Consider the following 288,358-nt stretch of genomic DNA (forward strand, 5'->3'; position numbering starts at 1 on the left):
TCAAGCGACCAGAACCTGTTATTAGTCCCATGCCAGACTCAAACGCAGAGGGGATCGATCATTTTCTGTGATTGGGCCACGGTTGTGGAACAATTTGACATTAGAAATTAGGATAGCCCCTTCCGTGATCACTTTTAAGTCTCTTCTAAAAACACACTTGTTTTCCATGGCCTATAATTAAGGTTGGTTGGTTTTACTATTTTCCATTGAGTCTGATACTGTTTTGCCACTCCTGGTTCTTTCCATTATATATTTGAGTCTGATATTGCCTTGCCACCTCTGATGTACTTTTTTTTTTTTAGTTTGATACTGTTTTACCACTTCTATTTTTCCATTTTCGGAGTCTGATACTGCCATCTCTGTTTAACTATTTTATATTTGAGTCTGATACTGTTTTGCTACTCCTGTTTTAAGGTTGCTCTTAGCTTTGTTGCGCTTATTTGTGTTGTGTTGTTATGTAGGTATTATTTTATCTTAATTTGGCTGTTCTGTAAGTCATTTTGGTCAGCCAGTGGCTGTTGTAAAATGTGCTATATAAATCAAATTAACTTGAAAATACTTGCATGTAATTACAGCTGTAATTAATTTATGTAATTACATTTATAATTAGGCTACACTGTTAACCCGTCCCTTACACCTCAACCCACCCTTAAACCGACCCATACCACCAAACCTGTCCCTTACCCATATCCCACCTCAGTGTTTTGCAATACAATATGAACACAATAGGTACATTGTACTTTTTTTTTATGATAGTAAGTACATAGTAGTTAAAGACACCTAATATAAAGTGAGACCATAAACTGCAACACAAGAGGTAAACTTATTTTAAGTAATGAATCACAAGGAAATCATACTGATGTGTTTTGGTGATTAAACCACATGCTCTCATTACCTGTTACAACAATCTTGTATTTTGAAACAATGAATTTAACAATGAACTGTAATAAGAGAATGAGATCAGATTCTGTTAGAATGTTGAACTGTGTTATAAGTGTAATCAAATGTAGTTTTGTACATAACAGTACCTAACCTCCTGGGACCCAGGAATAGACTTTTGTCCACTATAGTGGAAATTATATTTTAGTGAATTTCTTTGACACATACATGTCACATGTCACATCATGGGTGTCCTGTGAAGAGCACATTCAGGGCTTTTCAGAGATACCAAATGTTTAGAGGTTTCACCATGAAAACAACTTCTCCTTGGTCTTAAAAAATGTCTGACATTAATTTAGTGATCAAATGTAGCACTCTTAAGGAAATATGATAATATATTGTAATTATAATTTAAATCGGACTACTTTTCAAATTGTATTTCATAAACCAACATCTCAGGAAAACATTATGGGGTTTCAAATCAAAAAATGACTTTCTGTTCCAGAACAGGGAATTGATTTCATACATGTCCACTGTACAGGACATCAGGACTTACAACATGTTTATCAGGCATTTTGGGAGACACAACAAGTGAATATGGAAATAAGTTATACATCAATATTCCTATGAAATATTAGATATTATTATTAATATGTTGCTAATTATTACTCCAATTATTACACTTCTTTTTCATTAAATGTTGCTCCAAGAACGCATTAATGTGCAAATTAGATACAGTGTATAGACACATTGCATTGAATGGGAATATTAATTTCTGGCCATTTTACCCACATATTGCATAAAGTAAAATGGTGCATCAATTAATTCCATTATATCTTTCATAACATAGATGAGAATCATCTTTATACAAATTTGAGTTAAAATAAATCCTGAAACCTCAATATTTATTGGTGATTGAAAAAAAATCCCATTGTTTTTGCCTATACATAACATTTCATGTCAGTGAAAATTGCTTGTTAAGCAACAGCCAATCACAGGGCTATTCCCTCCCCTACTAGTTTGCAGCCACATAGATTTGCATCAACATCAGCATCTGCCATTTGGTTTGTTACAGGATGTCGTTGAATCGAGATTACGTTTCTGATATGAGTGAAAGATTTAATAGTATAATAGAAAGAATTCGGAACACCCAGCAGCTTCCTGAACAGAGGTCAGAGAATCTTGTAGAAAGGTATTTATTTCGAATATTCTGGAAAATGTCTGCAAAGGACCCAATGCAAACCGTGGTTCATATGTGTAACGTTAGTTGCTAAAGTTTTTAACGTGTTCGTTTCTGATTATTTAAACACCACTTGTTTCGAAACAGACCATGAGTGCAGGCTTCCATTTTTCGGATTGGGATGCAACAACATCAGATGCCATTTACTATAACGATACTTAACTACTGTTGGCATGTTTCTCTTCCACTGACATTGAGTAGGCCTAATTGAAGTGATTAATGCTTAAGTAATGCTAATAAGAAAAAATCCATGATATTGTCTCAGTATTTGCACGTAACATTAACTGCGTAAAGTGTGTTTGGAGATGACTTCTGGAATGCCCTATAGGTTTAAACAAGGCATTGCTTCAGCAATCGCAGCAAAAAAGTTTTAATTCCAGCCTTGGAATCGCTTGCATAGTGATCCCATCCCCCATTCCAGCACCATCTGACAAAGTACATCTAGAACAGGGCTGGGCAAACGACGGCACCGGTTTTAAATGTATGTATTTAAATATTGTATTTGAGTTGTTTTGGGCCAAAATGACTATTTTGATGCAATACAAGCAAAATCCTATAGTTTGCGGGAACTTACTTTTATCCTTTATTTTCATTGTTTTCATTGGTGATTAGATGTAGCCTAGTAATTATCTAGCAATGCGCTTGAAGTGATTTTAATTGTTAATGACTCACTATAGAAATGAGGATCGTTTCTTACTATTCCAAATGTTTGTTTACAGAACAGTATTTATATATTATCAGTTTTCATATTTGTATTTATATCCAGTGATATGCACAGTGGTAGAGAGAAAAAAACTGTGGAGGTGTTTTTTTTTTTAAACCTACGCTAGTAATTGTCAATTTTAAAGAAATAAAACTAATCCTTTTGATGCACACAGTATGCATCCTTTCACTTGGATTCTAAAATGTGAGGTGTCCTTCCTGCCTCTAGAACAGGTGTTCTCTCATTTTACTTTCATCCCACCTAGACGGGTGTAATCTCTTATGGCCCACCAAAATATGTTTCAATTGGAAGATGGGGAATGTCACATTCATTTTTTTTTAGTAGAGTGTGATATTTATTTTCCTTATATGAATGAAATGTATTTAAATGCAATGCCAACACCATACTTAAGATCTCAAAGACATTGCTAGTCATAAATTGGACTAAAATGTTGTGTGTGTGTGTGTGTGTGTGTGTGTGTGTGTGTGTGTGTGTGTGTGTGTGTGTGTGTGTGTGTGTGTGTGTGTGTGTGTGTGGCTTTGCATGACCCACCTTATCCCAGTCTGTGTCCCACCAGTGTGTCTTGACCCAAAGTTTGAAAACCCCTGATCTAGAATTACTTAAGCTGCAGAGGATGTCTTGAAGTGGCCACCTTACTTGTAATGTTGAAATGTTAATAAACCTGAACTAAACTATCATTATTGACTACTTGCCATTGGGTATCTACTCCATTTAGATAAAAGTATTTATATTTGGGAACATTGTCTAAGTAATTATACTTCTGGCTTTGTAATTTCAATCTGCACTTTTTCTGTCATTTCTTTCAGGCTGCGGATGTTTAGACAGAATTCTGACCCTGTTAGTAGAGGGCCAAGGAGAAGGAGGGTGCAAACACGGCATGTCACATTTAGAGTCGGTCTCCTCCTCCTTCCTGATTTAGAAACATTCCATCCCCAAAAAGGTATGATACTTTAAAATTTGTATAAATCGTCATTGTAGAAAACTGCAAAAATAATGAAATGATAGTGATTTTATTTATGCACATTTTTTGTAGCGGAAGCTTTAAAAAAAATTCAGGTTCCAGTGTCTCTATCGGCCGAGGAGTTCCTTGATGTTCTGAAAACTGCTTTTCCATGACTGGGCAGCACTGATTTTGACTTGGCCAGGGTTGATTGTCAAAAAAAAAAATTAGAAGACTTAATGTTTCTCCACTTTCTCCGTCTGTGCTTAAAGCCAGTAGAGTGCTAAATCGGTCAGCTCTATAATCTACTCCCAAAGGTACTGTAAATTTACCATACCTTGAGCTAAATGTTGTTTAATCAAAGTAATTGTTATGCAGCACTGATTTTGACTTCTCCTAATATTACTGTTAATTTTTCTATTCTTGACCTTTTTTTATATACATAATGTTGGCTATAACTGTTGATTTTGGTTATGAGTGATCTTGAGATGTCTTGATAAACTTGATTTTTATAAAATGTAGTTTTATCTTCTCAGTTGTTTAAAAGACTTTCAAAATGCTGTTCATAGTTCCAATAATTATTTTATTTTTTTACATTTAATTACCCCTTAGCAGATTCTGACTCATGAAATGGTTGAACTTGTGTTTATTCTCTACTACTTAAAGGAGCGTTTGGAAGACCAGGCTGAAGAACCGCAAGAAGAGTGTCATGTAAGGATTTTTTTTTTAACCAGCTAACAGAATTGCGATGAACTACATTCAGATGATGAAATCTTAAATTTTGTTTTGGTTTGGTAGGATGAAGGCAGCGACATGGACCAAGATGATGTAGGCAAAACCTGTTTCTAGATTTATTGTGTGCTTGCATCATACAATATTCTGTCATTTACCAGCAAATTGTGTATTGTGCTGGTATTTTGAAGGATGTACAGGTGGCTGATACATCAGACTCCCTGGAGGTGGCCGATACATCAGACTCCCTGGAGGTGGCCGATACATCAGACTCCCTGGAGGTGGCCGATACATCAGACTCCCTGGGGCCTTGTACAATTGAGAGGGATGTACGTTTATCAGCATGGGATATAGAGTTACTATACAATTCATTTAATAAAAACATATTATATATGGAAATTACTTAGTATCAAAAACACTTTTACTTTGAAAAGTATGGCCAATAGAGTTTACAGAACCTATTTGTACTACTGTAGAAGTTTGGTTCCATTCTGGGCATTATTAGTGGGGTAATTTACGAGATACAGATTTGGAGCCAATAACACCTGCACTAAGCCATCCGGCTGATATTTCTAAATAAGCTCTAACTTTAAAAATGTTCAAACAAGGGAAAAAAGGCTTCTGGGGGGTGTTTGGCTCGAGGTCATGGTGCAAAGGACCCTAGATTGATTTTACTCTGAACCATCCCTTTAAAATTCACTGTAAGATTTCATAATGATGATGTCTCTGCAGACAAGCAACATGCCACTAAATCCAGCAATCACAGATGGACCTAAAACAACAAATGGTTTAGAGGTAATGTAAAAGTCATTTCAGTTTCTCATAGGGCTGACTAAAGTTTTTTTTTTTCTTTCTTACTTTTGGTTGTTCATTTAAGCAATTAGCCGACTAATTGCATTTTTATATTCATTTAATTACTTTTAATAAATATAGGCAAACTTTTGAATTTACTGCCTGACATACTGTGATTACCACAAGGACCCAATGTTAACCATCTGTTCCTATACGGAGTGTGTGACTTTGCTACAAGGTCTATTTTTTTTCTGCGTCTAACCGACTAACAAAATGTTGTTCGACTAAGCCGTTTCTAGTTGACTAACAAATAGTCAACTATTAGGGGGCAGCCCTAGTTGCTCAGATGAATCTGAAAATAATAACATGACCACCAACCATTTATTGCTATGGAAATTTTACTGTCCATTTACAAAAGCAATCCTCTTAACCACAGTTTTAAAGTATTGTAACAATGCACAAATTCAAATACAAGGCGATTTAAGTTAATTGACATTACTACGGAAAATATTATGACTGAACTATACTGAATAAATATATCTTCACAGGAGTGGCGAGCTATAAGAAGACAACAAGACCTAGAGTATGAGCAATCATTGAGAGCTGATCAGGAAAAGGTAGGCTATGTCTTTTAATATTTGTAACTATTTGCATGTGTAAAATATTTTTTATGGATCCTGATAGTTTTCCCTATTGGCAGGATCAGAGGAGACAAGAAATGTCACAATATGAAGAAAGGCGCTTAAAGGTGCTTTCAGCTTACCTATACTCAGGAAGGCGTTCCTTTTAAAAATCGCATGCACATTCCAACAGTTTTTTCCAAATAACTTTTATGTCTCTCAGATAATAGAGGAAAGACTTATGAGGAGAACTGAAGAACCAGCTGAAGGCATACCACTGAAATTTACTTTCCCGGATGGCACAATAAAAATTAGACGGTTCCAAGTATCCGATGAAATGCAGGTAAAGCTGTTAAATAATCAAGATAATGTTATGTTGAGTCTATCAAATCTTTCTACAGTGTTGTTGGCAGGTCAGCTACAGCAAATTTTGACGCTCTCGTCAGCGGTGGTGTGAACGGACAGTTAGCCTACTCTCATGGATCCAATATAGTGCTACACGTGTTTTATTTTATTTTATTTTATTTTTTATCCTTTTTCGTTCAGACATTTTTGCCAAGACGGGCATTTTGACATACTTTTGTTTTTTCAGGTCCTGTTTGACTTTGTGGGAACACATTCCTCAGCCACTGAGTATTTTTATATTAAGGAAGCTACTTCAGCAGTATCAATAATCAACACAATTTCTGGAACTCTTCTGGATCATTACCTGATTTCCCCATTGAACATCCATGTTCGATGGATGGACATGGAGGATGTAAATTCCTATTGGCAATAACCCTAACCATAGGTCTTAAAGGGTTAGTTCACCCAAAAATTAAAATTCTGTCAGTAATTACTCACCCTCATGTTGTTCCAACCGCGTAAGACCTTCGTTCATCTTCGGAACACAAATTAAGATATTTTTGATGAAATCTGAGCCATGTTTCACTCCTCCATAGGCTTCCAGTGTGACCGAAACTTGCTGGCCCAGAAAACTTATTAAAGAGATCGTTAATATAGTCCAAGTGACTCCAGTGGCTCAATCTTAAGTATATCAAGCGACGAGAATACTTTTTGTGCGCAAAAACAAACAAAAATAACGACTTTATTCCACTATTCATTTTCTTCTCTCTGGACCTCTAGTTGGTTCGCGTAGTGTTTTTGCGCAGCGCGTCTGTGTTACACGTCACCACGTAGGCTCACTATTGGCCGACGCCGGTCATGTGTGTGTTGCGTGATGACGTGCAACACAGACGCGCAGCGCAAAAACACTACGAGGCCCAGAGAGAAGGAAATGAAAAGTGGAATAAAGTCGTTATTTTTGTTTGTTTTTGTGCACAAAAAGTATTCTCGTCGCATGATAAACTTAATGTAGTGCCACTGTAGTTACTTGGACTATTTTAACGATGTTTTAATAACTATTCTGGGCCGGTGAGTTTCGGTCACACTGGAAGCCTATGGAGGAGTCAAATTTCTTTCAGATTTCATCAAAAATATCTTAATTTGTGTTCCGAAGATGAATGAAAGACTTACATGGTTGGAACAACATGAGGGTGAGTAATTACTGACAGAATTTTCATTTTTGGGTGAACTAACCCTTTAAAGTGACCACAGTCTTTAAACCTGCTTCTGTCTATTGTTCGTTATCTGTGTCATTAATGATAATCTAACAACAAACGGGAACTTTTTATTATGGATTAATTTATATTTAATTTAAACAGTTAAGACTGCACAAATATTTTTAATTTGATTATTCAATTTCTGTGGTATTTCTTATCTGAATACTACTTTTAGACCTACCTGAAAAATATACTGCATTGTTTAATCTTTATTCTATTGAATTAAACAGTGCAGTATATTTTGTATTTATTTAAGCTTCTGCTTGTAATTTGCTTATTCATTCTTTGTTTTATTACTGATTATTGCAACAAAATGACCTCATAAAAAGCAGGACGTTTCTCAGTGATTCGCTGTGAGATGTTGTGACTGTGCGTGTCTGGTTTTCATTCTTTTTTGTCTTCAGCTGATCACATGACTGATAACAATTTTTAGGAATTTTACTTTAGTTAGGGATATCGTTGCAAAGTAACAAAACATTTAAAATGTAGATTTACGTTGTTCAGACTTATAAACTGCCTTTTTTCCAGGTAAAAAGTGAAGCCTAAAAAGTTTTCAGTGTGTGCTACACATACTGTGTTTTCAAGGGAATTCACAGAAAGTCGTCATCCTTCATAAATACTAATGGAATATTTTATTTTATTTCAGGCCATTTGTGTGCAGCAAAATCCAGTTTTAACAACTTCAGACGAACTTGAGGCTAGTGAGGTCATCCAAGTTGACCATGAAGTAATGGATTCTGGTTCTCAAGAATTAATAATCTCCAACCACAGTGAGGTCTTCCAAAGGGACTTGGAAATAATGGATCCTGGACCAGAAATATACACCAACTACATTGACATAATGCCAGACAATTGGTTTCACACTGAAGACTGTCAGCAGCACACAACGCTGCAGACAAGGAGGTGAAGGAGGTTCCGGTGTCATGGCGGCAGCATAGTACACCTTGGCGTCCACCTTCCACAAATGTAAGACAATTTATTGTGTGTGCGGTCAGTTCTCCACTATTTATGAATGAACGTTAATTACAAAGCATAACCAGGAGTAAATGCGAAAAACAAGACAAACCATTGCTGCCCAGAGAAGCGTGATGGATGAACTTCAGGGAGAGCTCGGTGTTCAAAATGCGGCTCTGGTAAAAGTAATGGAGGCGACCATGGCGAAATACTTCAACGAGGCCGACGAGAAATCAGAAGCTCGTTTCAATAGACTCGAGAAACGACTTGATAATATGCACGCAACCCTTTCGCGGCATACGGAAGAGATAAGGTCCATTCGTACTGAATCAGTGAACCTTCGGGAGCGTACTGCCAATGTGGAAAAATCGTCTACCTTATGTGTGAAGAATCTACAAACCTTCGAAGCTAAATTAACTGAGATGGAGGACAGAGCACGCCGGGATAACCTGCTTGTATTCAACCTCAAAGAAGGAGCTGAGGGGGCGAATGCCCGCGTTTACCTGATGGAGAAGATTGTGGAATGGTTTCCTGTCCTCGAATCCTCTTTGCCTGAGTTGATGAGGTGCCATCGCCTTGGGAAACCTCCTACGCATGGATCTGTTAAGGCACGTCCTCGTCCGCTTATGATTAAGTGCCTCCGCTTCACAGATCGAGATCGCCTGCTTGGCGAGGCGAGGAAAAGCCCTCCTGAAGTGGATGGCGACCTATTGACGTTTACTGCAGATTACAGCGAGGCTACAACAAGACGTCGGAAGCCGTGCTATAAGATCATGTATGAGGCCCGTACTCATGGATTCAAGACTTTTCTTCTCTACCCAGCTACAATCAAGCTCTCGCGGGGGAAAGATACTTATACTTTCCAGGAGGCGAGTGAGGCTGAAAAGTTCGTTGTTTCCTTGAAGGACTAAAACTATTGGTCTGGTGAAAAGCTTTGAAGGGTAAGATTGATGTTAGAAGCTTATTTCGACAAAAGTTCCTAGGAACCGCTCAGGCTGAGCTACATGGTGTTTATTTCTGTGTATTTTCTTTTTTGTATTATATTTTGATATGAGCTGTTCATATGTTGTTATTTTTTATAGTTAGTAGTTAATTTACTAGCACTCTTATGGCATGTTAAGTGAACAGCAAGCTACTCTGTTAAGTGCTGAGGAAGAAATGGCTTGAGGATAACTATTTGCTTGATTTACTAAGTGTGGCGCTCTGATCCGCAGCTCAAAGGCAAACTTTATATTTTGTTGGAGGATGGGTGGGGGGCTATGACTGTTCTACCAAGATGACTGGTATATTTTTTGGGAGGGTGGGTAGTTTTCCTCCTTTTTTGAGAGGACTTTGGATGGTCAAGGCTGAGCATTTTTTGCTTGTTTATGTGGTTATGTTTTTTTTTCTACTTTTTTCCCTGTCTTATTATTATTATTATTATTATTATTTTTGTGATTCCTTTTGTGTGTGTGTGTGTGTGTGTGTGTGTGTGTGTGTGGTGGATGGATGTGCCGATTTGGGCATTGACCTTACCAAAACTTTGTTCCTTAGTAAATATTGTCCTTGTTTTGCTTCTTTATATTTACAAAACTACAATGTGATTAAATATGAGTAGAATAAATGTTATGTCATGGAATGCACGAGGCCTTAATTCTCCCCAGAAGCGCATAAGCACTCTGAAGTTTCTTTTTAGAAAGAATATCCACTTTGCTTTTATTCAAGAATCTCATTTACTTGAAGCTGATGTACATAGATTTAAGAATAAGTACTATCATGTGGTCGCTTCCTCTTGCTACACCAAGAAGAGCAAAGGTGTTTGTATAGTTGCAAAATGTAATCTAAATTATACTATTCTGGGCACAGGGGGATCCGATGACGGTCGAATTACTTTCTGTAAAATAGCTTTCAATGGTACTAAAATTGCATTGATGAGCGTTTACGCTCCGAATTGTTTTGATCAGCACTTTTATAATACATTGGCTTCTATATTAACAGATCTTCCAGAGTACCAACTGTTAATAGGGGGTGACTTTAATGCTGTATGGCTTCACGATATTGATAGAACAGGGGTAACAGAAAGCAGAGATCAGCGACTGGCATCTATTGCATTAAAAAAACTGTCTACTGACTATGGTATGACTGATACATGGCGAATGATGAATCCTTATTCCAGAGAATTTTCCTTTTTTTCATCTCGTCATAAATCTTTTTCAAGAATAGATTACATCCTCTCGTCTAAAACTCTTTTCAATGATATTTGTAGCACTGAAATGACCCCAATAGCTTTATCTGATCACAGGGCTGTTCTATGTAGTTTTTCATTAAGAGTTGGTCAATCTAGGGCAGTTCGCTGGCGTTTTAATACGTCTTTGCTCCAGAATGATGTATTTATAAGCGAGCTGGGGGCTGAGTTGGAGGAATTTATTAAAATAAATGGTCCATCAGTCGATGATCCACGAGTGCTATGGGATGCGGTTAAAGGGTGCATTAGGAATAAAACCATATCTTTTGCACCCTATCTCAATAAATCCAAAAAGTTTCGTATAAATTGCTTGGAGTCTGAAATTGCAGCTCTCGAACATGAAATGCTAAGTAATCCTTCTCCAGAAAACATCTGTAAGAGACAGAAATTAGTCGATGAACTTAGCAGTTTGTTAATAAGAGAAGCAGAATTTACTATCCATCGCACTAGGCAAAATCACTATCATAGTAGTGCTCGTCCCAGCCGTTTGCTTGCTTACAAATTAAGGAAAAATGATGATTTAGCAAAGATATCAGCTATAAGGACTAAAGAGGGGGAAATAACATCTGACCCGGTATGCATTAATAGTACTTTTCAACTATTTTATCAAAGTCTTTACACGTCAGAGGTACCTCATGATGACAAAGCCTGCTTTGAATTCCTTGAATCATTACAATTACCTAAATTGCCTTCTGAAGCTGTATGTTCCTTAGAGGCACCCATTCAGTTGGAAGAATTGAGATTAGCGATTAAAGCAATGAGTAGAGGTAGGTCTCCGGGCCTGGATGGGTTGCCACCAGAACTGTTCGAGGCCTATTGGCCCCAGCTTGGTCCTCTATTGCTGAATATGCTTAACTTCTCTATTAATAGAGGCTCCTTTTCTGCCAGTTCAAATATTGCAATAATATCGTTATTACTTAAGAAGGATAAACCATCTCACGACTGTTCCTCTTATCGGCCCTTAAGTCTTTTGAATTGTGAGGTCAAGCTTTATGCTAAGGTCTTAGCTACACGTTTAGAGTGCTACATGCCTCATTTAGTTCATTATGACCAAACTGGATTTATCAAGTCTAGACTAGCATCGGATAATGTCCGTCGCTTGCTTCATATTATAGATTTTGCCTCCAATTCAGAAGATCAAAATGCCATTCTCTCATTAGACGCTGAGAAGGCTTTTGATCGACTGGAATGGTGTTATTTGTGGTCTGTCCTTCAAGTCATGGGCTTCAGTGATAGCTTTATCTCTATGATAAAGTTATTGTATACCAACCCCTCTGCAGTCGTTATAACGGGCAGCAACTGTTCAGTTAGGTTCCCAGTCACAAGATCGTCCCGTCAGGGTTGCCCTTTATCTCCACTTTTATTTTCTTTATCTTTGGAACCTGTTGCTCAGGCAATACGGCAGTCGGAGGCTTTAGAACCAATCATTATTCAAGACACTCCACATTGTATTTCTTTGTATGCAGATGACATTTTAATTTTTACAAAAAATCCTTCTAAATCCCTTCCACATCTTCTTAAAATTTTCGAGAATTTTAGCAGTATTTCAGGCTACAAAATAAACTGGACAAAATCGGCTTTAATGCTGCTGGGGGGATTGGACGATCAGATACCACTTTTCAATATTCCTGTTGTCAGTAGTTTTATATATCTAGGAGTGTCAATTAGTCCCTCACTCAACATGTTAACTGCTGAGAACTACAATAAAGTTTTAAAAAATGTGGAGGATGACCTGAATAGATGGGGGATGCTCCCTACTTCCTTTCAGTCTAGACTCTCAGTTGTTAAGATGAATATATTGCCTCGTGTTAATTTTGTGAGCAGTATGATCCCCCTAGCTCCACCAGGCGGTTACTGGAATAAGCTACATTCAATCGTTAGCTCCTATTTATGGAATAGAAAAAAACCTAGAATCAAAGCATCTACTTTACAAAGACATAGATTATCAGGAGGTGTTAATTTGCCTAATTTTGAATGGTATTCCTGGAGCTTTGTTTTACGTTCTCTTGCTACATGGTTGAATCCAGATATTCTGGTGTCATGGCGTCCTATTGAAGAACGTCTAATACATCCACATTGTCTGTCTAGCCTGGTATATTCCAATATACCCCATAGTATAGTTAAACGCAATTTTGGACCAATAATTTCTTATCTTTTGATGGTATGGCGTAAAGTCCACCGATTTGCTAAAATCCCAAACACTTTCTTCGCTCAGTCCCCTATCTTCAACAATTATTCACTCTTAATAGAGAAGAAACCAATCATTTTCCCCCAGTGGAGCAATAGAGGGGTCTGTGTCCTTAAGGATATCTTAGGGGAACAGGGTCTTCGTGCATTCCATGATTTAGAGAGAGCTTATAATTTATCAGGCTCTTTTTATTTTTATTTACAACTACGTGCAGCAATGCACGCTCAGGGTGTTCCTTGGGGTATTGAGTTGGGGAATCATCCCCTTCATGTAATCTTTGAAACTAAAGGTAAAATTAGTGGCATTGTTTCAGAGATATACAAGTTTATAACTAAAGCTTCATATAAGCCCTTATTATTTTTCAGACTCTGGAAGACAGATATTAACATCTCCCAGGATCCAGATTGGTGTGTGATTTGGACAAATGTATCTCTATCATCTAGAAACCTTGATCATCAAATGATACATTACAGATTGATCCATAGGTTTTACTTAACTCCGCGAAGATTACAGCAAATGAAACTCAGAGATAACCCATATTGTGATTTTTGTCCAGATAAAATAAATGCTACTTATTATCATATGGTGTGGCAGTGTCCAGAGGTCAATAGTTTTTGGCATAGTGTTTCATCCATCATGTCCAGTATTATCAAAGAACCCATCCCTCCTTCACCATGCTTGCTTCTCCTTAACGACACATCGTCTCTAAAGCTTACCATCAATAATAGGCGTCTCCTTCTGGCTGGGTTGACAGCCGCCAAAAGGATGATAGTTTGTCGTTGGAAACCACCACATACATTGTCCGTGAGGAAATGGCTTGCTTCTTATCGGGATATTGTTCAGCTAGAGCTCTCTACAGCACGTTTGCATTATGCCAAAACCTCTAATATTGACTGTTGGTCAGAGCTATTAGAGAAAATAAATGAAATGATGTAGATAAGGTCGGATTCTTTCTTTTCTTAATTGTTTATTTCTGATTTGTTTTATATATGCTGCCCAACTGTGTTGTTTTTTTTGTTTTTTTTATACAATGTGTAATGTTTAAATGTTCAGCTCCATGTTGTACATGCACTTCATTTAGTTCTGTTATTATTATCTAGAATATCGTATTGATTTCTGTGAATTTTATAATATGAAGGAAGAATTCAGGACGCGCTTGATACTTTCAATTATGATATATTTGTTTGATATACGCAATGTCCAATATCCTGCGCTGTGTTCTATGATGTTATGTGGATATCATAATAATGGAGAAAGGATGGATGGGTGGTAATGGAAAAGGGTTGAGAGGTGTGTGTGTGTGGGTGTGCGTGTGTTCCCTTCTTACTTTTTTTTTTTTTTTTTTTTTTTTTTTTTTCGTTGTTGTTAATTGTTCAATACCTTGAGCGAATCTTGTTAAGGGTTGGAGGGTGGGTTTGGGATGGGTAGGATATGGAGAGGGAAAGATTAACAGAGACACAGACAACAGAATAAGCAATACTTTAATTGTGCTCTGTTTTATTTTCAGTGATGATGCAATCAGCCTAAGGTTTCGTGAAGGTGTTTCCTCTCCATTGTGTAAATAATGATTGTAAGAAAATAAATAAATAATTGATCACAAAAAAAAAATAATGCCAGACAATGACATAGATGAGCCAGATGACCAAGACCTTCAAGCTGGTTCTGAAATCATGTAAGTGGCTTCCATTGTGAAGTTGTTGCTTTGTTTAATTTTACTTATACATCGAGTCCGCGGGGTCTTAAAAAGTATTAACAGGTGATAAATCAATTTAGAGTATTTAGGCCCTTAAAAAGTTTTAAAATGTCGAAACATTACGAAAATAAAGTAGTAATAACATGATTATTTCGAGAGGGGGATATCACAGTATTATGAGAAACAGCGTGATTCACTGAATAGAGACAATTATCTTTTGCTACAGAATTATGCTTCAAATTAAGATCTTGCCCTGACTACTGTTGTAAACTCAGAATCGAAGACCAGGAGATGTTGGGATATCGTTCAAGCAGAAGTTATTCTTTATTGAGGACTTCGCTGAGCTTTGCTGCAGTTCTCCCAAACAGTCTGACTAAGGGAACATTCTCTTACAATTTATATACATTTAGGGGCAGGAACCAAAACTTGTGATGAGACAGGTTTAGGAACATGTTCTAGACTGTACTAGACAAGTACTGCGGAGCTAAACCATTTAGTGCTTTGTAAGTAATCAGCAATATTTTAAAATGTATACAATGTTTAATAGGCAGCCAATGCAGTGTTGACAGAACTGGGCTAATATGGTCATACTTCCTGGTTCTGGTAAGAACTCAAGCTGCTGCGTTTTGGACCAGCTATAGTTTGTTTATTAAGCGTGCAGGGCAACCACCCAGTAGAGCATTACAATAATGAACGCATACGACCCCAGTGGATGAATGTGTGTGTGTTAAATACATTTTTTGTTTTGTTTTTGTTTTTTACTATAAATCATCGCTTCCAGTCTACTGTCATATGAGTGACCATGAGAGGGAAATTGTGACACATAATGTAATTGGGTTGTGAAGCTTGTGTCAGAAGTAATGCAGAAGCACTGATGACTGCCGCATCTCGCAAGAGCTGCACAACGCACTTGCATCATACATCACAACTTCCCAATGCCCTTGTATGACTGGACTGGAAGCAATTGTTTTAAAGTTACAAAAATATTTGTTTAGCTTCAGAAGGCATTGATTCATCGACTGGGTTTGTATGGATTATCGAAAAAATGTACTAGATGGTGCATTTAGAGCGTTCACACGAAAATCCTATGATCCTTTTAAAATAATTTCTGTACGATTCTCTGATGAATGTGGAAATTTTGAGGAGGCTGTGGATTTGGGAGGTCCTAGGAGAGAGTTCCTCACCTTGCTTATGGAAGCAATTGAAAAATCTGCACTGCTTGCTGGCCCAGATGGAAGAAAAAAACCTTGCTCTTGACTCAGTTGGTGCACTATTTAATTTAACGTTTTTCAATCACACATTTGTTTTTACAACCTTGTAATAATTGTCACTTTTCCACTCCAGCTTTCAGAGAAGACAGATACTACCTTGCTGGTAAAGCATGCTGGTGTGATGCAAAAATTATTGCATCACAATAAGTGTATTGTGATTGTCAAAACATTTTAGTAACTAAACTGAATTTTATTAGGCTTAGTGACAACATGTTACTATGTTTAGGCTACATGGTACAATTTCTGGTTTTCAATTCAATTCAATTATTGTGATTTGATTTAATATTGACTCATTTAAATAAATATTAGGTAGGCTACACAAGATAGGCATTAATTTTTCTTAAGAAAAAAACAACTCACCTAATGCTGTAAACACACAGAGAGATATATAATGCGTTTTTTAATTATAATAATAACAACTTTATTTAATGATATAAGTAAAAACATAATAAATATGTAATATAGAACACATATTTAGCAAAATACTCTATAGCTCTTTTTTTTCTAGCCAACTAACGTGCTATAGCCTATATTATGGTCATCAAATGGCTTTCCTGAGGTAACGTTAAATGTTATGTGACATAATTGTTCTCCAGCTGTTTTATTGACCCATTTGTTTCATTGATTGGTCGATATTATGTATGAAGGAATATACATTTCGGTAATTTTACTGTATCTTTCAACATTGTTCATTCGTGTTTATTTACTAGCTAGAGATGATAGGTTCCCTTGCCGCTAGGAATCTGCCGTGTCCACTGATCTATATAATGTCATTCTACATAGATAAGTGGTCGCGTCACATTTACAAGCGCCAAAACGGTATTTACTGTTTGAATTTCGTTCAGTTTTTTTTACATCATAAGTAACCTGCTCTGTCTAGTCTGTCGGTCTCCGTGTCCTCTTTGCTTCGCGATTTTTCTGTGCGTGAGAAAATATATGTGTGTCGTGAGAGCGTGTGAAAAGTGTCAATTGCGTGTGTCTCACGGTGAATGCGTGAGAGTTGGCAGCTCTGAAGCTAACTGCGAACTGGTTCACTTCCTGCACAAGACCCGCCCTCCTCTCTAGCAATTGGCTAAGACAACCTAATATCATGCTCCCATTGGCTGTGACAGCTGTGCGCGCTGACTCTTGAATCAAGGTGGTAGGTTGAAGAGGACCGGTGTGTTATTCAAGTCAGATTAGGGCCTGTTCACATATCGCGTCTTTTGCGCGCTCAAGTTCGTTATTTCAAATGTAGCCGCGCGGTATCCACGCTCATAATGGAAGCGACGCGCTAATTTTTTTCAAGCGCGTCCGCGCCGATAGTGCCTCCGACTGTAATTTGCAGCCTGATAAATCAATTTTGCATGCGCCGGAGGCCGGACCTGCCCTCAAGCCGGAAATCCGGCACCCGGCCGGAATACTTTAAGCCCTGAGTACAGTTTATGAAGCTGAAAAGAGAAAACAAAATGCTTGAACAATATGGAAAAAGATAAATCACTGTATTTTCAATATTGGTTCTGCATATATCAAAGAGATCCTGAGGAGGAGAGGGACTCCACATGAAGACTTTCAGAAACTGAGACAGAGTAAAGGGTGCACTTCGCTGGACACATCCTACGCATGCCCAAACAACAACACCCAAAGACAGTGATGAAGTGGACACCACCAGGAGGATGCAGGAGACAGGGAAGACCAAGGAAGACACGGAGACATGTTTCACGAAGATCTGAAGAATGTCAGTGTCCCATGGGAAGATGTGGAGAACTGATCGAATACGTTGGAGGACACTTGTTGCCCAATGTGCCCAGCACAGCACTTGATGATGACGTTGTGAGTTTATCCATAACTGTGGGATATTTTTCTGTAAAGAGTGTTGCATAATTAAATGTTAAAAGCATTTTTATGTTATAAGTTCACTGATATGTGGGCATTTCTATGAATAAAAGTATGTCTTTAATAGCAAGCAATAATCATATGAAAATGATTTACATGCAAACGGGACAGTTATCAGCAGTGTAACTGATCTGATTATGACAAAATAATCGAGTATCTGATGCCATGTGACAAGTCAGATAAGCTTTTCCACTCTTGCAAACAGAGGTAGGTTATGAGGTGTGGAGAGACATCATGTATCACTGGAACATAAACAGACGGGGACCAATTTGCAATTAATATAAACTTTCTGACAGTGTGTGTGACATCCGACAACTTTCCAAGAAGGGGCGCAACTGATTTACAAATATCGCGATAAATATGTACAGGAATTGAGGCAGTAGCCAATGACAGCACTAGGAGTAAAAGCTGCAGGATTGTGTACGAGTATACAAATATGTACGAGTATCGTACGAATTTGACAACTTGTTAAATCTTGTGAATTATTAAGACTTTCAGTCTATGTTTGTACTGATTGGGCTATGGGTTTTGTGAGAAAAGTTTTAAGAAACAACAAATGCTTGATAAAATGTTTGATTTAGGGTTAAAACCAACACATACATTCCATTGTGAATATTTGCCTTTGCAGCTTTCCGTCTCCTCCGTTTACTTCTCCTCCAACAATAATGGGCTGACTGAGTCCGAAAGGCCCTTTTGGTCTTTTCAGCTGAAAAAAGAGAAAAGAAAATATCATTATGTATAATATATAGGATTATTTAAAGGAAAAAGTACTGATTTACCTTACAAATATTGGATGTTACATTATAAAGCATTACAAGCATGGCAAGTGTTGTGGTTAATATGCATTTACAACAAATATCACTTTAAAACTATCAATACTGAGGTAAAAGCATGGTAAGTGTTGTGATTACTGTCCTTTACTAAACCAATCACAGTAAAACTAAGGTTACTGAGGTTTAAAGCATGGTAAGTTTTGTGTTTACTGTCCTTTTACCACACTTATCACAGTAAAACTATGGTTACTGTGGTAAAAGCATGGTAAGTGTTGTGGTTACTGTGCATTTACAATAAGTATCACATTAAAACTACCAATAGTGTGGTAAAAGCATGGTAAGTTTTGTGATTACTGTCTTTTTACTACACTTATCACAGTAAAACTAATGTTACTGTGGTAAAAGCATGGTAAGTGTTGTTTTTACTGTGCTTCTACTACAAATACAACTTTGGAACTAATTGTACTATTTTTAATCTGATATTAATATCTAGGCCTATAGCACGTCACGTGACAGGCAGTGTTAATCACCCTGTTTTGAATTAGAAAGCAATGAAACGCAAAGTCTCCGTGGAGATGGCAGATATAATGGCAGATTAATATCGACAAACAGAAAAGACATTATATCACACATTATTAGGACAGCGTATTTAGGTATTTACTTACCAACATCTGACACACGTGAACTGATGCCAAATATCGCGATGTGTTCGGAACGAGACTTCTTCAGCACGATTTACTACTGTTAAAATATAATTTTAAAAATATCAATAAACAGCAAAGCAATCCAGCTTCCCTGGCAATAAGACCGAAATAATAACATTAAAAAAAATACATAAAAATACATACGATCTCGTGAATAAATGTTGATTAAACAGCTTCTCTGCTGCAGCCGACAGGCAGAAAGAATCGTGCTGTGATCACGAAAGACGCTTCCCATTGAAAATACATTATTTTAAAAAACGTGCTGGTATTACGAAAATAACGAAATAAACGTGTCTGTGACACGAATCAATAGATTAAATTACGTGACCATATCACGAACTGCCGTGAGACTGGGTTGCTTAATCGTAGTAACATCTCAAACACTATCAGGATTTTCAACCGCATAGCTGCTGATCATCACTCACGCTTTTAGAAACAATTCCACTCACCTCATCTTGTTCCTTCATTTCCTCCATTACTCAGTCTGCTCAGTGTCTTGTCTATTCCTTTCATTTGTGAGAAAAACTCCATTCGTTTCTTTAACTCTAGATGTAATCAGTGGAGGCTGAGAATCATTGCACACTTCTTTATGCGGGCACGCAAAATGCTTGTCCAATATCGCCGCATTCAAAACATTTCAGACTCTCTGTGCTCGCGTATACCATATACGAATAGGCCTATTTCACAAAATGGCGACCGAGACCGGAAGTAGGGTAGCGATACTTCCGGTCGCGCAGCCGCCCGCTCCGATCGCCATTCATTCTCAAAATGGACTGTGAACAGCTTGTTTTCTCTATCATTAATATATCGTACAAAAGTAAGAATAGCAGATGTTGTCCGTTTTGTTGGTAGTTTTCAGGGAGCTGTGACAAGATCGAAATTGGACAAAGGTTACAAATTATTCTTGACGTTTGCTTACATAAAACAAAAAAGTTCCATTCATTTTGGCATGGCACTTGATGACTAAGCTCACACTTACTATAGCTAAACAAAATAAATAAATAAATTGAAATTATGTCTGATTGTAGGCTATGTTTGAAATCTAGTGGCTTTTGTTAAAATTTCATGTTATTAAGTGTTAGTTTGTCCCGGAGATTGCAGCAATATTCCACTAGTGACTAGATTATGGCTCATTTTTCATGTTACCACCATGAATGAAACTAAGAATTGTACATCTTTACAGTGAATTTGACCTAACGTTGCTAGTAGGGTCTAATAATGAAATTAAGGCAAATGATTAAAAAGTGGTTAGACTAAAACCATGAATGAAGTGAGTGATATTACATGTTTTAAAAAATCATGATTTTGATTTTTTGAAAATCACATTTTACTGTCAGGTCCCCTTATGAAAAGAAAATATATTTCCCTATATATGAATGATCAATACATTGAATGGTTTAACAGTATATTTGAAAATATACAGAATAATATATTGTGTTAATATTACAATATATTGAATAATACATAAAGCATTTTCATATATTTAAAAATGTGAGACATATATTTACTAATATATCATAATGTATGTAATTTTATATTCAGTAATACGCTTCATAATATATACAGGAAGTTCTCAGTCGCTACAAGAGTATACGACGGATTTCCGTCAATATCAGGGTTCCCCCTGTCCTTCTATCTTAAATTCACTGTTCATAATTTTAATGCTGTAAATATGCTTGCATTTCTCAAATAGTGTAATAAATGTCTTAATTTTAGTTTGAATGGGAAAGACGAGGTGTAGGCTATTCACGCTACTTAGGGGGATGTGGTCAAAGCCTGGAGTGGAGCAAAACCATGTTCCTCTCTCCACTCTAAGCGTTCTGTTATCCGCTCCTGATCCACTCCGGGTTTTCCAGTCCCGCTCACGGAAAAACTGCTCCGTGTTCACTCATTTTTAAGAAAGTTACAGAAAACAACTTCTACAAACAATTTTAATTTGCCAACAGTTAATAATAATAAATAAAAGTGCATGACGTGCAAATCAGATAACAATCAAGTGCAATATAAACATGTTTTGTCAGGGCATCACTCCCGAACCGGCATCAACACTCCATTTTCAACATCTGCTTGCTCCTTCACACCACAGACACGTCTTTTTGCCGTCTGTGTCTGGCGTGATTTAACTTCTCCCCAGTTGTTCCATGAAAACCTGCAAAGCACGGCCTGCGGTGTAAGATATCTACGACCGGACTCTCGTAGACTCGTAAGTTACACAGACTTCATCCTCCGTGAAGTGCTTAACACACAAAAAAGTGCCCCTCTTCTCTCGGTATAGCCCAAATCCAGCGCTTTTTCAACATTTCGTCACAAGGAAAGCTGTGCAATTATAAATAGGGTTGTTTCTTCTGTGAGTGCAAACATAAAAAGGTACGCAACAGGACTGGCCGCTTTTAGTCTCCGCATTTGTCCTCCGACTGCTACTGCTAGCGCTTTCACCGGAAAAGAGTTTACCCTACTTCCGGTCTCGGCGGCCATTTTTGTGAAATAGGCCTATTATCTTTGTGATTAACTTGAAAAGATGCTTCTAAAGATCGTTCTTGGGAACTTAGGAATATGTAGACTTGGCGACAAAACACCCTAATGGAATCATTCTCATGGGGTTCGCAAATTTCCCAAATCTTACAAGTTCTTTTATGATAGTGTCTTTGGAAACAAATGGCGGAACATTAGAAATAGTAATTATTGTAGCTGGGGCAGATAACAGGGAAACCGGAACAAAAGCCTCTTTCACCCACAATCCATCCAGTCAATTGATTCAATAATGCTTCGGATTTCAAAAATAATATTACTTCGCGAAGCTGAAATTACATTTTCGAACCCAACCGTTTGTCCTACCACGACAAGCAACTCTTCGACTGTTACACCGGCCTCTGGCACACACCTGCACCCATTACGGAGGGATAAGGAAGCTGTTGCACTTTGCACAGGAACGGCTGCCATACTGGCACCCAGAACCCGCATATTAAGCTGTGAACTTTTTTTTTTCACTAACAAATAAATGCAAATAACGTTGGGGGAAAATCAAATTAGAAAAGAAACAAAAAGAGAAAAAAAGGGGGGGAGACCCCAAAAAGGAAAGAGCGCTCTCCAACGCACTTCACACCCTCAGAGAGAGAGAGAGAGAGAGAGAGAGAGAGAGAGAGAGAGCTCTTTTCAAAGTTGAAATCATACCAGAAAAGAAAGATTTCTACATTGAACTAAATAGATTTCAGTTAATGTTATTAGCCCAGCTACATTTTAGCATTTTAACTAACGTCATTGTCGAACCTTGCCTATGCGTTAGCGGGATATCCACAAGGTTTTGGCAACTTGGCGGGCAAATCCATAAAAAATCATTTGACCGACCATACTTCTTACTAAGACTTTAGCTTAGATTAGATTAGAAAAACTTTATTAATCCCTGTAAGGGGAAACTCGTTCGCCACCATTGCACATTACAGACACCACAGATAGACAAATAAACATTAAAAAACAACAACAATCAATACATCCAAAAAAAAATATATAATTACTCAACTTCATTGAAAAACCTAACTGCATTCGGAGTAAAAGACCTTCTAAATCGCTCTGTAGAACACAGAGGCATTACTAATCTTCCACTAAATAAACTTTTAAGTCCACTAAAAATACAATGTAGTGGATGACCTTTGTAACACATAATTATTTTAAATTTTGCCCTTGTTCTCTTCTCCACAGTAACCTCAAGTGAATCAGGATTAAGGCCAATGACCGAACCAGCCTTTCTAATCAATTTATTAATCCTATTTTTATCATCTACAGTGATGCTACATCCAACAAAGCACTGCATAAAACAAAACGTACTCGGTTACTAACGTAACCTCTGTTCTCTCTAGAGAGGGAACGAGTATTGCGTAAGTAGCTTACGCTGCGGGAAAGTCTCCTTTCTCAAGATACTGAAGCCAAAAAATTATCCTTAATTTTTAAAAATCTTGTCAACGCAGTGCGGCAGCCTGCAGACCTAGGGCAGGCGACTCGCGTGCCCATTGGCTGCTCTGCGGCAACTGCAGCAGCCTATCGCTGAGCCCTAGGCGTGACGTCACGTCCAATGAGCGCGCTTGGCGCGCTTAATGCGTCACAGCCCGTCATAAGGGGTGTGGCTTAGCGTATATAAGCAGGGCTCAGAGGCTGCTTCACTGGTTCTGTCGCATGAAGCGAAATGAGCTCGTGGCGTGAGCACGGCGGGTTACGCAATACTCGTTCCCTCTCTAGAGAGAACAGAGGTTACGTTAGTAACCGAGTACGTTCTCTTACGAGAGGTTCTCTCGTATTGCGTAAGTAGCTTACGCTGCGGGAACTCCCTTGTCAACGCCGTGCGCGCGCCCAGCATCCTCTGAATGAGTCCCAGGGAAAGCCCGGGGAACGCGATAGCGGAGCTGGGCGGCCAAGATAGCACAGTAAACAAGCACATACTATGGGGCATGGAGCGGCACAGCCGGTCCAAACTGACACTTCCCACGTAGTGCAGCTCAACCAGTAGAGCTAAATCATACAACGTAGCCCGCGCACAGACAGTGGGCTGGCTACGCGAGACTTAGACTGATAACACTTTAGCCTGCAAGGCGGGAACTTCCAGGTTGTAAAACCTCACAAATGTGGAGGGGGAGGCCCAGCCTGCCGCTGCACAAATGTCATGAATGGGAATCCCGCTGGACCACGCCCACGATGAGGCCATGCCTCTGGTGGAGTGCGCTCGAATGCCCAGTGGGCACTGCAGGTTTTTAGACGCATAAGCAACCGCGATAGCGTCCACTATCCATCTGGACAGGGTGTGTTTCGAGGCGGCGAGACCCTTGGTGCGCCCACCAAACGAAACAAAGAGCTGCTCTGAGCGCCTGAAGGCGGCGGAGCGAGAAATATAGTTTCTCAACGCCCTAACTGGGCAGAGGAGATTACTATCTGCCTCGCTGCCAGAAGTTGGCAGGGCTGAGAGAGAAATGACCTGCGCTCTGAAGGGAGTGCCCAATATTTTGGGAACGTACCCATGCCTCGGTCTGAGAATAACTTTAGAGTCATTGGGTCCGAACTCGAGGCACGCGGCGTTAATGGATAACGCGTGAAGGTCTCCCACACGTTTGACTGAAGACAGTGCTATCAGAAAAACGGTTTTGAGTGTGAGGTATTTCATATCCACAGTTTCCACGGGTTCAAAGGGATGTGCTTTCAGGGCTTCTAAGACCAATGAAAGATCCCACATAGGAACCGAAGGGGGTCGCGGGGGGTTCATCCTCCTCGCTCCTCTAAGGAAGCGGATGACGAACTCGTTCCTTCCTAATGCGCGGCCCGGCTCTGAGACAGAGAGCGCTGAAATGGCCGTGACATAAACTTTGAGCGTGGAGGGGGACCTGCCCACGTCCAGCAGCTCTTGAAGGAAGCACAATACTTGCGAAACCCCACATGTCTGTGGATCGAGCCCTTGGGCAGTGCACCATTTGTTAAACACCGACCATTTAGACGTGTAGAGCCGCCTCGTGGAGGGAGCTCTAGATTGTATGATCGTGTTCATCACCCCTTCTGGTAGATCAGCATGTAATTGTTGAGGCTCCACGCATGCAGAGACCAGCGCTCTGGGTGGGGATGCCAGATCGAGCCGCGGGCTTGAGAGAGAAGGTCTCTCCGCACCGGAATCGGCCAAGGGGCTGAATCTGCCAATTGTATGAGTTCCGGGAACCAAGCTTCTGGTTCTCCCAGAACGGGGCTATGAGGAGCACTGTGTGGCGCGCTTCCCTGACTCTCTTGATGACCTGAGGCAGCAGAGAGACCGGGGGAAAAGCATATAGCGGGCCGCTGGGCCACGTCTGGGCCAGCGCGTCCTCGCTCTTTGAGAAGAATTCTGGGCAGTGCGCGTTGTCTTTTGACGCAAAGAGGTCGACTTTCGCTCTGCCGAAGCGGCGCCACAGCGACTGGACTGTTTGGGGGTGTAGAGACCACTCCCCAGGGGGAACGTTGTCCCTGGACAGTCTGTCGGGGCCCTCGTTCAGATGGCCAGGCACATGCGATGCTCTCAGAGAGCGCAGAGAGTGCTGAGCCCATACGAGGAGGCGTTCCGCCAGGGCGCAGAGCGTCTTTGATCTGACACCGCCCTGGCGATTCACATAGGCCACTACTGATGTATTGTCCGTGCGGACTAGAACATGGTGACCATGGAGGAATGGGAGGAAGTGTTTGAGCGCTTTCTCGACCGCGAGCATCTCTAGACAGTTTATGTGTAGGAGATTCTCCTGGTCTGACCAGCGGCCACAGACTGGTCTGCCTTCGAAAAGAGCGCTCCCCAACCTAGGTTGGACGCGTCTGTCGAGACAACTTTCCGGTGTGAGATCACCCCCATAATCACTCCAGTGTGATACCATTCGGCTGCTAGCCAGGGTTGCTCGATGGGGTACGCGCGTTCTCAGCCAGCGTTGAAGCGGGCGCATGCGCAGTAAGCCCAGCTGAAGCACTGCCGCAGCTGAGGCCATATGCCCCAGGATGCGCTGGAATGCTTTCAGCGGAACCCGGCTGCCTTCTTTGAAGGATGCGGCGAGCGCGCTGCTCCGACAATCTGGCCGTCATAGCCACCGAGTCCAGTTCTATTCCAAGGAAGGAAATTGACTGACGGGGCGAGAGCGAGCTCTTGGTCCAATTGACCGATAGACCCAGACCTTCCAGATGGCTGAGAAGCGCTGTTCTGTGAGACACAAGTTCTGTCTCTGACTGCGCTAGAACAAGCCAGTCGTCCAGATAGTTCAGAATTCGCATTCCCTGACTTCTCAATTCGCCGCACTGCGCGGGATGGGGAACCTGTATCAGAGAGGATGGGGCGGCGGACACGCCGCCGGTGCTCGGACACGGGGGCTGATAAACAGAGTTGGCCAGCTGTACAGCGTTTAGTAGCTCGATCCCGGAAGATGGAGCGCGATCTGCTGTCAAACACCCCTGGCGCGATAGCGGCGTGGGGATTATGGTGTCTGAAAGTGGGTGCTCACGTTTTCGGCGGCCCCGTCCACTTGGGAGAGAGCCGAGGAAACTGGCGAGCGGAGTCTGGCGCGTTCCAGGATTTAGAGAGCTCAGCGTGGAGCTCAGGCAGGAAGGGTGCTGACCTAGAGGCAGGCGCAGGGCGGCGGCTCTACGACGACGCGCCCAAGAAGCTCTGCTGCATTGCCGTCTTTCTCAGCTTATCAACACTCCCGCTCATCAACGTGATCTGCCGCAGCTGAACCCAATCAAGCCTGCACAGAAGGAGAGGGAGGAAGAGAGAGAGACAACGAACTGCACAACAACAAATCACATCACAAAATCAAATAAAAGAAATAACATTACGTCCTGGGACGTAACACCCCCACCCTTAATTACAAAACCTGATTTGTAACAAATTTAAGCATCAGCAATTGTAGTGGCAATTTTTCATTAAACAATCATCAACTGCGTAAGAGACACTCTGAATTTCAAATGATCATTAAAAAAGTATTTTATTCTTGCAAGAAGGCCCAGTTGCCACACAGAAGTCATTAGTACAGTCTGTGGAACAAGTGCGACGAAGGGAGGGAGGGCAGAGGAGCCTTTATAGTACCTTCAAGGTCTTCTGCTCACAGGCCCTTATCTAAACAAGGGAAGGTTTCTCTGCTAGTGACCTAATCCTGCTGAGTTTATTCCTACAAACTCAGAAGTCCCAAATGGGACCACCTCTGATCCCAAGGGGTCAGAGGTTCCCTTTTCAGCTGTCTCCCCCTTTGTCTCACAGTGTTCACATTAATCATTATATTGAAAAATCAGGAGCACACCTAGAGTGTGAAAATTAAAATTCCCATTACAATCCCCCCTTTTTATCATTCATTGATAACTGATCAATCAAAACACATCATACTAATACTACAACTCTGATCACTCTTCTTAAACTTGCAGGAACAGAAAAAGATTAAAATGAAATAAGCTTAGGCTGTTTTGTAAGGATAGGCCCTTAATTTTATAGCAAGCAAGTAAAGGTTTATATAAGGCCGGGCTAGGTGGATAAGCACTGTTATCGCACCCCCAACACAAGGTCGGACCCTCAGTCACCTCAATATAAACAAGAAATAGTATAGATTATATTTAGAAAGAAAAACATCATTAGGAAAAAATAAAAGTAAAATAAAAATCCCTCATTTCAAACTCTGTCCTTGTACGTCACCTCGTGACACGGATGACTGCTGCTTTTAACCCTCTTTACATATCATCGTCCTCAGAAAGAAAGAATTTAGAAAGTAAGAAAATAAGAAATTGAAAAACACCCCCCAATTTACCACATTACTGTAGCTTCCGCTACTTCCACCGTCTGCCTAATTTTGTTCATCCTTCGGATAGGCTGTCATTTTCGCCAATTGAACAGACATTCCAGTACTCGTATTTACCCATGAATAACAAAATTATCAGAATAACATATACAATCATAACTCTTATACATTCAGCCTGTTCCATTAATCCACACCCATCTACATATTTCCTAACCATATTTTGTTAACTTTTAATTCAATCGGGCAATGGTTTTACTTAGTAAGCTCTATTTAATACCCTATTTAATCAAATCTAACCAGAAGAGTTTTCTGATTTTATCCATTCTATCCAATTTGGTTGTTAAAAATTATCTCTTACTTTTCCATTACAGACGACTGTCTTTTTTGCTTATGACCGTACTTCACATCATTGAATAGATTTTCTACTTTTCCTGGAAACATTTGCACCAATCAAATCATTAGATCTATATCAATACTTTATCAAATAAAATCATCAAAAACCGTCACAAAACAAATTATTCTGCTAAACTTAAACCATTAGTTGGTCCACACCCTCCTCCAGGTGTGTTGATCATCTCGTTTGCCCCATGGACATTCCGTCTTCACCAGGGTGACTCTTTGCGAACCGTTGCAATGGGCTTTCCCTCGCTAGCAAGGGAGGCACGTTACTAGCACGTCCTTGATCCCTCACTGCCCTCCGCGTCGGCGCGTGGGGTTGCTGAGGTTGGTTGGTGTAGTCTAAGGTGAGAGGCGTGGACCCAGGTGTCACCCTCTCCGAACATTTTTCCGATCCTTACGGGATTTTCCCTCAGATCACGACTGCACCTCCACTGGAATCAACCATTTGCTGTCTGCTGTCACCTGTGAATGCAGACCCTAGCTATTTTGTTAGTGACCGCTTGTCTAGCCGGTCGTCCCTTTTGATTTGACCTGTGGAATCAACTTTGCTCATGTCAACAAAACAATATTTATACATTTGGAACAGAACCAGTTCTGTTTGACACAATCCATCCTGACATTCTGCAAAGGGAAAATTTTAAGTTATGCGCTGCGCAAGGTGTGGCCTTTCATTCTGCCCTGTATCAAAAGTCTGCATGCTCTGTAAAGAAAAACAAATGTCGAGGTTATTGTCAGATAGTAAAGTACGTAGTTTCTTTTGTCTGCTGTGCTGCCGCGGCCTTCGCTGCCGCATCTGCCCTGGCGTTTCCTGTTGAAACGGTCCTTGTTATAAGCACTTACAGACAGCAAATTTTGTTAGGGAGAAGAACAACTTCTTGCAGGGCTTTTACCCAGTTAAACCCAGTGTCCTCCCAACATTTATCGTCCCACCTGTGCGATTGCATTCAGCAAATTTGAACCCCTTGGTATGGCAGTTGTTACCATCCCCCTTTTGATGCATGATACAACTCGTGCATCAATTTAACATAATGGTGTTTGGGTAAACAAAGTTTTCAACACTAACCCAAACGTTGTCCTTCAACCAAATTTCCCCCCAGACATCTTTCTCTGCCTCTGAAACCAAACATTATGTAAGCCACAATCTCATCTTCTTATCTAATAATTTGAAGGGCACTGGCCCTGAGTCTCACTGCTTTTCAGGCCTGTTATTTGGTCTCTTAAGTCAGTCATCTACAAACATTTTCCAATGTCAAAGTCATCAATTGTTTCTATCAGGTCAGGTCGTGGTGTACAGACTTGGTCAGTATCAGTCAAACAACATTCTCCTCCCTTTGTTCACAATAATCTACAGAGCTTGATGACCAAATTTCTTTCAAATTTGTCATTTGCCTTAACCCATCTGTAATGATAAAACTCTCGTTCCAGAGGTTAATGACACATACATAGACACTATTCAGACTTACCAAGACCTAGTCCATTCACCCTCAAACACACACACACATACCTGACTATAAATCACTCATATTTTCATATTCACATCTTTTTCTAAAAAGATTAACGTTTATAATAAGATTTTAAACTTCTCATTTTCCTGTAGCTTTTATCTAATTTTACATGGTCTCTTTACCAGTTTCAAAGCACGTCTGTTCATTATTCATTTTCTCTTAGCAAAGTCAGCTTGGTTGTTTTTGTTCATTATCATTATTTTGCTTCAGCTTGCTTTAGCAGGATAACAGAAAGACAGACAGAGTACCCTTCCTCCACTCAAGCAGTCTCTCTCACTATTCACAAATAATCTTTTCAACAGCCTCCTAAGACTGTAATTTAGACAAAACATAATAATAAATTCATTACAATAACCTTTGACCATTATGCTATATCCAGACTTTTCTTGAATCCACAAAAGCCGTCTTCATCTTCAGCCACCTACATGTCTAATGACCTTCAGGAGTTAAAACCATCTTACAGGCATATTATTTCAATATCAACACTTCTATAATTTCCCCTTGCCCATAAGGCAACCAGCATCATTGTCCTGACATAAATTAAGTTTTGTTACTGTCTCCACAACAAATAATGACAATCACCTCATGGTCTCAGCTGGCTCTTGAAAGCCCATTGCCATCAGCTTTTTATCTATAATCTTCATCAGGGTGTTGTCCCCTGGCATAGTTTCAAACACTTGTCATAAAAACAAGCCATACAATTAATGCGGTTTTCTGGTGAGTGGTATTAGAGGGACTCACATTTTTGGGTAAGACTGCCGTAACTTCTCACAGCTCATCTCCCCTTAATGATATCATGATGCTGCTGGCCTCACTGTCACCGCTCGACTCTCATACCCATCTCACATAACACACCTCCCATCAGGAGATGCCCAGTGGCGGCGGTGACCCCCTGCCTTAGGTTGCCCTCGTTTGGCCAAAGAGGATCTTACCCGTCACTGAGTAATCACCTCGTACACACTGGTAACCGCTCTTTCCCATCACGAAATCAGTTTTCTTCAACAGACTCAGTTGTTTTCTGGAGCTTAGGAAAGGCACATTCAAGAGTCACCAGAGCACTCTGGACTGCCTAATAGTGTTAACTACAAGGAGACAGATTAATAACAACAGTATTTAATCACTTAAATTCATTAAACATCTTAAAATAAGCAACCTAGCACTGCTGAGATTATACTCAGTGAATTTAGACCAACTGTCCATTCAGTGTACATCTACGTCTGTAGCCGGAGCCATCGGCCCTGTGTCATGGTGGAAGCTAAGATCAGACAAAGAAGTTACTGGGCCTAAAATAAACTAGTCAAAACGTAACCTTCTATCATTTAAGGTCATTATTATTTTTAAAAACTTCTTTAAAGTAATTCAGTTTTACTTATAAAACATATGCCCTCTAAATATAAAATCCTGTAACATTATTTCTTTTAACATCTCCATGTCTATGATTTTTCAACTGAAACACTGTGCCTTACTATATTATGACACAGGCTCAGATAACAGCCTTTAGCTGACATTGAATGAGAGAGACTCTGAGGCATTCAGGACTGGTACACACTGCACTCTCATAAACTTCTAAAATCAAACTTTATCTACCATCTTTTAACTCTACTCCAGCGTAAGGCATCTTTGCCAGAAATTACATGCGTTTTCAAATAAACAATTTTTATATTTGTCTTTTGCCCACATCAGGGAATTTAGACATTACAAATTTCCTCTCAGATCGTGTCTCTGTCGCACTGGACGTCTCAGCCACAGCACACACCAGATTCCGATAAGCAAACTGTTTCAGCCAATCACAAGCTTATCTTTTGAAAGCAAAACATCAGCTCCTAGTTCTTTCATGGTCAACACTATTCCTCCACGTTCAAAACATTAACAAACTGTTTGTTTAATCAGATGCCTTTCTCCATATTTTACATTTATCAACTATTAATCCAGTAATACTGCTTCTACTTATTTGATCACATTTCATCTCAATTTTAGTTGTCAAGTTCTCAATTACTTCAATGTATTTTTCTAGGAGTTTATCACTCTGCAATAGCGTACCGCACGATATACGTCACCTTTTCTCATTAATATTCATTAAGCTAGCGACGGTTGCTAGGGGGGTCAAACTCGCGCGTGTCACTCATGCTAGACGCATGTAAACAGTTTACGGACGAGATGTATACTGAGCTAAACCTGCTAACTCTGTCCGAGAATGATGTCCCCGGTGCCAAATTCACTGGTATAGAAGTAGAAGAACATACAAATATTCAATTGAAGAGATGGCTTGAGTGTAGAGGGCTGAAAAAGACGGGAAAAAGAGCCGACCTGATCCAGAGGTAGATTGTTATCGACAGAATTTCTCCCCCAAAAAACATCGCCTTACGCCACTGACAGTGACATTTTGCAGTTTCAACAAGCTATCTTTTACCACCCTATGTCCTGTCTGTCTAGGGTTGCCAACTTCAGAAAAGGAAAATACGGGACAATCGTGGTTATTTATAGGAAAATGAGGGACACTCAAAACTGTACGTCATTTCAGTGTCTGCAGTTAAATATGTGTTTAAAAGGTTATCAGACATAAACACATTAGTATTGCTTTACCTATTTATGTATTTAATTATAAAAATAATTTTAATGTCATACATAAAAAAATGTCACATTACAAACAAACCATCATTCAAAATAGCAGCATTTATCTAAAATAGAAAGCTTTTTAACATTATATAGGCTTACAGTTCAAAAGTTTGGGAGATTATTCTTTTGGGAAGAAAATTAAAGAAAGTAATTGCCTACTTTTATTCAGCAAGGATGCATTACATTAATCAAAAGTGACAGTAAAGACATTTATAATGTTACAAAAGCTTTCTATTTACTTTCTAAGGCTTTTTTTAACATTAATAATAATCAGAAATGTTTTTTGAGCATATTATTCCTTCAGGTAGATTACATTTTTTCTTGCGTGGCTGGATGTTCGACTCATGAACAATAATCACGTTGTTTGCATTCGCCAAAATTGTTTTGCCGAAATCAAAACGTGGACAGTTAGCGCGAGACGAGTCCGGCTTGAAGAGGAAGCAACCAGACGGCAGAGGATTATGTTCGCAAATCAAACAATGATTTGTCTCAAAACAGTGATTAAAAAAAGCTGTGATTGGATGATGACAGGTGTCGGTGATCATTCTCAAGTGTCGGGACACGGGAGGTCACGCACGGGACAAATAAATTAAGCCCAAAATACGGGACGTCCCGCCTAATTTGGGACAGTTGGCAACCCTATGTCTGTCATATATACTATGTCCTCTGGTTGTCTTACGTCTGATAGTTGTTGGGGGTAATTTATATTATTATTATTATTAATGTATTTATTTTTTGTTTAGCGATCGCTAATGCTACTTGGTCACAACCAACAACACTTAATTTTTAATTAATATCAAATCTAAATTCTCTCAATTATTTTACCCTCCCCCCTAAGGCTGTTTCCTTACTACAGAAAAAGTAGTTCACATTTATCCCTCTGGGTTTTTGGCTTCGGGAAACGAATAAAGAATACATCCTTCATATGTGGACGGTCATAGTGTCTGGAGTCGTTTCTGCAAGTTCCATAGCAGCAGTGTTTACTCGGCATGTTCTTATTTGAGGGATAACCGGCAGAAAACAAGCAGTACTAGCATGAATCATAAGCGAGCGCGCTTCTATGTTGACCCCCTTCCGGTTTACGTTGCTGACGTCACGCGGCCTTGCGGTCTAAAAATAGCACTCGTGCGGCACGCTATTAGGATTCACACTAACTTTTGAGGCTGCCCTCTCTGCTTGTGATACATTCTATTACAAGTTGTGATACAACTTGTTAGATTTGTCTCTCTATATCATATAAAACCTTATCAAAGCGTTTCATTCAAAACACTATCATCCTTTTAGTTACCGGTACTTTTAAAATATTTTGCAACTTAAATCTTTCAACCTTCTTTTAACCTTCAATCTTCTTACGACTTCCATCTATCAACTTTCCTTTAACTTTCTTTTCTCCCTTATTTACTTGCACGTTCTTTTCACTTACTTTAGCACTGCGTTCACATTCTTAGTTCTTTCTCAGACGAAAACTTTAATATCGTCATTTAAATACTGTTCTACTTTCAAACCCACATTAATACACTTTCACGTTATCACTTTCTTTTCTGAGTGTCCATTTACAATTACGAACTAAATGGCCCTGCTGACCACAATTAAAACACTCTCTTTGCCTATAGTTTGATCATTGAGCTTTCAAACGGCTCCAACTTACTGCACACCCTTGAAGCAGTGTGTCCCAATCAGGAATGTAAACAGAGCCACTGATAAGCAGTTCTCTGTATTCTTTTATAGTCCACCAGTGGTGGATTCAATCGCAATAGCCAAATCATAATCTTCATCATTATCATTGGCAGCACATTAATTTTCATAAGCTGCACAGAAAATCACTCAAGGGGTTTTCACAATGTTTCTGTTTAACTTGAATCACATTTGTCCAAGGAAATGATCCCCAACCCATAATTACATTTACTTGCTTTTTGTAATCATAGGAAGCAATAAAAGGCAAAAAATAAAAAAGAATTCCGTTTCTTTCTTTGTTTAGCCAGTCAAGTTGTTGTTTAAATTTCCAAACAGAATCAAAACCCTGACTACCCATTTTCTTATTAATTTCACATATCTTTGAAGTCAGGGCTTCAGAGCACAGCTGCTTACAGCGTTTGTGCTCATCTGTCTCACTATTTGTTTCAGGACTCTTAAAAACATCATTATTTTCTCAGTCCCACTTATCTCTGCTGTTTCACAAAAATATTATTACTCATATCTCAATTCCTAAATCGCACAGACAGCCATTATAGCTGCTTGCTCCTTCAACTCTTGTTATGAAAATTCTCTAGACATCATTATTTTACCACTAAAATATAATTGTTCCCCAATCTGCTTAATAAAACTTTTGTTCATTCCTCATCTTTATGTCACTTAATTTGACTTAACAGGCGTTCATAAATAGTTCCATAAATTCTATCAGAAATTTTATTTTCATAACATACATTTGACTATATTTCTTCTCATCTTTCCCTACATGCTAGTTCCTTCTGCATCCTTTTCCCTTCTTTTCGCTCTGCCTCATCTAACCAGTACACGACTGTTTGCTTACAATTCTTACACACGTCTGGCACACGCGCAACAACCCTGTGGTTTGTCACCGTGTCCTTCAATTGACTCTTTTACCACCTTTAATCTTGTGGTACTCAGTGTTCCTTCTTTCGGAAAATCATGATACTTTATCAACTTCCCTATGTCTTTTATGCCCTTTTTCCCATGTTGTTTCTTTATTGCACAGTATACTGGTGTGCAATATTTACTGTTAGATGCTCCCATGATGGCTGTTTTCTTTCTTTCACTAGGGCCTGTGGCTTTTCAATTTTCAGCGCGCTTTAACCGACTTTTCACCCAAAGTCAGAAAGGTTGAAATTAATTCCCGCGCAACAACCCTGTGGTTTGTCACCGTGTCCTTCAATTGACTCTTTTACCACCTTTAATCTTGTGGTACTCAGTGTTCCTTCTTTCGGAAAATCATGATACTTTATCAACTTCCCTATGTCTTTTATGCCCTTTTTCCCATGTTGTTTCTTTATTGCACAGTATACTGGTGTGCAATATTTACTGTTAGATGCTCCCATGATGGCTGTTTTCTTTCTTTCACTAGGGCCTGTGGCTTTTCAATTTTCAGCGCGCTTTAACCGACTTTCAGTGTTGTATAAAGTACTAGAAAGCAATACTTGACTAAAAGTACAAGTATCGTACTAGAAAAAGATTTTTGTAGAAGTGAAAGTTATCTTTTAGAATATTACTTAAGTAAAAGTCTTAAAGTATCTGATATATACTGTACTTAAGTATCAAAAGTAATTTTTTTTTTTTTTTGGATTATGCGTTGAATTCAGCGATCACGGAAACGCGAAAAACTGGAGGGACTGTGTAGCCTGTACTGTAGGCTACTTGTGTTATCGTTTATTTCCCACTGCATGTACCTTTAGCTGTAAAAAAAAATTGCATCACAATAAGTGTATTGTTATTGTCACTAACATTTTTGTAATTAAACTGAATTTTATTAGGTTTAGTGACATGTTACAATGTTTAGATGGAACAATTTCTGGTAAGCTACACTTTTTTATTATTTCAATTCAATTGTGATTTGATTTAATATTGACTCATTTGTATAAATATTAGGTAGGCTACTCAAGATAGGCCTTAATTTTTCTCAAAAAAAACCCAAACAATAAACTCACCTAATGCTGTAAACATACAGAGAGCCCTATCAGCTGGTAGTAGGCTATTATTTAAGGTTAAAAATACTTAGTTAAATATAATGCATTTTTTATTATTATAATAAAAACTTTAATGATATAAGTAAAAATATAGTAAATATGTAATATAGAACACATATTTAGCAAAATACTCTCTATAGCTTTTTTTTTTTCTTGCCAACTGTGCTATAGCTAGCCTATGTTTATTAAATGGCTTTCCTGAGGTAAATGTGACATAATTGTCCTTCAGCTATGTTATTGACTTCTTCACGCTGATGAAAAACACTTATTGATCGATATTATGTATGAGGAATATACATTTCGGTAAGTTGTCATAAAGTAACTTGCTTTGTCTAGTCTGTCGGTCTCCGTGTCCTCTTTGCGTCGCGATTTTTCTGTGCGTGAGAAAATGCATGTGTGGCATGAGAGCGTGTGAAAAATGTCAATTGCGTGTGTCTCACGGAGAATGCGTGAGAGTTGGCAGCTCTGGTTAAACGTGCTCCAGGTGCTCGTGCTTCCATGACGGTTTCAGTTGTGCTTCCTCCTCCTTTGGCATGGCAACAAACAAGCATTACGCTGTAATAGAGCGCGCGCCGTGCGGAGCGTGCGTACTGCAATCTAGCAGCAGTGATTCGCCAAACCTCCCTTATTGTAGTCGCACACATTTCTTCTGATTTTATTTTGTAGTAACGAGTAACGAAGATGCTTAGTGGAAATATAGCGGAGTAAAAGTATACATTTTATCTAGGAAATGTAGTGGAGTAAAAGTAAAAGTTGACATAAATTTAAATAACGAAGTAAAGTACAGATACGTGAAATTTCTACTTAAGTACAGTAACGAAGTATTTGTACTCCGTTACATTACAACACTGCCGACTTTTCACCCAAAGTCAGAAAGGTTGAAATTAATTCCCGCTTACTCTCAATATCTTTCTCCGGATGGCCCAGTTTCGGCCTGGAAATTCCTTGACCTGTGAGGTCTTTATTTCCTGCCCTTCTTAAAAACTTCCTTCCATTGATCAATTACTTCAGCTCCTTGAATCAATTTCTAGTCACGAGTACTCGGCTTCGGTCTGGACAATATCTTGACCTTTTTGTGGTCTCAATCTCCGTTCCCTATTTAAAAGCCTCCCCTTCCTCGTACCACAGCTTTAGTTTCAGTATTCAAATACAGCCATTATGGTTCACCATAACATTTTCTTTTCAAAAGAAATTCTTTTCAAATCCCCAAAAGTAAATGAATTTACTGTCTCTTACCAGAGATTTTTCTGTCGCCACTTGGGTTCTTTTTTGAGTTCCCTCTGGAAGTCCTCCCGGGCCTGAAGCGGCTGGTTCTCCTTCTCTCAATATTTTTCGAGGTGAGACTGAAGCCTGTTGCTTTCAGGGCGTTTTCCCTCCACCGTCCGCTGATCAGACCCGGAAAGCCCTCAAGGAAAACTCATCCCATACTCTGACACCAAAATTGTTGTGGCAAAAATTCATTAAACAATCATCAACTGCGTAAGAGACACTCTGAAATTCAAATGATCATTAAAAAAGTATTTTATTCTTGCAAGAAGGCCCAGTTGCCACACAGAAGTCATTAGAACAGTCTGTGGAACAAGTGCGACGAAGGGAGGGAGGGCAGAGGAGCCTTTATAGTACCTTCAAGGTCTTCTGCTCACAGGCCCTTATCTAAACAAGGGAAGGTTTCTCTGCTAGTGACCTAATCCTGCTGAGTTTATTCCTACAAACTCAGAAGTCCCAAATGGGACCACCTCTGATCCCAAGGGGTCAGAGGTTCCCTTTTCAGCTGTCTCCCCCTTTGTCTCACAGTGTTCACATTAATCATTATATTGAAAAATCAGGAGCACACCTAGAGTGTGAAAATTAAAATTCCCATTACAGCAATATAAGCCCTTGATAATGCGTCAGCTACGACATTATCTATACCTTTTTTATAACGTATGTCCAAGTTGAACTCTTGTAAGATGAGTGCCCATCTCATTAGACGCTGATTAGAGTTAGACATACGAGCCAGGAACACTAGAGGGTTGTGATCAGTGTACGCCACAATGCAGTCACCAGAACTTAAATACACCTCAAAGTGTTGGACGGCCAAAAGCAACGCCAGGGCTTCCTTCTCTATTGTGCTATAATTTTTCTGACACCGGGTGAATTTTTTTGAGAAATAGCTCACTGGATGTTCTATACCAGCATTATCTGCTTGCATCAGCATCGCACCGGCGCCATGAGCACTCGCGTCCACCTGCAGGCTAAAAGGTTCAGTGAAGTTCGGGGCAGAAAGCACAGGAGCATTACACAATAAATCTTTGGCAGAGCAGAAGGCAGATTCACATACTTCGGTCCACACAAATTTTCGCTCAGTACTTAAAAGGTCAGAAAGGGGTGCAACCACTGTGGAAAAATTCCTACAGAATCCCCTATAGTATCCGGCCATTCCTAAGAAACGCCTCAACTCGCGTTTATTGGTGGGTGAAGGAAAGGTAACAACAGCTTCAACTTTAGCCTTAACGGGCTTAACTTGACCCTGCCCAACTATTTTACCAAGGTAAGTCACCACTGCTTTGGCAAACTCACACTTGCTGGACTAAACTCAGGGTGCATAAGTGATCTTCCCATGTCATGGAATAGATCACTACATCATCTAGATACACTTCACAGTTCTGTACCTCTGATGAAACAATCTGCATCAATCGCTGGAATGTGGCAGGTGCATTGCGCATCCCGAAAGCCATCACTGTATATTGCATAAATGCATCAGGCGTGACAAAGGCGGAGATTTCAGAGGCGCGCGGTGTCAATGGCACCTGCCAGTATCCCTTCAAAAGATCGAGTTTGGTTACATAGCGTGACGTACCTACACGATCAACACAATCCTTCATTCTGGGGAGAGGAAAAGAGTCAGCTTTAGTAACATTGTTAACTCTTCGGAAATCAGTACAGAATCGAAAAGAGTGGTCAGACTTGGGCACAAGGATACAAGGCGAACTCCATGGACTCTGACTGGCCACTGCGAAGCCATTTTGCACCAAATAACCAATTTCGTCTTTCATAGCTTGACGTTTGTGCGGGTTAACACGATATGGGTGCTGTTTAATCGGTATACTTTGACCCACCTCAATATCATGCTTTAACACATTTGTCTGCGAAGGAACATCGTTAAACAATGTAGGATAGTTGGAAATTAATTCAACAATATCACCACACTGACTCACAGACAAATAAGAGAGATGAGACGGCAAGTTAGCCAGAATGGCAGAGTTTGAGAGTCGTCCACAAGAGGCTTGAGCATCCTTTCCAATTAGACCATCTGTCTCTAGCACATAAATAGAAGGCAGAGCAACAGCATTAACAGGCGACACAGTTTCAACTACAGGCTTAACTACAGGCACATCTCTAGAAACATACGCTTTAAGCATATTTATGTGGCAAACCCTACTTTTGCGTCGTCGATCAGGAGTTAGAACTGTGTAGTTGGTATCACTCAGTTTTTTCTCAATGCTATATGGACCAGCAAACCGAGCATGCATGGGAGAATTAGGTACAGGCAGAAACACAAGAACAGAATCCCCCGGTTTAAAATTGCGAACAACGCTGGTTTTGTCATATCTGCTCTTCATCCTAGATTGCGACTCAACAAGATGCTTTTTAGCAACCTCCCAAGCATTGTGGAGTTGTTCACGAAACAGACTCACATACTCCAAAATCGGCACGGAGGGTGGATCTTTAGAGTGAAACTGTTCACTGATCAATTTCAAGGGTCCTCGAACTGTGTGTCCAAACACCAGCTCGGCTGGGCTGAATCCTAAGGACTCCTGCACTGTGCTCCTTATGGCCAACATTAATAAGGGTAGTCCATCCACCAACTCCTTATCAGTTTCAACACAATAAGTGCGCAGCATTGACTTTAACGTCTGGTGGAATCACTCAAGCGCACCTTGCGACTCAGGGTGATATGCGCTTGACATCTGATGTTCCACCCCCAGTTCGTTTACCAGCTGTTCAAACAAGCGTGAGGTAAAGTTTGTTCCCTGATCTGTCTGAATTATTTTAGGTAACCCAAACATAGAGAAAAACTTAACTAGCTCTTTGACCACAACTTTTGTTTTAATAGAGCGCAATGGCACGGCTTCCGGGTAGCGAGTGGCTGCACACATTATAGTAAGGAGATATTGGTGACCTGACTTAGCCTTAGGCAATGGACCCACACAATCAAGGATAAGTCTTTCAAAAGGCTCCCCCACTACAGGAATGGGTTTAAGTGGCGCCTGAGGAATCTTTTGGTTAGGCTTGCCAGCACGTTGGCAAGCATGACAGGAACGAACAAAGGCAGACACTGACGACTTCAAACTTGGCCAAAAGAAATGCCTGGAAATTCGGTCATATGTTTTTGTAACACCAAGGTGTCCTGAACATAGATGTTCGTGAGCGAGCTGCATGATTTGATACCGATACCCGGTAGGAAGGACAATCTGATAGACACAATCACTTTCAGATTTTGACGGCTTCCACCAGCGCATCAACACTCCCTCATCCCAAAAATAACCTACCGACCCATTTAAAACTCGCGTTTTGTCCACAGCCGCACTGATACATTTACTCAAGGTTAAATCAGATTTTTGCGCAGCAATTAACTGTTCCCTACCCACTTTTAAGGGAATTTCGTTTGCACTCAAATACTCATCACTCATGTTCGGTTGAGGATTAACAAGCAATTTACACTCCACTTTACACTCCACCCTCTCTGGCGATGCAACTAGAAAGGAACTTGAAAGATCCACCACATCCTCAAATCTCTTTTTCTGCGCCCGCGTTACACCAGAGCAGCTACTTGAGTGCTAACATTAGGCTCTGCAGATACGATCGGGTACGGAAACACTTTGGCTCCCGCCAAATCATTACCCAAAATCATACTCACGCCATCCACAGGTAATTGTGAATGTACACCAATAGAAACCGTACCAGAGATAAGGTCCGATTTCACCTGAACAGTATGCAATGGCACAGGAGTACAACCCATTTCAATACCGCGAATGAGCACATCATTACCTGTGTACGACTTCAACGAAAATGGCAGAGCACTTTCTAATATTAAGGATTGTGCGGCTCCTGTATCTCGTAGCATCACTATTGACTTTACCTCAGCGTCATCTGGGAGCGAGACTAAACACGTTTGTAGAAACGACCCAAATGCATTTGATTTTTCCTGCGATGACAGCTCAGAAACGGAGGTAAACGCTACCCCTTTAGGTCTACCTCCAGCTTTCTGCTGCCAGGCTTTACAGCTCGTGATCAGATGGCCAGGATCAAGACAATAACAACAGACTCTTTTTTTATCAGGTCGTTTTTGCGCATGTGCTTCACCCTCAGCCCTGAAATAGTTATCTTTTGACATTCTTTTATCCTTCCCTCCTTCCATAACAAAGGAGGGTTTAGGAGCGCGCATTACAGAGAACACAGTTTTATGAGTAAGCGCAAACTCGTCTGCAAATATTGCCGCATCAAAAAGTTTAGATACTTTCTGCTCGTTTAAGTGTACTACAATATTTTCTGGCAAACTATTTTTAAAATCCTAGAGCAAAATTAATTCTTGCAATTCATCAAGAGTTATAACTTTGGTAGAGACACACCACTTCTCAAAAAGCGATCTCTTTTCTCGCGCAAACTCCACAAACGTTTGCTTGGCTGTCTTTGAACACGCCCTGAACTTCTGCCGGTATGCCTCCGGTACTAATTCATAAGCACGCAGCACCGCCAATTTCATAGTATCGTAATTCAGTGAATCATCAATTGGCAAAGCCGCACTAACCTCTTGGGCTTTGCCAACGAGATTACACTGCAGCAATAACGCCCACATATCTTTGGGCCATTTTAATTTAGCCGCGACACGTTCAAAAGCCACAAAGTACGAGTCAACTTCAGATTCACGGAATGGAGGTACAAGTTTAATGTACTTACCCACATCAAAGTCAGGTTGCCCCCCCTCAGAACTACCAGAAGCATGTCTGGAGCGCAGTGACAAAACTGGTCTGCTACGCTGCATCTGGGCTTCCAACTCCAGCCTACGCAACTTAACATCCCGATCGGTCTTTAACTCAAACTCTCTCAATCGGAGTAGTTGCGTTTCATGCTCCTGTTTCTTTAACTCCAGATCTAACTCTCGTAAGCGAACAGTTAACATAGGATCTAAACCAGCAACCTTTTTACCGCTTACCGACTCTGCTTTATCAGATGAAAATTCTTCCTCAATCTCTAACTCAGGAGCTAGTCCAGGCAAAATACCAATCTCAACTAACCTACCATACAGCTCATCTTTAATGACTCGTTTATTTGCCTCTTTATGGACCGTTAAATTATAAAATTCTGCTATTTGAATTAGATCTTTTTTTCTACACCAGTCGAATTCTTTCAACGTAGGTGAAAGTGTAAACTTAATTAAATCAAAATCCATATTACAAACTTCCTTCCCTACGAAAAATTCGAAGCAGCCAAGCAAAACTAATGAAACAACGACTAAAATGAACGAGCGGACGAGCCCCCAATTGTCACGAATTCCCCGCCTATAGGGTTAGGAATACCGATGACAAACAAAAGCATCAATTATAGTGATACATCTATCCCTTCTCCTGTCCCAGCTCACAAACAAATACAAAACAAAATGTGTCAAAATGAAGCTTTTTATTAACACAGGAATGAATAACAGGAAGCGTGAATCTTCAGGAGGGGTTCAAGCCAAAATAACAAACAAAAATGGTTTTAACTAAAGGGAATTAAATGTAATTTACCTAACAAAAGAAAAACCCCAAAGAAAATACAAAAGACTTCCCTTACTCCCTAACTGACCATAAACAGGAGAAAAATGACTCAAGAAAACAAGAATGGCAACCTCCTCCCTACGGCTTCCAAAAGAAACTAATTAAACATCAATTTAATAACATGAATCAGTAACAGCTTAAGTAAACAAGAAAATATAAATAAAATATAACACAAAAGAAAAACTTACGATACCAAAGTAACAAAACAAATGTCCTCATAATTCAACGGTGACAGCCCCACAAAGGGAAACCTCACTGAACGAAACACACTCCAACATTTAGAACTCCAACAAGAAACTAAATGTCTGGGGCAGGAGATGAGGGACAGAACGACAACAGAGCTCTTCAACGCACGCCCAAGAAGCTCTGCTGCATTGCCGTCTTTCTCAGCTTATCAACACTCCCGCTCATCAACGTGATCTGCCGCAGCTGAACCCAATCAAGCCTGCACAGAAGGAGAGGGAGGAAGAGAGAGAGACAACGAACTGCACAACAACAAATCACATCACAAAATCAAATAAAAGAAATAACATTACGTCCTGGGACGTAACAGCCCACATAATAGTTTTATGTAGGTTACAGCGCAGCAATTTATCAGCTAAAACATGTGGTTGAATTTAATTTAAAAGCACTAGAAAAATCAAAAAACATAATCCTGACAGAGCTGGAAATTGTTTCCAAATGATTATAAATATTATGCAACATAAAGAGTATGGCAGCATCATCTACTCCCACACCTTTTCGATATGCAAACTGTAACGGATCTTGAAAATATGACAACTGACTACCCAGATAACAAAGGATAATCCTCTCAAAACATTTCATTATTTGTGATGTCAAAGCAATGGGTCTCAAATTATTTAAACTACAACCCACATTACCATGTTTTGGAATTGTAACAAGACACAATGTTTTCCACATATCAGGTATTTTCGACAAGGACAAAGAAAAAATTGAGTGAAAAACTGAGCACAACTGATCAGCACAGACTTTCAAAGTACGTGGGTGAATACCATCAGGGCCTTATATATGGCAGTATATACTATGCCGAAATATACTGCCGACGAACATCATTTTCATTAATAACAATTGCTGGACTACATTATCACTCTGTACAAGAGATTCTAAAATCATATCATGAGAGGCAGAGAAATCAGAGTCATCAAACCTTGCAAAAAAACGTATTTACCTCATTTACATTCAGTCCTGACCAGCAAGCACTGTTATTTTTGGTTCCATAACCAGCAAGAGATTTCATACCATTCCAAAGGCCCCATGTGTTACAATTAGACATTTGTTCTTCAACTCAACTCAACTGAAACTTTAGCTTGAAATGGAAATTGTCTGTGCTTTTAACAGACCATTTCCATTTCAAGCTTTCACCTGAAGTTTACATACCTCATTATGATTCCACAGGTTAGACGACGAGTTTTTGGAGGCTGTGATATGGTTGGTTTTAGGCAAACAAAACATTTAAAACTAAACAAATTTGAAGTTAAAGTTAGTAGTTCAAACCATAATCTGTAAAAGGTTCGAACTGAAACATATTTTCTAAGTATAGCGCGCTGCACTGAGGAACCGTCGTCTTCCATTTTATCATCAGCTGATCAGAAAATCATCCACTGACTTTTAAAGCTGCTACATAACGACTTTCGAGGAATTTGATATAAATGTAATGGAGTGAAAGGTATGTCTCTTAAATATGTCTCTTATACATTACTTTTTTGGGGGGGGGGGGGGGGGGGGGGGGACAATAACATCAACACTGAATAACATTTAAATAACAACAGAAATCTTTGTGTACTTTTTTGCCTTTCCTATCTCATTGTTATTTATAATTTATTTATTATTAGCGTGTAAATATGTATGTCTGTAATTTAATGTTAGCAATGCTTTGGCAATTTGTAAAGTTTTTTTTTACCAGGCCAGTAAAGCCACACTGTAAATGCAAACATGGTATTTAATTAAAAATAGTAAATTGACCTTAATCATTTTTTTTTTTCAACCTGCTATTAACACTCACTTTTAGTAAGTTACTTGTACTTTGAGGTTGAAAATCTTACCAGCTCAGTCTACTTGAGCTGGATTAATTTAGAAAAAGTAAGTTTATGACCTGTGGGCATGCGCAGATCAGTCCTCTTTACGCTAGACGGCGATATATGGCCACGCCAAGACTCGCCCTTCAATAGCTACTATTGGCTGAAGGTGAAAACCGTCATTTTAAGCCACCATTGTGGTGATTAGTGTTTGTTTTAGTTGGGCTCTTGACCCTTATTACATTAATTTATCATTTTGTTTGGTTGCTGTACCTGAGTTTTGACAGCCAGATGACCAACTTTTAATTTCATGTTTGTTAAAAGATTTGAAGCGATTGTTATATTGCTGGATCTCATGCTACAGGGTTTGTGATGTGAATATATTAGTGGAACAACATAATTGTTAGATTAAAATACCTCAGTGAATCAGTCTGTTTCATGATGATTATAAAATCATCAACAGGAAACCATCATCATCTGATCTCATTTCACTTTAGCTTTCTTTGCTGCTGCCTCAAATGTGTTTGACAAACACACTGTCACAGCAGCCAAAAAAACACAATAAATATATTAAGAGTTAAGAGCCCAACTATGGAAACACTAATCACTGATATGGTAACTTCAAATGAAACACATTAGAGTTAAACCTCTGTTAATTCTCAATAAACCTTTTGTAGACGTCTGACAGAAATAAAGTCAGTCTGGTTAGTAATAAGTGAAGCTGGTAATGCTGTTTGTGGAGTTGTTTAATCCTCCTCTGCTAGAGGATTAAACCGCTCCTCTTAAATTAAACTTTTCCCCCTCCTCCTCCTCCTTTAATCCCCTTAACCCTCATTTTTTGTCTACGTTAAGGTCCAGGGGCCTCATTTATAAAGCTTGCGTACGCACAAAACGGGGCTGAAAACATGCGTACGCCAGTTCCTGCGCAAAAGGTGGGATTTATAAAGAAAAACTTGACGGGAAAATTTGCGCACCTGCACGCAAACTCTGACCCATGCGTACGAACGTTTTGGAGATGGAGCACTTGAGCGACACCGATGGTGAGCTGGAGTTAAATGTATTTTTGGTCACTTTTATACAGAAAATCTAAAGAAAATTAAACCAGAAAGATTATACAAATACAATTTCAATCACCAAGCCTGTCACTTGAAGCAAATATCCATTCCTTCTTAAATGTCCGCGGCAGCGAGCGTGTTGAGCCGTTTAGTGAAACTGACGCAAATAACAGTTTAAATAAATAAAATACTTCTGATATAAACATTTATATTAAATATGCCATTCAAATTAATGGAGTTAAACACTTAAACATGAAATCATTACTGAAGTTACAACATTTTTTTAAATTCAATCATTAGAAATATTTGTTGTGGATGCGATTGTTTTTGAACACTTTTCCTGTGGCGTGCTTTAATGTTTTAACCACAGAGATAATTGCTTATCATGATAATACCAGATTGTCTGAGAAAATAGTTTCGTGCAAATAATGCCCAAGGCCTATCTGTTTCCATTAAAAATATAAATCAATTAAAAATACAATTCGGCAAGTGGAAAAGATTGAGAAAAACTTTCTCTGAAATGTATTTTACACTATTTGATTTATGTAGGCTATTCAAAAACAAGGCAAGGATAGACAACTACTTGATTTGTATTAATGTAATGTTTCTTGTACCGTTTATATAATTTGCATATGATTATTCATCCACGTGATAACGTTTAAGTTATCACGTGGATGAATAATCATATGCAAATGATATGTAGATGAGGATCTGCATAGTAAAACTAGGCGTTGTAAGCTCCATATGGTTATTTCGGGTGGAGACGCATGTACGCACAATCTTCAGCTGACTGGGATTTATAAAGTGAATTCTGCGCAGGTTCTGGCGTACGAACGGTTTTATAAGTCTGAATATTTTTTTGCGTACGCCATTTTTTGGCTTTCGGGCGCACGTACACTTTTAGTAAGGTTCCTACGCACAGTTTTATAAATGAGGTCCCAGGTCTGGTTTATTTCTTTGCTCTTGGCTGACATGTGGCATTGCTATGCAGAGGTGTAAAGTCCAGGTTCAGAAATTAAAAGTCCTCCTCAGTATTTTGTTCCAATCACCTGGATTTGCTAATCCACTAATTAGTGAAATCAGCTGACTGAGTTTATGGGTGGAATAAACATATGGCAGGACTTCTACTCATTGGCCCCTGGATTTTCCACCTCTGCATATAGAGCCCAATTTCTGAGTAAAGTTTACTTTATTAATTATAGCAGCACTGTCCTGTTACAGCATAATATTTCTAACCATTTCAATGAAATCCAATTCATCAAATAAATAATGAAAAAAACTTCAATTTTATTTTATTTTTTTTATGCAGGCACACATAGACATCAAGAATTAGCGTATAAATCTCAACAATGGTGACAAACAGATCACCCCTGATCACAAGCTCATTATTTATTCATGCAGCAATGCATGATGGGAGCCATGAATGAGTTTTGATTGGTTGCACCCAGAATGCACTACAACATTCTTTATAATTGTCACCATTGTTGAGATTCACAGGCTGATTCTTGATGTCAATGTGTCTAAACACTAGTAGTATGAAGCTGCAGACTCAGAGCCTGCATCTACAGTCCTGCGTTCTCAGATCCCTTGTTTTTTGAGACAGCGCCTCCTATCAAATTGGATCGGATAAACATTTGAAGAACTTAAGCCGAAACGTGAGTATCGTCAATTTTATTTAGCGAATCATACTCATTCGATTTCTACTACTTTATAGCTTATCGATACACCAACATATGAATAGTCCATTTAATATTTGTAAAGACAGTTTGTAACTAAATTTGAGCCGTTAATGTATGTTTTTCGCCTTTTTCCCCGAAAATATTTTGATAGCTAACGTTAGCCTTTAACCTTGGACTTTTTTTGATTAAAATTAGCTGACATTAAAGTAGACCAATTAAATACATTTAGTGTGTCAATATCAAAGAATGTCATTCATTATTTAATCAGATTTACCTTTTGACCTTTTTTTAATTACCGGACCTTTTCTCCTAAAACTATAAATTGAATTAATCAATGCCGGAGTAATTATTTTACTTTATATAATTTATGTAGACTACTTAAATTAGTTCTTATAAAATGTAATTATTAAAATTAATCAATATTAATTTAACTGTGATATGAAGTTGTTGCCAGCCATTTACAACTCATGCAATTGCCTAATAATCAAATTTACTATGCCTTCACTATGTATTAATCAGTCTATGGTATTAACATGTGTGCTAGAATGTGTCATTTGGCCTTTTGTTTGGGTTCCTTCTTTTAATTTGTATTGACTGAAATGTTTTATATATTAATTAATTTATTTATTTATTTATATGGACAGGCCATCATTCATGGCCTATGTGAGATGCAGGCATTATCCTGGCAGGAGGCTGAGGAGGTGTTCCTCCGTGGCCCTACTTATCACCCTAGGTATGCTTGTAATTTGCATTCGCAAAAAAAAATAATAATAATTATTATTACACAATATTTTTGACAATGGCATTCATCTTTTATTTTAGTGAAGCGGTTAATTTGGCAGAGCGATTGCAAAAATAATGAAAAAAGAAGGAACATTCGCCTACCAGAAAGTAGTTATTTTACCTTATGCATTTACATTACATTTTACATTTATTCATTTAACAGACGCTTTTATCCAAAGCGACTTATAAATGTGGTGTTTTTTTTTTAATGCAATTGAAGGCGAAAAGTAAAGTCACTAACACAATTCTTTCTTCCTTTTTTCTTTGCATTGTCCTGTTTACAGCAAGATGATGTTTAGGTGATCATTAAATAAAGTACAGAATTGTTTATTATTGCTGTTTTTTCTATTCTTATTTGAGTTTTGCTTTGCATTCAAAATATCAAAAAACAGGTTTTGTAATGTTAGCATGGTATAATGTTAATTGGACAATAATAATAGGTTGAACAAAGAAAAATTGGAATTTGAATAAATAAATAAAAACATTGTAGCAATATAATATCACATCATATTTTTCAGAAGATTGTTCAATCTGCAATTGTATCCCTTCCATCAGTAATTTTCTTTCAATTACACCCACGCTCAAAAAATAACTACTGGGTAATTTGTTAGTCAGAGAACACAATGAGTTTTTTTGGCACATGCATTAAGCAGGGAACGCAAATATTTATTTGGATAACTTTAAATAAAATGAGACTGTAATATTGCATCCTATTGTTTTCAATGGCATTTGGATAAGGGTGTTATACGATCTTCCGAACAGCAGGAGGCGCTGTCTCGAAAAACGAGGGGTCTGAGAATGCGGGACTCTGGGTGCGGGACTGTAGATGCAGGCTCCAAGTCTGCAGCTTCATAATATTGCTAAAAACTGAATTAAACTAAATTAAACTTTTTTTTTTCTTTTTTTTTTGTATAATGGAAACTTTTAAGAAATTCTAAATATTATGCTGTACAAGGACAGTGCTATAATTAATAAAGTAAACCTTACTCAGAAATTGGTTTCTTTAATTTAAGTAAACTTGAAAAATGAGTGAGCAGATTAACTAAAAGTGTTAAGTTGTAGGTATTTAGTAATTCTAAGTGGGGTTAAATTTATATCAAGCAATCCACACAAAAATGAAAAAACTAAGTTAACACTAATCATGGCTATTAAGTTACATGAACATAAAAAAAAACGTGCTAGTGGTACTACTTGATTTAGTACTGCACACTTAAAATAAACAAGCTTTTCTAACTCACTAATCTAAAGCTTACTTTGCTTAATTTTTTTGAGGCAACGAGTTTGCATACTTTTTTTAAGTAAGGTCAACTAATTACATTTTACAGTGTACTTGAATCTTGAATCTATTAACATTATAATAATGTAAAAGAATAGACGTATACAGCAAAACAAATGTACGTGTAGCAATGGATTCACAAAGTTCAACTGAATTAAAACAAGCAACACGCATCCAAACCTACATGCTGATATGTTAAACCATAAGGTTTGAAAAGCAAATTCATTAGACTGTGAAGTTTCACATGTCTCTCTCTCTCCAGAATGAGGATGTACAATAAACAAAACTACAAATCATACTTGCCCAATCACATGCTCATCTACAACAATCCTGAGTTTCTCCTCCCATCAGACGTCAGAGAATATAAACCTCAGTCTGTCGGAGCTTGTTCAGTGTGCCAGGATGAAAACAAGAGAGAGGAACTGTGAGGAAGATCTTTATGGATTTAGCCCAGATATGAAAAAGAAAACAGGTCATTTATTGTAGAAGATTCATTTGTTAATTTGTTTTAAAAATATTATTTTTATCATAAAATTTAACAGTGTTGTTAAAATTCTCTCTCTTTAATTTTTTTCTGTAGGTGAGAATGAGGATGTTGCTGGAAGCTCTGCAATCTTGTCCTGCTGTTACAGAGATGATAAACTAAAGTCAAGATATGACAGTATATTAAAGACTCGGTGACAGCAGGAATATATGAGACATCATTCAGAGAAATGTTTCAGTTGAGGATCAGGATCCAGGATTTCTCAGAGGAGTTTAAGAAAGAAGCTTCACTCAGATACTCATGTAAGTCTGAGAACATTTACTCATTTACTGCTGTTCATTTCACTAATACTGGATCAGACATCACATCAGACAGAAGGACGAGTATAGCATCCTGCTGAAAAACAAACAGCTTATTTTTATTATTATACGTCAAACTTGAGGATTTTTCAGTGAAACTAGCATAATATTGTGTTTAACATTTGTCTAGCTTTTTGTAATGTTATTTATTGATGAATTAAAGTGCAGACAGACAGATGTATAGAGATGTACTTGGCCCTCTTTTATTTTTGTTATATGTAAATGATATCCAAGAGGTGTGTGAGTGTAATATGTTTTTATACGCAGATGATGATGCTTTAGTTGCAGATAAGGAGACAAATAGAATACAGGAGAATTTATAGATGAGGAGCTTGTTTTAAGGTGAAGGACCCATTGAAAGATGGTTAGCATTCATGAAACTAAAAATGATACAACAAAATTAATAATAATTGGGCCCCAGTGTATTTTTAACTCCTATTTCTCTCGGGTTAATGTAAGACATGGACACTTTACTAAATAAAGTAGTATGGATCTGAATCTATGTAAGTGTAAGACTTTGTATAGTAATAGGACGTTTGAATATACAGGTGCACAGGAGTGGAATAAGTGGACATTGGACATTAAGGTTTTAATGGATAATGTTGGTTTTAGTAGAAGAGTGAAGAAATTGTTTTTAGATCGGATGGCTTTATAGATTTGGATATATGTGTATTTTGTGTTTTTGTTGTTTTGTGATAGTTATTTTTGTGTGTGCATGGTTTGTCATGAAAATGTCTCGTAAAAATAAATAATGATAATAATAATAAATCAAGGACCACAATGGAAATAAGTTAATGCAACTTTATTGTGCTATCCTTGACAAACAAGTTGTAATAATGTTGTATTGCTACTTTTATGAAACTCAAACTCAACGAATATCTGCGCATGTCTGATCAGTTCACGTGATTTCCGTCTGATGTCATGACGTAGAACGAATGGAGTATACGGAGCTACAATACTTTCTGGTGAAAAAGTAGTATTTCACCCTAATTTCAAAAGTATTTTCATGCATTATACTCAAATTAAATACATATTGATAATATTGGTCCACCATGATAATCAGGTATGTTTGTTGAATGCAGAATGAAACGCTGTTTGCACACACATGTTCTTCTCAGCAGTGAAGGCCTGATGTAACGTTAGCTTGTTGCTCGTGTTCGTGTTCGTCCTGCTGTGTTTTGGTTGTCAAATGCTTTATTTGAACTCAAATTAAAAAGGTTAAGTGTTGTTAAAACATTGAATTGGTTAATTAATGAATATAAAGATATGCATGGTGTGCATTAAGTGGTGTGATGGATTTTTTTATTACTAAAATAATAAACTGCATATCAAACTAATCATAACTCTAACATCTAACATTTGAGCAAAATGTACTCAAACCAATCCCTTGGTTCACTTTGAGTGTGTGTGTATAAATAACAAATAGAGGAAATGAAACTTTAGAGATGACTAGGTTTGAAACAACATAATTTGCTCTTAACTAGTAACAGAAGGGTTTGTCTATGAGGTAACACTTTACTTGAAGGGGTGTGCATAAGACTGACATGACACCGTCATAATCATGACATGGCACATGTCATAAATATGAAGGAGGTCTTATGCATGTTTATGACAACTGTCATTAAGTGTCATTCGCTCAATTATGACATTTTTAATGCAAATATGACATTGTGTGAGATGTCTTTGTTATGGCAACTTGACATTACTAAGACAACACAACCTGTCATAAATATGTCATAAACATGACATAGCAGATTAATTATCAAACTTAACAAACCACTTAGGCTTTAGGGGTTAACATTTCATTAAACTGTCATGTGGTTGGTTTTGACATTGGCTGTCATGAAGCCATTATAACATTTTAATGACAAATTAAATTTGTACCACTGTACTTGAGGTCAAGAAAAACATTCATGACACAGTTATAATGGCTTCATGACAGCCAATGTCAAAACTAACCACCTGATAGTTTAATGAAATACTAACCCATAAAGCTAAGTGGTTTCTGAAGTTTGATAATTCATCTGCTATGTCATGTTTATGACAATTTATGTTGTCTTGGTAATGTCAAGTGGTCATGACAAAGACACTGACTGGTTATGATGTATTGGTTTATGTCAAGTTGTCATAACAAAGACATCTCAAACAATGTCATATTTGCATTAAAAAATGTCATAATTCAGCGAATGACACTTAATGACAGTTGTCATAAACATGCATAAAACCTCCTTCATATTTATGACATCTGCCATGTCATGATTATGAAGGTGTCATGTCAGTCTTATGCACACCCCTTCAAGTAAAGTGTTACCTATTATTCTATGTGGGTGGAATTCTCAATGGAATTTGTCTGAGATCCTCCGGCCTTGCTTCTTCTTGGGAGAGATTCTTTGAGAAATGCTCGTGATAAATAGAGAAAAATCTACCACAGTGGTTAGCAGTTAGCATTAGCTGTTTGGTGTGCTGGGAGTTTTAGTTGATAGTAGTTTGATTTGTAGTGAATTCAAGGGTTTACCAATAGGGTCAGAAGGGTAAAGCTGTCCCCTTAAAAACATTTACTGCCAGTTTGTAACATATTTAGAGATGACATCAGTGATCAGTAATAAAACTCAGAATGGGAGGGACACCCTATCTTACATCTTACCTTTATTATGTGTGTTATGTGGGAATCAAACTCATGACTTTAGTGTTTGTACCGTACTATTCAAGTTGAACCAAAGGAAGTTAAACTTTTTTTTTCTGTTTCTGCAGTTGCGGCTTCATCTGTGTGTTTGCGGTGCTGATAAACAAAGGTGAGCATCTGAACAAACTACATTTGAAAGATAAATTACTGCCACTGACTGTTAAAGTTAGTTAAAATTGACAATCTGCACAGAATGTTATAAGAACTTCTGCAATATTATAATATAGCTGGAAAACTTCCTGTGAAATGTCTTTTGCTGGTGTGTCGGTATCTTCAATGTCCTGATGTAGCTTTAACAGCATCAATAGTGTAATACTTAGTTTATAATCAGATTATAGTCACTTAATTAGTCAGGCCCAGCATTAATGTAGTTATTAAAAAGACAACATAAAAGACGTGTTCCTCCTCAGCAGAATTCAGTTCAACCATCAGTTTTCACACTTTCATGTGAAAATAATCATCTACACACTGTAAATTAAAGATTTATTGTGAACTTTAGATTCACTGAACAAAATGGGAGTTTTCACAAGTGCACTGAAATCAGTGAGCTTGAGTTAAACTGACTGACAGCTTCTGTTATCATAAAGGGAGAGTGCAGTGCTCACTTTGTGTCATTTATTCACAAGAAAACGTATTGTTTTTATGAGACTTTGTGAGTACTTCATACTTCACCTTACAGTTTATTTTTAAACTTAGTGATTTTATCATGTTTAATATTAATTAAAAAAAAAAAATTACAGGAAATGGTTAATATGACCCAATAAACGCTCCTCTGCCACAATCTCCTGTTATAGTGGCTATTAATGTTTTCTATCAAATGTTGGATTTCCTACATCTTACAACATTTGGTTTTACAAATGGGGACAATCTCAGAAGGATGAAGAAATAATGTTTTTGGTTATCACATTGAAAATAACATTTGAAGTACTGGAAAAATGTTGTGTGTGTGTGTGTGTGTGTCCAAACACACACACTGTATTTCTTATTCCAACGTTCCCATTAGCTTCAAGTCTTTATTGCAATCAACAAAACTGGTGTTTGCAAAAGTGTGATAACTGTACTAAAAATATAAATACAACATTAAAAAGTCAACCATTGATGGTTTTGTGTTGAAGAACAGAATGACAACTAACAGTTCACTGGAATACCCAAGCTGGCTTATTGTAAAAGGAAGTAACCGTGAATATAGTCAATAACAGTTTGTGTTGTTTCAGTGTCTCTGCAGGAAACAGTAGAGGCTGTTATTGGTGGTTCTGTTCTCCTGCCGTGTTCTTCCACTGAACATGATCATAAACTTCAAGACATTAATGTACACTGGAGACACAATGGTGAGATTGTGTGTGATATAGTCAAGGGTGAAGAGACAGTATCAGAGCAAGACCATCAGTACAAGAACAGAGCCAAAACTTTCCCATTGGAGTATGAGAGAGGAAACTTCTCCATCAAACTCATCAATCTTCAATACGCTGATGCAGGAAAATACATCTGTTACATCACACACTCATCTGAACTTCCTACTGTACAGCTGATCATCAACGGTGTGTGAAAATAGTGGATTAGTGAAATAAGTTTTTAATTTAAAAAAAGTAGTTTGCTTTAAAATCTAAATACTGCAAGAAGTTGATCTCTTATTTAATGTTCACTAGTGATGTTTCAGTCTGAATGTTTCTGCATATAAATTATAGTTGGATCTGTTATCTTTATCACTGTGAGGTAAAGTTTCCTGTTATACTTTTTTTGTTGCAGAATCAACAGCAGAAAAAGTGACCATATCGACTGAACAAGAAAACCAAGGAGAAACAGAACCAGACAGTGTGTGGACATCATCGCCTTGGCTCTGGGTTGGCATTGCATCTGGAATTATAGTTATAGTTATAGTTATAGTCATTGTAGCTTGGTGGAAAAGAAAGAACTCAAGCAGTCGTACACAGAGAGACACAACAAGGGTTTAGACGCTCATGAGGTTGCACACATGAATCAGTAATAGCTGATATTAATGATAAAGCATTTGGTACATGACAAGTCAAAACAACAGCAGAATATAAGGTACCTGCTCATTAGACATTTTCTTAAATATCTGTCTTTCATTATTTACTTATTAATTTATTTTTAAGAGTGTGAGAGTTTAATGTCACCTGTAACCATAGGATCAGAATGTAGGAACATTTCCTGCTCATAAGAAAAAAACAATCATGTTTTGGTAGATCATAAATATAAGATAAAAAAGTTGAAATTCGGACATAAAATGTTAATTATGACTATGAAATTATGACTTTAAAAATTCAGATGATCACATGTATTAAAAGTAAAAATTGACAAATTTGATAAAGTGCTGCACCTCAAACCATCAGATTAATCTGTGCAGAATAGCAAACGACTCGCAACTCTTTTATTTCCCAGAACTTAATGTTCTTCCACAAGTATTTTATTCTGCAACTGATAAATGACCAAATGTTACATATTCTCGCATTAATGACTATATTTATATTTTGTACCCTTTATGATTATCAGTTTTAAGTAAAGTGTTTTTCCAGTGTATAAAGTGTGCTATAAATAACTTTGCCTTATCTTTCCACTTTGTAAGTTACATTTAGTTTTTACAGTTTTCTGATGTAAAATACTGTTTTGTACTGTTTTATTCTTACCTTATGCACTGCATTCTTACTGTATTACAGAATGAGATCTTGAAAATGTACATTTTTGACTGAAGTTAAAGTCCAACTGAAATCAAAATGGACCCTATTTACTTTGTTAGCGCATATTACTAGTCTTGTGGTGAACAATTAATCAGTGCAAGTTAAAACACGAAAAAAAAAAATGTTTTGGCTTCATAATCTTTAATCAAAATCTGAAAATGCCCCTCCTCTCTGCCTTGGAGGACCTTCCCTGATGACGTATGCTTGACGGCTTGGGTTGAGAAAGGCTTAACCACTCCCCTCAAACCGTTAGTCTGTAATGAGCGAGAGATGGAGAGGAGGAGCAATAGAGTAAAACCCTGCCCTCTGTTCAATATACCTTTTCACTGGGAAATACGTCACAGCACTGGAGAAAAGTCGTTTGCAACTTCTGGTTCACGCAGACTTTAAGACAAGAGAGTCTGTCAATATGTTGCTGTCTTAACAATTATGTAAACATTCATCTTGAAAATATTGCTTTATTTGCAGCAACTGTGAAGTGTTTAACATATTCTCAGCTATAAACAGAGGAAACATGGAGCATAGATTCATTGTATTTGCATGATCTCATGATGTTCAAGACCCAATAAATTGTTTTGATGAAATAATGCATCTGTCAGTTGTTTGGATATTTCTAATCTTATACTTTTTATGAAAAAAACATGTTTTTCATTTACATGTAATCATTTTTTTTATGCTAAGTGTGAAAGCAGAAATGTGGTTTCTGGTTAAAACAACAACAAAAAACAGCACATCAGTGATTTGAGTTTAATTTAGATCAAATTCAGGGTGCTTCTCAATACTCTAATTCTCAATACTAATAATAGAGAGTATTGAGAATTTGTACAATCTCTTATTGTACAGTCTTACTTTTGAGCTCATTTGAAAGGCAAATTCATGAAAAGGTCAGGCTGTATTTCCCTGTTCTTTTCAATTATCTCTCTTGTTCTCTGTGGGTTATGATCAGGATGTCACTGGAAGTTCTGCAATCTTGTCCTGCTGTTACAGTGATGATAAACTAAAGTCAAGACATAATAATGTATTAATAATAATAATACATTTTATTTGTAATGCACTTTATATTTAAGCAAAAACCCAAAGTGCTACAATTTAGAAACAACCAAAATAAAAAATCATCCAAAAAAAGGTGAGTTTAATAAAGACACTGTGTGTGAGGAGAGAGACCTTGTACTCAATCCTGAGTGAGACAGGGAGCCAGTGGAGTGATTTGAGGATGAGGTGATATGGTCGTATTTGCGCTCTCTCATCAGGATATTAACAGCGCTGTTCTTTATTAAGACTCAATGACACCAGGAATATAAGACATCATTCAGAGAAATGTTGAAGTGAAACAGGTGAAGTAAAGACTGCTACTGTTTATGACGTCCAGAATGTCCTTCACTATTCAAAACATGTCCTCTAGTAAAACACCAGCTAGTGCTCCAGATCTCACTATAGTTAAAATAGCTTATAAACAGTCCAGATCATGTTTCTATTTAAATCTATATCACTATCACTTACAAAACACAAGATCATTTAACCTGAAGGACATCTTATCCATCTGTGTGGGAATCAAACTTTGACTGTCATTATTACTAGTGTCATGATCTACTGCTCGAGTTACAGGAACTTACACTGTTTCTGCAGTAGCTGTTTCATCTGTGTGTTTGCAGTGCTGATAAACAAAGGTGAACATCTGAATAGCTCATTTACTAGTCAAATTCAGGCCACATGAAGTAATGTCAGTCTTGTGTTTGGACAGTTTGTGTTGTTTCAGTGTCTCTGCAGGAAACAGTAGAGGCTGTTATTGGTGGTTCTGTTCTCCTGCCGTGTTCTTACACTGAACATGATCTGAAACTTCAAGACACTGATGTACACTGGAGACACAATAATGACATGATTGTGTATAGTATAATTGAGGATAATTATTTAGTGTCAGGACCCGGAGTACAAGAACAGAACTGAAACTTCCCCTGATGAGTTTCTGAGAGAAATATCTTCAACAAACTGATGCAGGAAAACACCTGCTTCCTCACAGACCCTTATTATAAACAGGAGAGTGTAAAGCTGATCAAACAGGTTGATGATGTTTTTAATGATTTTATTTTTAAAAAGTTTTATCAAATCTAAATACAATAAGTGTTTGACCAACTAGTGATCCTCCAGTCTGAATGCTGCTGTATGTAAATGATAGGAACATTATAGGAAACAGGAAACAAATCCACTAAAAACTAAGCAGAAGATACAGGAGAAGCAGACAGTGTAAATATATTTGTGTTGCATCAGCTGTATTATCCGCAGTGCTTATGGTTTGTTTAATAATATTTCTCTTGAAAAACAGAACAGCTCAAGCTGACTCGTTCTGTTCAGCCTCTGTCTCAAATGACAAACATGTATAAGCTTTTTCTGATTATTTTTTTTATTTTATCTTTATTTTGATCTTTCATTGGTTCTTCTCTGGTGCAAAATACATTGTTATGTTCCATTATATTCTTGCCAAATGCTTCGCATTGTTTTTATTGTGTAACACAATAAGATCTTCAAACACTGAATAAGGAACATGGTTTTGCTGTATCTAAAGAAAATTAGGTGTTCTTTGTCATGCTGCGTTTGCCAGTTGTGATGGATTTTTTTATCAATAAAATAGTAAACTGTATAAGTTTTTGTAACTCTAACATCTAACATTCTTACATTTGAACAAAATGTACTGTTTCGAAACCAAGGGATTACTCATGACTTTGAGTGTGTGTGTATAAATAACAAAGGGGGAAATGATACTATACAGATGACTAGGTTTGAAACCATGTGATTATGAAGAAATCATTACTAGCAACAGAAGGGCTTGTCTAAGGTCCTCTTTGAGAGCCAAATGAGGCTCTTGGTGTATTTCAGTTTAGAAATCTGTGGAGAAATAGGACTGGACTCTTCTTACTTGTGGCAATGTTTATAACTCCAGTATCCTGGAGCCACAGCAACACTATTCTGATAAATCATCAAACAATGGCATCAGGTGATACACTTCTGCAAACTAAAAGAGACAAAGACAAACTGAACGTATCTATGTAGAACCAGACTGACCAGAACAGACTTCAATTAGCATTGTGTTCATATAACACAAAAACACAATACAACAATGTGGTAATACATACAAATACTCTGCTTTTGCACACAAGTCAAGTCAAGTCAAGTATATTTGTATAGCGCTTTTCACAATACAGATTGTATCAAAGCAGCTTCACAGTATTAAATTAAAATAATACAACAAGGTTTGTTTCTAGTGGAATTTATTGATTGATAAAATCAAATTAGATATCCCCAGAATATCCCTGAACACACACACAAACACACACACACACACACACACACACACACACACACACACACACACACACACACATGCGCACACGCACACACACACACACACACACACACACACACACACACACACACACACACACACACACACACACACACACACACACACACATTCACAAACACAAATTTAAATGACTTTATAAGGAGTTTTGAACTAGACATTGATGTGAGCTGGAGACACAGAGTCAGTGAATATTGTGTGTGATATAATTCCCAGCAGAAAGTCAGAAACATTCAGACTATGAGAACAGAACTGAAAGTTTTCCTGGTGATTTTCTGAGTGGAAACTCCATCAAACTCAGCAATCTTCAATACAGTGATGTAGGAAAATACACCTAAAATCACAAACTCATCTAAACTTCAGACTGTATTGTATGTGAAGTTTTTAATAAAAAAAATTTAATAAAAAAAAGTTGTGTTGTAAAGTTACAGAGATTATGTTTAAATCTTCAATATTCTCAGGTATATTCAGAGCTTTGTGTCTCATTGTGCGCAGACAATCTCTTTTTCATCTGTTGACGTTTTTTGGATATTTATTTGATTGTTTATATTGGATATTTTAATAAAACTAAACGTTTTTATATATATATAAAAAAATATTAGGTATACACTTCCCTTACATGGTTTCTACTAGTAAAAACAAGGATTCTCTATTAAATGTAGAATTCCAAATAAAAGTCTTCTCATCATAACCTACACTTTGTAGACACTGAATATACAGTCTATTTGAAGGTTTATTATGAAAAGTATCAGAGTTGTTCAACTGGTTTAGATTGTGGAGAACTATCACTATCAGCCTATTGGAGGTAGAAGAGTAAACTGCATTATATTCTCTACAGAATATGATGTCTTGCTTTAGTTTGGCCATGAAGACATCGACCTTAACCTTTATTTGTAGTATTTTTTAATTATATATGGAAAATATAAGTTTCAATGGTCAAGACAAACCAAACATGCAAGAATTAAAAATTTCAGTAAAACTTTGTAAAGACATTAAATCTGTTGGTGTGTTTTGAGGCAGTGCACTGGGGCTCTTTGAGGGGCCATGAGGGCTTTAATGTTCTCTAAGAGCCCGAGCCAGATCTCAGCATCAGAACATCATAAACACATTGAACTCTCTGTGTGTGTATATGGTGCTGAGAGTTTCCATCAACACCACTCCTTACTAGTTAATGAAACGCATCAAATAATGGCATCAGGTCAAGCCAGAAACAGTATGATGACGATAGGAACCAAAAGCATTTGTCCATAATAGTAACACAATACAATCATACAATACAAAATAATATACAGTATGTCAAAATCAGGAGAAATATTATTATTATAACAATATATTAAAATATATAAAGATGTATAAGCCAAACACATATCAATCAAAGTAAAACAAGCAAACACACACACACACACACACACACACACACACACACACACACACACACACACACACACACACACACACACAACCAAACCTACATGCTTATATGACTATAAACAAGGCTGATCCTGTCATCCCCATGGCGGCCCTCTTCACCATTCCTCCATTCCTCCATTCCTCCATTCCTCCATGGCTCCTCCCTCCATCATCGCCGGCTGTGAACATGTCCAGAACATATGACCCAAAGTGGCCTCTTCTATTTGACATCTACAACATGTCATATTTCTGGAAATATTCTTGCCAGTTTACTCCTAGAAAAGTGTAGCCTATGGATTATCTTAAATTGCAGTAATCTGTAAACTGCTCGTCCCCAAATAAGGGGAGTGGCAACGCTAGTAGCGTCCACAGTGTTTTCCTCATGATGTGTCGGGGAAGAGAAACACCTGTGTTTCATTATCAATCAGGGATCAAAGCCATAAAGGTATGATGAATTTGTTGTTTGGGAGGGTTTTTGTGCGTGCTGCTGAGTTCTTTGCCGAGGCTGCCGTGCCGGGACGTGGGTTGGAGATAGACGCGTGTGACTGGGAGGGATATTTTGTTGGGGCTTTTCCCCGTAAAGTTTGGCGGCCGCCATCGATTTCCTTGAATGCGTGAACCCACGTCCGGTAGCGGGTAAGGAAGCCAGCAGTACACTCTCATTTTTAATGTTATTGATGTGTGTCTTCTTGGTAGTGCTATGTTCGCTGGGGAGGCCTTATTTATGTGTGTGACTACCGGTCCCCCAGCACCATTTGTGTGTAAAGTGAGCGCGTGTGAGTAAGGGGGTAGGAGAGCAGGTTACCTCCCATATGACTCTTATACTGTACAGCTATTGACGACGTCTATGTATTTAGCGTGAGTGGTATTGATGGTATGTCCTGATATTTGGTGTGTATTTATTGGTGTGGTATTTAAGTGATTTATACGACTTTATATGAGGTTTGCAGTGCAATGAAATTATGCGTGTTATAGGTGATCACATGAATTGATTTAATGCATGTATTTAACAACCTTGGTAACCTCATGCTAAATATATTGTCCTGTTTGATTGATGCTTTATTTCTCTTTACGCTTATTGATTAAATGTTATCATTAATTACAAATACATGATTATAATCGTACCTGTCATTGCATCAACCTGCTGTCCCCCCCTGGGTTTTACTATTATGCTTGTCCAAAAATAAAATTGTTATATTTATATCTAAGAAATTGTGTACTTGATTGTTTTCCTTGGTTGTTGAGCCACAGAAAATCATTGGTCCAGTAGAGAACCTGTAGATCACTCTATTGTATTGGGGTGGTTACTAATCCATGCCTGACACAAACAGATGTTGAGTGAATTTGCCTAAATGCTGACTGCCAGACTGACTCTGAGAATACACTTCAATATAAAAGTCCAGGAACACACACAGGGAATATGTAACAAACAGCTTGTTCGATCTCCACTGTTGATATGGATTGTTGAAGAATGACTTTATCCTGTTCACTGATAAAGTGGCAAAAAAGTGTGCTGTGTTCTCACTGTCACATGACTCTGGTGTGTATAGCTCCTCATAAAACAAAAACTAAACTGCTTGTTAATGCTTAACTGGTCTGTGGTTATTCCATGTGACATCTAAATTTCTGCTATATAACTATAGATTAATTTTTCTGTCTCAATTTGTGTGAAAGCAGCTTTCTAGCCTTTTTCGCCATAATTGAATTCTTGCTGTTTAGATCTCAGATATAACCTCTCCTCTGCCTCCATGGTTAAGGTATCTCTGACTGTAATACTCCTCTCTCCTTATATAGGGCAGCGGTGGAGATCTAGAACGCTCTTGATCTATATCGTTTATCCTTGAGATAATCTGATTTTCCTTCATTCTTCACTCTTTTTTCCGTCATGCCCGCACTGTATGAAATGATTTTGCCTTCAACGTCTCCCAGAAGTTACAGTCAGTCATACCCGGTGCGGTTTGTTTCAAGAAAGTAATATATCTGATTATATAGAATTCAACAAACTTCTATTTTGCCAGTAATCTAGAGTTGAATCTCTACACACCCCGTGATGGTATGTTGTTTTGAAAGCAGAGAGTGATCACTACATGGTCAGGAATGACTCTACCTGTGTATTCACATAATCAGAGTAATGGTAACATTCTCTTGTCTGTAAAGATGAAGTCAATCCTTGAATAGATCTGATGAGTTGCAGAAAAATGCCTTGAAGTTTGGTTTCATATATTTCCATGCATCAAACATACCACAAGTTTGCAGAAGCTCATTGAAATATTGATCTGATTTAGTGCTGTTATATTCTTACCATTTGCACAGCATTTTATTATTGTCATCGTTTGTTGTTGCATTAAGCGCACAACGAAAGGGGTAGAGAACGTCTCGGTTACGGATGTAACCCTCGTTCCCTGAGTGGGAACGGAGACGTTACGTCGGATGACGACGATTGGGGTTTCGCTTAGAAGCCTATCACCTTCGAGTATATAAAACGAGCCAATGGCAATGAAATGCCATGGGTCTGCGGAATTTGCATAGCGTAACTCCGCCCGCCGCAGGGGGTATATAAGGAAGTACGCTGCACAATGCAGACATGCCTTCGCTGAGGAGCCGAGACTGGCCCCAGGCGTTTTTCAGCGGTACAGCGGAAGTGGCAGGAAGACGTAACGTCTCCGTTCCCACTCAGGGAACGAGGGTTACATCCGTAACCGAGACGTTCCCTTTCGTGGTCACTCCGCGTTACGTCGGATGACGACGATTGGGGTTCCAGTCTAATCACGCCACCTCGGCTGTCTTCCAGTGCCCTGCGTAAGTCTGAGCTCCCTGTTGTGAGACTAGCACGAACGAAGGAGTCCTACTTAACACAGGGATACCAAGGTACACTGGGAAGCATATCTCCAGAGAGAAATATGCAATCATGCCCAGCCATTGATGGGGGGGACTTAGAATACACATATGACCCAGAGGGATGCATATGGAGAATCACTGGGGTGTCCAGCCGCAGGTGGAATTTTAAACCCCAGGGGTGGCAAGGTGGCTTGCCAAGGGAAAGACACACGCTCACAAGGAGACTTACAGTGGAATACACATGTGGGGGTCGCCCAGAGGGGGAACCATGCACATGGAGGCACCTAGTCAAGCGCAAAAGCTGCGTTATGGCAGATTGGCATAACTCAGGCGTTGACGTCACCAGTGCTGGAGGAACTCAGAGCTTATCAGACTCACCTGAGAGAATATCGCACGTATCCCGTCCGTGGAGAGGAATGGCGAGCAAGCGAAGACACCTGAGCAGAATCTAGCACCGGCTGGTTGAAGCGAGTACATGAGAAGAAACTGGCTCTACGCGGAGATTATAGAATCTCGCGAATGTGTTGGGTGTCGCCCAGCCTGCAGCTCTACAAATGTCTGTTAGCGAGGCGCCATGCGCTAGAGCCCAAGAGGAAGCCACACTACGTGTGGAGTGGGCTTTCACACCAAGGGGGCACGGACGACCTTGCTGCTGGTATGCCAAAGCAATGGTATCCACTATCCAGTGAGATAACCTTTGCTTTGAGAGAGCCTTTCCCTTCAGCTTCCCACCATGACAGACAAAGAGCTGGTCTGAGGTCCTGAAACACCGCGTTCTGTCTACGTAAGCACGGAGGGCGCGTACTGGACAGAGCAGTGCCAAGGCTGGGTCTGCCTCCTCCAAGGGCAGCGCTTGCAGGTTCACTACCTGGTCTCGAAAGGGTGTGGTAGGAACCTTGGGCACATATCCAAGCCGGGGTCTCAGGATCACGTGAGAGTCAGCCGGCCCGAATTCCAGGCACGTTTCGTCAACCGAAAATGCCTGCAGGTCCCCTACCCTCTTGATGGAGGCCAATGCAACCAGGAGCGCTGTCTTCATTGACAGGAACTTAAGCTCCACTGATTGCAAAGGCTCAAATGGAGCACTCTGCAGGGCAGTTAGAACCACTGAGAGGTCCCAAGAGGGAACGAGGGGAGGACGAGGAGGATTTAGTCTCCTCGCTCCCCTCAGGAACCTGACGATCAGGTCGTGCTTTCCCAGAGACTTACCATCAACTGCTTCGTGATGTGCGGCAATGGCGGCAACATACACTTTCAGGGTGGAGGGAGACAGCCTTCGCTCCAACCCTTCTTGCAGGAAGGAAAGCACGACACTGATCGGGCATTTCGTGGGTTCTTGATGTTTAGAAGAACACCAGTTGACGAAGAGGTTCCACTTCAACGCATAGGCATGTCTCGTGGACGATGCTCTAGCGGAAGTGATGGTAGCCACCACCGCAGGTGGTAGGGTACTCAAACCTGCCTCGTCCCGTCCAGGAGCCACACGTGGAGGTTCCAAAGATCGGGACGAGGGTGCCATAAGGTGCCCCGTCCCTGAGAAAGGAGGTCCTTCCTCAGAGGAATTGGCCAGGGAGGTGCTGTCGCGAGGAGTACTAGTTCGGAGAACCAGGTCCGGTTGGGCCAATACGGGGCAACCAAAATGACCTGCTCCTCGTCCTCCCTGATCTTGCGCAAGGTCTGCGCAAGAAGGCTCACTGGGGGAAACGCATACTTGCGTAGGCCCCGCGGCCAGCTGTGCGCCAGTGCATCCGTGCCGAGCGTGCCCTCGGTCAGGGAATAAAACAGGTCGCAATGGGACGAGTCGTGGGAGGCAAACAGGTCTACCTGTGCGTCGCCGAACTGATCCAAAATCAGCTGAACCGTCCGGGGATGGAGTCGCCATTCTCCAGCGAGAGGCCGAACTCGAGACAGCTCGTCGGCCGCCTGGTTCAGGTGTCCCGGGATATAAATGGCTCGAAGCGACCTCAGATGCTTCTGACTCCATATGAGGAGGTGGCGAGCGAGTTGCGACATACGGCGGGAGCGTAGACCACCTTGATGGTTGATGTACGCTACTGTTGCGGTATTGTCTGATCGGACTAGTACGTGCTGACCCCTGAGCAGCGCATGGAAGCGGTGCAGTGCGAGACGTACAGCCAGCAACTCGAGGCAATTGACATGCCAAAGGCGCTGGGGTCCTGTCCAGGAGCCCGCGGCAGCATGACCATTGCACATGGCGCCCCAGCCCGTGTTGGAGGCATCTGTTGATACAACAACATGCCGGGAAACTCGTTCTAAGGGCACTCCGGCCCGTAGAAAACTGAGGTTCGCCCACGGGGTGAAGGTCTGACGGCAGGCTGGAGTCACTGGGACTTGGAGCGTGCCGTGTTGCCATGCCCACCTCGGGACTCGATCGCGAAGCCAAAGCTGAAGCGGTCTCATATGAAGCAATCCCAGCGGCGTTACTGCGGCTGCGGATGCCATATGCCCCAGGAGCCTCTGAAAAAGTTTCAGTGGAACCGCACTCTTGCCCTCGAACTGACGAAGACAAGTCAGCAGTGACTGCGCGCGCTCGCTCGTAAGCTGCGCGCACATGGCGACCGAGTCGATCTCCATACCGAGAAAAGAGATCCTCTGCACGGGGCAGAGTTTGCTCTTCTCCCAGTTGACCCGAAGGCCCAGACGAGCTAGGTGCCGGAGCACTAGGTCCCTGTGTTCGCAAACCTGGTCTCGAGAGTGAGCTAGGATCAGCCAGTCGTCGAGATAGTTCAGGATGCGAACCCCGTGTTCCCGGAGGGGAACAAGGGCTGCCTCGACGACCTTCGTAAAGACGCGAGGAGACAGGGCTAGCCCGAAAGGGAGAACCGCGTACTGGTATGCCTGCCCCTCGAAAGCAAACCGTAGAAACGGTCTGTGTCGAGGTAAAATGGAGACATGGAAGTAGGCGTCCTTCAGGTCGATCGCTGCAAACCAATCCTGCGGCCGCACACACTGGAGGATGTGTTTGGCCGTTAGCATCTTGAACGGCAGCCTGTGAAGGGAGCGGTTCAAGACGCGCAGGTCGAGGATTGGCCGTAACCCACCGGACTTCTTGGGTACAATGAAGTAAGGGCTGTAGAAACAGGGCTTCATTTCGGCTGGAGGGACAATCTCGATCGCACCCTTCGCCAGTAGGGTGGCGACCTCCGCTCTCATGACAGGGGCATTGCCACCGATCATAGTGAAGCGGACTCCCCTGAAGCGGGGAGGAGATCTCGCGAACTGAATCGCGTAGCCGAGCCTGATGGTTCTCGCGACCCAGCGGGACAGTCTGGGAAGCTCTAGCCAGGCCTCCAGAAAGTGCACCAGCGGGGTCATACGAACCACAGACGTACCGTCGGTGGGGCAGCGAGGCGGAATGACCGGCACCGGCGAGGGTGGCATAGCGGCCCTGTGCGGGGGCACGGTCATTAACCGCGTCCTGCCAGAGGAGGCCAGGGGAGGGCGCGCGTCCCACGGGGGCGTGCTCTGGCAGGGGTCTGGCGACAGAGGGGGATGAGAGGAGCGTGGCCCGTGGGCGGCGCGTGCTGTCATCCCCCTCTGGGACAGAGGAGGGCGGCAGTGGCGGGACCCGAGGGTGGCGCGCAGTGCGGCCCTCGGACTCTGTCGGCTCAGGATTGGGGAATTCAATTCTGTCTTCAACCACATCAAAGTACTGCTCGTCGTTGGACGAGCAGCGGGGAGTGGAGAACAAAAGATTCTCCCCCGGCCCTCCACTGGGGGAAGGAGTGGCCCTGCTACCAGCTCCTGGGACAGAATTGAAGCCAACCCTGAGCAGCCCGTCTCAGGAGCGCCGCTCGGCCTGGCGTTTAGCGGGCGGCGGGGCTGGAGAGGGCTGTGGCACCTGCCTGCGGCTCCCTCCACAACGCGGCCCGGGTGAAGGTTGCTGCTGGGGCCGTGCGGGAGGGGCGGCCGCGGGAGGGCGCCCTCGGCGGCGAGCAGGCTGAGGATTCTGTGCCGACGGCTGAGCAGCGGAGCGTCGGGGCAGAATGTGCTTGATAGCCTCAGTCTGCTTCTGGGCGGTCGAGAACTGTTGGGCAAAATCCTCGACCGCACCGCCGAAAAGGCCGGCCTGGGATATGGGAGCATCAAGCAGACGAGTCCGCTCGGGCTCACACATATCAGCCAGGTTCAGCCAGAGATGTCTCTCCTGGACCACAGCTGTGGACATCACCAAACCCAGGGAGCGCGCGGTCACCTTCGTCGCTCGGAGAGCGAGGTCGGTGGCGGCGCGCAGCTCATCAACGAGCCCTGGGTCTGTCCTGCCCTCGTGCATGTCACGAAGCATCTGGGCCTGGTAGACCTGCAGAATGGCCATGGCATGCAAAGAGGCAGCTGCCTGTCCCGCCGCACTGTAAGACTTCGCCACGAGAGTGGACGAGAATCCACAGGCTTTGGACGGGTGCTTAGGATCACCACGTGATGAAGCGCCTGCCGGACACAGCTGCATCGCGACAGAACGTTCAACCGTGGGAATCCCAGTGTACCCACAAGCATCAGCTCTATCGAGGGGAGGAAAGGCGGAGAAAGCCGACGAACGATCGCGGGAAGACATGGGAGCCTTCCAGGACCGCGTGACTTCCTCATGCACTTCCGGGAAGAATGGTATTGGGGTTGGGCGGCGACGAATGTCAGCGGCCGCTCCCAAAAACCAATCATCCAGCCGCGAGCGCACTGGATCGGGCGGCTGCCCGGGAAAGCATGGCAGTCAGCTCGGGATCAGACTCGGGCAATGCTGGCACGCCCGAGGGCGGCAACACAGCCGAATCCTCACTTCCCGAGGACTCATGCCCACCTTGTGATGCAGTGATCGACATTGCATCCTCCTGTGGAACGCCAAACGAAACGCGCGGGGCCTCCGTAGAGGGACCGGCGGTTTCGGTTTGCACGCTCGCGGGTACCAATGCTGAAGAGGGGTGTGTGGACCGTGGACGTATCGGCGGTTTGTCCCACACAGATACCCTCAGGTCACCCTGGCCACCAGCCGAAGTACAGCCTCTCGGGGAGACCGTAGATCGGGGTGTGGATGAGGGGACTCTCGCTCTGATGAGCTCATTGAGTCTCGACCGCAGCATGGAGATGGTCATGTTCCCGCAATGAGAACATGAATCATCCACAAACGCTGCTTCAGCGTGATCAACGCCCAAACACGCTAAGCAGAGATTGTGCCCATCAGGAGAAAATACATCGCGACCACAACCAGAAGTGCACGGGCGAGACATCTTTAAAAAGACGTGCCACATGCAATGCTCTTTCTGTGAGAGGAAAACTCCGCGGATGTTGAAGCGAACAGGGAGAAATCACACTAACTGTCAGATCACTGACAAGATCAGCAGGGAAGTGTGCACTCGCTGAAATCGCCGTCACACCAACACCGGAGAGCTCGCTCGTCTCGAAGGTAAGAGAAGACTAACTCAGAATCTTTGGCTTGCAGGAGTGGAGAAGTTCTCGGCTCCGAAGCGAAAGCATGTCTGCATTGTGCAGCGTACTTCCTTATATACCCCCTGCGGCGGGCGGAGTTACGCTATGCAAATTCCGCAGACCCATGGCATTTCATTGCCATTGGCTCGTTTTATATACTCGAAGGTGATAGGCTTCTAAGCGAAACCCCAATCGTCGTCATCCGACGTAACTCGGAGTGACCACGAAAGGGAACAAAAACAGCCTTTATTAAATCCACACAAAAAACTCATGAGATCGCAGGAGGAAACCATAAACACAACCACAAAATGTATAACAGAATGAGACACTAAAAAAGGGACATTGTTTGCTAAAGGACAAATGAGTCGGTCAGTGTGTTGCTGTCTTGACAATTCTGTACCACAAGTGTTCTTTCTTCATGTTGTGTTTACTAGTATTAAATCTATTTTGTTTTCTTCATGTGTTATTTCATAATTATGTTCAAATTAGAACTGTGTTTCATTTACCAAGTTTGACTTATTACACATCAGTAAAAAAAAAAATATATATATATATATACTGTATATATATATATATATTTGTATATAAAGATGAAACATGGTGCTCAAAGTTTAGATTTGCTATACAAGTTGTTATAGATACACACTCCACACAATGAGTAAATGGTGTCTTCATCTGCATGACAGTCAGACCTTTTTATTATTCAAAATTGTAAAATCCCACAGAAAGTTCCAGTAGGAACAAAATTGTACAATGCATTCTGCACACCTGGAATGTCTGTACATTGTTTTATTTTTTTGTTTGTTTAGTTCCCCTCCCCGACAGCAACAGTGTCGGCCCAGATCCGGCCCCCATCTGGTACACGAGGATTCCACACAGCTCAGATCTTTGTTGGTCCTGAAACAACATTCCAGTCAAACCAGAACCCCACACCGTACCCAAACCATAAACTAGCCCTCAAATCAGTGGACAATTATTGGTTGATAAAGATGGTGTTCAAGCCCCTAACATTAACCCAAGCCTAAACCTAACAGTAGCACTAAACCTAACCCTAAAATGTGATTGGCTGATAAGGATTTTTTTCCAGGACCAACAAGGATTTTGATTCAGGAAACTTCCTCCTTGTTGAAATCACGTTCACCTCTATGTACATATTCTTCTGGGAAAGATGCAAATTTGCTCCTTGCCACATTGAATATCAAACATACCGTATTTTTGTCATGTTTTCAAGAAGATAAAAGATAAAGATAATTTCATGGTGACTTCAAAGAATACAAACTGTTTAAGCTGTTATGACTTTTCTGAGAATACATTACTTCAATGAAGTCATTATATTTTAAGCATACATATAACAGAATACAGTGCAGGTTATGCTCAGAACTAGAAAATAATATAGAAATACAGTGAACAGGAAGGAGTAGTTTAGTGTTTTTCGCACTGTTGTGTGGCGCCCTCTACTGGATAAACACCTGAACTAAATCTTTGAAATACTGTATACAGTGATGCTGTATTTGGATACTTAAGCCACACTTTAAAATGTCATCATAAAACAAAGTATTAAACCAGATGACATTTATTTTAACAACATATAGCACAAGTACACTGTGTTACTGTAGATTTACTTAAGTGCACTTGTCAAGTGCACAGCATCATTCAGTCTAACTTATACAAATGCATAAAGCACACTGCAAATACAAAGATTCAAAAACAGCCCAAATTAGACAGAACTTTCCTGCTAAGTTTATGCTGTAGTCACTTTCCATTTCTCTACTTTAATGTACAAGCTAGCATTAGTGCTAGTGGTGGAATCAGATTTCATTGTTGGGATAGTCGACCTCTTCTTTCTTCCCTCGTTCTCGATTGCTCTGACTCTGCCGGATCTTTCGTGTGGACTCGATCCCTGAGCTCTCAAACAGCCGTGCCAAGAAGGCCAGGCCCTCACGTTTAATGTAGGATTTTCCAGCAAAAGTGTAAAGTACAGGATTTATAGAGCTACTGATGAAGATGAAAGTGGAGGCGAAGCCCCGGAAAGATGTCCAGATTTGATTGACTCTGTGAGGATTAATTAGTTATTAAATTAGAAAAGCACAGAATGACATTTCTGTGAAAGTTTTTAGGCCCTGTTTACACCTGGTATTAAGATGTGTTTTGGTCGATCGGATCACAAGTGGACGACACTAAATACAGGTGTAAACAGGGTCTAAAACGTTTTGAGCTTGTCCACTTTCAACCACTTCCAGAGGTAGTCGAAAATGCATCCAACCGGATTGCTTTCATAGTGTAAACACTCATTTATAACACACACTCACAGCTGTCGGCTGGTCTTGATCTCCATTTTTGTTTCGAAGATGAACTTACTGGTTTGGAATGACATTAGTCTGAGTAAATTATGATAGAATTAGTATTTTGGGTGAACTAACCCTTTAAACTTTGAAATATATGTTATATATGAAATATAATGTTTAAATATGTAACCTGTACGGTGGTAGCATTTTTTACTTGAGTCTTATCATTCAAAATGGCCAAAATTCAGTTCAAAGTCAGAGTTCAGTCTGACTTCCTAGTGTGGGTTTGTTGTGTGAAGGACAGCAACACGAGGGTTTTGCAGCTTCTTTTCCAAATATATATATTTTTTCACTAAGCATTTCAAATTTTTTGTAAAATTTTTATTCACAGTGTATGTTGTGCATAATTATGTTGAACATTTCAGAGTTGTTTTGCTTGTAGCTGAAGTTGGTACAGTTGCATCAGTTGTATTGCAGTTGTATTGCATCTCCTAAAAGATAATAGACATTAAATCTGTGCATTACATCTTTTGCTCTTCTTAGCAGAAGTGTAAGCAGTGTGGTTTAGCTCAAATAAAGTGTAAAGCTAAGCTCAGTACTTAAACCATCAGTTCCTCTGAGTTGGTCACTTGACAATAAATGACTCATATGGTGTCATGTTGTTCTAGACTGGTGGTTTACCCTTGAGCAGAGTTCACATTTGCTTTAGACATATCGGCACTTTTTAACCTCAAACGGAAAAAGAATGGCAGTGCAGTCAGTGAGTGGGGTTTAACAGTTTGATAGAATGATTGTTGTTGTTTCTTCATGTAGATTATATATCTATCTATATATATATAATATATAAAATCTGCGAGTGGACAAGCAGAAGCCCACAGATTGTGATCAACACAAGCACTAATAAGGCATGAATGGATCTTCATCAGTCAGGATTTGTCCCAGAAGCTGATATCCAGCATACCAGAGTGAATTACAGAGGTTATGAAGAAGAAGGGTCAACAATATACCCTGTTATGTATACCCAGCTATGTAAATAGCTTTCAAAACGTATAAAATCCTTATCATTGTGTTTCAATATTCTCTGTCAGTAAATGTGTAGATATACAGTAGACAAAGCAGAGATACTGCAATTCTGCTGTTTCTATTAGAGTTTAAGACGACTGTGAGAACTGAGACACATAAATGTATGAAGGTACTGGCACTTGGTTTAAGGTTAAACCTCCACTCTAGACAAAGGTGAGAGACTCTGTTTGTCATTGGTTTTCAAGTGACCAGTGGAACATATTTCTGGTTTTGCTTTAACACTTCAGCTGAGTTTAACCTCACTGTGTAGCCTGTGTACACTGCAAAAAAATCCAACTTACGTTTTGTATGACAAATTCAGTTTTTAAAGTTTATTCAACTATTTAACATGAACAAAGTTGAGAAAAGTTGAGATAACTCAAACACGTAAGTTGAGAAAACTCAAAAATTTCCTGCAGCTGGTTTTCGCAACTTTTTTTTTTTTTTTTACAGTGTAGTTACACTGTGTGGACTTGTGCTGAATATAAATTATTTTACATATGTATATATATATATATATATATATATATATATGTATATATATATCTAGAATATTGATATAAATATGTATAATGGAGGTGTGACTCATGCCATTTAAAAAAAAAAAAACAGTAGACTTGTTTTTAGTCAATTTATTGGTATGTGCAAACACGTGCAAATCCTGACTGAAAAAGATAAAGAATTTCACATCAATATGACTATATTAACTGAAGCTTGATAAAAGATGGACTGTTTACAAATTACATTTTCAATAGTTTTTTTGTAGCCAAGACAGTATGTGCCCATATATTACACCATAAAATATTATATTCTTGACTTAAGCACATGATATTTTAAGAACATGTTATATAGTCAAAGACAGATGCTGTTTGCTTGCTGAATATTTTCCACTTTGCTTTTGGCATTCACCTGCAGTTGATATGAATAAAAACAAAAAGCTACAATTTTTTGTTGGCATAACAGGTCAGTAGAATTGTATTATAATTAATTAATTAAAATTAAAATGAATAGTTAAAACTTAGGGTAATGAAATGTAGCAATACATAGATATGAATTAACTTACATTACAGCTGGTTTGGGTCTTGAAGCTGATATATAACGTGTGTCTGCAGATCAGTGTGAATGTGTTTGTCCAATTTTTCTGTTTTTCCAGCAGCAGAAACTAAGAATGAAACAGTAAATTCAGATACAATATCGCTTATATTATTTTTTCGTAAATTGTAAATATATATATATATATATATATATATATATATATATATATATATAGGCTATATAAGCAAAAATAGTTAAATGTAAGTAGGCTAAACAAAGTAATAAAAAACTTCAGCAGCCTAATAACATCATTATATTGCTTTTTTTTGCACTATTGTGTATTATATATTTAATAGATAATATTATATATTATAATAAAACAGTACATATTATTGTATATTTAATTTGATTATTTTTAAAACAGTAAGAATATCTCACCGATCAGCACAATGAGCAGAAGCCCGTTCATCAGACCAGATATGATGATAATAATCTGACATTGTGTCTGATTCTGATCAATAAACTCCAGCGCTGTATGATTGTGACACTCAGTTAGTTGAGTTGATTCTGTAATGAAAGTGTTCAGAGTTTGTTAATGTCAGTCTCCAGCTGGAGCACAATGACTGTAATTTTATAAACCTTTAGCCTAATATCTGTAACATATTCATCTCTGTGTAGAGCAACCAATGAGAGTGATAATTATGATTTTCATTAAAAAAAAACTGAAGTAGTAAATAACAAGTAATAAATAATCAACACTCAATTTCACACTGTACATCAATATGTTTTGATCAATAGAGGAGTAAATGAACTCACCGGTGAAGTGCAGTCTGGTGCTGTTGCTGAGTTTTAGAGGTGTGCGTGTGTTCATACAGTAATAAACTCCTAATTCATCAGCGGTCACATTATTAATAACTAGATTATGATTAAATTGCAGTGAATATTTCTTTCTGAATGTGTTATTTGAGTAAAAAGGCGCTGTTGGATTTGAGGTTGATCGTAGAATCACTGTTGGAGGATCTGCTGTTTTCAGTAAAATCCAATAAACCTCATTTTCATCAAGATCACAGTTTATGGTCACATTTGATCCCAAATCAGTGAGTTGATCTGAGACTGCAGCTCGGCAACAGATTAGTATATCTATAAGATAAAAATAAATAAACATGCATTAAAATTCATTTTTAATTAGCCACATAAAACCACTGTGAACCTTTAACATGAAACAATTTATGGTTAAGCTCATGTAAATATTTTCATATGTTATAAACTCACAGAGCTGAAGCTGAATGATCCTCATGTTACTGGTTGAATAAAACCATTGAATCTAATGAAACCTGGTTCCCTCCACACATGTATGATGAAGTTAGTTCTACTGCAGCTCTGAACCAGACAGCAGAGGAAGTCAAGTTTGCTCTGACCACATTGTACACACTTTTTTTTTTCAACACCTAACGTCTCACCATTATCATTACTTTATTAAGTTAAACATGACAGTAAGTTGCCAGATAATTGCAGTAACATCAGCAAACCTATTTATCACAAAGCCAACACACTCTCATGACAACTCATGATAATTTGTACAAGATGCCAAAATATTTATATGATATTATAAAGTACAACTAAGATTGTATTAAAACTTTTATACTCTATATAATTGTATAATATAATAAAATTACTTTAATAGACAGATGACTAATATGGGTATAATTTAATGGTTGATGCATCATTCATGACATTCAGTGTCAGAGGTCAGAGATTAAAAACTCACTAAATGTTTACAAAATGTACAAAAAAGTCTAAGAAAATTACAAAAACATCTGTTTAATAAAATTATTTGAATAGTCAAAGATTAGTGTCACATCAGGTCCAGCAAATCAGGCAAAGAGAGGAAAAGGTGGATCCTGAAGCACCCAAACAAAGTTTATTAAACAATCCCAACTAAAACAAAGAAGGCAAACCAAAAAAAAATTAAAAAATTCTCGCCTTCACACTAGAGGTTACGGTACGTCAAATACAGATACACTGAGTATCCATTGAGCTGAAATAGTACAGATCGGAGAGTGAAACTCAGTCATTGTGTAGAGCGAGTGAAAAATATATCTATGCTAAACTTATACTTAGCCTCTAACACACACACTGGTGAGTAAAATAATTTATTAGCCAATGGCTTATGATAGTCAATGTCAATGTCAATTTTATTTCTATAGCACTACTAAACACAACACCAGTTGACCAGTGTGCTTTACATCAATACAAGAGGCAATAAAAACACACAAACAAAACACAATGCAATACATTTCATCCTTGACCATATGCTAATTCAAAAAAATAAAAAATTATTTTTTGGGGTGCGTTCCTGAAGTTCTTTCAAAATGACATCCATTCTAGTGTTTGTTGTTTCCATGAAGGTGTGCATATAAAATTGCTTTCTTATTGTTTTAATGTAAAAAGTTATTTCTGTTGCACCATCAATTCACTCACCTGCTCATCTCATGTGAGATATATTTTCCTTTTCTTTTTCCGTAGGACCAGCCAACTTGTGTGATTTGGGGAGCCTATGTATAGGCCACAACTTCACCAAGGGAACAAACAGTCTGTCTCCATCCAATTTCAGTCACAATTTCACTTTTATGTTCTGTAGAAAAACTTTTTAAAACTGCCTATAAAACTTAAATGAGGACTGGAAAGATTTCTGGTAAATTCCTACAAACCAAATTAGCAGGGGCAAGCAACACACAACCAGGTAGACATGTAGACTTCTCAACACGGTGACACTAATGGCATCTCGTGGTCAAAAGGTAGAAAAAGCTGCATTTGCGTTCCAGAGGACCCAGCCATTTTTGGACTGTTTCATGTAATAAATAAGTTTGTGCTATGAAAACCCCCAAAAATATACGTCTAATATAGTCTTCCACATATCATTGTACTTACATTTATGAATACATGAGTCTGTGAATAAATTGGAAAATGTGGATGAATAGCCAAGGCTCATGTAGGCATATTCACATTTGGCAGACGCTTTTATCCAAAGCGACTTACATTGCATTTCAAGGTACACTTACATTCTTATCAGTTCTTGCTTTCCCTGGGAATTGATCCCATGACGTTGGCATTGCAAGTGCCACTGTTCGAGCTACAGTAAAGTTTATATGATTAAAATAAAAGAAGATTATCATAGAATGGTCCGTTGAAGTATTATGAATCAGGAATTAATACAAACCGAACCTGCACAAAACTGCACATGTAAATATTTATTGATATTAATGATTTCTTTTGATCAAAGAAGCGAATGACACTTGACATCTGCGGAAGGGGTTCCCATTATTTGAATCAGAATACGAAGCAGTCACGTGGTTGTGTGCATAAACGAAGCTTCGGACGTCACAGATCACGTGGTTATGGCAAAATGAATCAAGCTCCTTTCGATGTTTCATTTTTTTGATACAAGCTTTGAAGCCTCAGTGCCGAACGTCACATCACTAGCTGTAGTTAATAGTCCTATAACACCCAATGTACTTGTTACATCATAAGAAGAATGGTATAGTATCTACGCTAATATTAGTCTGTCTCAGCCTTATCCAGAGGTTACCGTAGTCAGCCGGATCCGGTCCATATCCAGATAAGATGGTGGACACGACCAAAACTCAGCCCTGAATGTCAGCAGAGACTAGGGTGGCCATTTCCATAACACCAAAAAGGAGGACACTTTGCTGCATTTAGTGAGGCAAGAATAATTGCATAGGACTCTATTCATTGCCAGACAATTTGATCTACGATATACCTTGATGTAGACCTATGTGTAACAGAAGAGGCAAGAAAGTGTAGTATTTGTATTTATTCAAGACATTGTGATGTATGTTTCAAAAACTGACCACTGAAATGAACCTGTCTTGAAAAGTGCACGAGTGTCCGGCTTGAGGCTGCGCCAGACGCCGGACAGGGGGCTTAGAATCCAGACTGTCCGGCCAAAATCCAGACGTATGGCCACCCTAGCAGAGACTGTGTTTAGTCAATCCCCTGTGAAGGCCTTGTGACAAGACAGCCATCAGCACAGATCTTTAGCAGAGACCACAAGAACCAGACAAGTCCTCCACACAGATCCGATGGTCAGCTTTGGCTCCATACCAGCGCAATGAATCCGATCTTCAAGCAAAAGGAACTGGATGAATATTTGAATGCTACTGAATCACAGAGGTGTCAAAAGTATTAGTGTCAGAGGTGTCAAAAGTAGGTGTCACTACCCCACCTCCTCCTCCTCCTCCTCAAAAAAAAAAAATTCTAAAGGCCACAATGACTATAATGTTATATTAAAATGTTAATGTTGAAAAATGTGGGATGCACTAGGCTTCTGTTTCAGCCGCATACATGCCCATTGAAAATGAACACATTTTAGTACAATGCAAATACATTAAAGAACCATATATGTGTACTACTGAGCATTAACATGTTTCATGGAGTGGAAGATATGAAGACTAATATTGTAATGGTGCACAGCGTTGCCAGATTGGGACGGTGATTTCCAGCCCAAAAGCTCACCAAAACCCACCCACTCCAAGAAAAAAAAACCCAAACTTTTACTGCCAAAATAATGTGATATAATTTTATTACCATGTCATTCAAGGTTGATAAGCACCATTTTTATCTCCTTAAAACAAAATAACGATGATAAAATAAAATAAAAAATAAATCAATATTCCAGGGCAATAATTAAGGAGAATTAGCAAATATGACTAAAATGTCCAGGTGGACACTGTAAAAACGGCAATCAAGAAATGAACTGATGACTTTAACCCTCAGAAGTACACATTGCAGAACATAATGCAGAATTTAGCAGTCAAAACTGATTCATCGTTGATTCAAACCTTTTCAGCAGCTGTCAGGGACAAGTAGAGTGCAGTCTGGACGGTGTAAAAGTTGCAGATGTCTGGTTAGGCTAGTGTCTCGTTATCTCACTCTTTACTGTATAGATACAACTTTGGCATTAGTGATCACTTGAATATACAGCTACAACTTATCGCACCTGCCTGCTGATCGCTGATTGGCTAAAAGCGTCGATTCACCATCGACTTACAATGGCTGCCGCATGCGCGTGTCCGCTAAGTCCGTGAGACCGTAGGGTGTCCCGTTTGTCATTTTAGGCCTCAGAAGGGTTATTTGCACTTTATTAAAAAATATATTTTAGGTATAAGTTCCTTTTGTTATGATTTTCATTGGTTTATAATGCAGCTTGAGGCATGAGCATGCGCATTCCTTTATGTACGAGTTTATGAATGATCTACTACGCTGTTTGGCCATACTACAGAAATATTAAGTGATAACAGGGTTCCTGCAGGTTTCAGTTAGTCAAATTTAAGACCTTTTTAAGACATTTTAAGACCATAAAGATTGAAATTTAAGACCTACACGAATTGCCAAAAAAATATTCAAATCAAAGAATTTATTTTATTTCAATGAATTCAGTAATTGAAAAAGCATTAATTTAACTTATTTTAAATAATTTATTAATTTTATTTAATTATAACTTAATTTACAGATAAAGCAATCACATTAGTAACCTTCCAGACCCAACAACGTGTGTCAGAGAAAAGAACAGAATCAGATATAATTTTTTTATAGAAAATTGTACTTTGCATATTATAGGCCTACTGTAAAAAACACATAATTAGTTGATTTTAGTTGATCATAGTTGATCATAACTAGAGATGAAATGGCATAAACATTTCATTTAATTATTATAGTGCCAAAAATTACCACTGTTATCACAGAATCCTGTTCAAAAAGTACTAATACTACACAATGAAATCAATTCACCAAGTTTTATGTCAAAAAACAGCAAATAACAAATAAAATTAGCATCAATACACACTAGCATAAACATTAAAATAATACGATTAAAAATGATAGCCAGATTTTATAAGTGTCTTGCAACATGTTATATACTAACATGTACAAGTTCAAATAAAGTTGACAAAAAAGGTTTTTTATAAAAAGATAAACCTCACATATTTCAGACTTTAATTTATCTTTTTTGACTCATTCTTTTTATAAAAAATGATTTACTGACATTTACAATACAGTTTAGCTTATCTTTTATTATTAATAGTAAAATTCGGTCTGATTTTCCCGTGGCGTCTGTCGTTGCTATGCAACCATGCACTGTGCTCTCCACAATGACAAAAAAGTTTTAGTGGCTAATGGATTTCCACCGCCGAAAAACACTTGCTGTAGCTCTGTTACAAGATTTATTTACGGAGAAGAGAAAAACACCCGTAGTGTTTGGGTGCACCCGCATCCTTCATGTCTTTTTTCATGTTGCTGCGCCTGGAAAAAAACGAGCGTGTCGCTTCTATTATAAGCGCGCTTATACCTGCCTCTTGGCGAGCGACTTCGATACTTTTTTGCTACTTTGTAATAACTTTCCAGCGTTTCTGGAAATGAACGAGGGTAAAATCTTTTTTAAGACCTGACTAAATGAAATTTAAGATCGCGGATGAAAATCTGGCTGTTTTTAAGACGTTTTAAGGCCTTAAATTTAAAGTTCAGAATTTAAGACTTTTTAAGACCCCGCGAGAACCCTGTGATAACCATGGCGATTTCAATAATCAACTTGATAATGTTTTGATTAACTTAATATAAGTTAAACAGTTAATACGACTTAATAAGATAGATGAAGTTACTGTACAACAAACAATCCCTTCAGGCAGACCGCTGTGTAATATAGCCTACGTGCTGCTAAATCTGGGGAACAAATTCTTCATTCCTGGCCACGCTATATAACCTATATATACCTAGGTCTATATCAAGTGAAGTCAAGTCAAAATTATTCGTATAGTGCTCAATTTACATTGTTTTAAAGCAGCCTTACAAAAAGTCATCTAGGCCTATATTGTCACGGTTCGTAAATTCATTGTTTCCTTCTCGTCTCGTGTTACTGTTGTTATGTGTGTGTGTGGGTGTGTGTGAGTGGGCGTCACCGCTCATCCTGACTGATCAGCGGTCCAGCTGATCTCGTTCATCACTCCAGCTACAGCTCATTCACGCACCTTTAAATCCTCACCGCACTCTCCTCTCATTGTCAGATCGTTGTTTGATGTCTCCCGTGTGTGATCCTGTTCCTGTCGGCGTTCCTGTTCGTGTTTCCGTTCCCGTTCCTGTTTCCTGTTCACCTGGATTACGTCTTCACTTGGATCGTCACGTCTGCATCACTTCACTTCACGGACACCTTCGCTGACCATCTAGTCCCTGTGTCACCAGTCTGCCACTTCATCACCGGACTTTTTCATCTTCATTCAATAAACAGAGTTTTACTTGCACACTTGCTTCCGTCTGTTTGTAACCATGACAGAACGATCTGACCATACCATGGAAGCAGCAAGCGAATCATCATCACTCGAGTCATTTGTCAACACCAGCATACAGCGAATGGATCAACAGGAGAAGAATCTCAACGACACAGCGAGAGCAGTTCAAGCACTGGTGACACAGGTGTCCGAGCTCACCCAGCAACTCCAACTTATGCGAAGTCCCGCTGCGCCACCCACACCGGCCGTTCCCCCCACACCATCGGACAATGCCTCCCAGTCAGAGCCCCGCCTTCCTGTACCTGAGTCCTACGCAGGTGAGCCCAGTTTTTGCAGAGCATTTTTAACCCGCTGTTCGATGCATTTCTCCCTGCAACCTAGGACTTTCTCCAGCGAATCGGCCAAAGTGGCGTTCGTGCTCATGCTCTTGACTGGGAAGGCAGCACTTTGGGGAACGGCAGTGTGGGAGAATCAAGACCCATGCTGCACCTCGTTCCAGACACTCTCTGCCGAGATGAAACGAGTCTTTGACCGCGCCAGCACCGGGAGAGAGGCGGCCCGCGTACTAGCTGAGCTCAAGCAAGGAGAGAGGTCAGTCTCTGACTATTCTATTGAATTTAAGACTCTGGCGGTAGAGTGTCAATGGAACGAGGAGGCGCAGTGGGACATGTTCCTGCATGGGCTGGCTGACCGCATCCAGAGGGAGATCTACACCCTGGACCTGCCCACGTCCCTCAATGGCTTAATTGAACTGGCTCTTCGAGTAGATGCACGTTTATCTCGGGTCGAGCGGCGGAGGCTACCCAGCCGACTGACGGGAGAAGCCGAACATCAACGGTCCAGCGGCGGGGATGCGGTCAGCCCCGTCTACGATCACGAGCCCATGCAGGTCGGGCGAGCTCGGCTTACTCTGGAGGAGAAGGAGAGGCGGAGATCCCAAGGGCTCTGCCTGTACTGCGGGGCATCAGGACATTTCGCTTTCAACTGCCCAGTAAAAGGCCAAGCCCGACAGTAAAAATGAGGCTACTGTCGGGTGGGATCTCCGCCGAGAAGACCTCATCTACATCTACGCTCCTCCCAGTAAGACTAAGATGGTCAGCCCACAAGCACAACTGTCAAGCACTGGTGGATTCAGGGGCCGAAGGTAACTTCATGGACTGTTCTTTTGCGCACAAGTTTCAAGTTCCCCTCCTACCACTTACACACAAGATTGAAGTCCACGCACTCAACGGTCAAGACCTACCCAACATCACATTCACCACCAGACCCATCACGCTCGTGATGTCAGGCAATCACACTGAAACCCTTTCATTTTACATACTGGACTCACACCTCGCACCCATTGTTCTAGGACATCCCTGGCTCCTCAACCACAACCCCAAGATAGACTGGCAGCAGCGAGCAGTACTGGAATGGAGCACTAAATGTCATAAGTCCTGTCTTGTGTCTGCTTGTTCGTCTGTTTCTGTCTCTGTGTTTCAGGAGGAGGCAGTGGATTTATCTAACGTGCCCGTGGAGTACCAGGACCTGAAGGAAGTGTTCAGTAAGTCTCGGGCTGCGTCTCTTCCTCCGCACCGTCCCTATGACCGTCCCTGTGCAATAGATTTACTGCCAGGAACTACTCCGCCTAAAGGCAAGTTATATTCGCTTTCTGTTCCAGAGAGGGAGGCCATGGAGAAATATATTTCTGATTCTCTAGCAACGGGGTTCGTCCGTCCTTCCTCTTCTCCAGCGGGGGCGGGGTTCTTTTTCGTGGGGAAGAAGGACGGATCTCTGCGACCTTGTATTGATTACCGAGGGTTGAACAGCATCACGGTAAAGAATACTTATCCTTTGCCGTTGATGTCTTCAGCCTTCGAGAGGTTGCAGGGAGCATCTATCTTCACTAAATTGGACTTACGTAATGCTTATCATTTGGTCCGCATCAGGAAGGGGGATGAGTGGAAGACTGCTTTTAACACCCCCAGGGGGCACTTTGAATACTTGGTCATGCCTTTCGGTTTGTCCAACTCCCCAGCAGTCTTCCAAGCACTCGTCAACGACGTGCTGCGAGATATGGTCGACCTGTTCATATATGTCTACCTGGATGACATTGATTTTTTCATCATCTCTTCAGGAACACGTGCAGCATGTCAGGCGAGTGCTTCAGAGGTTGCTAAAGAATGAGCTTTTTGTCAAGGCGGAGAAATGCGATTTTCATGCACAGTCTGTTCCTTTCCTAGGTTACATTGTGTCGTCTGAGGGAATACGCATGGATCCTGAGAAAGTTAAGGCTGTAGTAGAGTGGCCAAGTCCAGATTCCCGTAAGGCCCTTACAGCGGTTTCTGGGGTTCGCCAATTTCTACAGACGGTTTATTCGTAATTTCAGCCAACTAGCCTCACCTCTGACCGCCTTGACCTCCCCCAAGACTACGTTCAGGTGGTCAGACGCAGCTGAGGCTGCGTTTGCCAAACTCAAGAGCCGATTTGTTTCGGCTCCCATCCTGATTACCCCTGATCCATCACGTCAGTTCGTGGTGGAGGTCGATGCGTCAGAGGTGGGGGTAGGTGCAGTGATATCCCAGCATTCTCCCACAGACGACAGAATGCACCCATGCGCGTTTTTGTTCCATCGTTTGTCCCCTGCCGAACGCAATTATGACATTGGTAACAGAGAGTTGTTGGCAGTCAAGTTAGCGTTGGAAGAATGGCGTCACTGGTTGGGGTCGGGGGTACCTTTTATCGTCTGGACCGACCACAAGAATCTGGAATACATTAGAACCGCCAAAAGATTGAACTCCAGGCAGGCTCGATGGGCACTTTTTTTCGGACGTTTTGATTTTACACTCTCGTACCGCCCGGGTTCCAAGAACATCAAACCCGATTCTTTATCGCGCATTTTTGACCGTTCCGAACGCACGTCTACTCCCGAGTGCATTTTACCCGAGAATATATTTGTCTCCACACTCGTATGGGAGGTCGAATCGAAGGTCAAGAGAGCCTTAGAAGGGGTAACGCCCCCGGCCGGTTGCCCACCGAATCGCTTATTTGTACCGGAGGGATTACGGTCCAACGTTATTCAGTGGGGGCATTGTTCCAACGTGGCTTGTCATCCAGGAGTTAGTCGTACCAAGTTTTTGGTCAAGCAACGATTCTGGTGGCCACTCATGGCTCGTGACGTTCACAGTTTTGTTTTGGCTTGCTCTGTTTGCGCCATTGGTAAGACTTCCAATCGACCCCCTGATGGGCTACTTCAACCGCTGCCTGTCCCTTCGAGACCCTGGTCCCACATTTCACTAGATTTTGTCACCGCCCTCCCACCCTCCCAGGGTAACACGGTAGTTTTGACCGTGGTGGACCGGTTCTCGAAGGCGGCACATTTCATTCCTTTGCCGGAGAGAGCCAACCAAGATTTGGAGAGAACGTTGCGATGTCTGGTCTCCAAGAATCCTTCCTCATGTAGTCAGCAATTGTCTATGGTGGAGTACGCACACAATACGTTGCCAGTGTCATCTACGGGCCTATCTCCGTTTGAGTGTAGTGTAGGTTACCAGCCACCAATTTTTCCTAGTCTGGAATCCGAAGTCGCGGTCTCCTCTGCTCATGCCTTCGTCCAGAGGTGTCGTCGCACTTGGACTAGAGCCCGTGAGACTCTACTCCAGGTGGGAGCGCGCACCAAGGCCAAAGCCGATCGCCACCGGTCTAGGCCTCCCGTATACGTCGTCTGTTCCAAAGTGTGGCTTTCTACCAAAAACATTCCTCTCCGCTCCGTTTCTAATAAACTTGCTCCTAAATTTATTGGCCCTTTCACTGTCACCAAGATCATTAGTCCGGTGGCAGTCCGCCTCAAACTCTATCCAGTGTACAGGAGGATTCATCCCGTGTTCCATGTATCTAAAGTCAAACCCGTGTTTTATTCTCGTATTAATCCGCCAGTCCCGGTTCCCCCACCGCGTGACTCGTAGAAGGGGAAACCACATATTCGGTCAATCGTATTCTGGACTCAAGGCGGAGGGGACGCGGAATCCAGTACTTGGTGGACTGGGAAGGTTACGGCCCGGAGGAGAGAAGTTGGGTACCTGCCAGAGACATCCTGGATCACTCCCTTATTGATGATTACAATCGACAGGTAGGGGAGTCTGGGGACGCCAGGAGGCGTTCCTAGGAGGGGGGGTACTGTCACGGTTCGTAAATTCATTGTTTCCTTCTCGTCTCGTGTTACTGTTGTTATGTGTGAGTAGTACTTATGGGGGACATTGTGTCAAAATGATTAATGACTTTGACCTTTGACCTTTTGACAGGTTGAACTTCCGGTGACCTTATGATTGATGGGTTGAACTTCTGGAATGAGGTCATGGGATTAACTTTTGCCCTTCCTCCCTATCGATCATGGGTTTTGACAGTTAGTTTTGCCCTATTGACCTAGCTAGCCCTAAATCATAGTTTTGATGGTTAGTTTTGCCCTTTTTGAACCTTTTTAGCCCTCGATCATGTGGTATGACAGTTAGTTTTGCCCTATGACCTAGCTATCCCTAAATCATAGTTTTGACGGTTAGTTTTGACCTATTTGAATAGAACAGATGTTTTGAAAGTTGGTGATTCTTGAAACTTCGACTTCACACTCCCTCCCACCCTTTACATTCCAGAGCAGCGAATATAAATGGGGTGTTCGGTCACTGTGATGAAACAACTTCACATCCTTTAAATAATTTATATAATATAAATTGTATAATCTAAAACAATTAAACTAAAGTTGAAAACACACTTTTGTTGGTCTCTCTCTGAATCGACGATCAGAATGAGACATGGTCAATGTTTTGTTAGGGTTAAAATGATTTTCAAATTATAATCCTAAAATTTTAAAAGTTGTAAAAACAAAAATACTCCTTTCCTGAATGAGCTTACCCCTGTCTCAAAACATAGTGAGCCGAGCGCGTGTGTGTCAGCAGCAAGAGGAGGGGGCCGCGCGTGTCTGTGGGTGTCTATGCGCGCGCTCTCTGTCTGACATCCCCCTCCTTTGCACCCCTCAGTATAGTGAAACTGTTAAGTGTATATCAGACTAACAAGTTGAAAAAACATTCTGTTCTTTTAAAAGTTTATAAATGAAATGGTTATAAAAAATATCTACTGATACCAATTGTTTCAGATAAACAAAATCCATTCTACATTTTTTAGAGCTGAAGGCGGTGTTTTCACATCACCTTTTCTGACCTGCGGCGCTCCAAAAATCAGTCCTTATGTTTGTGTGCGTGCGACTGGGTCTTGTAAATTAACATGCCACCGTTCACTCTCGTCTGAATTTACTTCAAATAATAATCTCTTTCAAAGATGTTGTTAATTAAAACCATCGTATCTTATAAAGGAGTAGCATGTTTTTGACAGTTTTCTGACGGTTCTATCTATGAATTACATTGGCCCACGTCTAGCATCTCCTGTTTCCACGAATTTTACAGGCCCGTTCATAGAACAAGGATGGCACCTAGTGGTCACTCAACACCGATTTCTTTCATATAGTCACCTTTATAAATGCAATTTGATGTGTTAAGCATCACTTGTACCAAAAACTTTCTTGGACGAGTCTCCAAGACAATCACTTGCCCAAAAACTTTCCGGACGACTCTCCAAGACAATGGATAAAAGTGAGTATTTTCTCATTTCATGCTATGCTGTTTTATTTAAAAAAGTTTGTTTATACAAAAGGAAAAAAAAAAGACAGTATAATTCATTAGTGTTTTAAAACATGGATTATTATTTTCATCTGCTGATTCATATAAATTATGCTATGGTGTTTGATCTGTTTTAACTGATGATGGAAATATTCATTTAACAAAGTATGCTATGTTGTCTTTAAACCGTATTGATTCACCAGTGTTTTAAAAACATGCATTATGCTATTGGAATTTTATCTGCTGATAGAGATTTTTTAACTACTATATTAATTTATCATAAAATTATGATTATGCTATGACGTCTTTAAACCATATTACAAGTATAGAGTTATCATAAAATTATGATTATGCTATGACGTCTTTAAACCATATTACAATTCATTACTGCAATAAAACATGCATTGGTATTTTATCTACTGTTAGTGACTATATTCATAAACTATGATATGCTGTTTTATTTTATCTGCTGTTTTATTTTATCTGCTGATAGAGATATTTTAACTACTCTATTAATTTATCACAAATTATGATTATGCCGCGATGTTTTATTTGTCTTAATATCGGCGCATCTATTGCGCAATCAGCGCGAGAAAAAATACTTTTATTTTGAAAAGACGACAACATCCTGTTGACATCTGCTTAGCTTTAGCTTACCATGCTACAATTCAGTTTGCTATGTATAGGATTTCAGAAAAACAATTCTGGGTCCATTAAATCGACGTTTTGCCACCGCGTTATCCGTTTGTCATTTATGAACACGACATCGCGGGGTGTAAGCGCTCCCGGTTAGGAATGCATGGGTTCTAGCTTAGCACCAATTGCCAGTTGCTAACTGCTCTTAGTGAAATGGCTTCCTCTGGTGGATTTTTTTTTGATGATATGACAGCGAAATGGCTCCCTCTGGTGAGTCTGGGCTGAAATGACACCCTGTTATAGTGAAAATTGCGCCATCTGATGGCGGTTTAATGTTATGACACCCTGTTATAGTGAAAATTGCGCCATCTGCTGGCGGTTTAATGTTATGACACCCTGTTATAGTGAAAATTGCGCCATCTGATGGCGGTTTAATGTTATGACACCCTGTTATAGTGAAAATTGCGCCATCTGCTGGCGGTTTAATGTTATGACATCCTGTTATAGTGAAAATTGCGCCATCTGCTGGATTTTGATGATATAACATCATGATTTCTTTGTCACAGTCTGCCTCTGTGTGTGTGTGTGTGTGTGTGTGTGTGTGCTCCATTAAACAAGCATATAAAAACCCTCACCATGTGTTTTAAATCATAACAGGGTTTTTTATTTTTTATCTCAGGTTCAAATATTGAGAAGCAAGCCTTTGACGCTATTAATACATGTAAGTACGTATTAACTATTCTTTTTATAAATTAAAATTAACGTATTTTAATTTTGTCTTTTTATAAATTTAAATCATTTTAATTCTGTATTTTTTTTATTCGCAGTGGCCGCGATTGATCCAGACAGCGCAGCCAATGGAAAAACAAGATCCATCTCCAACATTTTTTATGAGAAATCAAAATTTTAGATTTCTTTTATATTTATGAGAAATCAAATTTTATTTTTAGATTTCATACAATTTATCACCCAACCCGGCTTCGAGACAGTTATCGATCTCATGCAAGATGGCAATGAAGATCCCACCGTCAACGTAACAGACAAACCCCACATCCTACCTGATTCCACTCCGGCGCACGTCGAGAATCCAATAGGATCCAGCGGCGAACCAGCAAGAAAGAAGACTAGAAAAACGAATCGTCCCACCTCGCCGGTCAGTCCTGGACCAGGCGGCGAACCACCAAGAAAGACTTATCGTTTTACAGCGGTGGTCCGACCTGAACCGAACGGCGAACTACCAAGAAAGACTTATCGCTTTACCCCGGCGATCAGTCCTGAGAGCTCTCCAGAGAGGAAAACTCTTTGTCTGACACCACCGAGCAGCCCGCCGACCAGTCCTGAGACCGCGCTGTTTTATGGTAAGACTATCTACATTATTTGCATTTAAACTCCGCCGGAGTCACGCCATTAAGATTTTTTATTTATTTATTTTTTACACACAGCAGACTCGAGTAGAAGCCATGAGGATGACGTGACTACCTGGGATACGCCTCAACTCAACGCTTGGGAACAGAGATCTTGGACGAGCGAGCGTGGCGAGGTGACAACCACCAACGCGGGTCAAACACCATATCCTTTTCACTCACCGTCGTCGGAAGAAGAAGTAGAAGTGGAAGAAGTACGGGTGCCTCAGCCGGTTGATGAACCATGTGATGATGCGCCTCTGACGCATAGGCTCATTAATTCAATAGAGGCATTAGGCCAAGAGTTTCGCGATGCACAGGTTGACATAAACAACAAATACATCGAACTCCGTGATGTACAAGATGATATTAACAACAAATTGATTGCGTTGCACAGTGAGTCTCGTGACAGACAAATCGAAACCCGTAGCATATTAGACGCATTGCGCAGTGAGCTCCGTGCCTATCACCTCGAGACACGCAGCCGATTTGATGTGCAGGATCGCTTTATTCAGGATCTGGCCAATGAAATATTCCGTCGTGTCAATGCTGTGAGATCAAGCTTTGAACAGCAGTTTGATAGAAATGATCGCATGGTGAGCGAATACCATCGGGAAATGGTGCTCATTATTCATCACCTTATTCTCACCATCATAGATGAGATGAATATAGATGAGTAAATTCAATATACATCTATTCCAAGTAATTCTTATACTCTATGATTTTGTAATATGTCATTTATGCTTTTTATACTCTGATATTGTAATATTTCATGTATACCCACTGATTTTTATACTCTGATATTTCATGTATGCTTTTTATACTCTGATTTTGTAATAGTTCATGTATGCTGTTTACATATATACTCTGATATTACATATATATATATATGCTTTTTATTCTCTATGATTTTGTAATAGTTCATGTTTTGGTCTGAAATCTTAAAATGGATGGGTCAGACGATACAGACTTCTGCCAATCCTCCACAGAACTGTCGCCGGACGAGATTGAAATGCTAAGTATACTGCCGGATTCTTTAGAACAGTATTTGTTTAATCTAGAATCCCCTGCTATTTTGGATCTTTTTGAATTAGCCGTAAATCCAAATATGAATTTGTTTGATCCTCTGCTAAGCGTAGACAACGATCCCGTTGTACAATTCGGCGGTGTTTTAAACACCCCACCATGTACCGAGGCTGATCCTGACAACGCAGAGCACCCTGCCGGTAATGATACTTCGCAACCGTCCGCATCAGGTAATGTCGACCCTACTACACAGACTCGATTAAGCCGTACAGACATTGACAGGTTGATTCGCGAGGGTGGGGACGTTAACGGATATCATGTTTTACCGCGACCTTGTTTCAATAGTGTGACATTGAGAAGGACTACGAATCTGAGAGAGATTAACTCTACAGATTTGGCCTCTTCCCACACCCGCTTACACGACATGCTTAGGCAAGGCAAGGCAGGCAAGGCAAGTTTATTTATATAGCACATTTCATACACAATGGCAATTCAAAGTGCTTTACATAGAAGAAATTAAAATAATAAAAAGAAATAAGAATAAAAAATAAAAAATAAAATACAGTACAAACAGTCGGACGAACATTGGCACAGTGCTCATTCAGTAAATGCATAGTTAAACAGATGTGTTTTGAGTCTGGATTTGAATGTGACTACAGTAGGAGCCCGTCTGATCTCCTCTGGAAGCTGGTTCCAGCTGCGGCTGGCATAATAGCTAAAAGCGGACTCACCATGCTTAGAGTGAACCCTTGGTATTTCAAGCTGATATGATCCTAATGATCTGAGTGATCTGTTGGGTTTATATTCAGTGAGCATATCTGCAATGTATTTAGGTCCTAGGCCATTGAATGATTTATATACCAGTAATAATACTTTAAAATCAATCCTAAATTTAACTGGGAGCCAGTGTAAAGACCTGAGGACTGGTGTGATATGTTCATATTTTCTGGTTCTGCTCAGAATCCTGGCGGCAGCGTTTTGTATGAGCTGCAACTGTCTTATGGTCTTTTTGGGAAGGCCAGTGAGGAGTCCATTACAATAATCCACCCTGCTGGTGATGAAAGCATGCACAAGTTTCTCTAAGTCTTGTCTGGAAACAAAGCATCTAATTCTTGCAATATTTTTCAGATGATAGTATGCTGATTTAGTTATTGCTTTGACATGACTACTGAAACTAAGGTCTGACTCTAGTGTCACACCAAGATTCCTGACTTGATTTTTGGTTGTTTGACCCCTAGAGTGAAGGTATGCGTTCACCTTGAGAACTTCATCTTTGTTTCCAAACGCAATGACTTCAGTTTTGTCTTTGTTTAACTGAAGAAAGTTTTGACACATCCAACTGTTGACTTCATCAATGCATTGGCACAGGGAGTCAATGGGGCTATAATCGTTGGGCGATAGGGCTTTCAGCTGATCACCTTTCTGATATTATTGATTTTCTCAGAGAAGAAAGAAGCAAACTCACGGCACTTGCTGTCTGAGAGCATTTCACTGGGAATCTGGCTTGGGGGATTTGTCAGTCTCTCTACAGTAGCAAAAAGAGTGCGTGTGTTGTTTAAATTGCTGTTTATAATATTTGAGAAGAAAGTCTGTCTAGCTTTGCCCAGTTCCATATTGAAAGCATGAAGGCTGTCTTTGTAGATGTTATAATGGACTACAAGTTTAGTCTTCCGCCACATGCGCTCTGCTTTTCTGCATTGTCTTTTCATATTTTGCACTGCTGTTGAGTTTCTCCAAGGTGCCTTTTGTCTGCCACTCTTCTTCCTGACTTTCACAGGAGCAATATCATCAATTACACCTTTAACTTTTGAGTTAAAAGAATCAAGGAGAAAATCAACAGAGTCTGCAGATATGCTTGGTGTTAAGGATATAGCCTTCATAAATAGGACACTAGTGTTCTCATTTAAGCATCTCTTCTTGACAGACACAGATCTCGCTTCAGTGGCAGGAGAGATCAATATATCAAAGAAAATACAGAAATGATCAGACAGTGCTACATCCTTAATAACAATCGATGAAATGTTTAGACCCTTACTGATAAGTAAATCTAAAGTGTGTCCACGATTGTGTGTGGGTCCATGTACATGCTGAGTCAGATCAAAAGTTTTTAAAACAGTTCTGATTTCTTTTGCCATATTGTTTTCTGCATTATCTATATGGATGTTAAAATCTCCAGCAATGGCAAAACAGTCAAACTCTGAGGTAATTGTTGATAACAGTTCTGTAAAGTCCTCAGCAAAGGCCGGAGAGTATTTTGGAGGCCTGTAAATAATGATAAGTAAAATGCGTGGAGCACCTTTTAACACAATACCCAGATATTCGAAAGACAAGTAATTCCCAAATGATATTTGCTTACATTGATATATATCTTTAAAAAGAGCAGCTAGACCCCCACCTCTCTTAACAGCTCTGCAGACACTCATAAAAGTAAAGTTAGGAGGGGCTGCTTCATTGAGGATTGTTGCACTGCAGCTGTCTTCTAGCCAGGTTTCATTTAGAAGCATAAAATCCAGGTTGTTTGTGGTTATTAAGTCGTTGACTAGAAGTGATTTATTTTTAAGTGAGCGAATGTTTAAAAGAGCTAACTTAACAGACTTACTTTTCCCCACAGCAATATTAGTTTGACGTGTAATAGGCACCAGATTAGTTGGGTTTGCTGTACGGCTATTGAAGGCCTTAGACTTTCTATCATGTAATAGAACAGCAATAGAGAAAGATACAGGCACACTGGGTTCCCGCTTGTTTTGTAAACATTTGAGAAAGTTACTGTTATCAGAGCGGGCACCCGACACATATCACTGAGAGCTGGTATCAGTTGTTTTTGGTTCACCTCGAGCAGAAGGAGGAGGGTGTGGGCCCTGGCGTTGTGGCAGAGGCCGAAGAGCTCTCACAGGAGGAGGGGGAGGGCAAGCTGGGCCCGCAGGCTTTGGTGGTAGTGGTGCCTGTCTTTTTTTAGTTGGTATCTGGGGGCTTGCAGCAAAAGAGTGGGATAGTCTGGTTCCAGCATGCACCAGCTTACTGGAATTGTGAATTTCGCTAGGGAATTTGACCAAAATTCTCCGGTGATCAATATCACATTGACGGCTCCCAGTTTACAGACGCCCGTTAGTGGGATTTTAACCCCCGGTAATAATTACGACGTGGATGGGTTTATGGATCAAATCGAAAAAGTTTTACAAAGCAACGACCGGTTACTATCTGACCACGCGGTCGAATTTGAAGCCTCCCTAGCCATGAACAGACAAGGCGGGGGTCATCGTCGGAAACTCACGGACTTGGCTGTTGATGAGGTGATCAAAAGGAAAAAGACGAGTTTATTTTGCCCCAGCAATATTTCAAATCATTTGTGCTTCTCCATCTGTATCGCCCGTTTCCTTAATCCCCAACACCCCGAGAGCGAGTTAGAAAAACTGGCTACCGCCATCCAAAACGGCGCCGGCTTCTCAATCCAAGACCGAATCGGTCTCGGCGACATAGCCTCGTTTGAACGAGCTCTAGACATTAAAATAGTCGTATTTCACAGATCTAATGCCTTGGTCTTAGAAACCTACAAAAATTCTGACGAACCCCACCCAAAAAGTCTTCCTGTACCTCCACGACGACCATTACTACATGATAATGAATTTGACGGCATTCATCGGTTCGGATTACGTGTGTCCATTTAGCTACAAATCTTACACCGACCGCAGACACCATCGTTGTAAGCATGCCTGCAACATCTGTTTCGATGCGGAATGTTACAGGTCCCCTGTAAGAATCATACATTGCCCCGATTGCTTGCGGTACTGTAAATCGGCTTATTGTTTCGAAATGCAAAAAAAAACACCTCCCGGTTAGGAATACCCCGCCTGTGATATTATTAAATACTGCAAACTGTGTAACAGACGTTGCGACGTTAAACCGGGCAACAAGAAAACCAAACACATGTGTGCCCCGGACAAATGCGTGCATTGTCGCGAGCGTCCGACGAACGTTGGTGAGCATCAATGCTTCATACAACCTCTAGAGCCTAAGGAACCGTGTGAGAAATACATCTTCTACAATTTTGAAACGCGTTACGAAAATGGTCGACACGTGGCTAATTTTGTCTGCGCCATCACATTCAAAGGGAAGAAATTTACTGCTCACGGTACGGACTGCATCGCTAAGCTAATCAAGTGCTTCAGACAACCCCGATACAAAGGCTACTGCTTCATCGCTCATTACGCCTCCAGATTTGACGCCTTTCTAATTCTGGAGTATTTTTGCAAAGCCGGGATCGCAATTGAGGTCATAATGCAAGGGTGCAAACTACTCCTCCTGTACGACGACGCATTTGCCCAGCGATACATCGATAGCTACTCATTTTTCCCATTCGCTCTCGCCAAAATGCCCGCGGCGTTAGACTTAACGACGACTGAAAAAGGCTACTTTCCCCATCTTTTCAACAGGGTGGGAAATGAGAACTATGTCGGACCATACCCCGACAAAAAGTTCTACAACTACGAGAACATGTCGGATAAAGACCGAGAAAAGTTTGATGCGTGGTACAGCACGACGAAGGGCAAGTTCTTTGACTTCAAGAAAGAACTGTACACCTACGGCGTTAACGACGTCGTGTTATTGCGTGAAGGATGTATGACATACAGAGAGTCTTTCGTACACTGCACCCAACTCGACCCTTTTGGGTTCACGACGCTCGCCAGCTGCACGATGGGGGTCTTCAAAACACATTATCTCGACTGAAACACGCTCGCCCTCACTCATAACAAAGCATACGTCCATCAGAATAAGTCCTACTCAAGCGGTTCGATCGAATGGCTCGAGTATATAAAAAAGACTTGAAACGTGGACGTTCATCACGCCGTAAACCACGGCGAAGTATCGATCGGCAAGTACTTTTTAGACGGCTACTATGAGCAGGACGGTGTCAGGCACGGGTTAGAATACGCGGGGTGTATCTTCCACGGGCACTGCTGTCGCTTTGAACCCCATCAGACACACCCGTTGTCCGGAGTACCCTACGGGGTTCTCAGGAACCAGTTTGACGATAAGGTTGAAATTCTCCGGAACGCGTACGGTTTGCAAATCGAGGTTCTTTGGGAATGCGAATGGAACTGCATGAAAAAGACCGATCCCTCCGTGATAGAATTTATGGCCAATTATTCCGCCCCAGAGAGATTGAATCCTCCAGATGCGTTGTACGGAGGCCGAACGAACGCCTATAAACTATACCACAAGGTGAGCGACGATCAGAAAATAAGGTATCTGGATTTCACCAGTATGTATCCTTTCTGCCAGGCCAGGAAAAGCTACCCGATTGAACACCCCGAAATCATTTTCGCAGATTTTGAACCGATTGAAACTATTACGGACTTATCAAAGCGACCGTGTACCCTCCCCGTAAATTACTGCACCCTGTTCTCCCTTACAGATGCCAAGGAAAACTCATGTTTCCGCTATGTAGAACCTGCACTCAAGACCAAAACCAGACCTCGAGCTGTACCCACACGGACCAGGAAAGATCGCTCTCGGGCTGTTGGGTCAGTATCGAGCTTTTAAAAGCCATCGAGAAGGGCTGTGTGGTAGCCAAGATAGACGAGTTTTGGCATTTTCCACAGCGGTCAGACACGTTGTTTGCCGAATACGTAAAAACCTTCTTGCGTTTGAAACAACAAGCGTCGGGCTACCCTTCGAACTTTGTCACGGATGCTGAGAAAGAGGCTTACATCCGTGACTATTTTGAAAAAGAGGGTATACAACTCGATCCGGAAAAGATCAAGTACAATGCAGCCCAAAGGGCAATCACGAAATTAATTCTAAATAGTTTGTGGGGGCGCTTCTCTTTAAGACAGAACTTACCTCAAACGACTCTGGTGACTGACCCCGAAGATTTCACCAGAATCGTTTTTGGCAATACCGACACGTTGGCCTATTTCTCATTCGTCTTAGATGACGTAGCTCTAGTCCAGCATAAACCCAACAAAGACGATGTTTGAAAGGCTCGCAACGTGAATGTTTTTTTAGGCGCTTTCACCACCGCGCACGCCCGACTGGAATTCGCCCGACGCAGACAGCGTCGTATTTGTGTCGAATCACACAAATACGGAATTCGATGGAATTCGAATCACGCCCGACGCAGACAGCGTCGTATTTGTGTCTAGGGACGGCGACTGGGAGCCGCCTCTGGGGGATCATTTAGGGGAGCTGACGAGCGAATTAGACCAAGATGATTATATAGCGACCTTCTGCTCCAGCGGTCCCAAATCGTATGTATTTGAGACGGCCAAAGGTAAAGTTTCTATGAAAGCTAAAGGTATAACTCTGAATGCTAAAAATTCCCGAGCTATCTGTCTCGAATCCCTGATTGGTCTGGTTGACAGCTATGTGACGTCACATGATAGATCCAAATACATCCTGGCTCAGACGGAAAACATTGTTAGAGATAAAAAGGCTCTCACATTGCACAACAAATCAGTCGTTAAAAAGTTTAAGGTCATCTACAATAAACGTAGGCTTCTGGCCGATCACACGACGCTTCCTTATATTATGGCTACTGATCAGATGATGCACAGAGGGTCTCAGGATGTTTCCAATTTTGATTTCAGACTTCAACACCCATTCAGTTGCGTTGTATCTGGGCCGTCCAATAGTGGAAAGTCTTATTTTGTAAAACTTTTATTGGAAAAAGGTTTGAATATCATTTCCAAGAAAATTGAAAACATTGTTTGGTTGTTTGATTGTTGGCAGACTTTGTACGATGATTTGCTTGAATTGTATGACATTAAATTTATACAAGGAATACCCCAGAGTCTGAATGATGATGATTTACTGCCTGTTACCACCGCTAATCTTCTCGTGGTGGATGACCTCATGGAACAAGCTAGCGCTAACGGGGAACTGCAGCGCGTGTTCACTCAATACTGCCACCACCGTAACCTCAGTGCTATTTACATAGTTCAAAATTTATTTGCTCAGGGAAAGTCCAGCCGAACCATCAGCTTAAACGCCAATTATATGATCCTGTTTAAAAATCCTCAGGACGTCCATCAAGTGGCGATGCTAGGTCGCCAAATGTACCCCGGAAACACAAAATTCTTTATGGAGTGTTATCACGACGCGGTCGGCCGACCTTTCGGCTATCTAATGATAGACTATAAAGCAAAAACTCCGGAGCAGTACCGTCTCAGAACAGGATTGCTTTCCAACCGTCAAGTGGTTTATATCCCGAAAAAAAAGAAGAGCGTGATAACCATGTCCGCCAGACTTTGTAAGCATCTGCCGGTGTTAAAACTGCTACATAAAGCCAGTCCTAAACAACGACGCCTTATTTTACAATCGGCGTCAGACGAATTCATTTTAGCGCTCTGCGAAGTGGCTCTAAACATTCTCTATGGCGTCATTCCGGTCAACAGACAGCAGTACCAAAAACTGAAAAAGAGAAAAGCGGATATTAAATTTGTAGCCAATAAAAAAATTGGCATAGCGGCCAAGAAACGAGTCTTCAACCAGAAGGGAGGGTTCCTGTTACCGCTCCTAAGCATCGCTGTACCCTTTCTCACAAGCTTGATAGCAAATCGTTAGGATGGAGTATGCCGAGAAGATGTATTTAGTCCCTCACCATCAACTGGATAAGCTCAAGAGTGAAAATGTTCGCGAGAACATTCAACAGACCGTGGAGAACGATTTGGACACCACCATAATAAATATTTTACGATTTGAATCCTTACGAAAAAGTCAAACTTTACACCCATACACTGAGCAGGTTTTTGACCATCGTTAAACAGGGGGATCGTGAGAGCGGTGTTTTAACGCTTTCGTTACCCGATCTTGATCCCGGTCATAAAGACGAATCATCGACTGGTGCTAACGTTGAAGACGGTAAAGCTGACGGGACTGTCGTCGACGAAGTTCTGAAGAATGTGCCATCGAGAAGTGTGAAAAACAGCAGATACATATTAGACAAGATGTCTAAAGCTAAAGGACTAAGTTCGTGGAACGAATCGGGGGAGTTTGTGTTCAGGGGTAAAGCCGTACAAAAAAATGTTACGGCTACGCACAAGGTTAGGGATGACCGGAGACCTGTAGGATGGTCAGAGTTTCTACATGCCTTTGCCGAATTAAACATCCCTTTTTCTATGGTGCCCAATCAACAGGTCAGACGCACGATTAACTCTCTAAAGAGTAAACCTGTAGAACCCCCATCACCACCTGCTAGACCTTATAAAAAAAAGGTACAGAGATATTCACCTCGCCTGGCTCCAGAGTTCGGAAACTCGGCTCTAAAGAGTAAACCTGTAGAACCCCCATCAACACCTGTTAGACCTTATAAAAAAAAGACGAGGAGATATTCGCCTCGCTTGGCTCCAGATTTCGGAGACTCGCCGGCTATCGGCCGAGGGCAATGGTTGGAAATGTAACGATTTCGTGTGAGCATTAATATGTATCTTATGATTAAATAAATAAAAGACGATAAGAAATATAATGGTTTAAGCTTTTTTATTTATAGGTCAAACACGTCTGCACGCACTGAATACAGGATAACATTTTATCATTACAAACATTCGGTCTTAATCTCTTCACAAAGAGGGACACCATTTTATCATTTTTAATATAATCATCGGTCTATAGTTTCATCACGTGGTTATAGTCGCGACCTCTGGCTAAATGATATAGAAAAAACACACAGTGCTGCCCGCAGGTATCCGATGAATAATCCTGGACGCGTCTGTCGGAATATAATACGTTGACGTCGTTGACGGCTAGAAAGTTATTGATGCTGATTGGAAAGCGGGGGCTGTTGGGCGGATTGCCGAAGCTGTCGAAAAAATAAGCGGTCCCCTCTCGGGCTAAATAAACGGCGACCCAATGCTCACCCGGCAATCGAGCCAGATGGGTATTAATGACGCAGAATGACGGCAAGATCCTCAACGGTTTTTTGGGTAGTTGATCGCTCGGTAGAACGCCGAGAAAATGAGTCCTGCATGCTATTTTATCCATGATAGCTGTGAGTTGTAGCGTGTTCATCTCTCAGTAGTGATCAATCAGTACCTGTCTGCGGTTAGACACTTCAATGAGGCTGTCGAATACGGCGTAAATGATTAAATTAATGGTATTCGGCAGCGCTTGTCTGAAACGAGTTTCGACTCTGATGTTCCCGGACTTGATGAGGGAAATGTGCTGGCCGCAGTCCTCGTCCGGCGTCAGGTTAAATGCGTAGAGTGTGTATCCGTTCAGGAAATCATTCCTGCCAATAGGGAGCGGTCGATCTTTAAGGTGTCTCCCGGTTGTCATCGCCAGCTGATAATATTCGCGTACTGCCAAACCGGCATCGAAATTAGGTTGTAGAGGCTTGGCGGGAAATTGTTGACCGTCTACGTAGACTGCTAGGAATTCCAGATTGTAATGTTTGAACGCGAATGGATTTTTTTCGTAGGAGCCGGTGAATGCGTCGTTGTCGACCATACCAATAACGATAGACTTTGGCAGCGTTCCTAAAAACAGATTTTCTTGATTCGAAACACGAGAGCCGGCGGGTATGGAGAACGATTTTAGACAGACCCTATCGATGGGGTACTTGGCCGTTGTTGAGAGCAGCGTCTGGGCGTGAGCCAGTCTCACCGGCGGTGATACAGAAACTTTTTTGACAAATAGGGACGCCGCCACTATATGTAATTTGTAAGCCACGTCGTCGGACCTCATCAGACAGAATTTGTCTTTCGCTCTTATAAATAGTAACTTAACGTCCAAGCCATTAATTAAAAGTTTCTCCTGGAAGAATATATCGCTGTGTATGGGGGCAAGAAGTTCCACCTCCCTGCTTCGACCGGTGTAGGTCGATCTCTTAGTCAACCCCTCGTTACGGCCTGCGGGGTCACGCACATCCATGTGACCGGCTGTGTCTTTGTGAAACAGCCCGGCGGAGAAAATAGATTCCAGCGTATCTTTACCGTAGTTGAGCAGACTTTCGATAATGCAGCGATAGGGATAAGTTCCGAAGCTTTGAGATATCAGGCGGTCGCCGAGGGTTATGTCGACTTGTGAAAACATAGTAGCAGCCAGGTAGTTTATTGGACCCACCGTTGCCGGGTGGGGGATATCGTCTCCGTCAGGCTCTTTGATTTTCACCCGTAGATAGATCATTGTGTTATTGAGATTCAAATAATCATCGCCGTTGCCGGCGATAAAAAACTCCAATGGTGCAGAGTCCGATATGGCCGATAATGGGGCTACTTCTAAATAGCCGTTTTTCTCAATAACGGTCTGCGTCAGGGGGACCGTAAATAGGTCCAACTCGGACTTGATGCATTCTCCCGACATGCGGTGCAAAAACGCCATGTTAGAAAATGGTTGGAGACTCGTCCGAGAACGTTTTTGGTACAAGTGATGCTTTGAACACATCAAATTGCATTTATAAAGGTGACTATATGAAAGAAATCGGTGTTGAGTGACCACTAGGTGCCATCCTTGTTCTATGAACGGGCCTGTAAAATTCGTGGAAACAGAGCAGGGTCACCCGTGTCACCATAAATTCGTGGGCACAGGAGATGTTAGACGTGGGCCAACGTAATTCATAGATAGAACCGTCAGAAAACTGTCAAAAACATGCTACTCCTTTATAAGATACGAGGGTTTTAATTAACAACATCTTTGAAAGAGATTATTATTTGAAGTAAATTCAGATGAGAGTGAACGGTGGCACGTTAATTTACAAGACCCAGTCGCACGCACACACACATAAGGGCTGATTTTTGGAGCGCCGCAGGTCAGAAAAGGTGATGTGAAAACACCGCCTTCAGCTCTAAAAAATGTAGAATGGATTTTGTTTATCTGAAACAATTGGTATCAGTAGATATTTTTTATAACCATTTCATTTATAAACTTTTAAAAGAACAGAATGTTTTTTCAACTTGTTAGTCTGATATACACTTAAAGAGCAACTTGCAGGTTAAATTTATAACTGAATTAATACTTGATTTTGTCTGAAGAGGTTTTTTAAAAACACATATGTAGAAATTACTAATGAAATCTAATTGGTTGTAGAGATTTTGATGAAAATGTGCTAGGCTCTGGAAAACGCCTTTCCCCCTATAGCAACGCGTCATATGACGTATGCCGAGGTAAATATGAGCTCGCGTTCAGCCAGCGCTCTCATTGTGGGTGTAGTAGTTAGAGCAGTAGTGAGCGACAGAGAAAGTTTTAGATCGAGTTTTAGAGAAGCCATAATGGTAAATTATTGTGTTTGTGCTGATTGCACAAAATCCAGCCTGTCAGGACATCGTGTCCATCATTTTCCTTCTAGGAAAAACAAGGCTTTTCGTTCTTGGGTGCGTTTTGTTCAGGTGAAGAGAGCAGACTTCACTGCCGCGTCTGTCACCGCACACTCGGTCGTTTGTGGCGCACATTTCACTCCGGAGAATTATCGACCTGGAGATTTGTTGGAATCTCGGATGGGATTTCGGAGTAAGGACCATGTGAGGCTGATCACTGATGCTGTTCCCTCGGTGCACTCGATGGAATCAAGTCCACCATCAACGAAACTGAGCTACTCGTTATTGTGTTTGTGTGGACCGTTTATCAGTTTGGACTAGTGCAGCGCGAGCCTGATCAAGCAACACTGTAACTGCGAGATCCAGTAAATCAAGCATTTGAATTCGCCACTGAAGTAATAACATCGCTGCGAGATCTAGTGAGAAATATTCACATTTCTCCGTTATTAACGGATCAAACAGCGCTGACGTGGAAACCAGGAATAAACATTGTGCAATGAATGAACGAACTATCCAGTGTCCACAGATCAGCAACATTCACCATGGCTTTACTGTAGTAACACTAACTGCAACCATGCAAGTTTGGCATTTTCCACTAAGGCCCAGTATGCATCCACCTCCCTGCAACACTGACTTTCCTCAGCTGTAAACATTGCCTCGCATTTCCCACACAAGCACCTATGGAACAAAAAATGTTAGCAGGAATAAATATCTCTCTGTCTCTCGATGAGAAACCGCTAAGTTATATCACGTAACGTTAGTCTGGGCGGATATTAATGAGCATGACAAACGCCTGATCAAAGCTTAGTTTCTGTTATTGTAAGTTCCAATATGTTCTGTCTAACATTGATCCTGGCCTGTCCCTGCTCTCTTGGCAGCCTAGCAGGCTCATAATTGTATGGCTGTGGTCCGTCAACAATTTCCTCAGCGTCCGAAATGTCATTGCAATCCATATTTCCCTGTTGTTTGAATCGACCGCTCTCCCTCGTGCTACCTCACGACTCTCGCCCGTCACGCCCATTTTCAGATGCGGAAGTAAAATTTTCTCACAAAAACGACTCCAGAAGCCACTGTAGCGTATTTATAATTTTTTTTTTAAGAAAATCTAGTTCCTACATTATTTTTCTATACATTGACTTGTTGGGTCTTCTAACCTGCAAGTTGCTCTTTAACAGTTTCACTATACTGAGGGGTGCAAAGGAGGGGGATGTCAGACAGAGAGAGAGCGCGCGCATAGACACCCACAGACACGCACGGCCCCCTCCTCTTGCTGCTGACACACACGCGCTCGGCTCACTATGTTTTGAGACAGGGGTAAGCTCATTCAGGAAAGGAGTATTTTTGTTTTTACAACTTTTAAAATTTTAGGATTATAATTTGAAAATCATTTTAACCCTAACAAAACATTGACCATGTCTCATTCTGATCGTCGATTCAGAGAGAGACCAACAGATGGAGCTGCGAGCCCGTTTCATAAGCTGTAGGTTCTCTCTAAAATAAGGTAAGATGATTTTTTTATTCTTTTTACAACCATTTCATTATATACTTTTTAGTACAATTATTGTATAACCATTTCATTTATACACTTTTAAAGAACAGTATGTTTTCAACTTTAGCATGATAATTATTTTAATTTATACGCTTTTAAAGAACAGTGTGTTTTCAACTTTAGTTTAATTGTTTTAGATTATACAATTTATATTATATAAATTATTTAAAGGATGTGAAGTTGTTTCATCACAGTGACCGAACACCCCATTTATATTCGCTGCTCTGGAATGTAAAGGGTGGGAGGGAGTGTGAAGTCGAAGTTTCAAGAATCACCAACTTTCAAAACATCTGTTCTATTCAAATAGGTCAAAACTAACCGTCAAAACTATGATTTAGGGCTAGCTAGGTCATAGGGCAAAACTAACTGTCATACCACATGATCGAGAGCTAAAAAGGTTCAAAAAGGGCAAAACTAACCATCAAAACTATGATTTAGGGCTAGCTAGGTCAATAGGGCAAAACTAACTGTCAAAACCCATGATCGATAGGGAGGAAGGGCAAAGGTTAATCCCATGACCTCATTCCGGAAGTTCAACCCATCAATCATAAGGTCACCGGAAGTTCAACCTGTCAAAAGGTCAAAGGTCAAAGTCATTAATCATTTTGACACAATGTCCCCCATAAGTACTACTTGTGTGTGTGGGTGTGTGTGAGTGGGCGTCACCGCTCATCCTGACTGATCAGCGGTCCAGCTGATCTCGTTCATCACTCCAGCTGCAGCTCATTCACGCACCTTTAAATCCTCACTGCACTCTCCTCTCATTGTCAGATCGTTGTTTGATGTCTCCCGTGTGTGATCCTGTTCCTGTCGGCGTTCCTGTTCGTGTTCGTGTTTCCGTTCCCGTTCCCGTTCCCGTTCCCGTTCCTGTTTCCTGTTTCCTGTTCACCTGGATTACATCTTCACTTGGATCGTCACGTCTGCATCACTTCACTTCACGGACACCTTCGCTGACCATCTAGTCCCTGTGTCACCAGTCTGCCACTTCATCACCGGACTTTTTCATCTTCATTCAATAAACAGAGTTTTACTTCCACACTCAACATGACATCATGACTTTGCGTAAACATACACGCCACTTTCAAGTCAAGTGGCGTGTTATCTATACGCATTTTGAGCTATCCGCGTGTATGTCCACGCCGTCATCTTCCGCGTGTATGTCTACGCCGTTAAATGTCCGAGTGATTCCGCTTGTATGTCTACGCCGTTAAATGTCCGAGCGAAACGAAGCAAAATGTAAATCTACATCTGGGGAGCGATATTTTTTTCCTAGGATGGTAGGGGAAGACTCATAAATGGTATTAACCCCAGTGACGGGTAGGTTTAGGGACGGGGTTGGGGTAAGTCATATATATTTATATAGAGAGTAATGTAATGTTAAGTCAACGGTGTTGATAAACACGCTGAAAAGCGATTATGCGTGTTGATAGCACGGCAAAAATGGAAATACGAATTGGCGTGTCATACATACGCCATTTCATGAGATCAGTCTGCCACACTTGCTTCCGTCTGTTTGTAACCATGACATATATAAGCTTTAATATTGAGCAGTTCAGGGCTGGAAGATATAAATAAATATGTTGCTGATATAAATGATACAATGTTTGAGATTTGGCTATATTATATTTATTAATTTACCCAGCAGATAAGTCAGTGCCACTTTAAGTGAGCAAAGAGCATGACTGCATTACATTAGCATTGCAAGGAGAGATAGCCTAGGCTGGTAGTAGACAATATTTGTAGGGCTCCGTAATTTTACATCATTAATTTATGCTTCTTCATTTTTCCATTATGATCGGTAAATAAAAACAAACTCTGGATTTTACACAAATGATGATAATTCACTGTATTTCAGTAAGACACAGTTCCGAAAGTGTGTTTTATTTTATTTTAAACCATGCATGGCAAATAAGACAATAATAGGCTACCAAATAATACAAGCCCTGGCCATTGTTTTTTTTTTTTTTTTTTTTGCGTACAATGGGAATTAAAAACCCTACAGTGCTGAAAAGTAAAAAAAAAAAAAAAAAAAAAAAAAAAAACTAAAACAGATTATTATGTTGATAGCAAATATTATTATTTTCTACTTTCTTGAGTATAATTAAATTGTGGTACTTCTACTTTTACTTACTTTTACGCTACAAATATTTTTCACCAAAAGTACAGAGTACTTTGACAAAGGTGCCGACTAGACAGGGCGAGCTCACAAACACTTTTCAAACAGCGTGCGGTGGAGGTTGATCCCTCAGCCCTGCACTTCAGCCAATAACAGACAGTTCTGAAGCGCTCAGGTGCAAAACCAATCAAAACTTCCAGTTCAGCTGGGGGGCGGGGCGTTAAAACCGCGCTTTGACATTCAATCACTGGCGCTCGTGTTTAGAATCCGTATCGCTAACTTTTCAATATTTTTGTGAATGTAAGTGAGCTATGCTTATATTTTGATTTTAAAATGTAATTATGGCAACTCATGAAATGCGTCATCCCATTGATATTATCAGAGCATTGAGCAGTTGAAGTAAATAAACTCATAACATGGACACCGTTATTGCATGGACGGAGCAAGAACAATGTAAGTGTCTTGAAAACATTAACACAGTTCATTTGAAAGGTAAAACTCGCCCTCTTTTACAATACAGTTAAACTGTACGAAGCAAACTTTGTACAAAGCTGAAAAACCCTCAACAGCAGTGAAATAAGATTGCATGATTTATCTGTCAATCAGATGCATGTAAAAGTGTAGTTCGTTATGAAATGATTCAAATGAAAACATTCAAATTATCTTACCTGGACTAACTTTTAAAGATTAGTAATAAAACATTTGCTCTTGACAACAGGGAAAGCTAGTATATATATATATATATATATATATATATATATATATATATATATATATATATATCAAAATTACTTGAAATTACTTCTGTGGTTTCATGTGTGAGAATATATTATTTTATTAAATTCTATAATACAGGCTGTTGATTAGCATTGCATTAATGGGTTAGTTCACCCAAAAATTTTTATATTTGAAAAAGCCCATGATTTACTCACCCTCAAGCCATCCTAGGTGTATATGACATTCTTCTTTCAGACGAATAGTTATATTAATTCATATAAATGTCCTGGCTCCTCCAAGCTTTATAATGGGAGTGAATGGCTGGAAAAAAAAATTAAACCCCACAAAGTGCATCCATTCATGATTAAAAAAAAAAAAAACTCCACACGGCTCCCGTGGGCTAATAAAGGCCTTCGGAAGCGAAGCCATGGGTTTTTGAAAAATACCCATATTTATAACTTTATAATCTAAAATAACTAGCTTCCGCCAGACGACCGCACGCATACTATGCAAATTGACTTGTGCCACAAGAGTAACCTGTGACACATGTATGACGTAAGGATGTACTGTAGGAGTAAGCTTAGACGCCTCTCACGGTTCAAACAAATAGGGCTGTGCAACAAACTGAAGCTCCTCTTCTACAATACTGTATATATATATATATAGATATATATATACAGAGCCACTTTTGAATATTAATTCAAATTCTCTGCTTCTCGATGACTGAGGGGGGAAGATTTGTTCAGAACACCTCATGATCGTCATCAATCTTGCCATCGGGTCCGCCATCACCGGTCTGACTAATTAAAGGAGCCCCCAGCACTAACTAAATAATGAATGGACAATGCTAGATTTGTGCCGAAACACTTACTGGTCAAGAGATGACGTGAGACCCAAGGTCCCACGAGAGACAAACAGATTTCAGCAGGAAATACCCGTGACCCCAGGGCTGTCTTAAGCCCATAAACGTTACACACAAAGAGACGTTAACCTATCAAAATCCTTGAAACTCAACCCAGAGCCATGAATCATTCACAGTCTCCAGCTAGTCTACGCTAACCAACGAAAACCCCCAACTAAGAACTTTTATGAGCCCAGCTAAAGGAAGAACTTGTCAATGTGAGATAGCTTGGAAAAGAATGATTGGTTCTGAGATGACAACTCGAGCCCACAACATTCCAGACCCCCTCCTCCTTAAGGACCTCTGAACGAACAAACCAATTCTCTTCTTTTCAAACCAGAGAACTGAGATTTTACCTAACTATACATAAAATCATTCAAGAACAATTTTCGATAGACTTATACTCAAACATCATGCAACTACATAATCCTGTGTTGTTTCTACCACTTATATGCATGTTTAATAAGATTATATCCCATGTAAGTCCTTTAATGGGTATAACTGTTAGATGTTTGAATGAAAGTGTGTTGTGTTTCATATCAGTATGATCGTATGCCCGAGATTCAAAAGATGGCTTGAATGATATCTGTGTAATATGTTTTGATCTTCTTTTAATTAGAAATCATGTCTAAACTGTGGCCTCTGTTCTCTCTGCTTAAGAGCTAGAGAACAGACACCCCCCCAGATAATGCATGATTTACGATGAGACAAACAAAGCCAGTGTCTAATTGGTCCGATCTCTTCAGGAGGGGGGACAAACTTTTAGTTTAAAAACCTTAGACTCAAAACTCTTCTCTCTCTCTCTCGGTGCTCTCTCTCGGTTCTCGCTCATGAAGAAGAACTCTCTCAACAAAGGCAGAACAAAGATGGGCAGAAAAAGATGAAGATCTAAACCAGACTAGCAAACATGTAACAGACGGAGCAGAAATAACCCAAATCAAGATCTGAAGAACATGGGTTAAACAGCTTCATTTAAGCCATCATCTACTCCTCTCAATTTCCTTTCTTTTCTGATTCATCATTTCTTTTCCGATTGAAAGTCTCGGTTTTAAGTAAAGTTTTGCGGCAAAGTTTCGGTCAACGATTCACGGTTGCAACGCACGCTTTCAACTTTCAGCTTTCAAAGACTTTTCATTCAGCAGCTCCAGCACACCACGTGACTGGCCGCCGCAGACATCAGGCACGAGGAGACCAGCCAACAACGGACTGGGAAACCCCCTGTTACGCAACAAAAGGAATTCCCAAAAGGAAAAGCAAAGACGCAAGTACCTCCAGGCAAAAATCTTAACTGGTGCATTGATACATTTAATAACCTGTCTTAAAACGATAGAAGGGTTAAATTAATGTTTGATGGTTCATTCAGGTTGTGTCTTATTAGTGCATAGAAACTTGGGATTTAATCATCTCATCTCTTAAAACTCTCTCTCTCTCTCTCTCTCTCTCTCTCTCTCTCTCTCTCTCTCTCTCTCTCTCTCTCTCTCTCTCTCTCTCTCTCTCTCTCTCTCTCTCTCTCTCTCTCTCTCTTTCTTTCTGCAACTCGTATGAATGTGTATGCGTGTGTTTGTTTGTGTTAGATATTAGCTTTATGTGTTAGTAGCCTATATAATCAATAAAGTATTGTTTGTATTTAAAAGAGATTACTCGCGTGTGCTTATCAGATTTATTGTCTTGAACTTCGATTTAAGTTACCTATGCTGTTACCCTTAATTTACTTCGTAATTTATTGTTAGCTGGGGATTAATTCTTTCTTGGCCAGGAAGATATTATATTTCCTAGAGTTAATACTTGTTTATGCTTTCTGTTCATTGGATGAACTGATAAAATGATCATACTATTGATTCTGCTACAGTAAATTATGAAAATAATTAAAAATAATTAAAATATTAATTATTGGTCATATTCCATTATGAATAATAATTAATAATATTTATACGTGGGCGTATAAACGCTACAATATATATATATATATATATTAACTTACATTACAGCTGGTTTGGGTCTTGAAGCTGATATATAACGTGTGTCTGCAGATCAGTGTGAATGTGTTTGCCCAATTTGTCTGTTTTTCCAGCAGCAAAAACTAAGAATGAAACAGTAAATTTAGATTCAATATTTACTAACGTTTATATTATTATTTCTTCAATTGTAAAAAAAAAAAAGATATGGACACGCACACACACAAACACACACACACACACACACACACACACACACACACACACACACACACACACACACACACACACACACACACACAATATCCAAAATAGTCAAAAGTATTGCTAAACAAAGTAATTAAAAACTTCTGCCTATATGGAGAACAGCATTATATATATAATTGTTCTTTTCTTTTTTTATTATTATTATTATTATTATTAATTTTGCACTATTGTGTATTTAGTTTTAGTAAGAATCTCTCACCGATCAGCACAATGACCGAAGCCCGTTCATCAGACCAGATATGATGATAATAATCTGCCATTGTGTCTGATTCTGATCAATAAACTCCACCACTGTATGATTGTGACACTCAGTTAGTTGAGTTGATTCTGTAATGAAAGTGTTCAGAGTTTGTTAATGTCAGTCTCCAGCTGGAGCACAATGACTGTAATTTTATAAACCTTTAATATCTGTAACATATTAATCTCTGTGTAGAGCAACCAATGAGAGTGATAATTATGATTTTCATACACGTTTAAAAAAACTGATGTAGTAAATAAGTAATGAATAACAAAACATTCACACTGTACATCAGTATGTTTTGATCAATAGAGGAGTAAATGAACTCACCGGTGAAGTGCAGTCTGGTGCTGTTGCTGAGTTTTGGAGGTGTGTGTGTGTTCATACAGTAATAAACTCCTAATTCATCAGCGGTCACATTATTAATAACCAGACGATGTTTAAATTGCAGTGAATATTTCTTTCTGAATGTTTTATTTGAGTAAAAAGGCGCTGTTGGATTTGAGGTTGATCGTAGAATCACTGTTGGAGGATCTGGTGTTTTCAGTAAAATCCAATAAACCTCATTTTCATCAAGATCACAGTTTATGGTCACATTTGATCCCAAATCAGTGAGTTGATCTGACACTGCAGCTCGACAAACAACAGATAAACACTATAATATAAAAAAAATGCATCATTACTATTAGCCTACCTGATTAAAATCACAGTGAACCTTTAACATAAAGCCATTAATGGTAAAGTACTAAAGAGTTAATTTAAATATATTCATAAAATGTAATAAACTCACAGAAATGAAGCTGAAGGATCTTCATGTTTCTACTTGAAACTGTTGAATCTGATGAAACCTGGTTGATGAAGTTAGTTCTGCTGCAGCTCTGAACCAGAAAGCAGAGGAAGTCAAGTTTGCTCTGACCACATTCTACACACTTTTTTTTTTTTTTTTCATATAACATCTCACAATCATCATTACTTTATTAAGTTATACATGGTAGTAAATTGCTATTTGTCACATAAAGCCAACACACTTTCATGACAACTCATAATCATTTGTATAAGATGCTAAAATCATATGATATACAGTCCAACTTAGATTGTACTAAAACTTGAATAGATTTTCTTTTCTTCCTATTACATCCATGGTCAGGTTTAGATTTGAATTTGTATGATTTCATCTTGTGATCCCATGCAAATAATTATGAATTCTCATGAGACTGGGTTTCTGTCTAGTCTCACTGTGGAACAGAGAAGAGTTAACAGTTTCTGCCAAGTGACAAAGGTTTGGTGGGTAAACATGGTTCTCTTGGTTCTCTCTGTAGATGACGTTGGCTCCTTCGTTGGCCAGCTCCAAGTCTTTTTCATTGGCCAGCTCCAGGTATCCTTTATTTCCAATTGTCACGCCCAGCCTCCCAATCCCTTCTCCTCTGTTGACTCAACTCCATCGTGCACATTAAGTTATATAAAACAAAATTTTAAACATTATAATATATATATAAAGGTAGATTACTGTGTGCGCCTCTGAAACCATGCAGATTAAGAAATTCTTTTTCAGACTACATGTTGTTTCTCTGCATCCATGTTCGTTGTTTTGACCCAAAATGACGCAGACCTGCTCCAAACTCAACCGGGTCATGTGACACATTACATTTTCTACTTAAATCTTACTTTAAGAACCCCTAACTTTAAACACCGCAAAGGGCATACATTATAAACATCGGCTTCTGAAAATCACATTTGTTTTTAAATTGAATGAGGTCAAATTGACATTAATTTATAACAAAAACATAAATACACATCTCAACAAAAAACATGTCCTTTGACGAGTTACAAACACACGCATGTCCCTGTGTGTTTCAAGTTTCAAGTTTGGTTTACACATAGCACCATTAAAACAGCAGCAGCTGACCAATGTGCTTTACTAACAGAAGTCAAATACAAAAATAATCATCAAGGAACATTAAAAGCAATGGAAAAATGAGTTTTAAGCAAATATTTAAAAATCTGTAATGTAGGAGCAAATCTAATGTGAACTGGTAACCGGTTCCAGAGTTTAGGGCCCACAACAACAAAGGCACGTTCTCCTCTTTGTTTTAATCTGGCTCTGGGAACAGTGAGCAATCTATGACTACCGGAGCGAAGAGCTCAAGAAGGGTTATGAGATAGAAGTTCAGATTGATATGAGGGGGCTAAGTTGCTTAGGAACTTAAAAACAAAAACTAGGGTTTTAAACTCCACTCTAAACTGCACAATGCAAAGATGCTAACACAGGAGTAATGTGAGTGAATTTACGGAGGCCCAATAAAAGTCTTGCTGACGCATTTTGGACCAACTGGAGACGGGCCAAGGAAGTAGCTTTCATTCCACAATACAGTGAGTAACAGTAGTCTAAATGTGATAAAAAAACAAACATGAATTACTCTTTCAAAGTCTTGAAAAGAGAGAAAAGGCTTAATTTTGGAAAGATGACGGAGATGAAAGAAACAAGATCTAACCACTGAGTTCACTTGCTTGTCAAGTTTCAAGTCAAGTTTTTGACAAGAATTTTGGCTTGAGATGTGACATGATGATCATTAACCAACTTTGTGGGAATGCCACTAGGGGGACCAGAAAATTGAATTTCTGTTTTCTTTTCGTTTAGATTGAGAAAATTTGATGACATCCAGATTTTTACATCCTCCAAACACTCCGGGCCCAGGATGATGTTGCCTGAGCGTTTAAGGGGAAAATAAATCTGGGTGTCATCAGCGTAGCAATGAAAAGGCACCATGCTTTTGGAAAATAGAGCCCAGAGGGAGCATATAAAGAGGAAAAGGGGTAGGACCCAGTATAGATCCCAGCGGGACAGTTTCTCTCTCTCTCTCTCTCTCTCTCTCTCTCTCTCTCTCTCTCTCTCTCTCTCTCTCTCTCTCTCTCTCCAGAATGAGGATGTACAATAAACAAAACCACAAAACATACTTTCCCAATCACATGCTCATCTAGTCTGACAACAATCCTGAGTTTATCCTCCCATCAGACGTCAGAGAATATCAGCCTCAGTCTCTCAGAGCTTGTTCAGTCTGTCAGGATGAAAACAAGAGAGAGAAACTGTGAGGAAGATCTTTCTGGATTTAGCCCAGATATGAAAAAGAAAACAGGTAATTTATTGTTGTAGAAGATTCATTTTTGTTTTTTAATAATTTTATCACAAAATTTAGCACTGTTGTTTTCAATTCTCTCTCTTTCATTTTCTTCTGTAGGTCAGAATGAGGATGTTGCTGGATATTCTGCGTTCTTGTTCTGCTCTTACAGTGATAATAAACCCATTGATTACCCATTGAAAGACAGTTAGCATTCCTGAAAGTAAACATGGTACAAAAAGTAAGACTTTGTATGGACGTTTGAATATACAGGTGCGCAGGAGTGGAATAAGTTGCCATTGGACAGTAGCCTAAGGTTTTAACGGATAATGTTGGTTTTAGTATAAGAGTGAAGAGATTGTTTTTAGATAGAATGGCTTAATATGGAGATGTGTGTGTGTGTGTGTGTGTGTGTGTGTGTGTGTGTGTGTGTGTGTGTGTGTGTGTGTGTGTGTGTGTGTGTGTGTTTTGTTTTGTGATAGCTGTGTGTGTGTGTGTGTGTGTGTGTGTGTGTGTGTGTGTGTGTGTGTGTGTGTGTGTGTGTGTGTGTTTTTTGTGATAGCTGTGTGTGTGTGTGTGTGTCAAGGTTTTTTTTCTTCACTGTCTCCTCTGGCTTGCTTAGTTGGGGACACTGAATATTAATATTCAACAGTATTATTGATCTGACTGAACTGATCCTGTTGTTTGAGAACTGAACTGAGCTGGAAGATGACTTTTTTTTTTTTTTGCAGAACTGCTTTATAGATGAAATTAACTAATTTAATAATTGATTATCTTTACAATGGAACTACTTGTACTCTAGTTTCTCCTCCCATCAGTCTCCTCCTCCCATCAGTCTCTTCCTCCTCCCATCAGATCGTCAGGGAATATCAGCCTCAGTCTCTCAGCTCTTGTTCAGTCTGTCAGGATGAAAACAAGAGAGAGGAACTGTGAGGAAGATCTTTCTGGACTGAGATCAGATATGAAAAAGAAACAGGTAATGTCTGTTGTAGAAGATTCATTTGTTAATTCATTTTTGAAAACCATTTTTAAAAGCCAGGCTGTATTTCCTTGTTAAATTCAATTCTCTCTCTTTCATTTTTTTCTCTGTAGGTCAGAATGAGGATGTCACTGGAAGCTCTGCAATCTTGTCCTGCTCTTACAGTGTTAATAAACTAAAGTCAAGACATGACAGTATATTAAAGACTCAGTGACAGCAGGAATATATGAGACATCATTCAGAGAAATGTTTCAGTTGAGGATCAGGATCCAGAACACAGTGTTTTCTCAGAGGAGTTTAAGAGAGAAGCTTCACTCAGATACTCATGTAAGTCTGAGAACATTTACTCATTTACTGCTGTTCATTTCACTAATACTGGATCAGACGTCACATCAGACAGAAGGACGAGTATAGCATCCTGCTGAAAAAACAGCTTATTTTTATTATTATACGTCAAACTTGATTATATTTCAGTGAAACTAGCACAATATTTTGTACACAATATTTGGTTAACTACAGTTAAAACATGTTAATTGGTTTACTATACATGGTAAAAAAAAAAAAAAAAAAAACTGCAAATGTTTTTAAATAATCAAATAAATATTTACTGTAAATAAATTTGTTTTTATGCAATTAAAAACTATGAATTATCAGATAATTTAGGCAGTAATAACAGTACAAGGACATTACACATCACATAATTATGATTATTATTATTTTGTTATAAATAATTCTTACCAGTATAAAGTACATCAGTGTGTTTTGTGTGATATTTTATGTAATTTAATACATGTTTATTGCATTATTTTAGTGTGTTACCCTGATGGTTTTTTGAATTTCTGTTTGAACCGTGCACCGTCTATATGAGTATTACCATGTTTTATTAATAGGCCATTTCTATTGTGCCTCCTGTATTATTATGGTGGTTATTGCAGTTTTTAAGGTAAAGGCCGATTTTAAAAGTTAAAGTAGGCATATTAAGTTAAAGTAAGTAGCCTGTTCATGATAAGGTTGGCATCCTGAAAAACTGGAACATTTTCACTGCATTTTTTACTGTAAATTTAACGAGATATATATATATTTTTTAACAGTCTAGTCTAACCAATGAAAATGATAAATAAAACACTTTTAAAATAAAATAAAATAAAATATAAAGATAAAATAAAAAGCTTTTGTCGTATATTTTATTGATGAATTAATGTGTATATGTGACAGACAGATGATTAGAGATTCAATGACTAAGATCAGAAATATTATGATATTAATAATGGTGAAAATTCAGCAGAAGATCAGGAGTCTGGATTATAGGCTACCGAAGTAAATTTAAGATGAACGAATATCTGCGTATGTCTGATCATTCACGTGATTCTGTTGACGTCAACTTACATCTGATGTCATCTTACGTCTGATGTCATACGCAGAACGCTTTGAATACGGAAGCTGAAGAGCTACGATACTTTCTGTTGAAAAAGTAGTATTTCACCCTAATTAAAAAAGTATTTTATGCAATATAGTCAAATAAAACATATACTGATAATATTGGTCCACCATGATAATCAGGTATGTTTGTTGAGTGCAGAATGAAATTCTATTTGGACACATGTCGTACTTCTCAGCATGAAGGCCTGGTGTAACGTTAGCTTGTTGCTCGTGTTTGTCCTGCTGTGTTTTGGTTCTCTAATGCTTTATCTAAACTAGAATTAAAAAGGAAATATTTTAAGTGTTGTTAAAACATTAAACATGAATTGGTTAATTAATGATATAAAGTTTGTATGCATAGTTTATCTGATGTAACTATTATTTTGATTAAGAGCAGTTAGCATTAGCATTTTATTTATTTATTTGGTACATATGCAGGGAGTTTTATTTGATAGTAGTTTTATTTGTAGTGAATTCAAGGTTTTACCAATATAGGATAAGAAGGGTAAAGTTGTCCCCTTAAAAACATTTACTGCCACACTGAAAAAAATGATTCATTGACTAGTAGAATTTACTAAAAAAAATTATGTTAATTGGTTCCACATAATTCATTTTAGCTACATTTAAACAAATGCATTACGTTGAACTAAGTTCAGCTTAATGCATTTGTTTAAATGTAGCTAAAATCAATTGCGTGGAACCACTTACGATAATTTTTTTTAGTAAATTCAATGATTTCAGTAAATTCATTGAATTTTCTAAATGTTTTTATCGTAAGTGGTTCCACGCAATTGATTTTAGCTACATTTAAACAAATGCATCAAGTTGAACTTAGTTCAACGTAATGCATTTGTTTAAATGTAGCTAAAATGAATTATGTGGAACCAATTAACATAATTTTTTTTAGTAAATTCTACTAAGTCAATAAATCATTTTTTTCAGTGCAGTTTGTATTTAGAGATTAATTTAGTGACATCAGTGATCAGTAATAAAACTCAGAATGGGAGGGACACCCTATCCCATCTTACATCTTACCTTTATTATGTGTTTTATGTGGGAATCAAACTCATGACTTTAGTGTTTGTACCGTACTATTCAAGTTGAACCAAAGGAAGTTAAATAAACCGTTTTTTTTTCTGTTTCTGCAGTAAATTTAAGATGAACGAATATCTGCGCATGTCTGATCATTCACGTGATTTCTGTTGACGTCACTTACGTCTGATGTCATGACGTAGAACGCTTGGCCAACGGAAGCTGAAGAGCTACGATACTTTCTGTTGTAAACAGTAGTATTTCACCCTGATTAAAAAAGTATTTTTAAGCAATATAGTCAAATTAAATATATATTGATAATATTGGTCCACCATGATAATCAGGTATGTTTGCTGAAAGCAGAATGAAACGCTATTTGCACACACGTGTACTGTAGATGAAGGCCAATGAAGGCCTGGTTTAGCTTGTTGCTCGTGTTCGTGTTTATCCTGCTATGTTTCAGCAGTGAAGGCCTGATAAGGCTGAAGGCTAAATAAATGCTTTAGTTTAACTAAAAGTAAAAAGGAAATATTTAAAGTGTTGTTAAAACATTGAATTGGTTCATTAATGAATATAAAGCTTATATGCATGGTTTATCTGCTTGTAACTATTATCTGGATTAAGTGGTTAGCAGTTAGCATTAGCTGTTTGAACTGGTGCGCAGGGAGTTTTAGTTGATAGTGGTTTGATTTGAAGTAAATTCAAGGGTTTACCAATAGGATAAGAAGGGTAAAGTTGTCCCCTTAAAAACATTTACTGCCAGTTTGTATTTAGAGATTAATTTAGTGACGTCAGTGATCAGTAATAAAACAAAGTATGGGAGGGACACCCTATCCTATCTTACTATCTGACCTTTATTATGTGTGTTATGTGGGAATCAAACTCATGACTTTAGTGTTTGTACCGTATTATTCAAGTTGAACCAAATGAAGTTAAATAAACTTGTTTTTTCTGTTTCTGCAGTTGTGGCTTCATCTGTGTGTTTGCGCTGATAAACAAAGGTGAGCATCTGAACAAACTACATTTGAAAGATGAATTACTGCCACTGACTGTTAAAGTTACAGTTATAATTGACCATCTGCACAGAATGTTATAAGAACTTCTGCAATATTATAATCCAGCTGGAAAACTTCCTGTGAAATGTCTTTTGCTGGTGTGTCGGTATCTTTAATGTCCTGATGTAGCTTTAACAGCATCAATAGTGTAATACTTAGTTTATAATCAGATTATAGTCACTTAATTAGTCAGGCCCAGCATTAATGTAGTTATTAAAAAGACAACATTAAAAGACGTGTTCCTCCTCAGCAGAATTCAATTCAACCATCAGTTTTCACACTTTCATTTAAAAATAATCATCTACACACTGTAAATTAAAGATTTATTGTGAACTTTAGATTCATTGAACAAAATGGGAGTTTTCACAAGTGCACTGAAATCAGTGAGCTTGAGTTAAACTGACTGACAGCTTCTGTTATCATAAAGGGAGAGTGCAGTGCTCACTTTGTGTCATTTATTCACAAGAAAACGTATTGGTTTTATGAGACTTTGTGAGTACTTCATACTTCACCTTACAGTTTATTTTTAAACTTAGTGATTTTATCATGTTTAATATTAATTCAAAAGTGAAACTTGAAAAAATATTACAGAAAATGGTTAATTTGACCCAATAAACGCTCCTCTGCCCTTATCTCAGGTTATAGTGGGAATTAATGTCTTTTTTATTATTAAATAAGTGTTTTCTATCAAATGTTGGATTTCCTACATCTTACAACATTCGGTTTTACAAATGGGGACAATCTCAGGATGAAGAAATAATGTTTTTGGTTATCACATTGAAAATAACATTTGAACTACTGGAAAAATGTTGCGTGTGTGTGTGTGTCCAATTACACACACTGTGTTTCTTATTCCAACGTTCCCATTAGATTCAAGTCTTTATTGCAACCAACAAAACTGGTGTTTGCAAAAGTGTGATAATTGCATTAAAAATATAAATACAACATTAAAAAGTCAACCATTGATGGTTTTGTGTTGAAGAACAGAATGACAACTAACAGTTCACTGGGAATACCCAAGCTGGCTTATTGAAAACCAGGAAGTAACCGTGAATATAGTCAATAACAGTTTGTGTTGTTTCAGTGTCTCTGCAGGAAACAGTAGAGGCTGTTATTGGTGGTTCTGTTCTCCTGCCGTGTTCTTCCACTAAAGTTTTTAAACTTCAAGATATTAATGTGTTTTGGAGACACAATGGCGTGATTGTGTGTGATATAATTCCCAGCAGTCGTTCACTAGAGAAACAGGATCCAGAGTATAAGAACAGAACTGAAACTTTTCCAGAGGAGTATGAGAGAGGAAACTTCTCCATCAAACTCAACAAACTTATTTCTGCTGATGCTGGAGAATACACTTGCCTCATCTCACACTCATCTGAACAACCTACTGTACAGCTGATCATCAACGGTTTGTGAAACTGAATAGTGCATAACGTTTTTAATTTAAAGTTGGTTGCTTTAAAATTTAAATACTGCAAGGAAATGATCCATATTTAATGTTCACTAGTGATGTTTCAGTCTGAATGCTGCTGCATAGACTTTATCTTTATCACTGTGAGGTAATGTTTTCTCTGAAACTTTTTTTTAGATTCAACACCAGAAAGAGTAACCATATCGACTGAAGAAGAAAACCGAGGAGAGACAGATCTAAACAGTGTGGAGACATCATCGCCTTCGCTCTCGGTTGTCATTACATCTGTAATTATAGTTATAGGTATAGTTATAGGTTTACTTGGCGGATAAGAAAGAACTCAAGCAGTCGTAGACACAACATGAGTTCAGACACTCATGAGGTTGCACACATGAATCCGTAATAGCTGATAATAATGATAAAGCATTTGGTAAGTGACACAACTGTATAACTGTAACAGCAGCAACTGTAACAGCAGAGTCAGTGGAGGAGGCTGATGCTTTCATTTTGCTGCCACAACTGTTAGATAGAAATAGTAAGAAATAATCATAAAAGTGTGTAAAGGATTTGGTTGAATAACAGAGAACAGAATATAATCATGTAGATTGAGTGAGTGTGTGTTGCTGTATTTCCTGCTGATCACATTAAGCCTATAACAGTTTTATTGTACAGCTGTTAGGATGGATTTTGGAAAACAGCATTCTTCCTTTCATTCGTCCGTTCATACGCATTTCTCATATCTGGCACTGAGCTAGAAATATGCTAATATGCTAAAAATTTAAATAATCACATAAAAAAAATCTAAATTGACTAAGTCCTAATTTTGATAAAGAAGTCAAAAGTGCTGCACCTCAAACCATCAGATTAATCTGTGCAGAAAAGTGAAGTGACTCACAACTCTAGTATTTACCAGAACTTAATGTTCTTCCACAAGTATTTTATTCTGCAACTGATAAAGGACCAAACGTTGCATATTCTTGCCTTGACTATTTTTTTTAAATATTTTGTACCCTTTATGATTATCACTTTGAAGTAAAGTGCTTTTACTAGTGTGTATAAAGTGTGCTACTGTGCCTTGTATTTCCACTTATATTTACATTCTGATGTAAAATACTGTTTTGTTTTATTCTTGCCTTATGCACTCTTGCATTCTTATTAACAGAATGAGATCCTGAAAAGTTGCATTTTTGGCTAAATTTAAAAGACAAGTGAGTCTCAATATGTTGCTGTCTTAACAATTATGTAAACATTCATCTTGAAAATATTGTTTTATTTGCTGGAACTGAATTGTTACATTTTTAATGTACTTCAGTATTCTCAGGTATAAACAGAGGAAACAAGGAGCATAGATTCATTGTATTTGCATGATCTCATGATGTTCAAGACCCAATAAATTGTTTTGATGAAATAATGCGTCTGTCAGAATTGTTTGGATATTTACAATCTTATACTTTCTACTAACACCAAATGTTTTGCATTTACATTTATAAATTTGCATGACGCTTTTATCCAAAGTGTGAAAGCAGAAATGTGGTTTCTGTTTAATACAAAAAAAAAAAAAAAAAAAACGCATCAGTGGTACATTAGTTTAGTTTGGTTCACACATTTAGATAAAACTCAGTGTCTGAACGCCAGTGTCTCCTCATCAACACTAACCCCTTCCTGACGCTTGGTGTGTTTTGGGCAGTTCACTGGGACTCTTTGAGGGACCTGTGAGGGTCTGAATGTTCTCTAAGGCCCCAGCTGTATCTCAGCACCAGAACATCACAATACACACATGGGATTGGGCTTTTCTCATGTGTGTGTATGACAAACATCCTGATGCTCAGAGTTTCCACATCAACACCACTCCTTATGAGTAAATGTAACACATCATATACTGGCATCAGGTCACAGCTCTGCAAACTATTGAAGAACTATCAAACTGAATGCCTATGTGTGTTTCAGAAACGGTATGATGATTAGACATCAAAGTATTTTGACCATATACTGTACTGCAAAACACACTACAAAATGCAATAATACATTCAATACAAAAGTCAAAAAGAAGAGAAATACAAACCTGTCAGTCGGGTTTGTGCGTTCCTGTCATGATAAAAGTAAACAGTGAAATAGGACAATAATATCAACTCTGAATAACATTTATACAATAAAGCAAATCATTGTGCACCTTTTTTGCCTGTTCTGTCTCAGTATTTTATCAAACTTTTTTATATTTTTTATATTTGCATAAATGTCTCTGTCAGTTTCTCTGTAGATCAGAATGAGGATGTAACTGGTAATAATAAACAAAACCAAGACATGACGGTGTATATGGGACACACTGTACCTGCGCACTCACTCACACATCTAGTCTGACAATCCTGAATCTCTGAATCTCTCCTCCCATCAGAGAATACAGTCTCTTATTGTACAGTCTTACTTTTGAGCTCATTTGAAAGGCAAATATGGAAAGGTCAGGCTGTATTTCCCTGTTCTTTTCAGTTCTCTTGTTTATTGTACTCTGTGGGTTATGATCAGGATGTCACTGGAAGTTCTGCAATCTTGTCCTGCTGTTACAGTGATGATAAACTAAAGTCAAGACATAATAATGTATTAATATTAATAATAGGATGTCACTGGCGTTAAGACCGCATTTAAAAGCATCCACAGTCCTCAGAGATGGTCAGGAGAGCATTCCACAGTCTGGGAATGGCTGAACAGAAAGCCCAATCTCCCATACGGCGTTACCATAAAGACACTGTGTGTGAGGAGAGAGACCTTTACTCAATCCTGAGTGAAACAGGGAGCAGCGCTGTTCTTTATTAAGACTCAATGGCAGAGGGAATATAAGACATCATTCAGAGAAATGTTGAAGTGAAACAGGTGAAGTAAAGACTGCTACTGTTTATGACGTCCAGAATGTCCTTCACTATTCAAAACATGTCCTCACTAGTTAAACCTGTTAAACACCAGTTAGTGAGCCGGATCTCACTATAGTTAAAGTAAATTATAAACAGTTCAGATCATGTTTCTATTTAAATCTGATCACTATCACTTACAAAACATGAGATCATTTAACCTGAAGGACATCTTATCCCGATTATGCGTTTCTGAGAGAAATATGAGAGCTCAACAACCTTATGCAGGAAAATACACTTGTTTCACAAACCCTTATTCTAAACAGGAGATTTTTAAGCTGATCAATAGTGTGCAAAACTGGTTGATTAATATATGATTTTAATTTTAAATGTTTTATTAAATCTAAAAACAATAAGTGTTTGACCAACTACTGATCCTCCAGTCTAAATGCTGCTGTATGTAAATGATAGGAAACTGGAAACAAATCCACTAAAAACTAAGCAGAAGATACAGGAGAAGCAGACAGTGTAAATATAATGACCTTTAATATTTGTGTTGCATCAGCTGTATTATCCGCAGTGCTTATGGTTTGTTTAATAATATTTCTCTTGAATAATAAAATAACTCAAGCTGACTCATTCTGTTCTGTCTCAGTGCCATAAATGACAAACAGCTATAAGCTTTTACTGATTATTTTTTATCTTTTTTATCTTCTTTATCTTCATTGATAGATCTTTCATTGGTTCTTCTCTGGTGCAAAAGACATTGTTATGTTCCATTATATTCTTGCCAAATGCATCGCATTGTTTTTATTGAGTAGCCTAACACAATAAGATCTCCAAATAAGGAACATGATTTTGCTGAATCTGAAGGAAATAAGTTTCCATCTTTACCACAAGTGTTCTTTCTCACGCTGCGTTTGACAGTATTAAATGTATTTTGTATCATTTCATGTTAGTACTGCACATCATTTACCAAACATGTTCGTTAATTCCTGATATCACGTCAATTAAAACAATGTATTTGTACACAGTGTGCAAAAGATAAAACAGATAAAAACTGATACACAGTTCTAACACTAATACTGGAAGATCATTTTATATTTCTTAAGATTAAAACTGCACATCGTTTAGAAAAAAAAATATAATTCCTGACTGCACATCAAATTAATTATTTTTTTGTCTTAAATCCTATTATAACTTTATTCATGTCTTACTGTACATCACTCACTCCAGGATACTTCTGTCTTGTGTGCTGAATATTGCAAAATTTCGACACGTAATTTCTTAAGCACAACGATAACTTCTTAATCAGAAGAGGAACAGAGTGAACCGAGCAAATGATCATAATGTCCAGAGACATGGTGTTGGGCTCTTTACAGTAACTGGGGCTCTTTGGGGGCCAAATGAGGCTCTTGGTGTATTTCAGTACAGAAATCTGTGGAGAAATAGGACTGGACTCTTCTTACTTGTGGCAATGTTTATAACTGCAGTATCCTGGAGCCACAGCAACACTATTCTGATAAACCATCAAACAATGGCATCAGGTGATACACTTCTGCAAACTAAAAGAGACAAAGACAAACTGAACATATCTATGTAAGAACCAGACCGACCAGAACAGACTTCAATAAGCATTGTGTTCATATAACACAAAAACACAATACAACAATGCGGTAATACATACAAATACTCCGCTTTTGCACACACACACACACACACACACACACACACACACACACACACACACACACACACACACACACACACACACACACACACACACACACACACACACACACACACACAAAAAGACAAACGTTACTACCAACATGTTACTGGATTATTATAATTTATGTCAAAATGAATGTTTGGAAATGTAAACTATATTTCCTTCTGTGGCGAACTGAAGTAAAATATATAAACAACTGTCTTAAAACTATATTATTTGGTACTAACATGCCTACAACTTTTTCACAGTACTGTACATTTACATGAAGTGAGCATGATGGAAGCAAGATAGATTTATTTAGATTAAATTATTAAAATTTTGAATAATATCTTAAATGTGGGACATTTGAAATGTCTGGATAAAGTGTAAAGTGCTTTAAGTGTATCTTAAAAATGTTTCTATTTGTTTACTGTAAGACTTTTTTTATTATCACATCTGTGTTTACTCTTTTAAATAAAAAGCTTTTATAGCAAGGCTTTTTTAGTAATTACAAAAAAATACACAAATTCAGATTACTTTATAAGGGGATTTTAACTAGACATTGATGTGAGCTGGAGACACAGAGTCAGTGAATATTGTGTGTGATATAATTCCCAGCAGAAAGTCAGAAACAGTGTTCAGACTATGAGAACAGAACTGAAAGTTTCCCTGGTGATTTTCTGAGTGGAAACTCCATCAAACTCAGCAATCTTCAATACACTGATGTAGGAAAATACACACAAACTCATCTGAACTTCAGACTGTACAGCTGATCATCAATGATGTGTGAAATTGGGTAATTTGTGTGTTAAGTTTTTCATCCAAAAAAAGTTTGGATGTGTTGTAAAGTTACAGACATTGTTTAAATCTTCAGTATCCTCAGGTATATTCAGAGCCGTTTGTTTCATTGTACGCAGACAATCTCTTTTCCATCTGTTGAAGTTTTTGGATATTTATTTGGGTGTTTATATCGGATATTTTAATAAAACTAAATGTTTTCTCATAACCATAATAATAATTTAAAAAAGCCCATTAGGTATACACTTCCCTTACATTGTTTCTACTTGAAAAAAAGAAGAAAAAAGAAAAGAAAGAAAAACACACACCACAAGGATGAAGGATTCTCTGAAAATAATGTTTGAATTCCAAATAATGTCTCCTCATCATAACCTACACTTTGTAGACACTGAATATACAGTCTATTTAAAGGTTTATTATGAAAAGTATCAGAGTTGTTCAACTGGTTTAGATTGTGGAGAACTATCACTATCAGCCTATTGGAGACAGAAGAGGAAACTGCAGTATATTCTCTACAGAATATGAAGTCTTGCTTTAGTTTGGCCATGAAGACATCGACCTTAACCTTTATTTTGTAGTATTTCTTTATTATATATGGAAAATGAACAAGTTTTAATGCGCAAGACAAACCAAACATGCAAGAATTAAAAATGCCAGTAAAACTTTGTAAAGACATTAAAGCCAAACCTGTTGGTGTATTTTGAGGCAGTGCACTGGGGCTCTTTGAGGGTCCATGAGGGCTTTAATGTTCTCTAAGAGCCCGAGCCGGATCTCAGCATCAGAACATCAGAAACACATTGAACTCTCTGTGTGTGTATATGGTGCTGAGAGTTTCCATCAACACCACTCCTTACTAGTCAATGACACGCATCAAATAATGGCATCAGGTCAAGCCAGAAACAGTATGATGACAATAGGAATCAAAAGCATTTTGTCCATAATATAGAAACACAATACAAAATGCAATTATACAGTACAAAAGAATGTACAGTATGTCAAAATCAGGATAAATATTAATGTTATAATGCATTAAAATATGCATTATATGACTATAAACAAGGCTGATCCTGTCATCCCCATGGCGGCCCTCTTCACCATTCCTCTATTCCTTCATTCCTCCATTCCTCCATTCCTCCATTCCTCCATGGCTCCTCCCTCCATCATCGCCGGCTGTGGACATGTCCAGAACATTTGACCCAAAGTGTCCTCTTCTCTGTGACGTCATATTTCTGGAAATATTCTTGCCAGTTTACTCTTTAAAAGTGTAGCCTTAAATTGCAGTAATCCATGCCTGACACAAACAGATGTTGAGTGAATTTTCCTAAATGCTGACTGCCAGACCGACTCTGAGAATACACTTCAATATAAAAGTCCAGGAACACACACAGGGAATATGTAACAAACAGCTTGTTCGATCTCCACTGTTGATATGGATTGTTGAAGACTGACTTTATCCTGTTCACTGATAAAGTGGCAAAACAGTGTGTTGTGTTCTCACTGTCACATGGCTCTGGTGTGTATAGCTCCTCATAACAAAATAAATAAACTGCTTGTTAATGCTTAACTGGTCTGTGGTTATTCCATGTGACTTCTAAATTTCTTCTTTATAACTAGTTTAATTTTTCTGTCTCAATTGGTGTGAAAGCAACTTTATAGCCTTTTTCGCCATGATTTCTTGCTGTTTAGATCTCAGATATAACCTCTCCTCTGCCTCTATGGTTAAGGTATCTCTGACTGTAATACTCCTCTCTCCTTATATAGGGCAGCGGTGGGGATCTAGAATGCTCTTGATCTATATCATTTATCCTTGAGATAATCTGATAATCTAGTAAACATGCATCAAACATCTGATTCAGTTCTGTTATATTCTTGCCATTTGCACTGCATTTTATTATTGTCATGGTTTGTTGTTGCATTAAGCGCACAACGAAAGGGGTAGAGAACAAAAACACCCTTTATTAAATCCACACAGAAAACTCATGAGATCGCAGGAGGAAACCATAAACACAACCACGTTTAACACTGAAGATACCAGACCAAGGAGCTAGAGAAACAAAAGCCTTAAATACATGAGGAGCGTAATCAGTGTAAATCGGAACAAGTGTGGGAACTTAATAACCAGGGTAACTAACTAGGGAACAGTCAGGCAAACAAGGAAACCAAAACACCATGATAATAAAACAGAACACACATTTCAAGTGTACAACAGAACGAGACACTAAAAAAGGAACATTGTTTGCTAAAGGACAGATGAGTTGGTCAGTGTGTTGCTGTCTTGACAATTCTGTACCACAAGTGTTCTTTCTTTATGTTGTGTTTACTTGTGTTAAATCTATTTTGCTTTATTTATGTTATTTCATAATTATGTTAAAATTAGAACTGCATTTCATTTATCAAGTCTGACTTATTATACATCAGTAAAAAAAAAAGTTATTTGTATATGAAGATGAAACATGGTGCTCAAAGTTGAGATCTGCTATACAAGTTGTTATAGATACACACTCCACAAAATGAGTAAATGGTGTCTTCAAATGCACAATAGTCAGAACTTTTTTTGTAAAATCCCACAGGAAGTTCCAGTAGGAACAAATGTATGATGCATTCTGCACACCTGGCCTGTACATTGTTTTATTTTTTGTTTGTTTAGTTCCTCCCCGATAGCAACAGTGTCGGCGCAGATCCGGCCCACATCTGGTACACGATTCCACACGGCTCAGATCTTTGTTGGTCCTGAAACAACATTCCAGTCAAACCAGAACCCCACACCGTACACAAACCATAAACTAGCCCTCAAATCAGTGGACAATTATTGGTTGATAAAGAAGCCCCTAACGTTAATCCAAGTCTAAACCTATCAGTAGCACTAAACCTAACCCTAAAATGTGATTGGTTGATAAGGATGTTTTTCCAGGACCAACAACAATGTTAGTTAACTTCCTCCTTGGTGAAGTCACGTTCACCTCTATGTACATATTCTTCTGGGAAAGATGCAAATGTGCTCCTTGCCACTTTGAATATCAAACATACCGTATTTTAGTCATGTTTCCAAGAAGATAAAAGATAAAGGTAAATTCAAGGTGACTTCAATAAAGAATCCAAACTGTTTAAGCTGTTATGACTTTTCTGAGAATACATTTCTTCAATTAAGTCATTCTTTGTTTTAAGCATAAATATAACAGAATACAGTGCAGGTTATGCTCAGAACTAAAGATATAGAAATACAGTGAAGAAGAAGGAGTTGTTTAGTGTTTTTCTCGCTGTTGTGTGGCGCCCTCTACTGGATAAACACCTGAACTAAATCTTTGAAATACTGTATACAGTGATGCTGTATTTGGATACTTAAGCCACACTTTAAAATGTCATTGTATAACAAAATTATATTAAACCAGATGACATTTATTTTAACAACATATAGCACAAGTACACTGTGTTACTGTAGTGCACTTGTCAAGTGCACAGTCTAACTTATACAAATGCCTTTAAATCTGTAATTTAACTTTTACTTTAGTATGTTTTTGTATTGTACTTCGCTACATTTTAAATCATATCTGTTACTGAGTAGGCTATAATAATAATAATAATAATAATAATATAATAATAATAATGATTATAAAATATATATATATATATATATATATATATATATATATATATATATATATAGTGGGTAAAAGATCGCGCTCCGGAAACTGCAGCATTGATTGATTGATTGAGGGGCGGGAGAACAGACGCGCTAAAATCACAAAACAATATGGAGACGGACAAGACAGATTCTTCAAACACACACACACGTGAAGCGAACCCCTGGCCAGAAAAACTAACGCGTGGTTGTCCTCGAGTCCAGCGTGTATCCAATTTGCAAAAATTGTGGACACAAATTTGGCTGCAAAAGGAGGAAACAGATAGAACATGTTCGGGAACACCATCCCTCCATGCAGAGAAAGGTAAGTTCCGTTAATAACTTAAAGGCCAATCATTTCTGCGATGCAGAGGAAATCCCGGAATCCAGTCATGAAAATGGAATTTACAGTAACGTAGATGCCACGTAAAACACACGAAAGTAAAGCTGTACAATAAATCAAATCGCGACATGGTCTGTGAACATTAAAGCGCAAAAGACTGCTATATAAATGTATAATATGTGCGAATGAGAGCGCCGTTTCGTCTACTACATACTCAAGGTCGCGTGACGCTCATGGTGTTTTCAGCATCTCACAAACAATACGAGGACATGAATACATGAACACTTCCAGAGCTGCTCTGAGAACGCCTAATGAGCATTTTAATCATTTTATTTGAGGAAAAGCATTGTGAAATACACTCTGAAACAGGACTTCACTACAACCTGTCAAAATAAAAGTTTGGTTTAACTTACTTTAGAATACAATTATGACAGAAATATATTACTATTGTAGACCTCATAATAATAGTACCAATACACAATAGTACAATAATAAAATACAATTTATTTAACCATTATTTAAAGATTTTTTTTTTGTGTGTCCATGGTTAAATTGAGTTAATCTGTTTTGTAGCACTTTGCCAAAAAAATGGGATAAAAAGGTTGTTAAACTTTTGATTACCACTGTTTTTGATAATATATTTGTATTAAATCATAAAAAGAAAAATGAAAAACTCAATTATTCTTGAACATTTTAATAAATTATTAATGATAAAAATAAGTTGTTAAAGGTGTAGTTCACATTAAAATGAAAATTACCAAATGATTTACTCACCCTCAAGCCATCCGAGGTGTATATGACTTTCTTCTTTCAGACGAATACAATCTGAGTTATATTAATAAACACCCTGACGCTTCCGAGCTTATAATGGCAGTGGATTGCAACCATCAGATTTAAGCTCATAAAAGTGCATCTATCCATCATAAAAGTGCTCCACACGGCTCTGGGGGGTTCATAAAGGCCTTCTGAAGCAATTCGATGAGTTTGTGTAAGACAAATATTCATATTTAATTTAATTCTAGTTTCCAGCCAAACGAACATACGCAGTCGGAACTTATGACGCCAGAAGTAGTGTAGTGCGTCATGGCATAGCGTAAATATCTGCAGTTCGTCGCATTACTCGTATTCGTTGCGCTTTACACTTAAGTCGAATCCAATGTTCGTTTGGCTGGAAGCTAGTTATTGTACTTTATAAAGTTTTAAATATGAATATTTTTCTTACACAAACTCATCGTTTTGCTTTAGAAGACCTTTATTAACCCCCCAGAGCCGTGTTTGTTTATGATGGATAGATGCACTTTTATGATGGACAGATGCACTTTTATGAGCTTCAAACTGATGGTTGCAATCCACTGCCATTATCAAGCTCATTAACATCAGAGGCTCCCTTCACTTCTGTACAGATAAAACATTATCAAAATGCATTTTGCTTGGATCCATGGAAGCGACAAAAAAAATATCTGTATTATGCAGGCTGCATAAATTAGTAATTTGCTGAGGTCAATTTATAAAGAAAGACTACACGCCTGCGCACATATACTGTATATATTCAAATGTACATACCTATAGACTAAACGTGTAATACGCATGTCCACGCTGTCAGCGTTTTCACAGAATCACGTTTTTGAAGTTTACATGGAGATGATAACGTTTTTCAAAATCTTTCAAAGCTTGCACCTTGGAACCTATTTCAAGGTTTGCGTTCTCGAGTCATCAGGCACTGTTGTCGTGCAAATGAACAGGCCGGGACGCATTAAAGGTTTTCTGTTTTACAATGTGTCGTGTAAGCGGCCCCTAAGTTAATAACTAATGATCTTTGCAATGGAAGTGAATCAATCAAAACTAACTTTATTCTAGAGCTGCTGTAAAGCCAAAACAGTCTCTGTTATTTTAATTTCCTATTAACACTGTAAAGCTTCTTTGAAACAATCTATATTGTTTAAAGTGATATATAAATGAAGGTGACTTGACTTGACTTGACTTGACTTAATATAACTCAGAATACAAATATAACTTGTCATATACACCGAGGATGGCTTGAGGGTGAGTAAACCATGGGGTAATTTCCAAACCCTAACCCTTTAATCTAATTCATAATCAATTATTGAAATTAGTTGATTTGACACATTTTATTGAAATTTTAATAAACAAAACAAACAATTTCTGAGACTATCATACTGTTAAAATCTCATACCGTTTCAACCCTACAATGGGGAGCCCCTCACCCCTACCCCACTGTTAAAAAAAGTACAAATTTTACTTTTACTTGAGTAGATTTTTCGACCAGTACTTTTACTTGTACTTAAGTAAAATTTTATGGAAGTAATAGTACTTTAACATCCCAGCAAATGTGTAAAGTACAGGATTTATAGAGCTACTGATGAAGGTGAAAGTGGAGATGAAGCCCCGGAAAGATGTCCAGATTTTATTGACTCTGTGAGGATGAGGATAAATGAGTTATTAAATGAGATAAACACAGTTAAAGGATCCATAATGCCATTTCCCTCTGTGAATGTTTTTACGCCCTGTTTACACCTATTATTAAAATGCATTTTGATCGCTTGGATCACAAGTGGACGACACTAAATACAGGTGTTAATGGGGTCTAAAACGTTTTGAGCTTGTCCACTTTCTACCACTTCCAGAGGTAGTTTAAAATGTATTCGTCCAGATTGCTTTTGTAGTGTAAACGCTCATGTGGTCGAATGCGTTCAAACAGCCGCAAAAGACCATCTACTCTTCGCCTACTGACCTAATGAGTAAACATTATGGGAAGCACGCTAGCTAGACGGGATTGAAACTTTGTCGGCTGAAGACCCAAGTTTGGTTGGAAGATGAAAAACATACCAAGCACAATGTTCTCTCACCATTCCTGATTTCTCACACACACTCACAGTGTTCGACGTGGTCTTGCGGCTGTCAGAGCAGAAACAAAAGCGGATGCTCTCCATGTTTTTCCGTCGTCTCCGGTCGCAATCATTTGTAAATTGTGCAAGCTTATTTTGTCCATTAGATCGCAAGGTCTGAAAAAGCCCATATATTTACCCACCTATTAACCTTCCCCTCAAAGAAATCAGGACAGAAGTGGTTAAAACTGGACAAAAGAGAAGGATTAAAACCAGAGATGCCAATTAGTAAGAAAAGGCAGAAGATCAGAGCCTTTCCTCTGAGAGTTAGAATGGCCGAAATGTAGTCAGAGTTCAGTCTGACTTCCTGTAAGCGGTGTGGCTTTGTTGTGTGATGGACAGCAACACGAGGGTTTTGCAACTTCTTTTCTGAGTTTTTACATGTCATTAACCATTTCAGCTTGTACAGCTTGTAGCTAAAGTGCAGTTGTTCAAGTTGAAGTTTATTGCATCTCCTAAAAGATAATAGACATTAAATATGTGCATTAAAATCTTTTGCTCGTCTTAGCAGAAGTGTAAGCAGTGTGGTTTAGCTCAAATAAAGTGTAAAGCTAAGCTCAGTACTTAAACCATCAGTTCCTCTGAGTTGGTCACTTGACAATAAATGACTCATATGGTGTCATGTTGTTCTTGACTGGTGGTTTACCCTTGAGCAGAGTTCACATTTGCTTTAGACATATCGGCATTTTTTTAACCTCAAACGGAAAAAGAATGGCAGTGCAGTCAGTGAGTGGGGTTTAACAGTTTGATAGAATGATTGTTGTTGTTTCTTCATGTAGACTAGATTTTATTTATATATATATATATATATATATATATATATATATATATATATATATAGACCCTTTCCAAAAAAATAGAATATCATGGAAAAGTTTATTTATTTCCATAATTCCATTCAAAACGTTAAACTTCCATAGATTATAGATTCAGGACCCACAACTTAAACGATTTCAAGTATTTAGTTGTTTATTTGTACATAATTTGGGCTTCCAGCTCATAAAACCCACAAAAACAGGATTTCAAATTTTTTTAATATTACATGAAATCACACAGTAATTACACAGTGATACCATGGTCATTGAACCAGGTTTTGGTTCTTTTGGCAGTGTGGGCAGGTGCAAATCCTGCTGGAAAATGAAGTCAGCATCTCCATAAAGCTTGTCTGCTGAAGGAAGCATGAAGTGCTCTGAAAATGTCCTGGTAGACGGCTGCATTGAGTGGACAGCACAGTGGACCAACACCAGCCGATGACATGGCTCCCCAAACCAACACAGACTGTGGAAACTTCACACTGGACTTCAAGCATCTTGGATTGTGTGCCTCTCCATTCTTCCTCCAGACTCTGGGACCTTGGTTTCCAAATGAGATGCAAAATTTGCTCTCATCAGAAAAGAGGACTTTGGTCCACTGTGCTTTATTAAATCCAGAGTCAACGCAGCCGTCTACCAGGACATTTTCAGAGCACTTCATGCTTCCTTCATTTTCCAGCAGGATTTGCACCTGCCCACACTGCCAAAATAACCAAAATCTGGTTCAATGACCATGGTATCACTGTGTAATTACTGTGTGATTTCATGTAATATTCTAATTTTTTGAAATCCTGTTTTCGTGGGTTTTATGAGCCGGAAGCCCAAATTATGTACAAATAAACAACTAAATACTTGAAATTGTTTAAGTTGTGGGCCCTGAATCTATAATCTATGGAAGTTTAACGTTTTGAATGGAATTATGGAAATAAATAAACTTTTCCATGATATTCTAATTTTTTGGAAAGGGTCTGTATATCAGTGGCGGCTGCTGGTCTTTCAAAGAGGGGAAGTTCATTTTCGGCCTACATCATAAAAAGTTCCATTTATTTATACGCAAATTCTGCCCTACGTTCCTTTTTAAGAAAATGCTCTGTGACCCCGTCGTACCAACTAGGTGTCTTTTCCAGTGACTTGACCAGTGTCCTCTCAATGGCCAGCAGAGTTAGGTATAATTGTATAAATGTAATAATATAATTAAGGTATAAATAATAATATAATAAAGTATAATAATACTACTAATATTTTTTTATTATTATTTTAATAATTATTTTTTTAATTATTACTACTAATAATATAAAACATATAATAAGTAATAACATAATAAAGGTATAAATGTATAATTGTGTGAAATGTATTATGAAAATTGGCTAGCAATTTCAACAAGCAAATACCAAGAAATAGGTTGCAGCAGTTTGTCTTTCGACTACACTTCCAAAATCCGCGATGGGACTGAGCTCGAATAGCTTCAGCATCAGCGACTTTTTATTGTATGAAATCGCTGTCAATCAAAAAAGGAGATGCAGTCTTTCGACAGACCCTCCAATCATCACGCAGAAGCCCGGAGTCCAGGCCAGCCCACTCCTCATTCACCGGGAAGCAGACCTTGCAGTCTTAAAGAAATCCCCACTGATATATATACTGTGTATATATACTGTATATATATATATATATATATATATATATATATAATATATCTCTATCTCATTCATATTGTTAAAGGTTAAACCACCTGGCTTTGCGATTCACTGCTGCAAGAGCTCTGCTGACTGCGTGACTGTTTATTTAGCAATAATGAACGGCTGACCATGTTCATTTTGCTTGTTACACGGCCACTTATCACATAAATAAATAAATGGACATACATTGATTTGAGAATAAATTAGTTATGTGATAGGTGATAAAAGCAAGCAAATAGGCCTATAAAATAATAAAGAGCACAAATTGCCTTTGCATTTCTTTGAGTTCTCTTTCAGAAAGCGTTTATCTCCAATCAAAATAATCAAATTTATGGTGATTAAAATTACAAATCAAAAGCTTTTCAGGATAAAAACATCCATAAAAATATTCCATGGGAACAATCCAAATTATTGCTTTTGAAATCAGATGTTTTCCACCTTTTTTCTGTGGAAAAGTTAAGAGAGGCGTATCATGAATGACCTGCAGAGGGCAGCAGAGCGAGCAATGTTACACAAACACAAGACTTCTCCAGACTGTCCCTGCATCTGAATATGGCATATTTCTAATAGGGGATCCGGCAAGATGGCAGCGTGAACTGTCAAAAGTTGAGCTCTCTGTGCCAAAATTTAATAGTAAAGTAATTAACTCTGTCAGCAAAATTCATATACGCACTGAATCGTATATGGTTTTGTAACCAATCTAAGATATATTTGACCCGAGACATGCCTAAGTTTGCACAAAGAAGAGCCATTTGTATCTGGAAAAGCAGATTCAAGAACCACATTTTCCCACTACACCACACATGGCAATTGCTGCAAAGAATATTGCACCTGAAAGAACCATTTACCAGATCATCAAGAACTTCACAGAGAGCTTCAACTGCAGTTCAGAGCTGCTCAATATCGGCAGCGGTGTGTGTGTGTGAGAGCATCTGCACACACAGTGAGGCCAAGACTTTAGGACAACAGCCTGGTGTCAAGAAGGGCAGCAAAGACACACTTCTCTCCAAGAAAAACATCAAGGACAGACTGAAATTCTGCAGGAAGTTCAAGGATTGGACAGCAGAAGAAGTTATTTTCTCTGATGAAGTCCCCTTCCCACTGTTTGGCACATCTGAAAGGTTGATTGTCTGGAGAAGAAAAAGTGAATGCTTCCATGAGTTTTGTGTCATGCTAACAGTGAAGCGTCCTGAGTGAAGACCATCCATGCTTTTTTTTCTTCTTCTTTTTATCCGATAAATTTGTAGATATACAGTAGACAAAGCAGACATACTGCAATTCTGCTGTTTCCATTAGAGTTTAAGACGACTGTGAGAACTGAGACACATAAATGTATGAAGGTACTGGCACTCGGTTTAAGGTTAAACCTCAACTCTAGACAAAGGTGAGAGACTCTGTTTGTCATTGGTTTTCAAGTGACCAGTGGAACATATTTCTGGTTTTGCTTTAACACTTCACTTGAGTTTAACCACACTGTGTAGCCTGTGTAGTTACACTGTGTGGACTTGTGCTGAATACAAATTATTTTACAAATATATACAGTACGTATGTTGATATAAATATGTATAATGGAGGTGTGACTCATGTCAGGCCATTTAAAAAAAAAATACTAGACTTGTTTTCAGTCAATTTATTGGTAGGTGCACAAACATGCAAATCCTGACTGAAAAAGATAATCGAAGAATTACACATCGATATGACTATATTAACTGAAGCTTGATAACAGATGGACTGTTTACGAATTACATTTTTAACAGTTTTTGTAGCCAAGATTTATGTGCTTATTTATTACACCATAAAATATTATTTCTTGACTTAAGCACATGATATTTTAAGAACATGTTATATAGTCAAAGACAGATGCTGTTTGCTTGCCGAATATTTTCCACTTCGGTGAACTGGAAGCGCAACAAGAAAATTTTTTTTTTGCATTTAGCTGCAGTTGATATAAATGAATAAAAACAAAGAGGAACAATATTTTGTTGGGATAACAAAAAAATATTTTATTATAATTAATTTAAAATTAAAATCAATATTAAAAACTTAAGAGTAAAGACATTTAGCAATAAATATATATTAATTACCTTACGTTACAGCTGGTTTGGGTCTTGAAGCTGATATATAACTTGTGTCTGCAGATCAGTATGAATGTGTTTGTCCAACTTTTCTGTTTTTTCAGCAGCAAAAACTAAGAATGAAACAGTAAATTCAGATACAATATTTACTAACGTTTATATTATTATTTCTTAAATTGTAAGAAATATATGGACACACACACACACACACACACAAAAGTAGACTAAACAAAGTAATTAAAAATTTCTGCTGCCTATATGGAGACGTTACGTCGGATGACGACGATTGGGGTTTCGCTTATATACCTTCGAGTATATAAAACGAGCCAATGGCAATGAAATGCCATGGGTCTGCGGAATTTGCATAGCGTATCTCCGCCCACCGCAGGGGGTATATAAGGAAGTACGCTGGCAACATGCAGATATGTCTTCGCTGAGGAGTCGAGACTGGACCCAGGCGTTTTTCAGCGATACAGCGGAAGTGGCAGGAAGACGTAACGTCTCCGTTCCCTACTCAGGGAACGAGGGTTACATACGTAACCGAGACGTTCCCTTTCGTGGTCACTCCGAGTTACGTCGGATGACGACGATTGGGGTTGCAGTCTAATCACGCCACCTCGGCTGTCATCCAGTGCCCTGCGTAAGTCTGAGCTCCCTGTTGTGAGACTAGCACGAACGAAGGAGTCCTACTTAACACAGGAATACCAAGGTACACTGGGAAGCATATCTCAGGAGAAATATGCAATTATGCCCAACCATTAAGGGGGGGCTTGAGAGACACATATGACCCAGAGGGATGCATATGGAGTATCACTGAGGTGTCCAGCCGCAGGTGGAATATTTAAACCCCAGGGGTGGCAAGGTGGCTTGCCAAGGGAAAGACACGCTCAAAAGAGACTTACAGTGGAAATACACATGTGGGGGTCGCCCAGAGGGGGGACCATGCACATGGAGGCACCTAGTCAAGCGCAAAAGCTGCGTTATGGCAGATTGGCATAACTCAGGCGCTGACGTCACCGGTGCTGGAGGAAACTCAGAGCTTATCAGACTCACCTGAGAAGAAAATCGCACGTATCCCGTCCTTGGAGAGGAATGGCGAGCAAGCGAAGACACCTGAGCAGAATCTAGTACCGGCTGGTTGAAGCGAGTACATGAGTAGAAACTGGCTCTACTCGGAGATTATAGAATCTCGCAAATGTGTTGGGTGTCGCCCAGCCTGCAGCTCTACAAATGTCTGTTAGCGAGGCGCCATGCGCTAGAGCCCAAGAGGAAGCCACACTACGAGTGGAGTGGGCTTTCACACCAAGGGGGCATTGACGACCTTGCTGCTGGTATGCCAAAGCAATGGTATCCACTATCCAGTGAGATAACCTTTGCTTTGAGAGAGCCTTTCCCTTCAGCTTCCCACCATAACAGACAAAGAGCTGGTCTGAGGTCCTGAAACACCGCGTTCTGTCTACGTAAGCACGAAGGGCGCGTACTGGACAGAGCAGTGCCAAGGCTGGGTCTGCCTCCTCCAAGGGCAGCGCTTGCAGGTTCACTACCTGGTCTCGAAAGGGTGTGGTAGGAACCTTGGGCACATATCCAGGCTGGGGTCTCAGGATCACGTGAGAGTTAGCCGGCCCGAATTCCAGGCACGCTTCGTCAACCGAAAATGCCTGCAGGTCCCCTACCCTCTTGATGGAGGCCAATGCAACCAGGAGCGCTGTCTTCATAGACAGGAACTTAAGCTCTACTGATTGCAAAGGCTCAAATGGAACACTCTGCAGGGCAGTTAGAACCACTGAGAGGTCCCAAGAGGGTACGAGGGGAGGACGAGGAGGATTCAGTCTCCTCGCTCCCCTCAGGAACCTGATGATCAGGTCGTGCTTTCCCAGAGACTTACCATCAACTGCGTCGTGATGTGCGGCAATGGCGGCAACATACACTTTCAGGGTGGAGGGAGACAGCCTTCGCTCCAACCCTTCTTGCAGGAAGGAAAGCACGACACTGATCGGGCATTTCGTGGGTTCTTGATGTTTAGAAGAACACCAGTTGACGAAGAGGTTCCACTTCAACGCATAGGCATGCCTCGTGGACGATGCTCTAGCGGAATTGATGGTAGCCACCACCGCAGGTGGTAGGGTACTCAAACCTGCCTCGTCCCGTCCAGGAGCCACACGTGGAGGTTCCAAAGATCGGGACGAGGGTGCCAAAGGGTGCCCCGTCCCTGAGAAAGGAGGTCCTTCCTCAGAGGAATTGGCCAGGGAGGTGCTGTCGCGAGGAGTACTAGTTCGGAGAACCAGGTCCGGTTGTGCCAATATGGGGCAACCAAAATGACCTGCTCCTCCCCTCCCTGAAGTATGCATTTCCCCCAGTGAGCCTTCTTGCGCAGACCTTGCGCAAGAAGGCTCACTGGGGGAAACGCATACTTGCGTAGGCCCCGCGGCCAGCTGTGCGCCAGTGCATCCGTGCCAAGCGTGCCCTCGGTCAGGGAATAATACAGGTCGCAGTGGGACGAGTCGTGGGAGGCAAACAGGTCTACCTGTGCGTCCCCGAACTGATCCCAAATCAGCTGGACCGACTGGGGATGGAGTCTCCATTCTCCAGCGAGAGGCCGAAGCCGAGACAGTTCGTCGGCTGCCTGGTTCAGGTCTCCCGGGATATAAATGGCTCGAAGCGACCTCAGATGCTTCTGACTCCATATGAGGAGGTGGCGAGCGAGTTGCGACATACGGCGGGAGCGTAGACCACCCTGATGGTTGATGTACGCTACTGTCGCGGTATTGTCTGATCGGACTAGTACGTGCTGACCCTTGAGCAGCGCATGGAAGCGGTGCAGGGCGAGACGTACAGCCAGCAACTCGAGGCAATTGACATGCCAAAGGCGCTGAGGTCCTGTCCAGGAGCCCGCGGCAGCATGTCCATTGCACATGGCGCCCCAGCCCGTGGTGGAGACATCTGTTGACACAACAACATGCCGGGAAACTCGTTCTAGGGGCACTCCGGCCGGTAGAAACTTGAGGTTCGTCCACGGGGTGAAGGTCTGACGCCAGGCTGGAGTCACTGGGACTCTGAGCGTGCCGTGTTGCCATGCCCACCTCGGGACTCGATCGCGAAGCCAAAGCTGAAGCGGTCTCATATGAAGCAATCCCAGCGGCGTTACTGCGGCTGCGGATGCCATATGCCCCAGGAGCCTCTGAAAAAGTTTCAGTGGAACCGCACTCTTGCCCTCGAACTGACGAAGACAAGTCAGCAGTGACTGTGCGCGCTCGCTCGTAAGCTGCGCGCACATGGCGACCGAGTCGATCTCCATACCGAGAAAAGAGATCCTCTGCACGGGGCAAAGTTTGCTCTTCTCCCAGTTGACCCGAAGGCCCAGACGAGCTAGGTGCCGGAGCACTAGGTCCCTGTGTTCGCAAACCTGGTCTCGAGAGTGAGCTAGGATCAGCCAGTCGTCGAGATAATTCAGGATGCGAACCCCGTGTTCCCGAAGGGGAACAAGGGCTGCCTCGACGACCTTCGTAAAGACGCGAGGAGACAGGGCTAGCCCGAAAGGGAGAACCGCGTACTGGTATGCCTGCCCCTCGAAAGCAAACCGTAGAAACGGTCTGTGTCGAGGTAAGATGGAGACATGGAAGTAGGCGTCCTTCAGGTCGATCGCTGCAAACCAATCCTGCGGCCGCACACACTGGAGGATATGTTTGGCCATTAGCATCTTGAACGGCAGCCTGTGAAGGGAGCGGTTCAAGACGCGCAGGTCGAGGATTGGCCGTAACCCACCGGACTTCTTGGGTACAATGAAGTAAGGGCTGTAGAAGCCGGACTTCATCTCGGCTGGAGGGACAATCTCGATCGCACCCTTCGCCAGTAGGGTGGCGACCTCCGCTCTCATGACAGGGGCATTGCCACCGACCATAGTGAAGCGGACTCCCCTGAAGCGGGAAGGAGATATCGCGAACTGAATCGCGTAGCCGAGTCTGATGGTTCTCGCGACCCAGCGGGACAGTCTGGGAAGCTCTAGCCAGGCCTCCAGAAAGTGCACCAGCGGGGTCATACGAACCACAGACGTACCGTCGGTGGGGCAGCGAGGCGGAATGACCGGCACCGGCGAGGGTGGCAAAGCGGCCCTGTGCGGGGGCACGGTCATTAACCGCGTCCTGCCAGAGGAGGCCAGGGGAGGGCGCGCGTCCCACGGGGGCGTGCTCTGGCAGGGGTCTGGCGACAGAGGGGAATGAGAGGAGCGTGGCCCGTGGGCGGCGCGTGCTGTCATCCCACACCTCTGGAACAGAGGAGGGCAGAAGTGGCGGGACCCGAGGGTGGCGCGCACCGCGGCCCTCGAGCTCTGTTGGCTCAGGATTGGGGAATTCAATTCTGTCTTTAACCACATTAGGGTGCTGCTCGCCGTTGGACAAGCAGCGGGGAGTGGAGAACAAAAGATTCTCCCCCGGCCCTCCACCGGGGGAAGGAGTGGCCCTGCTACCACCTCCTGAACAGAAAAGAAAGCCAATCCTGAGCGGCCCGTCTCAGGAGCGCCGCTTAGCCTGGCGTTTAGCGGGCTGCGGGGCTGGAGAGGGCTGTGGCGCCTTCCTGCGGTTTCCTCCACGACGCGGCCCAGATGGAGGCTGCTGCTGGGGCCGTGCGGGAGGGGCGGGAGCCGTGGGAGGGCACTCTCGGCGGCGAGCAGGCTGAGGATTCTGTGCCGACGGAGCAGCAGCGGAGCGTCGGGGCAGAATGTGTTTGATCGCCTCAGTCTGCTTCTGGGCGGTCGAGAACTGCTGGGCAAAGTCCTCGACGGCACCGCCGAAAAGGCCGGCCTGGGATATGGGAGCATCGAGCAGACGAGTCCGCTCGGGCTCACGCATATCGGCCAGGTTCAGCCAGAGATGTCGCTCCTGGACCACAGCTGTGGACATCACCAGACCCAGGGAGTGCGCGGTCACCTTCGTCGCTCGGAGAGCGAGGTCGGTGGCGGCGCGCAGCTCATCGAAGAGCCCTGGGTCTGTCCTACCCTCGTGCATGTCACGGAGCACCTTGGCCTGGTAGACCTGCAAGATGGCCATGGCATGCAAAGAGGCAGCTGCCTGTCCCGCCGCTCTGTAAGACTTCGCCACCATGGTAGACGAAAATCTACAGGCTTTGGATGGGTGCTTTGGATCACCACGCGATGAAGCGCTTGCCGGACACAGCTGCATCGCGACAGAACGTTCAACCGGGGGAATCCCAGTGTACCCACAAGCATCAGCCTTATCGAGGGGAGGAAAGGCGGAGAAAGCCGACGAACGATCACGGGAAGACATGGGAGCCTTCCAGGACCGCGTGACTTCCTCATGCACTTCCGGGAAGAATGGTATTGGGGTTGGGCGGCGACGAGTGTCAGCGGCCGCTCCCAAAAACCAATCATCCAACCGCGAGCGCACTGGATCGGGTGGCGGAGACCACTCGAGCCCAATGGCCGCGGCTGCCCGGGAAAGCATGGCAGTCAGCTCGGGATCAGACTCGGGCAATGCTGGCGCGCCCGAGGGCGGCAACACAGCCGAATCCTCACTTCCCGAGGACTTACGCCCACCTTGTGATGCAGCGATCGACATTGCATCCTCCTCTGGAGCTCCAAACGAAACACGCGGGACCTCAGTAGAGGGACCAGCGGTCTCAGTTTGAACACTAGCGGGTACCACTGCTGGAGAGGGGTGTGTGGACCGTGGACGTGTCGGCGGTGTGTCCCACACAGTCACCCTCAGGTCACCCCGGCCACCAGCCGAAGTACTGGCTCTCGAGGAGTCAGTAGATCGGGGTGTGGGTAGGGGGACTCTCGCTCTAACGAGCTCATTGAGTCTCGACCGCAGCATGGAGATGGTCATGTTCCCGCAGTGGGAACATGAGTCATCCACGAACGCTGCTTTAGCGTGATCAACGCCCAAACACGCTAAGCAGAGATCGTGCCCATCAGAGAAAAACACATCGCGACCGCAACCAGAAGTGCACGGGCGAGGCATCTTTAAAAAGACGTGCCGCGTGCAATGCTCTTTTTGTGAGAGGAAAAACTCCGCGGATGCTGAAGCGAACAGGGAGAAATCACACTATCTGTCAGATCACTGAACAGATCAGCAGGGTAGTGAGCACTCGCTGAAATCGCCGTCACACCAACACCGGAGAGTTCGCTCGTCTCGAAGGGATGAGAAGAATAACTCAGAATTTTGGCTTGCAAGGAGTGGAGAAGTTCTCGGCTCCGAAGCAAAAACATATCTGCATGTTGCCAGCGTACTTCCTTATATACCCCCTGCGGTGGGCGGAGATACGCTATGCAAATTCCGCAGACCCATGGCATTTCATTGCCATTGGCTCGTTTTATATACTCGAAGGTGATAGGCTTCTAAGCGAAACCCCAATCGTCGTCATCCGACGTAACTCGGAGTGACCACGAAAGGGAACAACATTATATTGCTTTTTTTGTTGCACAATTGTGTATTTAATTTGATAATATTTAAACCAATAAGCGTAATATCTCACCGATCAGCACAATGAGCAGAAGCCCGTTCATCAGTCCAGATATGATGATAATAATCTGCCATTGTGTCTGATTCTGATCAATAAACTCCAGCACTGTATGATTGTGACACTCAGTTAGTTGAGTTGATTCTGTAATGAAAGTGATCAGAGTTTAATGTCAGTCTCCAGCTGGAGCACAATGACTGTAATTTTATAAACCTTTAATATCTGTAACATATTCATCTCTGTGTAGAGCAACCAATGATAGTGATAATTATGATTTTCATACAAGTTTAAAAAAACTGGTGTAGTAAATAAAAAGTAATGAATAATAAACATTACACTGTACATCAATATGTTTTGATCAATAGAGGAGTAAATGAACTCACCGGTGAAGTGCAGTCTGGTGATGTTGCTGAGTTTTAGAGGTGTGCGTGTGTTCATGCAGTAATAAACTCCTAATTCATCAGCGGTTACATTATTTATAACTAGACAATGTTTAAATTGCAGTGAATATTTCTTTCTGAATGTTTTATTTGAGTAAAAAGGTGCTGTTGGAGTTGAGGTTGATCGTAGAATCACTGTTGGAGGATCTGGTGTTTTCAGTAAAATCCAATAAACCTCATTTTCATCAAGATCACAGTTTATGGTCACATTTGATCCCAAATCAGTGAGTTGGTCTGAGACTGCAGCTCGACAACAGATGAATACATCTATAAGATAAAAACATGCATCATTACTACCTGATTAAAATCACTGTGAACCTTTAACATAAAGCCATTTATGGTTAAGCTCATGTAAATATATTCATAACACTCACAGATATGAAGCTGAAGGATCTTCATGTTTCTGCTTAAAACTGTTGAATCTGATGAAACCTGGTTGATGAAGTTAGTTCTGCTGCAGCTCTGAACCAGACAGCAGAGGAAGTCAAGTTTGCTCTGACCACATTGTACACACTTTTTTTTCAACACTAAACACCTCACCATCATCATTACTTTATTAACCAAGTTAAACATGACAGTAAATTGCCAGATAATTGCAGTAACATCAGCAAACTCACATAAAGCCAACACACTCTAATAACAACTTATAATAATTTGTACAAGATTATAAAACGGCATGACTAAGATAGTACTAAAACTTCTATGGGTTTCCCCCCCCCCCCCCCCCCTATTACAACCATGGTCAGGTTGTTTAGGTTTGAATTTGTATGATCTGATGATTGTGTACAAATTATTACAAATTCTCATGACACTGGGTTCTACATCTAGTAACACTGTGAAACAAGAAAAGAGTTAATAATTTCTGCCAAGTGACAAAGGTTTGGTGGTTTAAGCATGGTTCACTCTGTTGGTAGAAACAGTAGAGCCACCATTTTGCAACTGCAAGAGGAGAGGTGAAACTCACAAACATAACCTAATGAACAAGGAACACAATGGTTATGAATATAACCAAGCACAATACATCTCTTAAAAAAAAATTAAGAATATGAGATTTAACGATAGTCTAAATGATTATCATTATTTGAAAGAATAACAACTGAAACACCAATAAAGCATTTTTATGACAGTACATTAGTAATTGGAACTAAAACATTGCACCAGATGAATGAACATTTTCATAATAAACTGAAGACTTAAAGGGTATAATTTAATGGTTGATGCATCGTTTAGGTCATTCAGTATTTTGTGAAAAAGACTAACATAAATATTTACAAAATTAACAAAAAAAAAAAAAAAATTCATGTGTTTAACAATGTTCTTACAATAGTCAAAGATTAGTGTCACGTCGGCTCCGGCGAAGAAGGCAAGGAGAGGAGAGGTGGATCTTGAAGCAGCCCAATGTGGTTTATTAAACAATCCAAACTAAAACAAAGAACAGAATCCAACTGAAGGCTTAAATATACAAGAAAACAAGGGACTAAACAAGACACAGGTGAACATGATCAATGAGCACCCATAAAAACAAACTAGAAAATATAGCTGTAAGCAGCAATTCAGGGCCAAGCCCATATGGCTGTTTTTGGCTTGTCTGAAAATATTTATTTTTTTATTAGGAACCTTTTGAACATTGCATAATTCACATGGTTTAACACTTGCTACATATTGGATTTGATTAAAAATTCTTCAAAGTTATAGTCTTTTGCTTGACACAGCATTCTACTCATACACTCAAACACTTTTATTTCACAGAGCCTTGAGTTGATGAAGACAGGACTGCAGACTAAATGACAACATTACACACAACAGGGTCGTTTCTAGGTGAAACCCTAAGTATTAGATGACCCAACCACCCCCCACACTCAAACAAGATAATTTAAGATTGTATATATGTATATATATATATATATATGAAGAGTTCAGATGCAAAAGCCTCTAAGTATAATATTTACTATATATTATAATATATATATTATAATATATCTTAAATATTTAAGTTCAGTAATTTCACTTAAATGACAATTGCCATTTAAGTGAAATTACTGAACTTAAATATACGAGCTTGATAAAAATGGTCATTCTATAAGAAAATTTCAGATGGCACTTAGAGGCTTTTGCATCTGAACTCTTCATATATATATATATACACTGCTCAAAAAAATTAAGGGAACACTTAAACAACACAATGTAACTCCAAGTCAATCACACTTCTGTGAAATCAAACTGTCCACTTAGGAAGCAACACTGATTGACAATCAATTTCACATGCTGTTGTGCGAATGGAATAGACGACCGGTGGAAATTATAGGCAATTAGCAAGACACCCCCAATAAAGGAGTGGACTGCAGGTGGTGACCACAGACCACTTCTCAGTTCCTATGCTTTCTGGCTGATGTTTTGGTCACTTTTGAATGCTGGCGGTGCTTTCACTCTAGTGGTAGCATGAGATGGAGTCTACAACCCACACAAGTGGCTCAGGTAGTGCAGCTCATCCAGAATGGCACATCAATGCGAGCTGTGGCAAGAAGGTTTGCTGTGTCTGTCAGGATAGTGTCCAGAGCATGGAGGCGCTACCAGGAGACAGGCCAGTACATCAGGAGACGTGGAGGAAGCCGTAGGAGGGCAACAACCCAGCAGCAGGACCGCTACCTCCGCCTTTGTGCAAGGAGGAGCAGGAGGAACACTGCCAGAGCCCTGCAAAATGACCTCCAGTAGGCCACAAATGTGCATGTGTCTGCTCAAACGGTCAGAAACAGACTCCATGAGGGTGGTATGAGGGCCCGACGTCCACAGGTGGGGGTTGTGCTTACAGCCCAACACCGTGCAGGACGTTTGGCATTTGCCATAGAACACCAAGATTGGCAAATTCGCCACTGGCGCCCTGTGCTCTTCACAGATGAAAGCAGGTTCACACTGAGCACATGTGACAGACGTGAGAGAGTCTGGAGACGCCGTGGACAACGTTCTGCTGCCTGCTTTCATCTGTGAAGAGCACAGGGCACCAGTGGCGAATTTGCCAATCTTGGTGTTCTCTGGCAAATGCCAAACGTCCTGCACGGTATTGGGCTGTAAGCACAACCCCCACCTGTGGACGTTGGGCCCTCATACCACCCTCATGGAGTCTGTTTCTGACCGTTTGAGCAGACACATGCACATTTGTGGCCTACTGGAGGTCATTTTGCAGGGCTCTGGCAGTGTTCCTCCTGCTCCTCCTTGCACAAAGGCGGAAGTAGCGGTCCTGCTGCTGGGTTGTTGCCCTCCTACGGCTTCCTCCACGTCTCCTGATGTACTGGCCTGTCTCCTGGTAGCGCCTCCATGCTCTGGACACTATGCTGACAGACACAGCAAACCTTCTTGCCACAGCTTGCATTGATGTGCCATTCTGGATGAGCTGCACTACCTGAGCCACTTGTGTGGGTTGTAGACTCCATCTCATGCTACCACTAGAGTGAAAGCACCGCCAGCATTCAAAAGTGACCAAAACATCAGCCAGAAAGCATAGGAACTGAGAAGTGGTCTGTGGTCACCACCTGCAGAACCACTCCTTTATTGGGGGTGTCTTGCTAATTGCCTATAATTTCCACCGGTCGTCTATTCCATTCGCACAACAGCATGTGAAATTGATTGTCAATCAGTGTTGCTTCCTAAGTGGACAGTTTGATTTCACAGAAGTGTGATTGACTTGGACTTACATTGTGTTGTTTAAGTGTTCCCTTATTTTTTTTGAGCAGTGTATATATATATATATATATATATAATTTTGGTTTAAAGTGTAAGTTGCAGGTTAACCACCACAGCCAATTAATGTGTAAATTAAAGTGCTCTATATGTATATATTTAATTATTTCTGTCTTAAAATGCGTTAAAATAACATTTATCGGGGTTTCTTCAAAGGTAGCGTGTTTTTTCAGTTACTGGGTGATGACGTCACAAGAGGAACTCGCAACCCATACTCTGCTAGATTCTTACTGTATTATGGCTATTTGGAGAACGACTGAGGATGTGGGAAACCATCAAATTCTTTATGGACCACAGCCCTACAATTTTTAACCAGTCAGCCGTGAGAGAGGGGAGCCATGGCACTCAAAGAGTTATTAATGCTTGGTGTGAGGAGAATGAGTGGAGGGTTGGCCAGGTGTCCTGGTGAGTAGCTACGTTAGAGCTAGTCTAGCCTGGTGCAAACTTAACCCGGATAATATAACGGAACAAGCAAGTCTTTTGAAAATATTGCCGTCATGTAGAATAGCAAGGAGGGACAACGACTGAAGACATTATTTACTTACATGGTGTCAGTCCAAATCAGAGCTGTAACGTTAGAGATGCACACACTGCACAGGCACCAATCGCTAGTCTCATCGACGCCTCAAACGTCATGTAATACCCTTCCTCAATCCACGCGTTATCAATTTCTCACGATTTAATTAGCGATGTTTATTGTCAGAAAAGAAAAAGAGAGATCGATGTCCCCATCACTGTGTTTGTGTGGGCTATGCCACCCAGTTGAATCAGCAGTGGAGAGTATGTGCTGCCGTAAGGTGAACGCGTTTTGGAGTTTAGTGGAACAGCTCGACCTGCGACCGGCTGATCTAACGTGCCTGAACCCGTTTGTTTTGCGAATAGCTTATTCTCATTTCAGGCAGGATCACGGTCCCTTTGTGTCACGGTCACGCTAAAACTGATGAGAGGCACAGGATCCAAATGCAGTAAACAGGGTTTTATTATAGGGCAATCCAAAAAGGGTAATCAACAAACAGGCAAGGGTCAAAATCCAGAATATCAGTCCTAAAACATAAAACAACCAACTTGACTGGAGACAGGAAACTCGGGAACAAAGCGGTGTGACATCTAACATTGATCCACAAAGAACACAAGACAAACAGGGCTTTAAATACATGAATGACAAGGGGATAACGATAGACAGCTGGTGATTACAAACTACAGACACCTGGGTGTAATTTACAGACAGAATTGTGGGAGATGAAGTTCTTAGTGCAAGACACCGTGGGGGTAAGGAGGACATCTAGTGGAGACCTGGGGAAACACAACCAGACACTGTGACATAACCCCCCTTCTACGGAGTGGCTCCCAGACACTCCAAGACAGGACATGGAACAAAACAAAAGTTCAGGAGGGAGGTGGCACGGTGGAGGATCAGGGGGAGGGACGGGGGGCCAGGTCCATGAAGGGAAACGGAAACAGTGGGTAACAGATTCAAAGGGGGCCAGGATGACACAAATAGCCCATTGGGCGGCCGGGGCGGAGCGAGCAGTTCATCCGGCGACCATGGCGCAGACTCTTCCTCAGGCGGCCAGGACGGTGAAGACCCCTCGGGCGGCCACGGCGGTGAAGAACCCTCGGGCGGCCACGGCGGTGAAGAACCCTCGGGCGGCCACGGCGGTGAAGAACCCTCGGGCGGCCACGGCGGAGACTTTCCCTCGGGCGGCCAGGGCGGAGACTTTCCCTCGGGCGGCCAGGGCGGAGACTTTCCCTCGGGCGGCCAGGGCGGAGACTTTCCCTCGGGCGGCCAGGGCGGAGACCTTCCCTCGGGCGGCCAGGGCGGAGACCTTCCCTCGGGCGGCCAGGGCGGAGACCTTCCCTCGGGCGGCCAGGGCGGAGACCTTCCCTCGGGCGGCCAGGGCGGAGACCTTCCCTCGGGCGGCCAGGGAACAGGCACCGGCTCAGGAACAGACATCACCGGCTCGGGCACTGGAACTGGCACCACCGGCTCGGGCACTGGAACTGGCACCACCGGCTCGGGCACTGGAACTGGCACCACCGGCTCGGGCACTGGAACTGGCTCAGGCACTGGAACTGGCACCACCGGCTCAGGCACTGGAACTGGCACCACCGGCTCAGGCACTGGAACTGGCACCACCGGCTCAGGCACTGGAACTGGCACCACCGGCTCAGGCACTGGAACTGGCACCACCGGCTCAGGCACTGGAACTGGCACCACCGGCTCAGGCACTGGAACTGGCACCACCGGAACTGGAACTGGTACCACCGGGACTGGCACTGGAACTGGCACCACCGGCTCAGGCACTGGAACTGGCACCACCGGCTCAGGCACTGGAACTGGCACCACCGGCTCAGGCACTGGAACTGGCACCACCGGCTCAGGAGCGGACACCACCGGCTCAGACACCACCGGTTCAGGAACAGATACCACCGGCTCAGGAACTGGAACTACCGGCTCGGGCACTGGAACTGGCCCCACCGGCTCAGGAACAGACACCACCGGCCCAGGAACAGACACCACCGGCCCAGGAACAGACGCCACCGGTCCAAGTGTGTGCGTGGCCCACACACACCACATGGCTGTGGCCATAATGGCCAGTGTCGAGGTCACTGAGGGCTCAGGAACAGACACTGGCTCCGGCTCAGGAACAGACACTGGCTCCGGCTCAGGAACAGACACTGGCTCCGGCTCAGGAACAGACACTGGCTCCGGCTCAGGAACAGACACTGGCTCCGGCTCAGGAACAGACACTGGCTCCGGCTCAGGAACAGACACTGGCTCCGGCTCTGGAACAGACACTGGCTCCGGCTCTGGAACAGACACTGGCTCCGGCTCTGGAACAGACGCTGTGGGTCCAAAAGGCATCTCCAGGATTCTGGCCAGACGCTCGAAGTAATCTGACAATGTCCCAGACGCCACCGGCTCCTCCGCAGCGGAAGCCTCCGGGACATTGGGGGAATCGGGGGTCTTTCTCCTCCTCCGTCGCTTACGACAGTGAGGAGCAGGCTCTGAACTGGGTTCTGGGGCTTGAGCGGTGTCTGGTCTGGGCAGCGGCGATGCACACTCTGGGCTGGGCAGCGGGGATGCAAACTCTGGGCTGGGCAGCGGGGATGCAGGCGGGTCCGATGCATCCCACCGAGCACGATGGTGGAGATATTTCGTGAAGCCCGGAAAATCTAAAATGTCCAGCCCCTTCATCTCCCACCGAGGCAAGGGATCATCCAGACTAACATTAAATAAGTCCTTTAAAGCCATCTCTCCCAATGTCAGTCCCTCCGCAGCAGCGCTGAATTTGAGCGCAAAGCTCGATACGTCGGTCCCCCTCTGACGGAGAGACCTTAAGGCTGCGTACCTTGCAATTCTCTCCCGAGAAAAACCGGGCGCAAAACCCCGTCCTGCTGGATCCATCTCTTGGTGGATCAATCTGTCACGGTCACGCTAAAACTGATGAGAGGCACAGGATCCAAATGCAGTAAACAGGGTTTTATTATAGGGCAATCCAAAAAGGGTAATCAACAAACAGGCAAGGGTCAAAATCCAGAATATCAGTCCTAAAACATAAAACAACCAACTTGACTGGAGACAGGAAACTCGGGAACAAAGCGGTGTGACATCTAACATTGATCCACAAAGAACACAAGACAAACAGGGCTTTAAATACATGAATGACAAGGGGATAACGATAGACAGCTGGTGATTACAAACTACAGACACCTGGGTGTAATTTACAGACAGAATTGTGGGAGATGAAGTTCTTAGTGCAAGACACCGTGGGGGTAAGGAGGACATCTAGTGGAGACCTGGGGAAACACAACCAGACACTGTGACACTTTGAAGTCAGCACACACGAGTATGTTTACAATTGAGTTATTTTATCCATAATTTTTTTTATCAAATAAAACATACAACCAACTTTTCTGAAGTTATGTAAGGCATCTATAGCTGCTAGCGTACGGTAACTCTACTAGTGAGTTCCTCTTATGACGTCACGCCCCATCTAGTGGAAGGGAGCGGGAGCGGTTAAAACCACTGTTAAAAGTGCCAACTTTTCATATTATATCAGCATTTTGGTATAAAAAACAATGGTGGGCGGTTCTTATCTTTATGTTTAATAAACACATTGCATTATCTTCGTGAAAAATGTAACCTGCAATTTACACTTTAACACTTGCCAAAACACTTTTAACACTTTTGAGTTCATTCTATAGTCAATGTATAGAAACACGCTTGTTTCTAATCTAAAGGGAAGAAAGATTAGTTCAACACTTACCAGGATAATTAAGGAATCCAATTACACAACATTACATTTAATTGTATAAAGTTGCACCACACGGGAATCGAAAACACAATCTCCAAGTCAAGTATCTGTTGCTCATCTCGTTACGCCACTGAGAAGACAGGTGTTCACACAGATGCCGAAGTTTAGTAGTTCAACTGAGAATCAACTCAAAATAATTAATATGTACATAAATGCACTGCGTGTCGTATTTAAAAGTTTCAGATGAGAACATTCTTAGAAAGACACAATGCCTGGAACAGAAGCAACTCCTGCATAATTTTTTTTGCCACAGTACCTCTTGCGGTCTGGGTATGGTCCACATGGGACTCAAACCCTCAAACTCAACAGTTTTATACTGGTTGCTTATACTTATACTGGCACCACAGACACACAATTGACACGTTACCATAGAGATTTCAAGCGAAGAATGAGCACACAAATACATCAGTTAGCATGTTAACTGGTTAGCATGCTAAGCTAATTTAGCCAGTAACCTAGCTTATGGCCAGATTAGAAAGAATGGACAAAATTTCAATGGACAAACTGTTCAGTCATTTTTGTGCGGCTTGGTACAAAGATCATCTGAACAGATTTTGGACAAAATTGGACAAAATTTGTATGAGGAATAGCGAAAAACCTTTTCATTTGCTTCAGTTTTTTTTTCAATTTGCTTGGCACCCTAGGTGAAATCCCGATTGGAGGACCCACCCACCTCCCACTCCCAATCAAGATCATTTAAGATTGATCCAAGTGTAGCTGAGACACAGCCTCGGAACCGATTTCAGGTCGGCATTGCTAAGTTTGCGACATCATAATTTTTTTAACAAAGATGAATAAAAAAAAAATCTATACAGTCGTCTTTGTGGGACTCGATCCAAAGATCACCTTAGCCAATTTTCGTAAGAATTTTGCAAAATTTGAAGGAGAAGTAGCAAAACCACTGAATACTGAACTTTTCAAAATGGCCACTACTGTAATGCGCGGAGTCTTAATGTAAGATGTTGAATGTGATCAGCATGAAAAGGAATCAGGTGTAATAAGTTTCATTTTTCTAGATCAAATGGTTTAAAAGTTATAACCATTTGAAAAGTGCATTTTTTAACTGGTGGTGGTGCTATAGAGTTGGTCCTAGAGATTGGTCAAATTACTATTCATAAGGAGGAAATGGTGAAGGGAGAAACCAAGGAGGAGCCAATGAAGGAAGGAACCATTGAGGGACTGGCGAAGGAGGCAACGGCGAAACTGGCAGAATCCCCCTCTCTTGACAACGCTGGAGGCTTAAAGATCCACTGCGGAGCCCTCACTGTTGTTGACCAAGAAGGATTCAGGTAGATTGAAGACCAGGCCGAAGGTGGAGGGATGCAGTACAAGGGCAACATCGCAGGCTTAGAGAACCAAGGCAGAAACGGAGGGTTGGGGGACCGACATAGAGCTGGGGTCTTGGAAGACTGAGGCGGAGCCAGTGGGATAGAGGAAGGAGCCGGAGGGAAGGAGAAGCCTGGTGGAGATGAAGGGATGGATGGCTGAGGTTTAGCCAAAGGCCCAGAAGTCCATAGCGAAAGCAGAGTGACTCCTGACCAGGTGGAGCTGGATGGATGAGGGACCCCTGTGGTGTCAGAGTGCTGACTGATCACGGTGGAGTCAAGGGAGCTACAAGTCACAGTGGAGCTGACAATTCAACAAGCCAAGGTGATGGAATCAGATGGTTATGAGGCCCTAAGTCCCTTGACTATGGTTGGATGACATGGCCTAACGACCGTGGACCATTGGAGCCAGAGGGCCGAGGAGAGCCGGTGACTAAAATGGGTGGAGCCAACAGAGGAGGCAGAGTCAGGGAAGAGGGGACAGAGTCAGAGAACCAGATTGAGTAAGTGGAGGGGGCGGGGAAAATAAGCCAGGTGGAGTGAGAGGAGGGGGTGGTGCCTGCAGAGACAAAAGAGGCAGGGAATAGGTTGACCAGCGGAGATGAAGGAGCCAGGAGTTTGAATGGAACCAATGGATGAGGAAGGGCTTGAGTACTGGAGGGGACCAGCAAGCCCAAAATATTAACTGGGATCAGTGGTAACTAGGTCAGTGGTGGAATGGACTATTTTTGTGACTGGCGCAGACTCAGGGGGCTGCTCGAAGATTACCACTGCTGGGGCAAATACTAAACAGCTCCCCCAGCGCTTGTAACTCCACTAAACAATCAAGATTTAAACACATCCAGTAAATCAACTTAAGACTGGCATGATCCAAATTAGTTAGATTAGCAAACATACACATGTGTAACAGTATAATTCCATAAAGAAATATGATAAATGTAGCTAGATTCATAAACTTTTCTTGGTCCTGTATTGTTAAGTCAGTTCCAGCAAAGGAGACAAGGAGAGGAGAGGTGCATCTTGAAACAGCCAAGCGTAGTTTATTAAACAATCCAAACTAAAAGAAAGAAAGTGAGCTAAATGTGACTGAGTGAATAAGGATTGTATACGGGGTGGGGCATGTATTTATTTTGCTCTATAAATATCTCAAAGGTTAGTAGACGGCGTAACTTCCTGACGTTTTGACTTTTTCCGTCTCCTTCCAGTGTTGTGACCCCAAACCCATAGCGAGGTGTGAGTGTGGCATTTGCTGTAATAGTTTGTACAAAGATTTTTAGTTTATTTACATTGTTTATTCTGTGTTAAACGCAGGTGGAAAATCCTTGATGCAAGAGTGTGAGCGCGAGGGCGGTTAATGTGGTTATTGTCGAGTTGTGGATGCCGTGTTTAGCCTATAGCAACGAGCTGTATCACACAGTCTATTCCACTCTTGGATTACGGCAGAGGTATGTGTGTGTGTGTGTGTGTGTGTATGTGTGTGGGTGTGGGTGTGTGTGTGTGTGTGTGTGTGTTAGATTGTTAGGTTTGTCAAATTGATAACATTTTATGTATAATTATGGGTTATCCAAACAATTGTGTATTTTGAATGTTTATGACACTGTGTGGGATTTGCAACATGATTTGCGTCAAGTGGTTTATTTGGGTTTGTATTTCAGATATTAATTTTGTTTGTTTTGTGTTTATGTCTTGTTTTGTTTTTACTTGACAGATCTTTCTTTGTGGAGTTCTATGCATATGGACCTCTGATGTCTAGGCCCTGCTGTTTTACTTATGATTTATTTTTGTTGTACAACCAACCGCTGAGGTCTATGTTATGTGATGTGTAAATGAGAGTTTTAATCCATATTTTCTGTATTTTAGAAGCCAGCCTGTGTGTGAGTACTTTCCTCCGGGGTCATTTGGGCCTTTCCTCTCTTCACTGCATGTGGTGTGAGATTTCCTGCACTGCATGGGTATTGAATTGGGAGTGTAGAGTGATTTGTATTATTCACTACACTTTTCTGGTTAAGTGGTTACCAAGTGGTTGGTTAATGATCTAGAAAACCGTGCATGTGTAGTGTGTGCTCTTAAGGCTGCGGGTCTGTATTATTAATCATATACTTACACTTTCTAAATGATCTTATGAACCACTAACAACTCCTAAATAACTGATTTGTAAATACTGTAATACATAATTTAGAAATGATAAATTGATAATTAATAAAGTATGAAAATACAATTATTAAATACAATATAGATATGCTTATAAATCAAGAATAAAGCATTTATAGCTGTATTTATAAACTTCTTATTAATGTCTATTAATGCTTTATGAATTATGAATTACAGTAACTATTTACTAATGCTTCATAAATGATTCATAACATGCATTTATTATAAAGTGTTATCAAAACTTTCATTAGACAAAAACTCCAAAAAGCAGTTTTGAAAGTTGTGAGTTGTGAATATACAATATAGATATGCTTATAAATCAAGAATAAAGCATTTATAGCTGTATTTATAAACTTCTTATTAATGTCTATTAATGCTTTATAAATTATGAATTACAGTAACTATTTACTAATGCTTCATGAATGATTCATAACATGCATTTATTATAATGCATAAGTGTTATCAAAACTTTCATTAGACAAAAACTCCAAAAAGCAGTTTTGAAAGTTGTGAGTTGTGAGAAATTACGTGATTTGGGAATTTTGAACCATGCATGCCATTGTAAAGACTGTAAATGTATCCCTCACAGCCTTGTTTTTATCTGCATAAAATTAAATATGGCAGTTAGGGCATCAGAACCTGGAAAACTAATTTGCCACTGGTTCCTTCAAGATTTTCCTATGAGGTTTATGAATGGGGTTTTTAAAATATGAGTAAAAGAAGGTCTGTGGTAAACATAACTTGACAATACTTTGACGTTTTGTTCTACAACGTAAACTGCACACACTCACTCCCCAAATGTTCTTACCTAGTTACTTATTAGAAACATACGTTTTCAAAAATAAACTGCTTCAAAATTTGCGTTTTCTGTATGGGTGTGTGTAATTTACTTTGTAGAACCAAAAGTCAAAGAATCGTCAAGTTATGTTTACCAAAGATCTTACTTTACTCATAAATTGAAAACCCCATTATAAAACCCCATAGGAAAATCTAGAAGGATCCAGCGGCGAATCTTCTGGGTTCTGACGTCATACCTGCACCAAACTACTGAATGCCCAGTTTTTACAAGCTTTTACAAAATCTTATAATACATAATAATCTTATAATAAATATTTGATAGGTTGAAATATTTCAAATAAGTATATGTTTTTAATATTTATATTATTTATGTTTCTTTATATTTATAAATTAAAATACTTTCAATTATCGCATGAGATATATTTGGAACTAAATTAAAGATACACTATGTAACGTTTGCCGCTCTAGTAGTTAATAAACAAAACTGTATGCACAGAGCTACTTCTCTCTGTTTATGTCTATGACGAGTCATGCAGGTACTCTGCAGCGGTTGGCGTCCCGCTCTGTCTAAAATAGTCAGAATATAAACACTTCACGAGCAAGGATCACGCCACAACCATGAATGTTGGAGAATGATTTATTAAAGAAAGTTTAGGATGAAGGGGGAAAGGGATGGTTGTCAGGTTTATCTGGGCTTTTGGTGTTGGTGGCCCGGAGAGTGTGGGTATCATCTCAGTTAAATGTAGGCCGAGTGATTAGTGCCCCTAGATACAACCTGAAAGGCATGAGAAGAGGGGGTGGTAAGGATGGTTGAATGGATGAGGGAGGGAGGGGAAGGGAGGGTTCAAGAGAATGAGACAAACAGTACTGTAAGGGACGGACCGATATAAGAAGGTTTTGAGAAGTCAGATGGTTGGTTGAGACGTGGCCCCTCTCCCGAACCTCAGTTAACTAGTTAACTCCCTTTTACGAGCAAAGACCGCTCCACAACCATGAATGTTGGAGAATTATTTGTTGAAGAAAGTTAGGGAAAAAATGGGTAAAGAGGAAGGGGTAGTCAGCTTGATCTGGGTGTTTAGTGGCCCAGAGACTCGTGGCATCATCACAGTTAACTGTTGGCAGAGTGATTAGGACCCCCTAATATTGGGAAGAGCTGAGGTAGGCTTTGGCTTGACGAAGGTCTTGAGATTGCATGAGATTGCAGAATTGCATGATAACTGCAGAATGTGATCTGCCACTGTTTATGATTTCTGCCACTGCTGTTTTGTCTGAGTGGATGAGTATTAATTTCCTAGGTCATTCAGACCCTCCTCTGGAGGGTGCTGCATTGGTGTATAATTTAATGTCATCAGGATGAGTCATTGTAGAATAATGAAATGCCACTCCAGGATGAGAGATATTATTGCCAGAGGCTCATTTCCATTTTGCATGCGTCATCTAACGTGACTGTTGTGGAGAGAGGGGGAGGCTGCTGTTTTTCGACAGAAGGTTGGACAAAAAGGATTTATCTTGAGGGATTATCTGGTTGTCGTAATTGAGGTGGCCTAGAAGTGCTAGTAACTGTCTGTAGAAGTATGGGATTTTTTTCCCTTCATGTTGGTTACCCTTATATGGGAATGTGTAGATGGTATAATTAGGGCCTGTGTATTTAAATGCGTAGACAGGAGGCACTAGAACGTAGGCTTTTTCATGACCGCCCCTCTTCCGGTCTCCAGTGTCACTATGGTTGAGGTAGGTTATGCGCGGTTTCGTGTGTTTTAAAGTGTTTATAGGATGTGTGTTCTTTCTATTTTGAAGTGGTTGCTGTAGTCGTTCCGGTGACGTATCCTGGGAGTTGTGTCGAGCGCTCACTGAAAGCTTTTAGCGGAACATTTGTGATTGCATTCTAACACCTTGATATGCGTGATTTTGTTTTGTTTTGCAGTCTCCCGCGTATCACGTGGTGGTTAACTGTAGGTCGCGCTACTGTTTTTCTCAACTTGGGTTATTTTTCCTGTTTTGAAATTATAATATGATTGTTTTCATTTGGTTATTTCTGTACTGAAGTTTTGGTTTTATCAGTGTAACTTGGGCCGTAAGGGCCAAGTGGTGCGTCCATCTACCAGTTTCTAGTGCGTCCATCTAACAGTCACTCCCGTTGAGTAATCTGGGTTTTTTGCCAGCGAGGTAGGACGTGTTATTCATGTACCAACTGACTCTGTCAATCATTATATTTTGTTTCTTATGTGAATGATTTGATTATTTTGTATTTGTACCGGACCCACAAAATTATTATTTTTTCTCACAAGTTTGAGCCAAGGCTGAGTGCGCTGAGGGGGAGGCTAGTCACCTGGGTGAAGCGCATTGAGTTTTTGAGTCAAGGGTGATGCCTAAAAAACTCAATGAAGGTGCAGGGCACAGAGGATTTATCCTCTGATAGCAGCATGCCAAGTTCAGTGAAAACATTGATGAGAGTGGAAAGCCCTGACCATGGTGGTGCAGATGGAGGTGTGACAATTAGAAAGTCGTCGAGAAGGTGGAGGGCGTAAGAGAGTCTCTGATTGTTGATGAAAATCTAGCATAGTGCTTCTAAAAGGGAGCTGAAGATCTTAGGGTTGCTTCTGCAACCGAAGGTGAGACGTATGGCAAAGTAGTAGCCGCCTTTCTAGAGGCCTCCAAAGAAGTGCCAGAAATCTGGGTGGATAGACAAGACTTTGACGGTGCTGGTTTCTGCTTTGGCAAGCCAAGCTCCGTGGCCTGCAAGGCGAATGAGTTTGACGGCTTGGTTGATGGTAGCATATTGCATGGAGTAGTCTGGAACTGGGATGACCAGTGTGATCACAGAAAAGAAAAGAATTGTAGCGCCCCCAGTAGTACACATTTGGGGGAAGGCTGACCTGAGTTCTTTTTAGTTCTAATATTCAATCACATGTCTATTATTTTATTAAGGGCAAGAGACTAATCAGGTTGCTGGTGTTCTCAAATAAACCCACAGTAAATGGGAATGAAATAACAATAGCAACAACAATTGAAACAAATGGCCAATCCTTTTACTGAATATAAAATAAAATAAAAACACAATAATATGAATGGGCAAACAATTAAAAAATGATTGACAGTGTAATTCCTAATAGCCGACATGAAATCAATTAATCAAATACTAAAAATACCACAGTTCTCGTTGCAGGCCTGGATCAACGCTCAGGGTTGTTGTAAACCTTGTGGCTACTTTACTCCATGGAGCAAAATAAAATAAAAATGAATGAGTTCAACACACGTGTGTTACGCAACAGCACCGTCCCCACCAATCGCGCCTGCTGTCTCAGTCCCGATGCAGCTCTCTTGATGCAGATGAATGTCCCAGACAAACAGGCAGTCCCTCATCCCGCGTGGTGCATGCACTAGCAGTTAACGGCTAGTGTCAAACTCCAAACTGTCCGTAAACAAACTGAATTGAGCTTTTCGTCAAAGCACAATTCAACGTTGAGATATTATCTAATAGGATGTTAGGATTGGTTACCCTAATCTACAAGATACCAGATAAATATGTTATTCACATATCAGTCTCAATTCCTTGTACGCTCTGTACACTGCACAACACAACTAGTGAGCCTACGTAATTTCCACTTTATAAAATAAACAGGTCAAGGTCAAGTAACAATAACAATGTGCATTTATTTTTACAGAACTGGAAAAAAATAAATGAATTTAACAACCCACTGACTCAGGTCTGATTTATTATATTACCCATTTTTCCTCTGGTTACAGAATGATGATATTATTTGAGAAAGATCAGATGGCTGGATGAGCTGGGCTAGATCTATATAATTACCGGCTAAAATTTGCGAGCGTAGAACTGCTGAGACAGGAGACTGCAGAAGCTGGCCTAGCAGGTGGCGCAGCTGTAGCTAAAGATTATTTGAAATTATTTGAGAAAGATCGGATGGAGCGAGTGCTGGTGGAAGTTGCTGCAGTCTTAGGCTATTGTGGAGGAGAATGCCTTGTGACTTCACAGGTGATGGAGAGTGACATGCTTGCAGTTGCTGGAAGGGCTCAAGACTCAGAGTTTAAGACAGAAGTTTTTGTGGATGCTGCATACAGTTGGAATAATCTTGCTTTGTTATCTAAATGACTGAAGTGGATGCCTTTGCTTTTAAGAGTGCGTTGAAGGTGAGCCACAGTCCTGTTCCTGATGTTCCTCGGATTTGGGAGACACGTGGCAGCCGCGGGAGCGCCGAGGAGTGCAATTGGGACTTGGGTGCTGGGGAGGCGACTGGCACCAAGCACGACGCAAGTGTTTTTTTGCTAGTTTCAGTCCGACGGAGTTATCATTTTCACTTCCTGCGCTATGTTGTTTAAATAGCAAATGCATTTGTGCCCATTTGTGCGCCCATGGGCGTGCTGGACTGAAAACGAGGTGTGTTCAGGTGCACTGTTGGCGCGTTGCTATTTTGGGGCAACAGAAATAGACTGCGCCATTGACCAACTGAAACCTGGTCTAAACTCTTCTTATTAAACACACAGGGACACACAGCAGCACACAAACATGCCAAATATTTAAAATAAAAGAATTACAGTGTAAAAGATTCTTTTTGTGTACATAAAGATATGGTGGAATCCGGATTGTCCTGTAAATGGTCTGCTTGCGCACTTTTACCTCGCGCACGAGCAGTTCCGTTTGCGTTCTGGAGGCGGCTTCGGTCTTTCCACTATCAAATTCCGTCATGTAAATAGCGAATCAGCCATGGGGCGAGCATAGCTGGTCTTTAAAGGGAATGGGAGATGAGACTCTGATTGGTTTAATGCACGTAAATCCCAAAACACACCCCTTACTCATTATGAGAATAGGGACAACCCTTTTAGACCATGCGCCGGGCGCGGCGACCATTTTTCCCGTCGTTAAACTAGCAAAAGTGGATTCGGAAAAACCCTGAGTGAACTTGCGCTATAGACCATGCGCTTAGATCGTTCAAATAGGGCCCATAGAGTTTTCTTGAGATGGGTTTGGACAAGAATGCTCGAGGGGCTGAGGAATGTGCACAACAGAAATCAATATTTGTGATCAGCATGATGAGAGATGACCCTCGATGGGGTGAAATTTAAATTGAACAGACCATCATCTGAATCAGGTGCATTAATATCTCTGAATCCATGTTGAGTGAACTTCGAGAGAAGGAGACAAACAGTACTGTAAGGGGCGGCCCGATATATTAAGGTTTTGCAGAGGTGTCAAGTAACAAAGTACAAATACTTCGTTACCTTACTTAAGTAGAAATTTGGGGTATCTATACTTTACTGGAGTAATTATTTTTCAGACGACTTTTTACTTCTACTCCTTACATTTTAATGCAATTATCTGTACTTTCTACTCCTTACATTTTAAAAATAGCCTCGTTACTCCTATTCAATTTCGGCTTGTTTTCATTCCGGCTTGTCGTCGTTAAAAAAAAAAATTGGCCAATTATACAAACGGTTTAGATCTGAGTCCCGCCTCCTGAATACACATCGCTAAACTGATTGGCGTTGTGGTGTCTTTCTAACTTGTGAGAGGCTGTAGTCACATTTGGTTGTGCGAAGCGCGAAAACTCCTCCGAAGGAAACCTAGATTCGGTAAGCGAGGGAGAAATCGGGGCAAATCGCGTCAAATATTGATTCAGAGAGAGAGAGAGAGAGAGAGAGAGAGAGAGAGAGAGAGAGAGAGAGAGCATTAATTGCATTTTTTTTTTCTTACATTACTTTTATACTTTAAGTAGTTTTGAAATAAGTACTTTTATACTTTAAGTAGTTTTGAAATAAGTACTTTTATACTTTTACTTGAGTAAAAAGCTTGAGTTGATACTTCAACTTCTACTGAAGTCTTTTTAAACCCTAGTATCTATACTTCTACCAGAGTAATGAATGTGAATACTTTTGACACCTCTGAGGTTTTGAGAAATCAGGTCATTGGTTGAGGCGTGGCCCAGCTCCCGGACCATCAGTTAACTAGTTAACTCCCTTTATTTTAGTCATGGTCTATTGATTGATGATAAGACAAAAACATGTTTTGGAAGATGGATTCTGTCATATTCTGTAGTTGATTGCATGAGTAAATGTGGACCTGTGGACTCTTAATCTAACATTGCATTTATTCCACACACCAACAACACCCCCTTATGGGCAGAAACAGTATTCAGGGTTCAACCCATGTAAATCATTGTTATTTAGTTTCACTATATATAATCACACATCTCCCTTTTTAACAAAGAGAAAACAATGAAAAACATAGCTTTGAGTTGACATCTTATTCTTAGTAGACATCGCTTAGAACACAACTCAAGCAATAAACAATATCTTTTGTATAGAACATTACCTGAAAACTGTTCAGTTCAGATTACAAAAAGTTATGAAAAACACATTATCAAAAGTTACCAGTTACTAACATTTTTTTTTCCTTCAACATCACAGCAACATTTATTTATTTATTTTAATTTTTTTTACCAGGGGTAAACTGGCTGACTACTGTGAAAAGTGTCCTCTAAGGTTACAGTAGAGTGACTATAAATCCAGTCTTTTATGTTTCACAACTGGCCTTCCAGATCTGGTTCTAGTTACTGCTCCTTTTGGACAGACAGAATATGTATCAGTCCAAAGGTGCCATTTTGAGATGCCAGTATATTTTGTGTCTCTGTAATGTTCTCAGATTAGGAACCAGCCTGGGTGTCACAACCACCCTCCTTTACAGTACATCCATAGGAATGAGGAAATTGCGGTTCCTACGTACAGTTCCATGAGGCACATCCACCTGGTAAGAACGTGGCGTTGGATGTTCCTCCACCACAGTTCCTGACACCTTTCCGTGACCCATAACTGATCGCCAGATGCAGGCTTGTTCAAGTCATGCACTTGATGACGTTTGTTGAAATATCTCATGCCTACACTTCTTTTCTCTCTCTCCTGAACACTTATGGTGGCGCTATCAGATAACAAAGGGTCCAGTAGTCTAGGGAGGCACTTGGCAGAACTGAATTCTTATTGTATAACAGAATGAGATCTTGAAACACTGAAACAGATTTTTGACTAAAGCTAAAAGACAAGTAAGTCATATGTTGCTGCCTTAAAAAATTTAAACATTCATATTGATAATAATGTTTTATTTGCAGGAACTGTGAAGTTTTTGAAATTTACTTCAATATTTTCAGGTATAGACAGAGGAAACAAGGAGCATAGTTGCATGATCTCATGATGTTCAAGACCCACTAAATTGTAGTTTGGATATTTCTAATCTTTTACTTTTTACTAAAACCAAATGTTTTACATGTTCATTTATTCATTTAACAGATACTTTTATTAAAGCAACTTTTCTCAGAAATATCGCGACCCAAACAAATCCTTCTTATATGTCTATTACATATTTTTTGGTAAACGAAAATAATTACATACACAAGCAAACAACCAGAACATCATATGAGTTTTAATTGTGCACATTTGTATATAAATCAGTTTCTGAATGCATCTGTATCCTCATCATCATGTCCAACCCCTTTAGTTGCTGAATGTAGGCCTAGATTAAAAGGTTATTTTGAATAGTATGAGGGATCCATTGGATTTATATGGTGGAAAAATAACAATTGCAGCCTCTTGAGGGCAGCAGAGGAAACATATTACACTTTGTTGCTTGACTTGCATCTGCTTGATGTGAAGAGCTGTGTTAAGTTTAAGTTTCCACATAAAGTGATGAAACACAGCGGAGAATGGCATGAGGTCAAACCTGTGCAAACTATTGAAGAAATCAAGCTGAATGCCTGTGTGCATTTCAGAAACAGTGTGATGATTATAGGCATCAAAAGCATTTTGTCCATTTACTAAAAACATACAAAACTCTATAATACAAACAATACAAAATGATATTACATGCAATACAGAAAAATTTGTTAAAAAGAAGAGAAATGCAAACCTGTGGCCTGTACCATGATGGTAGTTGAACAAACTCAGGGTTGCAGGATTAGTTTCGAGTTGACAAAACCAAACCAGGCTTTGTTGGTACCATGATGCTCATCAACTTTCTCTGTCAGCTCGGGCTTTGATCCTGAGTTTAGGAGTTTAGGTGTGACATCAGTAGCGAACAGCCAGTCACATGCTGAGAAAGGGTGAAACAGAGAGAAAGCAGCGCAATTCTATTATTAAATAAAATAATTAAAATATTAAGAATTTAAAAAAAAATTACACAGCAAGAAGAAAATAGCTGCCTATGAAAGAGGGCAACTAAAAGAAAAAGTCTCGCTACTGTATATCAGTGCAAGTAAAAGTTGTGAAGTTAGTTTAACAGGTGATAAAGGTATAGAGAGAATTGAACATTTAAGCTCACATATAGTCATTTTATAGCTTTATTTATTGATTCGAAAGCGTATTTATATTACCTTTATATATTTATTAATTTAAACTCTGGGTAATAATAATTGATGAACTAAAATTGTATGTGTGATCGATTAAGGGTATAATAATTACATAAATAATATCTAAATCATACAAATGTATTATTCTAAATAAGCATTACTAAAAGCCAGACGATTTTGTCTTTAAAAATCATTTGCTATGTAGTGACCTTTAATTTGGAGTAGAAACAGGTGAAGTGACTTTTTCGCATCAGACATGTGTCACTTTGCTCACAGCTGATTGGTCCAAATTCAGTTTGCAACCTCTTACCTAGAACATAACAACTTCAACTCTTCATAAAAGGTTGAATCATTATCACAAGGGGAGTTGACTATTGATTCCTTTTACTCTTTGTCAAACGTACTACACAAAACAGCATGATTGCAAAGACATCAAAGATCCCAAACAACATTGTATTGAAAATAAAAAGGCAACTTAGACAATTGCAAAGCACACGCAAACATAACATAACTCTGTTGACTCAAAACTCAAACAAAATAGTCCATATAGAGAAAGTTCAAGAGTAGAAAGTTTGGGCAATTTACTCTGAGCTAGGTAAGCTAAAAAACCCATGCCACCTCACCAAACACACACCTTTCAAAATGGCTGCCCCCCTTTTCCTTTATCCCTCGGCTCATCCTAACAAGAGTCCTTAGAGCCCAACAAAAGTCCCCCTAATTCCCCCTCAAACAAAAAAGCATTGGCAAATGCTCAAAATCAACATACATGCAGATAAAAAAATAAACGATAAACATTAACAACATAATCTGAAACATAGCTGGCTAGCCACCTAAACTGGCTTCAGGGTATAGGCCCCAGGTGACCATGACAAAAGAGGACAATACCATCAACATCGAATAACATAACAAACCTTTTATGTCTTATAATTTTAACATATTTTTATTATTATTGTGTGTGAATATGTATGTCTGTAATTTAATGTTAGCAATGCTTTGGCAATGTGAAGCTTTTTACCAGGCAAATAAAGCCACTTGAATCTTGAATCTATTAACATTATAATAATGTAAAAGAAAGAATAGACGTATACAGCAAAACAAATGTTAATTAACACGCAACCAAACTGATACTGTATGTTTATAAACAAAGTTTGACAGGCAAATTCATTACTAGACTGTGAAGTTTTGCTTTCTCTCTCCAGAATGAGAATGCAGAATAAACAAAACTACAAAACACACTGTACTTGCCCACTTACCCACTTATACAGTCTGACAACAATCCTGAGTTTCTCCTCCCATCAGTCTCTTTCTCCTCCCATCAGTCTCTTTCTCCTCCCATCAGTCTCTTTCTCCTCCCATCAGTCTCTTTCTCCTCCCATCAGTCTCTTTCTCCTCCCATCAGTCTCTTTCTCCTCCCATCAGTCTCTTTCTCCTCCCATCAGTCTCGTCCTCCTCCCATCAGTTCATCAGAGAATATCAGCCTCAGTCTCTCAGCTCTTGTTCAGTCTGTCAGGATGAAAACAAGAGAGAGGAACTGTGAGGAAGATCTTTCTGGATTGAGACCAAATATGAAAAAGAAAACAGGTCATTTGTTGTTGAAGAAGATTCATTTGTTAATTTGTTTAAACATATATATTTTTATCACTAAATTTAACACTGTTGTTTTCAATTCTCTCTCTTTCATTTTTCTCTGTAGGTCAGAATGAGGATGTTGCTGGAAATCCTGTGTTCTTGTCCTGCTCTTTCAGCGACGATAAACCTGTCAAGACATGACATTGTATTAAAGACTCAGTGACAGCAGGAATATATGAGACATCATTCAGAGAAATGTTTCAGTTGAGGATCAGGATCCAGAACACAGTGTTTTCTCAGAGGAGTTTAAGAAAGAAGCTTCACTCAGATACTCATGTAAGTCTGAGAACATTTACTCATTTACTGCTGTTCATTTCACTAATACTGGATCAAACGTCAGATCAGATGGAAAGACAAGTATAGCTTCCTGCTAATTAATCCTGTGTTATTCAGAAACTGAAACAACACCTTTACCGTACTATTTCCCTTTCCTTCATTCTTCCATACTTCTTATCTTAGCACTTCTCTTTATCCATCATAATCCTTACAATTTATAATCACATGTTCTACAGTTTCACCATGTCCACATTTCTCACACAATCCCGTTGGATGTTTAGATATTAGATGTAATGTTTTATTCAAACCTATATGTCCCATCCTTAATCTTGTAATTATATGTTCCTCTCTCTTATTTCTCCCACTCTTTCCACCTTTTCCCACTTTCTTTTTCATTGCATATAAATGTCTCGCTTTAGTCTCATTATCCCAATACTGTTGCCACTTTTTAATCACTTTCTCTTTTATTACCTTTATTTCTCTTATACTATGTGGTAGCTCAATTTCTACCATCTACCATGCTTAGCTAATTTAGCTGCTTCTTCATCCCCTTTAATTCCCACATGGGCTGGAACCCACATAAACTGTACTTCTATTCTACCTTGTTTTAACTCAAAGAGATTTTGAAGGATTTCCATTACTAAGTCTGGCCTTGATTCTGACGTTTGGTTATCAATACTGACTATTGCTGAATACGAATCTGAATATATGAGCGCATTTTGTACGGAGTCAGACAATGATGGAGAGACTCAAGAAGAAGTGACAACATGTAGAATGCAACTTAAGGACATTTCTGAATGGTTACTTGATGAATTTATGTAGCTTATGTGTAGTTATCTCCTAGTCATTGATTAGCATATTCTGTCATGATAATCTATAAATCATGTTTATGTAAATTATAGGGTTAGTGATGTCACTAACCCGGGAGGAATGTCGTGACTGTCCAGACTGTCCAGGGACAACATCCCCCCGGGAGAATGGCCCCTACCAGTCCTTAAAAATTTCTGCAAAAGTAAATATCTCCCTTTGCTTTGAACTTTGAGCATTGTAACTTTGCAGATGTTGTTTATGCTCAAACAGCAACATTACACATTAACTAAAGTTAGAAAAGTGAGTTCATAATCAACAACCCCTTTAAACCCTAAATATTCCTTTGTTCTCATTACTTCCATCTCACTACTGCCTTCTTTTTGTCTTATCTTCAGTAAAGTTAAATCTATTATTAGCTGAGGAAAAATCCATAAAGAAAAATCCAAAAATGTGGGTACATCACTCTTGGTACACATCTATATTTGCTTATCCCCATCTCCTTAATATCTCCTTCAACAACCCATCCAAAACTCTTTTGTTTATTCATTCCTTGTTCCCAACATAGTATTCCTAGTATAGGCTATTCTTTGTGGGATGTACTTAATCCTGACTCTTAATATTTGTCCAATATACTGCTATTAACTGTTGCCTTCTAATATCAAGCAGCATTTAATTGATCTCTACATGCATTGCTGCAATAGGTGTTGTTGGATATGCCCCACATGAAATTCTCAATGCTTGCGCTTGAATTCTGTCCAATTTCTCTAACTGAGATTTTGCAGCCATCCCATATGCTATACATCCATGTAACCCATCCATATATATATATATTTATGTGTACATACTACACATACATGCATACATACTCACACAGCGCTTTAGAAATAGAGTTGAGTTTCTGACTTGGCATTTTTACATATTCAGTGTGTGTGTGTGTGTGTGTGTGTGTGTGTGAGCTATATGTATACATAGGCTATATGAGCTACAATATATTGTTTCACAGCAGCTTTACAAATTAAAAAAATCGCCTGAGAAGCAGCTTGGCCAACAAGCAAATAGTGTCAATATTCAGTTAATAGTCACTTCAGTGTTGATTCAGTTCAGTTCAATAACTGTAACATTCATCAAACATACTGTATAATATATACAGTGTATTTGTGCACATACATGTACGTGTGACAAACTCCTATACACTCCACTGCACACTGAACAAGCAAAAGACACAAGATAGATTTACATAATTCATATCTGTGTGTAGTTTGGTGTGTATGTGGGCTAATCATTTTATGTTTGTGTGTAGAGTTACAATGCAAAAACAAAAATTTTGGAACAGTTAAAATAGTTTTGAATGTTGACAATACACATAACATTTTGTAGTGTGGATCATTCATTGCAACATTTATCCTCATTCTCATGTTTAAGAATCTGATATCTGCTTGATAAATCATTTATGCTTCTGCTGCTCACTAACATGCCTTTAAAGCTATTGTTATCCAATTTGTTGGCCCTCAAACACCTTAAAATACACATGTGTAGGTCCGAGAAGTCAAAATTTTCTCCCCCGAACCCTCCTAAGTTACACAACTACCCAGTCTGGTGTTTTTGAAACAAACGCCCCGGCCAGCAGCACTGTATAGCACAGAAAATAAACATTGTTGTGTTCTTTACTACTGTCTTTGATTGTTTGTGATAACAATGAATCATTCTTTCGGATATGAAATTTATATTTAATTGACCTATTGGTAAGCCACAGCCTCCTTAGTTACTGTTGCTATCTCAGACAAACAATGGGGGACCTGTGCCCCAGTAGAGCTTTATGCCAAGCAACGTCCCTGGAGTAACCTATTTCTTTTCATTTCGAATTGTTTCGTTTTAAGACATTTAAAGCTTTCTTTAGATAGGCTATATTTCTGAGTTTCGGTTAATTTATGATGAGATGCCCTCCTGTTCACGTGCAATGCAAGTGACCACGGCGCGCCCGCGCCTCCATGTCATGATTTATATTGTCTGCTATATTTGCTTCTTATTTATTAAATGAGGTGTTTCTGGGTGTTTCTCACTCATATCTGCTTCGAGGTCTTGATTGTGGCATTTCTTTGAGGTTTAGAATCCAGTATTCCTGTAATTCTTCTGTCTTTTATGAATTTAATAAAGAACTCTGTCCAAACATACCACGTCATCTAGGTCAGGTGACCTGTAAATGCGCAAAAACTGTTTCCATTGCAGTTGTGCAAAATATTTCTTCATGTGAGCGTAAAAACTTTTTTGCGATAAATGTGAGTTTTTGCGAAATTGACGTGTTTTCGTTGGGTGTATTTTCAATTCGCAGTTTCAATTTGCGCAATTTGAAGGGTAATGGAAACGCTGCTAGTTTCATTTTGGAATTACTCATCGTGAGAGGAAAATAATGAAGGTTTAGTCGCATAACAACGGTTTGCGCAAATCTGTAATGGAATGCGCGTGCCTAGTGTTCGGCGAGTGGAAATTAGGGATGTGCGTTTTTGGTATTTAAGGAAATTAGGAATGGGATCTTATCATTTGCGATACACAGGTAAAAGTTAACCGATAAGAATTAGTCTTAATAAATCCTAGTTGATGACGTATTTCTGTTTGGGACCCATTCGCAGCTCACGTGCAGAGCGAAAACAACTATGGCGGAAGGTGTGAAGCTGAGGCAGAATTTAAATGAGGAACACAGGCCAGAAGTGTTTGAAAAAGGTTAAAGCAATTGAAATCTGAGAAGCATCTCTTAAAAACAATGCAGTATCATCTGCCAGTTGGCTAATAATTAATTCTGTACCATCTATGGTAATTCCCTTCACCGGGCTCTCTTTAATATGTAGATTTAAAAATTGTGTAGCTATTAGAAAAAGGTATGGGGGGATGGGGAAACCTTGTCTTCCACCTCGCTTTAATGAAAATCTAGAACTGCCGTCACTGAGTCGGATAGACTATATATAGATAGACTATATTTCTGATAGATTATTTACAAAAATAATTACTAAAACCAAATCTTTGCAGGACCTGTAACATAAAATCATGTTCTAAACAATCAAATGCTTTGTAATAGTCAAGAAAGATGATAAAACTATGAGTGGAAATAAGGTCTGAGTAATCTAACATATCTAAAGTCAAGCGTATATTATTAGAAATATGTGACCCTGGATCACAAAACCAGTCACATGTCGCACGGGTATATTTGTGGCAATAGCCAACAATACATTGTATGGGTCAAAATTATAGATTTTTCTTTTATGCCAAAAATCATGAGGATATTAAGTAAAGATCATGTTCCATGAAGATATTTAGTAAATTTCCTATCGTAAATATATAAAACATTTATTTGTGTGAGTGAATGCAGCACAATCGCAAACATAAATGGACAACTTTAAATGCGATTCTCTTACGAGAGGCTCAACAGGCTGAACTCTGATTTTCATCTCTTCTCTCTGCATCGCTGGATCTTTGAGAGAAGCCGCAATCGGAACCCGGAGGCCATTCTGCCCCTAGCTGTACATGCAAAAGCATGGGAAGCTATTCCAGGCGTGTCAGAATGGGTGCTGAGCACAGTAAAGCAGGGCTATTCGTTGCAGTTCGCTCGCCGTCCCCCGCGCTTTCGAGCACGAACCGAGACGAGAGTGAATGGGGAAGTAGCACACCTACTTCGTGCAGAAATAGCGAAACTTCTGTGCAAAGGGGCCATAGAACCGGTACCTCCTTCTCTGAGCTGAAAGAGAATATGAAAAGACAATGCAGAAAAGCAGAGCGCATGTGGCGGAAGACAAAACTTGTAGTCCATTATAATATCTACAAAGACAGCCTTCATGCTTTCAATATGGAACTAAGCAAAGCTAGACAGACTTTCTTCTCAAATATTATAAACAGCAATTTAAACAACACACGCACTCTTTTTGCTACTGTAGAGAGACTGACAAACCCCCCAAGCCAGATTCCCAGTGAAATGCTTTCAGACAGCAAGTGCAGTGAGTTTGCTTCTTTCTTCTCTGAGAAAATCAATAATATCAGAAAGGTGATCAGCACATCCTTGAGTTGCACTGGGGTCAGACAGATCAAACCACCTGAGAAAGTAGCTACTATGTCTGACTTCAAAGAAATTGATGGCAAAATTTTGGAAGAAACCGTACAGCACCTTAAAACATCAACCTGCGCTCTTGACACACTTCCCACATCTTTTTTTCAAAAGTGTGTTAAACAGTTTAGAAGCAGATCTTCTAGAAGTGGTAAATGCTTCACTTCTCTCTGGGAGTTTTCCAAACTCCCTGAAAACTGCAGTTGTCAAGCCCCTCCTGAAAAAGAACAATCTGGATAAGACCATATTAAGCAACTATAGGCCGATCTCAAATCTTCCTTTCATAGGCAAGATCATTGAAAAAGTTGTCTTCAATCAGCTGAACAAATTCTTATGCTCGAATGGATACTTTGACAATTTTCAATCTGGTTTCCGACCGCACCACAGCACAGAGACAGCGCTCATAAAGATAATAAACGATATTCGCTTAAATACTGATTCAGGCAAATTATCAGTGCTGGTACTACTCGACCTCAGTGCTGCATTTGACACTGTCGATCACAACATACTTCTGGACAGGCTGGAAAACTGGGTGGGGCTTTCTGGGATAGTCCTAAAATGGTTCAGGTCATACTTAGATGGGAGAGGTTATTATGTGAGTATAGGAGACCATAAGTCTGAGTGGACATCCATGACATGCGGAGTCCCTCAAGGCTCAATTCTTGCGCCACTCCTGTTCAACCTGTATATGCACCCAATGAGCCAAATAATGAGAAAGAACCAAATTGCTTACCACAGCTATGCAGACGACACACAGCTCTACTTAGCCCTATCGCCTAACGATTACAGCCCCATTGACTCCCTGTGCCAATGCATTGATGAAGTCAACAGTTGGATGTGTCAAAACTTTCTTCAGTTAAACAAAGACAAAACTGAAGTCATTGCGTTTGGAAACAAAGATGAAGTTCTCAAGGTGAACGCATACCTTCACTCTAGGGGTCAAACAACTAAACATCAAGTCAGGAATCTTGGTGTGACACTAGAGTCAGACCTTAGTTTCAGTAGTCATGTCAAAGCAATAACTAAATCAGCATACTATCATCTGAAAAATATTGCAAGAATTAGATGCTTTGTTTCCAGACAAGACTTAGAGAAACTTGTTCATGCTTTCATCACCAGCAGGGTGGATTACTGTAATGGACTCCTCACTGGACTTCCCAAAAAGACCATAAGACAGTTGCAGCTCATACAGAACGCTGCCGCCAGGATTCTGAGCAGAACCAGAAAATATGAACATATCACACCAGTCCTTAGGTCTTTACACTGGCTCCCAGTTAAATTTAGGATTGATTTTAAAGTATTATTACTGGTATATAAATCATTCAGTGGCCTAGGACCTCAATACATTGCAGATATGCTCACTGAATATAAACCCAACAGATCACTCAGATCATTAGGATCATATCAGCTTGAAATACCAAGGGTTCACTCTAAGCATGGCGAATCTGCTTTTAGCTATTATGCCAGCCGCAGCTGGAACCAGCTTCCAGAGGAGATCAGATGTGCCCCTACTGTAGTCACATTCAAATCCAGACTCAAAACACATCTGTTTAACTATGCATTTAACTATGCATTTACTGAATTAGCACTGTGCCAATGTTCGTCCGACTGTTTGTACTGTATTTTATTTTTTTATTTTTCTAAACTGTTTTAATTATTCTTATTTCTTTTTATTATTTTAATTTCTTCTATGTAAAGCACTTTGAATTGCCATTGTGTATGAAATGTGCTATATAAATAAACTTGCCTTGCCTTGCCTTGAGCGAGTCAGGCTTTTACAGCCGTTACTTCCTCGTGCCCAAGAAGGACGGTGATCTCAGACCGATCCTAGATCTGAGATATTTGAACAAAGCTCTTATGAGAAGACCGTTCAAAATGTTCACAACCAGACAGATCCTCGCGCAAATTCGCCCGGGGGACTGGTTTATTTCCCTCGATCTGAAAGACGCTTACTTTCAGATTCAGATAATACCCCGTCACAGGCCATTCTTGAGATTCGCCTTCGACGGTCAGGTATGTCAATACACCGTCCTGCCGTTCGGCCTGTCTTTGGCACCCCGTACATTCACGAAGTGCATGGACACGGCTCTCGCTCCCCTGAGAAATCAGGGCATGCGGATTTTGAACAATTTGGACGATTGTCTGATTCTAGCACAGTCAGAGAAAGAACTTATCTCTCACAGAACAGTGATTCTCAGCCACCTGGAAAGCCTGGGTCTCACGGTCAACTGGACCAAGAGCTCAATACTGCCCAGTCAGGCAGTCTCTTTTCTGGGTATAGAACTGGACTCTGTGGCAATGACGGCCCGGCTGTCGACACAGCGCGCGCGCCGTGTTCAACGCCTGGCCGCGTCTTTCCAGAAAGGCAGTGTCGCTCCTCTAAAAACATTTCAGAGGATGTTGGGTTGTATGGCATCAGCTGCAGCAGTGCTTCAGCTGGGTCTACTGCTTATGCGCCCGCTGCAACGCTGGTTGAACGCTCGAGTGCCTCACCGAGCCTGGGTGTCCAGCGGCATGCGAATCAGAGTGACTCAGAGCTGCGTTTCAGCACTGAAACCCTGGTCAGCAGCCGACTGGTACCAGCGGGGAGTGACAGTGGGAGCTGTCTCGTACCGAAAGGTTGTCTCGACAGACGCCTCCAACTTAGGTTGGGGCGCTCTTTTTGAGGGCAGACCGGTCTTTGGCCTGTGGTCAGACCAGGAGAAATGCCTTCATATAAACTGTCTGGAGATGATAGCGGTCGAGAACGCGCTGAAGCGTTTCCTCCCACACATACGGGGCCACCATGTTCTAGTCCGCACAGACAACATGTCCATGGTGTCCTACGTGAACCACCAGGGCGGTGTTAGATCCAGGAATCTCTGCAAACTGACAGAACGCCTTCTTGTGTGGGCTCATCACTCGTTGCGCTCGCTGAGAGCCGCGCATGTACCGGGCCAGGAGAATGTCGGCCCAGACAGACTGTCCAGGGACAACATCCCCCCGGGAGAATGGTCCCTGCACCCTCAGACAGTCCAGTCGCTGTGGCGCCTTTTCGGCAAAGCGGAAGTCGACCTTTTTGCGTCAAAAGACAATGCTCATTGCCCGAGGTTCCTCTCGAAGAGCGAGGACGCACTGGCCCAAACCTGGCCCAGCTGCCCGCTGTACGCTTTCCCTCCGATCTCGCTGTTACCACAGGTAATCAAGAGGATCAGGGAAACGCGCCACTCAGTGCTCCTCATAGCCCCACGATGGGAGAACCAAACCTGGTTCCCAGAGCTGGTAAGGCTGTCGCACGTAGCCCCATGGCCGATCCCGGTGAGGAAAGATCTTCTCTCTAAAGCCGGTGGATCGATTTGGCATCCCCATCCAGAGCGCTGGTCTCTGCATGCGTGTATAATCAACGGATACCCGTTGCCTTGCCAGAAGGGGTCGTGAACACGATCACACAGTCTAGAGCTCCTTCTACGAGAAGACTCTACATGTCTAAATGGTCAGTGTTCTCCAAAAAGAGCGCTAAAAAGAGCCTGGACCCACGCACGTGTGGGGTTTCGTGGGTGCTTTCCTTCCTTCAAGAGCTGTTGGACAAGGGCAGGTCCCCTTCCACGCTCAAAGTGTATGTGGTGGCTATTGCAGTGTTCGCGGAGTCGACGCGCAGCCGTGCAATAGGAAGGAACGAGCTCATCATCCGCTTCCTTAGAGGAGCCAGGAGGATGAATCCCCCGCGGCCCCCTTCGGTTCCGATTTGGGATCTTTCTTTGGTCCTAGAGGCCCTGAAAGTGTATCCCTTTGAACCATTAGAATCCGTGGACCTAAAGTACCTCTCGCTCAAAACCGTTTTTCTGATAGCTCTGTCATCAGTAAAACGTGTGGGGATCTACACGCGCTATCTGTTAGCCCCGCATGTCTCGAGTTTGGACCAAATGACTCGAAAGTTATCCTCAAACCGAGACATGGTTACGTCCCCAAGGCGATTGGCACTCCCTTTAGAGCGCAGATCATCTCCCTATCGGCACTGCCAGCATCCGATAGCGAGGGCAGTGATAACCTCCTATGCCCCGTCAGGGCGCTAAGAGTTTACATCACGCGCTGCGCCGCCTTCAGGCGTTCTGAGCAGCTCTTTGTTTCGTTCGGTGGGCGCACCAAGGGTCTCGCCGCCTCGAAACATAGCCTGTCCAGATGGATAGTGGACGCTATCGCAGCAGCTTATGTGTCCAAACACCTGCAGTGCCCTATGGGCGTCAGGGTCCTTTCCACTAGAGGCATGGCTTCGTCGTGGGCTTGGTCCAGCGGGATTTCTATTCACAGCATTTGTATGGCGGCAGGCTGGGCCTCCCCCTCTACATTCGTTAGGTTTTATAACCTGGAAGTTCCCGCCTTGCAGGCTAAACTTTTATCAGTCTAGGTGATGTGTATGTTCCAGAGGTGGGACAAAGTCATTGTTATGCAAGTCACAAGTAAGTCTCAAGTCTTTGCCCTCGAGTCCCAAGTCAAGTCGAGTCAAAGATGAGGCAAGTCCCGAGTCGAGTCACAAGTCAAAGCCAACAAGTCTCAAGTCGAGTCCAAAGTCCTACCATTTTAGTTTCGAGTCATTTCAAGTCCTCTTACCACAGAAATAAAATGTATACAAATCATGTATGTCTGTAAGATTTGTATTTATTTAAACCTCTTTTTATACAATGACATTAATCAAATACAGTAAAAAAACAGAAAACTTAATTTTCACAAAAAATTAAGGGGGGGGGGGGGGGGTGCAATTATTAATAATTGTGATGTAATTTTTGCATCACAATAAGTGTATTGTGATTGTCAAAACATTTTAGTAACTAAACTGAATTTTATTAGGTTTAGTGACAACATGTTACAATGTTTACATGGTTCAATTTCTGGTTGGTTTTTATTATTTCAGTTCAATTCAATTATTGTGATTTGATTTAATATTGACTCATTTGGATAATTATTAGGTAGGCTACACAAGATAGGCATTAATTTTTCTCAAGAAAAAAACAACTCACCTAATTCTGTAGTGTAAACATACAGAGAGCCCTATCAGCTGGCAGTATTATTTAAGGTTTAAGGTTTATTATTTAAGGTTAAAAATAACACAAATTAAATATAATGCGGTTTTTTTTATTAGAATAACAACTTAATTTAATGATATAAGTAAAAATATAATAAACATGCAATATATTACACATATTTAGCAAAATACTCTCTATAGCTCTTTTTTTCTAGCCAACTAACGTGCTATAGCCTATTATGGTCATTAAATGGCTTTCCTGAGGTAAATGTTATGTGACATAATTGTTCTCCAACTGTTTTATTGACCCCTTTGATTGATGGGTCGATATTATTTATGAGGAATATACATTTCGGTAAGTTGTACAGTATCTTTCAACAGTGTTCATTCGTGTTTAACGTTATTTACTATCAGCTAGAGATGACCGGTTGACGTGCCGCTAGGGATCTGTCATGTCACATTTACAAGCGCCAAAACGGTATTTATTGTCTGAATTTTGTAATAAAAGTGACAGAATCTGAGAGCTGAGTTTTTTTTTATATCATAACTAACCTGCTCTGTCTAGTCTGTCGGTCTCCGTGTCCTTTTTGCTTCGCGATTTTTCTGTGCGTGAGAAAATGGATGTGTGGCGTGTGTCTCACGGTGAATGCGTGAGAGTTGGCAGCTATGTAGCAGCTAGTAAGTTACGGTACATCCGATAAGGTGCTTATCATTCGTTCAAATTCGTAGCATGCGTTGTTGCTTGTTGCGCTTCATTGGTTGTCTTGCAATGTGCCTGCTTAGATGCTGTCGAATCAAAACAACGTGGGACTACAGTGATTGGATGTCGTGCAGGCAGCGCGGTGCTCTCTGCATGCATACAGGTGGTGCACATTGTTTCTCAGATGCAGATAAACAGAGCGGCGCGGCCGTGTGAACATTTTTTCCCCAGTTTTCATGGGAAGTAGCAAGTCTTCTCGAGTCAAAAGGCGCAAGTCCAAGTGAAGTCACGAGTCATTGATGTTAAAGTCCAAGTCGAGTTGCAAGTCTTTGTACATTTTGTCGAGTCGAGTCTGAAGTCATCAAATTCATGACTCGAGTCTGACTCGAGTCCAAGTCACATGACTCGAGTCCACACCTCTGGTATGTTCTGCCCAGTTGTTCATGTGCAGGCTACTCTCACGTGACTACTAGCTCTTCTGGTTGAGCTGCACGAAGGGGTGATATTCTCTATACATAGACCGGCGGATATTCTCTATACATAGACCATAAATTGACATCTTGTATAGTTGAATGTGATTCTTGTAGAAAGCACATGTCCGTGTTGAAACGTTTCAGATATAAGAAACTGCTTCATGCTTAAGGATGTTTCGTTGCCCTCTACAATTTAAAGAAATAATAGACAAGGACATAAAAAAAAAAAAAATTAGACCAATAACTGGAAAAAGAACTAGACCTAAGATCAAGTATGAAGATTTAGTATCACAGTGACAGAGAACCTAACTGGTCAGAACAAACTTAGTAAGGGACGAAGACAACAATCACTTAACAAGAGGATCAAAATGTACCATTGTAGTATAAAATTAAACTTCCTTAAAGGGGTCATATAATGGTACATGCACTTTTACAAGTTGATTGCACTGAAATGTCTGTTGGCAGTGCCTGTACACAACCATCCTATCATGATAAAAATCCATCCAGTGGTTTTGTTTTAATCTCCTTATATGTTTGACCATCTCTGAAATCAAGCCGTTCGATATTGTGACGTCATAAGATCGTACGCCCCTCCCGCTATTGTGATTGACAGCCGTGTTTCAACACAAGACCCGCCCTGAGCAAGCTGTGACAGCCGTCGTCATAGTAGTCCGCCATTGTTGATATGCTGGAGTAGAATGGCGTCTAAGCGATTGTGGTGTTCTGTTCTTAGATGTAATAAGGAACACAGCAGTCATTTGGATGTTCCTAAATCCGAGCCGTTGAAAAAGCAGTGGCTGAGTTTTGTTTTTGAAGCAATATGCCCAAAGGATTGACGCGGGGATTCCCTCACGGGGATTCCCCACGATCGTCTGTGCTTTCATGTTTGCGCGAATCATTTCACACCAGACAGCTTCACAAACGAGAAAAAACGGATCGGTACCAACGTGTTCCTGCTGAACCTCCAGAAGATGTGAGTGTAATGTTTTATTAACCTTTATATTAGTATTTATATTAATCTTTGCGAAATTTGCAAACCTTGCTGCAGGCTTCACGATTAATGCGTCTAAGGTTTACACTCAGGGTACATTACGGCATGTTTTCTATGTACGACGTTCTCAATATAATTCATAATCCCACGTTTATAACGAATAACACGTGGTTATTGTGTTAGATACGGTCAGAGAATGTCTAATACGGTGTACCCACAGAACAGAGGGGCGGGGTGAGCAAAGCTCATTATCATTTAAAGACACATGCACTGAAACGGCATGCTGAAAACAGAGCTGTTTTTGACCAGGTAAAATTAGTGTTTTCTTACAATACTAATGAGAATTTTTAATTAAAGTATATTACAAACTTTTAATTTAGACCCTAAAGAATCATATTAGCTTGTACAAAAATGGCATTATATGACCCCTTTAAAAAACAATTTAATGATGAAATAATTCACATTGCTTATAGATCGCCGACAGGGCTTAAATAAAGAGTCTTATTTTCCTTTTTTTATTTTAAAAAAGGGTTGTAAAAAAAAAAAAAAGAATAATAAATGAAACATTCGGACGTTCCTTCAAAAAGAGGAAAAAAGGGATTTTTTGACAAGGACGAAAGGAGTCAGAGAAATGACACGCATATCAATCCCAAGATCAAGTCAGCAATGCATCAGTTAAAGTGGGAATCAGTTCCAGACAGGCAGATGACAAATTCAGACAGAAGGAAATATTTCAGTACCATATGAACGTGGCATATGTCATATATTGACATACGGTATGTCAACCGACGAAAAAACCTTTTGTTCTCTTTTCTGGCTTTTTCAACTGCGGGCCGGTGACAGATCTTCCGTGATTTTTAGGCGATTCTCGGTCAGAAAGTCAGCATCCTTGGTGGCATTTATTATTTGGATTAACACGGCCGAGTTGATGAGCCACATCAACTGGGAATTTATCCTTAAATTGTGGTAGAAGGTGTTGACACATGTTGATAACTTTCTGGTGGACATTCTCTCTTTCTTTCTGGAATTCCGTGGATTCTCAGGTTCCATCTACAAGTGTAGGCCTCCAAATGAGCCTGTCGTTTTTCTCGCTCAGCAAAATGAACCTCTTCCTTCTTTGTGCGTGAGTCAATACAATCAATTCTTTCTTTCAAATTTTTGACCTTGCTGCAGACAAACTCGATGGTTTCCATCATTCCAGATATTCGTTCCTTATTCCTGCCAATCTCTTCTTTCATATATTTAATCACCCACGAATATTAGCCAATCAACTTTTCCAATCCGTCTGATCTGTTTTTCACCAACTGCGAGACCTTGGAGAGTTGTGTGGAAATCCTTGCTGTCTCTACTTGATCTGATCTCCGAATTGTAACAGCCGGAGAATCGCACAGAGTTTCGGAAAGCGGTGGAAATACCTCCTTCACCAACATAATCTCAGAGTCATCATTTTGTTTGTGATAATCGTGCAGATTATCCTTCAACACCCCGGCTGCAGAAGTGTAATCAGGACCTCCCGCTGCTTGTAGATTACCGTTAACTTTGCTAACAGAATTAGCCAAAGCTTTCGACACTGTTTTCCCCGTCTTCTTTGCGCCTTTTCTCTTTTCAGATCCTCCCATTGTTGATGTTAACAATTAGGTAATAACAATTAGATGTTAGGTAATTTCTCAATAGATCCTCTCAAGACTACTATAAAACAAGGTTGGGGTTGCCGAGCTCACAGACACACATGTGCTCAGGGCGCCATCTTTGACTGCCTCTCAGAACAGGACATGTTTACCAAGTTGAGCCAATGTGCTAGTGTAAGTACACAACCATCAACTTTATTTACTAAATCATCTGCCTTCCTTAACTTATATTTAGACCCAAAGAGAATAGATTCTGTTTACTCAGATGTAATAAAAGCTTATTTTCAGACAGTCAGTCCTTCACCTTAACAAGCTCTTCATCTATAACTTCTGTATTCTATTTGTAAACAGAACATCAATCAATTATCTTGATTGTGTTCTGGATAATAATTTAAGTGGTGTAAGTATGGCCTGGAAAGTTTTAGGAAAAGTTAATGCTCGAATTAAATGTATAGATATGCTAGTTTTTTAAATAAATTAAGTTTAAAGGTTCTTGCTACAGGTCTAGTACAAAGTCAACTTGAGTATGCGTGTTGTTAATGGATGACTGATTTATCCAGTATGTGGATGACAAAGTTAAAAAGGTCACAAAATAAATTATTGAGAATAGTTTTAGGAAATCATTATTTTACTCATGTGGATAATGGACACTTTCAGCAGATTGGATGGATACCTATTGAAAGACAGTTAGCATTCCTTAAACTAAAAATGATACAACAAAATTATTAATAATTGGGCCCCAGTGTATTTTAACTCACATTTCTCTCGGGTTAATGTAAGACATGGACACTTTACTAGGCAAAGTATAATGGATCTGAATCTATGTAAGTGTAAGACTTTGTATGGTAATACGACGTTTGAATATACAGGTGCGCAGGAGTGGAAGTTGCCATTGAACATTAAGGTTTTAACGGATAATGTTGGTTTTAGTATAAGAGTGAAGAAATTGTTTTTTGACTGGATGGCTTTATAGATTTGGATATATGTGTATTTTGTGTTTTAGTTTTTTGTGATAGTTCTTTTTTTGTGTGCAAGGTTTGTCATGAAAATGTCTCGTAAAATAAAAATAAAAAATCAAGGACCACAATGGAAATAAGTTAATGCAACTTTATTATGTTATCCTTGACAAAGAAGTTGTAATAATTTTGTATTGTCACCAGGGGCGGATTTATGGGTGGGCCTGGGTCAGATTGACCGGTGGGCCACTCAATCAGATTAATAAAAACAATTTTAATTTTTAATTTTAATAATAATAATAATAATTAATTAATAAATAATTTCATTTTAATAGTTTCCTGAGGACATTTATGTACAGTAGCTACGAAAAATAGCTACAAAAGAAAAATATTATGTCAGCATATCAAGTGTCAGTCCAGTGATGCTATGCACTGACTTAACGTTGTGATAGTCTACATGCGAGTCACGTGACAGACAGATGACCTTCAGGTTTAAAGCAGCTGGGAGGGCTGACTGACATGAGTACAAGGCATAGGCCTATTTAAATTCACTACCGAAGTACCGATCTGCTATAGTTGACATATTTATCAGCCGTGTACATAGGCGTAATTTGCGGGTGGGACATGTCCCCACCACTTTTTGCCAGGGTCGATATTGTCCCCACCACTTTTTAAAACATCTCGCGGCACGAATGCACCATTTCTACAAATAAATAAAACATCTCCAGTTAACTGGCAGAGCATTAATTTCGTCCGTTTTTTAAATAAGAGACGATCAAGCGCTGAAATGTGTTTTTTAAATCAAGTGATCAAAGTGCTCGTTGCCGCTGCGATCAGTGGCGCGGATACAGTGTCGCACTGTCTTCACTCAGATGTGCGCTTCAATCCGGTTTTGTTGAGAGAAAAACACTATACGAGTAGAATCCAGAACCTCTGACATGGTTGGCTAAAGTTCTATCTCTGGACAATTAAGTAACGTTGTTCTATTTGGCGAATCTATGTATTTAGTCACACGAAAATCCTCGGCACTGACAACATATATTAGGCTACATCATTAAACGACAAATTAAACCCCATATGTAGCCTACTATTTAATTCGATTTAATTCGATTGCTGGACATGGTAGGTACATATGATTTAGCAAAAGTTACGCCACTGGGCGTGTATAAGCTTAAAAACCCGAGTCCCGAGGAATTAATGACATTCTGTATCCGCCAGTGATTGCTACTTTTATGAAACTCAAACGCAACGAATATCTGCGCATGTCTGATCAGTTCACGTCATTTCTGTTGACGTCACTTACGTCTGATGTCATGACGTAGAACGCATGGAGTGCGGAAGCTGAAGAGCTACGATACTTCTGTTGTAAACAGTAGTATTTCACCCTAATTTCAAAAGTATTTTTAAGCAATATAGTCAAATTGATATATATATATATTGATAATATTGGTCCACCATGATAATGAGGTATGTTTGTTGAATGCAGAATGAAACGCTAAAGTTAATTCTCAGCAATGAAGGCCTGGTTTAGCTTGTTGCTCGTGTTCGTGTTTGTCCTGCTGTGGTTGTCGAATGCTTTATTTTATCTAAAATTAAAAAAGGACATCGTTTAAGTGTTGTTAAAATATTGAATTGGTTAATTAATGGATATAAACCTTATATGCATGGTTTATCTGCTGTAACTATTATCTGGATTAAGTGGTTAGCAGTTAGCATTAGCTGTTTGAACTGGTGTGCAGGGAGTTTTAGTTGATAGTACTGCTAGTTTGATTTGAAGTAAATTCAAAGTTTTACCAATAGGATAAGAAGTGTAAAGTAGCCCCCTTAATAACATTTACTGCCAGTTTGTAACATATGGAAGCTTGTTTCCGCCACAAAATAAAACATTTTAAAAGATAATTGCGACTTTTTATCTCACAATTGCGAGTTTACATCTCGCAATTCTGACTTTATTTCTCAAAGTCGGAATTGCGTGAAATAAAGTCGCAATTGCGTGATATAAAATCAGAATTGCGTCTTATAAAGTCAGAATTCTGACTTTTTTTTCTCGCAATTGGACTTTATTTCACGCAATTCTGACTTTATAACACATAATTGCGAGTTAATATCTCGCAATTCTGACATCTTTTCTCAGAATCGTGAGATATAATCTCACAATTGTGAGATATAGGCTAGCCTAAAGTCCAATTCTATGGAGAAAAAAATATCGATTTTTTTTTTTAAACCTCAGAATAGTTTATATCTCACAATTCTGACTTTATAACACGCAATTACGACTTTATATCATGCAATTCTGACTTTATATCTCCCAATTGCGACTTTATTTCTCAGAATTGCAACTTTATATCTCGCAATTGCGACTTTATTTTTCAGAATTGCGACTTTAGGCTATATCTCGCAATTGCGACTTTATTTCTCAGAATTGCGACTTTCTCTCAATTTTGACTCTATATCTCCCAATTGCAACTTTATTTCTGAGAATTGTGACTTTATATCTTGCAATTGCGTCTTTATTTCTCAGAATTGCGACTTTATATCTTGCGACTTTATTTCTCAGAATTGAGACTTTATTTCTCACAATTCTGACTTCATATCTCGCAATTCTGAGAAAAAAAGTCATAATTCTGACTTGATATATCGTAATTGTGAGAAAAAAGTCACAGTCACAATTATTATTATTTATTTATTATTCAGTGGCGCAAACAAGCTTCCATATATTTATGATATAATTTATATTTATGAATTTAGTGACATCAGTGATCAGTAAGAAAAATAAGTATGGTAGGGGAACCCTATCCTATCTTACCTTTATTATGTGGGAATCAAACTCATGACTTTAGTGTTTGTACCGTGCTATTCAAGTTGAACCAAAGGAACTTAAATAAACTTTTTTTTTTCTTCTTTTTCTGCAGTTGTGGCTTCATCTGTGTGTTTGCGGTGCTGATAAACAAAGGTGAGCATCTAATCAATCTACATTTGAAATATAAATTAATGCCACTGACTGTTAAGGTGATGATACACAGGGCAACTTTTTGATCAATGTTGCTGGGCAATCTTGCCGAGCGATTGTTGCTTGGGCACTTTCCCATTGAAAATGGGCAATAAATTTCTATCTGGATAATTTAGATTGGTCGTGGGCCCTGTGTCTCATCTGGTTGCCCGTTGATGGCAACATTGCCCGGCAACATTGCTCAAAAAGTTGCCCTGTGTATCATCACCTTTAAAGTTACAGTTACAATTGACCAGTAAGCCCCGCCCCCATTAGTTACTGTTGCTATCTCGGACAAACAAACGGAGTTGCTAACTTAGGGCTGGACGATATGGCCAAAATTTATATCATTATATATTTCTTAATTTCGGTCGATACGATATAATTCCGATATAGATATGAACGATATAAAAGCCTCAGGAAAAACTGCCAAGAATGCTCACAATGAATGTCTGTACCTACAAACTTCTGAAAAATTAATTTGCCAAGTCTCTGAAACCTCCTCCTATAAAACTATATCATATTTTAGAAATAAAAATGGTACAAATAAATTGTTAATTTTTTATTTGTATTTAGCCTTCATACAAACAAGAAATGTGAAATCACCGTCAAATAAACATAAGACTCAACTTATTTATATGAATATCTTTAACTTTAAACTATAGGCTAACATAGGTTGATTATGTTATTCTTATAGATTTAAAAACTTTTCAGCCAGGAACAAGAATATGAAAAGTGCTCAGAGTTGCTGTAGAAAAAAGAAGTGAGCAAGGACAAAAACACATGTTGCTGAGGGACATTTTGAGTGTTGATGACACCCTGAATTCACTCTGATTGATCAATCTGAATGTAGTGTTTACATGAACGCTAAACAAGTGATCGGGTTGATGTGCGCGTTTATGTCACAAAGTCTTGTGAAGACATAATCAGTATGGGTTTCATGACCTTATTTCAGTGACAATTTTTTTTGTTTTTTTCACAAACCACGCATAAGCGTCATTATCTCAAAACTACAAACTTTTACATACATGCTGCTGACATATTATTGTAGCAGAGTGTGTGCCATGAAAATGTCACAGAACAACAATGTAAGTACTTTGTTCTGTTCAAGTAACCGAAATAAGCACAAATGTCAGAGCGTGTCAGAACAACTCCAGAACCCAGAAAACACCTCAGACCCCAGAGGGTTAATTAGTCAGGCCTAGCATTCATTTAGTTATTCAAATGCAAGACAACATAAAAAAAAAAGGTGTGTCGATCAGTGTTCCTCCTCAGCAGAATTCAATTCGGCCATCAGTTTTCACACTTTCATTTAAAAATAATCATCTACACACTGTAAATTAAATATTTAATGTGAACTTTATATTCATTGAACAAAATGGGAGTTTTCACAAGTGCACTGAAATCAGTGAGCTTGTGTTAAACTGACTGACAGCTTCTGTTATTATAAAGGGAGAGCGCAGTTCTCACTTTGTGGCATTTATTCACAAGAAAACGTATTGGTTTGGGCGTATTGAGACTTTGTGAGTACTTCATACTTCACCTTACAGTTTTTTTTAAACCTAGTGATTTTAGCATGTTTAATATTAATTCAAAAGTGAAACTTGAAAAAATATTACAGGAAATGGTTCATTTGACCCAACAAACGCTCCTCTGCCCCCATCTCAGGTTATAGTGGTAATTAATGTTTTATTATTATTATTATTATTAAAGTGTTTTCTATCATATGTTGCATTTCCTACATCTTGAAACATTTGGTTTTACAAATGGGGACATTCTCAGAAGGATGAACAAATAATGTTTTTGGTTATCACATTGAAAATAACATTTGAACTACTGGAAAAATGTTGCGTGTGTGTGTCCAATTACACACACTGTGTTTCTTATTCCAACGTTCCCATTAGCTTCAAGTCTTTATTGCAATCAACTAAACTGTTGTTTGCAAAAGTGTGATAACTGCATTAAAAATATAAATTCAACATTAAAAAATCAACCATTGATGGTTTTGTGTTGAAGAACAGAATGATAACTAACAGTTTACTGGAATACCCAAACTGGCTTAATGAAAACCAGGAAGTAACTGTGCACATGGTCAATAACAGTTTGTGTTGTTTCAGTGTCTCTGCAGGAAACAGTAGAGGCTGTTATTGGTGGTTCTGTTCTCCTGCCGTGTTCTTCCACTGAACATGATCATAAACTTCAAGATATTCATGTGTTTTGGAGACACAATGGCGAGATTGTGTGTGATATAATTCCCAGCAGTCGTTCACTAGAGAAACAGGATCTAGAGTATAAAAACAGAACTGAAACTTTTCCAGAGGAGTATCTGAGGGGAAACTTCTCCATCAAACTCCACAAACTTATTTCTGCGGATGCTGGAGAATACACTTGCCTCATCACACACTCGGATGAACATCACACTGTACAGCTGATCATCAACGGTGTGTAGAAATAGTAGATTAGGGCATGAAGTTTTTAATTTAATTAAAGTTGTTTGCTTTAAAATCTAAATACTGCAAGATGTTGATCTCTTATTTGAAGTTCCTTAGTGATGTTTTAGTCTGAATGCTTCTGTATATAAATTATAGTTGGATCTGTTATCTTTATCACAGTGAGGTAAAGTTTCCTGTTATACTTTATTTGTTGCAGAATCAACAGCAGAAAAAGTGACCATATCGACTGATCAAGAAAACCAAGGAGAAACAGAACCAGACAGTGTGGAAACACCATCGCCTTGGCTCTGGGTTGGCATTGCATCTGGAATTATAGTTACAGTTATAGTTACAGGTTTCATTGTTGCTTGGTGGAAAAGAAAGAACTCAAGCAGTCGTGGAGTAGACAGACACGACATGAGTTCAGACACTCATGAGGTTGAACACATGAATCAGTAATAGCTGATAATAATGATAAAGCATTTGGTAAGTGACACAACTGTATAACTGTAACAGCAGCAACTGCATGAGCTTTAGCGCTAAACACAGAGTCAGTGGAGGAGGTTGTGCTTCCCTTTTTGCTGCCACAACTTTAGATAGAAAAAGTATGAAATCATAAAAGTGTGTAAAGGATTTGGTTGAATAACAGAGAACAGAATATAATCATGTAGATTGAGTGAGTGTGTGTTACTGTATTTCCTGCTGATCACATTAAGCCTATAACAGTTTTATTGTAAAGATGTTAGGATGGATTTTGGGAAACAGCATTCTTCCTTTCATTCATCCGTACGCGTTTGTGTCATATCTGTAAATATAGGAAAGAAGGTCAGGCTAGCACTACATACAGTGAAAGTTGTTTAAAGCCACAAAAAAAAAGTTTATTGTCCAGACCAATGATGGTAAAGGTTCTACGATCTACTTAAAGGGATACTTCACCTCTGGGAAGATGAATGTGTATTTAAAATAGGTCATTTAAGTAGAAGAAATGTGAAGAAATTTTTGAATTTGGAGCTTTCTAGACTGAGAAAAGCCAGAAAATGTATTGTTGGCTTATGTGGATGAAAGACAACAACTCCCAGAATGCACTTGCTTCGCTGCCTTAGGAGGCCACGCCTACCGGTAAGAGTGCACAGTTGTAAACAACAAAGCTAGCCTACGTGATGAGTTTGCGAGGGATTTAGAGATCGTCCAAAATGTCCGGGATTCAGCTTTTGCGTTCTACAGTCGCCATTCATCATGTTTACTGTGGCGAGCAGGACGAGGCTGACGGCCGCGGGAGAACAGCGCGAGGCCGGTGGCGTGATTACTGAGACGCGCCGGGTCTCGCATCTCTCACGGAGGAGCGGGAATTTTTCTTAGCAATGGTAAAACGCACATCAACCGATCACTTGTTTAGCGTTCATGTAAACACTACATTCAAATTCACCAATCAGAATGAATTCAGTTAGATTGAAAGGTGTGCATGTGAACAATGAATAGCGACCGCAGAAAGCAAAAGCTGAATCCCGGACATTTTGAACGATCTCGCCCGCCGGACAAGTCCGGGAAAAGGATGGTTACTTACTCAGCTTACTAGCTTAGCTTCCAAAGAAAGACTGACTGTGTGTACATTCTGTGAGTGAGATCCCTCCCTCTATGGGCGGGCTGAAAACATGCGGAACAATGCCATCTACTGGCTGTAGTCTTTAGAATCTGTCCAGAAAATCCTCCGATGACGATTTTTGCGTCATCTGAGGATTTTTTCCAGACAAAAAATACATAAATCTCTTGTCTCAGGGGGATATGAGGGTGGAAAGCATGGTAATTCGAAAATACTACAGGTTTTCTACTAATACAAAGCTTAATGCTAAATCCTGAAGTAACCCTTTAAGCTTATGATGCTTTTGGGAAACACAGACAAGATTCACAGAACAGTGTTTATGTTGGTAACACTGCCCAGTCTAAACAACAGCAGAATATAAGTTACTGATCTGATCTTAACACGTTTTCTTAAATATCTGTCTTTCATTATTTATTAATTATTTTTTAGGAGTGAGGGAGTTTAATGTTATTAGTGACATTTGCACTGATAAGACGATCACCTGTAACCATAGGATCACAATGTAGGAACATTTCCTGCATGTAAGAAAAAACAATCATGTTTTGGTAGATCATAAATATGAGATTAAAAATGTTGAAATTGACATAAAATGTCAATTATGCAATAATTCAGAATTATGAGAAGTTGAAATTGACAAAAATGTTAAATAATCACATAAAAAAAAAAGGACAAAGTCCTAATCATGATAAAGAAGTCAAAAGTGCTGCACGTCAAACCATCAGATTAATCTGTGCAGAAAAGTGAAGTGGAGTGACTCGCAAATCTTGTATTCACCAGAACTTAATGTCCCTCCACAAGTTGTTTTATTCTGCAATTGCTAAAGGACCAAAAGTTACGTATTCTCGCCTTAATGACTATATTTATATTTTGTACCCTTTATGATTATCACTTTTAAGTAAAGTGCTTTTACTAGTGTGTATAAAGTGTGCTATACATAACTTTGCCTTGTCTTTCCACTTTGAAAGTTACATTTAGTTTTTACTGTTTTCTGATGCAAAAGACACTGTTTTATACTGTTTTATTCCTGCCTTATGGACTGCATTATTACTGTATAACAGAATGAGATATTTAAAAGTAAACTTTTTGGTTAAAAGACAAGAAAGTCTGTCAATATGTGGCTGCTTTAAATTATGTAAACATTCATATTGAAAATAATGCTTTATTTGCAGCAACTGTGAATTGTTTAACATTCTCATGTATAAACCGAGGAAACAAGGAGCATAGTTTCATTGTATTTGCATGATCTCATTATGATCAAGACCCAATAAATTGTTTTGATGAAATAATGCATTCGTCAGTTGTTTGGATATTTCTATTTTTGAGGGACCTGTGAGGCTCTGAATGTTCTCTAAGGGTCCAGCTGTATCTCAGCACCAGAATATCACAATACACACATGGGATTGGGCTTTTCTCATGTGTGTGTATGACAAACATCCTGATGCTCAGAGTTTCCACATCAACATCACTCCTTATGAGTAAATGTAACGCATCAGATACTGGCATCAGGTCACAGCTCTGCAAACTATTGAAGAACTATCAAACTGAATGCCTATTCAGAAACAGTATGATGATTAGGCATCAAAGTATTTTAATAGACTGCAAAACACACTACAAAATGAATGCAAATACATACAATACAAAAGTCAAAAAGAAGAGAAATACAAACCTGTTTGTGAGTTCCTGTCATGATCAAAGTAAACAGTGAAATATGACAATAATATCAACCCTGAATAACATTTATACAATAAAGCAAATCATTGTGCACCTTTTTTGCCTGTTCTGTCTCAATATTTTATCAAACCTTTTTTTTTTTTTTTTTTTTACATTTGCATAAATATGTCTCTGTCAGTTTCTCTGTAGATCAGAATGAGGATGTAACTGGTAATAATAAACTAAACCAAGACATGACGTGTATATGGGACACACTGTACCTGCGCACTCACTCACACATCTAGTCTGACAATCCTGAATCTCTGAATCTCTCCTCCCATCAGAGAATACAGTCTCTTATTGTACAGTCTTACTTTTGAGCTCATTTGAAAGGCAAATATGAAAAGGTCAGGCTGTATTTACCTGTTCTTTTCAGTTCTCTTGTTTATTGTTCTCTGTGGGTTACGATCAGGATGTCACTGGAAGTTCTGCAATCTTGTCCTGCTGTTACAGTGATGATAAACTAAAGTCAATACATAATAATATATTATAATAATAATACATTTTATTTAATAACACTTTATATTTAAGCAAAAACCCAAAGTGCTACAATTTAGAAACAACCAAAATAAAAAAAATCATCCAAAAACTCTTCTAAAAAGGTGAGTTTTAAGACACTGTGTGTGAGGAGAGAGACCTTGTACTCAATCCAGAGTGAGACAGGGAGCCAGTGGAGTGATTTGAGGATGAGGGTGATATGGTCGTATTTGCGCTCTCTCATCAGGATCCAGCAGCGCTGTTCTTTATTAAGACTCAATGACAGAGGGAATATAAGACATCATTCAGAGAAATGTTGAAGTGAAACAGGTGAAGTAAAGACTGCTACTGTTTATGACGTCCAGAATGTCCTTCACTATTCAAAACATGTCCTCACAAGTAAAACCTGTTAAACACCAGCTAGTGAGCCAGATCTCACTATAGTTAAAATAGCTTATAAACAGTTCAGATCATGTTTCTATTTAAATCTAATGATCACTATTATCACTGACAAAACATGAGATCATTTAACAACAAGGACATCTTATCCCGTCTGTGTGGGAATCAAACTTTGACGTTCATCTGTGTGTTTGCAGTGCTGATAAATAAAGGTGAACATCTGAATAACTCATTTAATAGTCAAATTCAGGCCACATGAAGTAATGTCAGTCTTGTGTTTGGACAGTTTGTGTTGTTTCAGTGTCTCTGCAGGAAACAGTAGAGGCTGTTATTGGTGGTTCTGTTCTCCTGCCGTGTTCTTCCACTGAACATGATCTGAAACTTCAAGACACTGATGTACACTGGAGAAACAATAATGACATGATTGTGTATAGTATAATCGAGGATAATTATTTAGTGTCTGGACCCGGAGAACAAGAACAGAACTGAAACTTTCCCTGATGAGTTTCTGAGAGAAATATCTTCTCACACAAGCTCAACAAACTGATGCAGGAAAATACACTTGTTTCTTCACAAACCCTTACTCTGAACAGGAGACTTTAAGCTGATCAATAGTGTGCAAAACTGGTTGATCAATATATTATTTTAATTTTAAATGTTTTATTAAATCTAAAAACAATAAGTGTTTGACCAACTAGTGATCCTCCAGTCTGAATGCTGCTGTATGCAAATGATAGGAAAATTATAGCAAATAGGAAACACATCCACTAAAAACTAAGCAGAAGATACAGGAGAAGCAGACAGTGTATATAATGACCTTTAATATTTGTGTTGCATCAGCTGTATTATCCGCAGTGCTTATTTGTTTAATAATATTTCTCTTGAATAATAAAATAACTCAAGCTGACTCATTCTGTTCAGTCTCAGTGCCATAAATGACAAACAGCTATAAGCTTTTTCTGATTATTTTTTTTTGTCTTTTTTATCTTCTTTATCTTCATTGTTAGATCTTTCATTGGTTCTTCTCTGGTGCAAAAGACATTGTTATGTTCCATTATATTCTTGCCAAATGCATCGCATTGTTTTTATTGAGTAGCCTAACACAATAAGATCTTCAAACACTGAATAAGGAACATGATTTTGTTGTATCTGAAGGAAATTAGTTTCCATCTTTACCACAAGTGTTCTTTGTCACGCTGCGTTTGACAGTATTAAATGTATTTTGTATAATTTCATGTTAGTACTGCACATCATTTACCAAACATGTTCGTTAATTCCTGATATCACGTCAATTAAAACAATGTATTTGTATGACAGTGTGCAAAAGATAAAACAGATAAAAACTGATACAGCTCTAACACTAATACGATCTAATACGGAAGATCATTTTATATTTCTTAAGATTAAAACTGCACATCGTTTAGAAAAAAATATATAATTCCTGACAGCACATCAAATTAATTATTTTTTTGTCTCAAATCCCATTATAACTTTATTCATGTGTTACTGTACATCACTCACTCCAGGATACTTCTGTCTTGTGTGCTGAATATTGCAAAATTTCGACACGTAATTTCTTAAGCACAACGATAACTGCTCAATCAGAAGAGGAACAGAGTGAACCGAGCAAATGATCATAATGTCCAGAGACATGGTGTTGGGCTCTTTACAGTAACTGGGGCTCTTTGAGGGCCAAATGAGGCTCTTGGTGAATCTCAGTACAGAAATCTGTGGAGAAATAGGACTGGACTCTTCTTACTTGTGGCAATGTTTATAACTCCAGTATCCTGGAGCAACAGCAACACTATTCTGATAAATCATCAAACAATGGCATCAGGTGATCCACTTCTGCAAACTAAAGGAGACAAAGACAAACTGAACGTATCTATGTAAGAACCAGACTGACCAGAACAGGCTTCAATAAGCATTGTGTTCATATAACACAAAAACACAATACAACAATGTGGTAATACATACAAATACTCTGCTTTTGCACACACACACACACACACACACACACACACACACACACACACACACACACACACACACACACACACACACACACACACACACACACACACACACACACACACAAAACGACAAACGTTACTACCAACATGTTACTGGATTATTATAATTTATGTCAAAATGAATGTTTGGAAATGTAAATGTCACGGTGTGACAAATGAGAGGGCGGAACTAAAGTTTGCCGCAATTGTGTCCCCTCCGGTACAATAACAAGGACACACCACCCCCCGTGTAAATGTGTATCTGTTGCCTTGCCAACCGGGATGAGGAAATCGACATCAGGGGTGTTTCTCAAAACCAAGAATGCAAAGAACGGACTTGTGTTCTTGGGGAGAACGCTCTTGCTAGTTGTTCTTGGAAGAATGAACTCACAAGGTGACGAGCACACAGAACGCTGCTGACAGTTTGAGACGATGTGTTCTTGCTGGTATTGCGCAATAATACCCCCACACAAACGCCGTCTGCAGTACCCAAACATAACGAGAATTATTGACGATAACAGCCAGGCTTTATCGCCCAAGCCTACCCTCAGTTCAAGGGATTACTCTACAACTGTACACTACAATGTAATGTATTCATAACAATAAAGCAACGCCTGTCTCCTTTCATTCTGTTTCTGTTGTTTTTTTGTATACATCACTATCCAACGGCGGGAAAAAAAAAGCCGGTAAAAAAAAACGCCGGTAAAGGGCAGGCTATTAATAGTTATATGATCAATACAATAGTAAGTATTATAACAGTAACAGTTATAGTAATATCAATTGTTTGTCAATCAAGTATAGTCTATCTATTGTTTGGAGAAGATCAAATACTTCAGGTGTAACTGTTAGGTCAAAGATGGACCGGGCAATGTTAGCAGTCACTATGGGTATACTTTACCAAGAAGCAGAAGAGAAGCTGCTGAGCTGAGAAAGCGTCTACAAATGACGAGAACCAGGATGAGGAGGAGGAAGATGGAACGGCAATGTGCTATTTTAGCGATTGTCTCTGATTATGTAAGTACATTATCATATAAAGTTGACTTAAATCAGCACTTAAATAATAGTGCCAAACAATGTGATCAAGTAGATTGAAATGTTAAGGTATACAACAGGGTTCTCAACAGGGATACTGCCCCCTAGTTAATATAACCCCTATAAACCCTTAACCCCTAGTTAATATAAAGCAAATTTTCCATCACTCAGTATTACAACTGATTACATCGGTCAAGCTACATTTGATCATGTTGATTGTGCCCCCTAGTGCCATCACCTCCTCACAAAATCCTAGGGGAGAACCCTGGATGAATAAGAAAAATGACTAGTTTATAGTTTCCTTATCCAATAAATTGGGATTAGGTAGAATAGCAATAGCTTGTTTGAGTATCTTAAATTACAGTACGCTCTGCACTACCTTAGACCTGTAGCAAAAAAAGGTTCACACTCACATTTGCAGATAAAACAACTCAGGAAAAGATTGTACAATAAATCAAGCAAAGTTTATTAGTAAATCTGTAGCCTACATAATTTTAAGAAATACACATATAATCAGACTAGAAGGAATGGAACAGCCTTTTTTTAATTATTTTTTTTACTTACCATTGTGTTGGCCTTTCCTTGCTTCCCACTCCTTGCTCCAATACCAAAATGATACCAAAATGATACCAAAATGATAGAATTAAAAAAATATTTGTAGAATGTTAATTTATTGTAAGTAATTATATATATATATATATATATATATATATATATATATATATATATATATATATATGTGTGTGTGTATTTCTTTTTCAAACACAGGATCAAGCGCCTTCTCAGAGGTATGTACAAATAAATAACTACGTGCCAATCCTCAGAGTGTTTTTCTCTGAAGCTGACCTAAAACCAGCCTTTAGGCTCTCCAGAGAAACCATCAACCTGCTGGTCCAGATGTTGCCTTGGCAAAAGCCACATGGATGGAGCCACGAAATCGAGGTGGCTGTCTGTCTCTACTGGCTTGCATGTGGCACCTCATACAGAGTGACAGCAGACATCTTCGCCATACCGAGAGCCACAGTTGGCAGAATAGTCCACAGTATAGTGGATGACATGATGGCCATTGTTCACAAGGTGATTCATTTCCCCAAGCCAGAAGAGATGGAGGAGGTCGGGGCAGGCTTTGCTCGCTTGGCTGGCCATGAGGCATTCCGCTGTGCGGCTGGAGCAATAGATGGGTGCCACGTCAGAATACTTCCACCTGCTGAACCACAAAAGAAGTGTTACTTTAACCGCAAGCTCTTCCCTTCAGTGGTTCTCCAGGGTGTGTGTGATGGCAAAGGGAAATTTCTGGATATTTACATTGGCAACACCGGGTCAGTCCATGATGCCCTTGTCCTCCGGAGATCTCCAATGTACAAGGAGTCCCTATATCCACCAGCTGGCTTCTTTCTTCTTGGAGACGGGGGGTACCCATGTCTGCAGCATCCTCTCACCCTCATGACGCCATACCGCCAGCCTGTAGCGGGTAAGAATATACAGAGAAAATTTTTATTGGATTTGTTATTTTGCATTTGAAATACCACATATATTTTTACATTACCTGTATTTTAATCATCAGGCCAAGTTGAAGCACGCTTCAACAAGCACCATGCCAAGGCCAGGAACATCATTGAGCGTACCTTTGGAATGCTAAAAACCCGCTGGCGAGACATCTTCCTGAGGGCTTTGGAGATTCGGCCTCTATTTGCCCCTAAAGTAATTGCAGCATGCTGCATCCTCCACAACCTCTGTCTCTCGACATATGATATCCTGGAGGAGGAGGAGGAACTTTACGATGAGGATGAAAATCAGGGGAACGTTCCTGATGAGTATAGGGAGTTCTCAGGAAATAATCTCCGTGCCAGACTTGCTGCACAGGTGTCTGCCCCTGGAGAGCTGCCTGCGTGTCTGAGGGAGCATGATTATGATTGAGGGGATAAACCTGAGTGAATGCCCAGGGACAATAGATGCAAATTAGCTGCTAGATAACTCTGTTTAAATTATTTTAAGTGTGCACTGTCCCTGTCAATTAAATAGTGAATAAATGAAAATGAAATGTAAATGTTACCTTGCAGATTTTAATATATTTATTTGTATCATTATATTAGTTAGACTGTAAAATTGTTTAGTTGATGAATAATTAAAAAATACTGTGTATATGGTCATTGACTGTTTTTTAAGCACACCTAGCAGAATGTCAATGACAACAGAAAAAATACCTATTAATCACCAAATATTTTAGTTGAAAAGAAACATGCCAAATTTGATGGCTGTCTACAAATAATTTCAAAAAGAAGGCATGACTCTGACTGCAGTTGTAAGATTTGCTTCTCTTTTTTTATTTGTCTTTCCTGCATATTACTACTTGATGTACTACAGACTAAAACTCAATTTAAAAAATATTTATAGAAAAAAATCCCATATAACAATCATAAACCAAGAACATAACAAATAATACTGGCTATTTACAATTTATTTACAAGTCTCTCAAAGAGAGTCAAGTATCTCTCTGCCCTGTCAGAGGCTGCTCTTTCCCTCGCCTCTACCCTCGCCACTTCCTCCTGCTCTCTCTCCTCTTCCCTCTCTGCCTGCTCCTTCATGAAATCCAGGAGTGCCTCACTGACCCTGGCCCTCTTTCTTGGTGGCGGTTTAGCCCGTTCTTTGGGAGGGGCAGAGGATGGAGAGGTGACAACACCACCTGTAGTGGCAGTCAGATTTGCTGACACTACCAGGGGCGGACTTATTGAGTGCTGCCCCTGGAGTGCAGCATCCATCTGACTGTACCACTGCCAGGTAGCAGCAGTCACCCCACCTGCCTCCACCCCTTTCCCTGTTGGAGGATCCCTAAGTTCCTAAAAAAATAATGTGTAAATGAAAACGGTGAAAACGGTTATTGAACATATTTGTAGTCCCAAAAAGTTTCCACAGTTTTGAATGGCTTCACAAATGTTTGTCGCAATGCTATCCTGTATAAATTTCCTTCATGTCAAGTTATTTTAAGCTAACAGTTATTTTAAGATATCTTGCAATAATGATGGAAGTTAAAATACTGATGCCAAACATATAATATTAATTTTCCACACAGAAAAAAAATCAAGTTTGGATATGTTGTTTAGTTTACAATTTCCTAAAAGTGTTTTGATAACGTATGTCCTTGCCCTATAATACTTGTACTCCACTTGTACAAATAATTGCATATTAACTTGGTAAATTTAGCTTAAATTAGTCCCACTACATTACTGAAAAAGAGATTAAATGGTAGGTTACCTTGTATTTTTCCTTTAGGTTATTCCATTTTTTCATGGCTTGTTTGGCTGTGATAGCCAGGTCAGACTTGATCACAAATGCTCTGAAAAAAGCAAAAAGAAGAGAGGACAACTTAAACACAATTACTAATATTACTACTAACAATAATTATTATTTGTATTACTGTCACTCCTCTACTCCCTGCATCCATGTACTATCATACACGTAAGTGCAATACTGCCTCCATATAACTTTCTGCATTCATATCATAACCAAATCATAAATGTCACCTGTACTGTTTATTTTGCTTGTCACTAACGTTAGTATTTAGCAGTGTTTCATACCACACTACAACCCACTTTAAATCACATCAACAGACTAAAATGTAACTTACACAACTTCTTAGATATTTTATTTAATATTTGCTTTCTTAGCTTTAAAGTATTTGTTTTCTTTCATTTTGGTGCATAAAACTCTTCTGACAGGCTGGCAGACACAACCAAACACACCAATCGACCGACTACCCCTAGGCTAGCGTACAATTCTTTTTATACAACAGTCTGTAGTAAAAAAACAACAACAACAAACAGATTATGCATGTTGTTACTCACTCCCATCCATTTTTGGAGGAATTCCTCCGACCAGTGAAGAGAACCTCGTTGGCCGCTCGCCATGTAATTAATGCTGCGGTTTCCTCAGATGTCCCTTGGTTTCAATTAAAATGATATCACATATTCAGAATGCAATTAGCCTACATAATAACAGCGGTACGAAAAGTAAAACTTTCTTACAGTTGTGGGTCTGGCTTTCCTCTGCCATTATTGCTCCGCTGGCGTCTGCTGCAATGGTCTCTTGGCTGTAGGGTAAAACGAGTCTGTGAGCAGACTGGTCGGTTGGCTCGCTAGCTAACTTAAAGCTAACTTAACACCCTCAGGCGCTTATAGAGATTCTCACTTCCGAAAACGTTTGAGCACATTTTCGATTCGCCATAAATTTTCGTAAAAATGCCAATATTTGAAATCTACACAGTTTATTTCTCGCATCAAATGTTCTCAGAAGTGAATTTAGTGATGAAATAGCGTACGAAATTGTAGAAAAACGACTTACTGTATTGACTTGGCGATCTCCTTCCTCGAATGCCGAAATGAATGCTGGGATATTTCTGCCGTTAAGTTCACACAAGTTACCAACCGCTGCATCCTCGGTAAAATGGGCGTGTCAAGAACACTTCCGGGATTTTTAACCGTTCTTGCCAAAATGCGAACTTGTGTATTGGGACAGTACTTGGGCAGCGACTGATGACGTTTCACAAGTCCACAAGAACACAAGTACAGACAAGAACGCATATTGAGAAACGGCCCAGGTGTGGGGAATTAATCTAGAGCCATGACGAAGCCATGTGGGCATTGAGAAGGATATAAAAAGCCAGCGAAGAGAGACTGTCGTGTGGTTCTCTCCCGTGAGAAGTCGTTCTATTTGAGTGTTGCAGAGAAGAATTGTGGTGTGCAAAGGGAAGTGCTGCTGGAGGGGACTCGAGGAGTGTGGAAGAGTTGTGAAAACACACCGTTTGCCTGGAAGGGAGAGAGATAAGTAATCGACCATCGTATCTCGTACCTGCATGTTTCAACACTGAATTTGAGGTGGATTGGAGTGCTTTGATTGTGCTATCTAAACGTCACTGAGTGAATTATACTGATTCATGTTCGATCTCTTACCCTCTTCCCCCGTGTTGGAACGGTGATGTGAATCCGTCTATGTCTGTGGAGGAAAACCCTGAAACATCTTTTTCCCAACATTGGAGCTCGTTGCTTGTGGCACGGAGACCCCTGGGTGAGTGCTGGCCTTATCTGCACTTATTGAAGTGGATTGCAGTGCTTAAATTGACGTTTCCCCCCTCACGTTGCATGTTTGGAGTGAAATTGCCGTGTGTGGAAGATTTATTCTCTTTTGCCGTGCACTCCCCACGTGCTATGCTGGTCTACTGTCAGTAACTGGAGCTTAATAAATTCAAAATTCAAAACTGGAGCTTAAATTCAAGGCATTGACGCATGCTTACAGATCTATCACAGGCTCAGCTCCCTCCTACTTTCACTCACTCCTACGAGTCTACATCCCTACCAGACGCCTACGATCGATCAACGAGCGACGTCTCGTGGTTCCATCACAGAGAGCCAGAAAATCACTTTCCAGAACATTCTCATTCACAGCTCCATGCTGGTGGAACGCTCTCCCCGGCCTCATCCGGAATGCAGAATCACTGGCAACATTAAAAAAACAGCTGAAAACCCATCTCTTCCGTGAGCACTTAACCTTATTAAAAAAAAAAAAAAAAACTTCGAAACATCACTTATCAGGCTTATGCTACTCTGAATAATGCCTGAACTTTGTATTCTGAGCACTTCTTGCGTTGTTGTTTTTGCCTCTTCATGATGACTCGCTTAATTTAGTCCTAATTTGTAAGTCGCTTTGGATAAAAGCGTCTGCTAAATGACTAAATGTAATAATGTCGATCGGCCCCATCTGTTGAGGACTAGAAGGAATAGCATCTGTGAGTCAAACTAACCTCTCTGTTTTGAAGTAGTGATTCTGACTGTCTTAGAAGAAGCTCTGTCCAGCCTGTTGACTTAAGTTCGCTACTTGCCGGTCAACCCACCTGTATGGTGAGAAGGTTTGCCCCCCCTTGCAACACACGTGAGACTACACATCCTATCTGCAATCTTGATTCTGTTTGTCTTAGCAGGAGCTCCGCTCAGCCTGTTGACTTTGAGTCTGCTGCAGCCCTAAGCCCACCTGCACGGCGTGAAGTTATCTGTCCCCTGCAACACACGTGAGAATTGTATATTGCTGTTGAAGTTGATTCTGTCTGTCTTAGAGAAGTTCTGCTCAGCCTGCGACTTTGAGTCTGCTACAACCCCAAGCCCATCTGCATGGTGTGAAGTTATCTGTCCCCTGCAACACACGTGAGAACTGTATACTGCTGTTGAAGTTGATTCTGTCTGTCCTAGAGAAGCTCACCTCAGCCTGCGACTTGAGTCTGCTACAACCCCAAGTCCATTCTGCATGGTGTGAAGTCATCTGTCCCCTGCAACACACGTGAGAACTGTATATTGCTGTTGAAGTTGATTCTGTCTGTTCTAGAGAAGCTCCACTCAGCCTGCGACTTGAATCTGCTATAGCCCCGGGTCCATCTGCATGGTGTGAAGTTATCTGTCCCCTGCAACACACGTAAGAACTGTATACTGTGGTGAAGTTGATTTTGTCTGTCTTAGAGCAGCTCTGCTCAGCTGCGACTTTGAGTCTGCTATAGCCCCCGGTCCATCTGCCTGGTGTGGAGTCATCTGTCCCCGGCAACACACGTGAGGCCTATATACTGCTGTTGAAGCTGACTCTGTCTGTTCTAACTGTCTGTCCTAGAGAAGCTCCGTTCAGCCTGTTGACTCGAGTCTGCTGTAGCCCTAGAGTCCCAACTGTCTACTCACCTGTGGAAACTTACCGGTCCGTCGTAGGCCTCTGTGAACTTTGCATCAGTGTGGGAAGAGGATTAGCCCTGACTGTATGCCCACCTGTGGAAACTCACCTGTCTGTCGTCGGTCCCTGTGAACCCTGCATCAGTGTGGGAAGAGGAAGGGCCCCGACTGTCTACTCACCTGTGGAAACTCACCTGTCTGTCGTCGGTCCCCGTGAACCCTGCATCAGTGTGGGAAGAGGAAGGGCCCCGACTGTCTACTCACCTGTGGAAACTCACCTGTCTGTCGTCGGTCCCCGTGAACCCTGCATCAGTGTGGGAAGAGGAACAGCCCCGACTGTCTACTCACCTGTCCGTCGTAGGTCCCTGCGGACCCTGCATCAGTGTGGGAAGAGGAACAGCCCCGACCGCATACACACCTGTGGAAATCCATCGATCCATCTTAGGCCATTGTGAACCTTGTATCGGCGTGGGAGTGGGCCCCGGAGACTGCTGCATTGCCTCGATTCCGGGGAAGAAGAGGAAAGGAAGATTTTAGCTTAGGCTATTCAAATTACTTTTAACTTTAATAAAAAGAACTGTTATTCCCTTGAATTCTGTTTCCGTCTCGTCTCTGACACGCTCCTCAGGGTGGTCCTGGTTCAGGGGTGGGCGCAGTCCGGCTTGGCCCATCCCGACCTGTGACATAAACTATATTTCCTTCTGTGGCGAACTGAAGTAAAATATATAAACAACTGTCTTAAAACTATATTATTTGGTACTAACATGCCTAAAACTTTTTCACAGTACTGTACATTTACATGAAGTGAGCATGATGGAAGCAAGATAGATTTATTTAGATTAAATTATAACATTTTTGAATAATATCTTAAATGTGGGACATTTGAAATGTCTGGATAAAGTGTAAAGTGCTTTAAGTGTATCTTAATGTTTCTATTTGTTTTACATCCATTTATGAGCATGCTTTATTATCACATCTGTGTGTTTACTCTTTTAAATAAAAAGATTTTATAGCAAGGCTTTTTTAGTAATTACAAAAAATACACAAATTCAAATGACTTTATAAGGGGATTTTAACTAGACATTGATGTGAGCTGGAGACAGAGTCAGTGAATATTGTGTGTGATATAATTCCCAGCAGAAAGTCAGAAACAGTGTTCAGACTATGAGAACAGAACTGAAACTTTCCCTGGTGATTTTCTGAGTGGAAACTCCATCAAACTCAGCAATCTTCAATACGCTGATGTAGGAAAATACACACAAACTCATCTAAACTTCAGACTGTACAGCTGATCATCAATGATGTGTGAAATTGGGTAATTTGTGTATTAAGTTTTTCATCCCAAAAAAGTTTGGATGTGTTGTAAAGTTACAGACATTGTTTAAATCTTCAGTATCCTCAGGTATATTCAGAGCTTTGTGTTTCATTGTACGCAGACAATCTCTTTTTCATCTGTTGAAGTTTTTGGATATTTATTTGGGTGTTTATATTGGATATTTTAATAAAATTAAATGTTTTCTCATAACCAAAATAATAATTAAAAAAACCCATTAGGTATACACTTCCCTTACATTGTTTCTACTTGAAAAAACGAAGAAAAGAAAGGAAAGAAAAACACACACCACAAGGATTCTCTGAAAATAATGTTTGAATTCCAAATAAATGTTTCCTCATCATAACCTACACTTTGTAGACACTGAATATACAGTCTATTTGAAGGTTTATTATGAAAAGTATCAGAGTTGTTCAACTGGTTTAGATTGTGGAGAACTATCACTATCAGCCTATTGGAGACAGAAGAGGAAACTGCAGTATATTCTCTACAGAATATGATGTCTTGCTTTAGTTTGGCCATGTAGACATCGACCTTAACCTTTATTTGTAGAATTTTTTTTTATTATTATGTGGAAAATCAACAAGTTTCAATGGTCAAAACAAACTGAATTTCAAATTTCAGTAAAACTTTGTAAAGACATTAAAGCCAAACCTGGAGTTGTGTTTTGAGGCAGTGCACTGGGGCTCTTTGAGGGTCCATGAGGGCTTTAATGGCCTCTAAGAACCCAAGCCATATCTCAGCATCAGAACATCATAAACACATTGAACTCTCCGTGTGTGTATATGACAAACTCTGTGTGTGTATATGACAAACTCCGTGTGTGTATATATGGTGCTGAGAGTTACAGTGCAATGCATAAGTGAATACACCCATGCTAAAGTTGACTAAAAAGAGGAATAAAAAATCATATTTTGGAAATTGAACTTAATGCCTTAATTTAAAAAATTAGGAAAAATCCAACCTTTAAGGACACCAATTTTCTTTGTGAATGAATAATGTATCGTAAATAAATAAATGTTCTTCCTTAAAATACATGGTGCATAAGTGAGTACACCCCTATGTTAAATTCCCATAGAGGCAGGCAGATTTTTATTTTTAAGTATTTATTTTTATTTATTTTTTTTAGGATACTATGCATCCTGATAAAGTTCCCTTGGCCTTTGGAATTAAAATAGCCCCACATCATCACATAGCCTTCACCATACCTAGAGATTGGCATGGGGTACTTTCCATAAGATCATCTCTCAATGCAAATCAAACTAGCTTTTAGGCTAACTGAAATAAAACCATGCCAATCTCTAGGTATGGTGAAGGCTATGTGATGATGTGGGGCTATTTTAATTCCAAAGGCCAAGGGAACTTTATCAGGATGCATAGTATCCTAAAAAAAATAAATAAAAATAAATACTTAAAAATAAAAATCTGCCTGCCTCTATGGGAATTTAACATAGGGGTGTACTCACTTATGCACCATGTATTTTAAGGAAGAACATTTATTTATTTACGATACATTATTCATTCACAAAGAAAATTGGTGTCCTTAAAGGTTGGATTTTTCCAAAAATTTTAATTAAGGCATTAAGTTCAATTTCCAAAATATGATTTTTTATTCCTCTTTTTAGTCAACTTTAGCATGGGTGTATTCACTTATGCATAGCACTGTATAAACATCACTCCTTACTAGTCAATGAAACACATCATATACTGGCATCAGGTCAAGCCAGAAACAGTATGATGACAATAGGAACCAAAACCATTTTGTCCATAGTAACACAATACAGAATGCAATTATAAAATACAAAAGAATATACAGTATGTCAAAATCAGGAGAAATATTAATGTTATAACAATGCAAAATATATAAAGATGTATAAAGCAAAACAAATGTCAATAAATTCAAAAAGTTAAACTGAAGTAAAACAAGCAAACACACACACACACACACACACACACACACACACACACACACACACACACACACACACACGCACACACACACACACACACACACACACACACACACACACACACACACACTCATCCCCATGGCGGCCCTCTTCACCATTCCTCCATTCCTCCATGGCTCCTCCCTCCATCATCACCGGCTGTGGACGTGTCCAGAACATATGACCCAAAGTGGCCTCTTCTCTGGGACATCTAGAACATGTCATATTTCTGGAAATATTCTTGCCAGTTTACTCCTAGAAAAGTGTAGCCTATGGATTATCTTAAATTGCAGTAATCCATGCCTGGCACAGACAGATGTTGAATGAACTTTCATGACATGTCCAGAACATACGACCCATTCTTTTTTCTGTCATTGAATACACTTCAATATAAAAGTGCAGGAACACACACAGGGAATATATAACAAACAGCTTGTTCGATCTCCACTGTTGATATGGATTGTTGAAGACTGACTTTATCCTGTTCACTGATAAAGTGGCAAAACAGTGTGCTGTGTTCTCACTGTCACATGACTCTGGTGTGTATAGCTCCTCATAACAAAATAAATAAACTGCTTGTTAATGCTTAACTGGTCTGTGGTTATTCCATGTGACTTCTAAATTTCTGTTATATAGTTTCATTTTTCTGTTTCAATTGGTGTGAATGCAGCTTTCTAGCCTTTTTCGTCATAATTGAATTCTTGCTGTTTAGATCTCAGATATAACCTCTCCTCTGCCTCTATGGTTAAGGTATCTCTGACTGTAATACTCCTATCTCCTTATATAGGGCAGCGGTGGAGATCTAGAACGCTCTTGATCTATATCGTTTATCCTTGAGATAATCTGATTTTCGATCATTCTTCACTCCATTCTTTTTTCCGTCATGCCCGCACTATTTGAAATGATTTTGCCTTCAACCTCTCCCAGAAGTTACAGTCAGTCATACCGGCGCAGTTTGTTTCAAGAAAGTAATATATCTGATTATATAGAATTCAACAAACTTCTATTTTGCCAGTAATTTAGAGTTGAATCTCCACACACACCGGGATGGCGTGTTGTTTTGAAAGCAGAGAGTGATCACTACATGGTCAGGAATGACTCTACCTGTGTATTCACATAATCTAAGCAATGGTAACATTCTCTTGTCTGTAAAGATGAAGTCAATCCTGAATAGATCTGATGAGTTGCAGAAAAATGCCTTGAAGTTTGGTTTCATATATTTCCATGTGTCAAACATACCGCAAGTCTGCAGAAGCTCATTGAAATATCGATCTGATTTAGTGCTGTTATATTCTTGCCATTTGCACTGCATTTTATTATTGTCATGGTTTGTTGTTGCATTAAGCGCACAACGAAAGGGGTAGATAACAAAAACAGCCTTTATTAAATCCACACAGAAAACTCATGAGATCGCAGGAGGAAACCATAAACACAACCACAAAATGTATAACAGAATGAGACACTAAAAAAGGGACATTGTTTGCTTAAGGACAAATGAGTCGGTCAGTGTGTTGCTGTCTTGACAATTCTGTACCACAAGTGTTCTTTCTTTATGTTGTGTTTACTCGTGTTAAATCTATTTTGTTTTCTTCATGTGTTATTTCATAATTATGTTCAAATTAGAACTGTTTCATTTACCAAGTCTGACTTATTACACATCAGTAAAAAAAAAAAAAAAATATATATATATATATATATATATATATATATATATATATATATATATATATTTGTATATAAAGATGAAACATGGTGCTCAAAGTTGAGATTTGCTATACAAGTTGTTACAGTACACACTCCACAAAATGAGTAAAGGTTGTCTTCATCTGCACGACAGTCAGACCTTTTTATTATTCAAAATTGTAAAATCCCACAGAAAGTTCCAGAAAGAACAAATGTACGATGCATTCTGCACACCTGGAATGTCTGTACATTGTTTTATTTTTGGTTTGTTCAGTTCCTCCCCGACAGCAACAGTGTCGGCCCAGATCCGGCCCACATCCGGTACACGAGGATTCCACACGGCTCAGATCTTTGTTGGTCCTGAAACAACATTCCAGTCAAACCAGAACCCCACACCGTACACAAACCATAAACTAGCCCTCAAATCAGTGGACAATTATTGGTTGATAAAGGTGGTGTTCAAGCCCCTAATGTTAACCGTTAACGCTAACCCCCTAAACAGTAGCCCTAAACCTAAACCTAAAATGTGATTGGTTGATAAGGATGTTTTTCCAGGACCAACAAGGATGTTGATTCAGGAAACTTCCTCCTCGGTGAAGTCACGTTCACCTCTATGTACATATTCTTCTGGGAAAGATGCAAATGTGCTCCTTGCCACCTTGAATATCAAACATACCATATTTTAGTCATGTTTCCAAGAAGATAAAAGATAAAGGTAAATTCAAGGTGACTTCAATAAAGAATCCAAACTGTTTAAGCTGTTATGACTTTTCTGAGAATATATTACTTCAATTAAGTCATTTCTCTTTGTTTTAATCATAAATATAACAGAATACAGTGCAGGTTATGCTCAGAACTAAAGATATAGAAATACAGTGAACAGGAAGGAGTTGTTTAGTATTTTCCTCACTGTTGTGTGGCACCCTCTACTGGATAAACACCTGAACCAAATCCTTAAAATACTGTATACAGTGATGCTGTATTTGGATACTTAAGCCACACTTTAAAATGTCATTGTATAACAAAATTATATTAAACCAGATGACATTTATTTTAACAACATATAGCACAAGTAAAATGTGTTACTGTAGTGCACTTGTCAAGTGCACAGTCTAACTTATACAAATGCCAGAGGTGGAAAGTAACGAATTACACACTCACGGTACTGTAATTGAGTGGGGTTTTTTTTGGTGTTTTTTTTTTTGGTGTAGGCCTACTTCTACTTTTTTAAGTAGGCTAGTTTTTTTAAATCTGTAATTTAACTTTTACTTTAGTATGTTTTTGTATTGTACTTCGCTACATTTTAAAGCAGAACCATAGACAGTATATAAACTGGACACAGCGACCCCATAGGTTTCAACGGAGAGAAGTGAAGCAAATTAGAAGCTTTCACTTCCTGATGGCTGAGCATACTGCGCAGACTCAAACTGAGCTTAACGACGTGGATGTGACGTGAGCAGCCTGCCTGACAATTGTAAGTTTTCTAGTTGCTGTGCCAAACGAAATCTGAACCATTCCCTTCCGAATCTCGCAGAGACGGAGAGCGTGAGTAGGAGCTGTCCATGAGCTAGGAGCAGGAGCAATGTCATGACTCTCTATGGGCTTCTCCCTTGACTTTATCGGACTTTATGCCTCCACGTCCCCCCGATTGCCTGCGAGATTCTCCTCCTGTCTATACGGTAATTTCCAGAGAGTCGCGTGGTTATGACGCAATCGTTAGCCTACTTTTACAAAAACTTCTTCGCTGATTTTCCCTTTTGTTGTCGCATGTTTTCCCCACGAGCTCCCCCTACAAATATCGTGTGGAGCTATGTCTACCAAGGTGGGTAATCTGGTAATATATCATACATGCGTGTGTTTATGTCGAATTGCCGTAAAGCAATTCGTGTTTCGCGCTCATTCTCGCTTCTCGCGAGACTTCCAATTTCTATCTTGCCGGGAAGGTAGTCCCCAAGTTGCAAGGTTGGTTTTCCGCCTGGGAACGCTGGGGGGAGCGGGGAAAGTGACCAATATCACCAGAACAGGTTGTTTAACCATCCAAATGATTTCTAGACAGTTTTATTAAGTTAAAAAAGTTACCAAGTTCTGCTTTAAATCATATCCGTTACTGAGTAGGCTATAATAATAATAATAATAATAATATAATAATAATAATAATAATAATGATTATTAAAAAAAATAAAAAATAAAAAACTATAGTGGGTAAAAGATCGCGCTCCGGAAACTGCAGCATTGATTGATTGAGGGGCGGGAGAACAGACGCGCTAAAATCACAAAACAATATGGAGACGGACAAGACAGATTCTTCAAACACACACACACACACACACACACGTGAAGCGAACCCCTGGCCGAACGCGTGGTTGTCCTCGAGTCGAGCGTGTATCCAATTTGCAAAAATTGTGGACGCAAATTTGGCTACAAAAGGAGGAAACAGATAGAACATGTTCGGGAACACCATCCCTCCATGCAGAGAAAGGTAAGTTCCGTTAATAACTTAAAGGCACAATATGGAATTTTTCGCCACTAGGGGTCGCTAACCTATTTACAATAACAAAGGCGTAGTTTGATGACGCAACACATGCTAAGAATTATGGATGTTGTCGTCAACGTCAAGCCGGCCGATCTAATAATGTTTATGGATGACTGAATACATCGATGCTTTTATCATGACTGTGATATGAAGCAGTTCGGGATTGATAAGAGACTGCTATCAGCTCCAAACGCGGTGCGAGTCCCACGGATATAAAAGGAATATGGACATTTCATTCTACCGAACTACACGCAGAATTACTACTCACAGGTCAGTTTATTAGACAAATTAAACTTGTGAGGTAATGCAGCGCTGTTTCACTTGGTCTAACATTACACTAGCACACTAAACTGCATTTGAATGTGTTGAAATGTGTTAACGTTAGTTTGTCTGTATGAGACTAGCAGTAAGCTAGATCAACATTAGAATAACATACAGATCATATTCTAACATTTTATCATTGTTGAACTATATAATATTGATTAGTTTTATGTAAATGTGCTCACCTGTTTAATAAAGTACATGTAGGAGTTGTCGAAGTCTCGGACGTGGAGCTCTCGTTTATATACTGTCTATGGGAGCTCTCGGCATCTCGAAAACACCGCGCTGATATTGATTCTCGGTTTAGTTCTCCTTTTTTATCCAAAGTCTGCTTGCCATGGTCCATAATGTTTGAACGAAACAACAACAGCGTGCAGATAGACATTGCGAACTACACAGTTGTCCGCGTCAGTTTGGTTACTATCAGAGGGCTCTGGGTCATAGCTCTGGTTGCCATGGCAGCACGAGCGGAAACCAGAGACAACACGGATATGACGGCATTGACGGCGACAAAACGGAAATAAAGACACGGTCCGTGTCTTCGAATTAAAATATTAATTTCTCTGGATTTAGAAGTTAACTGGAACTGTCGGGATAATGTAAATACACAACTTTAAAAAATATATAACATAGATATAGTGATTTTTTTATATTTTTAAAGCAAAAAAAAATACATATTGTGCCTTTAAAGGGATAGTTCACCCAAAAATGAAAATTCTGTCATCATTTACTCACCCTCAAGTTGTTCCAAACCTGTATGAGTTTCTTTGTTCTGCTGAACACAAAGGAAGATATTTGGAAGAATGTTTGTAATCAACAGATCTCGGTCCCCATTGACTTACATAGTAGGAAAAAAATATACTATGGTAGTCAATGGGGACCGAGATCTGTTTGGTTACAAACATTCTTCCAAATATCTTCCTTTGTGTTCAGCAGAACAAAGAAACTCATACAGGTTTGGAACAACTTGAGGGTGAGTAAACAATGATAGAATTTTCATTTTTGGGTGAACTATCCCTTTAAGGCCAATCATTTCTGCGATGCTGAGGAAATCCCGGAATCCAGTCATGAAAATGGAATTTAGATGCCACGTAAAACACACGAAAGTAAAGCTGTACAATAAATCAAATCGCGACATGGTCTGTGAATATTAAAGTGCAAAAGACTGCTATATAAATGTATAATATGTGCGAATGAGAGCGCCGTTTCGTCTACTACATACTCAAGGTCGCGTGACACTCATGGTGTTTTCAGCATCTCACAAACAATACGAGGACATGAATACATGAACATTTCCAGAGCTGCTCTGAGAACGCCTAATGAGCATTTTAATCATTTTATTATGATTAGAGAAAAATCATAGAAAAATCATTGTGAAATACACTCTGAAACAGGACTTCACTACAACCCGTCAAAATAAAAGTTTGGTTTAACTTACTTTAGAAGAAAATTATAACAGAAATATATTACTATTGTAGGCCTTATAATAATAGTAACAATACACAATAGTACAATAATAAAATAATACAATTTATTTAACCATTATTTAAAGGGGACATATCATGCCAAATGCACTTTTTTAGCCCTTAAATGCATTTTGTTGTATATTTGGAGTGTTTAGAAGTACAGAAAATATGAAATTATTCTCTTCAGGTGCTTCGTTGATATCTTTATATTCTGTTTTGGTCATATTTTTCAACCTGTTCCGATTTTTCTGTTATCTATGACGTTTTTTGAACTATTACGTCACAGTATTTGCAGCGGAACTGCCAAATAAGGACATTGACTTCCGGCCCAACACTTCGAGCAATCTGCCATTTCTATTTCTCGCTGCAATTTTGTAGTCCAAGCTAAAGGATGCAGAAGTTACGAGAGGGTAAGTTAAAATGTTCGGTTGTTGGATGTAGGAACCCACACGCTTCATAACACCGTCTAATGTAGATGAACTGCCGCGCTTGTGACAGGACGCATGTTTAACTGAAAGAACGAGCAGAGAGAGAGAGACCCGGTCGCGCGCGCGCTCACTCTCTCTCTTCAGAGCCAGGCGAAAGTGTAAACAAGACATCACCGTCTCCAAACTAGACGCTGTCTTGCTCTCTCTCCCTCGCACATATTAATCAAAATAAATCGACACGGTGGTAAAAGGTCGGAAGACCAAAGTTTCATGTGTAAATACAGTACACACCAGTGCGATACATCCATATGAAGACGTTGTTCTGCAGGTTCGTCGTCTTCATTTTCATCTCGCTCCGGCTCTGACTCTGGCTCGAACATGTAAGGCTGGCTGGACAAGTCTTCCGTTGTTGACATTTTGTTAATAACGTGTGAATAAAAAGTTTCTGTGCCGCTAGATAATCGTATCTCTGCTATCAAACTACAAAAATGGCCGAACGGGGTGGAGTTGAACCTCTGCAACCTGGAGAGGGGGCGGGGTATGAAGTGTCTCAATTGTATTTAAAGAGACCGCACCAAAACGAGTTGCTCTCAGACGCACATCAGAAAAGGGGTAGAAAAGGGGCCTGTAGAGCTATAATAATGAGGAATTCAGACCCAAGCATTGCAGTTCCGCTTTATATAGACCACAAATGTATGATTTATATGTAAAAAGGAACAATTTAAAAGCATGATATGTCTCCTTTAAAGTTTTCTTTTTTGTGTGTCCATGGTTAAATTGAGTTAATCTCTTTTGTAGCACTTTGCCAAAAAATAAAAGGATAAAAAGGTTGTTAAACTTTTGATTACCACTGTTTTTGATAATATATTTGTATTAAATCATAAAAAGAAAAATGAAAAACTAAATTATTCTTGAACATTTTAATAAATTATTAATGATAAAAATAAGTTGTTAAAGGAGAAGTTCACATTAAAATGAAAATTACCAAATGATTTACTCACCCTCAAGCCATCGGAGGTGTATATGACTTTCTTCTTTCAGACAAATACAATCTGAGTTATATTAATAAACACCCTGACGTTTCCGAGCTTATGGCAGTGGATTGCAACCATCAGATTGAAGCTCAAAAAAGTGCATCCATCCATCATAAAAGTGCTCCACACAGCTCTGGGGGGTTCATAAAGGCGTTCTGAAGCAAATCGATGAGTTTGTGTAAGACAAATATTCATATTTAATTTAATTCTAGTTTCCAGCCAAACGAACATACGCAGTCGGAACTTATGACGCCAGAAGTAGTGTAGTGCGTCATGGCATAGCGTAAATATCTGCAGTTCGTCGCATTACTCGCATTAGTTGCGCTTTACACTTAAGTCAAATCCAATGTTCGTTTGGCTGGAAGCTAGTTATTGTACTTTATAAAGTTTTAAATATGAATATTTTTCTTACACAAACTCATCGTTTTGCTTTAGAAGACCTTTATTAACCCCCCAGAGCCGTGTGGAGTTCGTTTATGATGGATAGATGCACTTTTATGATGGATAGATGCACTTTTATGATGGATAGATGCACTTTTATGATGGATAGATGCACTTTTATGAGCTTCAAACTGATGGTTGCAATCCACTTCCATTATCAAGCTCGGAAGCGTCTGGGTGTTTATTAATATCAGAGGCTCCCTTCACTTCTGTACAGATAAAACATTATCAAAATGCATTTTGCTTGGATCCATGGAAGCGACAAAAATATCTGTATTATGCAGGCCGCATAAATTAGTAATTTGCTGAGGTCAATTTGTAAAGAAAGACTACACGCCTGCGCACATATACTGTATATATTCAAATGTGCATACCTAATAGACTAAACATGTAATACGCATGTCCACGCTGAGATGATAAAGTTTTTCAAAGCTTGCACCTTGGAACCTATTTCAAGGTTTGCGTTCTCGAGTCATCAGGCACTGTTGTTGTGCAAATGAACAGGCCGGAACGCATTAAAGGTTTTCTGTTTTACACTGTGTCGTGTAAGCGGCCCCTAAGTTAATAACTAATGATCTTTACAATGGAAGTGAATCAATCAAAACGTCTCGGTTACGGATGTAACCCTCGTTCCCTGAGTAGGGAACGGAGACGTTATGTTGGATGACGACGATTGGGGGTTTCACTTAGAAAGCCTGTCATCTTCGAGTATATAAAACGAGCCAATGGCAATGAAATGCCATGGGTCTGCGGAATTTGCATAGCGTATCTCCGCCCCACGCAGGGGGTATATAAGGAAGTACGCCGGCAACATGCAGATATGTCTTCGCTGAGGAGCCGAGACGTTCCCAGCGGTACAGCGGAAGTGGCAGGAAGACGTAACGTCTCCGTTCCCTACTCAGGGAACGAGGGTTACATCCGTAACCGAGACGTTCCCTTTCGTGGTCACTCCGAGTTACGTCGGATGACGACGACGATTGGGGTTCCAGTCTAATCACGCGTAATTAATCCTGCGTAAGTCTGAGCTCCCTGTTGTGAGACTAGCATGAACGAAGGAGTCCTACCTAACACAGGAATACCAAGGTACACTGGGAAGCATATCTCAGGAGAAATATGCAATTACGCCCAACCATTAAGGGGGGGACTTGAGAGACACATATGAACCAGAGGGATGCATATGGGGTATCACTGGGGTGTCCAGCCGCAGGTGGAATATTTAAACCCCAGGGGTGGCAAGGTGGCTTGAAACACCGCGTTCTGTCTACGTAAGCACGAAGGGCGCGTACTGGGCAGAGCAGTGCCAAGGCTGGGTCTGCCTCCTCCAAGGGCAGCGCTTGCAGGTTCACCACCTGGTCTCGAAAGGGTGTGGTAGGAACCTTGGGCACGTATCCAGGCCGGGGTCTCAGGATCACGTGAGAGTTAGCCGGCCCGAATTCCAGGCACGCTTCGTCAACCGAAAATGCCTGCAGGTCCCCCACCCTCTTGATGGAGGCCAATGCAATCAGGAGCGCTGTCTTCATAGACAGGAACTTAAGCTCTACTGATTGCAAAGGCTCAAATGGAGCACTCTGCAGGGCAGTTAGAACCACTGAGAGGTCCCAAGAGGGTAAGAGGGGAGGACGAGGAGGATTCAGTCTCCTCGCTCCCCTCAGGAACCTGATGATCAGGTCGTGCCTTCCCAGAGACTTACCATCAACTGCATTCTCTTACCATCAACTGCGTTCTCGCGACCCAGCGGGACAGTCTGGGAAGCTCTAGCCAGGCCTCCAGAAAGTGCACCAGCGGGGTCATACGAACCACAGACGTACCGTCGGTGGGGCAGCGAGGCGGAATGACCGGCACCGGCGAGGGTGGCATAGCGGCCCTGTGCGGGGGCACGGTCATTAACCGCGTCCTGCCAGAGGAGGCCAGGGGAGGGCGCGCGTCCCACGGGGGCGTGCTCTGGCAGGGGTCTGGCGACAGAGGGGGATGAGAGGAGCGTGGCCCGTGGGCGGCGCGTGCTGTCATCCACAGCCTCTTGGGGCTCAGAGAAAGAGCATCAGTTCTTTTTGAATGCGATTCTCCCCCAGCCCTCCACCGGGGGAAGGAGTGGTCCTGCTACCAGCTCCAGAAAGAACTGAGCCCTAACTCTAAGCCGCCCATCTCAGGAGTGCTGCTTAACCAGGTGTTAGTCGGCTAAGGGGCAGAGACAGGTGGTGCCAGCCTCCAGCGACCTCCTCATGCTCGGGCCGGTGAAGGCTCAAGGGGAGGAGCCGCATGGAGGTGGCGTCGGCGGGAAACAGACTAAGGAGGCCACACGGACGGATGACCGTCAGTGCAGAAGCCTCAGTCCGTTTCTGGAGAGATCGAAAACTGTTGGGCGCAGTCCTCAACCACCCCGCCGACCAAGCTGCCCGTCTCAAGAGTGCTGCTTAGACTGGTGTGGCAGTCCAAGGGGCGGAGACAGGCAGCGCCGCCCTCCTGTGACATCCTCCTGCTCAGGGCCGGTGAAGGCCTGAGGGGAGGAGCCGCATGGAGGTGGCCTTGGCGGGAAGCAAACTAAGGAGACCACACGGATGGATGACCATCAGTGCAGACGGACCTGAGTCTGCTTCTGGTGGCCGAAGCCATCCCGCCGAAGAGCCCAGCCTGGGACATGGGGGAGCTGAGAAAATTAATTCCCAGACCCCCTCACATCAACCTGGCTAAGCCCATGTCTGGACCACTCTAGTGGACACCACCTGACCCAGGATCACACAGGTACCGATGTCGCCCGAGAGCGAGGTCAGTAGTGTGCGCGGCGGAACGACCAGGCCGGGCATGGGAGGCATAGCGTCCCAGCAAGGGGGCGTGGTCGAGTTTCCGCATTCTGTCAGTGTTGGCCAGGGAAGGACCAGCGTTCCACTGCGGCCGGTTCTGACAGAACTCCAGAGTCAGCACTGCCTCGAAGGCGAAGGCGACACACAGGACTGCATGCCTGTGTCACAATAGTGACAGAGAACATACAGACCAAGATCGCCTCACGATCAAGGGCAGCGAAGGCGGAGGACGCCCGCAGGCCGCGAAAGTCACGTGGACTCCCGCGGGCCGGAGGCGTCCTGATGCACATCCGGGAAGCCTACAGCGCTCGGGGGGAGGACGCCACTCCAACCGATGCTTTCAGCTGCCCGGGAAAGCATGGCCATCAGCTCTGGATCTGACTCGACTAACGCTGACACTCCCGAGGGAGGCAACGTAGTCGAATCCTCATTTCCAGAGGAATCAAGCCCGCCTTATGATGCTGTGAGTGACATGACATCATCTGCTGGAGTCCCGAATGAAAACACTGGGTCCCCGAGAGGAACCAGGCACACACGGAAACCCCACGGTTTGTGATGTGGAGGGGGGCGTGGCCCGAGGAAAGCTCGTCGGGATTATGCCACACCATAACCCTCAGATCACCCTGGCCACCAGCCAAAGTATCCCTCTTGTTTTTCTTTTTAGGAAGAGATAGATTGGGGTGTGGCAGAGGGGACTCTCACACAGAGATCATTGAGTCTCGATCTATAAACATCGGGATGGTCATGTTCCCGCAATGAAAACATGACTCATCCACGAGCGCTGCCGAGCGTGATTAAGCCCAACACGCAAAACAGCGCTCGCGACCGTTAAACAGATGAGTCACGCGCCCACATCCAGTAATACACGGGCGAACCGTCTTGAAAAAGACGTGCCGCGTGCAGCTCTTTTAGAGAGAGGAAAAGCTCAGCAGAGTGCTGAAGCGCCCAGGGAGAAACACACTCACTGTCGGCAGATCACTGCACAGATCAGCAGCAGGCAATGCGATCTCGCTGGAACACGCCATCACACAAACACACTGAAGAGCCGCTCGTCTCGTAGAGTGAAGATGATACAGAATGGCTTATAGGAGTGAAGAAAACTCTTGGCTCCGAAGCGAAAACATATCTGCATGTTGCCGGCGTACTTCCTTATATACCCCCTGCGTGGGGCGGAGATACGCTATGCAAATTCCGCAGACCCATGGCATTTCATTGCCATTGGCTCGTTTTATATACTCGAAGATGACAGGCTTTCTAAGCGAAACCCCCAATCGTCGTCATCCGACGTAACTCGGAGTGACCACGAAAGGGAACTAACTTTATTCTAAAGCTGCTGTAAAGCCAAAACAGTCTCTGTTACTTTAATTTCCTATTAACACTGTAAAGCTTCTTTGAAACAATCTATATTGTTTAAAGTGATATATAAATGAAGGTGACTTGACTTGACTTGACTTGACTTAATATAACTCCGAATACAAATATAACTTGTATTCGTCTGAAAGAAGAAAGTCATATACACCTAGGATGGCTTGAGGGTGAGTAAATCATGCTGTAATTTCCTAACCCTTTAATCTAATTCATAATAAATTATTGAAATTAGTTGATTTGACACATTTTATTGAAATTTTAATAAACAAAACAAACAATTTCTGAGACTATCATATTGTTAAAATCTCATACCGTTTCAACCCTACAATGGGGAGTCCCTCACCCCTACCCCGCTGTTAAAAAAAGTAAAAATTTTACTTTTACTTGAGTAGATTTTTCGACCAGTACTTTTACTTGTACTTAAGTAAAATTTTATGGAAGTAATAGTACTTTAACATCCCAGCAAATGTGTAAAGTACAGGATTTATAGAGCTACTGATAAAGGTGAAAGTGGAGGTGAAGCCCCGGAAAGATGTCCAGATTTGATTGAGTCTGTGAGGATGAGGATAAATGAGTTATTAAATGAGATAAAGACAGTTAAAGGATCCATAATGCCATTTCCCTCTGTGAATGTTTTTACACCCTGTTTACACCTGTTATTAAAATGCATTTTGGTTGCTTGGATCACAAGTGGACGACGCAAAATACAGGTGTTAACGGGGTCTAAAACGTTTTGAGCTTGTCCACTTTCGACCACTTCCAGAGGTAGTTTGAAATATATTCGTCCAGATTGCTTATGTAGTGTAAACGCTCATGTGGTCGAATGCATTCAAACATCCGCAAAAAGACTGTCTACTCTTCGCCTACTGACCTAATGAGTAAACATTATGGGAAGCACGCTAGCTAGACGGGATTGAAACTTTGTCGGCTGAAGACCCAAGTTTGGTTGGAAGATGAAAAACATACCAAGCACAATGTTCTCTTACCATTCCTGATTTCTCACACACACACACACAGTGTTCGATGTGGTCTTGCGACTGTCAGAGCAGAAACAAAAGCTGATGCTCTCCATGTTTTTCCGTCGTCTCCGGTTGCAATCATTTGTAAATTGTGCAAGCTTATTTTGTCCATTAGATCGCAAGGTCTGAAAAAGCCCATATATTTACCCACCTATTAACCTTCCCCTCAAAGAAATCAGGACAGAAGTGGTTAAAACTGGACAAAAGAGAAGGATTAAACCAGAGATGCCAATTAGTAAGAAAAGGCAGAAGATCAGAGCCTTTTCTCTGAGAGTTAGAATTTCTTCAAAAGGATAGTGCCTTTATTACAGGATATTGTCCTGGTACACTAAAGCAGTGGCGTAGGGCCGAAATCCTGTCACCGCAATACGACCGAAAAGGGCACTCAATTACGCTCAATTCATATGAATTAATTTTACGATCTCTTTTGAACTTGTTGAAGAGTCAAAGTGGTAGTTGCGTAGCTGTCAAGGGAGGGAGAGAAATCACTCAGATTTCATCAAAAAGATAATCATTGTTGTTTCGAAGATGAACAAAAGTCTTACTGGTTTGGAACGACATGAGTGTGAGTAAATGATGATAGAATTAAATTTTTGGGTGAACTAAAGAAGTTTAGCTAAATGTTTAAATATATGTCACCTGTAGCATTTTTACTTGACTCTTAGCATTCAAAATGGCCGAAATGTAGTCAAAGTTCAGTCTGACTTCCTGTAAGCGGTGTGGCTTTGTTGTGTGATGGACAGCAACACAAGGGTTTTCCAACTTCTTCTCTGAGTTTTTACATGTCATTAACCATTTCAGCTTGTACAGCTTGTAGCTAAAGTGCAGTTGTTCAAGTTGAAGTTCATTGCATCTCCTAAAAGATAATAGACATTAAATATGTGCATTAAAATCTTTTGCTCGTCTTAGCAGTAGTGTAAGCAGTGTGGTTTAGCTCAAATAAAGTGTAAAGCTAAGCTCAGTACTTAAACCATCAGTTCCTCTGAGTTGGTCACTTGACAATAAATGACTCATATGGTGTCATGTTGTTCTTGACTGGTGGTTTACCCTTGAGCAGAGTTCACATTTGCTTTAGGCATCTCTGCATTTTTTAACCTCAAACAGAAAAAGAATGGCAGTGCAGTCAGTGAGTGGGGATTTAACAGTTTGATAGAATGATTGTTGTTGTTTCTTCATGTGTGATATATATATATATATACACACACACACACACACACACACACACACACACCTAAAGGATTATTAGGAACACCTGTTCAATTTCTCATTAATGCAATTATCTAATCAACCAATCACATGGCAGTTGCTTCAATGCATTTAGGGGTGTGGTCCTGGTCAAGACAATCTCCTGAACTCCAAACTGAATGTCAGAATGGGAAAGAAAGGTGATTTAAGCAATTTTGAGCGTGGCATGGTTGTTGGTGCCAGACGGGCCGGTCTGAGTATTTCACAATCTGCTCAGTTACTGGGATTTTCACGCACAACCATTTCTAGGGTTTACAAAGAATGGTGTGAAAAGGGAAAAATATCCAGTATGCGGCAGTCCTGTGGGTGAAAATGCCTTGTTGATGCTAGAGGTCAGAGGAGAATGGGCCGACTGATTCAAGCTGATAGAAGCTGATAGAAGAGCAACTTTGAAGAGCAGGGGTCTTCTGCTGTTGTAGCCCATCCGCCTCAAGGTTGTGCGTGTTGTGGCTTCACAAATGCTTTGCTGCATACCTCGTTTGTAACGAGTGGTTATTTCAGTCAAAGTTGCTCTTCTATCAGCTTGAATCAGTCGGCCCATTTCCTCACTGTGTGTGTGTATGTATATGTATGTGTGTATATATATATGTATGTATGTATGTATGTATGTATATATATATATATATATATATATATATATATATATATATATGTATATGTATATATATATATATATATTAGAGGTGGGCATAGATTATTTTTTTTTATCTAGATTAATCTAGATTAATTTTGAAATTAATCTAGATTAATCTAGATTAAAATTGCTCATTTGAATTCTGCCGAAGGCATTCAGAATATGTGTACTACCCAAATAATGACTATAAAAGTGTCTTTGAGAACGGGTTTCTCAAGCCAGGTGGTGCATTAGACCAAGGGCTCATCTCCTGTTTCCAAAATGAATCACAAACTGCTTGAGAAAGCTGTTCTACTCATAGACTGTAAAAGGTTACTACTGTACTGTTACCGTCCGTAGGCAACATTAGGTAGGCCTATGTTATTATCAACTACTATAGGCTATCAATTAGGGATGGGCGATATGGCCTAAAATCCATATTGTGATGCATTGCAGCCTCTTGCGATAACGATATATATCATAATAAAACCATTTCAGAACAGGTTACACAGACCCTGCTAAACAACTGCTAAATGTTTTTTTTTTTTTTTTTTTTTTTTTAAGGGTGTATGTAGTTTTGAGAACATATATTGTGCAAAACTGTAAGTATACAACATAATTTTGCAGATAAATAAAATGTAAGTACACTAGCTGCAGAGACTTAAGTAGGTCTAATGTTTATTATGGCTTGGAGCTTATGAAACCCCAAATTTAAAATTAGAATATTGTCTAACTGATGTCTTTTCAGTTAAAAAGAAACACAACAACGATTCTTAAAATCGGGTGCAGACAGAGATTATATGTGCTACACCACTAAGATATAGGCTATTGGGAATAATATACGCGCGCGCTGGTATTCAGTGATATGTTTCGTTTTGAATTTGAGGTGGTAGAAGGGATTAGTCGTGTGTTAACTTACCGAACTGTTACCCCACACACTCTGTCTATAGTTTGCTGCTGCTCATCGGACGGCTTAAATCCAAACCAAGTCCAAATAATGGAGGTTGCACGGTTGCACCGATCTTTCTCTTACGAGAGGTTCTCTCGTATTGCGTAAGCTAGCTTACGCTGCGGGAAAGTCTCTCTTTCTCGAGATACTGAAGCCAAAAATTATCCTTAATTTTTTAAACCTTGTCAACGCAGTGCGGCAGCCTGCAGACCTAGGGCAGGCGAATCGCATGCCCATTGGCTGCTCTGCGGCAACTGCAGCAGCCTATGGCTGAGCCTTGCGCATGACGTCACGTCCAATGAGCGCGCTTGGCGCGCTTAATGCGTCACAGCCCGTCATTAGGGGTGTGGCTTAGCGTATATAAGCAAGGAACAGAGGCTGCTTCGCTGATTTCCGTCTCTTCAGCGAAGCTCTTCGCATCGCTGATCTCCGAGGAAGCCGCCGTCGAATCAAGCGACCAGCACGCCGAGGATTTCAGCCTGAGGACGCCGGCCGCTCGCCGCCTTCAGCCTTCCCTGCCTGCTGCGCCATCCGGCATATATATCCTTTTCTTGCTCTGTGTTGTGTGTTTGTGTGTCCGCCGCGACACACTTGCATCTAAAAGAGCGCGAGGCGTTGTTGCAAATGCCTCGCACATCCTGTGGCTCGTGCAGAGCCGCGCTCAGCGACGGAGACCGCCACGTGGTGTGCACTCTCTGCCTGGGCTTCGACCACGCAGCTCGCGCTCTCTCCGAGGGCGGCTGCGAACAGTGTGAGGAGTTACCGATGTCGACCCTACGGGCTCGACTCGCTAAATTTGAAGAACCTCCACCTTCTCCGGCCACTTCTTCCGGGCCACGTAAGAAGAAACGTCGCTCACAAAGGCCGCCGGAACTGGACGCCACAGCTGAGTGCTCGCCGGAACCTCTCCCGCGAGCCTCGCTCTCTCCTTCCCCCCCACCCTTCACCGACGCGCAGCGGCCGGCCTCTGCCCGCACTGCCGTCGTCCTGGGGGATGATGCAGATGATGCCGCTGACAGCTGCTCTCTGCTCGCGTCTGACAGCGAGGAGTGGTCGGGCTCTCACCGCTCCGCCCCCTCGACTTTGGAGTCTTCCAGATCCCGCGCTAGTGTTGACGCGGAGCTTCTCCGCCTCCTCACTCAAGCGGTCGAGAGAATGGGACTGGATTGGTCCCCACCCCAGGAGCCGGAGCCCAATCGCCTTGATGGGTGTTTTCTACCTAGCCGCCGCCCTGCGCCTGCCTCTAGGTCAGCACCCTTCCTGCCTGAGCTCCACGCCGAGCTCTCTAAATCCTGGAACGCTCCGTTCTCCACCAGACTCCACTCGCCAGTCTCCTCGGCTCTCTCCCAGGTGGACGGAGCCGCCGAGAACGGCTATAACGGTATCCCCGCCGTTGAGGATGCTGTGGCAACGCACCTTTGCCCGCCGTCTGCTAGATGGCGCTCAAAGTCTGCCCTGCCGTCTAAAGCCTGCAGGACCACCTCAGCTCTCGCCGGCCGCGCTTTCGCCGCCTCCGGCCAGGCTGCTTCCGCCCTGCACTCAATGGCCATTCTTCAGATCCTTCAAGCCGACCTCCTCCGTGAACTGGACGAGAAGGGCTCGGATCAGTCTGCCTTAACCGATCTGCGCAGCGCTACGGATCTTGCGCTACGCGCTACCAAGACCGCTGCTCAAGCCATCGGCAGATCCATGGCCGCGCTCACCGTCATCGACAGACACCTTTGGTTGACGCTCGCGGACATGAGTGAGTCAGAGCGCGCTGTATTTCTGAACGCACCACTCTCGCCCACCGGCCTCTTTGGCCCTGCGGTCAGCGGAATTGTGGAGCGGTTCTCTGAAGTGCAGAAGGCGTCGCAGGCGATGAACCTCTTCCTGCCCCGCCGTCCGAGCCCAGCCACAGGCCGCCCTCAAACTCAGCCTCCTGTGCGCAGCTCTAACCAGCGCTCTTCCAGGCCTCCCAGCGCTTCGCAGCGACGCCAGGGCAGTCGCCCCAGGTCGCGCTCGACCAGCCGTCACAGACCGCCGCCCCCACGGGGCCCGCGGCCCAAGATCGCGTTGAAGCCCGAGCCCGCGAAGTCCTCCTAGCATCCGCAAGGACGAAAAGATGGTTGAGTCCCGCTACGGCCGGACCGCCATCAAAACGCACAGCTCTGTCAGTCCCCTATGTTCAGGCTACTGCAGCAGCACACACCGCAGCCAACGAGCCAGTAATAACACTCGCTCGCCTGCACACAAACGCCGTTTTCACGGCGACCCAGATAAATCTCAAAAAGAGTATAAGTGCTTTAAGTGTAGAAAATGTGCCCACACCCATGTGCTCACTGCTTCACACAAGTACAATCCCCATGGTAACGCGCTCAGAGCGCTCTCTCATAAAGCGGCCTCACACCGCTCGAGTACTAAATGTAGTAAATGTGCCCACACTTCCGTGCTCACACCTACTCGCTGCTCGCTCTGTCACTCAGTTACCTCAAGTTGCTACGGCTCAAGCCGCAGGGGTATTAAGTGTAGAAAAAGTGCCCACTCCCGTGTGCTCACTGCCTCACACAGACCAGGTTCCCATGGCAACGCGTCCAGAGCGCTATCTCTTAAAGCGGAAACTTTCCGCTCGAGCATCAAGTGTAGAAAATGTGCCCACAGCCTTGTGCTCACATCTGCCCACTACCCGCTCTGCCAGACAGGTTGCAAACCTCATAAAGCCCCCAAACACTGGCCGTGTCATAAGTGCAAATCCCGCGCCAGCTCACGAGCACGCGCACCCACTTTCAGACACCATAATCCCCACGCCGCTCTCGCGCCTGGGTTATTTGACAGCAGTTCACGCTCCATCGTCCGAGATCGAGCTACTAAAATCTGCACAGTCGGCCAGCCCTGTTCTTCTGCCCTCGTGTCCGAGCATCGGCGGCGCGCGCGCCGCCCCATCCTCTCTGATACAGGTTCCCCATCCCGCGCAACGCGGCGATCTGAACCCAGAGACCATTCGACCCCTAGCTATGCATGCAAAAGCATGGGAGGCTATTCAGGGCGCGTCAGAATGGGTGCTCAACACCATAAGACACGGCTATTCGCTCCAATTTGCTCGTCGCCCTCCGCGTTTTCTAGCGCAGACGGAAACGAAAGTGAGTTTGGAAACAGCACATCTGCTTCAAGCAGAAATAGCAAAGCTGCTGCGAAAAGGGGCCATAGAACAGGTTCATCCTTCCTTGAGCGAGTCAGGCTTTTACAGCCGCTACTTCCTCGTTCCCAAGCAGGACGGAGCATTAAGACCTATTTTAGATCTGAGACATCTGAACAAGGCTCTCATGAGACGGCCGTTCAGGATGATTACAACCAGACAGATCCTTGCGCAAATTCGCTCAGGAGACTGGTTTATCTCTCTCGATCTGAAAGACGCGTATTTCCAGATCCAGATAACTCCCCGTCACAGGCCATTCTTGAGATTCGCCTTCGACGGTCGAGCTTATCAATACACAGTCCTGCCGTTCGGCCTGTCTTTAGCACCCCGTACATTTACGAAATGCATGGACACGGCTCTCGCTCCCCTGAGGAGTCAGGGAATGCGAATTCTGAACTATCTGGACGATTGGCTCGTTCTAGCGCAGTCAGAGACAGAACTTGTGTCTCACAGAACAGCGCTACTCGACCACCTGGAGGGTCTGGGTCTAGCTGTCAACTGGACCAAGAGCTCGCTCTCGCCCCGGCAGTCGATTTCCTTTCTCGGAATAGAACTAGACTCGGTGGCGATGACGGCCAGATTGTCGGAGCAGCGCGCGCGCCGCATCCAGCGCCTCGCTGCATCCTTCAAGGAAGGCAACCGGGTTCCCCTGAAAGCATTTCAGCGCATTCTGGGGCATATGGCCTCAGCTGCAGCAGTGCTTCAGCTGGGTTTACTGCGCATGCGCCCGCTTCAACGCTGGCTGAGAACGCGCGTATCCCATCGAGCCTGGGCGACCGGCGGCTCGCTAATCAGAGTGACTCAGGTCTGTGTCTCAGCCCTGCAGCCCTGGCTAGCAGCCGAATGGTATCACACTGGAGTGACTATGGGAGTGGTTTCACACCGGAAAGTTGTCTCAACAGACGCGTCCAACCTAGGTTGGGGAGCGCTCTTCGAAGGCAGACCGGTCTATGGCCACTGGTCAGACCAGGAGAATCTCCTACACATAAACTGTCTAGAGATGCTCGCGGTCGAGAAAGCGCTCATGCACTTCCTCCCATTCCTCCATGGTCACCATGTTCTAGTCCGCACGGACAACACTTCAGTAGTGGCCTATGTGAACCGCCAGGGCGGTGTCAGATCAAAGCAACTCTGCGCCCTGACGGAACGCCTCCTCGTATGGGCTCAGCACTCTCTGCGCTCTCTGAGAGCATCGCATGTGCCTGGCCATCTGAACGAGGGCCCCGACAGACTGTCCAGGGACAACGTTCCCCCTGGGGAGTGGTCTCTACACCCCCAAACAGTCCAGTCGCTGTGGCGCCGCTTTGGCAGAGCGAAAGTCGACCTCTTTGCGTCAAAAGACAACGCACACTGCCCAGTATTCTTTTCAAAGAGCGAGGACGCGCTGGCCCAGTCATGGCCCAGCGGCCCGCTATATGCGTTTCCACCAGTCTCTCTGCTGCCTCAGGTCATCGAGAGAGTCAGGAAAGCGCGCCACACAGTGCTCCTCATAGCCCCGTTCTGGGAGAACCAAGCTTGGTTCCCGGAACTCATACAATTGGCAGACTCAGCCCCCTGGCCGATTCCGGTGCGGAGAGACCTTCTCTCTCAAGCCCGCGGCTCGATTTGGCATCCCCACCCAGAGCACTGGTCTCTGCATGCGTGGAGCCTCAACAATTACATGCTGATCTACCAGAAGGGGTGATGAACACGATCATACAATCTAGAGCCCCCTCCACGAGGCGGCTCTACACGTCTAAATGGTCGGTGTTTAACAAATGGTGCACTACCAGAGGGCTCAATCCACAGACATGTGGGGTCTCGCACGTATTGTGCTTCCTTCAAGAGCTACTGGACGCGGGCAGGTCCCCCTCCACGCTCAAAGTCTATGTCGCGGCCATCTCAGCGCTCTCTGTCTCAGAGCCGGGCCGCGCATTAGGAAGGAACGAGTTTGTCATCCGCTTCCTTAGAGGAGCGAGGAGGATGAACCCTCCGCGACCCCCTTCGGTTCCTATGTGGGATCTTTCACTGGTCTTAGACGCACTGAAAGCACATCCCTTTGAACCCTTAGAAACTGTGGATATGAAATACCTCACGCTCAAAACCGTTTTTCTGATAGCACTGTCACTGTCGGATGAACCCTCCGCGACCCCCTTCGGTTCCTATGTGGGATCTTTCACTGGTCTTAGACGCACTGAAAGCACATCCCTTTGAACCCTTAGAAACTGTGGATATGAAATACCTCACGCTCAAAACCGTTTTTCTGATAGCACTGTCTTCAGTAAAACGTGTGGGAGACCTTCACGCGTTATCCACTAACGCCGCGTGCCTCGAGTTCGGACCCAATAACTCTAAAGTTATTCTCAGACCGAGGCATGGGTACGTCCCCAAAATTTTGGGCACTCCCTTCAGAGCGCAGGTCATTTCCCTTTCAGCCCTGCCGAATGCTGGCTGCGAGGCAGATAGTAATCTCCTCTACCCAGTTAGGGCGCTGAAAAGCTATATTTCACGCTCCGCCGCCTTCAGGCGTTCAGAGCAGCTCTTTGTTTCGTTTGGTGGGCGCACCAAGGGTCTCGCCGCCTCGAAACACACCCTGTCCAGATGGATAGTTGATGCTATCGCAGCTGCTTACGCATCTAAAAACCTGCAGTGCCCTTTGGGCATTCGGGCACACTCCACCAGAGGCATGGCCTCATCGGGGGCGTGGTCCAGTGGGATTCCCATTCATGACATTTGTGCAGCGGCAGGCTGGGCCTCCCCCTCCACATTTGTTAGGTTTTACAACCTGGAAGTTCCCGCTTTGCAGGCCAAAGTGTTATCAGTCTAAGTCTCGCGTAAGCCAGCCCACTGTCTGTGCGCGGGCTACGCTGCTGATTTAGCTCTACTGGTTGAGCTACACTATGTGGGAAGTGTTAGTTGGACCGGCTGTGCCGCTCCCTGCCCCATATTATGTGCTTGTGTACTGTGGTATCTTGGCCGCCCAGCTCCGCTTTGCGTTCCCTGGACTCCCCATGGGATTCATTCAGGATGCTGGGCGCGCGCACGGCGTTGACAAGGGTGTTCCCGCAGCGTAAGCTAGCTTACGCAATACGAGAGAACCTCTCGTAAGAGAACGTACTCGGTTACTAACGTAACCTCTGTTCTCTCTAGAGAGGGAACGAGTATTGCGTAACCCGCCGTGCTCTCGCCTCGAGCTCATTTCGCTTCATGCGACAGAAACCAGCGAAGCAGCCTCTGTTCCTTGCTTATATACGCTAAGCCACACCCCTAATGACGGGCTGTGACGCATTAAGCGCGCCAAGCGCGCTCATTGGACGTGACGTCACGCGCAAGGCTCAGCCATAGGCTGCTGCAGTTGCCGCAGAGCAGCCAATGGGCACGCGATTCGCCTGCCCTAGGTCTGCAGGCTGCCGCACTGCGTTGACAAGGTTTAAAAAATTAAGGATAATTTTTGGCTTCAGTATCTCGAGAAAGAGAGACTTTCCCGCAGCGTAAGCTAGCTTACGCAATACTCGTTCCCTCTCTAGAGAGAACAGAGGTTACGTTAGTAACCGAGTACGTTTTCACCAGCTTTCACTTTCAGTAGTTTACTTAAGATGACGACGAATATACGTTAATGCGTTGCAGCCGGGTGTACCTCGCGGCCGCGGGTAGATTGCGTCATCATAGCTTGTGTAGTATTCACCTTATTCCGCCCCGCCCACTTTTACTTCTGTCCAGTACTTCCGTTGTAAACCAACTTCCGGTTTAGCGGACCCTCATTCAAGTTCGAGGAGAACTGCAGAGAAGTCTCACTGATAAAATGTCACATAAGATAAGCTAATTTGTGCCAAATGTGCTATGTACGTGTCAGGGTTTCCGTTGTCCGGTAATTGCCGGACATTGACCGGAAAAAAAATGAAATGTCCGACAAAATTAAATCTCTCCGGTCAAATTGTCCGATTAAAATTGCCTAACACCGTGTCCTATCTAACTACACGCGACGCGACACGCGATAAAATGTATCCTTTCCATGTTAATCAGAGTTTGTCCTGACCAGACGCGATGGCGACACGCGACATTTCTAATTTAGAAACGGTTTCTATTTTTCTGCGACGTCGCGCTGGAACATCAAACACAAAGTGTGGCAAACTGGCAGTGATAATCTCTGGTACTGTTTATGTGCTTTATTTAATGTTAAAAGCGTGAAATCAGACTTTGAATATAAGTTAGTGCTCCAGCTTTGTAGCTGTAAAAGCAACAATGGATAGGCCTATAATTCACCTCAGATCTTGAAATTAAACAAATGGAAACATGAACGTTAAAACTGTGAACAAACAGGTGTAGCCTATTATTTGACAAAGAATGTTTTAGTAACTCAGTAGCCTATGTATTTTTTAAACGGTGTAATATTTGTGAATTGTAGCTATTATGTAGCTACTTATCCATTTTCTTGCGAGTGCCGTCAAGTTTACTCTCTAGTATGGATGTTAACCGATGACTGTTTGATCGATGGTTGACCGTATCAACGTTAACCGATCAAAGTTGTCGGCGGTCGGTTAAAAAAAAAAAAAGAAAGTGATCTCTAAATTAGGCTATTATAGGCAGTGGACTAAACGCTACTACAGTTAGCCATCTCATTCCAAGATCTTTTTGTGTGAAGTGAACAAATCCCTCACACTCAATTTTTCATAACGCGCTCTCTCTCTCTCTGTTTTCGGTGCTGATGCAGTGACGCGTTCATGTAGCCTAAACGGCACCTAAAAGCTGTCACAAAGAACCAGCAAAAGTAATGATTATGAATATGTAAAATATTGCAGTGAGACATTTTAATTGTCTATTAATAAACAAGTGCTTTCTGTGTCGGCTGCAAAGATGAAGTCTGACTCGCGATCTTCGCAGTAGTGAACGCGCCGGAGAGAAATACACATTTCATACGGATTACATCGTTTTATTTAGTTTTGAATGGTTCTGTTTAAAAGTAAAGATTTCTGTAGATAATAGATATATTTCTTTTTTTTTTTTTTAGGTGTGTGAGGCGAGTAGGCTACCTTATACGTTAAATTTCGGTTCATGGATGATAGCTTAACGTTAGCTCCAGTTCAGGCGCTGGCGCCTCCATGTCGTGATTATTTATTGTCTGCTATAGGGGAGACCGGGGATGGTTGTAACACGGGTCAGTTGTAACAATTCCAATATGTCCAATCAGGAACTAGTTACAAATCACCTGATTCACTTCGCACATGCTCAGTTTAGTTCTTATTCCACATGTGATAAAGTAGAGCCCTGTGGCACACACAGCACATGTTAGAGTGGAAAAAACAATTTTGAGATAAGAAAGTTACTTTTTTTTACTTTTTTTGTTTTTGTTATGGGAATTTCTGCTTTGTAGTTAAACTCATCAAACTTTTATTATGTTTATTGTGTGTCTGTGTAGATATTTTCCATGCAAGTTGTTAGTGCTAATGTTTTGCCTGTTAGCTGTAAGGTGAGCTAGTTCATGGCTACATGACTCTGGGTTAGTTGTAACAACAAGACTCTGGGTTAGTTGTAACAACAATGAAACATTAAATTTTATTATGGCCAATACTATAGACTGACAGTAACAACCATGCTTACACAAATAGAATGTTCAAGTGTTCAAGTTCAATTTATTATGGTCAATTACTATGACAGAGTAACAACAGAGTCACACACACATGCGAGCACGCGCACACACACACACACACACACACACACACACACACACACACACACACACACAATGTTCAAGTGTTCAATTTTATTAATTATTATTATTTAAAATTTACAATTTTATTATTCAATTTATTATAATTATTTTATTTATTATTTATTATAATTTTATCAATTTATAATGGTCAATTACTATGACTGAGAGTGACAAACACACTGAGACTAAGAGTGACACACACACATCAGTTATATTGAAAAGTCAGTGTTGAATAAAAACCTTTCAAAATAATTTTTTTTGTCAAAATCCTTATTTCATTATGTTACATATCACCCCGGTGGATATCATAATGTTACATCTCACCCCAGGATGTTACAACTAACCCAGACTATGGGGTGAATTGTAACATTTCACTCCTCGTGTTTGAAACTAAACCATGCATTTTCTGTTTGTGTTGCAAAGATAATAGCTATGTCATTTAATAGTAGACACTTGTAACTAGTTTGGATCACATTTTGAACACACTGACTTCAAAGTACTACAAGATATAGACAGAAAGGTCAAAACTGTTACAACCATCCCCGGTCTCCCCTATTTACTTTTTATTTATTAAATCGAGAAAATTGGATAATGAAACACTGATTAAAATTAAGATACAATTAATACAAAACGAAATTCGTTTTAAAGAAAGGCTTTGTGCTTTCTGTTTGAGGTCTCTGTTAAAGTTTTAAAGCAGTCTTTTAGTGCCGCTTTGAACGGTCGCGACGCGTCCGTAATGGAGAACTGTCACGTAAGATGGTAATATTATTATTATAAATAATAAATCGTGTAATAATTCCGCCCCCTTAATTAAGAGGCGATATTTGACCGGCATATCATCAAAATATCATCAAAATGTCCGGAAAACGAAACCTCTGCCGGTCACTTTGACCGGCAAAGATAAAAGCTGGTCACTTTGACCGGCACCATTTTTTTCTAGCGGAACCTCTGGTACGTGTGTACCAACAGCACAGCAATGCACTGTTTCTCGGGGTAATTTTTAAACGACTTTTAGGTGTTTATATGACCCGTCTGCCTGTCTGATCGCAGCCCGGCCGATGTGTAGTGTTTAGCCTACATTAGCCACAAACATCTAATGTTGTAATGGTCTCACTACAGGACACATAGGCTACACATGCTATACCTTGTTTGAAAGCTATGGTCCTCTAGAATTCAGTCGCTGGATTTATTTTACAGCCATTACTTGTGTTAGAGATCAAACCATAAGAAATTGCAGCTAGCAGTTAGCTAGCTAACACTACCCTCTTGTTCATCTAGTTGAGGCTCTACTTTCTTTCTACACCAGTTCGTGGCTATTTTTTTCTCATCTGTTGGCTATACACTGCAAATGTATCTGGTGATTAAGCAAACAAACTGTGGTGTAATAATGTTTCAAACTTTACATGTAGTAGTGTTTGTGCACATCTTCATAACTAAGTAATAGCTATTAGAAAGACACAGCTATTAAATAATTTGATTGTGGCATTGTTTCAAAAGCTTCAAGTGAAATGTACTTTAGTACGTTGCAGCAGTTGTTAATAACCATAGGCCAACGCATTTGGCTATAATATTATAGTCTATCTACTTATATCAAGACAGATAACAGATTGGACCAGGGCAAACAAAGCGCTAAGTAGCTAAACCAGGAAGTGAGATTACGCGGATGGCGCCACCCAGTGCTACTTCCGGAATAAGGTGAATAGAGCCAGCTCCCAACCCAACTTTGAGAATAGATTAACAGCGATTTTTTTTTTATCGCGCGATAAGAGTCTCGCGTTAACGCAGCACGTTAACGCCGATAACGGCCCACCACTAATATATATATATATATATATGTATATATATATGTATATATGTATATATATGTATATATGTATATGTGTATATATATATATATATATATATATATGTATATATGTATATATGTATGTATATATATATATGTATATATGTATATATATATATATATATATATATATATATATATGTATATATATATATATGTATATATATTAGTGATGGCCAGATCGAGGCCTCGTGAAGCAATTGAAACAGTTGAACCAAATGTGCCATATTGTTTCGAGGCTTCGAATCAATCCGACACCCGTCTCAACGGTGACACCTAGTGGTCACTTGCAGGTGTTGATCTGAAACAACCTTGACGAGCCATTAAAAAAATGTGTTGTTTTTTTATTATTATAATTTTCTAATATGTGAAGATTGTAACCTATAGGCTCCTCACTGTGCATAATGTTATTTTGGTCTTGCAAAATGAATATTAATAAAAGAAATCAAGCCACAATGTCTCACTTTTTTAGAGATTTTTATTCAAAAATATTAATTTCTCTGCTGTGGAAGGACTTAGACTACTTCTTTTTTTACAGATAATTTCTCCAGCCTTTGAAAAAATCCTCTCACAAGGGACACTTGTTACTGGCATGCAAAGATATATATATATATATATTGTTTTGGTGATTTTCCTTTTATTGTGACAGGACAGTAGAGAGATGACAAAAAAACGAGGCGGGAAAGGTCCACGAGCCGGGACTCGAACTCGGGACGCCCGAGTGCAAAGGCGCTACATGTCGGCGCACTGACCACGAGGCCATTGACGCCGACGGCGGAGATATTTTTTTTAGCTAGGACATACAAATGAGGAAAGATTACTGCTATCTCTTTCCAGTTTCATTTAAATTCATGTTAAATTTAAATGCAAGCCTAAATAGCCTATAACTAATCAAATCGCACTATGTCACTATATCACCAAAAATCCGCTATCTCAAAATCAAACTCCTCTCACAAAAACCCACGAGGTCAAGATGCGTTGATTTCACTTTTATACAGATGTGCGACTGTGTGGTCTGTTCCCGACCGTGTCAATCAAACGCTGATTCGGCGGACCACACCTGATGAAACACTTAGTGAAACACTTCGAGGCTTCGTTTGGCCATAGTCACGTGACATAGGTGTTTTGAATCACGCTTCGGATCAGTGTTTCGAAACATCTGCGCTTCGGGATCTCGCAAAGCTTCGGAACGACTGTTTCGCGTCAGCCATCCTTAATATATATATATGTATATGTATATATATATGTATGTACACTCACCTAAAGGATTATTAGGAACACCATACTAATACTGTGTTTGACCCCCTTTCGCCTTCAGAACTGCCTTAATTCTACGTGGCATTGATTCAACAAGGTGCTGAAAGCATTCTTTAGAAATGTTGGCCCATATTAATAGGATAGCATCTTGCAGTTGATGGAGATTTGTGGGATGCACATCCAGGGCACGAAGCTCCCGTTCCACCACATCCCAAAGATGCTCTATTGGGTTGAGATCTGGTGACTGTGGGGGCCATTTTAGTACAGTGAACTCATTGTCATGTTCAAGAAACCAATTTGAAATGATTCAAGCTTTGTGACATGGTGCATTATCCTGCTGGAAGTAGCCATCAGAGGATGGGAACAGTGCTCAGGTAGGCCGTGGCATTTCAACGATGCCCAATTGGCACTAAGGGGCCTAAAGTGTGCCAAGAAAACATCCCCCACACCATTACACCACCACCACCAGCCTGCACAGTGGTAACAAGGCATGATGGATCCATGTTCTCATTCTGTTTATGCCAAATTCTGACTCTACCATCTGAATGTCTCAACAGAAATCGAGACTCATCAGACCAGGCAACATTTTTCCAGTCTTCAACTGTCCAATTTTGGTGAGCTCGTGCAAATTGTAGCCTCTTTTTCCTATTTGTAGTAAAGATGAGTGGTACCCGGTGGGGTCTTCTGCTGTTGTAGCCCATCCGCCTCAAGGTTGTGCGTGTTGTGGCTTCACAAATGCTTTGCTGCATACCTCGGTTGTAACAAGTGGTTATTTCAGTCAAAGTTGCTCTTCTATCAGCTTGAATCAGTCGGCCCATTCTCCTCTGACCTCTAGCATCAACAAGGCATTTTCACCCACAGGACTGCCGCATACTGGATGTTTTTCCCTTTTCACACCATTCTTTGTAAACCCTAGAAATGGTTGTGCGTGAAAATCCCAGTAACTGAGCAGATTGTGAAATACTCAGACCGGCCCGTCTGGCACCAACAACCATGCCACGCTCAAAATTGCTTAAATCGCCTTTCTTTCCCATTCTGACATTCAGTTTGGAGTTCAGGAGATTGTCTTGACCAGGACCACACCCCTAAATGCATTGAAGCAACTGCCATGTGATTGGTTGATTAGATAATTGCATTAATGATAAATTGAACAGGTGTTCCTAATAGGGATGGGCATTATTAATCGACGATCGATAATTGATCGTTAAGAATTTCGTCGATCACGTTTATTTGTTATCGATTAAACTAATGCAGGTTGCGTTGCGTAGTGTGAGTCTTGAAGCAATGGAATTCATTTTAGCGCGGAGGTACCTGTGCATCCCGGCAACGTCAGTCCCCTCAGAGCGGGTGTTTTCGGCGGCTGGACTGGCTGTCACCAGGTTGCGGTCGCATCTGATCCCAGATCATGTCAACATGCTTATCTTTCTCAACAGAAATCAGTAGACTGGTGCAGAAGTTCTATGGGAACTTCATGCGTTTTCTCAGATCGGATAGCTATCTGATTTATCAAAACGATTCCATTTACACCTGGTCACATAAATGTGTTTTTGCAAAACGGATATAAATCCGATCTTGAATTCCCGCGCTATATGCAGATTTAAATTGTTGCACGTCACCGAAAGCAACTGATATGAGCTGCATTTTATTGATCATCAGCGAACATTTCTAAATCAAAGACCGCAACAAGATATTGCGGCAACAGCCCTGGTAAGATCATTTCGGTTCTTTACTTTTAATGAAGATGATTGTGTGTTTGATGAATGACTTTCACTTTGATTTGCGATAGTTTGCACGTTGGCTTGATGAATAGATGCTCATCTGTGGTGCGCGTGTTGAAGTAGCGTCGTCATATCTGGCTATAACATGACATATAGCCTATAACACGCTCTCACACGTTTATTTCTTAGCATTTTTGGGATAAGTCAAATTTACATATGTGGTTTCAACAACCAGATGCATTTACTCTTGTCCAGTTTCGTCTGGAATGCATCTCAGATCTCCTCCTGAAGTGGTTTGAGCGATCGGGTTTAAATCCGTCTCGAATGCGTTTCGGAGGGCATTTACATTTGGTCTTTTCACGATCGGATAGCTATCCGATCACAGAAAACGGATGAAGTGGCCATGGGTCTCTGTTTAAGAACGCCGGCTCGCAGCTGCAGGTCACTGTTTTAGAGCACCGCAGGGCATATCTTCAAGTCTACCGAACGTCCAGTTTCACTGCCACAAGTTGATCTTCTTGTAATAAAGATCTCATCGAGGACAAACAAACTGTATTTTTGTATTTTCATTGCATTTTTAATTTATAAAAAGTTAAAGAAATAATGAATTTCAATATAAAAATATTAATGATTAATCGATAGTCGATCGTTAATTCTCCCGACGATCGACTAAGAAAATTTAATCGAATGCCCATCCCTAGTTCCTAATAATCCTTTAGGTGAGTGTATATATATATATATATATGTATATATGGGAAGGAGGTAGGAGGTTGTTCTCCAAAATCTCACAATACATGGCCCCGGTCATCCTCTCCTTAATACAGTGCAGTCGCCCTGTCCCATGTGCAGAAAAACACCCCCAAAGCATGATGCTACCACCCCCATGCTTCACAGTAGGGACGGTGTTCTTGGGATGGTACTCATCATTCTTCTTCCTCCAAACACGTTTAGTGGAATTATGACCAAAAAGTTCTATTTTGGTCTCATCTGACCACATGACTTTCTCCCATGACTCCTCTGGATCATCCAAATGGTCATTGGAAACTTAAGACGGTCCTTGACATGTGCTGGTTTAAGCAGGGGAACCTTCCGTGCCATGCATGATTTCAAACCATGACGTCTTAGTGTATTACCAACAGTAACCTTGGAAACGGTGGTCCCAGCTCTTTTCAGGTCATTGACCAGCTCCTCCCGTGTAGTTCTGGGCTGATTTCTCACCTTTCTTAGGATCATTGAGACCCCACGAGGTGAGATCTTGCATGGAGCCCCAGTCCGAGGGAGATTGACAGTCATGTTTAGCTTCTTCCATTTTCTAATGATTGCTCCAACAGTGGACCTTTTTTCACCAAGCTGCTTGGCAATTTCCCCGTAGCCCTTTCCAGCCTTGTGGAGGTGTACAATTTTGTCTCTAGTGTCTTTGGACAGCTCTTTGGTCTTGGCCATGTTAGTAGTTGGATTCTTACTGATTGTATGGGGTGGACAGGTGTCTTTATGCAGCTAACGACCTCAAACAGGTGCATCTAATTTAGGATAATAAATGGAGTGGAGGTGGACATTTTAAAGGCAGACTAACAGGTCTTTGAGGGTCAGAATTCTAGCTGATAGACAGATGTTCAAATACTTATTTGCAGCTGTATCATACAAATAAATAGTTAAAAAATCATATATTGTGATTTCTGGATTCAGGGTTTCCCATACATTCATTCATTTGTGGCGGCCCGCCACAATATCAACGCTGACCGCCACGGATTGATTCAGATTTTTTAAACTATTTAATATGGGTAAAATTGTATTTTATTGTAGAGCTGTGCGCTGCTTGCTCCCTCTCTCTCTCACAAACTGACAATGGAGGCACGACTAGCCCCTCCTCTTCGAGCACGATCTGAATCAAAACATGAGCATGCGTTAGTTAGAGGACGGATTGTTGCCGGTGCTTAATGCTAATTCCCCCAGCGAAGATTCCAGAATCAATCCGGAGTTGAGTGGTTAGTAATGAACACTGTTGCTCAACATAACTCTGAGAAGTTAGTCTATGTTAAGCGCTGTTGCGTTTCCATTACAGATTCACGCAAAACTTTTGCGATTTTTTTTTCTAAATATCGATAAACAACTATTGCGAAATGATGGCGTTTCCATTAACCGATGTTATGCGACGTAACGTAATTTTTTTCCTCTCGCGATCAGTCATTCCAAAAATCATGTCAACGGACTTTGGTAGGTTTATATATATCACAGCCACCAGACTAGACATTATATTATTATTATCTCCAGGTTCAGGTTGGTGTGTGTTGGTTTTTGTCCACCTCAATCTCCAGGTTTGTTTGTGTGTGTGTGTGTGTGTGTGTGAGTCTGAGTCTGTGTGTGAGTCTGAGTCTGTGTGTGTCCACCTCCAGGTCCAGTTTGGTGTGTGTCTGAGTCTGTGTTTGAGTGTGTGTGTGTGAGTGTGTGTCTGAGTGTGTGTGAGTGTGAGTGTGTCTGTGTTTGAATCTGTGTGTGTGAGTCTTTTTGAATGTGTGAGTGTGTGTGAGCCTGTGTTTGAGTGTGTCAGTAAGTTTGTGAGTTTGAGTGTGTGTGTGTGTGTGTGTGTGTGTCCATCTCCAGGTCGGTGTGAGTGTGTCCATCTCCAGGTTTGTGTGTGTATGTGAGCAAAATTTGCAACAAGAAGTCTGTGGAGCAGTCATAGCATATAAAGTGTAGCAATGGCATAGCAATGTAGCAATAGCAATGTCTTTAAGTTATCTGACACTAAGTGTTGGCAATCGAAATGTGTACTTGTCACTAAAAATATATGATATATTTATGATACATATATATGATATATTCAACTTATATATATATATATATATATATATATATATTAACTTACATTACAGCTGGTTTGGGTCTTGAAGCTGATATATAACTTGTGTCTGCAGATCAGTGTGAATGTGTTTGCCCAATTTGTCTGTTTTTCTAGCAGCAAAAACTAAGAATGAAACAGTAAATTTAGATTCAATATTTACTAACGTTTATATTATTATTTCATTACGGAGCCCCCCTAGTCCCACTTTGTCAAAAAAAAAAATATATAACTATCTCGTGGCCTCAAGATAGTAACTTGTGGCCTCAAGATACTATCTCGTGGCCTCAAGATAGTAACTCGTGGCCTCAAGATAGTAACTCGTGGCCTCAAGATACTATCTCGTGGCCTCAAGATAGTAACTCGTGGCCTCAAGATAGTAACTCGTGGCCTCAAGATAGTAACTCGTGGCCTCAAGATACTATCTCGTGGCCTCAAGATACTATCTCGTGGCCTCAAGATAGTAACTCGTGGCCTCAAGATACTAACTCGTGGCCACGAGAAAGTAAGTTTTTTCAAGGCGAACGTTCCTTTTAATGTTTCCATGGCGACGCGTCACGCGATACACCGCAGCCACAATAATACTGTATGACAGATGTGTCGCTTTTATTTCGCTTTTCCTTTTTTATTCAAAATATTCACAAACTTGCTTACCAAGTCATCAACTAGCCCCTGAGTACGGCGCCACATTTAGAATGTTCAGAGCTGCCAGATTCAAACTGTGCCTTCGCGCATTGGCTGGCGCTGAGCCAGAGTCGGACGCGTTCAGCGCTGTCATCACAACTAAAGGCCTCATTATACTTCTGCGTCGGACCTACGCCGGAGCCTATACGCCGTAGGCAACGTGTTGGTTTTAATTTATACTTCTGTGTCGTTGTCCGCGTTGACGCGTACCTAGGGAGCGTGTGAAACCCCGAGGGAGGGGTTCTGGCAGACCAATCACAGCGCTTGTGTCCGCGTAGAATTGACGCGTTGTTACATTTTTGGAGAGGTGCACGTCAGGGTACGCCGTAGGGTACGCGCGCTACACACAGCCTACGACGTAGCTACGGCGGCAGTTCGACGCAGAAGCATAAAACAGGCTTAAGCAGTTTTTTCAACTTCATAATGTTTATTTTTGGTTTCAGATATTTAAATACACATAAGCACGAGTAAAACAATACATTTGGAGTTTGTAAAACACACTGATGTCTGTGAAGCAGCAATAACAATCTATTCAAATATAATTTGCCGACATGTGTTATTCATATTAGACAAACATAGTGCAAGACAAGGAACTATAAAGTTTACTCTATTCTTCTCAGTTCACCGGCCACTTTCTTGCATTTATTTCGGGAGAAACTGATGAATTTACGTGCTGTAAATCCGACTGACAGGACAACATTGCAGCGCCCATCTCATGTTATTATAGATCAAGATTATTTATAAAGGTTTTTAAACGAGCCAGAGTCGGACGCGTTCAGCGCTGTCATCACAATAAGCAGTTTTTCAACTTCATAATGTTTATTTTTTGGTTTCAGATATTTAAATACACATAAGCACGAGTAAAACAATACATTTGGAGTTTGTAAAACACACTGATGTCTGTGGAAGCAGCAATAACAATCTATTCAAATATAATTTGCCGACATGTGTTATTCATATTAGACAAACATAGTGCAAGACAAGGAACTATAAAGTTTACTCTATTCTTCTCAGTTCACCGGCCACTTTCTTGCATTTATTTCGGGAGAAACTGATGAATTCACGTGCTGTAAATCCGACGGACAACATTGCAGCGCCCATCATGTTATTATAGTTCAAGATTATTTATAAAGGTTTTTAAACGACTAAACACACTCACTTACACGTATGTGAGAATCGGAATATCAGATAGGCTAGTTGATGACATGGTAAGCAAGTTTGTGAATATTTTGAATAAAAAAGGAAAAGCGAAATAAAAGCGACACATCTGTCATACAGTATTATTGTGGCTGCGGTCAATCGCGTGACGCATCGCCATGGAAACATTAACATGGAAACGTTCGCCTTGAAAAAACTCACTTTCTCGTGGCCACGAGTTAGTATCTTGAGGCCACGAGTTACTATCTTGAGGCCACGAGATATACTATCTTGAGGCCACGAGTTACTATCTTGAGGCCACGAGATACTATCTTGAGGCCACGAGTTACTATCTTGAGGCCACAAGATAGTTATAATATTTTTTTTTTGCCAAAGTGGGACTAGGGGGGCTCCGTATTTCTTCAATTGTAAAAAAAAAAAAAGAAAAAAAAAAGATATGGACACACACACACACACACACACACACACAATATCCAAAATAGTCAAAAGTATTGCTAAACAAAGTAATTAATAACTTCTGCCTATATGGAGAACAGCATTATATATTCTTCGGTCATTGTGCTGATCAGTGAGAGATTCTTACTGTTTTAAAAATGACCAAATTAAATACACAATAGTGCAAAAAAAAAAAAAAAAAAAATTATATATATATACATATATATATATTTTTTTTAATTATTATTATTATTATTATTATAAAAAATGTTTGCACTATTGTGTATTTAATTTGGTCATTTTTAAAACAGTAAGAATCTCTCACTGATCAGCACAATGACCGAAGCCCATTCATCAGACCAGATATGATGATAATAATCTGCCATTGTGTCTGATTCTGATTTAAAAAAAACTGATGTAGTAAATAACAAGTAATGAATAATAAACATTCACACTGTACATCAATATGTTTTGATCAATAGAGGAGTAAATGAACTCACCGGTGAAGTGCAGTCTGGTGCTGTTGCTGAGTTTTAGAGGTGTGTGTGTGTTCATACAGTAATAAACTCCTAATTCATCAGCGGTAACATTATTAATAACCAGTCAGACGATGTTTAAATTGCAGTGAATATTTCTTTCTGAATGTTTTATTTGAGTAAAAAGTAGGGGTGTAAATCGGACAGTTAATCACGATACGATACGATATCGATTCTCTCAGGCAGCGATACGATTTTGCCGATACCTCAAAAAAATCTATGATACGATTCGATTCGATTCAGGTCTATATCGATCGATTAATCGATATTTAGATATTATGTGCCAAGTGTACACAAACCAGTTACGTTTATTAACTCACACTAATACATGCAAAAATATATAACATGAAAGTTTAATTAAACTCTTTGAGAATTGCACACCATCTCCCATTTGGGACATTTACAAGTTGTTTGTTACAAGTTTAAAAAATATATATATATATAAAAAAACAACAACATGATATATGAAAATGAACAAGAACGGAGTTATCTGTTTTTGCAAATGAACTCTATAACAGAAGAGTTCATTTGCAAAAACAGATAACTCCCGAACTTCATTTTCGTATAGCCTATCATGTTTTTTTTATATATATATATTGTGCATTTGAATATCAATCAAACTGCATCTGGGTTGTTTTGATTAAGTAATAATAATAATAAAAAAATACTGGTAACTTATAAAACTAAAGTTCATTGGAAGTATTTTTTTATATCTATTTTGTTTTTGTGGCAAAAGCAGATAACTCCACATTTCATGTTTCATTTCAAGTTAAATAAATCCAAATAATTGCTATGATACATAATAAAACACTTGGTTAATCTTTGTAACGTACTCTTCTCAGCTGACATAAACGCCTGTCAAACTTTGTTGTTGTGATTAACGTACACGCAATACAGAGAGCTTTTCCCTCACCACTAACGTGCTGTTTTAGCAAGATTCCGTGAAAGAGTTTCAGCTTTTATTTTCCTTTTACGCCCCGAATAAGATATCACGGGTTCATCAAGTTCGCTGAAATCCATCCTCGATCACTTTTAGTCAGCTTTGACGAAACTCCTCTCAGCTAGCGCGTCTTTTCAAAGTGACAAGCAAGCAGCCTTGTCACCTGACCTGAATACTGCTCACTGATGCGCTAAAACAGACTTTTCGGGGCTTGTCGTTTCTGCTGTAAAACATGAACCCCCGATGCCTTGACAGTGGAAAATACCGGCTTTTGTGACAAAGGGTTCAGTCAATCTTGTCAGGCGTCTATTTCAGCTGAGAAAAGTTACGTGAGGATGTGGAGTGTGTCAAAATAAAGGTACCGTATATCGATATTTTATGTGTGGTATCGATGCATCGTATCGTTAGACGTTTGATCGATGCATCGATTCATATTGATGTATTGTTACACCCCTAGTAAAAAGGCGCTGTTGGATTTGAGGTTGATCGTAGAATCACTGTTGGAGGATCTGGTGTTTTCAGTAAAATCCAATAAACCTCATTTTCATCAAGATCACAGTTTATGGTCACATTTGATCCCAAATCAGTGAGTTGATCTGAGACTGCAGCTCGACAAACAACAGATTAACACTATAATATAAAAAAATGCATCATTACTATTAGCCTACCTGATTAAAATCACAGTGAACCTTTAACATAAAGCCATTAATGGTAAAGTACTAAAGAGTTAATTTAAATATATTCATAACATGTAATAAACTCACAGAAATGAAGCTGAAGGATCTTCATGTTTCTGCTTGAAACTGTTGAATCTGATGAAACCTGGTTGATGAAGTTAGTTCTGCTGCAGCTCTGAACCAGACAGCAGAGGAAGTCAAGTTTGCTCTGACCACATTCTACACACTTTTTTTATTTATTTTTTATATATTTTTTTTATATAACATCTCACAATCATCATTACTTTATTAAGTTATACATGGTAGTAAATTGCTATTTGTCACATAAAGCCAACACACTTTCATGACAACTCATAATAATTTGTATAAGATGCTAAAATCATATGATATACAGTCCAACTTAGATTGTACTAAAACTTGTAGATTTTCTTTTCTTCCTATTACATCCATGGTCAGGTTTAGATTTGAATTTGTATGATTTCATCTTGTGATCCCATGCAAATAATTATGAATTCTCATGAGACTGGGTTTCTGTCTAGTCACACTGTGGAACAGAGAAGAGTTAACAGTTTCTGCCAAGTGATAAAGGTTTGGTGGGTAAACATGGTTCTCTTGGTTCTCTCTGTAGATGACGTTGGCTCCTTCGTTGGCCAGCTCCAAGTCTTTTTCATTGGCCAGCTCCAGGTATCCTTTATTTCCAATTGTCACGCCCAGCCTCCCAATCCCTTCTCCTCTGTTGACTCATCTCCATCGTGCACATTAAGTTATATAAAACAACATTTTAAACATTATAAAATATATATAAAGGTAAATTACTGTGTGCACCTCTCAAACCATGCAGATTAAGAAATTCTTTTTCAGACTACATGTTGTTTCTCTGCATCCATGTTCGTTGTTTTGACCCAAAATGGCGCAGACCTGCTCCAAACTCAACCGGGTCATGTGACACATTACAGTTTCTACTTAAATCTTACTTTAAGAACCCCTAACTTTAAACACCGCAAAGGGCATACATTATAAACATTGGCTTCTGAAAATCACATTTGTTTTTAAATTGAATGAGGTCAAATTGACATTAATTTATAACAAAAACATAAATACACATCTCAACAAAAAACATGTCCTTTGACGAGTTACAAACACACGCATGTCCCTGTGTGTTTCAAGTTTCAAGTTTGGTTTACACATAGCACCATTAAAACAGCAGCAGCTGACCAATGTGCTTTACTAACAGAAGTCAAATACAAAAATAATCATCAAGGAACATTAAAAGCAATGGAAAAATGAGTTTTAAGCAAAGATTTAAAAATCTGTAATGTAGGAGCAAATCTAATGTGAACTGGTAACCGGTTCCAGAGTTTAGGGCCCGCAACAACAAAGGCACGTTCTCCTCTTTGTTTTAATCTGGCTCTGGGAACAGTGAGCAATCTATGACTACCGGAGCGAAGAGCTCAAGAAGGGTTATGAGATAAAAGTTCATATAGATATGAGGGGGCTAAGTTGTTTAGGAACTTAAAAACAAAAACTAGGGTTTTAAACTCCACTCTAAACTGCACAATGCAAATATGCTAACACAGGAGTAATGTGAGTGAATTTACGGAGGCCCAATAAAAGTCTTGCTGACGCATTTTGGACCAACTGGAGACGGGCCAAGGAAGTAGCTTTCATTCCACAATACAGTGAGTAACAGTAGTCTAAATGTGATAAAAAAACAAACATGAATTACTCTTTCAAAGTCTTGAAAAGAGAGAAAAGGCTTAATTTTGGAAAGATGACGGAGATGAAAGAAACAAGATCTAACCACTGAGTTCACTTGCTTGTCAAGTTTCAAGTCAAGTTTTTGACAAGAATTTTGGCTTGAGATGTGACATGATGATCATTAACCAACTTTGTGGGAATGCCACTAGGGGGACCAGAAAATTTAATTTCTGTTTTCTTTTCGTTTAGATTGAGAAAATTTGATGACATCCAGATTTTTACATCCTCCAAACACTCCGGGCCCAGGATGATGTTGCCTGAGCGTTTAAGGGGAAAATAAATCTGGGTGTCATCAGCGTAGCAATGAAAAGGCACCATGCTTTTGGAAAATAGAGCCCAGAGGGAGCATATAAAGAGGAAAAGGGGTAGGACCCAGTATAGATCCCAGCGGGACAGTTTCTCTCTCTCTCTCTCTCTCTCTCTCTCTCTCTCTCTCTCTCTCTCTCTCCAGAATGAGGATGTACAATAAACAAAACCACAAAACATACTTTCCCAATCACATGCTCATCTAGTCTGACAACAATCCTGAGTTTATCCTCCCATCAGACGTCAGAGAATATCAGCCTCAGTCTCTCAGAGCTTGTTCAGTCTGTCAGGATGAAAACAAGAGAGAGAAACTGTGAGGAAGATCTTTCTGGATTTAGCCCAGATATGAAAAAGAAAACAGGTAATTTATTGTTGTAGAAGATTCATTTTTGTTTTTTAATAATTTTATCACAAAATTTAGCACTGTTGTTTTCAATTCTCTCTCTTTCATTTTCTTCTGTAGGTCAGAATGAGGATGTTGCTGGATATTCTGCGTTCTTGCTCTGCTCTTACAGTGATAATAAACCCATTGATTACCCATTGAAAGACAGTTAGCATTCCTGAAAGTAAACATGGTACAAAAAGTAAGACTTTGTATGGACGTTTGAATATACAGGTGCGCAGGAGTGGAATAAGTTGCCATTGGACAGTAGCCTAAGGTTTTAACGGATAATGTTGGTTTTAGTATAAGAGTGAAGAGATTGTTTTTAGATAGAATGGCTTAATATGGAGATGTGTGTGTGTGTGTGTGTGTGTGTGTGTGTGTGTGTGTGTGTGTGTGTGTGTGTGTGTGTGTGTGTGTGTGTGTGTGTGTGTGTGTGTTTTGTTTTGTGATAGCTGTGTGTGTGTGTGTGTGTGTCAAGGTTTTTTTTCTTCACTGTCTCCTCTGGCTTGCTTAGTTGGGGACACTGAATATTAATATTCAACAGTATTATTGATCTGACTGAACTGATCCTGTTGTTTGAGAACTGAACTGAGCTGGAAGATGACTTTTTTTTTTTTTTTTTTTTTTTTGCAGAACTGCTTTATAGATGAAAATAACTAATTTAATAATTGATTATCTTTACAATGGAACTACTTGTACTCTAGTTTCTCCTCCCATCAGTCTCCTCCTCCCATCAGTCTCTTCCTCCTCCCATCAGATCGTCAGGGAATATCAACCTCAGTCTCTCAGCTCTTGTTCAGTCTGTCAGGATGAAAACAAGAGAGAGGAACTGTGAGGAAGATCTTTCTGGACTGAGGTCAGATATGAAAAAGAAACAGGTAATGTCTGTTGTAGAAGATTCATTTGTTAATTCATTTTTGAAAACCATTTTTAAAAGCCAGGCTGTATTTCCTTGTTAAATTCAATTCTCTCTCTTTCATTTTTTTCTCTGTAGGTCAGAGAAGATGTCACTGGAAGCTCTGCATTCTTGTCCTGCTCTTACAGTGTTAATAAACTAAAGTCAAGACATGACAGTATATTAAAGACTCAGTGACAGCAGGAATATATGAGACATCATTCAGAGAAATGTTTCAGTTGAGGATCAGGATCCAGAACACAGTGTTTTCTCAGAGGAGTTTAAGAAAGAAGCTTCACTCAGATACTCATGTAAGTCTGAGAACATTTACTCATTTACTGCTGTTCATTTCACTAATACTGGATCAATCGTCACATCAGACAGAAGGATGAGTATAGCATCCTGCTGAAAAGACCAGCTTATTTTTATTATTATACGTCAAACTTGATTATATTTCAGTGAAACTAGCACAATATTTTGTACACAATATTTGGTTAACTACAGTTAAAACATGTTAATTGGTTTACTATACATGGTAAAAAAAAAAAAAAAAAACTGCAAATGTTTTTAAATAATCAAATAAACATTTACTGTAAATAAATTTGTTTTTATGCAATTAAAAACTATGAATTATCAGATAATTTAGGCAGTAAAAACAGTACAAGGACATTACACATCACATAATTATGATTATTATTATTTTTTTATAAATAATTCTTACCAGTATAAAGTACATCAGTGTGTTTTGTGTGATATTTTATGTAATTTAATACATGTTTATTGCATTATTTTAGTGTGTTACCCTGATGGTTTTTTGAATTTCTGTTTGAACCGTGCACCTTCTATATGAGTATTACCATGTTTTATTAATAGGCCATTTCTATTGTGCCTCCTGTATTATTATGGTGGTTATTGCAGTTTTTAAGGTAAAGGCCGATTTTAAAAGTTAAAGTAGGCATATTAAGTTAAAGTAAGTAGCCTGTTCATGATAAGGTTGGCATCCTGAAAAACTGGAACATTTTCACTGCATTTTTTACTGTAAATTTAACGAGATATATATATATTTTTTAACAGTCTAGTCTAACCAATGAAAATGATAAATAAAACACTTTTAAAATAAAATAAAATAAAATATAAAGATAAAATAAAAAGCTTTTGTCGTATATTTTATTGATGAATTAATGTGTATATGTGACAGACAGATGATTAGAGATTCAATGACTAAGATCAGAAATATTATGATATTAATAATGGTGAAAATTCAGCAGAAGATCAGGAGTCTGGATTATAGGCTACCGAAGTAAATTTAAGATGAACGAATATCTGCGTATGTCTGACCATTCACGTGATGTCTGTAGACGTCAATAACGTCTGATGTCATACGCAGAACGCTTGGCATACGGAAGCTGAAGAGCAACGATACTTTCTGTTGAAAAAGTAGTATTTCACCCTAATTAAAAAAGTATTTTATGCAATATAGTCAAATAAAACATATACTGATAATATTGGTCCACCATGATAATCAGGTATGTTTGTTGAGTGCAGAATGAAATTCTATTTGGACACGTGTCGTACTTCTCAGCATGAAGGCCTGGTGTAACGTTAGCTTGTTGCTCGTGTTTGTCCTGCTGTGTTTTGGTTCTCTAATGCTTTATCTAAACTAGAATTAAAAAGGAAATATTTTAAGTGTTGTTAAAACATTAAACATGAATTGGTTAATTAATGATATAAAGTTTGTATGCATAGTTTATCTGATGTAACTATTATTTTGATTAAGAGCAGTTAGCATTAGCATTTTATTTATTTATTTGGTACATATGCAGGGAGTTTTATTTGATAGTAGTTTTATTTGTAGTGAATTCAAGGTTTTACCAATAGGATAAGAAGGGTAAAGTTGTCCCCTTAAAAACATTTACTGCCAGTTTGTATTTAGAGATTAATTTAGTGACATCAGTGATCAGTAATAAAACTCAGAATGGGAGGGACACCCTATCCCATCTTACATCTTACCTTTATTATGTGTTTTATGTGGGAATCAAACTCATGACTTTAGTGTTTGTACCGTACTATTCAAGTTGAACCAAAGGAAGTTAAATAAACTTGTTTTTTCTGTTTCTGCAGTAAATTTAAGATGAACGAATATCTGCGCATGTCTGATCATTCACGTGATTTCAGTTGACGTCACTTACGTCTGATGTCATGACGTAGAACGCTTGGCCAACGGAAGCTGAAGAGCTACGATACTTTCTGTTGTAAACAGTAGTATTTCACCCTGATTAAAAAAGTATTTTTAAGCAATATAGTCAAATTAAATATATATTGATAATATTGGTCCACCATGATAATCAGGTATGTTTGCTGAAAGCAGAATGAAACGCTATTTGCACACACGTGTACTGTAGATGAAGGCCTGGTTTAGCTTGTTGCTCGTGTTCGTGTTTATCCTGCTATGTTTCAGCAGTGAAGGCCTGATAAGGCTGAAGGCTAAATAAATGCTTTATTTTAACTAAAAGTAAAAAGGAAATATTTAAAGTGTTGTTAAAACATTGAATTGGTTCATTAATGAATATAAAGCTTATATGCATGGTTTATCTGCTTGTAACTATTATCTGGATTAAGTGGTTAGCAGTTAGCATTAGCTGTTTGAACTGGTGTGCAGGGAGTTTTAGTTGATAGTGGTTTGATTTGAAGTAAATTCAAGGGTTTACCAATAGGGTCAGAAGGGTAAAGTTGTCCCCTTAAGAACATTTACTGCCAGTTTGTATTTAGAGATTAATTTAGTGACGTCAGTGATCAGTAATAAAACAAAGTATGGGAGGGACACCCTATCCTATCTTACTATCTGACCTTTATTATGTGTGTTATGTGGGAATCAAACTCATGACTTTAGTGTTTGTACCGTACTATTCAAGTTGAACCAAATGAAGTTAAATAAACTTGTTTTTTCTGTTTCTGCAGTTGCGGCTTCATCTGTGTGTTTGCGCTGATAAACAAAGGTGAGCATCTGAACAAACTACATTTGAAAGATGAATTACTGCCACTGACTGTTAAAGTTACAGTTATAATTGACAATCTGCACAGAATGTTATAAGAACTTCTGCAATATTATAATCCAGCTGGAAAACTTCCCGTGAAATGTCTTTTGCTGGTGTGTCGGTATCTTTAATGTCCTGATGTAGCTTTAACAGCATCAATAGTGCAATACTTAGTTTATAATCAGATTATAGTCACTTAATTAGTCAGGCCCAGCATTAATGTAGTTATTAAAAAGACAACATAAAAGACGTGTTCCTCCTCAGCAGAATTCAATTCAACCATCAGTTTTCACACTTTCATTTAAAAATAATCATCTACACACTGTAAATTAAAGATTTATTGTGAACTTTAGATTCATTGAACAAAATGGGAGTTTTCACAAGTGCACTGAAATCAGTGAGCTTGAGTTAAACTGACTGACAGCTTCTGTTATCATAAAGGGAGAGTGCAGTGCTCACTTTGTGTCATTTATTCACAAGAAAACGTATTGGTTTTATGAGACTTTGTGAGTACTTCATACTTCACCTTACAGTTTATTTTTAAACTTAGTGATTTTATCATGTTTAATATTAATTCAAAAGTGAAACTTGAAAAAATATTACAGAAAATGGTTAATTTGACCCAATAAACGCTCCTCTGCCCTTATCTCAGGTTATAGTGGGAATTAATGTCTTTTTTATTATTAAATAAGTGTTTTCTATCAAATGTTGGATTTCCTACATCTTACAACATTCGGTTTTACAAATGGGGACAATCTCAGGATGAAGAAATAATGTTTTTGGTTATCACATTGAAAATAACATTTGAACTACTGGAAAAATGTTGCGTGTGTGTGTGTGTCCAATTACACACACTGTGTTTCTTATTCCAACGTTCCCATTAGATTCAAGTCTTTATTGCAACCAACAAAACTGGTGTTTGCAAAAGTGTGATAATTGCATTAAAAATATAAATACAACATTAAAAAGTCAACCATTGATGGTTTTGTGTTGAAGAACAGAATGACAACTAACAGTTCACTGGGAATACCCAAGCTGGCTTATTGAAAACCAGGAAGTAACCGTGAATATAGTCAATAACAGTTTGTGTTGTTTCAGTGTCTCTGCAGGAAACAGTAGAGGCTGTTATTGGTGGTTCTGTTCTCCTGCCGTGTTCTTCCACTAAAGTTTTTAAACTTCAAGATATTAATGTGTTTTGGAGACACAATGGCGTGATTGTGTGTGATATAATTCCCAGCAGTCGTTCACTAGAGAAACAGGATCCAGAGTATAAGAACAGAACTGAAACTTTTCCAGAGGAGTATGAGAGAGGAAACTTCTCCATCAAACTCAACAAACTTATTTCTGCTGATGCTGGAGAATACACTTGCCTCATCTCACACTCATCTGAACAACCTACTGTACAGCTGATCATCAACGGTTTGTGAAACTGAATAGTGCATAACGTTTTTAATTTAAAGTTGGTTGCTTTAAAATTTAAATACTGCAAGGAAATGATCCATATTTAATGTTCACTAGTGATGTTTCAGTCTGAATGCTGCTGCATAGACTTTATCTTTATCACTGTGAGGTAATGTTTTCTCTGAAACTTTTTTTTAGATTCAACACCAGAAAGAGTAACCATATCGACTGAAGAAGAAAACCGAGGAGAGACAGATCTAAACAGTGTGGAGACATCATCGCCTTCGCTCTCGGTTGTCATTACATCTGTAATTATAGTTATAGGTATAGTTATAGGTTTACTTGGCGGATAAGAAAGAACTCAAGCAGTCGTAGACACAACATGAGTTCAGACACTCATGAGGTTGCACACATGAATCCGTAATAGCTGATAATAATGATAAAGCATTTGGTAAGTGACACAACTGTATAACTGTAACAGCAGCAACTGTAACAGCAGAGTCAGTGGAGGAGGCTGATGCTTTCATTTTGCTGCCACAACTGTTAGATAGAAATAGTAAGAAATAATCATAAAAGTGTGTAAAGGATTTGGTTGAATAACAGAGAACAGAATATAATCATGTAGATTGAGTGAGTGTGTGTTGCTGTATTTCCTGCTGATCACATTAAGCCTATAACAGTTTTATTGTACAGCTGTTAGGATGGATTTTGGAAAACAGCATTCTTCCTTTCATTCGTCCGTTCATACGCATTTCTCATATCTGGCACTGAGCTAGAAATATGCTAATATGCTAAAAATTTAAATAATCACATAAAAAAAATCTAAATTGACTAAGTCCTAATTTTGATAAAGAAGTCAAAAGTGCTGCACCTCAAACCATCAGATTAATCTGTGCAGAAAAGTGAAGTGACTCACAACTCTAGTATTTACCAGAACTTAATGTTCTTCCACAAGTATTTTATTCTGCAACTGATAAAGGACCAAACGTTGCATATTCTTGCCTTGACTATTTTTTTTAAATATTTTGTACCCTTTATGATTATCACTTTGAAGTAAAGTGCTTTTACTAGTGTGTATAAAGTGTGCTACTGTGCCTTGTATTTCCACTTATATTTACATTCTGATGTAAAATACTGTTTTGTTTTATTCTTGCCTTATGCACTCTTGCATTCTTATTAACAGAATGAGATCCTGAAAAGTTGCATTTTTGGCTAAATTTAAAAGACAAGTGAGTCTCAATATGTTGCTGTCTTAACAATTATGTAAACATTCATCTTGAAAATATTGTTTTATTTGCTGGAACTGAATTGTTACATTTTTAATGTACTTCAGTATTCTCAGGTATAAACAGAGGAAACAAGGAGCATAGATTCATTGTATTTGCATGATCTCATGATGTTCAAGACCCAATAAATTGTTTTGATGAAATAATGCGTCTGTCAGAATTGTTTGGATATTTACAATCTTATACTTTCTACTAACACCAAATGTTTTGCATTTACATTTATAAATTTGCATGACGCTTTTATCCAAAGTGTGAAAGCAGAAATGTGGTTTCTGTTTAATACAAAAAAAAAAAAAAAAAAAACGCATCAGTGGTACATTAGTTTAGTTTGGTTCACACATTTAGATAAAACTCAGTGTCTGAACGCCAGTGTCTCCTCATCAACACTAACCCCTTCCTGACGCTTGGTGTGTTTTGGGCAGTTCACTGGGACTCTTTGAGGGACCTGTGAGGGTCTGAATGTTCTCTAAGGCCCCAGCTGTATCTCAGCACCAGAACATCACAATACACACATGGGATTGGGCTTTTCTCATGTGTGTGTATGACAAACATCCTGATGCTCAGAGTTTCCACATCAACACCACTCCTTATGAGTAAATGTAACACATCATATACTGGCATCAGGTCACAGCTCTGCAAACTATTGAAGAACTATCAAACTGAATGCCTATGTGTGTTTCAGAAACGGTATGATGATTAGACATCAAAGTATTTTGACCATATACTGTACTGCAAAACACACTACAAAATGCAATAATACATTCAATACAAAAGTCAAAAAGAAGAGAAATACAAACCTGTCAGTCGGGTTTGTGCGTTCCTGTCATGATAAAAGTAAACAGTGAAATAGGACAATAATATCAACTCTGAATAACATTTATACAATAAAGCAAATCATTGTGCACCTTTTTTGCCTGTTCTGTCTCAGTATTTTATCAAACTTTTTTATATTTTTTATATTTGCATAAATGTCTCTGTCAGTTTCTCTGTAGATCAGAATGAGGATGTAACTGGTAATAATAAACAAAACCAAGACATGACGGTGTATATGGGACACACTGTACCTGCGCACTCACTCACACATCTAGTCTGACAATCCTGAATCTCTGAATCTCTCCTCCCATCAGAGAATACAGTCTCTTATTGTACAGTCTTACTTTTGAGCTCATTTGAAAGGCAAATATGGAAAGGTCAGGCTGTATTTCCCTGTTCTTTTCAGTTCTCTTGTTTATTGTACTCTGTGGGTTATGATCAGGATGTCACTGGAAGTTCTGCAATCTTGTCCTGCTGTTACAGTGATGATAAACTAAAGTCAAGACATAATAATGTATTAATATTAATAATAGGATGTCACTGGCGTTAAGACCGCATTTAAAAGCATCCACAGTCCTCAGAGATGGTCAGGAGAGCGTTCCACAGTCTGGGAATGGCTGAACAGAAAGCCCAATCTCCCATACGGCGTTACCATAAAGACACTGTGTGTGAGGAGAGAGACCTTTACTCAATCCTGAGTGAAACAGGGAGCAGCGCTGTTCTTTATTAAGACTCAATGGCAGAGGGAATATAAGACATCATTCAGAGAAATGTTGAAGTGAAACAGGTGAAGTAAAGACTGCTACTGTTTATGACGTTCAGAATGTCCTTCACTATTCAAAACATGTCCTCACTAGTTAAACCTGTTAAACACCAGTTAGTGAGCCGGATCTCACTATAGTTAAAGTAAATTATAAACAGTTCAGATCATGTTTCTATTTAAATCTGATCACTATCACTTACAAAACATGAGATCATTTAACCTGAAGGACATCTTATCCCGATTATGCGTTTCTGAGAGAAATATGAGAGCTCAACAACCTTATGCAGGAAAATACACTTGTTTCACAAACCCTTATTCTAAACAGGAGATTTTTAAGCTGATCAATAGTGTGCAAAACTGGTTGATTAATATATGATTTTAATTTTAAATGTTTTATTAAATCTAAAAACAATAAGTGTTTGACCAACTACTGATCCTCCAGTCTGAATGCTGCTGTATGTAAATGATAGGAAACTGGAAACAAATCCACTAAAAACTAAGCAGAAGATACAGGAGAAGCAGACAGTGTAAATATAATGACCTTTAATATTTGTGTTGCATCAGCTGTATTATCCGCAGTGCTTATGGTTTGTTTAATAATATTTCTCTTGAATAATAAAATAACTCAAGCTGACTCATTCTGTTCTGTCTCAGTGCCATAAATGACAAACAGCTATAAGCTTTTACTGATTATTTTTTATCTTTTTTATCTTCTTTATCTTCATTGATAGATCTTTCATTGGTTCTTCTCTGGTGCAAAAGACATTGTTATGTTCCATTATATTCTTGCCAAATGCATCGCATTGTTTTTATTGAGTAGCCTAACACAATAAGATCTCCAAATAAGGAACATGATTTTGCTGAATCTGAAGGAAATAAGTTTCCATCTTTACCACAAGTGTTCTTTCTCACGCTGCGTTTGACAGTATTAAATGTATTTTGTATCATTTCATGTTAGTACTGCACATCATTTACCAAACATGTTCGTTAATTCCTGATATCACGTCAATTAAAACAATGTATTTGTACACAGTGTGCAAAAGATAAAACAGATAAAAACTGATACACAGTTCTAACACTAATACTGGAAGATCATTTTATATTTCTTAAGATTAAAACTGCACATCGTTTAGAAAAAAAAATATAATTCCTGACTGCACATCAAATTAATTATTTTTTTGTCTTAAATCCTATTATAACTTTATTCATGTCTTACTGTACATCACTCACTCCAGGATACTTCTGTCTTGTGTGCTGAATATTGCAAAATTTCGACACGTAATTTCTTAAGCACAACGATAACTTCTTAATCAGAAGAGGAACAGAGTGAACCGAGCAAATGATCATAATGTCCAGAGACATGGTGTTGGGCTCTTTACAGTAACTGGGGCTCTTTGGGGGCCAAATGAGGCTCTTGGTGTATTTCAGTACAGAAATCTGTGGAGAAATAGGACTGGACTCTTCTTACTTGTGGCAATGTTTATAACTGCAGTATCCTGGAGCCACAGCAACACTATTCTGATAAACCATCAAACAATGGCATCAGGTGATACACTTCTGCAAACTAAAAGAGACAAAGACAAACTGAACATATCTAAGTAAGAACCAGACCGACCAGAACAGGCTTCAATAAGCATTGTGTTCATATAACACAAAAAACACAATACAACAATGTGGTAATACATACAAATACTCTGCTTTTGCACACACACACACACACACACACACACACACACACACACACACACACACACACACACACACACACACACACACACACAAAAAGACAAACGTTACTACCAACATGTTACTGGATTATTATAATTTATGTCAAAATGAATGTTTGGAAATGTAAACTATATTTCCTTCTGTGGCGAACTGAAGTAAAATATATAAACAACTGTCTTAAAACTATATTATTTGGTACTAACATGCCTACAACTTTTTCACAGTACTGTACATTTACATGAAGTGAGCATGATGGAAGCAAGATAGATTTATTTAGATTAAATTATAAAAATTTTGAATAATATCTTAAATGTGGGACATTTGAAATGTCTGGATAAAGTGTAAAGTGCTTTAAGTGTATCTTAAAAATGTTTCTATTTGTTTACTGTAAGACTTTTTTTATTATCACATCTGTGTTTACTCTTTTAAATAAAAAGCTTTTATAGCAAGGCTTTTTTAGTAATTACAAAAAAATACACAAATTCAGATTACTTTATAAGGGGATTTTAACTAGACATTGATGTGAGCTGGAGACACAGAGTCAGTGAATATTGTGTGTGATATAATTCCCAGCAGAAAGTCAGAAACAGTGTTCAGACTATGAGAACAGAACTGAAAGTTTCCCTGGTGATTTTCTGAGTGGAAACTCCATCAAACTCAGCAATCTTCAATACGCTGATGTAGGAAAATACACACAAACTCATCTGAACTTCAGACTGTACAGCTGATCATCAATGATGTGTGAAATTGGGTAATTTGTGTATTATGTTTTTCATCCAAAAAAAGTTTGGATGGGTTGTAAAGTTACAGACATTGTTTAAATCTTCAGTATCCTCAGGTATATTCAGAGCTTTGTGTTTCATTGTACGCAGACAATCTCTTTTCCATCTGTAGAAGTTTTTGGATATTTATTTGGGTGTTTATATCGGATATTTTAATAAAACTAAATGTTTTCTCATAACTAAAATAATAATAAAAAAGCCCATTAGGTATACACTTCCCTTACATTGTTTCTACTTGAAAAAAAGAAAAGAAAAAGAAAGCCCATTAGGTATTAAGCCTATAAGCCTATTTTGTTTCTACTTGAAAAAAGAAAAACACACACCACAAGGATGAAGGATTCTCTGAAAATAATGTTTGAATTCCAAATAAATGTTTCCTCATCATAACCAACCTACACTACACTGAATATACAGTCTATTTAAAGGTTTACTAGGAAAAGTATCAGAGTTGTTCAACTGGTTTAGATTGTGGAGAATCACTATCAGCCTATTGGAGGCAGAAGAGGAAACTGCAGTATATTCTCTACAGAATATGATGTCTTGCTTTAGTGTGGCCATGAAGACATCGACCTTAACCTTTATTTTGTAGTATTTCTTTATTATATATGGAAAATGAACAAGTTTTAATGCGCAAGACTAACCAAACATGCAAGAATTAAAAATGCCAGTAAAACTTTGTAAAGACATTAAAGCCAATCCTGTTGGTGTGTTTTTTGAGGCAGTGCACTGGGGCTCTTTGAGGGTTCATGAGGGCTTTAATGTTCTCTAAGAGCCCGAGCCGGATCTCAGCATCAGAACATCATAAACACATTGAACTCTCTGTGTGTGTATATGGTGCTGAGAGTTTCCATCAACACCAGTCCTTACTAGTCAATGACACGCATCAAATAATGGCATCAGGTCAAGCCAGAAACAGTATGATGACGATAGGAATCAAAAGCATTTTGTCCATAATATAGAAACACAATACAAAATGCAATTATACAGTACAAAAGAATGTACAGTATGTCAAAATCAGGATAAATATTAATGTTATAACAATGCATTAAAATATGCATTATATGACTATAAACAAGGCTGATCCTGTCATCCCCATGGCGGCCCTCTTCACCATTCCTCCATTCCTCCATTCCTCCATTCCTCCATTCCTCCATTCCTCCATGGCTCCTCCCTCCATCATCGCCGGCTGTGAACATGTCCAGAACGTTTGACCCAAAGTGTCCTCTTCTCTGTGACGTCATATTTCTGGAAATATTCTTGCCAGTTTACTCTTTAAAAGTGTAGCCTATGGATTATCTTAAATTGCAGTGATCCATATCCTGACACAAACAGATGTTGAATGAATTTCCCTAATTACTGACTGCCAGACTGACTCTGAGAATACACTTCAATATAAAAGTCCAGGAACACACACAGGGAATATGTAACAAACAGCTTGTTCGATCTCCACTGTTGATATGGATTGTTGAAGACTGACTTTATCCTGTTCACTGATAAAGTGGCAAAAAAGTGTGCTGTGTTCTCACTGTCACATGGTCTGGTGTGTATAGCTCCTCATAAAAAAAACAAATAAATTAAAAACATTAAACTGCTTGTAAACTGGTCTGTGGTTATTCCATGTGACATCTAAATTTCTGCTATATAACTAGATAAATGTTTCTGTCTCAATTGGTCTGAAAGCAACTTGCTAGCCTTTTTCGCCATACTTGAATTCTTGCTGTTTAGATCTCAGATATAACCTCTCCTCTGCCTCCATGGTTAAGGTATCTCTGACTGTAATACTCCTCTCTCCTTATATAGGGCAGCGGTGGAGATCTAGAATGCTCTTGATCTTTATCTTTGAGATAATCTGATTGCCCAATTCCATTCCTTTTTTGTGTCGTGCCCGCACTGTATGAAATGATTTTGCCTTCAACATCTCCCAGAAGTTACAGTGAGTCATACCCAGTGCGGTTTGTTTCAAGAAAGTAATATATCTGATTATATAGAATTCAACAAACTTCTAATTTGCCAGTAATCTAGAGTTGAATCTCCACACACACCGGGATGGTATGTTGTTTTGAAAGCAGAGAGTGATCAGTACATGGTCAGAAATGACTATACCTGTGTATTCACATAATCTGAGTAATGGTAACATCCTCTTGTCTGTAAAGATGAAGTCAATCCTTGAATAGATCTGATGAGCTGCAGAAAAATGCCTTGAAGTTTGGTTTCATATATTTCCATGCATCAAACATACCATAGGTTTGCCGAAGCTCATTGAAATATCGATCTGATTTAGTTCTGTTTATATTCTTGCCATTTGCACGGCATTTTATTATTGTCATGGTTTGTTGTTGCATTAAGCGAAGCGCACAACGAAAGGGGTAGATAACAGAAACAGCCTTTATTAAATCCACACAGAAAACCAAAACACCATGATAACAAAACAGAAACGCATTTCAAATGTATAACAGAATGAGACATTGTTTGCTAAAGGACAAATGAGTCGGTCAGTGTGTTGCTGTCTTGACAATTCTGTACCACAAGTGTTTTTTTCTTCATGATGTGTTTACTAGTGTTAAATCTATTTTGTTTTCTTTATGTGTCATTTCATAATTATGTTCGAATTAAAACTGCATTTCATTTACCAAGTCTGACTCATTACACATCAGTCATTTTTTTTTTTCTCTGTATATAAAGATGAAATATGGTGCTAAAAGTTGAGATCTGCTATACAAGTTGTTATAGATACACACTCCCCAGAATGAGTAAATGGTGTCTTCAACTGCACAACGGTCAGAACTTTTTATTATTCACAAATTGTAAAATCCCACAGAAAGTTCCAGTAGGAACAAATGTACGATGCATTCTGCACACCTGGCCTGTACATTGTTTTATTTTTTGTTTGTTCAGTTCCTCCCGACAGCAACATAGTGTCGGCCCAGATCCGGCCCACATCTGGTACACGTGGATACCCCACGGCTCAGAACTTTGTTGGTCCTGAAACAACATTCCAGTCAAACCAGAACCCTCACACAAACCATGAACTAGCCCTCAAATCAGTGGACAATTATTGGTTGATAAAGATGGTGTTCAAGCCCCTTACGTTAACCCAAGACTAAACCTAAACCTAACACTAAATGTGATTGGTTGATAAGGATGTTTTTCCAGGACCAACAAGGATGTTGATTCAGAAAACTTCCTCCTTAGCGAAATCACGTTCACCTCTATGTACATATTCTTCTGAGAAAGATGCAAATGTGCTCCTTGCCACCCTGAATATCAAACATACCGTATTTTAGTCATGTTTCCAAGAAGATTCAAGGTGACTTTAACTAAGAATCCAAACTGTTTAAGCTGTTATGACTTTTCTGAGAATATACTACTTCAATGAAGTCATTCTTCTTTGTTTTAAGCATAAATATAACAGAACACAGTGCAGATTATGCTCAGAACTAGAAAAATATTATAGAAATACAGTGAAGAAAACAGAGGTGTTTTTCTCACTATTGTGTGGCGCCCTCTACTGGATAAACACCTGAACCAATTTTTTTAAATACTGTATACAGTCATGCTGTATTTGTATTAAAAAAAAAGTCATTATATAACAAAATATTAAACCAGATGGCATTTATTTGAACGACATATAGCACAAGTACACTGTGTTACTGTAGATTTACTTAAGTGCACCTGTCAAGTGCACAGCATCATTCAGTCTAACTTATACAAATGCATAAAGCACACTGCAAAATACAAAGATCCCTAAACAGCAGATTCAAAAACAGCCCAAACAAGACAGAACCTTCCTGCTAAGTTTATGCTGTGGTCACTTTCCATTTCTCTACTTTAATGTACAAGCTAGCATTAGTGCTAGAGGTGGAATCAGATTTTATTGTTGGGATAGTCGACCTCTTCTTTCTTCCCTCGTTCTCGATTGCTCTGACTCTGACGGATCTTTCGTGTGGACTCGATCCCTGAGCTCTCAAACAGCCGTGCCATGAAGGCCAGGCCCTCACGTTTAATGTAGGACTTTCCAGCAAAAGTGTAAAGTACCGGATTTATAGAGCTACTGATGAAGGTGAAAGTGGAGGCGAAGCCCCGGAAAGATGTCCAGATTTTATTGACTCTGTGAGGATGAATTAGTTATATATTATTAAATTCGAAAAACACAATTAAACACAATTAAAGGATCCAGAATGGCATTTTGGATCCCGATTGGATCACAAGTGGACGACACTAAATACAGGTGTAAACAGGGTCTAAAACGCTTTGAGCTTGTCCACTTTCAACTTCCAGAGGTAGTTGAAAACACTTTAGACCGGATTGCTTTCATAGTGTAAACACTCATGTGGTCGAATGTGTTCGAACAGACACAAAAGACCATCTTATCTCCGCATACTGACCTAAAGTGTAAACATTGGGAAGCTCTCTAGCCAGACCGGATTTAAACTTTGTCGGCTGAAGACTCAAGATTAGTTTGAAGATGAAAAACACACCAAACCCAATATTCTCTCACCATTCCTGATTAATAACACACACTCACAGCATTCGGCTGGTGTTGATCTCCATTTTTGTTTTGAAGATGAACTAAAGTCTTACTGGTTTGGAATGACATTAGCGTGAGTAAATGATGATAGAATTTGTATTTTGGGTGAACTAACCCTTTAAACTTTGAAATATATGTTATATATGAAATATAATGTTTAAATATATGTAACCTGTAGCATTTTTACTTGAGTCTTATCATTCAAAATGGCCAAAATTCAGTTCAAAGTCAGAGTTCAGTCTGACTTCCTGTAGGTAGTGTGGGTTTGTCGTGTGAAGGACAGCAACACGAGGGTTTTGCAGCTTCTTTTGTGAGTTTTTACATTAAGCATTTCACATTCTTTGTAAATTTTTATTTATTAACATATAACATATATGTATGTTGTGCATAACTATATTGTACATTTCAGAGTTGTTTTGCCTGTAGTTGAAGTTAGTACAGTTGTTCAAGATGAAGTTTATTGCATCTCCTAAAAGATAATAGACATTAAATCTGTGCATTAAATCTTTTGCTCTTCTGGTTTAGCTCAAATAAAGTGTAAAGCTAAGCTCAGTACTTAAACCATCAGTTCCTCTGAGTTGGTCACTTGACAATAAATGACTCATATGGTGTCATGTTGTTCTTGACAGGTGGTTTACCCTTGAGCAGAGTTCACATTTGCTTTAGATATCTCTGCATTTTATATATATATATAGCGTACCTCAAACAGAGAAAGAATGGCAGTGCAGTCAGTGAGTGGGGATTTAACAGTTTGATAGAATGATTGTTGTTGTTTCTTCATGTATACTATATCTATCTATCTATCTATCTATCTATCTATCTATCTATCTATCTATCTATCTATCTATCTATCTATCTATCTATGTTTTGTGAAGTATATATATGTTTTATTTAACTTATGAAATGCTTATCGTTGTGTTCCAATATACCACTGAAACATGAAAAAGTAATCTACAATACTAAAGCAGCAAACTTTGCAAAAAACAAAATGTGTGTCACTGAATACTTATTATCTATGGCTGTAGACCTCAAGGCAGACTTAAATCTGATCTTTATACAAACACTCTATGAAGATCACATTTGAATATTTAACTACAGATTTGACAGTTGCAGTTTATCTTCTGGATATTCAAACCAATATAAACTTTGTGAAACTTTCATGCATTCAAACACTTGTCAAGTTCTCTGACAATAAATGTGTAGATATACAGTAGATAAAGCAGAGATACTGCAATTCTGCTGTTTCCATTAGAGTTTAAGACGACTGTGAGAACTGAGACACATAAATGTATGAAGGTACTGGCACTCGGTTTAAGGTTAAACCTCCACTCTAGACAAAGGTGAGAGACTCTGTTTGTCATTGGTTTTCAAGTGACCAGTGGAACATATTTCTGGTTTTGCTTTAACACTTCAGTTGAGTTTAACCGCACTCTGTAGCCTGTGTAGTTACACTGTGTGGACTTGTGCTGAATACAAATTATTTTATATATATATATACAGTATGTTGATATAAATATGTATAATGGAGGTGTGACTCATGCCATTTAAAAAAAAAACAGTAGACTTGTTTTCAGTCAATTTATTGGTAGGTGTGCAAACATGCATATCTTGACTGAAAAAGATAATCGAAAAGAATTACACATCGATATGACTATATTAACTGAAGCTTGATAACAGATGGACTGTTTATGAATTACATTTTCAGCATGCAGTTTTTGTAGCCAAGATTTATGTGCCCATACAGTATATTAGACCATAAAATATTATATTCTTGACTTAAGCACATGATATTTTAAGAACATGTTATATAGTCAAAGACAGATGCTGTTTGCTTGCTGAATATTTTCCACTTTGCTTATGGCATTCACCTGCAGTTGATATGAATAAAAACAATAAGCTACAATATTTTGCTGGCATAACAGGTCAGTAGAATTGTATTATAATTAATTAATTCATTAAAATGAAAATCATTAGTTAAAATTTAGGGTAATGAAATTTAGCAATATATGTTAATTAACTTACGTTACAGCTGGTTTGGGTCTTGAAGCTGATATATAACTTGTGTCTGCAGATTAGTGTGAATGTGTTTGTCCAACTTTTCTGTTTTTCCAGCAGCAAAAACTACGAATGAAACAGTAAATTCAGATACAATAACACTTATATATATAATATATATATATATATATATATATATATATATATATATATATATATATATAAGGGATAATGTATAGTGAGCCGGTTGTTATAGTGAATAACAACCCCAACAGGCTGAACGGGATCCCGACGCGAAGCGGAGGGATCTTGAATCAGCCTGAAGGGGTTGTTATTCACTATAACAACCGGCTCACTATACATTATCCCGCTTATTACATGGCTACCTACAAAATAAATAAATAATTTGACACAAATTATTTATTTAAAAAGGGGTTTATTGATTTAAAAACGATTGTATTGCTTCCGCTAAAGAAAATAGGCCGTTCCGCGTCCATAGCAACGCGCTGTTTTTCATGGCAACGGTCTGTTATACTTCGCAGCGGTCTGTTATAAAGAAATAACAGACCGCATTCTACATTGGAATTCAGCCAAGCCATGTAATAAATATATATATATATATATATATATATATATATATATATATATATATATATATATATATATATATATAAATTATATATATATATATATATATATATATAAATTATATATATATGTAACGTAAATTGTTAAAATATAGGCCTATACATACATACATACATACATATATATATAAAAGCAAAAATAGTTAAATGTAAGTAGGCTACACAAAGTAATAAAAAAACTTCAGCAGCCTAATGACATTATATTGCTTTTTTTGCACTATTGTGTATTATATATTTAATATATATTATATATTATAATAATAAAACATTATATTTTATTGTGTATTTAATTTGATCATTTTTAAAACAGTAAGAATCTCTCACCGATCAGCACAATGAGCAGAAGCCCGTTCATCAGAGCAGATATAATGATAATAATCTGACATTGTGTCTGATTCTGATCAATACACTCCACCGCTGTATGATTGTGACACTCAATTGTATGATTATGATGAGTTGATTCTGTAATGAAAGTGTTCAGAGTTTGTTAATGTCAGTCTCCAGCTGAAACACAATGAATGCAATTTTATAAACTTTTAATGTCTGTAACATATTTATCTCTGTGGAGCAACCAATGAGAGTAAGTTATGATTTTCATAAAAAAAAATCTGAAGTAGTAAATAAAAAGTAATAAATAATCAACACTCAATTTCACACTGATCATCAATATGTTTTGATCAATAGAGGAGTAAATGAACTCACCGGTGAAGTGCAGTCTGGTGCTGTTGCTGAGTTTTGGAGGTGTGTGTGTGTTCATACAGTAATAAACTCCTAATTCATCAGCAGTCACATTATTAATAAACAGATGGTGTTTAAAATGAAGTGAATATTTCTTTCTGAATGTTTTATTTGAGTAAAAAGGCGCTGTTGGATTTGAGGTTGACCGTAGAATCACTGTTGGAGGATCTGGTGTTTTCAGTAAAATCCAATAAACCTCATTTTCATCAAGATCACAGTTTATGGTCACATTTGATCCCAAATCAGTGAGTTGATCTGACACTGCAGCTCGACAACAGATTAACACATCTATAAGATAAAATAATTTTTAATTAGCCACATAAAACCACAGTGAACCTTTAACAAGAAACATTTTATAGTTAAGCTCATGTAAATATTTTCATATGTTATAAACTCACAGAGCTGAAGCTGAATGATCCTCATGTTACTGCTTGAAACCTGGTTCCCTCCACACATGTATGATGAGTCTACTGCAGCTCTGAACCAGACAGCAGAGGAAGTCAAGTTTGCTCTGACCACATTGTTCACACTTTTTTTTTTCAACACCTAACGCCTCACCATTATCATTACTTTATCAAGTTAAACATGACAGTAAATTGCCAGATAATTGCAGTAACATCAGCAAACTCACATAAAGCCATCACACTCTCATGACAACTCATGATAATTTGTACAAAATGCTAAAACTGTATGATATTATAAAGTACAACCAAGATTGTATTAAAAATTTTTAAACAACTACAAAAAAAAATCTGTTTAATAAAATTCTTAGAATAGTCAAAGATTAGTGTTACATCAGGTCCGGCAAAGGAGGCAAAGAGAGGAAAGGTGGATCCTGAAGCCAAACAAAGTTGATTAAACAATCCCAACTAAAACAAAGAAGGCAAACCAAAAAAAAGAAAAAAAAAAGAAAAGATTTGGTAAGTATATCGAAGACAATACAGTACAAGAACAGAATCTAACTGAGGTCTTAAATATAAAAGAAAAGAAAGGACTAAACAAGTCACAGGTGAACATGATCAACAAGTAACGTCTCGGTTACGGATGTAACCCTCGTTCCCTGAGTGGGAACGGAGACGTTACGTCGGATGACGACGATTGGGGTTTCGCTTAGAAGCCTATCACCTTCGAGTATATAAAACGAGCCAATGGCAATGAAATGCCATGGGTCTGCGGAATTTGCATAGCGTAACTCCGCCCGCCGCAGGGGGTATATAAGGAAGTACGCTGGCACAATGCAGACATGCCTTCACTGAGGAGCCGAGACTGGCCCCAGGCGTTTTTCAGCGGTACAGCGGAAGTGGCAGGAAGACGTAACGTCTCCGTTCCCACTCAGGGAACGAGGGTTACATCCGTAACCGAGACGTTCCCTTTCGTGGTCACTCCGAGTTACGTCGGATGACGACGATTGGGGTTCCAGTCTAATCACGCCACCTCGGCTGTCTTCCAGTGCCCTGCGTAAGTCTGAGCTCCCTGTTGTGAGACTAGCACGAACGAAGGAGTCCTACTTAACACAGGGATACCAAGGTACACTGGGAAGCATATCTCCAGAGAGAAATATGCAATTATGCCCAGCCATTGATGGGGGGGACTTAGAATACACATATGACCCAGAGCCTTTCCCTTCAGCTTCCCACCATGACAGACAAAGAGCTGGTCTGAGGTCCTGAAACACCGCGTTCTGTCTACGTAAGCACGGAGGGCGCGTACTGGACAGAGCAGTGCCAAGGCTGGGTCTGCCTCCTCCAAGGGCAGCGCTTGCAGGTTCACTACCTGGTCTCGAAAGGGTGTGGTAGGAACCTTGGGCACATATCCAAGCCGGGGTCTCAGGATCACGTGAGAGTCAGCCGGCCCGAATTCCAGGCACGCTTCGTCAACCGAAAATGCCTGCAGGTCCCCTACCCTCTTGATGGACGCCAATGCAACCAGGAGCACTGTCTTTATTGACAGGAACTTAAGCTCCACAGATTGCAGAGGCTCAAATGGAGCACTCTGCAGGGCAGTTAGAACCACTGAGAGGTCCCAAGAGGGTACGAGGGGAGGAAGAGGAGGATTTAGTCTCCTCGCTCCCCTCAGGAACCTGACGATCAGGTCGTGCTTCCCCAAAGACTTACCATCAACTGCTTCGTGATTTGCGGCAATGGCGGCAACATACACTTTCAGGGTGGAGGGAGACAGCCTTCGCTCCAACCCTTCTTGCAGGAAGGAAAGCACGACACTGATCGGGCATTTCGTGGGTTCTTGATGTTTAGAAGAACACCAGTTGACGAAGAGGTTCCACTTCAACGCATAGGCATGTCTCGTGGACGATGCTCTAGCGGAAGTGATGGTAGCCACCACCGCAGGTGGTAGGGTACTCAAACCTGCCTCGTCCCGTCCAGAAGCCACACGTGGAGGTTCCAAAGATCGGGACGAGGGTGCCACAAGGTGCCCCGTCCCTGAGAAAGGAGGTCCTTCCTCAGAGGAATTGGCCAGGGAGGTGCTGTCGCGAGGAGTACTAGTTCGGAGAACCAGGTCCGGTTGGGCCAATACGGGGGAACCAGAATGACCTGCTCCTCGTCCTCCCTGATCTTGCGCAAGGTCTGCGCAAGGAAGCTCACTGGGGGAAACGCATACTTGCGTAGGCCCCGCGGCCAGCTGTGCGCCAGTGCATCCGTGCCGAGCGTGCCCTCGGTCAGGGAATAAAACAGGTCGCAGTGGGACGAGTCGTGGGAGGCAAACAGGTCTACCTGTGCGTCGCCGAACTGATCCCAAATCAGCTGGACCGTCCGGGGATGGAGTCGCCATTCTCCAGCGAGAGGCCAAACTCGAGACAGCTCGTCGGCCGCCTGGTTCAGGTGTCCCGGGATATAAATGGCTCGAAGCGACCTCAGATGCTTCTGACTCCATATGAGGAGGTGGCGAGCGAGTTGCGACATACGGCGGGAGCGCAGACCACCTTGATGGTTGATGTACGCTACTGTTGCGGTATTGTCTGATCGGACTAGTACGTGCTGACCCCTGAGCAGCGCATGGAAGCGGTGCAGGGCGAGACGTACAGCCAGCAACTCGAGGCAATTGACATGCCAAAGGCGCTGGGGTCCTGTCCAGGAGCCCGCGGCAGCATGACCATTGCACATGGCGCCCCAGCCCGTGTTGGAGGCATCTGTTGATACAACAACATGCCGGGGAACTCGCTCTAAGGGCACTCCGGCCCGTAGAAAACTGAGGTTCGCCCACGGGGTGAAGGTCTGACGGCAGGCTGGAGTCACTGGGACTTGGAGCGTGCCGTGTTGCCATGCCCACCTCGGGACTCGATCGCGAGGCCAAAGCTGAAGCGGTCTCATATGAAGCAATCCCAGCGGCGTTACTGCGGCTGCGGATGCCATATGCCCCAGGAGCCTCTGAAAAAGTTTCAGTGGAACCGCACTCTTGCCCTCGAACTGACGAAGACAAGTCAGCAGTGACTGCGCGCGCTCGCTCGTAAGCTGCGCGCACATGGCGACCGAGTCGATCTCCATACCGAGAAAAGAGATCCTCTGCACGGGGCAGAGTTTGCTCTTCTCCCAGTTGACCCGAAGGCCCAGACGAACTAGGTGCCGGAGCACTAGGTCCCTGTGTTCGCAAACCTGGTCTCGAGAGTGAGCTAGGATCAGCCAGTCATCGAGATAGTTCAGGATGCGAACCCCGTGTTCCCGGAGGGGAACAAGGGCTGCCTCGACGACCTTCGTAAAGACGCAAGGAGACAGGGCTAGTCCGAAAGGGAGAACCGCGTACTGGTATGCCCGCCCCTCGAAAGCAAACCGTAGAAACGGTCTGTGTCGAGGTAAAATGGAGACATGGAAGTAGGCGTCCTTCAGGTCGATCGCTGCAAACCAATCCTGCGGCCGCACACACTGGAGGATGTGTTTGGCCGTTAGCATCTTGAACGGCAGCCTGTGAAGGGAGCGGTTCAAGACGCGCAGGTCGAGGATTGGCCGTAACCCACCGAACTTCTTGGGTACAATGAAGTAAGGGCTGTAGAAGCCGGACTTCATTTCGGCTGGAGGGACAATCTCGATCGCACCCTTCGCCAGCAGGGTGGCGACCTCCGCTCTCATGACAGGGGCATTGCCACCGACCATAGTTAAGCGGACTCCCCTGAAGCGGGGAGGAGATCGCGCGAACTGAATCGCGTAGCCGAGCCTGATGGTTCTCGCGACCCAGCGGGACAGTCTGGGAAGCTCTAGCCAGGCCTCCAGAAAGTGCACCAGCGGGGTCATACGAACCACAGACGTACCGTCGGTGGGGCAGCGAGGCGGAATGACCGGCGAGGGTGGCATAGCGGCCCTGTGCGGGGGCACGGTCATTAACCGCGTCCTGCCAGAGGAGGCCAGGGGAGGGCGCGCGTCCCACGGGGGCGTGCTCTGGCAGGGGTCTGGCGACAGAGGGGGATGAGAGGAGCGTGGCCCGTGGGCGGCGCGTGCTGTCATCCCGCACCTCTGGGACAGAGGAGGGCGGCAGTGGCGGGACCCGAGGGTGGCGCACACTGTGGCCCTCGGGCTCTGTGGGCTCAGGATTGGGGATTTCGATTCTGTTTTTAACCACATTAGGGTGCTGCCCGTCGTGGGACGAGCAGCGGGGAGTGGAGAACAAAAGATTCTCCCCCGGCCCTCCACCGGGGGAAGGAGTGGCCCTGCTACCACCTCCTGAACAGAAAGGAAAGCCAATCCTGAGCTGCCCGTCTCAGGAGCGCCGCTTAGCCTGGCGTTTAGCGGGCGGCGGGGCTGGAGAGGGCTGTGGCGCCTTCCTGCGGCTTCCTCCACGACGCAACCCAGATGAAGACTGCTGCTGGGGCCGTGCGGGAGGGGCGGGAGCCGCAGGAGGGCGCCCTCGGCGGCGAGCAGGCTGAGGATTCTGTACCGGTGGCTTAGCAGCAACAGCACGCCGGGGCAGAATGTGTTTGATCGCCTCAGTCTGCTTCTGAGCAGTCGAGAACTGTTGGGCAAAGTCCTCGACCGCACCGCCGAAAAGGCCGGCCTGGGATATGGGAGCGTCGAGCAGACGAGTCCGCTCGGGCTCACGCATATCAGCCAGGTTCAGCCATAGATGTCTCTCCTGGACCACAGCTGTGGACATCACCAGACCCAGGGAGCGCGCGGTCACCTTCGTCGCACGGAGAGCGAGGTCGGTGGCGGCGCGCAGCTCATCGAAGAGCCCTGGGTCTGTCCTACCCTCGTGCATGTCACGGAGCATCTTGGCCTGGTAGACCTGCAAGATTGCCATGGCATGCAGAGAAGCAGCTGCCTGTCCCGCCGCTCTGTAAGACTTCGCCACCATGCTGGACGAGAATCTACAGGCTTTGGATGGGTGCTTTGGATCACCACGTGATGAAGCGCTTGCCGGACACAGCTGCATCGCGACAGAACGTTCAACCGTGGGAATCCCAGTGTACCCACAAGCATCAGCTCTATCGAGGGGAGGAAAGGCGGAGGAAAGGCGGAGAAAGCCGACGAACGATCACGGGAAGACATGGGAGCCTTCCAGGACTGCGCGACTTCCTCATGCACTTCCGGGAAGAAAGGAATTGGGGTTGGGCGGCGACGGGTGTCAGCGGCCGCTCCCAAAAACCAATCGTCCAGCCGCGAGCGCACTGGATCAGGTGGCGGGGACCACTCAATACCAATGGCCGCGGCTGCCCGGGAAAGCATGGCGGTCAGTTCGGGATCAGACTCGGGCAATGCTGGCACGCCCGAGGGCGGCAACACAGCCGAATCCTCACTTCCCGATGACTCGCGCCCACCTTGTGATGCCGCGATCTACATGGTATCTTCCTCTGGAGCTCCAAACGAGACGCGCTGGGGCTCCGAAGAGGGACCAGCGGTCTCAGTTTGTACACTCGCGGGTACCGATGCTGAAGAGGGGTGTGTGGACCGTGGACGTGTCGGCGGTATGTCCCACACAGTCACCCTCAGGTCACCCCGGCCACCAGCCGAAGTACTAGCCCTCTCGGAGCCAGTAGATCGGGGTGTGGGTAGGGGGACTCTCGCTCTGGTGAGCTCATTGAGTCTCGACCGCAGCATGGATATGGTCATATTCCCGCAGTGGGAACATGAGTCATCCACGAACGCTGCTTTAGCGTGATCAACGCCCAAACACGCTAAGCAGAGTTCGTGCCCATCAGAGAAAAATATCTCGCGACCGCAACCAGAAGTGCACGGGCGAGGCATCTTTAAAAAGACGTGCCGCGTGCAAGCACTTTTTGTGAGAGGATAAACTCCGCGGATGCTGAAGCGAACAGGGAGAAAACACACTAACTGTCAGATCACTGAACAGATCAGCAGGGTAGTGAGCACTCGCTGAAATCGCCGTCACACCAACACCGGAGAGTTCGCTCGTCTCGAAGGTAAGAGAAGACTAACTCAGAATATTTGGCTTACAGGAGTGGAGAAGTTCTCGGCTCCGAAGCGAAAGCATGTCTGCATTGTGCCAGCGTACTTCCTTATATACCCCCTGCGGCGGGCGGAGTTACGCTATGCAAATTCCGCAGACCCATGGCATTTCATTGCCATTGGCTCGTTTTATATACTCGAAGGTGATAGGCTTCTAAGCGAAACCCCAATCGTCGTCATCCGACGTAACTCGGAGTGACCACGAAAGGGAACCATAGAACGTCTCAGTTACGTATGGTAACCCTCGTATGGTGATCGACGAATAGGAATCTTGCTAGAGAGACCAATCTACTTCGAGTGTAACTAAAACAAGCCAATGAAATTTCCTCACTACTAAATATTCCACGGTCAACTGTTACTGGTATTATAACAAAGTGGAAGCAATTGGGAACTCACAGTGCGCATAAGTCACCAACTTTCTGCAGAGTCAATAGCTACACTGGCGTGCAAAGGCAAAAGACCTTAACTTCAATTTTGGTCAAAATTAGTTTTTGCCATTTCTGGAACAATGGACATCAGTTTTATCATGTGGAGAAATATCTTGAGTCAATTTTGTTCTTTTCTGCTAAAAATAAGATGTTGTTTTTGCCATAACTTCCAAAAGCAGAGGGAAAGCAAAGGCAGAAGCCCTTAACATCAGTTACGGTCTTTTAGCTTTGTTCCGCTGCACTCTAGAATGCTGGGATCAAGTTACAGTTGGAGTTAAGGCACTCTGCCTTTGTTTTACCAACGTTAAATGTTTGCCGCGCTGAAGTTACGGCGTAACGTTAATGCCTATGTAATTGAAGCACTTTTGCCACACCCATTAAATAAATAAAGTGAAAATAAAATTGTTGCAGTGGTTGTTTTTTAACTTTATCTAGCAATAAGAATGGCCTATCCTCGCGGGAAAATGATGGTGGAGATGGACCACTGCCTGTCCTTGTTCCAAACGGTCAAGAACACTCTCCTGCTCCTCCATCAGAGCCCACAAATAGACCACCAATGAGGGGACCATGTGGAGCTAAATGTCGACGGCAGTGCTCTGGAAAATTTTCAGAAGACAGGCGGCAAGAAATCTGGTCCGAGTACTGGAATATGAGGTATGCACAGAAACGGGCCTTTATCTTTGCCTCAGTCAGCCAGGTTCCAACAGAAAAGGTCTGTGCCAATGCCAGTCGGCAGCGTAGTAGGTCATTTGTCTACAGGCTGCAGGATACCCACAAGACCCTGCAGCAGGTATGCAAACTATTCTATCTTTCCACACTAGGCTATCATCCCACCAATGATAGCCTAGTTCTCTCCGTCATGGGCAAAGCAATAACAACTGCTCTAGCTCCACCCAACGACATGAGAGCGAGACACGAGCCTGCCAACAAGCTGGACTTGCAACCACTGATTGACCTCCAAACTTCATGTGGCTTCATCCAAGCCCTACATCATCAAGTGCAATGCAAAGCGTCGTATGCTGTTGTGTAAAGCAGCCGCCACTGGACTCTAGAGCAGTGAAGACGTGTTCTCTGGAGTGACGAATCACACTTCTCTGTCTGGCAATCCGATGGACGAGTCTGGGTTTGGCGGTTGCCAGGAGAACGGGACTTGCCAGACTACATTGTGCCAAGTGTAAAGTTTGGTGGAGGGGGGATTATGGTGTGTTTTTTTTTTTTTTTTTTTTTTTTGGCCCCCTTGTTTCAGTGAAATTAACTCTTAATGCTTCAGCATACATTCAGGTACATTTTGGACAATTTCATGCTCCCAACTTTGTAGGAACAGTTTGGGTATGTTCCTGTTTCAACATGACTGCACACCAGTGCTCAAAGCAAGGTCCGTGAAGACATGGATGAGCGAGTTTGGTGTGGAGGAACTTGACTGTCCTGCACAGAGTCCTGACCTCAACCCGACAGAAAACCTTTGGGATGAATTAGAGCGGAGACTGCGAGCCAGGCCTTCTCGTCCAACATCAGTGCATGTTGCAGCACATCACACTCCTATACCTTGTGGAAACCCATACACAAAAGAAATATATTTGAAATATATTTTCAGGATATATTTTGGAATATATGCAAATATTTGAAATTGGCCCAATAAATATATTTCATACTTAGGGACCCATACAGAAAAAAATGCATTGAAATATATTCTGAAATATAACAAAAATATATGAAATATAAGTATGAAATAAATTTATTGGGCCAATTTCAAATATTTGCATATATTCCAAAATATATCCTGAAAATATATTTCAAATATATTTCTTTTGTATATGGGAAGCCTTCCCAGAAGAGTTGAAGCTGTTATAGCTGCAAAGGGTGGACCAACTCAAAAGTAAACCCTACGGATTAAGAATGGGATGTCATTAACATTCAAGTGCGTGTAAAGGCAGACGTCTTAAAACTTTTTTTGACTAAACAAAAATAAACTTTTACAGCCATGTTCTCTTTGCAAGCACAGACTGATTTAGTTTAATCAGTCTTTCTTTTTATTATAATTAGCATCAAACACACATTATTCTTATTTACAGTGATTAATATTAAACGAAAAAAATTAAAAATAATTGCACAACCGCCAAATAGGTGGCGATATGCACTAAGTATGTAAATAATCATTAAAAAAAGAAAAGAAAAAAAAAGTATATTATGGTGCGCTTTTTCTTAGCGTCCGTATCCATGGTGACTCGTCGATTCATATCTCTGTTGAGAATGTCTTGTGTGTTAACCCACATACTCAGTCCAGTGTACACTCACCTAAAGGATTATTAGGAACACCATACTAATACTGTGTTTGACCCCCTTTCGCCTTCAGAACTGCCTTAATTCTCCGTGGCATTGATTCAACAAGGTGCTGAAAGCATTCTTTAGAAATGTTGGCCCATATTGATAGGATAGCATCTTGCAGTTGATGGAGATTTGTGGGATGCACATCCAGGGCACGAAGCTCCCGTTCCACCACATCCCAAAGATGCTCTATTGGTTTGAGATCTGGTGACTGTGGGGGCCATTTTAGTACAGTGAACTCATTGTCATGTTCAAGAAACCAATTTGAAATGATTCGAGCTTTGTGACATGGTGCATTATCCTGCTGGAAGTAGCCATCAGAGGATGGGTACATGGTGGTCATAAAGGAATGGACATGGTCAGAAACAATGCTCAGGTAGACCGTGGCATTTAAACGATGCCCAATTGGCACTAAGGGGCCTAAAGTGTGCCAAGAAAACATCCCCCACACCATTACACCACCACCACCAGCCTGCACAGTGGTAACAAGGCATGATGGATCCATGTTCTCATTCTGTTTACGCCAAATTCTGACTCTACCATCTGAATGTCTCAACAGAAATTGAGACTCATCAGACCAGGCAACATTTTTCCAGTCTTCAACTGTCCAATTTTGGTGAGCTTGTGCAAATTGTAGCCTCTTTTTCCTATTTGTAGTGGAGATGAGTGGTACCCGGTGGGGTCTTCTGCTGTTGTAGCCCATCCGCCTCAAGGTTGTGCGTGTTGTGGCTTCACAAATGCTTTGCTGCATACCTCGGTTGTAACGAGTGGCTATTTCAGTCAAAGTTGCTCTTCTATCAGCTTGAATCAGTCGGCCCATTCTCCTCTGACCTCTAGCATCAACAAGGCATTTTCGCCCACAGGACTGCCGCATACTGGATGTTTTTCCCTTTTCACACCATTCTTTGTAAACCCTAGAAATGGTTGTGCGTGAAAATCCCAGTAACTGAGCAGATTGTGAAATACTCAGACCGGCCCGTCTGGCACCAACAACCATGCCACGCTCAAAATTGCTTAAATCACCTTTAGATTAGACAGATAATCTTTCTCTCACCTTTAGTTTAGACAGATAATCTTTCTCTCAAAATCGTTCAATACTGTTTATGCATCAGTAAATCAAACCAGTGACTAAAATATCACCTTCACATCGTTTCTCTTGGTAGGATGAAAATAATCTGTCTATATGAAAATAGGCTGTCATCTGCTCAGTGCTCATCACTGCAACCTTTTATGTGATGGGAATAGATCTAAATACTTAAAAAACTTCTCACGATTCGTTAATCTCGATAGCTGTAATAGTAAAAATGTATAATAGCTGTAATAGTAAAAGTATTCAAGAGAGTTCCACATGTAATGCTAGATATTTCATATGCAAGCATGTCAGCCAATCACAGCAATGGGCGTTTACATTGTGGTCTCACAGCAGACACGCCCCTTCAAACAGAGCGTTCAAATCATAGGCTAAAATCAGGCTAGGAAAAATGCCTTTTATTTCTAAATTGTTAAATTTTTTGATCTTAAAAACATGCTAACATTATAAGGGCACCCCAGAAAACATTATGAAATAATAAAATAATTCATGTCATGGGACCTTTAAAGAATATATGTGTACTACTGAGCATTAACATGTGTTTCATGGAGTGGGAGATATGATGACTAGTTGCCTATAAGTATTGTAATGGTGCACAGTGTTGCCAGATTGGGATGGTGATTTCCAGCTAATAAGCTCACCAAAACCTGCCCACACCAAGAAAAAAAAAACACAATTTTACTGCCAAAATAATGTGATATAATTTTATTACCATGTCATTCAAGGTTGATAAGCACCTTTTTTTATCTCCTTAAAACAAAATAACGCTGATAAAATGAAATAATAAATAAATAAATTTTCCAGGAAAACAGATCAAAACAGGGTAATAATTAAGGAGAATTAGCAAATATGACTAAAATGTCCAGGTGGACACTGTCAAAACGGCAATCAAGAAATGAACCGATGACTTTAACCCTCGGAAGTACACAACACAAGTAAAAGTTGCAGATGTCTGGTTAGGCTAGTGTGCACATGGCCATGGACAGGAGTCCCATATTCGATTTCAATTCAAGTCAAGTCATTCAACTGTGCTCTCTCCTCTCAGAGTTATATTCACCAACAAGTCATCTCCCACCACATATGTACGGTTTTAGAGTTGCTCACTATCTCACTCTTTACTGTACACAAAAGAAATATATTTGAAATATATTTTCAGGATATATTTTGGAATATATGCAAATATTTGAAATTGGCCCAATAAATATATTTCATACTTATATTTCATATATTTTTGCTATATTTAAGAATATATTTCAATGTATTTTTTTCTGTATGGGTCGCCAAAAGTGTCAAAAATATATGTGGCATATATTCCAAATACATTGAAATATATTCTGAAATATAACAAAAATATATGAAATATAAGTATGAAATATATTTATTGGGCCAATTTCAAATATTTGCATATATTCCAAAATATATCCTGAAAATACATTTCAAATATATATCTTTTGTGTATGGGTAGATACAACTTACTGTATAGTATGTCACTTTTATCATTAGCGATCACTTGAATATACAGCTACAACTTATCTCGCCTGCTTGCTGATCGTTGATTGGCTAAAAGCGTCAACACCAACGCCAGTTGACTCTGTATGGGTGTGTGCGTTTAGAAATGTCATGATGGCCCTGTCCCAAATGGCACACTTCATATGCACTTTCAGTCTTGTGGACTTACAATGCGACGTGCGCGTGCCCGCTAAGTCCGTGAGACCGTAGGGTGCCCCATTTGTCATTTTAGGCCTCAGAAGGGTGCTCGCGAGCGTTTTTTGCTCGCGAGCAATATTGCCATACCAATTTGAGTCCGAAACAGACGAATCAGGTCTATATTAAGTGAAGTCAAGTCAAAATTATTCATATGCTCAATTCACATTGTTTTAAAGCAGCTTTACAAAAAGTCATATAGGCCTATAAGAAGCTTTAATATTGAGCAGTTCAGGGCTGGGAGATATAAATAAATATGTTGCTGATATAAATTGTACAATGTTTGAGATTTTACCCAGCAGATAAGTCAGTGCCACTTTAATTGAGCAATGAGCAAGACTGCATTAAAGGGGCATTCCACCCATTTGAACATTGTTTTTTATTTAAAGTGGGTCATATATGTAGTCGAAATGTAAAATCAATTTTAAATTTGGTGCCTTCGTGACCGAGGAAAGACAAAAAATAACTTCAGGACGCATTTGTATGAAAGACAACAACTCCCACAATGCACCACATTGCACAGCTCCGCAAGCCACTCCCACTAATCCAGAAAGCGCATATCTGCCTATAAGAGAAATCACTCTTCCGTCTACAAGGCTAGCTACCACCAGAGCTTGAAATTCATTTCACACAAAATGTCTAGTTAATTGGCGAACTCATTAGTGCATTACTCCTCGTTTGTATTTCTTTCGAAAAGGTGAATTATTGCATGGTACCTGGATGTTCAGTCAGAACATATGAGGTGCGAAACTAGGATAGTTCTCAACACAAACGTCCGTGTCCTCGTCTGATTCAGAGATTTCGTCCAGGAGAAATTGTCATCGTTGAAATTCTTTGCCGCAGACGGACTCCATCTCTGTGTTCGTAGCGGTTCGTAGTTGCATAGTGAGATCACCGGCGCCACCAGTCCGCCCTAACTCGAGCCAGTCCGGGCTCCTCGTCCGCGGCAGGCAGGTCGTCTGCCTCGGCTGCTCTTCGCTATAATGCGGCTTGTAAAGGTAGCCACAAACACCTGATTCAAGCATCAGACTTCCGAAATCCTCTTCTTCTATATCATATTGAGCACTCTCCTCCGCTATTGTCATAACTGTACATCTGTCTCCACAGCGCCTGTTAGCTTAGCTTCAAACAAGATGGAGGATCTTGCTTTCAGTTTCAGAGAGTAAAGTCCCACCCACTGATCTTTAATAGGTCTGTAGCGTGAGCGGGTCCCGCCCCCTGGGAAAGATGAGGAACGAGTGTCTGTAGTCTTAACAGAACCCCCCCCCCCCCCCCCTCTTACACTTCCTCCTACAATGACACAAAATTACGATTTTTGCGTCATTGTAGGAGGAAGTGTAAGAGGTAAATAACAGATTTCTCCTGTCTCAGGGGAAAATGAGAGTGTTGCACGACCATTCAATAGTATGACTGGGTTTCTAACAATGCAAAGCTTAATGCAAATGGGTGGAGTGTCCCTTTAAATTAGCCTACTAGCATTGCAAGGAGAGATAGCCTAGGCTGATAGTAGACAATATTTTCTGAATGTCATGTAGGGCTCCGTAATTTTACATCATTCATTTATGCTTCTTAATTTTTCCATTAGGATCGGTGAATAAAAACACACTCGGGATTTTACACAAATGATGATAATTCACTGTATTTCAGTAAGACATAGTTCCGAAAGTGTGTTTTATTTTATTTTTAAACTACGCGTGGCAAATAAGACAATAATAGGCTACCAAATAATACAAGCCCTGGTCATTGTTTTTTTCTTTCTTTTTTTCAAGTATGTAATATATGTATATATTTATATATTTTTTCGTACAATTAAAAACCCTGCAGTGCTGAAGAGTAAAAATAAATAAATAAATAAATAATATATATATATATATATATATATATATATATATATTATTTATTTATTTATTTATTTATTTATTTTTACTCTTCAACACTGCAGGGTTTTTAATTGTACGAAAAAAATATATAAATATATACATAGGCTTATGTATATGTATATATATATATATATATATATATATATATATATTAGGGCTGTGTATTGGCAAGAATCTGGCAATACGATACGTATCACGATGGGTCACGATTCAATATATTGCAATATATTTCGATACTGTGCATAAGGCGATATATTGGGATTTTTTTTAAGTAAAATATATTAAAAATATTAAAAAAAAGACATGATGTGCATAAAAGTCAAAGAAGATTACTTTAGGTAAACAATTCAGTACACAGAAAATCAAACTGCCAGTCTGGGATTGTGGTTCACAGGTTCTTAGTGAGCAAATTTTTATATGCTCAAGTAGGCCATAATAAAAAAAAAATAGGTACAGCCCCTGTCACAATACAAAACAACAATGTGAACTGGACGAAAATGAATGAAAGTGGATGAAAGTGAACAAAATGAATGTGTCATATATTGAAATCAAGTTTTATGTGATAAAAGATTTTAAAAGAACTGGACGCGTGAATTAGGCGAACCGCGCCGCGCCATACAAACGCCTCGTGCCGCTGGACCTCCAGACGCACGTAAACGCGTCTTTGCATTGACTTAACATTGAAATCACTCGCGCCAGATGCTCTATTCGCGTTTGGTGTGAACGATGCACGCGATTACATTTAGAAATAGACAAGCTTTGTTTCCAAATGCACCAAGCAAAGATATCCTTTCAATTGTATAAACTTTTATAAAACCAGCCAATATAAGCACAATAAACACATCCAAAATGAAATATTTAACATATATTTAACAACTGCACAACGTCTAATTTGTAAACAAGATGATTTACGCACTAAATCCAGCATAAACTCCGGCACAATTTGCATATGTTTAAACTCTCAAGACAGACGTCACATCCCGAACCTCACAGGCTGCAGACTGCGTTTTTCGCTTCATATTTGTATAAAGGAACTGCCCAACTTTTTGACGCTCTCGGTCGCTCTCAACGCTTTCTCCGGTCCGCTGTCAATCCTAAAATGTCCAGTGGACACGCACCGTTATAGGCGAGCCTGGCGAGGACACTAGTGGTGCGTCTCAGCATAGCTATCTAGTGGTAGGGATTTAAACAACATAAACGTGAACCACTGTCTTACGGTCTTACTGTAACCTTGAAATTCATTGTTTAATTCATTATATTGGGTTTAGTGAAATTCATTGTTTAATTCATTATGTTGGGTTTAGTTTAATTAATGTTGTGTTAAAAAGAGAAGAGGAAGAATTAAGAAATTGTGAAGTGGATTTGAAGCCACTAATAAGCTAATTAGAATGTTTTCATGCGTCTTATGCAGAGTTATATATATGTGCTAGTTAGAAAGTTATTGTGTGTCTCAGTCCCTTTAAGGGGGCGTGTCCGAAAGGGAAGAGGAGAGAACGCAGTAGCGGGCACACTAGTGAGCACACTGAAAGAGACGAGCGTCGTAGGAAAGTGAGTTAGGCGTCTGTTCATGTTATGCCGATACTTCTGATTAAACAAAGAAATGTGAATCACCACCATTGTAGCCCGGGTTTTATTTATGTCATCCACGCCGAAGAGACTGGAGTACACAAAGCAGAAATAAGGGTTACAGACTGGTGGCAGCGGTTTCAAGTTCACGAGTTTCTGGAAGTTTCGCGGCAGTGACATTCAACTAAGACGGCGCATTTTTCAATGCACCGCAAAGCTTTGTGGTGAGTGAACTTTGATGAGACATTTAGTCCGTTTAAAAGAGACTATTTCATCATCACTCGCGCCGTTCGAAGTTTAACAGTGTCTACATCTACGGGAAAATGTCTATTGATTCTCACGTGCTTCCCGAACGTTCTTTGTCACCCAACGAGAGCGATGATGACGAATTGGACACAACAGCTCGTCGTACAGAGAATGCGGCTTCTGCTAATCACACTACAAAGGTGCTGCACTTCAAAGTTGATCTTCCACCATGTTTCCATGGGGACGGTAGGGTCAAAGACAGTTTTTCCTTATGGAAAGCCCGATTAGAGCTCGCTGTTAAAGCTTGTACTAATGCACACACACAAGATTTGTCCGCCATCTTGCCTACGCGGTTGAGTGGAGATACTTTGGCCTACTGGCTCTCCCTGTCTCCAGAGATACAACAGAACTATGAACTGTGTGTTGCTGCATTGAATGATGTTTTTGGAAGGAAGCAATTTTTGCTACATTTTCAGACCTTTGTGAATGCCAGACCGCGTATGCCTAAAGAGCCTTTGGAAGTATTTGCCGCTGAGATTACAAGACTGGTTTTGGAAGCATTTCCAAATTATGGTGAATCCGCCATTGCGATGGAAAGATTTAGACGGTTCATAGCCGGTCTTGACCCTGTTCTACAAGCAAAATGTCATGAGCATGGCGCTACTAGCCTAGAGGAAGCTTTAGCCATTGCTGGTAAATGGGAACGGGCACAGGAAGTTCTCAGGCTTGCACCCATTTCCCATCTCAGTCAAAAGACCAGCTTGACACTGAACTCATCTACAACTTCACCCAGTGTAGAGTCACTTTCTGCTATGGTGTCCACAAAGACAACTTCAACTGGGGACATTTCTTCTGAAATCATGACTGCAGTAAAGCAACTAACTGCTGATGTTAAGTCTCTCAGGATGGAAGTCAGTCATTTAAAGAAACAGCACGAGCAAAGTTCTCAATATGCTTCCTCCAGACAGAGAGGCTACTCACCTGAACGTGGTCGAGACAAACATCGCTACTCTCCACTCTCATCTCCGAGGAGATACCCATCATCACCTGTACAATCTCCTCATCGCGATCGTCACGCCAGCCCACCTCCACATTACCGAATTCGTCATGTCAGCCCATCACCATATCATCGTGATCATCCCATCAGCGTTTCTCCTCATCGAGATCATCACATCAGTTCACCGCATCGAGATCGTCACGCCAGCCTGCCTCCACATTATGCTGCTTCACATGCCAACTCTACTTCTTATCATCGTGATCAACACGTCGGCCCCAATCTACATCGTCGAGATCGTTATGTCAGCCCAAGTGCGGATCATCGAGATCAGCGCTTACAACACTCCTCTCATCATCAGGATCGTCGTGCAACGGAATGGCCCTCCAGCAGGTTCTCAGGTGATAGATATGGCCTACGATCATCTACTGACCATCTACCCTCAGCTGTGGATCATCATGTCAGTTTTGTCGAAGAGGATGTTGAACGTCAGGGAAACGACTGGTAGCAGGTACTACGGGCCAAGTATCTGCTGAGTTTACGGGTGGGCCCAAACAAACTGAACCAGTAACTCCTGTCATTCCTACACCTTATGTTTTTGCTATCATTGAGAATGTTGCTGTGCAAGCATTTGTTGACACCGGTTCAGAGATATCTTTGATCAGTGAAACACTGAGAATGTCAATTCCTTCTCTCGCCAAAAAGCCAATTCAGAAATCCTTTCTTTTCTGACTGGTGACTATCTTGATACTCTTGGTATGTTACCTATTACTATTAGGCTGGGTGAGGAAGTGTTTTCACACGATGTTCAGGTGGTTAGGAATGCCACACAGCCAGTGATCCTTGGTTGGGATTTTCTTAGCAAACATCATGCTGTAGTTGATCTCAGAGAGAATAATTTAAAATTGTGGAACTGGTCTATCCCTCTCTTGTGTTCGCAGGATTTAGTCCCTCTTCGGAGTAGTGCTGTGACTTTAGAGCCCATTCTGATCCCTGCCAGGTCACAAATGAATGTTTTGGCAAAAATTCAGCCAAATATTGGTGAGAAAGATTTCACATGCAATTATGTTGGACTCTTAGACCCTGACAGTCAGACAGTACCAGGTCTTTTTGTAGCACGTACAGTAACCTCCGTAAAAGCAGGTGTGACCTTGGTTCGAGCCATGAATCCGACAAATGAGGATTGCCATGTTCCCTGTGGCACAAGGCTTGGTGAGTTTCATTCCTTAGTGACGCAGCCAGGTGAAGAATATACAATGTCGGAACCCACAGTAGCTCAGATACAGACACAAAGTGAGCTCTGTCCAAGACCTAAAGTAGACCTCAGTCAGTCTGCAGTGGACAGAGAACAACAGACTCAGCTTGAGACTCTAATTTTCAAATACTCAGATGTTTTCAGTGCAAATGATTGTGACTATGGTCGTACAGATTTGGTCAAGCAAACCATCCGTACTGAGGATGTACAGCCAATCAGACAGAGGGCTTACAGAACATCACCACATATCCGAGCTGAGATTGATAGGCAAGTTCAACAGCTCCTTTCACATGATGTCATTGAGGAAAGTTGTAGCCCCTGGGCTTCCCCTGTTGTCTTAGTGAAAAAAAAAAGATGGCAGCTACAGATTCTGCATCGATTTTAGGAAGCTTAATGCAGTCACTGTAAAGGACTCTTATCCCTTACCCCGTCCATCAGATGCTTTAGACAGCTTGGCAGGTGCATGTTGGTTTAGCACCATGGATTTGTCCAGTGGATACTGGCAAGTTGAGCTAGACGTTAATGATAGGGAGAAAACCGCATTCAATACTGGCAGTGCATTATACCAATTCAAGGTTATGCCAATGGGTCTCACGAATGCCCCTCCCACTTTCCAACGACTGATGGAGCTGGTGCTTCGTGGACTTCATTGGGAGGTTTGTCTTGTTTACCTTGATGATGTGCTGGTGTTCAGTCAGACCTTCAGTGAACATCTCAACAGTCTTGAGGAGGTTTTCAATCGCTTCCGTTCAGCAGGTTTGAAATTGAAGGTTAACAAATGTAATTTTGCTCGTAGTGAAGTATCCTACCTGGGTCATGTGGTGGTGAGTGCATTTGTTGGTCTATGCTCCTATTATAGGAGGTTTGTCAGGAATTTTGCTGCAGTTGCTACACCCCTTCATGCTCTGACCCAGAAAGGTGTTGTCTTTAAATGGTCAAGTGAATGTGAGGAGGCTTTTAGGTCGCTGAAGCATTCCCTCACGAGTCCTCCCATTGTCGCTCACCCTATATTTACACTGCCTTTTCTGCTATACACTGATGCTTCTCATGAATAACCTAGACGATTTAAACCTGAGCATGCGCATTCCTTTATTGCTGAAAAAGAAACCAATTCGCCTTTGGCTAAGCTGAATGAGTGGCTCCCAGACACTACAAGACAGGACAAGGAACAAAACAAAAACTCAGGAGGGAGGTGGCCCGGTGGAGGACCAGGGGGAGGGATGGGGGGCCAGGTCCGTGCGGGGGAACAGACACAAGGGGCAACAGACTCCATGAGGACCAGGGAAAACATGGACAGTAGAACGGGAAAACAGGGGAAAACAAATAGTTCATCAGGCGGTCGAGGCAAGGGAAACAGTTCATCAGGCGGTCGAGGCAAGGGGAACAGTTCATCAGGCGGTCGAGGCAAGGGGAACAGTTCATCAGGCGGTCGAGGCAAGGGGAACAGTTCATCAGGCGGTCGAGGCAAGGGGAACAGTTCATCAGGCGGTCGAGGCAAGGGGAACAGTTCATCAGGCGGTCGGGGCAAGGGGAACAGTTCATCAGGCGGTCGGGGCAAGGGGAACGGACCATCGGGTGGCCGGGGCAACGCGAAAAGTTCATTTGGCGGCCAGGGCGGAGACTTTCCCTCGGGCGGCCAGGGCGGAGACGACCTGAAGGACATTCAATTCTACCGAACTACACGCAAGTCCTGAATTACTACCAAAGTCCTTTTAGGCAAGTCGTGCCACTCGGCCGCCATCTTGGCAACGCCTCCGGGCAGCTATTTTGGACTAAGGCTCCTATCTAAATGAATGGGCAGAGAGTCAGAACTGCACTTTCACTTGTCACCGGGACATAAAAACTGCATGTATAGAAACAGCAATAAAATATGATAAAAATCGCTGAAAAAGTTTGATGACTTTGCCCCAAAATAAGGTTTAAAACGCCTTTTTTTCCCACAGGTTATACTTTTACTACGCATGCGCAAGGGTTCACGACACCAACTTCATTTACGTTTCTATCCAGAATGCCGGTGTTGTGCATATTCAATGTCAATATTGTTCTCCATTATTTAAATATAAGCAGGTTTGCACTTTATCAATAATAACAATGTATTGTATAGATCAGTTGTTTAACTATTCATTAAAATGAATCGGTTCAAATGAGCCATTATTAGTTCGCGAATTGGACGTGTCATACATGGACATCCCACAAGGTTAGTGTCAACACAGAAAACATTACATCACTGGATAGGTTTTTTCGTTTATTTAGAGAGTAATTTTATGTCAGCTGAATGTGCGGAACGCATTTCAGAGAAGATAAGGCAACGTATTTTAGCACAATTCACACCCAGCGGTAATTCAGGAAAAAAAAATCTCTGAATGTTCCACATGAAACTTTGGTCTTCAGACCCTTTACCATCATGATTGTTTTATTTTGATTAATATGCATGCGGGAGAGAGAGAAAGACAGCGCTTAATTTGGAGACGGTGAAGTCTTGTTTACACTTTCGCCTGGCTCCAAAGAGAGAGAGAGAGAGAGTGCGCGCGACAAATCATCTCCGCTGTCGCAAAACCTCAACTGTGCGCATGCGTCAGTGGAACCAGACGATAGGCTTAAATTGTTTCCCGGCTTGACTGTTAAAAGCAGATGATTGGCTTTCCAGCGGGAGGGGCGGGACATGTGCATACAACCGCCATCTTTGCCGTTACGGGTTTTCCTTATATAGTTGTATTGAGGGTTGAGGAAGTGGCATGTCTCTTATATAAATTGTCTCTGTTACTACTCATGGTCAGTTTATTAGACGAATCAAACTTGTGAGTTAACGCAGCGCTGTTTCACTATGGGGCGTCGTTTGTAAAGCGGCTCACGCTGAAAATAACAGCAACATTTTTTCACATTTAGCTTCAAACAATGTTTAAAAAAACTGGTATGCATTTTTGACAGTCACTTTTTAGCACATTTACAACAATATTTATCAACACCCAGCCAAATTTGAATGATAAAAAAAGCCGGCAAGTACATCAAATATGCTATCAAAATCTTGATAAAATGAGCATTAGTCTCTGCTCTCAAACGCTGGGGGTGTGTCTGCTGGCTGCGCTGAAACCACGCCCACTCGCGGGAAAGCTACCGTCGCCACACTCAACTGTCACCGCTACAGACGGAATGGATGCTCAGGCTGGCAGCTTACAAAGCCATACATGTTCAAATCAGTTTATTATAACAGTGAACACTCTTTTCATGTCGTTGTCATGTTATATTGTGTCATGTTTATCAAATTAAAACTGCTTAAAAAAAAAATAGACTCCACTTCATTGATAGTAGCTTATGTTGAACTTTATTCTTGTTCAAACAGACGCTGGATGAAGCAGTAGGCTACATAAAGTATTGATTGAAAATGTCTCTGAAAGATCTGTGTATTATTTGGCAAATATTGCATTTATTTCACTGCAGCTGTGGTAAAGTATGCAAACACCACGTGAGCGGTCACTACCAGAAAGTGTCCGACTTCACGTCTCCGCTTGCAGCTCCGCCCCGCCTGCACGCGGCTACTCTCGCCAATCGGTTACATCCAGCCGCAGCCGATGTCGAACACACCTATTGTTTCTAATTGACTTCACTTTCCTCCGTTGAATCCAATGGGGTCGCTGTGTCCAGTTTATATACTGTCTATGGCTGTACGCATCTGCAGCGGTAGGTATCTGAGGTAACTTATTTTTCGATTTTTTAGAATACAATTCTTATTTCTGTTTTAATTAAATTTGTCACGAATGCTTAAGTATTAGTCTTAATTTGATTGTTTTAATCGTCTGCAAGCAAATATAAAAGGTTAAGTATAGCATACAAGTCTAAACTAACTTACCCCTATAGGGAACATACTTCCGGGTTCTACAAAACGGTATAACTACTTCCGGTCGTCAGCTACTGAGATAAACACAGCGTAGGAATGGCGACCTTTTATAGCCGGTGTTTACAGGAGCTACCATTCTATCCATTTCAGATGTACATCGTATTGCCAAACGGACGTCCAGAGCCCCGAGTACTCCGTTAGAAAAAGGATTTAAGTTTTTACGCCTCCTCATTTATTCATGATTATGAAGGTATGTAAGTTAGTATATGTAGCTTTTGCTAATGGCACCCGATGTAGAGTTAAATTAGTTTAGACTTGTATGCTATCAGTAGTTTAACCTTTTATATTTGCTTGCAGACGATTAAAACAATCAAATGAAGACTGCATTTTATTTTTTTTATTAAAAAAAATTCTGATACTTAAGCATTCGTGACATTTTAATTAAAACAGAAATAAGAATTGTATTCTAAAAAAGCGCAAAATAAGTTACCTCAGAGATCATCTACCAAGTGCAAACCGGAAATGCTTATACCTGTTTTCCTGTTCGAACGTTGGGCGTTCCGCATAACCCCTATTGGTTTGTAAATGGTGTTTTTAAAACATGTTTTGTTTGAGTTTTTGATGCATTTACACTGTTCTGACCAGCAGGGGTCACCAAGGTGTGGCGATTCAAACACTTCAAAACAGTGAATCATTTTAACATTTTTCAAAGAAATTGGTTCAATTGATTCAAAGTTACGAAAAGCTTTTGTTTCTCCCATCACTTATATAATTTTAATTATATAGCCTATTTTACATATTAATACAAAAAAAATCTGTAGTCATTTTTGCTTATGGTTTAATCATCAAAGATCAGAAGCAAGTACGTCCAATAAAGTGAGATTAAATGCATAAAAAATTATGTTTTATTTAACATATTTAGTTATTGGAGGTTTGCATAGTATTCTGATTCTGCATTTCACTGATTTTATTCATTTTAAGGAATATTGAATCTTTTTGTGTGCATGTGAGATGAGTAAATGCATGCTCACATTACACAACGCCTCTGCACTTGGATTTGTCTCAACATGGGGACCGGAGAGTGTCAGACAATAAATGGGAAAACAAAATAACTTGCGTTACTTATTTGCAAAAGTTACTCAGATATTTTGTTGTAAATTTTAGAAGTAATGCGTTACTTTACTTGAAAAGTAATCTGATTACGTAAGTCAAGTTACTTGTATGAGTTATCCCCAACACTGCCCTTACATCATTTTTGGTAAACATAGACACACATGCATACATTTATACATACATGCATAAACAGCAGATCTGTGTACTGACATTTAATTGGTGTGCACATTCTGAACGCCACTATCTCATCATCATATCCAACGCCTTCCTTATAGTTGCTGAATAGGCCTACATTAAAATGTTATTTTGAATAGTATCTGAGGGATTCAAATTGGGTTTATATGGTGGAAAAATAACAATTGCAGCCTCTTGAGGGCAGAAGAGGAAACATATTACACACTGTAGTCCTGTGTTGTGTCCCATGAGGTGAAGAGCTGAGTTAGGTTTGAGTTTCACATCAAGCAGCACTTGATAGTAAATATATCAGATAAAGGCATCAGGTCAAACCTGTGCAAACTATTAGAAATCAAACTGAATATCTGTGTGTATCTTTTCTGTCTCATTTTTATTATTTTATTAAAAAAAAATAATTGTGTGTAAGTGTAAATATGAAAATTAATGTCAGTAATGCTTTGGCATTGTAAAGCTTTTTACCATTAAAATAAAGCCACTCGAATCTTGAATCTATCGACATTTTAATAATATAAAGAATAGATGTATACTGCAAAACTAAAGTAATGTACGTGTGCCAATTAAAAAAAAGTTCAACTTGATTAAAACAAGCAACACACAACTGAACCTGCATGCTGATACTGTATGATTATAAATTAAGTTTGAAAGGCAAATTCATTGCAAGACAGCGCTTTTGCTTTCTCTTTCTTTAGTTAGATGAATAAACAAAACTATTTGTACCCTAGTTCCTCCTCCCATCAGTTCATCAGAGTATATCAGTCTCAGTCTCTCAGCTCTTGTTCAGTCTGTCAGGATGAAAACAAGAGAGAGGAACTGTGAGGAAGATCTTTCTGGACTGAGATCAGATATGAAAAAGAAACGGGTAATATCTGGTTGTAGAAGATTAATATGTTAATTCATTTTTGAAAACCATTTTTAAAAGTCAGGCTGTATTTCCTTGTTAATTTCAATTCTCTCTCTTTCTTTTTTCTCTGTAGGTCAGAATGAGGATGTCACTGGAAGCTCTGCGTTCTTGTCCTGCTCTTCCAGTGTTAAAGTCAAGACATGACAGTATATTAAAGACTCAGCAGGAATATATGAGACATCATTCAGAGAAATGTTTCAGGATCCAGAACACAGTGTTTTCTCAGAGGAGTTTAAGAAAGAAGCTTCACTCAGATACTCAAGTCTGAGAACGTTTACTCATTTACTGCTGTTCATTTCACTAATACTGGATCAGACGTCACATCAGACAGAAGGACGAGTAAAGCATCCTGCTCAAAAAACAGCTTATTTTTATTATTATATGTCAAACTAGATGCACAATATTTTATTGTGTTAAAACATGAAAACATTTAAGTTAAAACATGTTATTGGTTTACTATGGTAAAAAAAAAATACCCTGCTATAATGTTTTTAAACATCATGTAATTTAATAGTGAAATAAATGTATGGTTTTGGCAAGTAAAAATTATGAATTACCAGATAATTTAGGCAGTAAAAACGTTACACATATGATTGCAATTTGTATAAATAATTCTTATCAGTAATGTACATTGGTGTGTTTTGAGTGATATTTGATGTAAATTAATAAATGTTTATTGCATTAGTTTAGTGTTGTGTGTTACCCTGATGGTGTTTTTTTTATTATGGTGGATATTGGTACATATTAAAGGAAAGGCACATTTTGAAAATTAAAGTAGGTTAGGTATATCAACATTTTATCACTTATTGAAATATAAAGTTGGCACACTGTTAAACTTGAACTAAACTGGAAGATATTTTTTATAGTCTATTCTAACGAATGAAAATGATAAATAAAATGCTTTTAAAATAAAATAAATGATAACGATAAAATAAAAAAGCTTTTGACAAAATTTTTATTGATGAATTAAAGTGCATATATGACTGACAGATGATTAGAGATTCAATTACTAAGATCAGAAATATTATGATATTAATAATGGTGAAAATTCAGCAGAAGATCAGGAGTCTTGATTATAACCTACCGAAGTAAATTTAAGATGAACGAATATCTGCGCATGTCTGATCAGTTCACGTGATTTCTGTTGACGTCACTTACGTCAGATGATGTCATACGTAGAACGCTTGGTGTACGGAAGCTGAAGAGCAACGATACTTTCTGATGAAAAAGTAGTATTTCACCCTAATTAAAAAAGTATTTTATGCATTGTAGTCAAATAAAAATATATATTGATAATATTGGTCCACTATGATAATCAGGTATGTTTGCTGAATGCAGAATGAAACGCTGTTTGTTTGCACACACGTGTTCTTCTCAGCAATGAAGGCCTGATGTAACGTTAGCTTGTTGCTCGTGTTCGTGTTTGGCCTTATGTGTTTTGGAGGTCAGATGCTTTATTTAAACTATTTAAAGGGAATTAAAAGGGAATTTTTTGTTGTTTTAAAATATTAAACATGAATTGGTTAATTAATGATTATAAAGTTTATATGCATAGTTATCTGCTGTAACTATTATTTTGATTAAGAGCAGTTAGCATTAGCACATTTATTTTTGTATTTTTTGGTAAGTTACAGGTAGTTTTAGTTGATAGTGGTTTTATTTGTAGTGAATTCAAAGTTTAACCAATAGGGTCAGAAGGGTAACGTTAAAGTTGCCCCCCTTAAAAACATTTACTGCCAGTTTGTAACATATTTAGAGATGAATTTAGTGACATCAGTGATCAGTAAAAAACTAAGTATGGGAGGTAACTTACACACTATCCTATCTTACATCTTACTTTATTATGTGTGTTATGTGGGAATCAAACTCATGACTTTAGTGTTTGTACCGTACTATTCAAGTTGAACCAAAGGAAGTTAAATAATGATTTTTTTTCTGTTTCTGCAGTTGCAGCTTCATCTGTGTGTTTGTGGTGATAAACAAAGGTGAACATCTGAACAAACTACAGTTGAAAGATAAATGAACTGACTGTTAAAATACAATTACAATTAAAGTTTGTGTTGTTTCAGTGTCTCTGCAGGAAACAGTAGAGGCTGTTATTGGTGGTTCTGTTCTCCTGCCGTGTTCTTCCACTAAACATGATCATAAACTTCAAGATATTAATGTGTTTTGGAGACACAACAGCAGCAAGATTGTGTGTGATATAATTCCCAGCAGTCGTTCACTAGAGAAACAGGATCCAGAGTACAAGAACAGAACTGAAACTTTTCCAGAGGAGTACGAGAGAGGAAACTTCTCCATCAAACTCAACAAACTTATTTCTGCGGATGGAGGAAAATACACTTGCCTCATCTCACACTCATCTGAACATCCTACTGTACAGCTGATCATCAACGGTGTGTGAAAATAGTGGATTAGTGCATAACGTTTTTAATTGAATTAAAGTTGTTAGCTTTAAAATCTAAATACTGCAAGAAGTTGATCCCTAATTTGATGTTCATTAGTGATGTTTCAGTCTGAATGCTGCTGTTATCTTTATCACTGTGAGGTAAAGATTCCTGTTATACTTTTCTTTTTTCTTTTTGCAGAATCAACAGCAGAAAAAGAAACCATATCGACTGAAGAAGAAAACCAAGGAGATTGGCTCTGGATTGGCATTGTACCTGTAATTATAGTTACAATTATAGTTATAGTTATAGCCATTGTTTACTTGAGAAAAAAATCCTCAATCTGTCTTAAGGCAGACAGACACGACATGAGTTCAGACGCTCAGGAGGTTGCACACATGAATCAGTAATAGCTGATAATAATGATAAAGCAGTTGGAATGTGACACAACTGTAACAGCAGCAACTGCATGAGCTTTAGCGCTAAACACAGTCAGTAGAGGAGGTTGATGCTTTTATTTTGCTGCCACAACTTTAGATAGAAAAAGTAAAAAATAATCATAAAAGTGTGTAAAGGATAGGATTTGTTTGAATAACAGAGAACAGAATATTATCATGTAGATGTGTAGTGTGTGTTGCTGTATTTACTGTTGATCACATTAAGCCTATAACAGTTTTATTGTAAAGATGTTAGGATGGATATTGTGGGAAACAGCATTCTTCCTTTCATTCATCCGTGCGCGTTTGTCTCATATCTGTACATATAGGACAGAAGGTCAGGCTAGCACTATATACAGTGGAAGTTGTTTAAAACCACAAAAAAATAAGTTTATTGTCAAGACCAATGGTGGTAAAGGCTCTACGATCTTCTTAAGCTTACGATTCTTTTGGGAAACGCAGACAAGATTCATAAAACAATGTTTATGTTGGTAACACTGCCCAGTCAATACAACAGCAGAATATAATTACTGACCTGATCATAAGACATGTTTTCTTAAATATCTGTCTTTCGTAATTTATTAATTTATTTGTTAGGAGTGAGAGAGTTAATATTGTTAATGTTGAGTTAAAGACGATCACCTGTAATATTGTGATCAGAATGTAGGAACATTTCTTGCACGTAAGAAAAACTTACTATCATGTTTTTGTAGATCATAAATATGAGATTAAAAAGTTGAAATTATGACATAAAATGTTAATTATGCAATAAGTCAGAATTATGAGAAGAAAGTTGAAATTATGACTTTAAAAATTGAAATTATCACATTAAAAAAAATCTAAACGGACAAAGTCCTAATTATTATAAAGAAGTCAAAGTGCTGCACCTCAAACCATCAGATTAATCTGCAGAAAAGCGAAGCGACTCACAACTCTTGTATTCACCAGAACATTAAAGGGTTAGTTCACCCAAAAATAACAATTCTGTCAGTAATTACTCACCCTCATGTTGTTCCAACCCCGTAAGACCTTCGTTCATCTTCAGAACACAAATTAAGATATTTTTGATTAAATCTGAGAGCTGATCACTCCTCCATAGGCTTCTAAGGGACTGAAACTTGCCGGCCCAGAAAAGTTATTAAAGAGATCATTAATATAGTCCAAGTGACTCCAGTGGCTCAATCTTAAGTATATCAAGCGACGAGAATACTTTTTGTGCACAAAAAAACACATCACCACTTAGGCTCACAATTGGCCGACGCTGGTCATGTGTGTGATGCGTGTGACGTACAACACAGAAGCGCTGCGCTAAAACACTATGTGAAAAAACTCGAGGCCCAGAGAGAAGGAAATGATTAGTGGAATAAAGTCGTTATTTTTCATTTTTTTTTGTGCACAAAAAGTATTCTCGTCGCTTTATAAACTTAAGATTGAGCCACTGGAGTCACTTGGACTATATTAGCGATGTCTTTAATAACTTGACATGAGGGTGAGTAATTACTGACAGAATTTTAATTTTTGGGTGAACTAACCCTTTAATGTTCCTCCACAAGTATTTTATTCTGCAACTGCTAAAGGACCAAACGTTACATATTCTTGCCTTAAAGGAGCTGTATGTAAGAAATGTATTTCAATTAATCATAAAATGGCCCTGATATGTCACTAGATATTAAGAAATGATGTTCATTTCAAATACTTATATCACTGACAACAGTAGTACGGCCAGGATATTGTCATTTAAAAAGTGAAGTTGCAGCCCTCAACTGATGTTGATGTTGTCATGTTGTGTTTTGGCCTGAAACCCCACCCTCCACCTATCTACCAATCACGAAGTCAGTAGTGTTTCGGCATCCGGGTTGCCAGCTCTCCCCTAGTTACCACAGCTATAGCAGCCTACGTTCCTGCTGGATCCTGCAACATATCTGGCAACCTCGAGTCAGGGGGGAGGGGGAGGGGATACAGTGATTGCAGTACCAGTTTTGGCCACAATCTTACATACAGCTCCTTTAATGACTATATTTATATTTTGTACCCTTTATGATTATCACTTTTAAGTAAAGTGTTTTATGCATAAAGTGTGCTATAAATAACTTTGTCTTGTCTTTCCACTTTGTAAGTTGCATTTAGTTTTTACAGTTTTCTGATGCAAAAGATTATTTTGGACTGTTATATTCTTGCCTTATGCACTACTGCAAATTGCTGTATTTGCAGGAACTGTGAAGTGTTTATTGTTTAACGTATTCTCATGTATAAACAGAGGAAACAAGGAGCATAGATTCATTGTATTTGCATGATCTCATGATGTTCAAGAACTAATAAATTGGTTTGATGAAATAATGCGTCTGTCAGTTGTTTGGATATTTCTAATCTTATACTTTTTACTAAAACCTAATGTTTTGCATTTACATTTATTCATTTGGCTGAGGCTTTTATCCAAAGTATGAAAGCAAAAATGGGGTTTCTGTTTAAAAAAAACAACAACAAAAAAACAGCGCATCAGTGGTACATGAGTTTAGTTTGGTTCACACATTTGGATAAAAGTCAGTATCTGAACGACAGTGTCTCCTCATCAACACATAACCCCTTCCTGACGCTTGGTGTGTTTTGGGCAGTGCACTGGGGCTCTTTGAGGGACCTGTGAGGGTCTGAATGTTCTCTAAGGGCCAGCTGTATCTCAGCACCAGAACATCACAATACACACATGGGATTGGGCTTTTCTCATGTGTGTGTATGACAAACATCCTGATGCTCAGAGTTTCCACATCAACACCCTCCTTATGAGTAAATGTAACACATCATATACTGGCATCAGGTCACAGCTCTGCAAACTATTGAAGAACAATCAAACTGAATGCTATGTGTGATTCAGAAACAGTATGATGATTAGGCATCAAAGTATTTTGACCATATACTACAAAATGCAATAATACATACAATACAAAAGTTAAAAAGAAGAAAAATACAAACCTTTCTGTCAGGTATGTGAGTTCCTGTCATGATAAAAGTAACCAGTGAAATAGGACATTAATATTGTAACGTACGGACAGAGGCGGTCGGATCCATATGCAGCACTTTATTTCAGCAAACACAAGCAGACATAAACTCCGGCATACAGTTAAACAAGGGGCAATCCAGTAACTCG

The 288,358-nt window shown here is 40.3% G+C and overlaps 4 protein-coding genes and 1 long non-coding RNA gene across 16 annotated transcripts; 3 read left to right on the top strand and 2 right to left on the bottom strand.

Annotated features, from left to right (window-relative positions):
- Window positions 1–49,723: 49,723 nt before the first annotated feature.
- LOC311295321 (ICOS ligand-like) lies at window positions 49,724–186,202 on the top strand. 8 transcript variants are annotated; one of them, XM_084416639.1, is made up of 6 exons: window positions 49,724–49,796; window positions 111,210–112,065; window positions 112,182–112,395; window positions 115,483–115,520; window positions 116,798–116,979; window positions 183,546–186,202. In XM_084416639.1, the coding sequence occupies exons 3-6, from the start codon at window positions 112,315–112,317 to the stop codon at window positions 183,785–183,787; spliced, it is 543 nt and encodes a 180-aa protein (XP_084272765.1). In that variant the 5' UTR covers window positions 49,724–49,796; window positions 111,210–112,065; window positions 112,182–112,314; the 3' UTR covers window positions 183,788–186,202. The 8 variants fall into 8 exon arrangements, 7 of the variants coding, with proteins under 7 accessions (XP_084272765.1, XP_084272769.1, XP_084272770.1 ...); XM_084416638.1 differs by lacking the exon at window positions 49,724–49,796 and adding an exon at window positions 111,035–111,107; XM_084416640.1 differs by lacking the exon at window positions 49,724–49,796 and adding an exon at window positions 111,035–111,107 and having other exon boundaries at window positions 116,801–116,979.
- Window positions 97,991–99,298, bottom strand: LOC311295643 (uncharacterized protein F54H12.2-like; the record flags this gene model as incomplete). Its single annotated transcript, XM_084417109.1, has 1 exon — window positions 97,991–99,298. The coding sequence occupies one exon, from the start codon at window positions 99,296–99,298 to the stop codon at window positions 97,991–97,993; it is 1,308 nt and encodes a 435-aa protein (XP_084273235.1).
- Window positions 162,725–181,094, top strand: LOC311295326. The gene is made up of 3 exons (XR_014628279.1): window positions 162,725–162,936; window positions 163,049–163,260; window positions 180,820–181,094. It is a non-coding gene; the product is annotated as an uncharacterized lncRNA (long non-coding RNA).
- A 5,115-nt stretch (window positions 186,203–191,317) lies between the features above and the next one.
- On the bottom strand, window positions 191,318–195,127 carry LOC311295400 (uncharacterized protein). 4 transcript variants are annotated; one of them, XM_084416756.1, is made up of 7 exons: window positions 194,897–195,127; window positions 194,581–194,645; window positions 194,401–194,494; window positions 193,811–193,892; window positions 192,184–192,313; window positions 191,864–192,020; window positions 191,318–191,765 (listed from the first exon to the last, which is right to left on the bottom strand). In XM_084416756.1, the coding sequence occupies exons 1-5, from the start codon at window positions 194,986–194,988 to the stop codon at window positions 192,245–192,247; spliced, it is 402 nt and encodes a 133-aa protein (XP_084272882.1). In that variant the 5' UTR covers window positions 194,989–195,127; the 3' UTR covers window positions 191,318–191,765; window positions 191,864–192,020; window positions 192,184–192,244. The 4 variants fall into 4 exon arrangements, with proteins under 4 accessions (XP_084272882.1, XP_084272881.1, XP_084272883.1 ...); XM_084416755.1 differs by having other exon boundaries at window positions 192,105–192,313; XM_084416757.1 differs by having other exon boundaries at window positions 192,105–192,451.
- A 44,584-nt stretch (window positions 195,128–239,711) lies between these two features.
- On the top strand, window positions 239,712–245,690 carry LOC311295323 (uncharacterized protein). 2 transcript variants are annotated; one of them, XM_084416646.1, is made up of 6 exons: window positions 239,712–239,815; window positions 239,918–240,717; window positions 240,834–241,045; window positions 243,693–243,730; window positions 245,007–245,188; window positions 245,369–245,690. In XM_084416646.1, the coding sequence occupies exons 3-6, from the start codon at window positions 240,965–240,967 to the stop codon at window positions 245,521–245,523; spliced, it is 456 nt and encodes a 151-aa protein (XP_084272772.1). In that variant the 5' UTR covers window positions 239,712–239,815; window positions 239,918–240,717; window positions 240,834–240,964; the 3' UTR covers window positions 245,524–245,690. The 2 variants fall into 2 exon arrangements, with proteins under 2 accessions (XP_084272772.1, XP_084272773.1); XM_084416647.1 differs by having other exon boundaries at window positions 239,918–240,695.
- Window positions 245,691–288,358: the final 42,668 nt, after the last annotated feature.

Source organism: Rutilus rutilus (genome assembly GCF_951802725.1).
Source record: "Rutilus rutilus genome assembly, chromosome: 8".
Taxonomy (NCBI): Eukaryota; Metazoa; Chordata; class Actinopteri; order Cypriniformes; family Leuciscidae; genus Rutilus; species Rutilus rutilus.

Bases quoted from the DNA above. Each gene is read 5' to 3' on its own strand.
- LOC311295323 (XM_084416646.1), top strand. From the start codon at position 240,965: ATGTTTCAGTTGAGGATCAGGATCCAGAACACAGTGTTTTCTCAGAGG. The intron at 241,046-243,692 runs GTAAGTCTGAGA...CTGTTTCTGCAG, and splicing joins AGCTTCACTCAGATACTCAT to TTGCGGCTTCATCTGTGTGT. The intron at 243,731-245,006 runs GTGAGCATCTGA...TATAATTCCCAG, and splicing joins GTTTGCGCTGATAAACAAAG to CAGTCGTTCACTAGAGAAAC.
- LOC311295400 (XM_084416756.1), bottom strand. From the start codon at position 194,988: ATGCAGCGGTTGGTAACTTGTGTGAACTTAACGGCAGAAATATCCCAG. The intron at 193,893-194,400 runs GTGAGTAACAAC...TGCTTTTTTCAG, and splicing joins TCCTCCAAAAATGGATGGGA to AGCATTTGTGATCAAGTCTG. The intron at 192,314-193,810 runs GTAACCTACCAT...CTCCTCCTCCAG, and splicing joins ACCTAAAGGAAAAATACAAG to GATATCATATGTCGAGAGAC.
- LOC311295321 (XM_084416639.1), top strand. From the start codon at position 112,315: ATGTTTCAGTTGAGGATCAGGATCCAGAACACAGTGTTTTCTCAGAGG. The intron at 112,396-115,482 runs GTAAGTCTGAGA...CTGTTTCTGCAG, and splicing joins AGCTTCACTCAGATACTCAT to TTGTGGCTTCATCTGTGTGT. The intron at 115,521-116,797 runs GTGAGCATCTGA...TATAATTCCCAG, and splicing joins GTTTGCGCTGATAAACAAAG to CAGTCGTTCACTAGAGAAAC.